The sequence below is a fragment of the Podarcis erhardii genome (genome assembly GCF_964252035.2).
Source record: "Podarcis erhardii genome assembly, chromosome: 2".
Lineage (NCBI taxonomy): Eukaryota > Metazoa > Chordata > Lepidosauria > Squamata > Lacertidae > Podarcis > Podarcis erhardii.
Window position 1 is genome coordinate 24,092,908 of NC_138498.1, and position 243,503 is coordinate 24,336,410.

The 243,503-nt window shown below is 42.2% G+C and overlaps 1 protein-coding gene across 3 annotated transcripts; it reads right to left on the minus strand.

The window, feature by feature from the left end:
* Positions 1 to 19,003: 19,003 nt before the first annotated feature.
* PRKCA (protein kinase C alpha) lies at positions 19,004 to 223,228 on the minus strand. 3 transcript variants are annotated; one of them, XM_081849658.1, is made up of 19 exons: positions 222,852 to 223,228; positions 214,194 to 214,225; positions 141,758 to 141,840; positions 100,201 to 100,312; positions 89,518 to 89,646; positions 69,755 to 69,911; positions 69,504 to 69,638; positions 68,935 to 69,031; positions 48,920 to 48,943; positions 45,039 to 45,182; positions 43,869 to 44,042; positions 41,883 to 41,974; positions 40,965 to 41,027; positions 40,227 to 40,365; positions 37,729 to 37,809; positions 35,260 to 35,367; positions 32,164 to 32,304; positions 24,601 to 28,196; positions 19,004 to 22,692 (listed from the first exon to the last, which is right to left on the minus strand). In XM_081849658.1, the coding sequence occupies exons 1-18, from the start codon at positions 223,022 to 223,024 to the stop codon at positions 28,032 to 28,034; spliced, it is 2,049 nt and encodes a 682-aa protein (XP_081705784.1). In that variant the 5' UTR covers positions 223,025 to 223,228; the 3' UTR covers positions 19,004 to 22,692; positions 24,601 to 28,031. The 3 variants fall into 3 exon arrangements, with proteins under 3 accessions (XP_081705784.1, XP_081705785.1, XP_081705786.1); XM_081849659.1 differs by lacking the exon at positions 48,920 to 48,943; XM_081849660.1 differs by lacking the exons at positions 19,004 to 22,692; positions 24,601 to 28,196; positions 32,164 to 32,304 and adding an exon at positions 32,750 to 33,165.
* Between the last annotated feature and the right edge of the window lie 20,275 nt (positions 223,229 to 243,503).

The window sequence follows — 243,503 nt, forward strand, 5'->3', positions numbered from 1 at the left end:
AGAACAGTTTCAGGTTAAGAGCGGACCTCCGGAACGAATTAAGTACTTAACCCGAGGTACCACTGTACTCAGGGGTGGCCCATCCCATTTCACCACCTGAGGCAAAATGGGAAACCTGAGCGCACACACATGCACTGAAACCTTGCTTGCTGAGGTGTAGCTTTCATGTTCTGTCAAGATCTCGTGACACCCCAGCAAGATCTTGTGGGGCTCTTATGAGTTTTTATAGGGCTCTTGCCAGATCTCATCAAAACCCAAAAGCTGCTGCCACAGCCACAGCAGGTGGGCAGGACATCCAGAGCAGCACCGGAGAAGCAAGAAGCAGCTGCTGCTTCCAGAAAGTTCTTAATGGAACCCACAACTGGCGCTTCTCTTCACTTATCCAGCAGTGGTGGGACAGCAGGCAGGGTGCCTTGGATTCTACCGCCTAAGGTAGCTGTCTCAGTCTGCCTCATGGGCTGGCCGGCCCTGTTAGTGCTTTGTATGGGGGAAGGTAAGGAATACACCTGCAGATACCACAGGGTGGGGCTAAACCTGCTCTCTTGCTACTAAGCAGCAAGCCTACTCCTCTTTGCATAGCCCCATTCAGGATTTTGATTCTTCGTCATAATAGCTTGACTGGTGTTTAGAGCTGTAGAGAACACTGGGAACTGGGCTGGCTTACAGAAATATTCCATTTCCCCCTGCCCTTAGGATCTAGATGGGCAAAAAACATACTGAGCTCACTAGTACAGTGGTACCTCGGGTTAAGAACTTAATTCCTTCCGGAGGTCCGTTCTTAACCTGAAGCACCACTTTAGCTAATGGGGCCTTCCAGTGCTGCCGCGCGATTTCTGTTCTCATCCTGAAGCATAGTTCTTAATCTGAGGTACTATTTCTGAGTTAGCGGAGTCTGTAACCTGAAGCGTATGTAACCTGAAGCGTCTGTAACCTGAGGTACACTAATGCACACTACTACATTACAGTTGTTCTGCCTTTAGGCACCAGGCAAAAACATTCCTTTTTAACCTTTGGTTGATCTTATTGACATCCAACACCCTTTTAGAATGTGGCTTTTTTGGGGGGTGGTTATTGGGTTACTGCTTTTGGTTTGAATTTATATGTTGTGGTCTTGTTGTGAACAGCCCTGAGATCTCCGGGTATAGGGTGGTGTATGTTGAATAAATAATAATAATAATATGTGCTCTATAAAGGGCAGGAAGACAGCTACCAGGATTGAGCACCGACCACACGATTCAGCACAGACTGCAATTCAGTGCTTCGGAAAAGAGCCTGATTCAGCTCAGACTGTTGCAGAGATTTGGCTTGGGTCTGAATTGGAATCCCAATTCCAGAGCACCGAATTTCATGTCTCCCCACCACCACCACCTGATTATAATGGGGAAATCAACAAATGGTGACATCTGTTTTGTTTTTGACAGAAGCGGATTCCATTTGCAGGCGTACCAAACCCAGTCTGAGTTGCAGAAAGCAACAGCTCCGAGGCTGATTTGAGAGGAGTGGTTGTATCAGAATTAACAAGGAGCACAGAGCACACAAGAACAAGGTGACAACATCACTTTAACATCCCTCCATATCAGCAGTGTGATTAGAGAGCCCTCAGATAATCATTCCCTCTGATTGAAAGCTAAGCTCAAAACTACAGACCCTTCTTTTCAAGCCTAGGGAAAGAGACACGTTTTAGGTTTTGCAGATACAGTGCCTGCAGGCAGGGGCGCCGACTTATAAAAAATATTGGGGGGGCGGGGCCCATACCGACTTATAAAAAATATTGGGGGGGCCCAAGACCTCCAAACCGCTGCTGCTGGGGGAACGAAAGGGGCGAGCCCCGGGCTGCCCCAACCTTAAGTGAACCTGTGAGGGCCCGCCCTTTGCGGCAGCCGATTGGCTGCCGCCGTGGGTGGTGAATATTAATGAACTAGGGGGAATCCCTGCTTCTCGCGGGGCTGACGCCAGCCCCGCGAGATTGTTGATGGGTCGAGAGCCCGCAACCCCACCCCCTCTCTAGATCAGGAGTGGCTTTGTTTTAACTCATTACTGAATGTATTTTAAAAGGTAACTATCGTCAAACAAGGAAAATAAAAAATACCAACATAATTTTGTGATTTTACAAAGCATAATATAACTAATAATTTTCTTAAATTATTGGGGGGGCGGAGCCCCCCCAAACGAATTTTTGAGGGGGCTCGGGCCCCCTCAGGCCCCATGGAGTCGGCGCCTATGCCTGCAGGTTTTTGTTTTGATCTCCAAATCGCTCCCAGGACTTTGAGAGGCCCCTGATTTTGATCAGCCACATGATTACGGAGGGAGCACAGTTCAACCCCAACAAGTCCAGAATATCTCCAAAACTGGCCAGAAACCACTTAAGGATTTGCCTTTCCTCCAAATCTGATGCACACTCCTGACAGCAAGCATTCCGCTGTGGATATCGTAGAGCACTTACCTTGTGGACGTGTGTCTACCTCAATGGTTGTTTGTGCGTATGTTGGGTGAGGAATCTAATAGAAGCAGGCCTTTTCATTGTCTAAAAACTGGGTTTGTTCTGAAAAGAGAAAGGGCATTTGCTGGAATCAGCTCTCTGCAATGAAACATGTCAAGTGGAAGAGGAGACTTCAAAGCACAGGAGATGTGGCTACACAAAGCATCAAAAAAGGGGAAAATGCTGCAGTCGCTGCTTGGGACCGAGTTGAAATCCAAACACAAAAGAGTACTAGGGAGCTGGGCTGCAAAGGGGCCCTTTGAACACCTTGGATACAAGATGAACTGTCCCACTTTCCCAATGTACTGAGCTTTGATGCAACCATGTTTTCTCTCCCCCTTGCACTGCAAAAAGCTTTAATGCTAATTCATCTTTCCCAGGGGGGCTCATGCAGGCTAACATAAATATTGATTTATGGTATTTAGCAACAGTAACTAATAAAGATCTCATCTGACTTCAGTGGGAGGTGGGAGGGCCGGGCTATTGTCACTCTCAAAGCACGCCGGCACATTTCTGCCTGCACACCCACAAAGTTGTGTTACGCAACTCCGAAGCTGTGACTTAAGTCAGCAGAAATGATTTTCTGATTCACCGTGGAGCAGGACCCAAACTTGGAGTTTCTCCCCCCACCCCACCCACGCGCAAAAAAGGACAATGAATAATTAACTTTTTAAAAAAGCAATACAGAAAACCAACCTCTCAACAGCTTGCCTGCATGCTGTATGGGCGTGGGGGGTTATTTAAGAGAATCAGAAGTTAAGAAAACAATACAGTGGTACCTCGGTACTTAATTTGTTCCGGAGGTCTGTACTTAACCTGAAACTGTTCTTAACCTGAAGCACCACTTTAGCTAATGGGGCCTCCTGCTGCTGCTGCACCGCCACTGCACGATTTCTGTTCTCAACTTGAAGTACTATTTCTGGGTTAGCGGAGTATGTAACCTGAAGCGTATGTAACCCGAAGCGTATGTAACCTGAGGTACCACTGTAACCTATAAAACAACTTCAATATTAGCAGTTTGTGACCTGCTGGCATGTCAAATGCGCAGCAAGTCAGTGGTCTGCCTGGCTGCTGAACCAGAAAACTACAGAAGGCAGCAGCAGCAGCACAAATGCTATGCAGAATTCCTATTGCATGGTCAGTACATAAGCTGTTATGTGGTGATCCCAGGGTATTGTACAGGCATGGGGGGTGTCACCAGGTTCAAAGAGGTTCAAGTTCCTCCGTGCAGCAGGGCTTTCGTGCATTCACTGATGAGAACCTCTCCTTTCCTTGCCCTCTCTGTCCCTGGGAACTCTCCCTCTCTTCCCAATAACTGTCTGGAACGGGCTTTCCCTCTCTCCGCAATCCCTGCCAATACATATTCAACTCTCTGTCCCCCACCCCCACATTTGCCTGAGGTGGCTTATGTTAAAGCGGCGCTCAGTTCCAAGGTGCGTGCATGCGTGGGGTTTTCTGAAGTCAGCGTGCCACGAGGCGCACGTCTGGGAATGTACCCATCCGAGCTAAGCTGGAGGTTCTCCACGCAGCTCAGGTCAGATAGGTTTGCAGCATAAGCATTTCAGAGCAGCTGTCAGCAGATGCCAGCTTTCCTAAGGGATGCTGCATTATTGCCAGCAAAAAGAACATTGCCATCCGACGTCTTTCAGTTCTGTCCCTTGCTGCATTGCCTTCAAAAAACGGGGGTGAGAGGAAAGCCAGGGAGGACATCGGTGGCATTGTGTCTTTGTACATTTATGCAGTAATAGCTCCACTTCAGACTCCTCTCCTGGGGGAGGCTGGTTGGGGGGTACATTAATCCCACCCGGCTGCATATAAAGAAAGGACACTTAAACAGTCTCAGAATCATTAATTGCAGAGATTTCTGCAGGCCCCGTGGTGGAAAACAGCTGGATTTTTCTCTGCTGAGAGCCCATTTAGCAGAGGATGTTTGGGAAAAGAAGGAACTGCATTGGCTATATTCTTCTCCTTCCCATACATAAAATCTGCCCAGCAGACAAAATTCAATAACCCACAAAGAATCTGTTAACTTGGAGTGCATGTGGAGAGGGGAGTCAGAACATGAGTGCAAATTGGAAACTGAAGTCAGGTCACTCAGGGCTTCTTCACATATTGGGTTTTAGAGTGTACATCTAGAAATGTTCTGAAGTGTGAATGCAATGAAGACAAATTTGCAAACCCTTGTATCATGCCAGGTACACTTATCAGGGAGCCGGGATTGGTGCCAAACCTAGCTTTGCCCTGTGGAAGGTGTAAAATGGATCTAAGATATATGCAGTATATATATATATATATACTTGAGGGTAGGAAAGGCTAACGGTGACTCAGATCCACTCTGTGTACTTTATACCAAAATACTCGAGTTGAAAACAAAAATGGTTGGGGGGAAAGCGTAAGAAATGCTTTCATTTGAGTTGAAGACTCTGATCTTGTACTTCCCTGAGACCATGGCAACAATACATTGTGTTAATGTAAACCTACCCAATTCACACTTTCTTGAAACAACCCGAGAACCAACTTGCAGCTATCCTTGGAAATTCACACTTCTTTAAATTTTGTGACACAGCTGTCTTACCAGAAAACACGCACACACTCTCAGAGAAAGGGTTCATAAAATGCAAATATTAGTAAAATCAACACATTTCATGCACTATCATATTGCATATGAACATGGGTGGATTGGGGGGGGGTGCCTTAAAATAATAATGAATTTTCATGAGGACAATGTATATTGGAAACTGGTGTACAAAAATGTGGAAAACTGAACCTCTGGAAAAATAAGGAACTGAGAGATTTGTCCAAAACTGATTGATTTGTCCATCGCTGTCTGCATAGAAACAAGTTTGTTTAAAGCAGGAAAGGTCTATGAAAATGAATCTCAGCCTCAAGCAGCTCACAGAGGATGTGGTTTTTCATCATGGTAGCCTTAAAACACACCTAAGTTAGTACCAGCCACCACATTCTGACCTGAAGGCTCTTTAGATTCTGGCACTAAAATGCAACAGCAGCTCTTCAAATGGTTGCAGCTGAGTGCCATTTGTATGACTGGATAACAGCTTGAGTGGGGAGAAAAATCAAAATGGCTGGTAAGAAGTGGACAAAAAGATGGCTAAACTACATGGGCCTAAACTGCACGTTTGAAGGAGTCCCAAGTCAACCATATGATTCTGAGTGGAATTAATGAGAGCGAATAACTGGCTGGGCCTGCTGCCAGTTACCAAAAATACCAAGGGCACTGGGAAGCAGGCGGCAGCAGACATAGCAAGGTCTAAGCAAAGTTGCCTGGACCAGCTGACAAACACAAATAACTACACTGGACTCAGGGAAAAGGGATGTGAGAACGCAAGAGAGTGAGATTGAGGAGCAAAGATGGAAGCCAACAGGAGTGAAAAGTACCTGTTGCTGAAGAGATCTTTCTTTGGTGACATATCAACAACATGGAGTGGATCTGCCTTGAGCCAAAAGCAGCACCGTTTACATTTAGCACCAAATGCGAACAAGGCCAGATGCAAGCTGCACTTCCAAACCAACGGTCAGGAATGTAGTTGTTCCTCCACAGCAGGTGCGGGGAATCGCTGGCTCTCCAGGTGTTGTTGATTTCCCATCATCCCTGGCCAATGGCCGTGATTGCAAGGGCTGATGGGAGTTGTAGTTCAGCCACATCTAGAGGGCCAAAGTCATGGCTTTACCAGTCTCACAGCTGAGCATAGGATAGCAGGCGAGTGAGAGGTAGGTTTGGCTGGGAAAATTGCTTCACAGGGCAAATTAGGGAATCTGGTGGGCCTTATTTTGTTCACAGGCTGCATATACCTCACCCATTCTTATTTAGGGGAAATGTTTAATCAAATAGGTGCCTTGCCTCAGAAATATCAGGCGGGTTCCATTAGCTCAAGGATTTCCATGCAATGGAACATCCTCTTGTCCATAGCTGTCAACTTTTCCTTTTTCTTGTGAGGAATCCTATTCGGAATAAGGGAATTTCCCTTAAAAAAGGGGGAAAGATGACAGCTATGCTCTTATCTTTTCTCTTTGTGGCTCTGAACCCTCCCCAAATCTGCTCCAGGAGGTTGTGGGAACCCTCAGGTCAGAGGAGAAGGAGGGGGAGTTCTGTTGTGCAGACAGCAGTCCTTCTGCTAATGGATTTTTTTTGTATTTTTTTGGATGCCACCCATTGTTGTTACTCAGATGCAAATTTAATGGGCAGGTTAATGGGTTACCCAACCAGAACTTATATAGCTAATAAATGAGCATTTATTTAATTGGCCAAGGAAAAAGCAAGGCTCATTCACATCAGATGAAAAGGTGGAAGGTCCTGTTTCAAGGACAAAAGGGACTTGGCCCTCAGAGGTTCTGAACCTTCTCTTTGCCCACACGGTAAAGGTAAAGGGACCCCTGACCATTAGGTCCAGTCGTGGCCGACTCTGGGGTTGCGGCGCTCATCTTGCTTTACTGGCCAAGGGAGCCAGCGTACAGCTTCCAGGTCATGTGGCCAGCATGACTAAGCCGCTTCTGGTGAACCAGAGCAGTGCACGGAAACGCTGTTTACCTTCCCGCCAGAGCAGTACCTCTTTATCTACTTGTACTTTGTGCTTTCGAACTGCTAGGTTGGCAGGAGCAGGGACCAAGCAACGGGAGCTCACCCCGTTGCGGGGATTCAAACCGCCAACCTTCTGATCGGCAAGTCCTAGGCTCTGTGGTTTAACCCACAACCCACACGGTACCTTCTCACAAAGGTGTCCTGGTTGTGAGGGAAGTGCTTGGATGGAGAGACTACAGGGAGGTGAATTGTGGGGTGGCCTTGTACTTCATAACCATGCACAGCCTTTTACACATATAAATTGAGCTCATGCCCTTTGCTTTATACGTAACGGGGACAAACCTGCATTTACAGAGATGGGCCTGCAGCCATCACATCTGGTTTGGGCCTGAGTCACAAAGATAACAAAGGCCAACGTGTGACAGGAAGTCATACTATGCCCTGTTAAAATAGAACACTTTTCACTCTCCTGTGCTTCACTCTCATAACAAAGGCACCAGAATGCTAAATTAAGGGTTGGTGCCTCAGCATTTCCGGAAATTGCCTAATTTTAGACAGCTGTGTGAGGAGGTGGCATCTATAAGTACCTGGCAGCTAGCATCTATTTGGAACCAAGTTGCAATTTTGCTTTGATAGAGGTGAAATACTGGAACTTACCAAGGCCACTCAGAGTTTCCTAGCACTACATATGTATCCTGTGCTGGTGCAAATCTGAAGCATCCATAATACCTTGACCCTCATCGTCTTGAGGGGTCCTTTCCATAATACCTCAAGCTTTATCTTCTATTGAGAAGGAAGCCACAAGATAGAGAGGGGGGAAAGCTTCTCCTTCTTTTAAGTTGGTGTGGTGAAGCTAGCTGGCAGCCCAGGAGCTTTGCTAGACCCTAAAACACTCAGGGCACAGGACCGTGACATAAATGTGCATATGCTAATACAGTGGTACCTCGGGTCAAGTGCTTAATTCGTACCGGAGGTCTGTTCTTAACCTGAAGCACCACTTTAGCTAACGGGGCCTCCCACTGCTGCCGCACCACCGCCACACGATTTCTGTTCTCATCCTGAAGCAAAGTTCTTAACCTGAAGCACTATTTCTGGGTTAGCAGAGTCTGTAACCTGAAGTGTATGTAACCTGAAGCGTATGTAACCAGAGGTACCACTGTATATGGGCGTAGGTCAAATTTAGGCCAACTTTTAAAGGGAAAGCCGCCCTATAAGTAAAGGAAAACAAGTTGTTCAAAAAAAGGAGGTCCAGGTGGTTTTTTAAGGTGGGGCTCAAGGCCCCTTGGGCTATGCTGTCCGAAGTTTCCTGCTACAGGTTGAGAAATATCCTGCCCACCATATCTGTTAATGGCATCCCTATAGACTTGGCACTTCCTTACTGGTCCTAATTCTGTGACTGACAGAAGCCTGCTTGACTCAGAGACATGTTGATAGCAAGTGCCCCTATCTGGACATGGATAGCCTAACTTTTGCCACCTATGCTTTGATAACTTCTAAGTTAGATTACTGCAATGTGTTATATGTGGGGCTGCCTCTGATGGTTTAGAAACTTCAGGTTGCTCACCAGGAAAATATGGTTTGAACATTCTGGCCCAACTGCATTGGCTGCCAATTAGTTTTGCGGTCCAGTTCAAAGTGCTGGTTTGACCTATAAAGCCTGAAACAGCTCAGGACCTCAACACCTCAAGGTCTGCCTCTCCCCATGTAAACTGAGCCAGCCCTTGCCATCATCACCTGAGGCCCTTCCTCAAGTGCTGTCTCTGCAAAAGGTCCGGCGAGTGGCAACATGAGAACAGGCCTTTTCTATGGTGGCTTCCCAATTCTGGAAAGCTCTCCTCAGGAAAGCTTGCCTGGCGCCTTCATTACATCTCTTTAAGCCCAAGACAAAAATATTCCTCTTCTCCCAGGCCTTTGGCTAATTAAACATTCAATATCCTTTTAAACTGGGGTAATTGGGGTTCTTTTTGTTTCTATGGTATGCATTTTTGTGTTTTTTATATTCTAAACCAGGGGTCAGCAAACCTTTTCAACAGGGGGCCGGTCCACTGTCCCTCAGACCTTGTGGGGGGCCGGACTATATGGGGGGGGGGAATGAATGAATTCCTATGCCCCACAAATAAAGCAGAGATGCATTTTAAATAAAAGCACACATTCTACTCATGTAAAAACACGCTGAATTCTGGACCGTCCACGGGCCAGATTGAGAAGGCGATTGGGCCGGATCCGGCCCCCGGGCCTTAGTTTGCCTACCCATGTTCTAAACAGCCCTGTGATCCTCGGATGAAGGCTGGTATAGAAATTAAACAAAGTCACTTCTGCATGTCAAAAAGTGCATGAGCATGCAGGCTTTCCCTTTGTGCCATTTCTCCATTCCAAATCTTCCAGCTGAAATTCCCCACAGCACGTGCTTATTTGAAATCCCAAGGGGTGTGGGCAAGAGAGTACATTGTGGAGCAGCATAAGACCTGAGTGTTGTCTCCTCTGCTTCCAACTGCCCCCATCAGAGGCGACTTCTCTTGCTCTGCAAGGAAACTATCACCCATGGTTGCATGCCACGTTTTATTTGAGCTTCAGGCTGATGTTTAAAGAAGCAGGGACAACAAGAAAGTGCGCGCGCACGCACGCACGCACGCACACACACACACACACACAACATGGATCCCTAGATATTTACAGTATTATTCCCACAGCAGTTAAGGTGGCACTGTTCAGTTGATGAACCACTATGGAGCTCATCGTCCTTTGAACATGGGCAGCGAGACAGCCTTCCTGAGATGCAGGCTGTTCCCAATTTAGACCTGAGCTACATCCCACGGTAAACGGAGAGTTCAATACACTTCTTGCCTCTTTTTCTTTAGGGGGAGATAAATAGCTGTGCTCCTGGCAAAGGCAACAGCTGAAACGAAGGGTTGCCATAGCAATCGGTGGCTGAAAAGCTCTCCGGGCTGGTGGCACCTGCACCAATTTAGTTAGGCAAACAAGGTGGGGTTTTGAAGTACTGTACTTTGCAGCCAATTATGGCAAGAAACTGGAGGACCGTTTTTTAAAAATAGTAATGATAATTCACCCCCTCCCTCACAAGGAAAAAGCAGGGTTGCTACATCAGTGATTAGAGGAAGAATGCTTCCAGACATGGCTCTATCAAAAAGGGAGAGAGAGGGAAAGAGGGAGATATTGGACATGGCCATTGTAGGACACACATTCATTCACACACACACACCAATTACTGATTGAAATTATTCCAATATCAAGATCCAAAAGATAAATGGAACATTATTCATAGCTGCTGGCAGAAACAGGAAAGGCCAGATTTCACAGATGCGGATGATGAAGGGTACAAACATTGCTCATTGTAGAATGTACCTAACAAAATTAGAAGTGTGATCAGAAGTACAAGAGATCTGCGTGAAATGGACAGGATAGTGGTCCTGTTGGTAATAATAATAATAATAATAATAATAATAATAATAATAATAATAATTATTATTATTATTATTATTATTATTATTATTATTTGTACCCTGCCTATCTGACCGGGTTGCCCCAGCCACTCTGGGTGGCTTCCAGCACATATAAAAACATAATGAAACATTATAAAGATTAAAAACTTCCCTATGCAGGGATGCCTTCAGATGTCTTCTAAAGGTTGTATAGTTACCCTGCTTATTTAACTTATATGCAGAATTCATCATGCGAAAGGCTGGGCTGGATGAATCCCAAGCCGGAATTAAGATCACCGGAAGAAAAATCAACAACCTCAGATATGCAGATGACACAACCTTGATGGCAGAAACTGAGGAGGAATTAAAGAACCTTTTAATGAGGGTGAAAGAGGAGAGCACAAAATATGGTCTGAAGCTCAACATCAAAAAAACGAAGATCATGGCCACTGGGCCCATCACCTCCTGGCAAATAGAAGGGGAAGAAATGGAGGCAGTGAGAGATTTTACTTTCTTGGGCTCCACGATCACTGCAGATGGTGACAGCAGTCACGAAATTAAAAGACGCCTGCTCCTTGGGAGAAAGGCGATGGCAAACTTAGACAGCATCTTAAAAAGCAGAAACATCACCCTGCCAACAAAGGTCCATATAGTTAAAGCCATGGTTTTCCCAGTAGTGAAATATGGAAGTGAGAGCTGGACCATAAAGAAGGCTGATCGCCGAAGAATTGATGCTTATGAATTATGGTGCTGGAGGAGACTCTTGAGAGACCCATGGACTGCAAGAAGATCAAACCTCTCCATTCTTCAGGAAATCAGCCCTGAGTGCTCACTGGAAGGACAGATCCTGAAGCTGAGGCTCCAATACTTTGGCCACCTCATGAGAAGAGAAGACTCCCTGGAAAAGACCCTGACGTTGGGAAAGATGGAGGGCACAAGGAGAAGGGAACGACAGAGGACCAGATGGTTGGACATGTTCTTGAAGCTACAAACATGAGTCTGACCAAACTGCGAGAAGCAGTGGAAGACAGGAGTGCCTGGCGTGCTCTGGTCCATGGGGTCACGAAGATTCGGACATGACTAAACGACTAAACAACAACAAAGTTACTAATCTCCTTGACATCTGAGGGGAGGGTCTTCCACAGGGTGGGTGCCACTACCGAGAAGGCCCTCTACCTGATTCCCTGTAACTTCATTTCTCTCAGCGAGGATTGGAAGGATACCCAACCCACCCACTCCCAATTAAAAGATCTGAAATTGCAAAAACATTCCAGGATATTGGGGTACAAGTGTTAGGAAAAATAGGAGAACTTACCTGTTTATGCTGAGGCTTTTGCTGGCTGTTGATTGCCAGCCATTTGTCATAACGTTTTTGCTAAACCAAGCAGCATTGTCAGTACACATTTTATTTTATTGCTGTTGTATTTTAAGAGATTTTACGTTTTTGCTTCATTTAAACCACCTTTATATTGTATTATAGGCAGTATATAAATAGTTTTAACAAATAAATATTATCAGACTCTGTGAAATGTTGCCCACAGGCTGGAATCAAAACATATTGGGGTTGGTTGGCTCGCTTCACGACATTCCCTCACAGTAGCAAGAAGTTCTTTTCTTCTTCATTTTTGCTGGCTGTGAGAAGCAAGAGAAGTGGGTTGAAAACACCTCTAAGCCGCCAGAGTTTTGCTTTCTTAAATCAGGTTGGGGTCACAGGTGTGTGGAAGCACAAAATCCTCTGGCACACACAGCTTTTCCTAGAATATTGCCGGCAATATGGTATTATTTCTAAGATTGCAAAAATGTGAGGAATGGTGAACAGCAGAGAAGCGTGTCTCAGGAAAGCTGCCTAATCCTAAAAATAAATTGCTCATAAATTAACTTCAGATTAAGAGTCATAGACTGTAAAGCCTGAACTCAGTTAGGTTGCTTATATTGCACTGACTTCAGTGGGATTTAAACAACCTAACTGTACTTTTTTTCTTTTTTATATTTATATTTTATATAAAAAAGTATAAAGATAGAAGTAATCTACATTACACAACAACTTAGTAAAAGTAAAAAATTTGAGGTCTTAGAACAAAGGAAGGAAGTCAATATGTGTATATGTATGTACAGTGGTACCTCGGGTTAAGTACTTAATTCATTCTGGAGGTCCGTTCTTAACCTGAAGCACCACTTTAGCTAATGGGGCCTCCTGCTGCTGCCGCGCAGCCGGAGCACAATTTCTGTTCTCATCCTGAAGCAAAGTTCTTAACCTGAAGCACTGTTTCTGGGTTAGCGAAGTCTGTAACCTGAAGTGTGTGTAACCCGAGGTACCACTGTAATGACTAGATTAGAATGATGAAATATGATAAAATATAGTTTTATTTGTAGATGTGTGCTTTTTCTTTTGTTTTTTCTTTTCTTTTTTGTGTTCTGTTTTTCTTTCTTTTTTTGTACAGTATTATTTTGGATTCAATGTTTGTAATTTTTGTTATAATTTTGCATTGGAAATAAAATATAAAAATATAAAATAAAAGCAACCTAAATGTACACTGTTGAGGTCCTATAAAAGTATTTGCTGAATTTTTTTTAGCTGGTCGAATAGAGGGATCATGAACTTCCTCTCAGTGACTGGAATGCTGGTTCGACACTGAGAATGCAATGGTGGCAGAGAAATAATATCCCTTCTTTACCACTGCCACATGGTAAATATCATTAGGTGCCTTTAGTTGCGTTTATTTATATTCCTTGTGAGATTTGTGTCACAAGTGTGTGGTCCTGCCATGGACATGGAATTGCTCCCAGGCTACTGTTCTGGGGGTTCTGAAGGATATATTTTGTATTGGCCATTTACAATTATTTTTTATAAATGCAGCTGACATTTGCTTGATGAGAGTGTCAGGTCAACATGACTATTAAGAGTTTTCATATATCTGTTTATGGATCTGACAGTTTGTCTTCTACATAAGCCAAGGTCCAAAATAACAACCCCTCTGCATGCATCTCAGTCTAAAAGCACTAACTGTTCCCTCGAGGAGGATTTAATCCACCAGGGTATTTCAGCAACCGATTTCTAATGAGCTCCACCTGACCTGAAATTCCAGCAGCGCTGTGACTCTCCCCTTCTGCTAGAGCAGGTGCCTGCTTTGCGAGTATGAGATATTTATGTTCTATCAGCTTATTTCCTTTTCTGCATTCTGCTGACATGGTTACAGAGAGGAACTGAGCAACATTTGAAAAGAATTGTCATGGTTAGAGGAACTCATAGTGTGGATTAGAGCAAAGTGATTTTGCCCGGGTGCCTTGCAGAAATTTTAGTTCTGTGAACTTCTGTTGTTGTTGTTTAGTCGTGTCCGACTCTTCGTGACCCCATGGACCAGAGCACGCCAGGCACTCCTGTCTTCCACTGCCTCCCACAGTTTGTCAAACTCATGCTGGTAGCTTCAAGAACACTGTCCAACCATCTCGTCCTCTGTCATCCCCTTCTCCTTGTGCCCTCCATCTTTCCCAACATCAGGGTCTTTTCCAGGGAGTCTTCTCTTCTCATGAGGAGGCCAAAGTATTGGAGCCTCAGCTTCAGGATCTGTCCTTCCAGTGAGCACTCAGGGCTGATTTCCTGAAGAATGGAGAGGTTTGATCTTCTTGCAGTCCATGGGACTCTCAAGAGTCTCCTCCAGCACCATAATTCAAAAGCATCAATTCTTCGGCGACCAGCCTTCTTTATGGTCCAGCTCTGTTACAAATAACTAGTTAGTTGTGCAACTAGTCAGAGGTGCAGAGGGCTTGATGTATTATTACACCTTTGGATGCTGAATCACAGCTAAAGCACAGGAGGAGATAAATTGCGTCCATAGTCATTTCCAATGTGAAACAAAAGCAAATTTTCAACCCAAGCAGGTGCCATGGAGGAAGTTGAGTGAAAATGTACCCTAGGTTTTCTCAGTGAGAACAGAAAAAAAAATTAAGCGGCAGTGGTTTGGAATGGAGTAGATGTGAAAATTGAATGTCAAAGTTATATGATACTTTTCACAAAGGCGCAAAGGGGGAGAGGGCTTTTAGACAAGGAAAGTAGATTTAAAAACAAACAAACAACCATGTTAAGATGAAGCTTTGCTTGTACATTCTCTTTGTTCTTATAGAATCTCCTATGTGACAGCCAGCACAGGACACCTGATTCAGATTGTCAGCTGTGAAGTTTACTGGATAGCTTTGACCCAATTCGCAGCACAATCCCGCAGCATAGAGTGAAAACAAGGCAACATATATGCACTGGCCACCTTGAGTTTTGCAAGAAACACAAACGTGATGTACTTTGGTTGCCTATTAAAGGGGAGGTGGGAACAGACAGCTGCTTCTTAGAATAGTTTATGTTATTGTTTATTGTGTGTATGTGTGTGTGTGCATGTGTATGTGTGTAGATAAATAGAAATGTGTGTGCAAGTTGTGTGCAAGAGAAGAAAAACTCTGGCCTTCGATAAAAGAGCACAGGAGGCAACTGTTGAATTAGAGACCTGGCAGGGTTCTTGTGTATGCAGTGGTTCCTGTGTATTCAGAAGGAAACCTACAGCCACTCCCACCAGGGTAAGGAGGTAGTTTTTCCAAGCATGGCTTCTTCTACATCTCCCTTTTATGTAACTGTCACAAGAGGTGCCCAGACCTGTACTAGAAGCTGTACATAAAAATGGACCACATTAGCAATGCAGGGTGTGTGTGTGTGTGTGTGTGTGTGTGTGTGTCTATCTATCTATATATCTCTAGAAATACTGCATATAGTGGGAAACATCTTTCATGTGTTGCGAGATTACAGCTTTGCCAGTCCAACGGTTCACAGAGTTCATTCCTGCCAAGCCTTGCCCACATTTAAAGCACAAAATCAATCTGCTCTCTGAAGCGCACATAACTCTTTGCGGGTTTTGTCAGGCAGAACAATTTAAATATGCAGAGATGGTGCTAAAAATGGCTTTCTTTTCTTTCTTAAAACTCAGTCATGTGCTTCTCAGGTTTTAGCAATAACTTAAGAGAAGCCCCCTTTTCGCTTTGGTGGCAATTTTGCAAATGACTGTTAACAATCACAGGTAAAGAATTCGTCTGCAATGGAAGTAATTAGGCAGCTGAAGAACTGGAGGGGGGGAGCAGCGGCGGACAAGAATGAAATGAAAACAAAAGAAAAACAGACATAAATTGCTCTCTGGTTTGTTTCAACAATGAGCTGGGCCTTAGAAGTATTTCAGAATGTCATTTCAATGCCTCCAGAACCCGGAAATGCTAAGTAATGTGTGAAGTGAAAAAACGCTAGTTGTTAGCCCTTACACACAGCCCAAATGCTGCTTTAGATAAGGGGTGGGGGACTGTTTTCAGCCCGAGGGTGGACTGCATACCAGTGGAAGGCAGGGCCAGAGGCATTAAGTGGGCCCCCCAGCAAGCATTTATCCAGTAGATACCATTCCAGCCATGCAAAAGCCAGAAATCTCTACATTCCCACCCACACCCCAGTCCATCACCCACTCAGGCAAGCAAGAGCAGTTCTCAAACTTCAAGGATGCATTATTGTGGGGGAACCTGTGGCCTTTGAGATGGTGTTGGACTACAACTCCCACCAGCCTCAGCTGACATAGCTATTAGTCTAGGATGATGTGAGCTGGACTCCAGCAACATCTGGAGAGCTACAGGTTCTTCACCCCTGGTTCTTAAGGTTAACGTCCTTCAAAGGCACAATCAAATACTACTACTACTACTACTAAACCAGGCACAATCAAATGATGATTGCTCTTTTGAAGTAATGGCAGCAAAAATGCAGCTACCATATTTTTCGCTCCATAGGGCGCACCGGACCATAGGGCGCACCTAGTTTTTAGGGGGGGGGGAATAAAGAAAAAAATATATTCCCCCCCCCAGCCCCAAAGAGCAAAGAAGCCAAGACAGCGAGTGGGATCCAACCCGCTGGCTGTCTTGGCTTCCTCTTTAGCCACACGCAACCTCTCCAGCCGGGAGAGGCTGCGCGCGGCTTTGGCAGAAGCCAAGACAGCGAGCAGGATGGATCCTGCTTGCTGTCTTGGCTTCATTTTTAGCCGCGGGGCTGGGGCGGGGGAAGCTCGAGCTTCCCCCGACCCCAGCCCCCAAAACAGGTCCAGGAGCGGCGGCAAGATTGCGCGCAACCTTGCCGCCGCTCCCGGAGCTTGCGGGGCTGGGGAAGCCCGAGCTTCCCCTGACCCCAGCCCCCAGAACAGGCTGCTATCCGCAAGCCTTCGGAGCCCGGCGGGAACTCCCGCCGGGCTCCGAAGGCTTGCGGATAGCTGCCTGAAGCTCGGGGAGTGCAGCGTGAGTTGGTGCTGCGCTCCCCGGGCTTCAGGCTTCAGGCTGCTATCCGCAAGCCTTCTGAGCATGGGGGGAACTCCTGCCGCGCTCCGAAGGCTTGCGGATAGCTGCCTGAAGAGCGAGAGGGGTCGGTGCGCACCAACCCCTCTCACTCTCCAGGCTTCAGCGAAAGCCTGCATTCACTCCATAGGACGCACACACATTTCCCTTTCATTTTTGGAGGGTAAAAAGTGTGTCCTATAGAGCGAAAAATACAGTAAGTCGCTCAAATCATATATATGATGGACACCCTTCCTTGGAAATTAAACCAACATCAAGACTTTAACATTCAAAAACTTTACCTACGGAAACTGATAGATGAATTAAAACATTATATTTACAGCCATGTGCTTCTCCAAGCAAGGGCCCGCAGTCTCTTCTGCTAACTTCCAAACAAATGTATTTTCCTCTAAGCAGTCAGTCTTCTGTATCTGAGTTAGGCCATCCCTTGCAGCTCCTATGAGAGATTTCCACTTTTACCTTCTCCTGCTGCTTTGCTCTTTTTCTTTCAAGCAGAGAAGAAGCACCCCACCAGTCTATTCAACTTAGCAGTGTTCACAGTGGATTCTAAAACAAGTCATCTCAAATCACATAAAATAGAGTCTCTCCTTCGCTAGATACCTCTCTTGTGACAAACGTTAGCCAATCCCATGAGTACTACTAGAGAACTCTCTAGAATTCAGTTACCAACCATGATAGATTGGGCAAGAGATGTGGGACATAACATAATGTTTGAAGATTGGGAAAGGTTGTGGAGGAAAGGGGTCAAGTTCACCGCATGTACAATGTTAAAGGAAAATATTATGAAAATGATGTATAGATGGTACTTAACTCCTGTAAACTTAGCAAGGATTTATCACAACAGTGATAATCTATGCTGGAAATGTAAAGAAAAGGAGGGTACCTTTTACCATATGTGGTGGACCTGTCCTTCTGGTAGAAGATTTATAATGAATTGAAAAAAATGTTGAAATATACATTTGTTAAGAAACCAGAGGCCTTTCTCCTTGGAATAACAGGTTTGGAATTGCCCCAAAAATATGTTAGATTGCTTTTATATGCCACAACTGCAGCTCGAACTTTACTGGCCAAGAATTGGAAAACACAAGAAGTACCAACAGTGGAGGAATGGCAGATGAAGATGATGGACTTTTCGGAGCTAGCCGACCTGACCGGAAGAGTCCGTGACCAGATGGAGGAGGAGCATCAGGAAGAATGGAAGAACTTCAAAGATTATTTACTTAAATATGCTAAGATAAATTAATTAGAAATACTTGCAAAAAAAATAAAATAGATAGGCTAAGGATTTAAATATGTGAAGTGATAGAATACTATGTTTAAAGCAAAGATGAAAGGAAACAAAGATGTTAAGAGGATTAAGTAAACTTTATGAGATTTTGTTTTGGAAAACCATTACAATGATATATATTGAAATTCAGTCAAAGGAATTTGAGGAAGTCACTTAACAATGTTATTAAGATTAGATTAAGTAGAGTTATGATGTGTGTTTGTTAATTTAAAATTTTGGAAAATTAATAAAAAAAATTGGGGGGGGGGGAGAATTCAGTTACCAACCAATAAAATTTAAACATGTGGTAATCCTTAGAAGCATTTACAATTTTGGTGAATTAAATTACCATACTTAACATGCTCACCATAAAAAAGGGTGTGTGGTAATGGCGATAGTGCTTAGTGAAATCCCTCCCAATGCCAGTCACCCAGTGAAGGGGAAAAGGAGACAATGGACATGTTCAGAGACCCTCTTTCTTCCCCCTGCTTGGGCCTTGCCCAGCACCTAATAAATAGCTTCCCCCAGAGGTCCCTCACAGCAAGCCTCTAATGAACGTTGAAGGCTATAAACTTGGAAGCAGCTGTTCCAATGCAACCTAAGGTAGTGGACAACTGGAAAAAAAGGAAAAAACCTAGAATGAAGTATGAAGAAAAGACAGCTAAGGACCCCCCTTTCCAACAACTTATTTTCAGCCCCACTACAGCTGATATGTGCATGGACTAGAACACTCTTGGATGGGGACAATTCAGAATCAAATGCAAAACTTCCTTGAGTTGAGCTTAAAGAAAGGAAGGGCAGTTCACACCACGGACTGTAAGAACTGTACTTCAACTGGAGTACCATCAGGGATAAAAAGCAATACATTCAAACTCTTAACAAGTCAAAAACTTGCAGTGTAAGGAAGACACTCCTCCACAAAATAATTATCAGTATCTTTATTCATATTCACTTGCTTTCAAACTACCATTAATATTTAACAAAAGAAAATGTCATGCAAACAAAGATTAAATATTAATATTAAGGGGTGTGGGGAAGAAATGCAACAATTTGTACATTAATCTTGCCTGCTATTTTTTTTAGATTTCCCCCTGCAAACGAATGGCTTCTCCCATTATCCCTACAGTACCTTATCGCCATTAAATAATTAGAAAAGGTTCCCTTCTGTCCATAATATAAATGTTGAGCCTTATAAGTGGTATCATACATACAAGGTAACTTTTATTGATTCTATCCTTTGTCAAAAGAAAAGATAAGGGTTAACATAGCAAATACCATGATGTTATAAGGTCCCGTGTTGACACATTCCAGGGCTGCAACCTGACCATAGTGTGTGACCTGCATATTTGTAGGCTTTACATTAAGCAAATAAAATAAAATAACAATAAAATCACATTTTATGTTAAGACTGGCTTGCATTCATATAAATAACAAAAAGAAAGGAACAGCTCTTAAGTTATTTCCGTGAAACAGTTTAGGCAGTGATCTTCCAGCTAAGTAATAGAGCAGACCCTCTGAAATAAATAGACTTTCCCACTGATTTATAGGGGTTCACTTTGGGTATTACTTACTTGGAGATCAGCTATAGTATCATACCAAAGAAAAGAACCATTTAAACCCTAGGCCTGAAACCCTGCATAGCACGCAGATAAGCACACACAATCAATGACTCTGATGAAATTAATTATGGGTTGGTTAAAAATCCATCCATCCTGGCCCAGCCATTTCTGCTTGGTACTGATGTACCTGTTAAGGTACTTGCATGGCACAGAGATAGGCTCCTCTCCTTCAAGGGCCAATTCACTTTAATAGGACAGAGAGCTATGGGGCTGCCTGGCAATGAATGGGAAAGCTCAGGGGCAAGATGTGCATTGCACTGAAAATCTAGGGAGCACTCAAGGACATTGGAGAGGTGAATTTTTAACCTTTGCTGGAAAATGGGTGGGGGTGGTGGACTCAAGTGCTTTGCCCAATCTTGCCCAATGCGCTTGTGTGAAAATCCCACACATAGGTTTCAATGGGGTTTGCATAGGAGAAATTCCCAGTGGAATTTGTGAGCTTTGAATGTCCGATGTGGTACAAAAGATGTATCCGATGGAATCAGACTGTGGCCTGCTACATGATCTGAAACCTTTTCTATTTCTTTCTGGCATCCATTTCTTCATGGCACCCACCAATAAAGATCAAATCTCTCTTCTACAAATAGTTGTAGCAGTCAAGGCCAGCAAGCCTCAGTCAAACCGAATTAACAACGGAAATAGATTTTTTTGCTGATGGGATTGGTTGCCTTCATAAGGATAACTTATTTTCTGGTGCTTTGGGGTACACTGAAAATATGGTGTCAAATTTCCTTAACATTTCATTCTACAGTAATCAGTCATGCTTTATTTATACAGGATTTGAATCTCTTCAATAGGAAAACTGTCTACATAGTTTTTTTGTTTTTTTGCAAAAGCAGCACTTGATAGTACTATATAGGACTTTGCCTGGCAAGAGTGAAGTTGTATTCCATACCCCGTAAGACATTGATTAGGATAAGTTCAGTACTCCCCCCCCCCCCCGTACTATTACAGTTGTATAAAAAGTATAAATAGCATTGTTTTTTTCAGCAAACCATGTAAATTGAACAAATGGATTCCTTATTAAAAAGTATAATACTTTTAATATATATATTTCATATTAGAAGTGTACCAGGAACAACAACTAAACAGCTCTCACAGCAGCCTGCGAGGGACGTAAGTAGTATTATTGTCCCCATTTTACAGATGGGGAAACTGAGGCAGAGAGGTTTAGTACCATGCCAAAGGCCACCAAGGGAGTCATCGGTAGAGCTGAGAAAGAAGCCCACTGTTCCTAGATCCCAGACCTGTGGTACAACTATGACAACATTATAGCAATACCCCTCCCCTCCCCAGATTTTCTTATGAACAGGGAGGACTTTGCCGCATGCTTACAGATTCACTATAAGGCTGTATAGATGCCAGCTCTCACTGGCACAGTTATCAGCTGATGATATGAAGTGATATGTAATTATCAGTGCTAAATCATTCCCAATTTACTTTAAATATTTCAGATACATTTTGTTGGCAAAGATGTGAGGTTTAACCATTTTGTTGTCTTGCAAGTAAACATTTTTTTTCCTTTGAACCAAACCTTGCTACAACCAAATTCTTAATATATGACACATTTTTACAGATGCAAACAGATTAAAAAATGAAATAAAAGTGACAACCATTACATTCTAATGGCCTAGACAACAAAGATAACAAATCACATGATTATTATTTTTTTAAAAAAACCTACCAAATTCCTTAATGGGCATAAACATTATAAACTGAACACTATAAATACATTTCCCACACTATGTTGAATTTGGCCACGAGGGAATCACTTGTATTTTGATAACCGTGAACCAATATGCACTGAGGGCCCAATTCAGTTTGTCCTGTGAGCACAGCTTTCAACTTACAGGATGCTGCTAATGTGATGGGAAGGATGCAAAAAAGGTGGGGTTGTGTCCTGAATATACAAAAATAAAAATAAAATAATGCAACTTTCAGCTTCATATTCCTAGAAGATCCCTTTTGTCCTCCATTTGTCTCCTATTGCAAAAATAATTCTAAAAGTCGGGAAAGAACTCTGTTCTGTGGATACTAGACTTGCTAAAATTTTCATATGCAACCTTAACCCCCCCCCCCGGGCCAATAAGAATTGCTTTTAATTCCACAGACGATTAAATAAGCTATGTCTCCGGTGTTCATTAAGTCTGCGTAAAATGAAATGTTGACTTTCAGAGGACCGTGGCTTCTTGAGCATGCATTTATTTCCACTATTAGAAATAGATGTCCAGCTATTATGGATGAACTGTTGTAGTAGCTGGTGTGTGCTTGTGCCATTGTGCCATTTTAATATTCTGTATCAGATGCACAAGTGTCTACAGCTGGTCCTGGTTAAGAATACCTGTTCTCGGAGATTCTAGGGGAAACCAGCTTGCTTTGTGCTAAAAAAAAACAGTCGCCAAATACTTCGCTGTTAAACCCTTGCGGCACCCTCTTAACGCCTGCCATTTTGCTATACAAAAAAAAAAGGGGGGGAGTCTCTGTGTTTCTGTAACTGGTGATTTTCCCAGTTATGTAAAAGGTAACTAATGGCTTAAAAGCATTGAGCATATACCGCATTAGACCAATGCTGGGATTTCAAAAGAGCAAGAACAGAGACTACTGTCTGCTATTGAACAGGCAAATTCCAGAGCAATTGAAACAGCTTATGAAAGTGCTGGTATGTTTGTCTGCTGGGAAAGGAAGGAAAAGCAAATTATTGTACTTTGTAGTGCAATGCTCCACCTGCGTTTTAAGCAGCTGTATGCACACTGAACAGCTGAGACACAGGGCCCGGAAACAAAACCTAGTCAGGGCCGGTTACTGCTCAGTATCACACTTTTCCATATATGTGCTATAAATACAAGTTCCTGTCATTACCATCTATTTGCCATTATTTCACTAGCTTTCGTTGGGTGATAATTTTAGAAGCATTCCTTTGCTCTGTCCAACTCCACATTATCTAGCACTCAGAGCCAAAGGAACATAGGGTAGCGTCATATACCGTATTTTTCCTTCTATAACACGCAGATTTTTTCTCCTGAAAAGGAAGGGGAAATGTCTGTGCGTGTTATAGAGCGAATGTGTGGTCCCTGGAGCCGAAAAACCAGGCAAAAATCAAATTGCGGCGCTTCACGGAAAAGGGAAAACTGAAAAGAGGAAGCGGCTGCTTTCCTGCATTCTGCCTCAGGGTCTTACTGCCCACCCACCTCTGTTTCCTTGCTGTGTTTGCTGAAACGGAACAAAGAGCAGGGAAAGCCCCTCCCCTCCAGGCAAGCTCCGGTGCTGCTGGGGGAGAGGGAGAGAGAGGGGGGAAGGGAGAGAGAGAGGGGGGGAAGGGGAGGGAGAGAGAGGGGGGGGAAGGGGAGGGAGAGAGAGGGGGGGGGGAAGGGGAGGGAGAGAGAGGGGGAGGGAGGGAGGGAGGGAGGGAGGGAGAGAGAGAGAGAGAGAGAGAGAGAGAGAGAGAGAGAGAGAGAGATGGCTGGCTTGGGTGGGGGGAAACTTTTGCCTTTCTTTCCTCCCTCCTGTTAAATCCCTCTCCTGCATTCTTAGCCAGCTGCTTCTCTGCACACCCCTCTCATGTCCCTTCTTTGTTTTTCCTTCGCTCCCCACTTAAAATGTGGTTACAAAGCATAGATCCACATGGATCATCAGGATCTTTGCATTGGGTCACCCCAAATTCACCATCAGATCACATAGCATGTCCATGGCTACAGCCTGCCCCCCCAAAATCACGCACCCACTGTTGCCTGGGGCTGCAATGGTGCAAAAACGTGGTTAAAAAGCATGGATCCACATGGATCCTCAGGATCTTTGCATTGGGTCACCCCAAATTCACCATCAGATCACATAGCATGTCCATGGCTACAGCCTGCACCAAAAAATCACGCACCCACTGTTGCCTGGGGCTGCAATGGTGCAAAAACGTGGTTACAAAGCATGGATCCACAGGGATTCTCAGGATCTTTGCATTGGGTCACCCCAAATTCACCATCAGATCACATAGCATGTCCATGGCTACAGCCTGCCCCCCCAAAATCACGCACCCACTGTTGCCTGGGGCTGCAATGGTGCAAAAACGTGGTTACAAAGCATGGATCCACAGGGATTCTCAGGATCTTTGCATTGGGTCACCCCAAATTCACCATCAAATCACATAGCATGTCCATGGCTATAGCCTGCACCAAAAAAATCACGCACCCACTGTTGCCTGGGGCTGCAATGGTGCAAAAACGTGGTTACAAAGCATGGATCCACAGGGATTCTCAGGATCTTTGCATTGGGTCACCCCAAATTCACCATCAGAGCACATAGCATGTCCATGGCTACAGCCTGCACCAAAAAAATCACACACCCACTGTTGCCTGGGGCTGCAATGGTGCAAAAACGTGGTTACAAAGCATGGATCCACAGGGATTCTCAGGACCTTTGCATTGGGTCACCCCAAATTCACCATCAGAGCACATAGCATGTCCATGGCTACAGCCTGCCCCCCAAAAATCACACACCCACTGTTGCCTGGGGCTGCAATGGTACAAAAAACGTGGTTACAAAGCATGGATCCACAGGGATTCTCAGGATCTTTGCATTGGGTCACCCCAAATTCACCATCAGATCACATAGCATGTCCATGGCTACAGCCTGCACCAAAAAAATCACGCACCCACTGTTGCCTGGGGCTGCAATGGTGCAAAAACGTGGTTACAAAGCATGGATCCACAGGAATTCTCAGGATTTTTGCATTGGGTCACCCCAAATTCACCATCAGATCACATGTCTGTGGCCACAGCATGAAGCCCAAAAATGATACATCCACTGTTTCATTCAGAATGTTTTTTCCCTTGTTTTCCTCCTCTAAAAACGATGTGCGTGTTATGGTCAGGTGCGTGTTATAGAGCGAAAAATACGGTACCTGGTTAGACTATTGGTCTATTTACCCCAGTGCTATCACCTATGAATGGCAGCAGTTCTTCATAGTCTAAGGGCAGGAAGAGGCCTTTCACAACACCCCTCCCTTATCTTTTTAAATGGGAGATGTCAGGAATTGAACTGGTATTTTGCACAAGAAAAACATGGGCTCTACCGTGGAGCTAGGCCTCCTTTCCCAATGGGGGCAAAGCAGTCTTGCATCTTGCTTTTTAGACTGTAAGCTCCTCAGGGCAGATACAAGTCTTCTTGTTTGTTGCTCTATAAATTGCACTACCACCTCCACGTTATTGCAATCCATGCACACTCAACGTATATATTGCAATCCCCTGTTTGTAGTCCATGGCTGCAGAAAGTGGGGATTTCATGGGAAAAGAACATGTCCTAAAATAACGTTCCCTTCTCAGCATGCTGATGGGCAGATTTTGAGCCTCAATATAGTCCCAAAAGTGTCATCACCAAATATATTGTGTTCCCTTGCCCCAGTTGCAAAAACATATCAAGTAAGTGGAACGCTAGCATTTGTTTCTTTATCAAATGAAAGTTTAATTTTGCTAGCTAGGCTGTGCCAATTATAGATAAACCACTAAGCGTTAAGTCTGGGAATTAAAAATTATCTACCCAATTATGATAAAATATGCTTAATTTTCTCTCAAACTGTGACAACTGTTTAGAAAAAGAGGCAAATGTGAAGGAGATATGGTGCCAGAATTCAGCTCAGAACACCTTTATTGTAAAGTAAAGGTACTGATAGCTTTGATACTTTTATGCGTAAAGATAGTCCACCCACACTGACCACATTTTTCATTGTTATACTGTTTTTATAGTATAAAGTTCACATGCCTCTTATTCACAGTATCGGTTATTTGCTGCAGATTCAAGTGGCATGCTTATGTGATGTTCCACATGCACACACGTGACCCTGGGGCCATTAGTGTGCTTCGTGAGTTGGCGTAGGTGCCTCTACACCAGTGAGCACACATGAAGGTAAAACACTCTGTGTTAAGGTACCTTCAGAGAATAGTGGGGCCGTTCAGCAAGTGCTTTCAGGAAGAGGAGAGATGAAATATTTTGGCACTGTTCGGAGCTATAGTGTACTATGCAACAGTTTCATAAAAGCGGAGACCTCTCTTTCCTTCACAGTAATCTTGTGGAACTCATCCCATTTCTAGGAAGCACATTCGTGCGGCCAAAACAGCAGGTGCATTGCCCTCCATGAAGGAAAAGGCATGACGAGATACTGGCACTGGAGTGCATATTCAGCATCTAGGTTTGCAAATATTAAAAGGGGGAATGTTAACAAATGGAGAGGAGTGTACCATACCGCATGCCGAAAGTGCAAATCAAATACAAACTGATTTTTAAAATCAACATATTCTAATAATAAAAAAATAAGGTTGGGGGAGCTTATGCAATTTAAAACATGGGGGCTAGAACTCTAGAGGAAGCATCTATCAGTTATAGCAATGGCCTATTATTATTTTCCTGTTTTGAAAATCTAATTGATATGTAATAGCCACTCAACTTCAACCATGTCTCAAAGAGGATATGAACATGTTCTGAGCATGCAGTCAGTTCTTTTCAATTTTTTCTGTTCCAGTCCTCTTTTCCCATACACATGAAAGCTGCTCTTAAAACTGCCAGCGATCAAAATGTCTTTTAGGGATTTGGTGCAAAGGGAAACCTTGGGTGAGGTGGGTAGAGAAATTATCTACATGCACCAACAGAATTTTTCTTCAGCAGCCTGGGGGCTCAGAGGGCAGTGGTTAAAAGTTTTTTGATGGCGGTCAGAGCCTTGCAGAAAAGCTGCAGGTGGCTGTTATAATTTAGCATTAGGCCTATGTAAGAACAAGGCATAGATTTCCCTAAACTATCCACGTTATGCAAAACTTAAAAAAAAAAAAAACCACCTCCAAAACTAGTAATAATAAAACATTAAGCTAAATCTAAATAAAGAGTCATTCAGAACAATAACCTTCACAAAGATAGCACAGCTGTGTCTTATAAAAAATGTATATATCTTCTTCATTCTTGATAACAATCATCCGTAATATAGATTCACTTAATGCTTATTATTAAACATGCAAAATTCATTGCATGATGCATATGCAAAAATGTATTCAACGTCTTCAGTCAGGACAACTGCAGCCAAAGACAACATCTTCAGCTGCTTTTCAATTCTCATTTTGTTTTTCTGTGGCTCCAGGGCTCTTAAACCATGTGAAATACTGAGGGAAGGGATTCATCTAATGAGCCCCATCTGCAAAAGTCCTGTGCAAGGACTTCTCCTTGTGCCTAGAGATCCCCCCAGAACAGCCCATGGGGAGAAGAGAGGGTGATCGTTCTGTCTGGCAAGCTGAAATGCTTTTACGGATGGAACTTTAATCCTAACACAATGTTGAATTCCACCCTAAGCTTTTAATTTTTAAAAACCTTACTTTTATTGGGAAAAGCAGGGACTGACTCTGAATTCTACATTTCTGTTAATTCGCTGTAGAAACACCTCCCTATCATGCAGTTTGCTAAATAAATAAGTATAAACTGGGGACTTGGGGCTTTGCAGGTTTGTCTCAGAGCCGAGCTAAGAAACAATTTTTAGATCACAGTATTAGAACTTGGCTTAATGATAAACGTTGAGTAGTGGCGAAAATTAAGCAGTACAAATGGCACCCTGGATCACAGTGTAATCTCATGGAGATTAAAGTTAATACACATTATCAGCATGATGCAGTTTTACCTTTGAGATAGTTCATCATAGTTTCAGTTAATAGTAATCTTACGTATCTTATCCTTTCCATTTCATATTTTCATATGTTTGCCGCTACTTTGATCAACTGATTTTACAAAGATCTCATGGATCTGATTTGTTCATTTGTTTGCTGTAATAGGTATACATGCTCAATTTTTAACATTGAAGCATTTCCCCCCACTCTGCTCTTGTTTTCTCTCTGTTTCAATTAGTTTACATTTCCGGGCCTATTACCCAGCCATTCATCCTGTCATGTGACACTAAGCAGACCAAAGAAAGACCTGGTCCCACAGGGTTCTACATGCAATAATTCAGATTTGCTTATTATGATTATTCCCCCCCCCAAGTCTACATGATACTCTTAATTAACCCCCTGAAAGGAAAGAATCCCAGAGGTGCAGGGTACAATGGGAAACAACAGAAGTTATTAAAAAAAAAAATGACAAAGGCTAGCTTCGTAAGAGTAACCTAAAAGCAGCAGTGATTCCTAGATGAATACAATGGGTACTATGTGGTGATCTCCTGAGACCACACGATCTTTGCTGTAAACCTTGGCATCTTCCCCCGCTTCTTACCCCTACAATTTTCAGACCCAAATGGAATCAACAAGGCAAAGGTCTAAAAACTCCAGGGCTAAGGACAATTTTCCACTGTGTGGCTTCTTCGCGTCTATCGTTTTCATACTGAGCTCTGCAACAGGGGATGTACAAACTGGGGGTTGACATAGGAGAACCCTTCGAAATCTGCTTGGTCTATGTTAGAAATGACCAGCTGATCAGGCGGTGTTAACACTGGCTGTCCTCTGGTAAAGAACTTGTCGAAGTTTTCGGCGCCCTTGCCGCACTGTAAGGTGGGAAGAAGAAAAAAATCAGTCAGAAAAAGAGAATCTTGCTGTAAGTTCTGAAGTAATTTAAAACATTGCACCAGGTATGGAGAAGCTGTGGCCCTCCAGATGTTGCTAGACTCCAAGTCCCGCCATGCCTAGGGCCACACTGGCTGGGGCTGGTGAGAGTTGAAGTTCAGCAACATCTGAAGGGCCAAAGGTTCCCCACAAAGGCACTACAGTGTTCTGAAAGTGTGCTAATTGCACTGGACCTCGCGAATTTGTACCATTTCTTTTCGACACAGGCGATGAATGAAGCGCAGTACACATATTGTTTCGTTCCATACAAACAGTTCCAACTATCTTAGGGCATGCATTCAAGTGAAGTAAGTAATAATAAAGCTATTCAACAGTATTAATTAAGTGATGCTTAGTCTGTTTTTGACTGTTAGTTTGTTAATGTTGTTAATACTGCCTTGTGGGTTATGAGTGCCGTAGTGCTTTGTAATTGGTGTGAACAAAAAGAAGCGTAGAAATATAATACATGAAATGAAACAAAGCAAGGATTCCAGTTGTTGTGGTGGCACTTTGCATGAGCAGCACTTTAGTGCTCATTCCAGTTGAATAATCTGTAATAATTCGGATCTTACATGAGCATTTGTTCATGAGAATCTAGGAGTGGTCAGGGCAGCTTATGAATTTTTTGTTTTTTGTACTGATTCCCCCTGAAAGCTAGTTTACAACCCAGTCTATTGTTGTTATAACTGAAAAGGAGAGCTGCACGAGTTTTAATGTTAAGTATTCTTTTCTTTCTTTCTTGAAGGATGTATGTACTCAGACTCTAGACAGCTGTAAAATAAAGATGAAAAACCAAGGGAAATGGGGGGGGTGGGTTCCAAATGCCACAAGCAGCTTTTGAAAGGGACGTGGCAGGCAATTTTGTCGCTGGCATATTCCATCAGACAACAGCCATAGGAAAACACTTCCAACAGTTGCACTAAAAAAAAAGATTGAGTTGCTGGATCAGGAGTAGCCAACAGGGTGCTCTTCAGATGTTTTGGACTACAACTCCTATCAGCCCCAGCTAGCATGGCTACTTGTCAAGAAGGATCGGAGCTGTAGTCCACAACATTAGAAGAGAACTGAATGGGCAAACTCAACTATGGTATTCTCGTTATTTAATATTGAATTAAATGTATTGTACTTCGGAAACATTTGATTTGGAATTTTCCTCTTAAAAATCATGAAATGCTATTGCAATTACCACAAATGTCCAATATATGTACTTCACACGAGCTCCTAACTGACTGCTCTCGAGTGAAAGGCAGAAGTTTTAATACATGCTACAATTTAATTAGGAACGCGGGTGGCGCTGTGGGTTAAACCACAGAGCCTAGGACTTGCCGATCAGAAGGTCAGCGGTTCGAATCCCCATGACGGGGTGAGCTCCCATTGCTCGGTCCCAGCTCCTGCCAACCTAGCAGTTCAAAAGCATGTCAAAGTGCAAGTAGATAAATAGGTACCGCTCCGGCGGGAAGGTAAATGGCGTTGCTGTGTGCTGCTCTGGTTCGCCAGAAGCGGCTTAGTCATGCTGGCCACATGACCCGGACGGCTCCCTCGGCCAATAACGCGAGATGAGCGCTGCAACCCGAGTCGGTCACAACTGGACCTAATGGTCAGGGGGTCCCTTTACCTTTACAATTTAATTAAGGACTAATATATTAGCTACCCAGATTCTTCCTTATTTCAGATTATCTAAGCTACATATAAAATAGTCCTACAACAGAATATCATGTATGATCATTTCTGCAATGAACTAACTAAGAAGGCTTGAGGAACATGCCTCAAATATATGGTACAGACGGCCAGAAAAAAATCTCACACATACAGACATAGATATCTGATGGTCATGGAGTGTTAAAAAAAATTATCACAATCATAACTCTTGAGCCAGAGAAACATAGTCTGGAATTGTGCACATGTAACTCCTTGGTCAGATAATTGACAATAGCATTTATCAAGGACTCAGGTAGAGGAATAAATTCATCTCCTCACACCACCTCATAACCAACTGTTGACTGGTGTACTATGACTCTAGTCCTGTGAGCCAGAAGTATACATAGAAATATACATGGAATCATAGAATTGGAAGTGACTCTGAGAATAATCTAGTCCAACCCCCTTGCAATGCAGAAATATGCAGCTGTCCCACACAGGGATCAAACCTGCAACCTTGGTCTTATCAAAACCCTGCTCTAACCAACTAAGCTATCCTCTTTCTTGCTTGACCTTCTGAACTGGAGAGCATGAGGTGACTCCTCCTCCAGTAAGGGCCTTTTGCTCACGTGATCCTGCCTAACCAGTGAGTGGGAAGATTTGGGGAGGAAATGTGTAGATAATATCTACAAGGCTCATAATTCAGTTAGCAGTATGTGTGCAGGAGCCTGCTTCTGTAGATGTATGCCTAACAGGACTGGGAGCAATAATTAGCCAAGGAACTCCCATTTCATCTGCAGCAGCTAAACTGTAGAATAGCACGAGTAATAATGTCCCGCTAGCTGCTCAGCCCCCTCCCATGTATTTAACCTCGGTTTTTGCTGCAGCATCCTGAAGCTCAAATGCTTACACTGCTATTAGAGAGGCACAAGTTCTATATTACATTCTTTAAAATCTCAACATTATGTGGCCATGGCTATGACTCATAATTGCCCTACAGTGGGATTTGTCATTAGTCTGTCACTATTCTGCCAACATGCACCACCTTAATGTCTGGTTTGCTATAAATGGGAAAGTGTTTCAAATGATACACTCTTACCCTTTTGCTGTGGGTTTTTTTTTTTGTTTTTAAACCAAGCAACGCTGTGACAATCACAAAGGCCTTTAGCTTGGTGGGTCTTTTGGTGGCATTCCAGCCCACAAACCAAAAATAGACGTTTTAGAGAATACTCTTTCCAGGTCCCCAGTTTATTCTGTACTAAGCAGCATGTGACTGCAATTAATTGTTCCATCAAATGTAATTTTCATAAACTATGAAGCATTTCAAAGCCTTCAGCTGCCCACACCAAAGCTGAAAAACAGCTTTCCATTATCTAAGTATGCATAGCAAGCATTACCAAACACATTAAAAAGTATTACTGTTATTTCAACTGACATTGAGAGCCAAAGTTTTGGGTGGTGGTTGGTTTTTGGTTTTTTTTGTGAAAAAGGAAATGAAATACAAAATTCAAGAAATATTAATGAAACTCTGATGAATTCCCATGAGGTGAAAAACCAGCACTACCCTACTTTGTGATATGCTGCTGCTTATTATGATTATTAATATCAAACTTCCAGGCACACATGGAATTAAAAAAACCACAGGTATTCCAGATTGGGATTCTTACTCAGAGAAGTGAAGAAGCGATAAGCCGGAAGGGCAAAAGTATAAGAGCATGGGAAAGGAAAAAAGAGAAAAATGCAGACTGTATAAGACTGTCACTCCACTGAAACTGACATGCTTCACACACTTTACAGTGACTGGATCCAATTGTATCTATCAACTTCAGCTGCTACTTTAGTTTTAAGTGCTAAAAACAGGTGGCTGATATAAAAACATATTACAGGGTACCTGCCTACTCCATTGAATGATGTGAGTATATTCTCACTCCATGCTCAAAAGTGTAAGGGCTAATGTGCTTGATGTTTAATCTTAGAATGATGTAGTGCCATTTCTGGCTTCTGTTTTATTGAATGCTGCAAAGGCTACTTGAGTTATTCTATTGTTCTCTTTGCTGTTTCAAACCTGAGCATATTTCAGCATACTTGTTATGATCATTGAGATAATTTGGATTGAAAATGTGTATTTAAGGAAGCTCAGTGTTGTTGTTTTTTGTAGTCTGTGTACTTAAATTATGAAAAACAAAACAAGTTTTAAATATTTCTTTTTAAAAAAACAACAACTCCAGAAACAGTTCATGGGGAAAGGAAGTGTGTGTTTGTGTCACTTACCACTTTAGGTTTGAAGGGAGGCTGGATCTCTCGGTTTTCCAGTCTCTCCCAGTCAATTCTCCTGAAGAAGGCATGCTCTCGGATGTCTCTCTCCCCCTCAGGCCCACAGCCAAGACGCTTTCCAGGATGTTTAGTCATTAGCTGGAAATCAAGCACAAAACCGATGAAGAGAGGTTTCCAGAATGGGAGCAACAAAGTAGAGCTGTGCCTGGGAATAGGATATTTGAAAACAACAAAGCTCTCAACAAAGTAGAGCTGTGCCTGGGAATAGGATATTTGAAAATGTCCTTTAATTGTTGCAAACCTGGTCGTGTTTTTATCTCTGGAAACAGCCTTTACTTTGTTGTCCTTTTTTTTTATTAAAAAAAAGCCAATTAAACTTGATAAATTCCATTATGCTGAAACTGTAAGAAATGCAATTTACCCTTTATCTTTTGGGCACACTCTAGCCATCCCATTGGCCTGGCTCACACATCATGCTAAGTCAAATACTGGTTCGTTGGGAGCAGATTGTGGCCTCTTTGCTCCTCCTTGGACATTTTGCTGCTGCACCAAACCAAGCTAGGTCACGCTGTGGCTTAAATCTTCATTATACCTTGTTGTTAGAGCCATGGTTCAACAACATGCTAAGCCAAACCATTGGCTTGGCAGGAAAATGACCAGGGTGACACAAAGCAGCCACAATCTCTTTCCTGGGAGTCCACAAGCTCGCATTAAGCCAGAGTTTGGCATAGCATGACATGCAAACCAGGCCACTAAGCGATTTAACCCAATGGCAACTAGTATGCCTCTTTTTCGTTTGTATATTTACTACTTATCTGATCAATACCATCTGCGTGGAGGAAGCATGATCTTGGAAAAGGAGAAAGCCTTTATATTTGTAACTTGAATGGCTCTCTTAAAAAGGAAGGCAAATGGATAGTTGCAGGGAGTATGGTTTCAATGAATTCTGTGGTCTGTCTACCGGCTTCAACACCTCAGCGATTTCTTTAATGTTCATCTCTAGTTATGTGTTCAACATGAATAAATGCGGAGTTAGAATAAGCAGAAATCAAAACAATTCAAACTTTGAAACAGACAGCAAAAAAAACCCCACATGGAGAAGTCACTTTCAAGGCTGCACCGTTTTTAACAGGATAGCAACTTATATACAGTATAGGAATGTGTGAATTAGGTCTAATTTTGTGTGGTTTTTAAATGTTTCCTTTGTATTCTTTGCTTATCTGTATGCCACCCTGGGTACTTAAGAGAGGAAGAGGGCAGGGTAGATTAATGTCTCCATTCACTTCTGCAGCATCTCCTTATTAAGACCCCTAAAGTCAATAAAGCAGACCTGTTTTTCTGTAACACTTATAGTGTCTTATAAGTGTCTTATAAGTGTCTTATAGGGGAATCCTAAGCCCACTGGGACACAGGTGGTGCTGTGGTGTAAACCACTGAGCCTAGGGCTTGCCAATCGGAAGGTCGGCGGTTCGAATCCCCATGACGGGGTGTGCCCCCGTTGTTTGATCCCAAGTCGTGCCAACCTTCTGGTTTCGCCAGAAGCAGCTTAGTCATGCTGGCCACATGACCCGGAAAAACTGTCTGCGGACAAACGCTGGCTCCCTTGGGCAGTAAAGTGAGATGAGCGCCGCAACCCCAGTCATTCGCGACTGGACCTAACAGTCAGGGGTACCTTTACCTTTAAGCCCACTTACCAAAGCTACATAGGACTTCTTAATATGCATGCTTAGGACTGCACTGTTAATTGCAGAGTTTCTGAATCTTTGGACAGAAGCCAAATGCAGATTATCACTTTGTCACAATTACAAAATGGAAAGAAGGACTGTGCAGGTTGAGCACCAGAGATCTAAGTAAATGTCAGGCTTGTTTCTGGATATAAAATAACCAGAGCACATCTAAAGCATTTGTTTGAGGAGCAGCTGGCTCCAGAAATGGTTTCTTATCATAAGTACTGTATATGTTCCCCCTACTCTACAGTGAAATAAACTCCTCTGTTAGGAACAGGTGCATAACTGCTCTCCTGCTGATGGATCAGGTTGAATTGCTAGGAAGAAGAAGGAAAATCCATCTGTGTTTCAGAAAAGATTTCTGCATCGGGGAGTAAATAAGCTGTTTCTCCCCCCCTTAATTTATGGACAGTATGCCCTCCTAAAAGCATGAGTTGAAGCAGATATTGCTGTGGGAGGTGTCTGCTCAATTTGCAAGACACGATGCATATGCCACCTAGCGGTGCAGGTGAGCAATAAATGAAGCTCCTTTGTTAGATTTCTTACGCACCCTTTACCATAAGGTCCTAGGGCAGTGACCTTTTGTGGCTGCACAACTGGAAATTAATTTCAAGGGTGGACAGAAGATAAACTTAAATACAAAGAAAGACATCATCATCCTGAAAACAGAGAGAAATACAACAAGCAACTCCCTCCTCCTAAAGCAACCTTCCCAAACCTGGTGCCCCACAAAGGACTTCCACATGTGTAGGTCAGAACATTTAGAGGGCAGGGTGCCCTAAAGTATAGCAGCCATTTGTACTCTGAAGGCACGAAACAAAACAAAAACAAAACTAATCAAAGAACAGGAAGAATGCAGACCCGAGGAGGACAAAATCAAATTTTAGAATCCTCCCTAGGATATTGAGCATCTCCTTTACATTCAAGCACCATAAGGATAGAAAAATTACTTTATATTGCCACCAGCTTCTATCTTTAGAACCAGTGCAAGATCTGGGAGCTCCCTCTTCAGTTTCTAATGCCTATGAAAGTGAATTTGTGCCTCCTAGGTTCTATGAAACTGTGTGGCTATGAAAGGGACCTCCAGGAATAACCAGGTTGTAGTTGAAACCGATGAGACGGGAAACATTAAAGCAGAAACTTATGGGGAAGGCAGAAGTTCCAAGATATGCATCAGTATGAACAGGCAAAACCACCTGAACCATGGAGTAGCTCCAAGTATAAAACCGTTACACGTGGCTGATGATGCATCTCAAACCACTATATTTAAATAAATCATAGAAAACAGTAAAATCAATAATCTCAACAGTAAAATACAGTAATTAACCTGAACAGCAAAACAGATAATTGCAGCAAACTTTCTTACCCCCTTGCAAATGGACACAGCTTCTTTGGACATTGCTTTGGGGTACGAAACATTATGTTCCATTATTGATTGAAAGAGCTCATCTTCATCTTCGCCATCAAATGGAGGCTGTTAAAATGTGGGGCAATTGTTAAATTAAATGTTAAATGGGTAATTCAGAGTTAATGTCAACACAGAATATTTACTCAAACGCAGATTAATCTATTGAGCATAGGTCAGCCTCCCCCAACTTGTTGCTCTCCATATGTTTTGGACTCCAATTGCCATCTTCCCCAGCCAGCACTGCCAATGGTCAGGGATGATGGGAGATGGAGTCTAAAACATCTGGGAGGCACCAGATTGAGGAAGGCAGTTTTAATTACCTTCAGATGAATATCTATGCTGTTAGGTGCCTTGATCATTTTATGGAAAGGTGAGATACATTTAATAACAAAAATGTGGCCAAGGTCAACCCTGAAGTATGAGATAATGCGTAATTCTGTGCACACTACTGTGTGGCAGCTATACATTGCTAAGGCTTTGCTTCTACTCCACCAAATGAAGGAGCAGCCAGCGCTGTTATCCTAGAGAGGCAAACAGGGCAGCAGACCAGCCTCAGTGCCATAGTTCAGCACATATGCCTTCCGATTCCTCTCCCTGAGTGTCACAAAACCCTGCCATTTATGCTGCTCCTGGCATCCATTTCATAGTATTATATTTGCATACACTTTCCAATTTAAAGTGTCAGGAATGGAACAAGAGCATGTAAAAGCTTGAGTTTCTTCCCCACCCCCAGCAGTTTTTTGGAAGAGAGGCAGAAGCAGCAAGACTTGTTCTCATCCCCAAATCAGATTTAAAGACACCTAACTGCCTGTGCCTAATCTACCTGAATTTAGAAGGCTTTGTCCCCTCAGATGTGTCTGCTATGCCTACAAATGTAATCCAATTCTGACAAACAAAACGTTACAGCGGTTTGTTGATTTCCCCATTATAATCAATGGAGAGACATTATAATCAAGGGAGAGAAACAAAGCAACAGTGTTTACAGAGCAAAGGTGTTGTCTGAAGCACTCCAAGGTCCGTAGGCCTTCTATATGAAGCACCCAATCAGGATCTGAAGATTTTTGTTTGTGTGCACACCTCAAGTTTAGATGTTCAAATCTTGGCTTAATAAATCAAGATAGGAGTGAGCTTACTGCACACACACTTATTTTGCTCCTTCCTCTGCACAAGCTGGGAAACAAATCAGGAGGACACAGTTAGATACAGCTTTCTTTTATATCCAGACTGAAAACCACAGTTAATGGCTTCCACACAAACCAGATTAGGAAGACAAGTTCCATGGGTTTATGTTGTGGATGGTTTGGATGGTATTAACCATAGTTTCCTGGTTTGGACATAACATGGTTAGCCATAGCTTCCTGGCTTGTTTCCATGCTCACATGAAGGGAGGAGCAAAAGGACTCTGTCCAGGTACATAAAACTCATTCACACTTCAGCTTACTAAACCAAGATTTGATCGTCCAAATGAGGCTTTAGTTTGTGCTGCATTACATAAGGGAAGGGACGCGGGTGGCGCTGTGGGTTAAACCACAGAGCCTAGGACTTGCCGATCAGAAGGTCGGCGGTTCAAATCCCTACGACGGGGTGAGCACCCGTTGCTCGGTCCCTGCTCCTGCCCACCTAGCAGTTCGAAAGCACGTCAAAGTGCAAGTAGATAAATAGGTACCGCTCCGGCGGGAAGGTAAATGGCGTTTCTGTGTGCTGCTCTGGTTCGCCAGAAGCAGCTTAGTCATGCTGGCCACATGATCCGGAAGCTGTACGCTGGCTCCCTCGGCCAATAAAGCGAGATGAGCGCCGCAACCCCAGAGTCGGTCACAGCTGGACCTAATGGTCAGTGGTCCCTTTTACCTTTACCTTTGCATAAGGGAAGGTGACAAACTATTTTCAATCTGAAAGTGGCCGATGATTCCCCAGAAATCCCTAAGTATTGGAGACAAAAGAAGCAGAACTATATAACTATAAACCGCACTTTATGTGCAGTTTTGCTCCTTCACTCCCAGCGATGGAAAACAGCACAGCTTTCAATGGGAAGGCTAGCTCTTAATGGGTTACTGGATCACCTCTTCCATGAGCCAGCAGAACAAAATTAAACCTAACTGATATGTTGCCTTCAACTGAACTCAGCCACTCTGTGTTTGCATTTCTCATTGCATGCTTAAACGCTATCAGTTTGTGTGCACACAGGAACAGGTTGGTTATTAAGGCTGATGAGCTGTTAGCTATGCAGACAATGTGCATATTATAATCTCGTGACTTGATTTAACTTTCATAGAGCGTGGGGGGGGGGAAATATGGATTGAACCAACTGAATCTAACAACCCTGCTGTTAATTTCTCTACTAATAAGGCATCTTTCACATTTAATCATTCACCTGGCATCAATGCTCACTCATTGAAGTATTAAATGCAGAAGCACAAACATCCTTACCTGACCAGCTAGCATCTCGTATAACAGTACGCCATAGGCCCACCAGTCGACTGACCTTCCATATGGCTGATAGGCAATAATCTGTGAATTGTAATGAAGAAACCTATGTTTTAAGGTTGATTTTATTATTTTTTAATCAAACGTCTAACTGAAATATTCTGTAGAAATAATTTTATAAACAAAATCAAGATAATGGAAAAATACTGAAGTCATGCTATGGAGGGACACAGTTGGAACAATTGGTTGATTCAGCTTCATGTATCTCCATGCGTTTCACAGGAACACCTACAGGCAGGCCCATGCAGAACAGGGAGTAGCCACAGGCCTCAGAGGGCTGAGCCAGCGGGGTGGGGGTGTGGAGACCCACCAGATTTATGTTGGCATGCCAAGAGCAAGACCTCAGAGAAGCTCTGCATGGGCCTGGCTACAGACATCTGTAACTGTGGCAAACTGAAAAGGGCAAGAAATGGCCACAGTGTGCAATCAGGGGTTTACAACCATGGTTTGCATGAAGTTTTAAAGCTGCAACAAGCAAACCATGGTTAAGACAATATTCTCAACTCTCCAGTCTCTATGTTTGTTAAGGGGAGAAACTGATGTTGACAGTATCTTCCTATGAATCAACTCCAGAGGGAAGGCAAGGTAAAACATTCTGATTTTAACAGGGGCTAAGGAAACAAATCATAGTGAGTGCTAACCAGAATTAAAGGTATGTTTGCACTTAATGCTAAACCATGGTTTAGCAGCACATGGATGATTCTCAGTAAGCCAACTTCAAATCAGGAGTTATGAAGCTAGGTTGTTTAGCCATTGCCTGTTTCAAACCAAGATTACATTTTTGTACACAAGCTAAGCAGAAGTCAGTATTCTGGCCACAGGGGAGAAAGAGGGAGTGTGCAAGTCTGACACTTGTACACATAACACCTGTTTAAGCATTATGTGTAAACCTACCCTAAGTGCTGTATCTGCACAAGGACTACTGAACATCAGTTATTTGTTTGGTGAAGTAGTTGAGTATGTTAAACAAGGTGTTTCAGTGGAAATTCACATTGCTGACCAGATCTATTACATGCTACTTCAAAAATAAATGTTAGTAAACACTGTGTATCTGAAGAAGTGTGCATGCACACGAAAGCTCATACCAAGAACTAACTTAGTTGGTCTTTAAGGTGCTACTGGAAGGAATTTTTTTATTTTGTTTTGACTGGTTTTAATGGAAGAGACCGAGATCCTTTTGCTCTGCTGTAGTAACAGAACTTCATAGGAAGTCAACACTAACATTGAACCAATTATTACTTTATTCTGGGGCTTTAAAGGCATTTTTTAAAATCTGCAAACCCTGGTTAAAGACATACTAGTTGAATCATCAATTGAATTCTATTCCATTTCAATTTCTACAGTATAAATAAAATGCAGGAAGGCAGCCTTACTGTGCTAATGCACACCACATAAAATGAGAGTGGAAACTGTGTTCACACTTAACAAACAGGTGCTGTCTGAGGCACTAATTGGGAGAATGTGTACTTCAAAGACATAAGTAATTGGGAAGCTGAATTATTCCCTTTCATGACATAAAAGGAAAGTGAGCAGAAAGGTGAGAGCCAAATAAAAAAAAACATTCGGCTCACTTGCTTCACTGACAGAGATGATGTACACAAAATATGAATATATATTAATTCAAGTAAGGATTTATTTGCCTGTAAATAACAAGCCAGTCCTAACTGACACTAATTCAAGATATAACTGTGTGGTAAATTCAGACTTTACTCTTATGGCTGTATAACCTATAAAACTCAAAGAAACTGGCTGTGTCAATGATTTCCTTTTGGATAAACGCAGTTGGGTAGCACTGGGCCTAAGAGACAAATTACTATATTTTTCGCCCTATAGGGTGCACCGGCCCATAGGGCGCACCTAGTTTTTTTTTGGGGGGGGGAATAAAGGGGAAAAAAATTATTTCCCTCCCAGGCGCAGGGCTGGGGCGGGGGAAACCCAAGCTTCTCCCGACCCTAGCCCCCAGAACAGGCTGCTATCCGTTTGCCTTGGGAGCCCGGCGGGAACTCCCACGGGCTCCCAAGGCTTGTGGATAGCTTCCTGAAGCCTGGAGAGCGAGAGGGGTCGGTGTACACCAACCCCTCTCGCTCTCCAGGCTTCAGCGAAAGCCTGCAGATGCCCCATAGGACACACACACACATTTCCCCTTCATTTTTGGAGGGGGAAAAGTGCATCCTATAGGGCGAAAAATACGGTAACTGCTTGGCAAAGTTTTCCTTCACTGTACTTAATTTGTAACTGCCCATCCAAATTGGGCTTGCAGTGCTTCAGGAAGGCCCAGGAGGAGGGTGTGGTTTCCACCAGTTTGTCACTATGCACCATTTTTATCATCATGTGATTATCAGTGAAAGGAATCTGGTACTGGACAGGATGCTTAAACATGCATTTCACAGTTGCCTTGGGGAAATGGTTGTATGGTGTTTCGCGTCTCAGATAGTAAGTACCTCAGGTGCAATGTAATCAGGAGTCCCACAGAAGGTCCTCGTTGACACTCCATCAGCCATATTCTCCTTGCACATCCCAAAATCTGCAATCTTAATGTGCCCTTCATGATCCAACATTACGTTATCTAATTTCAGATCCCTATGAGAAATCACACAGAAATTAAAAGTCTGAATCCAAAGAAGAGGCGACAATGCTCCTCTCCATGGACTCCAATGGAGATTTCAATTCCAGTGACACAGGTTCATAGTCTGGGGGTGCTCATGGGTTAGGTGTGAGAATCTCAGGTGGTCAGATACTGTGAAACTCCAAGAACTAACTACTGTAACATGTATTGTACTCTGCCTAAAGTATTCTGCCCTCAAAGGGAGTTCAGAAGTTTCCACTTATGCAGTATGTATACTCTCATTTTGGAAATTGGAATACATTTGTTTCTTCAGTCTGAATTGTGGCAACTGCTGTGGTTATTGTTCAATTTCCAGGTACTCAGTTTTATGCTCTAAGGTGGCCAGAATAGACCACATAATCAAGCAATTCAGGGTTCAAATTCCCACTTAGCCATGAAACTCACTAATTGGGCCTTAGGCCAGTTACCATTTATCAGCCTAACCTATTCCTTCCTGAGAATGCATGCAGCCAACTTCCTCCCGCCCTCATAACTATTTTTCCGCCGGTGGTGACAAACTTTGTTTTTCTGCAGAGCAAACAAAAGTGTTTCTAGGTGCGACTTGAATACTCACCGATAAATGATTCCTTTTTTATGCAGGAAGAATAGCCCCACTGAGATCTCTGAAGCATAGAACCTGAAAGAAAAGGACACCGCATTAGATACAGGAAAATGTTTTGGAGCTTCCATTGTGGCACTTGCCAAGGAACCGCTGCCTCTCCCTATTTTAAAAATTGTTCTGGCTTTGGGGGGGGGGGGTTGGCTGTTTGTGTGCATGTATGGGAGGCTGCTTGTTGTTGCTGCTGCTGTTGTTGTTGGGCTTTATTACAACCAGCAAAATAACTCAAGGAATGTGTCAAGAAAGGAATGTGGCCTGGAGAGTGTTCTATGGGCCAGATAGAGAGGTCTGCATTTGGGCCTGAGCTTAAGGTTCAAGACCTCTGTTTTATGTCCTTCCTTGCTCTTTTCGATCCCTCAGGGCTCTCTGGCTGGTTACCAGGGGCCTCATCCTGGAGGGGCCTATGTCCCTTTCTCTCCTGAAGGAGAGTTATCGGTATCAGCCCAGAATGTTACACAAAGCTTAAAAGAAATATAATACAACCTGACAAAAGCTGTGTGAACAGGAGATAGCATATGTCATATCAGACGATATCTAATTTTTGTGACCGCCACTGTTGCTTAGCTTGTTTAAGAGTCGCACAGGATACAGAGATCCAAGAAATACATTTCCTTGCCAAATGCTCAGTGACTTAATTACATGAAGATAACGGAAATGACTGGCGCCTAGAATGTAATTGTTCTGAGCAGTTCACAAATCTGCGTAATACTGACGAGCTTTTGGAAGCCAGAGTTACTGCGTAGGGTTGCCAACGACACACCCTAGTAAAGGGGGCAGGGTGGGGATGGGAAGGAGAGAGGACAAATATAGCCCTAGAACAAAATATTAAATGACAACTCTGATTTGAAAATGAACAGAGAAAGAGACACTCACACGGCTTGAGGCTCCTTGAATTTTCCTACTTGCTGGATATGATACATGAGGTCACCGCCATTCACGTACTCCATGACAAAATATAGGCGATCCTAGCATACAACGTGAAAGCAAAAATATATATCAGGCAGCAGAGACCTGTCACTATGAAATTGTTAAGAGAAATCTTAAGCAGATCTACACTGAACACAAATCTGTATTATTATAACACAGCTGCACAGACAAGTCATGTAACAATAATGTATAGCTATAATAACGTCTTCTGTTTGGTAGACAAACTCATATTGGCTTTTCATAATGATATTTGATTATTGAGCCTGTCACTGAGGGGGGGGGAGCCTTCCCCTCCCAATCATTATTTCTGAGACAAAATAAGGAACAAATAAATCGATATTGCAGTATTGACTTTAATTTCCCTAAATTTCTGTTTTTTACAGAAAAATAAATGGAACCAGTGCCAGATATAGGGCAGGGAGAGCGGTTCACCCACACAAGGTGCCCAGCTGGGGGAGGGAGAGAAGATCCAATTTAGTGCCACATAGAAATGGTTAAATTTACTTCCCAATTACAGAGCTACCCTTATGACTTCTTTTCCTTATGTCTATTAATTGCTTCATCAACAGTCAAACAGTTTGAAGTATATTTAGAACACACTGTACCAGAAACTCATTAATTTAGCATTCCTATTGTAGGATTTATACATTCATTTTTATTCCTTTGCCACAGCATCATTAATTTACTGTCCAGTAGCTTATTATTTTTCTTTTTTCTTTTTTTAGAAAAAGAAATTTCTTTTCATTGGTTTGAAGTGGATGCCCCCAGCAAATTTCATTATTTTAATTAATGTGGGCAAATCACAGCTTTCAAGATTTATTTTGGGGTTGTGTGATAGAGATATATTTCTTACAAAAGTCGCTATTAAATTAAAATTTTAGATAAGCATTACACTGCTTTACTGCATATGCTTACTCAATGACACGTTCAAATCTTTTGTGCAGAAATAGGGTTCCCCTCCCATTCTTAATTCTATAATGCTTATTTCCTTTATTACAGAACCAATTCCATCCGGGAGAATATGGAATGAAAAACAGAATGAAACCGTAATTCATTCAAGGTTGTAGCTCAGAACGGCATCTGAGAAATTGCTCAGAGAATAAAGTGACAGAGTTCACTGAAGTCTGGTGCATGGTCACTTGTAAGCTCAGCCTGTGAACTGTCTTCACTGAAAAGCATTATAAAAACTCTGCCTGTGCTATTAGTTCTGGAACAGCCATTTCACACATGCTGATCACCCATTGACACCCATCATGTAATGAGTGTGTGCATGGATGAACTGACTAGTTTTCTTGCGCATCATCAGTTCAAGTTAAACTGAACATGCATGAGAAAGCCAATGATGAGTTTTTAAAGTTTGAAATATCTACTGCAAAGGTTCTAGAGGCAGTCATTTCTAAGCAAAGTTGTTAGTTTTGCTGCTTAAGGCTGATGTCAGGAAAACACTTGACATATGGCAAGCCTAGTTCAATGACAAAATGAAGAGGATGGGATTCAACCAAATTGTTCCATGCATGGACCAGAGTCTTCTCACACAATGAGGCTTCCACCTCTCTAATCCCCTGTGCACCCCACACCCCTAATTCTGCTCTGGCTGGTTGGGGAACCCCAGAACAGGTCTAGGGTGTGTGCACGGGGGGTGGGGGGTGGAGGGGGGCGGGAAAGTCTTGTTGTGTGAGTAGCCCCTGTTCCATGCATGCATACAGCACCTTGTGGTATGCAGAATTCCACCTAGAGCCTGTATATTCAAAACTCTGTCCTTATTTTAACAATTTGTTAACTAAATTATCATTACCATCTAAATCTCAAAGAGCTCAGAAGTTTGTTGCAAATGTTACTGAAAGACAGTGCCAAGAGTGGTGACCTTGGCAGACAACTGAATAGCCGCAGGAGTCAGAAGAAATCAGGGTCACCCGTGAACATGTGACGTACCACAGTCTGGAAGCAAGAATGAAGCTGGGTTAGGAAGGGAGGCTTGTCCTGCAAGGCTAGAACTCTCTTTTCAACCATGGTACACTCTACATCATCATCCTGAATCACCACATCTTTTTTCAATATTTTGACTGCATACAGTTCTTCTGTCCCTTTTCGTTCTGCCAGCATCACCTGCACAAAGGAGAGGGTGAAAAATTTGATGGCCACAAGAGACAGGTTATTTCTTATAAAAATCTATAGACAAGCAGCCCTGGTGATTTGTCTCCTGCTCTAAGGAAGTGCAGTCAAATTCTTATTAAAATCTTACTGTTCTACAATGCAGCTATGCTACACAATCAGTTTTGTAAATATATATATATAAGGAACTGCATCAGATCTCAACAGCCAATTACATCTCCCAGGAATATGTACATATTTTTTGATGTAGAGATTACATCTTCTTTTATTAAACACCATTAAAGTAACAGAACAATAGCAGGTTGCTTAGTGGCTAATAGCTGAACTAGAAGACCTTCCTACGCTTGTAAATTCAAATTTTAATCATAAAGTCGCATGGCCATCTCTAGAATGCCTCTTATGACTTAAGGAATGGTCTGTAGCATTTTCAGCCATTAAGCAATTAAAGATGCATCTCATTCAGAAATGAAAAAAAAGGGGGTTGAGCTATTATCCTCCTTTCTCAAATGTTGGCGGTGTGGACTCCCATATGCATGATGTTGAGCTGTTCACTAATGTTACTTTTCTTAGGTGAGGTCTTGAATACAGATGTTATTTGGAATCAGGCACCAGGCAAGGAATTATGACATGTGAGGGCACTCGGTGCAGTTAAGAGCAGTTATTGAATTCTTCACCATCCAATACAATAATGGATTGAGAACTCGCATTCCCTATTTTATACTCACTCTGAGCACAACAGCACACCTACGAGGATATTAAGTCTGCTTTTCTGGAGACACATGCCCAGTAGTTACTAATTCTGTTTAGCACAGTTCTTCCCTTTATCAAGGATTGGGAACACTGACTCTCTTCCTTCATACATTCAGTATTCCTCCTTTTCCTTTAATAGTTGTTGCTCCCCCCCCCCGCCCCTGTGTATTATTCATTTGAGTAAAACACAAAACCCCATTAAAATAAGGCACATGAGAAGAAATCATCAAGGCTTCCTACCTTCCCAAAACTCCCCTTTCCAAGCACCATGAGAAAGTTGAAATCTGTCAGCTTAACCTGATCAAGGTTATTGGATGGTAAACTACAGCTCCGGTCTTCAATTGGAGATATGACTTTGTTAGCTGAAGGTCCAAGTCTGGCTTTCTAAATAAATAAAGAATATAGCTGTAAGGTTTGACCTTTGCTTTCAAAGCTATGATTCTGACCCTTGTGCAATGAGAGAGGGAGTAGGAATGAGAGCACTAGCTATATCCTCATCACACTCCATGAGTTGGAGGGCTAACTTCTGAAGTGGGAGCCTTTTCTACTCATAGGTAAAGGACCCCTGGATGGTTAAGTCCAGTCAAAGGTGACTATGGGGTTGCAGCACTCATCTCGCTTTCGGGTTGAGGGAGTTGAGGTTTGTTCACAGATAGCTTTCCAGGTCATGTGTCCAGCATGACTAAACTGCTTCTGGCACAATGGAACACTGTGATGGAAACCAGAGCGCACAGAAATGTTGTTTACCTTTCCGCTGCAATGGTACCTATTTATCTACTTGCACTGGCGTGCTTTTGAACTGCTAGGTTGGCAGGAGCTGGAACAGAGCAACTGGGACAGAGCCTGAACCAGGCAAATGCCTGCATGGGATTAATCTGAAGGTTTGTTCTCAGAGATGGAACTGCGCAAAATATTGCATAAGCACAAATTCAAAAGACCCATTCCAACAATATTGTGGGTATTGTTATAGGTGGCAATAATCTGTGCGACTAGATAGAAGCAACTTCTCTCACCTGGTTAAGAACACCCAAGAGAACATCAAAATAAATTATTACCTTCATGCCAAAATCCCTCAAATCAATTGATTTGAGAGCTTCCCTTTCAAAACATGAAGAGTGTCCTTAATAAAATTCATGCATTTAATATGTTGCAGGGTATACAAAACATTTTGAAATGTTTCAGTTGAAATATGCTCTTCATAGTGATGTTTTTCACAACATATGACATGCTTTTTTGGAAAGAAAGTCTTTACTCTCAACGGACAGCATATTATAGCAACCCACATTACGAGACTTACTTTCTGACCAATTACCACCAACAAATTTGATTTTCAATCAAAACATTGTTCTCAGTGGGAAAAATATTGTTGCACTCAAAGCATTTGTCATGAGATGTTTATGATTTGCAAATGCATCCTTTAGGGTAAATAAAATTTAAAAGCAGCAATGAACAGTTCTTTGTATAAGCTGCTTTCCAAACCACAGAATGTTAAGACAAGGAGAATTCAAAGACTTATCTCTTAAGGAAAATCTCTCCCTAAAATATAACTAGCTTGGGCTACAGTCAATGAATTCATTTTGTTAGCACCAAAATTTGCACCTGCACAATGGAACAGTCTCTTCTCGCAGTCTGTGCCCCCTGTACCCCACAAACCTGCTCCAAAGGGTTAGAGAAACCTCTACAAAACCCCTAGGAAATTTCCCCAGATCTTCATTGTCATTTTTGTGCCTAAAATTAACATCCAATCATTTTAATAAAGAAGCATGAATACTGGGGTTTTCTACCTGCTTCAAAAAGTCCCGTCTCGCCCCACCCTCCGCAAAAAAATTACAGCCAAAGGTGATGTGTAGAGTCAGAAATGCTTCAACAAATTTTCACTGTATCATTTCAGTAATAACTTCACTGGCAACATCAATTGGTTAAACGTAGTATACTCCTCATAAGTGGCATACAGAAAATCAACTGAGACAAGACTTTTACCAGAACAGAAAATTCTTAGAACTGTAAACTCAGATTTGAGTGTTTTATGCCCAAGTCAAATTAAGATGATAGATAGATTTATACAGGGGCTTAAAATAATAATAAAAACAACAACAGTAAGTAAAGAGTAGCCCCTATTACTTGAATAAAAGGTTGTGTTTAAAGCCACAACCAATACACTAAAAGTCAGTGAATCCTCACACCATGCCATAATGGCAATTATGGTGTTATCCATATACCATCATCCAAATCGCTGGATGACCCCTTACAGAGGCTTTGTACAGATGTTAAAAGGCATAAGGGACAATACTGAACCCTGCAAACCCCCACAGCATAATCATCACAAGGTTGAGCAGCTGTGTCCCAGTGCTATGCTCTGGCAATGATCCTGCAGGTAGGAGTGTAACAGAGCCATTCCAGGAGAATATCATAGTATCAAAAGCCATTCAGAGGTCAAGACGAATAAACAGTTATCATTCCCCTGATATAAGGAATCAACCAGGGTGATCAAGTCTGTTTCAGCGCTAAACCCTGGCCTGAAACCAGATCAAAATGGGTCCAAGATATCGGTAAGAACACAACGATAATAAAGAGTGTGATCCTGTCCCACTTATTTTTGCTACAGAGTTCAGAGGAACCAGGACTGGATACAAAATCTGGAGGAATTTGTAAAGGTAACTGACAAGACAACAGGTAATATTGGGGGACATGTCTTACATTGCTAGAAGATCTACAAAAGGAAGTAGGAAGCTTTAATTTCCATCTAGACAACCCACTCCCAATTATTGGGGACGACCAATCATCATTCTCCAAACACTAGGTTCTTGCCTGAAGCAAGTGCTAGCTATATTTTTTTTACACATTGGAGCCAAATTGCAGAATATGAAATATCACAATACCTAAAATTAATTACATGCCTCCATTTTTAGGACACAGAGTATGATAATTACTGCATTATAGCATATGCCTCATATTACTCCAGGCAGAAAATATTATTTATAGTGTGTATCCCAAGGCTGGCTCCTGAGCTTTGAACTGGGGTTGAAAGGAAGCAAGCATCCTATCAGTCTATCAAACCTGACACAGTACATCCATCAGATGGGGAATAATCCCAAGGGGTTTTAATTGAGTTCAACATAATTTATTAGGATAAGAGCCTTCACTTGAATATTTTTCATAGCCGTCCTCCTTTTTTAATAAGAAATCAATATATGAAACAGATTTTTAGCCCAGCACAAAAATCTATAAAGGTCAAAATATTTTAATGTATATCTTAATGATAAAATGAAGGGCCTTTTTCAGATTTATTTTATATATAACACCAACTTTTTGTGGTATTGGTTGTGAAGAACTCAGAGAGCTTTTAAGCCTCTGAATCACATTATTCTGTCACGCTGTATCACAAGCCAAATCTCACCATGCAATATGCAATGCATGCTGAATAGACTTCAGGCAGAATACCATGCAATGGACTTACTCTGCCTTAGCCAGAGAAGGTGCTATAGGTAGACATTTAAACAAGGAGAAAAAAGTTGTGTTCAGTATAAAACTCAGAACACTGCTTTTGCCCTTTGGATTTTCATGTTAATGTTTCAGAAACCAGTGCTTTCTGAAGAAGCAAAATACCACCGGAAAATATACACTTTACAGTCTGATACCATTTCTGCTAATGGTGGGGTACATTCATAGTCCTCCCCTGGTTCAGCAGCACTTATTAGGATCGCTGATTTCCTCATTCCTCTGCATAACACAACTGGGCTTTCAAATTTTAAGCCAAGAGCACAGAAGGAGCAAAGACCGTTCTGGTCTCCTTTCAGGCATGCAAGACCTGTGCAAATTGGCTGGGGAGCTTTTCATTGCACATATTATCCTACTTTAAGTGCAAGCCAAAGCAGGTTAAAACTATACATAAAGCTGCCCAGGAGATAACTATCGGAATCTCTTTTTTGATGATTTGTCATTATTAGAAACTCATCTTGCATATTGACACTACACATGTTAATATCTCTTAGTAAAACTAAACGAAAAACCCACAGACAAACTTCAAATGCAGATTTCAAATGGAAATTAGTTGCACCACGAAGAGGGTAGAAAAATCCCAAGACATGCACGTAGTCTTACTTTCTTTGGTTTGGACGCACCTTATCTTGGACCTTTCTTTTACCCTGTAACCACAGGCAAGTTATTACTTTGGGGCATTGAACGAAACCACTATAATTCTATAAGCAACAAACAAACAAACCCCAGTCCCGCCTGGTACAATTATAGGGGGTTCCATTCACTATCTACTCCACTATCTACTCCACTATCAACTCTCTTTGGGTTTTACCTGCAAGTACTTTATGGAGAGCATTCCTTCACAGAGAACTAGCAAGAACATACCCTCCCAACTCAACAGGAGGAGAAAAGTGATCATAGCCCAGTCCTCATGCTTTCTCTGCCAGCAATTTAATCCTTAGAAGGGCATGTACCAATAGCACTGCCACAAAACATGTTAGCTTGCCTTCGTGAAAAGAACAGGAATGGGTATCTTCAGAAGTATATCTTCAGAAACTGATTTATTTTTCCCTAATTTGTGGATTTCACAATTTCAAGAATTGTGTCTGCAGATTCATTACAGACTAGAGGGAGGCTGAGAAGGGTGCTTTCCTGAATTCAAAAGCCAATCTGTTATACTCAAGCAGAGAAGTAACCATGGTTGCATCCATACCATACATTTAAAGCACTTTTCAAAGTTATGGCTTCACCCAAAGAATCCTGGGAACTGTAGTTTGTTAAAGGGGTTGGGAATAATAGCTTGGAGACACACTGCAGAACCAAGGATTTTTTGGGGAGGAAGAGCCATGACTGTTAACAGTTGCAAATAGTTCAAAATTGAACTATTAACTTCAGTGCCAATCACACGTTATCCATTGTTCCAAAACGTCTCTCACACACCCTCGTTTATTTCTATACAAAATCTTCTGGGTTCAGTTTAAAGTAACTATAGTCTGGTATTGCGTCTTGTCTCCAAACCATGATTTGAACCTGCAGTTTGATGTGGGTTTGCAAACCATGGTTTAGAGGTTGGCTCGAACCACAAATTTGCCTCAGCAAATTTTACCTCAGCAAACAATGCTTAGCAAAAAACAGAAAGCAAACAAATAATAATAATAAACCCAGGAAGTGGAAGAAGGAACCCATGGACAAGAATGGGAAAGCACTTTGCTTTTGCGCTACGTTTTAATTAAACCTATGAGTCACACTACAACTAACTGCAAATAGTAGCAGGACTACTATCTGGTCCATTTGAGAAGGCACAGTATGCCTGTTGTCATAGCAACATGTTTAAGACAATCTCGAAGGAGCTCTCTTGCCTGCCTTCTCTTCAGTACACAGAAAACATGAAAAATGGTTTATGTGTGTGTTTTCATCTAATACACTGGAATATGAACCTATGTTTTCTGTAGTTTCTTTTTGGCGAACAATCACTTCAACGTCATCCTGCAGTTGATCCCTGCATTGCAGGGGGTTGGACTAGATGACCCTCGGGGTCCCTTCCAACTCTACAGTACAATGATTCTAGACTTATGTGACATACTTAATGTATCCAAATGGTTTCCAGAGAGTGGTAGGGGATGCTTTATCCCATGTTGATGGCCTTTCAGCCGATTCCTTGGTGGCCCACTGGAATGTGGAGTTAACCAGGGCTATTGACTGTTTGGCTCCGAAGCGCCCTCTCCGATTGCATGGAGCCCGGGCAGCCCCGTGGTTTTCCATGGATCTGAGGGCAATGAAACAATCGTTGAGACGGCTAGAGCGCCGGTGGCGGATAACTCACTCCGAGTCTGACCGGACACAGGTTAGAGCTCAACGTCGAGCCTACCAAGTGGCGATAGCGACAGCAAAGAAGACTTTCTTCACCACCTCTATTGCATCTGCAGAAAACAGCAGCAGGAGACTTTTTCAGGTGGTTCACAATTTAGCGGAACCACCTGCGACATCGGGGCCCAGTACGGGCCACATGATCTCCTGAAATGATTTCGCAAAGTTTTTTGCAGATAAAATCGCTCAGATTTGGGAAGAAGTAGACTCCACCGTGGGAGCAGGGCCAGGGCGGGAGAGTGCTAGAGTCCTGTCTAGTCAAGTTGTGTGGAATCAATTCCAATCTGTTACCTCCGAGGATGTGGACAGGCTGCTTGGACGAGTGAAGCCAACCACCTGTCTCCTGGATCCTTGCCCATCCTGGCTTATAAAAACTAGCCGGAAAGGACTGGGCAATGGGCTTCGTGGGGTGGTGAATGCTTCCCTCCGTGAGGGAGCCTTCCCAGACCCGCTGAAAGAGGCAGTTATTAAACCGCTTCTTAAAAAACCATCTTTAGATGCGGCCACGATGGCCAATTATTGCCCAGTCTCAAATCTTCCATTCTTGGGCAAGGTGATTGAGCGAGTGGTTGCTGAACAACTCCAGGCACGCATGGAAGAAGAGGACCATTTGGATCCCTTCCAGTCAGGATTCATGCCTCATCATGGGACTGAAACTGCCTTGGTCGCACTGGTTGATGATCTCCGGCAGGCTAGGGACAAAGGTGAGAGCTGTTTCCTAGTTCTGCTGGATCTCTCAGCGGCGTTTGATACCATTGACCATAACATCCTTCTGGACCGTCTTGAGGGGCTGGGAGCTGGGGGCTCTGTCATACAGTGGTTCTGCTCCTTCCTCCTGGGCCGTGTTCAGAAAGTGGTGGTGGGGGATGAATGTTCAGACCCCTGGGCTCTCACTTGTGGGGTGCCTCAGGGTTCTGTCCTCTCCCCCATGCTTTTCAACATTTACATGCAGCCACTGGGAGAGATCATCAGGAGGTTTGGGCTGGGTGTCCATCAGTATGCGGATGATACCCAGCTCTACCTCTCTTTTAAATCAGAACCAGTGAAGGTGGTGAAGGTCCTGTGTGAGTGTCTGGAGGCGGTTGGAGGATGGACGGCGGCTAACAGATTGAGGTTGAATCCTGACAAGACAGAAGTACTGTTTTTGGGGGACAGGAGGCGGGCAGGTGTGGAGGACTCCCTGGTCCTGAATGGGGTAACTGTGCCCCTGAAGGACCAGGTTCGCAACCTGGGAGTCATTTTGGACTCACAGCTGTCCATGGAGGCACAGGTCAATTCTGTGTCTAGGGCAGCTGTTTACCAGCTCCATCTGGTACGCAGACTGAGACCCTATCTGCCTGCAGACTGTCTCGCCAGAGTGGTGCATGCTCTGGTTATCTCCCACTTGGACTACTGCAATGCACTCTACGTGGGGCTACCTTTGAAGGTGACCCGGAAACTACAACTAATCCAGAACGCGGCAGCTAGACTGGTGACTGGGAGCAGCCGCCGAGACCATATAGCACCGGTATTGAAAGACCTACATTGGCTCCCAGTACGTTTCCGAGCACAATTCAAAGTGTTGGTGCTGACCTTTAAAGCCCTAAACGGCCTCGGTCCAGTATATCTGAAGGAGCGTCTCCTCCCCCATCGTTCTGCCTGGACGCTGAGGTCCAGTGCTGAGGGACTTCTGGCGGTTCCCTCACTGCGAGAAGCAAAGCTACAGGGAACCAGGCTGAGGGCCTTCTCGGTAGTGGTGCCTGCCCTGTGGAACGCCCTCCCATCAGATGTCAAAGCGATAAACAACTACCTGACATTCAGAAGACATCTGAAGGCAGCCCTGTTCAGGGAAGTTTTTAATATGTGACATTTTAGTGTATTTTTCATCTTTGTTGGAAGCCGCCCAGAGTGGCTGGGGAAACCCAGCCAGATGGGCGGGCTACAAACAATAAATTATTATTATTATAATTATTATTATAATGTATATGGAGGGAGATATAGAATATGTGTTAAACATTTCCCCATTGACATTAAAAGTGGAACTTTAAGAAAATCAATTCCTTTTGCCTGGATTGCATACTGTGCCTTTAAGCATTAGGAAGAGAAATGTTCCCGAATCAGATTAATGAGTCTCTCAGAATGCTTCACTCACTATATTGCTGCTTCTACCACAGAGTAAGAAGACAAATGATAGCTTAAAGCAGAACAGAGACTACCTGCAGCATTATATGCTACATATAAAAATAATGGCATGAAATCACAATTATGTGGTCTGCAGAAATAAACAAACAAACACATAAATAAATGTATGCAGTTCTAATTTCTTACATTAGGATCCCAACAACCTGATTTAATTCTTAAGAGATGTTTAAAAGGACTTGCTGCGCATTTGCTTTGTTATAGTAATGCACTACTGCCCTCCTGTGGTTTGCAAATTTAAAGGAAACTTATCATACTCAGTTTAAAATTACAGACGTGTGGACACACAAACAAACACACTTTTGTATATTGTATATCTGAAGGATCATAGCTGTAGAATCCATCATGCCAAGGAAACCTGTAGACAAAGTTGTTTCATATTACTTCCTGCAACAGTATTTGCAAAAGTCAGTCTTCAGAAGCAATTCACTGACTACTTAGGTAAAAAAAAGATAAAGGTAAAGGACCCCTGGACGGTTAAGTCCAGTCAAAGGCAACTATGAGGTGTGGCACTCATCTCACTTTTCAGGCCAAGAGAGCTTTCCGGGTCATGCAGACAGCATGACTAAACTGCTACTGGCGCAAAGGACACTGTGATGAGTGCCAGAGTGCATGGAAACATTGTTTACCTTCCTGCCACAGTGGTACCTATTTATCTACTTGCACTGGTGCGCTTTCGAACTGCTAGGTCGGCAGAAGCTGGGACAGAGCAACAGGCGCACCCCCTGTAGCATGGATTCAAACCTCCAACCTTCCGGTCGTCAAGCCCAAGAGGCTCAGTCTTTTAGACCACAGCACCACCCGCGTCTACTTACCTTGCTACTTACAATGTAATGGGTCACCCACATTCATGGATGACTGAAGGTTGATTGGAGGTGGGGGAGAACAAATAAAGAACCAGCAATCTGTGAAAGGCTGCAACTTCTTTTGAAAGGAGCATGGCCTACCATGTATCTCATAAAACCAGTGTGGATAGGATAGTTCAAACGTCTTTTGACCCCTCATCCAGGGAGATTGCCATGGAAAAGTCGCCTATTGATTGCCCAGCAATTGTATAAGATAACTGGTCTCCCTTGTGGGCAAAGGTGCCAACTCTATGGGGCCCTGGTTCCTTTGGCCCTCCCTCAATAAAATATGTAGGGATGCTGCCCCGCCAATATTTTCTGCAAGTTGACACCCCCTCCCCTCCTGCCTCCCACCCTCCCTTGGGCAGCCACCTCACTGCTAACTGGGCACCGCCCTCTTTTCCCAAGCCATGATTTAGCTTAGCTTAACATGTGGACTAGGTCTATGTTTTCACCAAACTAAAAGATTTAGTGCCACCTGCAAACCTGGCCACCCCACTGTTCAAAACCCTAACTCCAAATCATTTATGAACTAGTTAAAATGCATTGATATCAATACAGTTCTTTGTGGGACCCCACTGTTTACACCTCTCTTTTGCACAGAATCTTCACTTATTCCTACTCTCTGGTTTGCCTTCTTGGTAAGTATAACATTCCTATTCTCCCCCTAACACTTAGATTTTCCCAAACCTGCAGTGGTTCTTCTGCCAAAGTTACAGCTAAAGAGAAAAAAATTCAACCAATGTACATTGCCCATGAAAACACCACTTATAAAATAAAAAAAACCTCAAGGGAGATTAAACATGAACAGACAGAACAAAAGTCTTATCAAAACTATTGTGAACTATTTCTTTCTAGCTCCCATGAGGAGCATCTCCACTCCCATCATTCACAGCCCAGACACTGAGGTCCAGCTCTGAGGGCTTTCTGGCGGTTCCCTCACTGTGACAAGTGAGGTTACAGGGAACCAGGCAGAGGGCCTTCTCGGTAGTGATGCCCACTCTGTGAACACCCTCACATCATACGTCAAACAGATAAACAACTATATGATGTTTAGAAGACATCTGAAGGCAGCCCTGTACAGGGAAGTTTTTAATGTTTAAAGTTTTAATATTTTGCTGGAAGCTGCCCATAGTACCTGGGGCAAACCAGTCAGATGGAGCGGCATATAAATAATAAGAAAGTTGTTGTTGTTGTCGTCATCATCATCATTATCCACCCCCAAAAGGTAGGGTGTCTATGTTGGTTTCTATTTCCCTCACTGAGCAGCAACTGCAGTCACAATACATTGTTTTGCATTCCACAGTCAGAGTTACTGTTGGATTCCCACGGGAATGGGAGACTGGATGTGATGTTCACTGGTTTCCTGTTTTTCACTGTTCTCTCGGTGTTCTTTGTTTCCGAGAGGAGTTGCTTCTCTGCTCTCACAGAGGCAAGATGCATGTTTGTATTCTCTCAGCATAGAGTGTAAATAAAAATTAAGAATGTAGCACATACTGCTTATCCTTCTGCTGTGTGACGACGCTCTGCTTGGGCTCAAGATAAGATGAGCCTGTATCAGCTTCAGATGGGCTGAAGCTGGTCAAAATCTCACAGTCTAGTCTACCTTCCTTGACTAACAGGGCTTTTGATAAGTTCTATTTCCATCTCTTGTCTGAACTATTTCAAGACTCAGGGCCAAAGCCTGAGTCCCACAAGTGATATAGGTTCAAAGCTGCACTGTTTTTCTGTATTTATTTTTTACTCAGATCTGCATTATTTTGAGATTGATCTAAGCAAGATTCATATATATAATCTTTGTGTTTCATCAATTTATTCTGATAAGCAGGAATGCTGGTCAGCAGGATTGCATCAAAAGACCTTAGGATTTTTAATTAAACTGTGAAGGCAGAAGCCTTGAATGCGGAGTAAAGGGTTTTAATTTCCTCAAGTTAATTATCCGAAATCCCTCTGATGTATTTCAACCTTTTTCATAAACTTGTAACCAATTGAAGCTTCTAGTCTTTAGTCTTTATTTACTCTTTTAAAAGTGGAGGTTACTGAAAGCAAAAATGTAATGGTAGAAAATGTCATGGGAAGACGAATGCCAGGGACTTTTTGTTGCTGTTTTTAAAGCTTTCTACCACAGCTATCACTTTTAAAAGCAACACAAAATCCTTCCGATGAAGAATACTGTTCATTTGAACAATACAGAATGTTTGGCATGGTTTAGACACAGAAATTCTTTGTTATATTATGCAAAGAACAAAATGAGTATGAAATTACAAGCTAATATTCAGGATCTAAGGGAAGCAGCTAACATATTTTAAATTTAGCTGCCTGTTTGTAGGACTACAGTTTTAAAGCATAGGCAACCTTCTTTCAGAAATGCAGTTCTGCATGGAACAGATTTTTTCAGTATATTTTAAAGCATGCACACACACAATAGCTGTAATCTCACGGGAAATGACTTCCTATCTTCTAGCACCAGATTAAGCCCTTTTTATTTCCCCTGTTCTTTTAGTGTTTATATTTAGACTTATTTAGCCTGGATATTCATTTTATTCTGAGGCTAAGTTGCTTCAGGTTGTGCCCATTGATTTCCCTCCGCTGACATCAGCATAAACTGAAGGAAGGTGAATTTTGCAAACTTCTTCTCCCTGTGACCCTCAGACCATTTTAAGTAAAATAAAATAAATGAATAAATTATATTCCACATCAAGTGCAACATAGATGAGAAATATCTATAAATGCGGGGGGGGGGGGGATAAATAAATATGTTGTAACGGTCAGCTTGTTAGCTATTTCAAGTCACTTATGTATGATGCTTCATCATATATTTATAGATAGGCTTTGGGGTTTTAACATTGTAACTGAAGGGGGGGAAATGACCCTATTATATATAAAAAACGAAGTCCTCTTCTGAAGATACTTTTCTATAGCAAAGACCTGCTTTTTAATACACAGACACACACACACAGGGCCGGATTTAGGTTTGATGAGGCCCTAAGCTACTGAAGGTAATGGGGCCCTTTATATGTCCAGCTGTCCTTTGTCAACAACAAATGTCACTGTTTTTGTGTTGAATATATGCTATATGGTAATTTATGGACCCAGTAGGTATCTAAAGCCATTTTATTTGTTTTTTATCTTATATTTTGGAAATGCACATCCAGTTTTTTCCCCTTTAAATTTTTTGGGGGCCCCCAAGAGAGTGGGGCCCTAAGCTATCGCTTGCACACACAGACCGTTTAAAAAGTAAAATTGAATCCAATGTTGTGTGAGTGAAGTTCTACTCATGCAATAGGATCTCTCTCCCTCCCCCCACGCTCCCCCCCCCAGCTCCTACTGGCAAGAGCACATGTGAACAGATGAAATGGAATGTTTGGAAAGATGTGTGAGAACTTAACTAAGCATTCATTCATTCATTCATTCATTCATTTGGCTAGCTAGCTAGCTAGCAAGCAAGCAAGCAAGCAAACTGGCTCTATAGCTAGTTCTAGAGAATGCACTGCAAGTACTTCTGGGGCCGGGGGGGGGGGGGATGAATTAAACCAGTATCATTTAGTCAAAGATGTACTCCTTCAGTTTCAGAAATTGAAACAAATTAAAAGATAAGATTTTACTAGATGCATCTAGCTAGCTTTTGTAAGTGAACTTTGTGAATAATTTCTATTTTATGAAACGTTATTCTTCTAATAGGTTATATTTTTTGCCTACCCATATTAAACTAGTGGGTGGTGCTGTGGGTAAAACCTCAGTGCCTAGGGCTTGCCGATTGCATGGTCGGCAGTTCGAATCCCCGCGGCGGGGTGAGCTCCCATCTTCGGTCCCAGCTCTTGCCCACCTAGCAGTTCGAAAGCACCCTTAAGTGCAATTAGATAAATAGGTACCACTTTCTAGCGGGAAGGTAGCAGCGTTTACGTGTGCTGCGCTGGTGCTGGCTGGCCAGAGCGCTTCGTCACGCTGGCCACGTGACCTGGAAGTGTCTCCGGACAGCGCTGGCCCCCGGCCTCTAGAGTGAGATGGGCGCACAACTCTAGAGTCGGACACGACTGGCCCGTACGGGCAGGGGTACCTTTTATTAAACTAGCAGCTTCATTACCTAGTGTTGCTCAGGAATTCTATGAAACAAAAACAAAAAACAAAAATAAGGGCAGTTTCGAAATCAGTGGTTAAAATCAGTGCAGGTTTGAATGCTTTGGTCTGCCATCTTGATTCAAAATGGTATCCAACTGTATCTAAGCAGACAAAAACCTGCAACTTGATCTCAGGGACCACTGTGCAAAATTTGGTTATGATATCTTAAGAGGCGTTGAAATGCATAGTGAACAAGCAACTTTCTAAAGCTTTTAAGTCAGGCACAGGCAAACTCTGGTTCTCCAGATGTTTGGGACTACAATTCCCATCATCAGTAGCTAACAAGACCAGTGGTCAGGGATGGTGGGAATTGTAGTCCCAAACACCTGGAGGGCTGGAGTTTGCCTATGCCTGATTTAAGTGGATGAGCAGCGATAACTAATATTAGAAGATTCAATGCATCCTAAAGAGGTGGCACATATGAACTGGGATCTGAATTTTGGAAAGCGAAAAATAACCCTGGAAAGAAATGTTGTGGATGCAAATGAAACAATTCAAAAGGAGAAAACTACCTTGAAGAAGGCAATATGTACTTGGAGTACTGAAAACGACAGAAAAGGATGGAGGGAGCCTGTCTTGTTAAAAATGGGAGAGTGAACCAAAACAATAATAATGAGTTGCAACAGATTTATGGCAGCAGCAATGTAGGAAACACAACTTATTTTTGAAGGGATAGCTGAGAGCCCAGTAAAAATCAGTAACTTCACCTCCAACAGCAGACACAATGCATGGCATTGCCCTTAAGCAAAAAGGGGAAAGTACATCATTAATGAAGGAAGCAAAACATACCCCTATCTGCATAAATTGTCATTTACCTCAATACACAGCACCGTTTGACAGATGGAATCACTGACCAAGACAGCGTTCCCAGCCTACCATTTGCCTGTTAAAGGTATCCATTTGAGAACAGCAATAAGTTTAATGAGGCTTGCATGCAAGGATAACTTGCTGATCTCTGGGGGAGGAAGAAAATATGAATAAAATAATGATATAGTGCAATTATAGTAGTGCTGTAATTCTATGGAGGTGTGGCAATCAGAGAAGCCTTAAGAGGGAGCACCATGTTTCTCATGCAGTGAGGTAGAACTGTGTAAATCTCCACCTGCAAACATATATAAAGGTAAAGGTAAAGGTACCCCTGCCCGTATGGGCCAGTCGTGTGCGACTCTAGGGTTGCGTGCTCATCTCGCTTAAGAGGCCGGGAGCCAGCGCTGTCCGGAGACACTTCCAGGTCACGTGGCCAGCGTGACCAAGCTGTTCTGGCAAGCCAGCACCAGCGCAGCGCACGTAAACGCCTCTACCTTCCCGCTAGAAAGCGGTACCTATTTATCTACTTGCACTTAAGGGTGCTTTTGAACTGCTAGGTGGGCAGGAGCTGGGACTGAACAACGGGAGCTCACCCCGCTGCGGGGATTCGAACCGCTGACCATGCGATCGGCAAGTCCTAGGCACTGAGGTTTTACCCACAGCGCCACCCGCATCCCTGCAAACATATATATTCATCCCTATTAACATAGAGTGCTTCCAGTTTGAATCATGATGGGTTCTCCCCTCAAAAATTATCTCCCACTCATTCATGCCTTTTGGTACTTTTGCCTGAATGCCCCTCTCACACTGCCATGCAACATTTCATTTTTCTGAAATCTGTATATATATATTTTACTTAATTTAGGAAACAGCCATTGTTTGTGAATGACAAAGCACAGCAGGGCAGAGAGTAGATGGGCGAGGTCCCTTCTGAAACTTGAACTTTGTAAGTTCTGAGCAGGACAATGCCAGAACTGACTCAGCAACAGCCATGCCAATTTCATAAAAGGCCATGTTATACACTGACTCTTTATGCCTTTTTTAAGAAAAATATTTGTGCTTCTTGTTCACACACTCATTCCTGCTAGTTAGCACACACTATGTGATCCATCATCTTATATGTGGCACAGCCGTGTACTACACTGCTTGCTTGCTAAAGGGCAAGGGAATCATCATAAAGAGTTATTTATAGCAGCTCTGAGTCACCTACCTCTTGCGAGGTGAAAACTGAGGAGTCTTACTTATTTATAGCCAAGACTTGTACTGATACATTCTGCTGGCCTTTAACATGAAACTGTGGTAAAGATAGTTTAAAATTAGACAACACAGAAGCACATCACCCGTGATGAACAAGACAGTAACGGTTAATCCTTCCCCCCACAAACCACCACCTTTTCTGATGCTTCAGCCTGAAGCCAATCTTGTTCTGTTCCAAGGTTCCTGAATAACCCTAGGGCAGCATTGGCAAGGGAAAGAGTAGCACCAGATTCTGAAAGAACTTCAGTGCAGAACCTCGGTGACAGGGAGAGAGTGATGTATGCAAATGCTCCTCCACGGTCCTTGCTTTCCTTGCGGGCTGCAGTAAAATTACTTATATATCACTACCACCAATTGTATGAACATATCACCATAGTTCTTATTTAGAGGTTTTAATGCATTGCTTCAGTGCAACAAATGCAAACTGTTTGTTATTTTGCCCACTGTGAGCTGCTCCATCCATTTCATGACTCAGGAGGGCCATAATAATGTATGCAGCTAGATTCACATTACTGTGTGTACACTCACGCCCCGGTTTTTCCACATTCATGATTGTGTATCCGTCTCATTATGATGTTCATCACATGGCTGAGAACACTGTACTAAGCACTGGTTATTCACTAAATGGGCAAGATCCAGTGTTGCGCCAGTAGACACGATGGGACTCCCCTCTTTCCTCTCCTAGGCCTGCTCTTGAGGGTCCCCCAATCTTCTCAAATTATTTTTGAGGGTATGCTGGGGTCTCTGGGGGAGAGGACAAGGAGTCTCATTTGCACAAGTGGAAAGTTATTGTGCAAGCAAGATGACACAATTGTGTATTATGCAATAAAAGCCAATTATTTCTGAAGAGATGCACCACTGGAAGAGGTAAACCACCTGCTTCTCAAGGAGATCATCATGCCATGATGAATGAAACATCCTCTTTGCAGCCCATGAGCTAAGAGACCATCATTGTTGAGATATTTGACTTCTTGTATTTTCAGTTTAGTCCATTAGCACAAGATTCTAACACAGATTTTTCTAAAGAAGCACAGAGTAAGAATAAATGGACAGTTCTTCTTCTTCTTCTTACCATTTATTAAATTTGTATATTGCCCTTCATCTGAAGATCACAGGGTGGTTTACAACATAAAAATTCAAAATGAGAACACAAAATACAAACAAACAAACGCAAACAAATAGCCCCCCTCCCCACAAAAAAACATTTAAAAGGCCATAGAATGTTTAATCAGCCAAAGCATGGTTATAAACAAACATTTTTGTCTGATGGAGGGAGGTAAGGACTGGTCTTGGGACCTGTGCTTTTTAACTTGTTCATAAATGACTTAAAGAGTTGGGAATCTATGGTGCAACGAGACTCAGAATATGGTGTACAGTTCTGGTTGCCTTGGCTCAAAAAATATATTGTAGAGTTGGATTAATTGTTTCCTAGAAGTAATCAGGACCATCCCTCAAGCAGGATTTGAAGTAAAATATTTTCTAATGGAGCATTTAAGAAGCATCTTCTGCATTCTTTGCTTGGTATGTTTAAGGTAAATAGAAAACAAGTGATCAAGGTGAAGGCACTTGAAAAAACAATTCTTTGCTGGCACTTGCTGCCTAGGACAGATCATTACTATCATAAGAGAAAGAAATTCCCTGGATGCAATTTTGCCTCCTCTTGTCTAGCCATCTGAGCACCCCTAAGACAACAGCTTGAAGCCTGGAAAAGATTTTTCTATCAGTTCTGCTTAAGATTTGAGCAGTGATTTGGGTTCATTATTCTTTTCACTGCACAAGCCAGTTGGCATCTTCTGTGGTGGTTAGGCATTCTAGTGTGACTGTGTTCAGATACATGATTTGAACGATAAATTGAGAAAGCATTTAATCAGGGTTGTGTGTATGCTGTGATTGCACTGGGCAGGTTCTGAAATTAAGGTCATTTTCTGGAGAACTCTAGTTTTCATTAGGGAAAAAAGCCAGTCTCAAGCTCTTAAAGCTGGAGGGGAATATAGGCTTGGAACTGTAATTACAAACTCACAGAACCCACAAGAAAAGGATGAATGGTATCTGCAGCACTCAGAGTTGGTGGCACTGTTTTCCATGTTCTAGATAGCTCTTTGCCTCTTCTTATGACTATATTTGGATATATACAAATTTACACAGACCCTATAATTTTTACAGGCCAGAGAGTCCAGGTTTTTTTTTTTGTAGCAAACTGTAGGTTTGCAATAAAGTCAGAGAAACAAAGTCGTTCAGAATTGTCACAGCTAAAAATTGGCCGCTGTTTCTTTAATGCTAAAAGAACTAAGTCAGCATGAGTCAGCGGCCTACAATGACTCATGCAACCTTTCACCAAATGGTACCTGCATATATAGAGTGGTCAATGTTAGTGTTGGGTATGGGTTGGTTGGATGGTAGAAAGCTGGTTGCATTTGGTGTGTGTAAAAGCTGTCAGTCGTGGTTGGAGAAGAAGACTTTTTAAGAATAAAAGCAGCAATACAGTGGTACCTCGGGTTACATATGCTTCAGGTGACATACGCTTCAGGTTACATACGCTTCAGGTTACAGACTCTGCTAACCCAGAAATTTTACCTCGGGTTACGAACTTTGCTTTAGGTTTAGAACAGAAATCGTGCTCCGGCCGCACGGCAGCAGCAGGGGGCCCCATTAGCTAAAGTGGTGCTTCAAGTTAAGAACAGTTTCAGGTTAAGAACGGACATCCGGAAAGAATTAAGTACTTAACCTGAGGTACCACTGTACTCTGCAAGAATACTCTTTCTCAAAGACTCTTTTGTGCCAACTAAGGACTAGGCAAAGGAGTAAAAAGGAGGTCAGAACCTTTTCTTTTTCAAACACTGAATTTCACAGACACTACCAAAAATGCTTAATTCTCAGAAACAGCCTGGACAGCTCAGTCAGTTAGAGCATGGTGCTAAGAATGCAAAGGCTGCAGGTATGAGACAGCTGAATATTCCTGCATTGCAGGGGGTTGGTCTAGATGGTCCTCAGGGTCCCTTCCAACTCTACAATTCTATGATTCTATGAAATCCACTCTTTGCAGCAACATAGTTTCCGTGAAAGCTCTTAAGCTGCAAAACACCATACGAAGTGGGTGGGTTTATTTTCTTGTGTTTACCCGTCAAGAAATTACATAGAAGAAAAATAAGAGGATAATATTGTCAAGAACTGACTATTATTAAGTCACAGCTTTATTGGATTATCTGAAAATAGGTAAGGATAAACTCAGTTAATGCAAATGTGTGAATTTTTTTTGCTGTGCAAGGTGCTAATCTTCTATTAATTTGTGTACATTAAAAAATAAGTGACATGCTGCAGATCTCAGTTAGCATCTGTAGCAGGGTGGGAGAGAGAGTCTGTATGAATGCATGTGTGTATTATACATACATACTTAGATTCTCACACACACTCCTAAAAGCTAAATTCAAAAAAGATGCAGTGGAAGGGACTTAACAGAAGACGAGCCCTGCTGGATGTGACCAAAGGTCCAATTTAATCCAGCGTTCCGATTCCTTCAGGGACATCAGATATTCAAGGGTACTTTGCTTCTGAACATGGCACATTCAACTTATCTATCCTCTACAAACTTGTCTAATCCCTGTTAAAAGCTATCTAAGCCATGGTCCTTGACATCAGACCATCAGCAACTTAGAATCTTCTGATAGCAGTTCAACGCCTGAGTCAGAATTCCAGCATCTCTCTTCAGCTCCCTGACATCCCCCTCCAATCTGCTCCAGAGGGTTGAGACATGGGGTGGTATTCAAAGAGGTTTTACTCCCAAGTAGAACGACTGGAATTAAAGAACATGACCAAGGGCGTATCTACATTCATGGTTTTTAATCTTAAGGAAGGGTTAAGGAATGGTTTGATAACGTGGATGGACAACAGGACACCCTACTTTTTATGTTCATTATGTGTTATTACCTTATCCCTTTTATTGCTTAATTTTAAAAATTATTTTATGCTGCTATATCGGTAGAACACTGCTCATATGTCCCTAATGCAGTGTTTTACCTTTTTGACTGCATTCAAACCCTGATTCCCCTCCAGTGGTACTCAAGTGGCAGATAACAAAGGACACAGAAGGTGGGAGGAAGAATTAAAATGTGACACCACAGAGGCAGAGCAGAGCGACCAGCGACCAGCAGCAGGGGGGGAAACAGTGTTTTGGAAAATGGTGTGGCCTGATATTACTTATATTTGTCAAAGAGAAAGGTTTTTTAAAAAAGTTTTAATTAACAAGTATGCCCTTTGACATTTTAGAATGACATATCTAATAGCGTTCTAATTGGGGAAATAATGTTAAACAGGTCAGTGTAGATCTAGTCCAAGCTAGTTAAATTCATTTGGTCTACTCTGAGTAAAACGTGTTTGAATACCACTCATGGAAGGTTGCAGGATAAAGAGGGTTGTTTGCTAAGATCACCCTTCCTACTTTTCTTTCACAAAAGCCTTGGCTGGTGTAAAGAGCCTTCAATAAGTGGAGGGAGACAGTTAGATACTGCCCAGAACGTTCTTGCAAACCTGCAAATAACATTTGATTTTAAAAAACAACAACAACTAAGTGTGGAATCAGGAAGCCAGCTAGTCATTACATTTTTTTTTTTACCTGCCCAGCTTTCCCCTCCCCAGTACCAACAAACACTCAATAATCAATGCTATGGGATAAGTAAATAATAATAAAAAAGTGATCACTCAACACTACTTAAGTTCCCTTTCATGATGCCAGTTTCTTGGGAAATGGAAGCATCAATGCAAAAAAGTTGACGAACTGTATCCCATTCAGTGTATTGGAATCACTGAGCTGAGGCCACTTCCATCCATGCTGCCTGACCATTATTATAATTCATTCATTCATTCATTCATTCATTAAATTTGTATACTGCCTGTTATGTACTGAAGTTCTCACCCTGGGCCAGCAGGGGGATACTGTAGATAGTTTTCACTCAGGTCCACATATGCAAATAAGGGGTTGAAAGTGACGTTCAGTGATTGGATAGTTACAGAAAATGGTTACTGTTGCGTTCTAGTGGAGCTCTATATAAGCAGGCTGGCTGAACCCTTCAGTTCAGTTCTGTTCTGGCCAGTGAGTAAACAAGAGCTGTTTGAAGAATCACTGTGCCGTCTGATATGTTCACCCACAACTTAACACTGCCCTTCATTCATAGAACTCTGGGCAGTTCACAACACAAAATTACAATATAAAAGCCACAAGATACATAGTAAAAATAAGAAGATTAGCGAGTCAATTAAGCCCACCCTCACAACATAATTAAAAGGGTATCAGATGTCATCAGCCAAAGGCCTGGTTTGAGAGGAACGTTTCTGCCTGGCGCCTAAAGGTATATAATGAAGGCACCAGGCAAATCACCCTGGGGAGAGCATTCCACAGGTGGGGAGCCACTGCAGAAAGGCCTGTTCTCGTGTTGCCACCCTCCGGACCTCTCGTGGGGGAGGCACACGAAGAAGGGCCTCAGAGGATGGTCTCAGGGTCCAGGTAACCTGCTCTTCTGAGCTGTTTCTTGGTCCTGCAGGAGAGCAATGAGGCTTTCAGACTTATTTTTAAATCTCTCATGGATCCTAAACTGCTAATAGTTATGCACAGAACCTGCCAAAATAAACTAAATTGCGTGTGCATTGGAAATAGGCTAGGGGCCATAAAGGAATAATGATTTCAACATGTTCAATACCAGCTGCAGCTTACTCTTCTAATCAGCTGTGACTTCTCTGCTGGGTTCTGATCTCACCTGGAACATTTGTGCCTGCACCAGGTAATTTTGAAAAGGCCGTTTAGGCCAGGCCTCGAAGCCTGCAGCCAGTATGCAGAAATATATATTACTGGCTGATTTCCACCCACCCCAATATCCCCTGGAGGCCCATGTTTTAACTCTGGGGGTGCAATGTGGTTTTTTACATTATATTTTAATCTCTTATTTTATATTCAAATTGTTTTCTCATTTATTGTAAGCCTCACAGAGAACAGGGCAGCACCCACACACCGCACAGCAAACAAGAGGGTTGTTGTGGGGAGCAAGATTCCATATACAGGCTAGTGCATGGGTAGGCAAACTAAGGCCTGGGGGCCGGATCCTGCCCAATCGCCTTCTAAATCTGGCCTGCGGATGGTCCAGGAATCTGCATGTTTTTACATGAGTAGAATTTGTCCTTTTATTTAAAATGCATCTCTGGATTATTTGTGGGGCATAGGAATTTGTTCTTTTTTTTCTTCTTTTCAAAATATAGTCTGCCCCCCCCCCCAAGGTCTGAGGGACAGTGGACTGGCCCCCTGCTGAAAAAGTTTGCTAGTGCATGTGAGATCTAGCGACATGGCAAAAGGGTGTGCCCTTGCTGTTGCTGTTGTGGAGCCCTGCCTGAAACAGATCTGACGGTGCTGATTGCTAGCGATAAGGAATGAGCTTATTCAGGAAATTATGTCCAGGAAAATGGCATGAGCTTATTCAGGAAATTATGTCCAGGAAAATGGCTCCTCAGATCAGAAGCACTGAAAGGCTCTCAGGCATAAAATGGGAACACAAACAACAGAATAGTGACTTCAGGAGGACTACTAGCAGTAGTGTGGTTTTTATTACTCTGTGTAATTAACTGAAAAAAATATGACTAAGACTAATGTGAGCCAATAAAAAAGTGGAGAGACGTTGCGGTTTAATACCACTTGCATGATATGTACTCTGAGATGTCTGAAAACTAAAAAAAAGAAGAAAAAGGAACTTGGTTTACAGGGGTCAGCAAACTTTTTCAGCAGGGGGGCGGTCCACTGTTCTTCAGACCTTGTGGGGGGCCAGACTATATATATATATATTTGGGGGGGAGAATGAATTCCTATGTCCCACAAATAACCCAGAGATGCATTTTAAATAAAAGCACACATTCTACTCATGTAAAAACACCAGGCAGGCCCCACAAATAATCCAGAGATGCATTTTAAATAAAAGGGCACGTTCTACTCATGTAAAAACACGCTGATTCCCGGACCAGATTTAGAAGGCGATTTGGCCGGATCCGGCCCCTGGGCCTTAGTTTGCCTACCCATGGTTTAAGCTACTTAAATTTTCCACTGTGCACTCCATTAACTGTAGGAAGAGTTGCAATATTCAGCTCATTTGGTCTACAGATCATAAACAAGGAACAATATGCCAATGTCCAAAAACACATCTATTATTTCAATAGATACAACGGCTTTATATACAGTTGCAAAGTATTGCATCTGCAGAAAATGTAAAAAATATGCCTTAATATTACATTGGTAAAGGTAAAGGGACCCCTGACCTTTAGGTCCAGTCGCGGACGACTCTGGGGTTGCGGCGCTCATCTCGCTTTACTGGCCGATGGAGCCAGCGTACAGCTTCCGGGTCATGTGGCCAGCATGACTAAGCTGCTTCTGGCAAACGCCATTTACCTTCCTGCCAGAGCGGTACCTATTTATCTACTTGCACTTTGACGTGCTTTCAAACTGCTAGGTTGGCAGGAGCAGGGACGGAGCAACGGGAGCTCACCCCGTCATGGGGATTTGAACCGCTAACCTTCTGATCAGCAAGCCCAAGGCTCAGTGGTTTAGACCACAGTGCCACCTGCGTCCCTATTACATTGGTACTATTGGCATTTTTTAAAGTGTCCAGAACTTCAAAAGTATACTGACGCTTCCACTGCTGGAATTGTATATTGTTAACATTACTGAAGCGCAGTTCACTTTTTGTGCCTGCCAGAGGCAGTTCAGAATGTAACATGAAAATAAAGCGTTGTCTCCAATGATGTCATTCTGCTAGTACAACAGAATTCCCCTACACTCCTAACTACCACGGACAATCAAAATTTGTTCCAGAGATATGATCAATATGATCTATATGAACACACCATTGGATACAACCTAAAATATTTTCAGCATGTGCCATATTCACACCAAAGCAAAAGCAAAATAATTAAGGATTCTACAACATCTGCGTAATTAGTTGCATTACTTTATATACCCTGTACCCGAAAACCTATCAGATTAAGATGATCAAATGAGATATTTTATTTTACATCATGTTACTAAACTGTCCAAAAGACCCCCAAACATTTGATGAAGCAGGAAAAGAAGATTAGAGGCCAATTATGGTGTGAGAATAATTGTAAAAGGAAAGATGTGCTAGAAATGTATTAGAGCCAAGTCTGGAAGCTCTTGATTTTCTATGGAAGCAACTCCCTACAGTGGAATGAATGATTTTCACAATACTGTCAGCTTCATGGTGTTGTCAGCATCAAGATGATGTTAATATTCACTAGAAGCATTTCCTAAATTCAACCACTTTCATCCCTTCTCTGTACCTAACTTCCTTCTGTCCCCAGTTACCTTCCCCAGCCATTTTCACCATTCACTTCTAGTCCCTAATCTCCCCAAACCACTTTTCTCAGGCCTCCTGATTCCATTTTCTTACTCCACCCTCCTCCTCAAAATTCGCCTTTCTTCCTCTCTCTCACTCTGTCAAATACTTCTCTCAGTTTCTCTCTTTCAAGCAGAAACAGACAAAGAAACACTGTGTGACCCTTGGAGTCAGCACACGTAAAATCTAAACGAAGTAGATGAGGCTACTGGTCAAATGATGAAACTTAATCATACAGATAGAGCTACATTGGAGCAGAGGCAAAGGGAGACCCCAGCTGTCAATGGGACAATCAACAACTTGCCTGTGGAAAGTGGCAAGAAGATAGTAACTGGGTCCTCCTTCATTTTCATTTACTTAATGGTAACGCAGTCTACTGGAAAACTTTCATGTGAGGAAAGGATGGAGCCCTCAAAGTCACAGAAACTCACAGTCCGCTTGCTATGTTGGTTCGATAGCAACGAATTACAGTCCCAAATTCCATTGTGAAAGTAGATTCGTACCATTAACACTGGCCAAAAATTATGCAAACCAAGTTCAGAGTTAGTGATTATTGACGATCCGTAAACTGGCAAGAGAAAGAATTGTACAGTAAGCAAGAGACAGGAAGTCGCTCCTGTCTGTTATAGTAAGCACTGCAGCAGCAGAAGCACAGAATCAGGTTCAACATGGGATTTGCCATACAATGTATGCTAATATTCTCACCTCAAACTTCTGTCTCAGTTCTACATTCCCATCGTCATCTGCTTCTGGTATCGGAACATTGTAATACTCGCCTTCTTCCTGGTTAAGTAGTTTGTACCTGCATTCAGTGTATTAAAAGGAGAGACTGATTTTGCATCTTTTTCTTATTTCAGCTGGCCTTAAAAAAAGGTATTGGCCAACTACAGAGCTCAGGGTTTTTTTCTTATGGGCCAACATAACTACTGTCAGGTTAAAGAGACTCTCTCCTTAGCAAGTGTGCTTAAGTTTGCAGCAATAGCCTGAGATAAGAAACTTAACACAACATGCAGTGAGTGTCTGACTGTTTTTGCCCTTCCAGGGAAACAGTGAGAGATGTTACATGATTGCTTTGATATTTTTTTTTAAAAAAAGAATAGTTAGTTTCTGTGTGATTTTTGTCCTCAATATCTATTGACTGAGGTTTTCAACACTGTGCATTCTGTGAAGACACAGGTGATACGTTTAGGAAATATTTAAATATGTCAATAGGATTTATTACCCATAATTATAGCAATGCATTAGTAACATATTCATAACAAAGAGCTTTTTACCATCCACATGCAGGTGATTTCATGAGTTCCGACACTCCAAAAGAAAGAGAGCCCATGAAATCATTCCGAGTTGTCCGATCCCAATCCCAGACTTCCACGGATAATCTTCTGTCTTTGTCTGTAGGCTTTAACTTACTACGAAAAGAATGAAGAGGAGAAAAAAATAGGTGCCGTTCTGTTAATTTATTAAAACGCATGATGATGTATGCAATCGGAAATATCACTAGGAAAAGTATCAAATTTCAACTTACAATGTGAATGTCTCACCCCATTGTGGATTAAGTGTGGAACGGATGGTTTTTGTTTTTTGTTTACTTTCATTCTTAGGATCTGGAATAAGTTTCAGCTTCACGTATGGATCTGAAAGTCCATTTGGATCCATAGGAATCAGATTTCTTGCATCTCGTACTGAAAATATATAGACGAACAATAAGGATTAGACAAAGATTCAAAGGGAAAGAAAAGGTTTTCCTGCAACCCAAAAACCCTTATGTAAGTGATATTGCCAGCACTGATAAGCTTTCTATAGGTTTGTGTGGGGTAATGGAAACCCCTGCAGAAGCCTATGAAAACTGATGTTAAGGTGACGAAAGTAAAAAAACAACACACCTCTTTGCCACCTCTATTCATTGGAATAGCCCAGTTCTTTTTACCCCCAGTATGAACACCCAAGAAGTGGACCGCCCATTCCTATCCTTGGTGACAGCAGCTAAAGTTATCCGTAACAAGATCTTAAGTAGTATCCTATATGACTCAAGTTGGACAGCACTGGATAGTTCCATCCGATGTGTTGATAAATACAGATGAGGAGGATCCCTGATACAGTTCTTTGATGTCTCCCCAGTTTAGGAGCAAGGAGATTAGGGATCCCTTTGTACCAGAGGTAGGAAAAGAGCACCCATGACTTTTCCCGCAGCAGGAGGAAACAGGATTGGATTTCTAGCAATTATCAATGTGTTGGATAATGAAGTGTCAATACAGATACCCTTTTAAAATATAAGGTCAAATCAGACATAGTTTTCAGTCCCACTGGGCCAACAACAATTTAAATGCATGCGATTTGGAGCTAGATCTGGAGAAAAACAACAGTAGAAGGGCAAGCAAAAGAACCGACTGCTTGGAATGCTAAATTCTGCATTAGGTATGCGGGTGTGGGTTGACTGGGGGAGATTATTTGATTATTAGTAAGGACAACAACAGTAATGTTGTGTCCTCAAACCCTCATGCATTTTTTTTAGGAAGTCAATAACACCTGCACTCAGTTTCTCATTCAGCACATCCTAGCCCACAAATATTAGTGGGATGTGCTTATTTAAAAAAATCAATCCCCCACAGCAAAAAGAAAAGAAACTTAAGCTGATCTGATAAAGCAGGATCGTCGACAGTGTCTTATTGTGTAAATTGTCTAATGCACTTGTATTTTTCTCAACCACACAGAAACAGCTAGGGGAATGCCTGTTGCTCATCAATAGACCATCTGCTCTCAATGTAGAAGGCACTGGTTCAATCCCAGAATATCCAGGCAGCACTGAGAAAGTCTGAAACCCTAGAGAGCTGCTACCAGTCAGTGCAGGCAGTACTGAGCTGAATGGATCAATGGCCTGACTCAGTATAAGGGAGTATGCTCCCTACGGATTAAAATTCCTTTTGAACAATGGTAATCACACAAACCCGCAGAGCCCATGTCGAAAAACAATGTTATTGTAAGTTGGTTTTTTAAAAATTATATAACAATTAACTGGCATGCCTGCTCACATTTTAGTTTATCTGTCTATACTCTATTGTGAGATGAGCAAAACCATTTTAAAAACCATTCCTAGGCAATGTTGAGAGACTTTTCTGCGTTACAAGTTTTTAGCACGTTATATTGCCCATATGATACAATAGCCCCACTGTGCTGTCTGCATCCTTGTGTGTTTTCTTTATTCAGCCCTGAAATTCCCATTCAGTTATGAAGAGGAAGCCTCACACTACTCTATCCAACAATGAATTTTCTCTTAACTGACTTTGTGTTCCCTTGCAGAACAACAACAACAACAACAACAACAACAACAACAACAACAACTACTGAACCTGGTGCTGATCTAATAGAGCATGGGTGAGCAATCTGCAGCCCCACTATAGATGGAACAGTCTCTCTCAGGAAGTTGTGGACTCTCTATCCTTGGGAGGTTTTTAAGCAGAGTTTGGATGGCCATCTGTTATGGATGCTTTAGCTGAGATTCCTGCATCTCACGGGGCTGGACCTTGGGGTCCCTTCCAACTCTACAATTCTATGATTCTAACTACAACTCCCATCAGCCCCAGCTAGTGTGGCCACTGGCCAGGGATGATGAGAGTTGCAGTTCAGCAACATCTGGAGGGCCAAAGGTTGCCCACACCTCTTCCAGAATGACCACCTCACTTCACTCCTTTTCACTGGAATGGAGGACCATGATGCAAGCACTAGATTCAGGCTAGTGCAAATAACACCTAGAGAAGTAAGTGTGAAGCATTTCTGGATTCCATAACAACTCTGCTCAGAGCATGGCTGGGAGAATAATAGGAGGCATACTGTATTCTATTAAGGAACTCTTGTTCATACTTATTCTGCTCTACCTGTGGCATTTAGCAACTTATTGCTAATGACCTAATAAAAACCATGCCAGTATGTCTCATGCTAGGAATCACAGGTAAAATGAACAAAGTTAGACCGCACTTAGTTTGCTGCCACCCCCTCTGTGATTTTACTGCCCAAAGACAAGAGACAGAGATGTCAATAGATATATTTAGTGGCAATATACAATGATTTCTCCCATGCTGAACTGAAGACTGTAAGATGCCCATGTGGTCATTTGTGTGATGGGCAATAAAGGGAATATGTCACGGAAAGTTCTGCTTTGGAAATATTAACTATCAACGTATGGGTTTTGTATTGCTGACCTTAAACCCACCTGCTTTCAGCTTAGAACATTTGGTTCACATTCATTTGCAATAAACAAACAAACAGCAAATTTCACCAAAATTTCCAATGAAGTCAAACATTTGGTGAAGTTTTAGAAGCAGCCAGAGGCATCATTATGTATTAAGAATGACTGCATCTAATAATTCTGGGCTCAAAACATTACCTACCTTTCAGAACTGCTGGGGTGGCTTTAAGATGAAACTGTATCTACAAGTTGCCCAAAAGAATTACCGGTAAGTTATGGTTTAAGTACATGTCTCCATACATATGGAAAGTAATATTATAATAATCACCTTATTCTTGTGATAATCTCTCTCTCATACACACACACACACACACACACACACACACAACCTAGCAGATAAAACACTTTTGTTTTCCACAGTTTCTGCATAGAAAAGAAGAAGAGATGGTGGACAATTCACAGTGAAACTGAAAGCAGGTATCAATTCTGCACTGAGAAGTGTAGAAAGCAGAAAGCCATAGTTAAATTCCATACCATTATGTTTTGTACTTTCTAGTCCTACCAGTTCACTGTCTGGCTTCATACAGACACATAAATGCATCTGCAGAAAGCCAAATCCTTTATTTTTAAATTATATTTATTTAACAAAATTTATATACTGCTTGATTGCAAAAAAACCCCTCTAAAACGTCCACAAAAATATAAAATGAAACATTAAAATTCTCATTAAATAACAGTTAAAAACAGGTATTAAAAACTTTCAAAAGATGTTTAAAATTAACAGTTGCTAAAAAGAGACAAAAGCTATTAAAGAATGGGGGGGGGCTGCCCTTTCATTTGAGGAAGGGGACTGCAATCCAGTGTAGGCTCCCATGAGAGAAAGTAGACAGGTGATTTTTGCCCATTTTCACTCCCCGCTGCAGCCCCCTACTCTCTCACCCACACAGTCCTAGAGGGGCATCCAGTCCACCAGAAGAGATTTTCAATGAGTAAAAGGGCTACAGGAGGGAAAGAAATATCAGTGGAAGATGACTTCTCCACCACTTTTCCAGCAGGAACGTCCTGCAAGTGTAGGAACCCTGGATTCAAGCAACGCGATTTGTTTTTAAACTGTCTCCCAGCTTAATTTCTATTACCACAATAAAACAACAACTTGCAGACATTTGAGGCAGGTGATTTGGGTCACTGCTGCGGCTTTCACTTGATTTCTGAAGGTAGAAAGTATCTGAATAATTAACTTAGGTGTTGGATAAACCAGAGTCTAATATTCTGTAAACTTTAATTGTATGCAGAAACAGCTCCATGGAAAAATCACAACTTGGAACATCTCTCCCCAACCAGCTTTTGAGAAAATGACCCATTTTCCTTTCTGAAAATAAAAGCATGACTGTGGTGGGAGTTACAGCGGCACACTAGAGCTTTTGTCTAACAGAAACAATAAACAATGAAAAGCAAAGGGCCGAGAATCTCTAGCCATGTCACAAAAGCACACAGCAAAGGGTATATTTGTTCAATAAAAGGCCAGAAGAAACATTCCTTAAATTATTGTTCTACACTATGAAACCCAGAATTAAAAAATATAATGCCAAGTAAGGAAAGAAACATGTACAGGTTGCATCATTTTACTTGAAATGTTTTGTAAACTTCAAAACGAAATCAAATGAACTGCTTACTGCACCATTACATACTATATGCATTGCAGGGAGAGGAAAACACCTCAGTGTAGTAGTGTTGTTGTTGTTGTTGTTGTTGTTTAGTCGTTTAGTCGTGTCCGACTCTTCATGACCCCATGGACCAGAGCACGCCAGGCACTCCTGTCTTCCACTGCCTCCCGCAGTTTGGTCAAACTCATGCTGGTAGCTTCGAGAACACTGTCCAACCATCTCGTCCGCTGTCGTCCCCTTCTCCCTGTGCCCTCCATCTTTCCCAACATCAGGGTCTTTTCCAGGGAGTCTTTTCTTCTCACGAGGTGGCCAAAGTATTGGAGCCTCAGCTTCAGGATCTGTCCTACCAGTGAGCACTCAGGGCTGATTTCCTTCGGTTTGATCTTCTTGCAGTCCATGGGACTCTCAAGAGTCTCCTCCAGCACCATAATTCAAAAGCATCAATTCTTCGGCGATCAGCCTTCTTTATGGTCCAGCTCTCACTTCCATACATCACTACTGGGAAAACCATGGCTTTAACTATACGGACCTTTGTTGGCAAGGTGATGTCTCTGCTTTTTAAGATGCTGTCTAGGCTTGTCATTGCTTTTCTCCCAAGAAGCAGGCGTCTTTTAATTTCGTGGCTGCTGTCACCATCTGCAGTGATCATGGAGCCCAAGAAAGTAAAATCTCTCACTGCCTCCATTTCTTCCCCTTCTATTTGCTAGGAGGTGATGGGCCCAGTGGCCATGATCTTGGGTTTTTTGTTTGTTTGTTTTTATGTTGAGCTTCAGACCATATTTTGCGCTCTCCTCTTTCACCCTCATTAAAAGTGTAGTATTAGATATGGGTAAATCTATACTCCTTTTCAGAATACAAATAATCATTTAAATTTGCAGAAAAGCAGCACTTAGCTTAAACTGAATAAAAATCCTGGGAAACAAATCCCTAATTAGAAAGCTAGGGTGGCACAATTACCTGATTGCATGTAGTGTGCTACCATGGTTTACTCTAATTGGCTTGGATGTAGTGCAAACCATGGCTTAGTCTAAACAGGTGCAGGTCTCCAGAGTGATCACAGCTGTTGAGCTTCTGCCATGGTCCTGCCACTACATACTACCCAGGGGCTAAGCTACATAAGCCTCATGGGAGAGCATAACCCTCTCTAAACAACCCACAACGTGAAGCCAAGGTTTGTTACTGGCTTCCCAATAATGGTTTCTTTGGGAGAAACATGGTACAAGCACCGGTTCAGGTGTAATGCTAAGCCTGGCACTCCGGGGTTTGTTTCACTGCCAACTACAGAAGGTGTGAGGGTGAAACACACGTATATTGCGGCTAAAGCAAGCCATGCACCTTGGCATCGTATTATGTGCAAATATTGCATTAGCACGTTGTGCGAATGAGTCTACTGAATGGCACAAAACAAAGGGAAGAATGCTCAAAGGAGAATTGTTAGCAAAGTTCACATTAAACACAGGTTGCTAAAGAAAAAGGTCATTATTTTGCTCGCTTTTTTGTTTTCTGGCCTATTTGTATTTTTGTCTGCATAATTAGCACTCTGATTTTGCCTCCCCTCTCCGTTGAACGAGTGCTTCTTTTTCAAAAGAGCAGGATGATGATGGTATTCAGAGAGAAATACTGTCTCTGTAGTCCACCTCTTTGAGGGCAGCCTATTTTTAATGAGACAGGGTCAGGCATAGCTGAAAGGAGCAGCTCTTTACTCCCCAAATGAGAGGTTTGATGTTAACACAGACACACTAAATAAAAAAAAATAGCCTTGGGAAATTAGAAGCCCTCCCTTTCTCCAGAAAGCTCCCCCTCCCCCATGCTTAGTCCATGTAGAACTGTTTCTCTGCCTTTTATGAAGCTTTTATAATATTGAAGAATATAAAGGCTTTTAAAACCTTGAAGAAAAAGAGTCACAAGAGTTCAATTTGCAAGGTATTGCTAAGTTTCTAAATAGAAACCCTACTTAGAGACACCAATAGCTTCTAGGGAGAATAAGGCAACCAAAAGTTACAGTTTCTTGTGAGAGCCCCACAGGGAGAAAACATCATGTGGGTACCGGTATATTCCAACTGCTTCTATATATGACTCAGTTTGCTGAAGACCTCTATTACTCTAATTTGCATAGGAAAATATTTCCAATTTTAAAGTTCCCATAAAACCCACTCCGCATACCCTCCAATATTTATCTGATGAAAATAGGTACATCTTTTTCAATTATTATTACAGTGGTACCTCAGGCTACATATGCTTCAGTTTACATATGCTTTAGGTTACATACTCCGCTAACCCAGAAATAGTGCTTCAGGTTAAGAACTTTGCTTCAGGTTGAGAACAGAAATTGTGCTCCGGCGGCGCAGCAGCAGGAGGAGGAGGCCCCATTAGCTAAAGTGGTGCTTCAGGTGAAGAACAGTTTCAGGTTAAGTACGGACCTCCAGAACGAATTAAGTACTTAACCCGAGGTACCACTGTATTGTTATTGTTATTAATACGACACCCATCTAACTGGCTTCCAACATATTTAAAAACACAATAAAACATTAAACTTTTTTTTAAAACTTCCCTATAGAGGGCTGCATTCAGTTGTCTTCTGAAGGTTGCTAATCAAATTGGCTTGGGGGGTTGCAGAACTCCATACCCTCCAGTATTTCTCCAGTGAAAATAGGGATGGCCAATAAAGCGAGATGAGCGCCGCAACCCCAGAGTTGGTCATGACTGGACCTAATGGTCAGGGGTCCCTTTACCTTTACCTTTAAGGAAAAGCGAGGCATTCTGGGATCTAATCAGAACCGGGACAGCTTCTGTAAATCTGGGACTGTTCCTGGAAAATGGGGATATTTGGAGGGTCTGACATCACTGAGAGTAACAGAAAGAACCCAGCAGCTGTTTCAGGAGAATACTTTCCCCCTAAAAATCCAGTGTCTTTTGACACAAATCCCTTCCCCTTTCATATTACTTTAAATCCGGGAGGTGGGGATTGCCTTTTAAAATTTTTTAAATGTTATCAGTTTTATTCTGTGCTAACCTGCTTGTGAATTTAATGCTGCGTACCCCAATCTCTGGAATAAGGAGGGCAAGAGATTAAACCTCAGACAAAATACAAATAATAAATACACTGAACCTGAAGAGTCATTAGTTCTCAATTATGACCAAGAGCTTCAACGTTACACTGAAATAATGTGGTGGGGTTTTTTAGGATTTGTGTTTTGTTTTAAACAACAATGGAGGCAGGGACTTGCTGACAGTAAAATCTACAACAGGGTATGTTTAATGATTTATTGCATATATTTGGTACTGCAAATGCTTAGACCTCTCCCTTTCTCCTATTCTGTTGAGAATTTCACTCCCCTACGTGCCAAATGGAAATTAGTCTGTGCCTCAATCACATCTGCTTGATAGGTTGAGACTGAATCTAATCTCCAATGCAATAAATATTAGAGAGTGAATCTAATCTCCAATGCAATCAATATTACAGATATCAGAAGCCAACCTTTCCCAAATTATATTACTTTTGATGGCAATAATGTGCTCTTAGAGAGTACGAAACACATTGCCCACATGAAACACACACACACATCAAATATTATTCTACTGAGTTGTCAAATGACACAATAAATGAAACATTAGACTTTTGCATTTTTATTTTTGCAGTGGAGCTGTTGGTCTAAGCACCAAAATAAATTATGAGGACTTTGTTTTCCTTATGGCATCAAATTTCATTCCCGTTATCATCTTCATTATGCCCCTCTGCATTATGAGGCTCTGTAACACACTACTATTCTCAGTTCAGCAAAACTATTTTAATATGCCTCATGAGGGCAATGACTCTTCATTACATTCACAGGTCTAACTTCTGAAAGGTAAGTCTATAATAATCACAGAGCATTAAAAAGTCTCTATTTGAGTGTGGGGACTGGGGAGAAAATAATGTTAATATATAACATGAAAAATATTGTGATGCTTTATTATATCTGACGTTATCTGTCACCTGTCTTTGTAGATGTTACTGATTTAATAGTATAAGGTTATTTTAAAAAGTTTTATTTGATTATTAATACTTTATACTGCATTTGGTTTTTATACTGTATACCATTTTGAGATTTATTTATTTTTTGTCTTCAAGTTCTGTTTAGTATGTTGCTTGATTTCTTTTAATTGTATTTGACCTACGCGTTGTATCATTGTTTTGAGATTTCTTCACAGTGTACTTGATTGTTACATTGTTGTAAGATCTGAGTTTTTGTTTGATCTCTATTTTATTTTATCTCTATTTTATACATGGTTCTGTTACTCTTTTGTGCACCATTAGATATCTATTTAACGCTCTGAAACTCGGTTAAATTGTATTTGATTTCTATCTCCTGTTCATTGATTTGACAAGTCTTCTGAACGTAAAGTGACTTAGAAATCTTCTAAATTAATAAATATGTGTTAACAGTAGGGAGGGGGAAGTGCTTCAGTGAGGCTTTGGAATCGCAGTAACAAACTCAGGGTGGGTAGGTTGCTTCAGTCCAATCCTATCTAAAACTCTGGTGTTCATTATCACACAGAAGTCACGGCTGAAGTCATTCAGCAGGATGTTCAATCAGCAAAATATGAGTGCCTTTTTAAATATGAAAATTACCTTCTTTCACAAGCTGCCTAAATAAAGAATGTGCTGACTAGCCATTATTCTTGCTCCTGAGTTCAAATCCCATAAATTCTCAGTTTTACAGAGCGCCATTCTCATTGGAAGCCAAAAGGTCTTTCGCAGAACTCTCCTTAAACTAAGGAAGAAAACACTTCCATATATATTCCATAGTGGAGGAAAGCGTGTACGTGAAAATAGAACAGTGGCTTATACAATATGCCTTTGAAATGTTAGCACAGTGTAAACAGCTCAAGTCTAGTTTTTAAGAATCTCCTACACTCTAGTCACGGTGATCTCCAAGCACCATCTAACACTGGAGTATAAATAATAAAACTACGATGACAACTATAAGGATGCATGGATATACCTTCTTAGTCATTGCCCCACAATTGTGGAACTCTCATACCCTGAAAACTTAAACAAGGCCAAGGCCTCGAGCCTCTTCACCAAGTATTATGACATAAAACACATATGATGTAAATGAAGCTTGCATCCTGCAAACAAGTTCTTGACTCATACTGGAAATATTATCTTCCCAATCCAAGTCTGATTCCTGTATGCGAAGAGGCAACAGAACACTCACAGTCCAACATTCTACCTCATATGCAGATCGACTTGTTTTGCCTCCCCCCTCCTAACAATACAGTGGTACCTCGGGTTACATACGCTTCAGGTTACCGACTCCGCTAACCCAGAAATAGTACCTCGGGTTAAGAACTTTGGCTTTATACCTTGGCTTTATCTGTATCTGTAAACAAGCTCGCAAGGAGAAGCAGTGGCACACTGTGAAGCCTTATCTCTCCAGGCCCATCATTCCTACTTAGATGAGAGCCCTCCATGAGTCTGAAGGTCTTAATAAAGAATTTGACTTTTTTACAGCCACAATATGCTAGGTTGACATTTTCATTGAGTTCTCTATAATAAACCCAACATAACTCTTTTCCCTGGTCTGACACCTGCAGCTGACCATCAACCCGGAACAAGATGGAAGATAGCTGCCACTAAGAGGACCCTATTCTGTTTGCCTGCCGACCAAATTATCTTTGCAGTTGGGCATCTAAGCAGGTTGATACAGATGTAGGTGGCCCCTTACGTGACCAGTCCAAAACCATTCATGACTTTCAAGGTAATCACCTGTGCTTTCAACTGGCCTCAGAAACCTACTGGTAACCAGAACAATATTTGCAATATACTCAAGCGCTTGGGACGCGGGTGGCACTGTGGGTTAAACCACAGAGCCTAGGACTTGCTGATCAGAAGGTTGGCGGTTCGAATCCCCGCCACGGGGTGAGCTCCTGTTGCTCGGTCCCTGCTCCTGCCAACCTAGCAGTTCGAAAGCACGTCAAAGTGCAAGTAGATAAATAGGTACCGTTCTGGCGGGAAGGTAAACAGCATTTCCGTGCGCTGCTCTGGTTCGGCAGAAGCGGCTTAGTCATGCTGGCCACATGACCCGGAAGCTGTACGCCAGCTCCCTCGGCCAATAAAGCGAGATGAGCGCCGCAACCCCAGAGTCGGTCACGACTGGACCTAATGGTCAGGGGCCCCTTTACCTTTACCTTTTACAAGCGCTTGACTGTATGGTCTTAGCAGTTGAGTGGCTGCATTTTGTACCAGTTGAAGCTCCTGAGCTGCTTTTCAAAGTAGCCCATTTGGGTCCAGGCCTATGGTAGCTGTATATCCTACACTCCCTTTCTTTCAGCCTGAAATAACTATGGTTTTTTAACACACACACACACACACACACACACACACACACACCCACCCACCAAAGTGTACCTCCAAGGGGGAGGTGAAGTATGAGCAGCTGAGGCAAGCATAGCAGCCTCCTCAGTAACTAGAGATGGTGCAACAGTGTCAATTTTGTATTCAACTCATTTTAACCTAAAACATTAAAATTCCGAAATAACTAGCTCTTCTTGCTTCAGGGCATCAGGCAAGGTAAGACCTTTTGCACGGAGCATTTTAAGAGCAAATGGAACTCTGATTCAGCCTCCTACAGAATTTTTGCACTGCATAACACTAAATTAAAATCCAAGATCAGCAAAAAGGAAAATGAAAGGGTTGTGTGTTTGTGTGTGTGTGTGTGTGTGTGTGTGTGTGTGTGTAGAAAACAGCATTACTTTCACATTCATCAACTGAAGCTCTTGGCCTCAAGTGGAAGTCAATACAAATCTGGAAGTAATGGAAGTGGTGTTCTAAATTTTAAAGACCTAGCCCAAGATTAAACTGAATTTCAGATGCGAACCAATAGAAATAAAGGTAACTATTGGAGGAACTTGCTAAGGAGCAGTCAACCACCAGATCTTGCTTCATCTGCGCCATAAGGGGAAACATGTTTTAATAGACTTCACAGAGGTCAAAGCAGATGTATTATTAATGTCCAATTCTTTTTCGGAATAGAAAAAAAACTTCCCAATAGCCATGCTAGATGCAAATTAAGTCACAAAAAGGATATGGCTCCCATTTATTTACGGAAGGATCCTTCACCCTATGATGTAAACTTGCCATTCTGTCTGCACATTTGCATTGAAATATATGAACAATTTTTGCCATATGCATATAAAAGTGAAATTCACTCTTCTGTCCCCATTTTGTCTTACAAAAAGTGCTTTGCTTTGGGTAATCATTAAATTTCATTGCATTGTATAAAGTGCCTTGAGTAACAACTAGCGGTTTTGATGCATATATATATATTAAGGCAAGTGCATCACTTTACAAATCCTAATGACTACAGCGGTACCTCGGGTTACAGACGCTTCAGGTTACAAACTCCGCTAACCAGGAAGTGGTTGCTCAAGGTTAAGAACTTTGCCCCAGGATAAGAACGGAAATCGCACACCAGTGGTACAGTGGCAACAGAAAGCCCCATTAGCAAAAGGTTAAGAACCGTTTCAGGTTAAGAACAGACCTCTGGAACGAATTAAGTTCTTAACCCAAGGTACCACTGTGCAGTGAAGTAGTATTGTGTCAGAACTAGTCTACAGGCATGAGTGTTGAAACTGGTTCAAGGTCATCAGCAATTTTGCGGAAGGTCTCAGAGGCATCTGAGGTCATAAAACAGGAAGATCAGATTTCCAAATTTCATACCGTCCAATATGTGTGGTGGCCAAAGAACACTAGAACCAATTTCAATAGTTCATGGATGCAAAAAGTTTAACGAAGAAAATTAAAAAGATGCTTAATCCATTTTATGTAGCTTTCACACTAGAGTCCTTTAGCTCCCCTAGCATTGTTACCCATAAGCTGGAAACATAATTAAAATGGAGGTTCTAAACAGCACAATGTAATGCAATATTTACCAGTGTTACCCTGTCTCATGGTCATCAGCCTTCTGTAATGTTTACTCAGAAGCAAACCCCATTTCACAGAAGTGAATAGCCTACCTCTCACTTCATTATCCCCAACTACTTGCCATTTCTCTGAGATAAACCCATTTCAAGAGGCTTCATTAATAAAGGCTCCTTCAAATTTTAATTAAAACCTTCCTGCTTGCAGGTTCTGGGTTCTTTATTGCTTCTTCTCAAGCAGAGAAGTGAGAATGTTGCAAAATCTGCTAATTGACACTCAAAAGCCCTCTCTTAATTTCCTCTTAGTGGATACACTGCGGGGTAGGTTAAGAGAACTTTCCTTATTTTCATATGTCATAGGAATTCTAAGGTCTCATATATATATATATATATATATATATATATATATATATATATATATGTGTGTGTGTGTGTGTGTGTGTGTGTATATACACACACACACACACACACACATAATATGTTCATAAATTTACAAGGCAAACACACACATAAGTATATACCGTATTTTTCGCCCCATAGGACGCACTGGCCCATAGGACGCACCTAGTTTTTTTTGGGGGGGGGGAAGGAAAAAAAATTTATTTCCCCCCCAGGTGCGCTGCGCTAAGCCCGAAGCTTAGGTCTCCGCTAGCCATGGGAGAGCCGCACGGCTACGCTAATCCCAAAGCTCAGCGCGCCCCAAGCTTCTGGGTGCCGGCAGGGTCTCCGCTAGCCGTGGGAGAGCTGCGCGGCTCTCCCAGGGCTAGTGGAGCACTGTGGTAATCCCGAAGCTTGGGGCGTGCGGAGCTCAGCGCGCCCCAAGCTTCTGGGTGCCAGCAAGGTCTCCACTAGCCTTGGGAGAGCTGGGTCTCCCACGGCTAGTGGATAGCTTCCTGAAGCCTGGAGAGCAAGAGGGGTCGGTGCGCACCGACCCCCCTCGCTCTCCAGGCTTCAGGGAAAGCCTGCATTCGCCCCATAGGATGCACACACATTTCCCCTTCATTTTTGGAGGGGGAAAAGTGCGTCTTATAGGGCGAAAAATACGGTAAACCACGTGTCTGAAATAGTACAAAAGAGAAATCCTGAAACCATTTTGACCCTCCCAAACTGACCTCAAATATTTCTCTGCAAGGAGGAAGGAAATGGGAAAGCCTCTCCACTGTCTTTTGCTTACCTGTCTTAAGGGTGTGTTTGTATATGAATAGGGTGAGCCTGTGACCTGGATTCAGGAACTAAGTATTTAGCATCTCAAAAGGAATGGCCAGGCTGCCCAGGTAAAGCAATCAAGTGACCATTATCAGTATCCTGCCAGATAGGATTTCTGTTGTAGACCGCTATAGCCCATTATATTTCTGCTCTAGCCCGCCTCCTTCTGCGATGTATGTATGATGTTTTGGGGGGTGGTCTTGAGCTACAGGGTGGGAAATTTCAAAAGTCTATATAAGGGCTTGCACACCATTGTTCTGGGTCCATCCTGCCTTCTGCGTGTGGCAGTGAGCACCCTGTTGCAACAGTTAATAAAGATCAGCCTTACTAGCTGCCTTGCTTCTCAATATTCTCTGGTTGGCCTCTGTTATTTTCTCCTTCTGATAGGGAACCTACTTAAGGACTGTATATGGGCTCTTGGATCCCCCACAAGGGAAATGGAGCCTTCCCCCCCCCCCTTATAACACATATTTTCTATTTCATCTAGCAAAATATCACCATATAAAAAGAAAAAGTGAAACCTAAGCATTGAATCCTGCAATACGTTGGAAGAGGTAGTCACAGAAATTATGGGGTTTGGGGGCCCAGCAGAAAAGTAGGTGCAAAGGACACTGAGCAAAAACAGTGAGAAGATTTGGGGAAAGGGGGATACTGAGTTGCTTGACTGTTCAAAATCAGCCAAATCCAACCCCTCCCCCATTGTGGATTTTCCATTTTTCAGCTGCTTGAACCAGCATTGATCCCTATTTACATATGGGTAAATAAGTAGTCCTTCGCTGATTCCAGGTTTTAATTACAGTGGTGCCCCGCAAGACGAACGCCTCGCAAGACGGAAAACCCGCTAGACGAAAGGGTTTTCCGTTTTGGAGGTGCTTCGCTAAACGAATTTCTCTATGGGCTTGCTTTGCAAGACGAAAAAATCTTGCGAGTTCCCGCGGTTTCCCCCCGCTTTTTTCCGCCCTTTCCCTAAGCGCTAAGCCGCTTATCAGCTGTTCTGCTGATAAGCCGCTTCTCAGCTGATCGCTAAAAGCCGCTAGACCGCTAATAGCGCTAATCCGCTAAGCTGTCAATGGGCTTGCTTCGCAAGACGAAAAAACCGCTAGACGAAGAGAATCGCGGAACGGATTCTTTTCGTCTTGCGAGGCACCACTGTATCTTGAAATGGCTACAAGTTAAGACTGTGGAAAAACACGAGGACGACTGGGATCAATACAGTAATTTGTCAATGGCATTATTTGGCTTACCAATTAAAAGTGTGTGAACAAAGGGTGGCAATTCTAGACATTGGCGGAGGAAGAGGAGTGTGGGGGGAGCGCACCACCCCCGGCAGCGCGATCCCGGTGGGGTGCTATTGTGCCTGTTTCCCCACCTGCGCTGGGCGGCATTGATTCTAGAGAAACAGGCTAGTAAGGATTCTCTTTTCCCTATACAGTGGACACTCGGGTTGCGAACATGATCCGTGCGGCATGCACGTTCACAACCCGCAGCATTCGCAACCCACTTCTGCGCGTCTGTGCACACGCAGGTTGCACATGCGTGACAAGGTTTCAGCAGTCCATAACCTGAAAAAATGCAGTCTGAAGAGTCTGTAACCCGAGGTATGACTGTATACTTCCCTATCTAGAGCACAGGACAAATCAAATTTAGGGATCCAATGCAGTTTATCCAATAAGGGTGCAACTCCTTCTCAAAATAACTGCTGAAACATCATAATTATAATTGAACAAAAGCACGCCACAGATAACTCTGCCAGACTCAAGGGGTGTGCATGTGTATATATACAAACACACAATAAATCAGAAATAAATGCTTTATTTTATATACATACACACATCACACAAATTGTGTATATATATATGACACATTTTTATTATTTTACCATTGCCTTGGAAATAATAACCTTGGAACTGAAAGCAATAGATGGACCATAGAAAACAGCCTGCTAGCTCAGCGCAAATTCAACTTCTGACTGGTGCATTAACAGAAACAGACCCTAATAATGCTTTGCTCTCACTAAGCTGATAAATGATGCTATTTCACAGAGAATGCAGAAAACATGCTTTGCATTTTCATGGGCTATTGCTTCAGATATGCCAATACAGCCGAAGAGAAAGCATTTTTATTAGCCTGAGTACCACCCAGCAGTAATATTTAACAGCATGCATTTTTAGAACAAAAAGGGCAAAAAATTTTTTATCTGTTCACTTTTTAAAAAATAAACAAAAACATTTTCTGGTATTAAGAATAATTACAAAAGCAAAGAAACAGCTTCAAGAAAACAACCGAACGTAAAGGGGAGAGAAAGGGCGAGAAAAAGGAATTCACATATCTGGCCAGAGCTGGTCTTTAATTCTAGAGGTGTATATGTGAGGTGGAAATGAGAGAATCCAATACCCTAATTAAAGAGAGAGGTTAGTCAAAATAACAGGCTTTCCTATAGTGGTGTCCAAGGCTGTAGCTTTTTACAAAGCTGAGAGCTGGTGTGATGTATTAGATTTAATACCAGACTTAGATCAGAGAGTAGAATTATGTATTTTGTGGTAAAGATTTGGAAGGAAAGAACTTGCACACATTAAATGTGGTCACACATCTACTAAGGCCATTCCACAAACGGATGGATTGCTTCCAGTCATGGAAGATCCAGTAGATCCCTTCAGCCATAGCTGTCAACGTTTCCCTTTTTTAAAGGGAAATTCCCTGATTCCGAATAGGATTCCTCGCAAGAAAAGGGAAAAGTTGACAGCTGAAGGCAAGTGGGAGGAAGGAAATTTCTCCCAGTTCCTCCTTACCCCTGCAGCCCCTAACAGAACATCCCACATAATTCTAGATGGTCTCCAATAGTCCCAAGCAGATTTGCAGGGAACTATAAGGAGCACAAATAAACTGGAGAAACCACCTTTCCCCACTTCCTTCAGTGAGAGCATTCCATAAGTAGCATGGAACTCTGAACCCAAGTCACCAGCTCTGGCAGCTCCTTAGGTCTCCACAGAAAAAGCATTTAATCTCATTTGCTCCAAACTAGGGCTTGCCGATCGCATGGTCGGTGGTTCGAATCCCCGCGGCGGGGTGAGCTCCCATCGTTCGGTCCCAGCTCCTGCCCACCTAGCAGTTCAAAAGCACCCTTAAGTGCAAGTAGATAAATAGGTACCGCTTTATAGCGGGAAGGTGAACGGCGTTTCCGTGTGCTGCACTGGTGCCAGCTCGCCAGAGCAGCTTTGTCACGCTGGCCACGTGACCCGGAAGTGTCTCCGGACAGCGCTGGCCCCCGGCCTCTTAAGTGAGATGGGCGCACAACCCTAGAGTCTGACAAGACTGGCCTTCGGGCAGGGGTACCTTTACCTTACCCTCTGTTTCTATTTTTTTACTGGCATTTATTGTCTAAGAGCAAGATTCAACTAAGTTGTTGTGTGTGCAGAATGAGGTCCAGTTGCACAAGAAAACCTGTTTCCCTCTCCTCCCCACCTCTGTGCCCCCTAAATCTTCTATGGAGGGTTAGGGCAACACCTGGAATGGGTTTGGGGGGTAGAAAGGGGTGGAAAAGTCTCACGGCACAAGTGGACCTCAACCCCCAGGTTTATACCGACTTATGGCTACGCTGAGTGCCACCCTGTGCTTTTGAAAATCAGACTGCTGGCACATCCATAACGAAAACATGCCACGAAAGTAGACAAAGTTATATACGCTGTATAAGCACAACAAACATCCATTGCAAAGTACAGAGAGCAATTAATTTCAAGCTAGAAATTCTTCCCTGTAAACACATTAAATAACTGGGTGTACCAACTGCTGTCACAAGAATTGTGTTTATTTTATTTTTTTAAACTCTATTTGAAATACAGTCCAGTAAAGGTCAGTGTGGGTGAGATGACAAGTTGCCAAATTTGTAAGTATTAAGAATATTTTATAACCCTTCCACAGCATGTTTGTTTTGGAGAAGAGTGCCAAAATAAAAAGTTACTAAACCATAAATATTTTAAGTGTTTTTTTAATTGCAAGCCTTTGTTTTAGATCCAAGCCTTAATAACAAATAACTACTCTCAGTTCTTCTTGATGGTGAAGCTACAGTGCAGGCAAGAGAAGAGATATAAGCCCCAGCGAAAGCAAGCGGTTGCGCAAGTAAGAAGTTAAAAAAATATATATATATATATTATCTCAAGTTTAACGTTTGTGTAAGAATCCAATGATAGATGTAGTAAAACATTCAGAACGGCAAGACATAATTCCAGGATTTCCAAAAATAATTATCGTATTTTTTGCTCTATAAGACTCACTTTTTTCCCTCCTGAAAAGTAAGGGGAAATGTGTGTGCATCTTATGGAGCGAATGCAGGCTGTGCAGCTATCCCAGAAGCCAGAACAGCAAGAGGGATTGCTGCGCAGTGAAAGCAGCAATCCCTCTTGCTGTTCTGGCTTCTGAGCTTCAGAATATATTTTTTTTCTTGTTTTCCTCCTCCAAAAACTAGGTGCATCTTGTGGTCTGGTGCGTCTTATAGAGCGAAAAATACAGGGTGGAATTCTTATAGAGCAAAAAATTTGGGGTGGAATTCATTGCTGTTCTATGTCGAATTCCTATAAGTTTGTGAGATGGAATCTTCATCCCTTTCCTCCTCCCACTTGGAGTTCTCTCACACACCCCTCACCAATTTTGAGGGGTGCAGGAAGCCAACGGGGAAGGGGAGGGGGGAAAGCCACATTGCGCAAGTGGAAGCCGTCGAGTAGAGCTTCCACCGAAGGCTTGCCTGGTGACTCCCACCATTAGTTTACATTTATTGATTATTTGTGATTTTGAGATCTACAAGAAACATGGGGAGTTTTCAAAACTATTTACAGTCATACCTCATGATATGTCCGCTTCATGTTACGTTCTTTCAGGTTACGTCCCGCAGCGACCCGGAAATACTGGAAAGGGTTACTTCCAGGTTTTGCCGCTCGCGCATGCGCAGATGCACTAAATGATGTCATGTGCATTCGCAGAAGCGGCGAATCGCAACCTGCGCGTGCACAGATGCGCCGCTGCGGGTTGCGTTCTTTTCATGTTGCGAACGGGCCTCTGGAACAGATCCCGTTCACAACCAGAGGTACCACTGTATAACGCGTGTCCTGATTTCAAAGCAGTTCTCCAGAGGACTTGGGCGCAAAAGAAAGAAAAAAGAAAAGAAAAAAAAAGAGGACAATGTTCCACTTAAAAAAATAAAAAGGAGTACCAAACTAAAATTGTGGTCAAGGTTTCGATATATGGATGGCATATGAGGCATACAGAGAAACAAAGCAGAAAAAAGGGGAGGTCTCAAATTGGTTATTTAAAGAGAACATTTATTCTCATGTGTAACATGTCTAGTGCATGACCCCTAGGGTAGGCCATGATCAGGAATAAGCCAATGCTCGCTGCGATTGGTGCATGTGGCTCAAACTGTGCCTGCCCCACCTTTCCCTTTGACAAATTGAAAGGAAATGAGACACAGGCATTATGTGTGAACCAGCGCTTGCGTTTGTTTCTCCCAACTCACGAAGCTTTAGCAATACAACTGGGAAGATTAATTTTAAAAAGAAGAGCAAATGGAAATCTAAAGCGGGAACTATGAAAGTCAGGAGACACACTATTTTCCTCTGCTAAATCTGTTGCTTATTCTGAGGCCTGATATCGAAAAATGGCCTAGAAGTGACATATGTACACACACACACACACACACACACACACAGAGGTACCTCGGGTTAAGTACTTAATTCGTTCCGGAGGTCCGTTCTTAACCTGAAACTGTTCTTAACCTGAAGCACCACTTTAGCTCATGGGGCCTGCTGCTGCCGCCGCGCCGCCGCTGCACAATTTCTGTTCTCATCCTGAAGCAAAGTTCTTAACCTGAAGCACTATTTCTGGGTTAGCAGAGTCTCTAACCTGAAGTGTATGTAACCTGAAGCATATGTAACCCAAGGTACCACTATACTATGCCAATTGTACTTTATATGCTGCCTCGGTGAAATGTCTCAAGCCAAATCACCAGCAAACGGCACAGCGGCAAGAGGAAATGGCTGTCTTCAGGGGTGGTGGATGGTGCAGAATTCCAGTGGTTTCTTAATGTGTGTTCAGCATCTGAAATCATTTATCTATGTGATGAAAAACCTACTAGGCTGTAATGCTGATTGCGAGAATATACAATTTTAACTGTGTGCAGCCAACTGTGTGTAGCCACGCACAAGCTATTGGGCTTACTGACCAGACAAAAGCAATGCTAGAAAATGTTATTATTGTGCTGACGTAAGCTATTAAATGCAAATGAGCAGACATACTACCAAACCAATAGAAGTTCCATAATGAGGCTTGCAGCTTCCTTACCTGTGACCTCAAGCTTTTCACCATTCACTTCAGCCTTCAGATAGAGCCTTCCTCTTTTTTCTGTGTGATCCATTCCGCAAAGACTGGGTACATTTATTACGCACTGCTTGTGAACATTCATATCACAGGCTGCAGATCAGAAAGGAGACAATTTGACATCTTACATTACGTAACATTGGCGATGGGTAGAATCCTAAGGATTGCGACTGTACTGCTTTACAAAAGCCAATCACAGCAAACAGCAGATCTATCCAAACTACTTCTTTAGGTGAGTACTGGAAATCTGTGAGTTCATAGCCCCTATGGCAGGACCCATATGTTCCATATGAATTACGGCAAAAATTTGGTCAATGACCAGTAAAGAGGTTAAGAAGAAAAGAAAACACAATAAAATACATTAAGTATACTATTAAATGCAGAGTTAAAAACAATGTAAAATATGTAGAAACAACGAAAGATATAGAATAATTATATTAAAACGGTAAAAAAACAAGGTAAGGTGTTAATAATTTTAAAATTAAGACAAGATCCTGTGCTGACAAGATCCTTTATCCTTTCCGTATAGGCAAAATAAGCAGTTTGTGGAAAGGCAGTTTTAAGTGGAGGAACATCCAGAAGTGAAAGGATAGAGCAATTCCTTCCTCCCACTTTGCACATCCATTGAAACATGTAGCCTTAGAGATATGTTTCTCTCTCTCTCTCTGTGTGTGTGTGTGTGTGTGTGTGTGTGTCTGTGTGTTGGAACTACAAGGCAGTGTGTAAAATGCAGGTGGGCTCAGAACCAAAAACAACATTCCAATTCACCAAGCCGATTGGAAAAGACTTTAGTGTCAGAGGTGGCATCAAAAACTGGTATGGATTTGAACTGAAGACAACAAACTCTGCCTAAGATGTGGCAAAACTTAAGTTGATCAAACATCTGCCAGGAGATCTTAAAAAGGACAGAGAAGATTAGAAAGGGCAGGATATCAAGAGAAATGCAATTGAGAATGTCAAGAACAAGGAAAGGGATGAAGAAAGTGTCTGGCAGAAGAACTATGACTACATGATACATAGAAATATCATTAAGACAATTTATAAGAGTAACTTGCGTGTATGGAAAAAAAGTCCTGTATCAGATAGGAACTAGGATGGATAGGAAACAACAATGGCTTCCTAGCAAAGAACAAGACAGTAAGATTTCATTCTCATCCAACATGGCTCGTCTCTCTGACTTGGTGTTGGGGCAGGAAGAAGTTTCTGGCAGAATCCAAGGAGGGAAAAACACTCCCTGTTCCCATCACGGGGTACGTGTGGGGGGGGGAGCAGCCAAATATTCACAGAAACAATTTCCATACGAAACAATTTCCATACGATTTATTTTTCTTGATTTTTTTTTTGAGTTGCACTCCTCTTCAGTGGCTTTTAAAATAGTAAGCTCTCACATATGATTAATGATATCTTACAAGCTATTTGGGGATTCCTTAGAAGTCGGTGTGGGACGCGGGTGGCGCTGTGGGTTAAACCACAGAGCCTAGGACTTGCTGATCAGAAGGTTGGCAGTTTGAATCCCCGCGACGGGGTGAGCTCCCGTTGCTCAATTGAATTGAGTTTATTACGGTCATAGACCAGAGAAACATAAAACAACAAATAGTTTACAAAGGGAATAATGGTGTCAATTTAAAAAATTGTAAAATTATACATAAAAAGCAACACATATGCACACACACACACACACACATATATACACATTTATGCACTGCAATATATGTATAGGCTTAAAAGATAAGGGGGCTTGTCCAGGGGTCAAGTCTTTTACTTTTTTACAGCTAATGCCCTCCGCTTGATCGCAGCCGCAGAAAATTTGGCCACTTTCAGTGTTACTTCTGGGTTTTTATCTCCTAGTAGAATTTTCAGCCGCTGAAGTTCAGATCGACCTGGAAATTTCTGGACGATGGGGGAGATAAACTGTGACCTAATATCCCCGTAAAGGTCGCAGTGTAGCAACACATGTGAAGCCGTTTCCACCTCTTTCAGACCACATGGGCAAACTCGTTCAACATAGGGTTTGCCCTCGTATCTGCCCTGTAGTAAGGCAGATGGCAGTACATCAAATCTGGTAAGGGTAAACGCCCGCCTGTATTTTGCGATTTGTAGATCCAGCAAATATGGTGTTAGATTAAACCCTTTTCCATAATCTTGGATAGCTGGATATTTATCTATCTTGCTCATATGATCCTGAAGCTCTACATCTCCTATTCGCTGGCTCACCATCCTTTTAGCCTTTTCAAAACCTGAGGTTGTAAGTTCTTGTGAGGAAAGCCCCAGGCCCTTCAATTTTTCATAAAGCGACAATCTCCATTTAGACTGGAACGGGTCTAATAGAGTCAATGGAGCCACTCCCACTGGGAAAAATATGAGTTTTAGCCAGAGGTGAATCTTCAAGATCCATATCCTGGCATTAATAGAGAGTTGACCTACCTCCAGCCTAATGGCTGCGTTGGAAACGCAGGTAGGTAACCCTAGTAGGGAGCGGTAAAATTTAGTTTGTACAGATTCCAGGGACTTAAGTTTTTGACAATTAAATATCTGGGTGCCATACATCAGTTGTGGAAGTATTTTTGCGACAAAGACCTGGGAGGCAGCAGGAACATATTGACCTCCTTTTCTGTAGAAGAATCTTATGATAGCTCTAGAAGATCTTTGCGCATTTGCAATGGAATTCTTAATCTGATGGCACCAAGATCCCTTCTCGTCAAAGATTATTCCAAGGTATCTAAAAGATGTTACTTGCTCAATAGGTTGGTTATTAATTTTCCATTTATGTCGGAGTTTTCTCTTGGAGAACACCATAATTTTTGATTTAGTGTAATTTATTATTAGGTCTTCAGCTTCGCAATACTCTGTAAGAGCTCGTAAAAGTTTTCTTAGGCCCACACAAGAGAAGGAAATAAGTGCCGCATCATCTGCGTACAGAAGGACTGGAATTGGTATATTATTTAGGTTTGGGGGGTGAGTACTTGCTTCCTCCATCTTTCCGACTAAGGAGTTTATATAGAAATTAAATAGAATAGGGGCAAGAACACAGCCTTGCTTGACACCATGGAAACTTTGGATTTCCTTTGATAGGTTCCCATAACGGTCGCATCTAACACGGATCCGAGTATTTTCATGTAATCTACGGATAAGAAGCAAAAGACGTCTGTCGATGTTTGTGGCATTTAATTTTTCCCAAAGTCTGTGCCGGGGTATCAAATCGAAAGCTGATTTGAAGTCTATAAAGGCTACATAGAGGGAGCCTCCTTTCTTTGAGGTGTATTTCTCCACTAGATGTTGCAATACCAGTCCTTGGTCTAGAGTTGATCTATGTGCCCTGAAACCAGCCTGGGCTTCCTTAAGGATGTGCTCCCGTTCCAGCCAGTCCGCAAACTTTTCACGTAAGTGAGTTGCATAGAGTTTGCTGATGATGCTTAAGAGACTGATTGGTCTGTAATTGGCTGGATCAAGTTTACAGCCTTTCTTGAATATGGGAACGATGATTGCCAATCCCCAGTCCTCTGGTATTATTGCTGTTTGATCTATGCTGGTGAATAGGCTGGCAAGGACTGGGGCCCACCAGTCAATATTGGCTTTAAGAAGCTCAGGAGAGATATTATCTGCTCCCGGGGCTTTTCTGTGTTTGAGTGCCTGAATAAGCCTCCTGACCTCCGCAACCGACACCGGAGGCCACTCGTCACCTGCCTCACACTGTGTTAGTGGCTGTGTCAAAGGCAGAGCTGAATATGAAGATTGGAAAAATGCCTCCCAAGTCCCTGCAGGTATAGTATACTCCACTTCTGAGGAGGTAGATCGCACTCCATTTGCTACCATTCTCCAGAAGGTGGCCGAGTCTCTCTCTCTGGATGCATCTATTAGGCATTTCCATTCTCTTTTCTGTGCCTGGAGTTTTTTGTTTTTGATCAGGATTTTATAATTTCGTTTATCTTCAAACCAGACCGTGGGGAGTTGGGGTAAGTTAGCAGATCTATAATTCTTGTATTTTTTCAGTAAGTTTAGCTTCATGTCCTGACATTCTTGATCAAACCAGGGTTTGGAGTTTTTATATACTGAGGATTGCCTACTTGAGCTGTTCCTTTTTTCCTTCAGGGAATCTTGAAGGAGTGAAATTAACTCCTGAAATAAATTTATTTTTAATTCATGGCTTGAGGAAGTTATAAGGTTATCTCTCTTAATGAGGAATTCCTTTGAACACAGCCTACTTGAAATTTCCTTATGCAGTTCATCTGTCCATCTGATACGAGAATATCTGAGCTCCAAAGCTGTAGGGCTCGAATGTTCGATTTTCTCAGCGCAGGATAAATCCTTTCCCGCAACTACGAGTGCACTTAATGGCAGATGGTCACTGTCTAAGCGCTCCTCCACTTTGCATTCCAAAACTTTGTTTTGAAGATCATACGACACGATTATATAATCAATTGTGGAGGCGCCATTATTAGATATAAATGTAAATTCTCCGACCTTCTCCCCCTCAGTACGGCCATTCAGTATAACCAAGTCCAACTTGTTGACCAAGTGTAATAGGCATAAGCCGGCATAATTGCAGCCTTTATCCTTTGAGGTTCTGGCTGGTATTGAGTGGGCTTCCTCTATAATGGGGGCTGTTTCATGGAAATGGGCATACAAGGCCTCATCAGATTGTCCAGTTCTGGCATTTAGGTCGCCTGCCACCACTACAGAGGCATCAGGAAATTGATTTGATAGTTTGTCAAGATACTGTTCTAACTGAGCCCAGGTATTTCTTATCAATCTTTTCTCTCTTTGTGGGGGTAGGTATACGTTAATCAGCAGCAAGCTGTGGGTTCTCCACTGTACTTGCACAGCTGTGGCCAGATGGTCTAGTGGGTCTAGTTTTTTAAATATGGCCCTTAGCCTTGTTGAGATTAAAGTAACTAACCCACCTTTAACTCGCCCCCCTCTAGTACTTAAAAGACCTGGGAGGGAGAACGCAGAAAAGCCATTTAACTCCACTTCACTTGTGCTCCAGGTCTCCTGGAGAAACACAATGTCATGTCTCTGAATATATTTAGCAAAGGATTGGTCGGAAGTCCTCTTTTGCCAACCTGCAATATTCCAAGTTAGCAGGGCAAGGTTGCACGTTGTCTTGCCAAAAGTTGATCTTAGTCAATTTGCCTTTAAAAGGTTTTTAGGGCCTATCTTTTTATTTATTGGTTGAATTTCGTTCATTTTGGCAATGTCCATAGATGTATTATCGCCCAGATACTCAATGAAATCGATTGAAGGGTGCAACGTGCTAACATTAGTGATCAGTACTCCTTTTTTTGGCGAATCTACCTTAGGGTGTTCTATTTGTCTGACACCAAGTTCATCCTCATCCAGGTATCTCATGCTAGTCCAAGAGCGCGTTGTAGTTGTCATAGGGATGGTTTCCTTCTTAGATGGTAGTTTGTTGCTGTCCCTTACGCACTGTGTTAGATCTGTTGCTATCAGATTTATCTCTGCAGCTGCAGAGATATTGTAAGGGTAGTCTTTCATGGTTGCCATAGGGATGGTTTCCTTCTTAGATGGTAGTTTGTTGTTGTCCCTTGCGCTCTGTGTTAGATCTATTGTTAACAGGTTTATCTCTGCAGTTACAGAGGTATTATAGGAGTAATCTTTCATGGGGTCTGTCTTGGCTTTTTCAGGGAGGTTCTCTTTCTTTAATTGGTCCGTTGCCGGATCTTTCTCTCTTACTTTTTCCTGAACATTCATCTCTGTTAGCTTATTTCTAAGGGTCTCCAATCTTCCCAAGATCTCAGATTGGGCAAGGAAAGGCAACAATCCAAACTGATTTATTAATGCCTTTTCTTCTGGATAGAAGTTATCAGTCCCCTCATTAGGCAGTCTCATCTCCTGTCTTAGTTTCAAGGACCCTTGCTCAGTATGTTCCAGTTTGTCTTTTGAGTGTCCTCTCTCCTCCTTTGCTTTACAAGTAAATCTTGTCTCAGCTGTCGTAAGATCATCAGAAAACAAATTCAAACATGTGCTGTTTTCAAAATATCTTGTTACCGTTATCCTTTTCTTTAACAGCAAATGTCTTGATCTATATATATATTTAGCCAAGTTTTGATCTTTGAAGGAGGCAATCACTCGCAGAGAGTATCCATTGTAGAATATGAAATCTACTGAGATAATGTCATTTAATTTTATTTTCCCTAGCAGCATATCATCTAAAGTATTCACAAAATGCACCGAGCGTTCTTTCTGTGTGAGGAAGCCCTTTGGCTTCGGGTAGTTTAGAAAAGCCAACTTCCTATCTGCCAGTATCAGTTTCCATCCTTTATCCTGGGACAGATCTTGCCCTGCTACTGGCTCATCTTGAGATCTGCCATAATCAATGGTATGGGGTGAGTCTTCTTTAATATTTATGGGTCCTTGAGGTTTCAGCATAGAGCACCCGGGTAGTGATTCCGTTTCCTCACTTGTTTTGTTAGGCAGCAATGGTGTTTCTTTCAAGGACTTCAGCTGGATCTTTTTTCCTGGATCCACACTGTTGTTCTCTCTGCTGCCGTGTGTAGCAGGTTTGTTAGAGTTTGTTTTTGATTTTGTTGGAATCAGCTTATATAGTCTTTTCCAACATACTTTACATGCACGTCGGTTTATGACCGATTTCCTTGTAGTTTTTATGTTCTTACTTTTCTTTTTAGTTTCAGCTTTCTTCTTATGGGATCTCTTACTGATACCTCGCTTCTTTTGATTTACTTGGGTAGGAGATTCAGTTTTGGGGACAGAGACATACAACCCTATGTCCTTTCCTTGGTGTAAATGATTTTCCACTGATGATCCTTGTGTGCACTTGCTGGTTGCTGGTTGCTTTGTATATTCTGACTCTTGAGGGATGGTTGGTGGGTCAGCACCATGAGATTCTGAGCCTTTAGCTTGGAGGGAATAATTTTCCACTAGTGTCAGGAGCAGCCCATTTGTTATTGTTAAATATTTTTTCATAGCTGCCAGATCCAGATTTATAGAGAGCAGCCAGTCCTGAGGATAGCAGTCATTGTTTTCCGTCTGGGAGCCCATAGATGAAGTCTGGGTTTTCTGGGAGTTTCGGGTTTCTTCCTGTAACTCTGAGGATAATATCTCAGCCAGGACTATTTCATGGGCCAGGCTCATTGTATTTCTATTTTGGTTGTTATTCTCCGAGTCCTGTATTCCTCTAGAGAAGGTTGAGTGATCTTGAGCAGCAGAGGAAAAAAGAAGGGCCTCATCCTGCTTCAACTCAATCATCTCAGCCATCTTTTGCTCATTTCCATTTCCATTCTCGTTGTCCCTTGTATGTGAAAAGTATTGCGTGATTTTACTCTGTTTCTCATAACACTCCTGGAACAATGGACTTGTCGCTATCCCCAGGTCCTTACGTTTCTTTCTAGTAAGTACCATTTGTAAATCTTTGTTACCAGTCAGGGGTTATTCTTCCTGTTTCAGAAACTATGTCTCTTAGGAAGTCAAAAACTCCACCCAGCTGTAGACTAAAGTCCAAATTGAGGCAAGATTTGGGGTGGCTGTTTGTAATTTGATAGCTTATAGTTCAGAGCATAACACGGAGTTGGCAATAAATTAGCTGTCACCCGTTTTCCTTATTATCGGACAGACTTGAGGAGAGTGGCGGCGTGGGGAGTAAACCCTCCGGACATTAAGATAACAAGAAAGGCTTTGCTGGGGCTGGATAGGGAAGGAAGGGAGGAAAGCTTGAGAGTTCTTCCGTCGGCTCCCAGTGTCCTTTTACTGATAGAAGCTGATAGAAGCTGGGGGTTTTTTCAAGCTGCGCCTCTTATCAGCCTAATTTGCTGAAGACGCTCTTACTCATTCCGGCAGGACTCGAACGGGGACTTGTTTCAACCCCATTTTACGGTGTTTCCGATCACCCACCTTGAGTTTTTTCTTTCTCAGTGACGGGGTCCCTTCACGGCAGGGGAGTCAGGCCAGACCTCTTTTCCTTCCCCTCTCACTCGTTTCAAGAGATTACTCAGCTCCACAGCACCAAAGTCCCCGTTGCTCAGTCCCTGCTCCTGCCAACCTAGCAGCTCAAAAGCACGTCAAAGTGCAAGTAGATAAATAGGGACCGCTCCGACGGGAAGGTAAACAGCGTTTCTGTGCACTGCTCTGGTTCGCCAGAAGCGGCTTTGTCATGCTGGCCACATGATCCAGAAGCTGTACGCCAGCTCCCTCGGTCAATAAAGCGAGATGAGCACCGCAACCCCAGAGTCAGCCACGACTGGACCTAATGGTCAGGGATCCCTTTACCTTTTCCTTTAGAAGTCGGTTTTTACTGAGAACAGGGATAAGACCAGTGTCTGAAGAGGAGTAAGAGGCTCTCATCCAATATATTCCTGTCTGTGAAGACCCTCTCACCTTTTCTTCTGATATTTGACATTACTATTCATCCCATTTTCCACCTTAGAGGTATACACATCACAAAGATCCCTGCACCTCCAGAGATTCATCTCCACCGCTGACAACTCTTCAGACACCATTGCCATGCATGGTGTGGAAACAAGCCCAGGCATATCCGAAACTCTTTCATACAGGTACACACACAAGTGGGGACCAACAGGAATTTCTAATGCAGTGGTGCAGAATCTGTGGCCCTCCAGTTGTTGCTAGATTCCAGTACTCTTCAGTCCCTGCTCTGGTTTACTCCCATATGAAGAAGAGTGAGATGGACCTAAATAGCTTCTTTCAAAGCTGGCTAGTAAGTAAAGGAGAAAGAAAGAAAGAAAGAAAGAAAGAAAGAAAGAAAGATCTTGAGGACTTTAAATTACAGTTGATGTCCTGGTTTGCCATGATGTACACCAGACAACGATGGAGAAGAATACTTGGAGGTGCAGGGATCTTTGTGATGTTTATACATCTAAGGCGGAAAATGGAATGAATAGTAATGTCAAATATCAGAAGAAAAGGGGAGGCTCCCAGACAGGAATATATTGGATGAGAGCCTCTGACTCCTCTTCAGACGCTAATCTTATCACTGGTCTCAGTAAATACTGACTTTGAAGGAATCCCCAAATAGCTTGTAAGCCATCATTAGTCATATGTGAGAGCTTACTATTTTTAAAGCTACTGAAGAGGAGTGCAACTCAAAAACAAATGTTTGTGCATTTCCTGGCAACAGCTGCTTTTAGTTTAAAGAACTGTTATAACTAGTCTTGCATCTCCAAAAGGAACAGCAAATTAGCTTGTGCTACAACCTGACATGCTACAATAATATTTGAGATCCCCAACTATTAGCCATGCTGACTGGGACTAATGTTAGTTGTAGTCCAACAACATCTGGAGGGCACTGAGTTGGGGGAAAACTATTTTAGATAATGTACAAAGCATTCTAAGAGGTAGAACCAGACTACCATGGCTAATGCCATTCAGACCTTCAATGCCTGGTCCCAATAAGGTGAAATTCCTCTTGAGACCCCCCCCCCAAGACCAATTTGAGGTACAGTAGTGAAATTCCTATTCCTATAGTATTAGCCTGATTCTGAACAGTGGAGATGACTCTAGGAGAACTGGATTCCCTACTAGATTGCTACAGGTAAAAGAAACATGGGCCTTTAGACAAAATGATCAATACCTTGAGCCCTATTTCTGGGTATTAAAATGCTATGAGTAAATGGTGTGCCCATGAGTGTTATATGCAGTGTTGGGGCTGTAGAGAGCAGGTCAGCATTGCCCTCCACTTCAAGCTACCACAGTGGTGGAGACAACAAAGGCACATTGGAACTGCAGAATTTCTCTTAGTGGTTTCCCAATCACTGGTGCTTTGGAAGGTGATTCCTCTTACATTTATGTCTTTCTCCATGTCTTCATAATGACAGGTACATGCCTGCATCTGCTTCTTCTTCAGAGTAACTCTTCTTCTGCAATAGTCGTGTTGGGACACTGACTGAAAGCTTCTTTCAAAGGAATGACTTCCCAAGCGCTTGACAAGCCAGGTTCTTTGAAATGCTTGGGCACGACTCCAGTTTTCTTTTGAACCATGGTTGGTACTACCTCTGACCCTAGGATCATATACTCATCTTCTGCATCCAGCCAAAGCCTGGTGCTAGGAACCATTGAGTGAAATAGACTCAAGAATGGTGACTCCTCTGGCAAGAGTTTGCTCTCCCCAGAAGAAACTGAGGTTGAGGCCCAAGTGTTGGCAATGGGTACTGCTCCTCCATTAGAGGGTGTCGCAAACCGGTTCCCACCACCCATCCAAGAAGGGACATGCCACATGAAACACTGTCCTAGTCTCCACGATCGTGGTTTAAGGAAGACTGAAGTTAGAAGTAATGAAGACAGCAGAATGGCTGAGCAGACAGTACAGAAAAGAACTATGAAGCCACAAATTGCATTTAATTTTTTTTTAATGCTTGGGTTTTTGACCACAGTGTTCCAACTCAACCACTGATTGAAAGTAGTAGCTCTTTCTTCCAGTAAGTTTCCATTAAAATATTGCAATAGCAAAATCCACATTGGAGACAGCTCCTTTCATATACGGTATTTTGCTAGATGTGCTCAAATATTAATTTGAAATGGACAGTCATGCTTGCAATTAACAGTAACTGAAGCAATATTTTCCTGCCAAGAAGTTGGTCAGTGCCTAATGGTTTCATTCATTTTTTTTAAAAAAATCTTTCTTAATAGCATGAGGTGAATGGTGTTTTTGCTTACTGTCGCATTTCATCCCTTGGTGTAGAAGTCCATAAAGCAATGACCCGCAATGGTCGCAAAATGTTGGGCTTCCATACGTGTGGATTTTGAATTTGTGCTTGCTTCTGGGGTCCTAAGGAAGAAGGCAGAAATCAGACGTCAAATCATATTTCAGAAATAAAAGCATATAACTCTTCACATAGTGCTGAAAAGTTCATTTAAATCTCATCATACAACATAGCAATAACCGAAATCTGGCACCTTGGTGGCCACCTGAAATTGAACATTATGACATTGTGGCACTGTGGCATGTGACTCCTGCAACGTGGACCTTGGAACCCTCCTTTAACAACTTTTGGTATCATGGTGGAAATAGCCAGAACCACATGGGGAGCCAATCCCCACTTGTGAGCGTAACTATGCTGAACGGCTCCCATATAGTTCTGCTTCATTCAATCAGCCACCTGTATGTTTGCCTACATGTGTGAACTGTGCTTTACATTTTTTCCAAGATAAAAGCTAAGATCCTGCTTTAGAGTTTGTGTGTGCGCAAGAGGGAGAAAGAGAGGTATATAGTTATTGCCTCCTTTCTTTTGCTCAGCATTTGAACCAGTCACAGGAAGAGAAACACATTCCAGAACAAGCAGCACAGCTTGGCTCCATCAGCTCTCAACTGCCCTGTAGTTGGCAGCAGGAGAGGGAAAGCTAGTGTGGTCCCTCATGGGACAAGACCCCCCCCCAAACAGTCTAGGAATCTGACATATAGCTGACGGACACAGAATAAGAGACATCATGTTCCCTTCCATTAGCTGACCTACAGGGGTGCATTTATATACAGCAGAATCTGTAGCTCAGTGGTAACTTTGTGCATAGAAGGATCCAGATACAAATCTCTGGCATCTCCTGCAGTGTCACCTAGCAGGAGATGAAAAAGACTTTGCCCAAGTCCCCGGAGAGAGTCACAGACAAAAAGGACAACCCTGGATGAAATAGACAAATATTCTGACCTGGTATAAGGCAGCTTCTTAAAGATACTATAGTAGCAGTTTCATCTGCCTCATTTTCTTATTTTATTGTTATTATTGTTATTGTTGTTGTTGTTGTTGTTAGCAATATATAAGGATAGAAGAGAACAGAGAGGGAAAGGAAGAGAAATCTAGCAGCTCTCTCTCAGCCAAGGCCGGAAAGAAAAGTTTGAAATCTGGAATGTAGCTCCTTAGCAACAAGATGCATCTCAGTGGGACCATGAATTCATTTGCAAATATTTATATTGAGTTATATTTTAAGTACTATTACAGGATCATAAAGTAGCAGGTTTTGTGCAGCTCTATTTACAAAAGCAGAAGGTCATTTTGCAGGAACAAACAATAAAATGTCCCATGATGTTATAACGCAGGTCCAAATTAAGTATAACAATATAATATGGAGGCAAAAAGGAGAAGGAAAATACAACCTCACATGCATGCACTGGTAAGCAAGTCTTATGCATCAGATCTGGAGCATTATTAGGGACAGAGACCTCATTTCTCTACCGTGGGACAGAAACATTTCTGATGCAGACCCGTGAAGTTCCAGAAGAGCTCCCAAATTTATTTGCAGCAGCAAAAGAACAGAGAGGTCTCTAGAGGCTTGGACATTAATTTACTGTGCCGAAAGCTCTGGTGTGCAATAATCTACTTAATTTCTTCCATTGCTTGGAGGCACTCCTGGGTCCAACATTGTCGCGGGATCAATTTGTAAACCACTTTGAGGGTTTACAATCGAGCAATGCTTAAATTTCATGAAATAAATACATACATAAATAAGTGGCCTTGATGGCTAGGAGTGCCTATTTTCAGGTACAGCTGGTCTGCCATCTACAGCCCCTTTTGGATAGAGATAACCTCGTCAATGTACTCCAGGCTTTTGTAACTTCCAGACCAGGTTATTGCAATGTACTCTCTACGAGGTTGCCCCTGAAGACAACTTGAAACTGATGATTATTTAGAACTCACATAACTCTTGTTTTACAACACCTGCCCAATTCAAGGTGCTCACATCACTGCTTATTGCCCTAAATAACTACCTGAAATACCAAAAAGACCATCTCCTTCCCTACAGAATCTCTCAGGTGGCTCCACATCAGAGACTTGGGAGGTGGCAGCCCAGGAGAACGGATTCTCTGTGGCATTCCCTCCCTGCAAGAAGAGAGGCTTATGACACCGCCATCATACAGCTTTCATCATATGCTGAAGGCTGTATCTCTTTAACACTAGGATTTAACACCTGAGATGAATGCTTTTAGAATCCACCCTAAAACTGATTTTAATATTGTGTTTTTGAATTGTTGTAACAACATCAAAATAGATTGAAGCCGAATTCAATTGCCCAATAACAAATTGGGCAATTGACAACTATACTTCAGATTTCTGTGGACAAAAGACCACTTATTCCTTTAAGTCCCATACCACATACAGGCCACACCCCAAAGCTGCCCTATACACATGCAACAATAGTCCCTAGAGAGGGGATATGTTGTATATGTTTTTTCATGCCACTAAAGGTGCAGATCTTTCAGTGAATGGTTTCTTTTAATCTTCAAAACATTGAAGAATATCTAAACTGAGAAGTGTCTAAAATACCTACATGCCCCTCTAGAGGGAGGCAGAACAACATATAGGGAAGTCTAATCAAAACAATTATTTTTTGCATTGGTGTCTGTCCAACTTGTTCTCAACAGGTAGCATCTTCTATCATTTTTCAACATGTGACTTTCATGTAGTTCACCTTTACCCCCAGGGGATTCACAAGATGACTCACAACAATAAAACATGAGGTATGCATGTGGAACCTTTGGTCCACATGGACTCTAATTCCTATCAGTCCTAGTCAAAATTGCCAATGATCAGGGATGATGGGAGCTGTACTCCACCATCATCTGGAGGGCAGCAGGTTCTCCATCCCTAACCTAAACAAGTGAATAATAAGTGGGTACAAATGATATTTCTTTGAACAAAAATTGCCAAACAGATGTCTGAGGCATATGGCAACCAGCACGTCAGTGCTGAGATTTCTGCACTTATAATGAGGGCAAGCTACACTTCACTGTTTTCTCTGGTCCAGAACTTTCTGTAACTGTAATAATGTAAATGTTCATAAGCAACCCTCCAAAAAACTCCCAGAGGGAACAAGGATAGCACTGACAAATGTAAGGAATCCACTGTAGCTCATCCAGCAGTGGTCTCCTTGCTAAGTTCTCCCCTTCACTCTCCTCTGAACATCTGGCATCAGGGAAGGACAAGAAATTCACATCTGGAAAAGAGCCAACCAAGGAAGGCTCCTAAATTTCTAATGCAGAATCCTTTCATTAGACCTTCCTTAATAATCCCCGTTCAACCACTGAATATGGTCAATTGCTTAAAAGGTACAAGAAGGCGTCTCCAAAAAGCTATACAAAATGTCTTGTATTTCTACTCGCTTCTTAATAATTGGCAATGTTCTCCAGCAATGCCCTTGTGGATGCTAGCAATTCCACAGGGCCTAAAGCAATTCCCATGCCCTATCAGGTGAACGGTGAAGTCACCAAGGCCTCATACAATGGATTTGTTTGCTTTTTGTTTATGTGTCACAGCTACTTATTCATTCCTGAAACAGGAATTGGGTTTAGCCGCCTATGGCTCCTCCTTGATGCACTGGAAATCACCACCATGCAGGGGTGTGGGAAACTGTTGATATGCAAGTGAGAACAATCTTAGAACGGGTATCAACATGTCTTCAAGGGCTGCCTGGGGCCTAGGTGCTTATCAGACTTTCCTCTTGAAGCACAGATATTATGTACATGACCGCAGATTTGACGGTGCACTCAAAGGATGCTTGGCTATCATTTCAATTTGCACTCGTTTTAGAAATCCGGTATGATACAGTGTTAGACATTTAACAGATTTATATTGAATATTATTTTTTGATCTAAAGATGAAAAGCTTATAAAAAAGGGAGGGTGCCCTGCATTGGTAAAGGAAGTGATTGGCCCATATTCTCAATTTCAAAGAAGTCACAGTGCATACTTCCTTAATTAGGAGAAACTATTTAGCAATAATGATGTTGAAACTTCATGGAAACACACAAAAGGGTATGTGGTAACACATTTCTACCGGTTGTTTTATTTTTTAATTATTAATTTTTTTAAGAAGAGTGTCATTACCATATGAAGAGGTGAAAAAGACTGGGGCAGCAGAACGTTAACACAGCAAGTCTCTTCTGCAACACTGCTATTATTGAAAGGATTGCTTGCTGCATTTTGGTGCCAGGGTCAAAGCTTATAATAACTTCCTCTCCAGTTATTATTTCCTAAAGCACAGCTTACAAAAATAAAGTAAGAAACCTGTTTCATATTAACTCTACATAGCTGCTATTTAAAAGGTTAGTTTGAACTAAGACCTTAGGTGTATCCTCTCTCTTTTTCTATTGACTTAATCCCTCAGTGTTAATACTTTTCTGGCCAAGGAAAGAGCAGCAGATAAAATGCCAGGGCAGCCACCTATCAGGAAGCAGAGACACAGCAGATCTCCAGACATTTCCAGAATTGCCTGAAGGTTCTGTGGACGGTGCCAAGATGGCAGATGCTGCCACTGAAAAAAAGTAACTTCTAAAGCTTGACATATGGCTTCTATGACAGTTGCTCAAAAGCATAGATGGAAGAAAGGTAATGTAGACAATCATAGCTTTACCCTTATTAAGGATATAAAAACAGCACACAACTATTTACTGGAAAAGTATAGTAAGAAAAATGAATATCTATATATCTATATCTGTAACCATAACTATTTCTATATATCTATATCTATATAGTGGTACCTTGGGTTAAGAACTTAATTCGTTCTGGAGGTCCGTTCTTAACCTTAAAACTATTCTTAACCTGATGCACCACTTTAGCTAATGGGACCTCCTGCTGCTGCCGCGCCACCGGAGCACGATTTCTGTTCTCATCCTGAAGCAAAGTTCTTAAGCCGAGATAATATTTCTGGGTTAGCGTGGTCTGTAACCTGAAGCGTATGTAACCTGAAGCGTATGTAACCCGAGGTACCACTGTATATAGATATCTGTTTGTATTAGATGTAACGGTTTGTTGAAAGTGTCACTTTATACTTTAATGAACATGCAGATGTTGAAGAAAAAACAAAAACAGGAAGCATTTTAGGAACCCTAAAAAATGGGCTCCTTGAGGGCAAGATAATTTAAATGAAAAAGTAAAAAACAACAACATTTTTTTCCCAGTGAGAGAGAAAACAATGACCATATGAAATAAACTTAAAATACCAAGACTAAGCGGTTTTTTGTTTGTTTACCATTTAGTGAGAGGCAAGGGTTGCATTACTGAAAATTATACAGAGGACTAAGTGTATTAGCTTACCCACCTTTGAAACTTGCAAAATTGTATTTACTCTATTCCAGGGCAGCCCAACTTTTCATACCAAGTGTGCTGCAAGAGTACTTCAACACGGAACCCATGGGTCACACACTGCCTTGTCACACAGGGTGGGAGTCAAAATTTGACACACACACACACACACACACACACACACACACCAGCCCTTGCACTACCTTCCCAAAGCCAGGTAAGCAAGGCACTTGGATTTGGAAGGAGGAGCAAAGGCCCTCACACCTCCTCCCCAAAGTTTGGAGAACACTAACTAGGCTTTGGGAAGGAGGTGGGAGGAATATAGGACCCTGTCAGAGTCTTGCACCTCCTTGCCAAAGACCAGCTTTGGGGTAGCAGTGCAAGGGCAGGGAGGCATCAAATGTTGCTGTGGGACACAAATAAAGGCACTGAGGGCCACATGTTGCCCTTGGGCAACACACTGGACAACCTTCCTCTATTCCCACAGACTCTTCACACCAACAGCAGGGTTCGCCCAAGACATTTTGGCACCTGAGGTGAACCACAAAATGGTGGCTGTCCCACCACCACTAGGGAAGAAGGGGTGAGTGAAGATCTACACCCGGGACAAGGGTGTGAGAAAACCAGCAGTGAAATGGAAGTACAACCAGCAGAGAGAAGACAACCCAAGGAGGATAATGTTTTACACCCCTTGTAAAAGCTGTGCATACACTTCTCTTCCGCTCTGTTGGTAATCAAGTCCTAAGCAAGGGCCAGCTTCTGTGTGAAAAGACAATGAGCTCAGTTTCCATTTTGCTACCGGAAACCAAATTCTGGCAGTTTAATAAAACAACACAAAACCTAATTCTTACAACCCTGAAGTCTATCCATCTCTGATTTATACAGAGCTTGCCAGCAGTTGGTACAACAGAAACATGCCACTTTCTAATTATCATTAAAACAACAACAACAACAACCAACATAATGGCAATTTAATGCACAAATCCAAAATTAAGCAACTCAAAAGCTGGAGCTCTACAATGCAGCTACAACTAATATGAACACCTAACATACAATCTATTTCTGAGAAAAATAATACATTCAGTGTTTTCAAGGCTTTTAAAAGCATTGTTTAGGGCACAGCGATTGTTACATACAAACCTCAGCATCAGCATAATTTTATTCATATGCCACCTTTCTACAAAAACAATCAAGCTCAAAGCAGCTTTCAATTGAGAGAAAAGGAATATAAAATCAAAATCAGCCATGGCAGAAACAATTTCATAATTATGCAACAACAACGTACTACCAAATTTAACATATAAAAAACAGCATTTTAGTACTAGAAATTTAATGGGATCATACTAAGAACATTATAATTCCTGACAATAGCAATAATAATAATAATAATAATAATAATAATAATAATAATAATAACAGTAACAAAAATAACTCTTGTCCTAGAAACATCTTCCCCATGATGTTCCTGAAAATATAGCTTTGATTCCAAGGATACTTTCAAAAACTAAAATGACAGCACTGAAGTTTTGATCTTAGAAGATGATTTAAATACAGCTGATTAATTATCGTGTTTTATTTAACAGTGGGTTTTTTGTTTAGTCTGAGATCTAAAATTGTAGTCTCAATTTATCGTGTTCAGTATTTAGAACACTGTCAGAGATACAGCCTGTCACTTGAGTAATGTTCAGGTTTCAGCCTTCTGACTCTACGGCTGCACAATTCTATGGCACATGATGCTAAACCAAAGATTAGCACTATAAGGGCAACCCTGAGAGAAGCATATGAACTGGAGGAGGATTTTGGCTAAGTTTTGAAGAACCTGGTCATAGATTCTAATAAAGCAATAGATCCTAGTTTAAAAGGAACTATGATTAGTTTAATATTCCAGAGCTTACTTGTTATGAAACTAACCAAAGTTTGCTCTAAACTGAGGACCCTGTTCAAAGATAACACTAAAACCAGTATTTAGTTAAAATGGAACAAACTCTTATGAAGCCTTCCTCTCTGCCACACAGGTGTAGGAGAGGGGAGGCAGAATGTGCAAGCCCAACACTCAGGCTTGTTCCGGCTCATCAACATATCTCTAAGCCATGATTATCTATGGGCATGGCCTATAGGCTGTAAAAAGAACTTGCCTTACAGTCTGTCTGGATGAGTAGTCATGAGGTCCTCAAAACAGCCCATAACTTAAACAAATGATTCCAAAAAGCTAAAAACACACTCTCATGTCTACAAGACTGGGCAGTTGCCTGTTCTGCATGGGGTTCTATTTCCTATAAAAGAACAGGACTCTTGGGTCCATCTTTGGTATTAGAAACTCAGGTGGCCTTAGCAGTTTAGAAGTGCTTTTTACCACCTACAGCTCACATGTAAACTATGGCTGTACTTGAACGGAGATAGCTTGGCCATATTGATTCATGGACTAGTACCCTCAACTCTTGATTGCTGCAATGCACTCAGTGTGGGATTACCACCTGGTCTGGACACTCCAGCAAAATGTCCCAAGTCAATCACTGAGATCACATGGGACGGGCATTGGCCCCCACCAACCAGATGCACAATTTGTATCAATGAGGAATCATGCCTTCCATGCAGTGGGCTCAACCCTATGGAACTCCCTCTCAGCAGAAATCAGTCATTGCAAAGTTTCAGACAACTGGTTAAAATGGTTTCATTCCGGGAGGTTTTCATGCTGCTGCTAGAATGCTGGTGATGACTAACTTATGGTTACCAGACGTCCCCGTTTCCCAGGGACAGTCCCCAGATTTACAAATCTGTCCCCGGACAAAATCCGTCCCCGGAATGTCCCTGGATTTCATTTAATGTCCCCAAATTTATATTTTAAGTGTTCTAGATTTACTAGTAGGGAATGAATATTGCATGAATGGTTCAACGGCACAAGACACATCATATGGGGACTTCTGGCAAGGCAAAATGGTGGGCGTCACGGCAGCGAGCAGCTCCTGAAGCCAGCCAGAGCCAACAGCGCTACCAGGCTGGCTCCGGGCTGCTGAGACTGCTGCTGCTGCCGCCACTGCCGAGGGGGAACCGGGGACGCCTGCCACGTCAATTGGGGGAACCGCTGACACACACACCCCACAACCCAAATTGAGCCGGGAGCGAGAGCACCTGGCCGACTGCCAAGCGACGCTCCGGGGCCAGGAAAACCCTGGAGCTGATGCAGGGAGAAGGAGGAGAGGAGAAAGAAAAGGAAGAGAGAGAAAGAGGAAGGAGAAAAAAGAGGGGAGCCCCAACCTTGCCACGCAGCTGCCGCTGAGGAGGAGAGGTAGGAGAGCACAGGGAGGGCAAGGGCAAGGACATGTAGCTGAGCTTTTTTTAATATTTTTTTTTCTTTAAAAAAAAGGAGAGGTTTTCCCGGATTCTTTGAAAAAAATCTGGTAACCTTAGACTAACTTCCACAAGGACTTAAAAGCTTGCACTGGCTGCCCATATACTATCAAGCCAAGTTAAAGTTTCTTTTATATTAATTGACAAGGGCCTTAGTGGGTCTCAGCATACATTGAGGGCTGCCTGATACTTTATATCTCCGCTCAATCACTGAGATCTTTGGAAAGTGACTGTTTGTAGTTCCCCATGGCCAGTGCTTTTTTTCTGTAAAAAAGTTTAGGGGTACTCTCATTTTCCTACTCATATTGAAATACTGCCCCTCAATGAGGCCAAACTTAGATTCACAAAATATTTAGGGGTATGCATCCCCCCCGCGTACCCCCAGAAAAAAAGCACTGCCCACAGCTCAGACAAATGACTCATGTGCCTCAGAAGCAGTGGTGATCAGTATTACAGGTCCAAGCCTGTAGAACTCCTTTTCAGGCAAGATCACACAGATCAGGAGAAAAGCCAGTGCTTGGGGAAGGCTTTGATTTCATCAGCAATTTTAGGCAACTTTTTCTAGCTTTATTGTTAATTTTAATTGATTTTATGTATCCCTCTTGCATCCTTATAGAAACTACAGTATTAAGTGATATATAAATTATTGAAAGAGTTTTTAATTAATTGCTACTCTGCCTAACTCTGAACTTACTCATGACCTAAAATAAGGTCAGTTTTCATGTTATGAAATAAGTTGCTAGTTTTATCCCTTTGTATAAATACTATTAGCAAAAAAATAGAAACAACTTTAACCTATAAAGTACAGCTACAGTATAACCATTATGCTATGCAATTTCCTATACAGTATTAATAAACAGCTCTGTTGGTGCTAATTCCTGCTGTACGAAGCCCTTTAGAGGTTGTGACCAGTCTGAAAAGTCATATGGTACCTACAAGACACCCCCATTTGAAGAACATCATTACTGATTTTGTTATGTAAACTATTCAATTAAAAATTATACATGCAATTTAAAGTAATTGTTTTATACATGTTTTATTATATTGTGAAATCACTCCGAGATGCTTAACAGATTAATAAATGAAATAAATTAACAGTATTATCGAAGAAAAGCAGCTCACCTAGCATTTGGTAAATCATTTTTCACTGACAAAACACATTTTGAGATGCACATACTAGTCAGGAAAGAACATCTGTTTGACGCTGTAATTTTAAGTTCATATTTTACATTAATGAATGCTATTGCTTGTAACATAAAAAGCAAGATAATCTCTGAGCCTCCTGGGTTTGATTGCTGCCTGCTATTAATGTTCTTGTTGTTTATAATAGTACTGATTTAGCTGGCAAGCACAGAAAGAGCTATGTGCCGGCACCCACAGGGGTTTCTCATTTCCTAATTACAATATGGGCTGTTAAATTTGGAATGCACTCAGTATTTACTAAACTAACTATATTTTGTACACTGTTTTTAATGAAGGAACTGCAACTTAATTAGAGGCAACACATAAACAAGGAATCTTGTGAGGAGTCAATTTACTGTTCTGGGTAAATCTAGGCCAAGAGGGGAACATAAATGTTTTAAGATCAAATATCATAAGATTGAAATGTGGCAAGCATATTAATCCAGGTCTTCTCCCTTTCATAACTTTGTTTTACAAATAAAAATGCATTACAATGGTGCTTTTAAAATGATTTCTAAACACTCTTAAACCTATGAAGCTTTCCAGCTGTTACGCCATCCAAACTCGGAGTCTGGATTCATTAGTCATCTTGAGAGACAGAAAGAAAATCCTTATGGTCAAAAACACAAGCTTTATCTTGGCTTGAGAAACAGTGATAGGCCATATGAGTCAGCAGTTTCTTAGCACTTACTCATTTAAAACTGAAAATGCAGAGGCAACAGTGATGAATTCAGTAACAGCTACACACATTTTTCTTTCCTTGCAGGTGTAATTATTAACATTCATTTAATAACATTATATACCATATAGTAAATTGCTATCATATCAATTCTCCTCACTGCCTGCCCCTTTTCTCATCTATTATATAAGATTTTGAAGTATTCAAGAAGAATATTTACAGGACCCAACTGAATGTCCACATACCATATTTAACTCATTATTGTCTTCTTCTGCCTATTCTAACTTTTTCTTCTCCTCTTTCACCCCACCCACCTTCTCTCATGTACCGTCTTCTCTTTAAAATGTTTTTCCTTGCTTTGTCTCCTGGGGAAGATCAAATCTCAACCTCAAATAAAGGTAAAGGTAAAGGGGCCCCTGATCATTAGGTCCAGTCGTGACCGACTCTGGGGTTGCGGCGCTCATCTCACTTTACTGGCCGAGGGAGCCAGCGTACAGCTTCCGGGTCATGTGGCCAGCATGACTAAGCCACTTCTGGCAAACCAGAACAGCGCACGGAAACGCTGTTTACCTTCCCACCTATTTATCTACTTGCACTTTGATGTGCTTTTGAACTGCTAGGTTGGCAGGAGCAGGGACCGAGCAAAGGGAGCGCACCCCGTCACGAGGATTCGAACCGCCAACCTTCTATGGTTTACACCACAGCGCCACCCGTGTCCCTTCAACCTCAAATAGCACTCCCCTAAACCCATTTTCTTTCCCTACAAACCATTTTCCTTCCCTGTACCTCTTAAATCCCTGAATCACAGGCCACATTTGCCCCTCATAATAAATATTTGCAAACTATCTTTACATTCTGGTCTGCCACACATGATCATCAACTTTTTAATTCAAGTTATTCCTTGTCGTTCCCTTTGTTGTTTGGTTTGCTGCCTTATTTCCTATGTCCAGGTCCAGAGTTTCCCAAACTTAGGTCTCCAGCTGTTTTTGGACTACAACTCCCATCTCCCTAGCTATCAGGAGCAGCGGTCAGAGATGATCTGGGAATTGTAGCCCAGAAACAGCAGGAGACGCAAGTTTGGGAAACCCTGTCCAGCTCCTTTCTAATAGCTTGACATTTTTTATTCATTACTTTTCTAATGACCCCTCCTCACTTAATTTTTCCACTTCTGTTTCACATCAGTTTGTCAACTACCGACTTCTTTGTTTCCTTGCCATACTACTATTTGGACTGTTTACAACTGCCTTTAATGTATAGATAGGGCAGAAGAGCATTTAATAAGAAACCAGAATGCAAAAACAATTCTGCCCTCTCCACGAAGCATATTATCATCAAGGCCTCTGGGTAAGATTTACGTTGCATGCTCTAACAAGAAGAGCCTCTCTTTAGTTGTATATGCAATGTAATCCTGATTTCTCTGGAATCTGAATACTGGGATCAGTTTTGTTAGTATACATAGTTGTGGATTAGGGCTGCTCACACCACTTTACAAACAAACACTTTGCATTTATACACACACACACACACACACACACAAATCATGTGCCAATATACTATGGCCTTATACAATTGCTCACTTTGTATAACTTGTTCTGTTTCCAAGTGGGTTATTTTGGCCATGGTGGGATTGCTGTGACTGAACACACCACAACTTTCTCCAGCTTGAAAAACTGGACTATGGGGAGTCCCACCTTTTCTTGATAATTTATATATGAGGAGTTCACTTTCTATTTATACTCTCTTATTTCACCAGTGTGTGTGCAGGGGTTCCTGCTTTGATCTCACTCCCTGTACATATATTCAAAACTGTCTAACCACTACCACCATGTATTTACAATTAAACAGGCCTTTATCTATAACATGGTAGCTGTGCTAGTTTAGATGTGCTAGTTTAGCAAAACCAGCCAAGCACACTTTTATAATTAAAGTGCCATTCCAACCCTGTTTAACTTATAAGCCAATACCCTTAATCTCTATTTTCCAGTCAATCCTGCCACTAGGTACTGTGAATTTTAGTTGGTGAACTTTGAGCTAGGTTTGCAGGCAGTTCTCACTCTGGTCAGCTCCAGAAGCTCCTTGCGGAATTCTCCTCACTATGCAAATCACTTATATGACCTCACGGTCAATCTTTGGCTTAAGCCAGTGATTCAGCTATTTTGAGGCAGACTGATTCTAGTTTTCCGTAGCCTGGATAGTCTCTTCCCTGTCATCCACCTGCTTCTGCTTCAGCTCAATACTTCAGACTTCTCCCTCAGCTAGTCTCACTGTCTTTTTTGTTGTTGGCTCTTCTTTTTCAGCTCTGAGCATCTCTTTCCTCTGAACAGCAGTAGAATAGGCCTGTTTATGTTTCAGCCAGCCTATCCTTCAGCCAATCAGCTTTTAGGGGCACAAAACCCTCCCCCTCATCAGACCACTTTTCTCATCCAATAAGTGATCAAGAATTTTTACCCAAATAAGCCATTCGGAGGTGCAATTTTACAAACCAAACCCAGTTCTACTAAACACATTTTAAAAACTCCTTTCTCCACATGGACATATAAAAGTACTACCCAATTTTACATCTGCCAAGTTTCAATGTGAAAACTTGTGACCTTAAGGCACAGAGAGAATCAGTGCAACTTATGCTCTAACAGGCAATTTAAAGCTGTAACTAAGTTATCATGTACTCAAGGCAGAACTCATGAACTTAGAAAGAGAAGAAGAAAGACAACAAACAGCATTTTTATGTAGCAATTCGCATTCTCTGGAACTAGCTGTTTCTCAGTCATTTTGATCTCCACTGAGATAGATCACAGTGAATGGGGATTGTGAAAAAAGTTTTCAATTAGGATCCAAAGACTACACATTCTTACTGTAGACAATTTAGTCTTGTGGAGCTTTTCATTCCAATGCACGTGACACCCTCTGGAATAGTTCCCATTTATATTACCCACAGAGCATCATGGCAGCTGTTTCCTCATAGTGAACCCATATTCTTTTTTCCCTCACATGGAAACCACCCTCTAGAATACTTTTGGTTTATAATGGGCTGGTATTTCAATGAGCAATTGGGTATTTAATGGGCAATTGGATATTTTAATGGGCAACTGCAAAATTCATTATTGTTCTGAATACAAAACATTAGATTTTCATTTCCAGAAGCATCCCCAAATGGTACAAAAATCCAAAATCGTAATATGCAGGTCAAAAGATTACTTTGTCGCCTGGTGAACCTTACGTAAGGCTCTGTGAAAAGGAACAAATGCAACTAATCCATAAGCGTAAGTGGAATTTGCAGTACTTGACCAACTGTAAGAGTCTGTGGTATTTTAAAAATGCAGAATGACCTTTACTAAGAAACAAAATAATTCTTTGGCAAGCCAACATGGGGCAGCATTCAAGTTTTCAATATACTAAACACTCTTTAAGGGGAGGTGGAAGGGGGAGAGTGTTTGTAAGGAAACCATTCGTTTTCTGAACTGAAAACAACAAACATTCTTCTATGATTTAATAGGTTATACCATCATGGTATCTTTTGTAAGTCTGTGACATAGTTGCATCTAAAGAACATATATTCTGACCATAAGTTCTGTTTCAGGATGTAAAGAAAATAACGGACAAAAACCTTTCATCCAGGCCATACAACTGAGAGACACAGATCTTAAAACACAGAGTAAATATTTATGAAATTAGCAGCCAAAAACGACATACTTTCCAGTGCTCTCAGGAAAAATTAGCTTCCTCCTGGTTATTCTTTCTCACCACTAGAAGCAAATAAGAAAACAGTGGAGTTCCTTCACTTAACTGAACACTTAGTATCATAAAAATATTGCTCAGAGTACATGAAAAAAATCACAATGTAGCTTAAACCGAATAAGCCATTTACTGAGCCAGAACATCAGCTTTTCTGGTAACATTTATTTCACGTTACAATAAACAATATGTTTCTTGTATTGCTGCTTTCCATGTGAGTCAATCATTTTGCAGCTCAATTGCTGAACCCCAAAATGGCTTAAGTTCATCCAAAAGACTGTTCCCACAGGAATGTGCTGTCACACTCTTTAAGAGCAAATCGTCCCTTCTGCCACTTTATGGTAATGGATGGCAATCTACCCAGTTCTTATGGAAGTATTAATTTACCGCACTGTTGTTGTTTTTTAAACCAAACAGGGTAGGTCACAGTGAAGTTCACAACATAAAAATGCAAAATGAGAACACAAAACACACAATAAGATAAAACCAAACCAATAATCCCCCTCCTACAAACACATTTAAAAGGCGATAGAATGTTAATCAGCCAAAGGCCTGGTTATAGAGAAACATCTTCACCTGATGCCTAAAGATATGTAATGAGGGCGTCATGTGAGTCTCTCTGGGTGGTTTTGGTTTTTTAAACATTAACTTATTATTGAACCCAACTGCTGTACATTCTTGATCTTTCCCCCAGTTGACTCCACCTGTCTGGTCAAAACCCAGTCAAAATTTGAATTTGTTCCAAACGCTTTCTGCAAACTCAGTCGCTGCAAGTCTGCCCATATATATATTGTTATTCATTTTTTGCTGCTCTAAAGATTTTGATTGCTTGGAAGCACCCGAAATGAATATCAGGTGAATTCAGAAGTGTGGCGGAAGCAGGTGGAGAAATATATTTGCTGAGCTAAAAACAAAACACCTCAGCATGCAAGGTTACCTGATGGCAGAGGTGGCATGTCCCATTTCTCTGCTTGAAACAAAATGGGAAGTGCTGCCTTACCTTGCCATGCCAGCTATGCCCCTATCACAATGCCAGTTGCCACTGGCACTGCTTCTCCAACCGCCCTGCCACTTCTGCAAGTTTGGGTGATTTCAGCAGCACTTCTGTGCAGGCAGCAGGAAAGGCAGGGCTGCTGCTTAGGGCTTCAGCCGCCTCAGTTTGCTCAATGGCAGAGCCGGCTCATCCCGATGACCAATGGAAGCGACCTGATCACCCAGATGCAATTATATAGGCCCATGATTTGCAGCATAATTTGAAAGCATGAATCTAGAACTTTGCATTTTGAAAAATCCAGGGGACACCCTCAGTTAAGAGCTCTTGTCATTTATTGAGCCAACACTTAGAAACCCCATACCCTTAGTTCTTGAAATCATTCTATTATTTATCCCAAAGAAATAAAAAGCATGAAACAGTAAGGAATATCTACAGAGCATTCCCTTATATCACTGGACACTTTTTAGCTTCTGAAAAATAAGAAAAGACTTCAGCCTTACCATTAAAAACATCTCCTATTTTTGCAACTCTGCTGACACAACACAACAGCATTTCTGATTTGGTAGCTCATGCTGATACAAAGCTTCTCTTTTGAATTTCTAGTGCCAGCAAAAGGACATATTGGGAACCCTGAAGCTAAAAAAACAGCCAATGAAAGCCACCTACTAAGATAGCCCTATGTAGCTCATGTCTTGTGACAGCATATGGTTAAGGATAGAAATGTTCATTGAACGTTAAGTGAAAGAATACACTTTTTCCTGTAAACATAGTGTTGTTGTGTATTGATATGAGATAAGAGTTAATATAGAGTATTAACAAGTTTTGCTCTAAAGCCCTCTGGGCCCACAAGGCAACTTATCAGCTTCAGTAAAAGTAAACAAACAAAGGAGCACAAACTGGACACTCCAGTCCAGTCACTGCTCAAGACCGAAACTGTGTAGCCCTCGGACAGCATGACGCAATTTACCGTATTTTTCACTCTAGAACACACACCCGACCATAACACGCACGTAGTTTTTAGAGGAGGCAAATCCGTAGGCATGCCACCTGTAGGCATTCCCTCCATAACACACACAGACATTTCCCCTTACTTTCTAGGAGGAAAAAAGTGAGTGTTATGGTGCAAAAAATACGGTATATGTACTTAAGCTGCTGAAACTACAGTCTTTCGTCTGGGAAGTTGATGTAGTTGGTTTTCTATTCTTCCCAATGAAAGGTTATTCCTTTGCTTAATATTAGTTTTGACTAAGGAAGCTTTAGGAGTGAATTTCAAGGGATATATATTGCAGGAATGGAGAAGCCGTGGTCCTACTCATGGTCCAGTTCCCATCATCCCTGACTATTGTTCATACTGGCTGGGGATGATGAGATTTGGACTCCAGCAACATCTGGAGGGCCACAGGCTCCTCATCCCTCTTCTGTGGGTTCTATGGGGCAAGACTATGCGAGACAGATATTGAGTCATTCCCCATGCCCATTTGAGCAGCATACTCCATAGGACACCAGTGCTTTCCCAATGCAATACTGGAGGAAAACACCAACAGTTGTATGTAATTAAAAACAGACCACCAAGTAGGATTTTTAAATAACTTTTTATTTTTGAAATTTCAAGAAAAGGTTCCTCTTAAAAACAACCTGGTTTAAAACGAAACTGAAATCTAATACAACTCATTTCAAGTCTACACATCATCACTTAAAATGAGTCGTGACCATCAAACATATTGAGTTAATGGTTGCTTTTTGGTGTAAAATAAGAACTGTGGCACAGAGTAGAGAGGTTTCAGATTTCTGACAGGAAATGCCATTCAGTATTTCACCAGGATTTTCAACAGAGCATATATGGATGCTTTTGTTCTCCTCCTCTTTGCTCGTTGTGGCATGAACTCTGTAATATAAGTAGTTCTAAAGCTGTGAGTATTTATTATAACCCAGCTAGCTTTCTACCTTGTGACAAAACACTATTTTGCCCAAAACGTGCATACATTTATTTACTCCCACATTATTCATTTCTGCTGACTTCAAAATAAGATTGCTTAGGATAGCAAACTTGGGTTCCAAGTGTGTGAACTGATCTTGTTTAATATTCTTTCATGCACACAGAACCTCCCTCACCTTATTTGCCTCTTGTCGCAAAGGAGATAAAATTCTTCCATGCATATTAGCCACATGAGCAAAGGATTTGAATTAAGTTACTAGGTTGTATTTAGTTGCAAACCAGGATGTTTTGTTATAGCAACCAGGTAGTAGGCATGATTGTTCAGGAACATATTTGCATTTAAAAATGGGGAAACATGAACTAAGTTTGATGGTTTCTACTGATGACTGAATTTACATCAAGCTTCCTCTTCTGAAATTCCTATAGTTCTCAAACAAGCATTATATGGCAATTAAAATATATTTCTGAACAGAGAAAAGAAAAGAACATTGATGAGAACTTCTCTTTCCATAAACTCAGATTGGCTGTATGACTAAGTTGTCAAGAGCTGTTTGGCTGACTAATCTATCTCCAGACAGTTTACTGTAGACAGTAGTTGGATATGTAACAATGAAACTTGGTTCCCAGACCCATGAGAAAACATTGCCTATTAAAATGATTGATTTAAATACAAGTGGCAAGAGTAAATTTATGAATAGCTGACTAAGAAGGATTCTGTACAAGGAAAAAATCCAAATAAACTCTGCCATTGATTTCCTTAAGCATCTATAAATCATTTTTCTTCTAGCAATGATTAAATCTGAAACGAACCAAAAGGTGAATCAATTCCAAAGCCTTCCACCCACAGACTGCAAAATGTGATTAATTTTCATGGTGCTCTACATTTATATAGGTGTTTAAAAAAAAGTTTAAAGTCTCTCAAAACAACGTTCTTCAACAATCTACATGGTAGAACTTTGGAAATAAAAGATGTCAAGTACCACTTAGGAAGATACAGGAGGTTCAATAGACATACTGGAAGAGAGAATAAACAATTCTTCCAAAAGTGGGGGATATAAAAGGTTTAGTAAACAAAGATAAATAAGCACATGTTAAAGATGTCTAGCACAAAAACTGCTGGGCCTATTTGCTTAAACTTTTTTCTAAATCCATTCAAGGAGGGGCTACTATGCCTGCAAATTTCATCCACTTATGTCAATGGGGGGGATGTTATATTGATTTTTAAAATTTTCCTGTTGAAAATTGGGAGGAAATGATACCTCTGCAGACACTGCCTCAGAGCAAACTGGGCAGCACCAGAACTAAAAGCTGTGATCCATGCATACTCCTAGCATTTATTATCTCAAAGAATATTACATACTAGCAAATGAAATGCAAACTAGGACATAAAAAGTCAGACCACAAAACTTGCTACTGCACTGATTTTGCATTTCTTGTGCAGCTGGGTAAGTCAAAGCTTCAATAAAATGCAGAAAACAAGATAGCAGCTGCATAACAAGTGCTTGAACACACTCTTTACATGCGTTTTACTTCTTCATATCCAAGTTTTCTCTACCTGTTTCACATGACTGCCTTCAAATCACTAAACTTGTCTGCTGAAAATGGAACTGTCAGTTACAAATGTGTAACAAGCCTTCTTCACCACTGCAGGAAAACAGACCTTTGAGGCCACTGTTTGGAGAAAATTCATCTCAGAGCCAGGATGAGAATTAATTCACGAATTCTTGCCATATATAATGCTAAACTTGATTTCTAGAAAAATCTATGTCTCAAGAGTTGGAAAATAGGTGGCCCAGCTGCAGTAAACATATGGTTCTGTACATGTAATTTAAATGTGAACCACCCCCTTCCCCCTATGCATTATGTTTTGTCAAGATTTATTTAATGTGAAACACTTGTTAATAAATATTTTAGAAAGATGTGGAGATGAATTTTTGACAAAAGGTAACCAGATGTGCACATTTGGCTCTGCAAAGAAAATAAAAGAGAACTTGTTAAAATATATGTGTTTGATCCTTATTTAGTTTGTGCAATTACAAATTGTTTGTAGCTATCGTTTCCTAAAGGCCAAATATTAATTAAGACATCAATGAAATGTTCAGTGTATATGTTGATATACATGTTTATTTATTCATCTTCGTCATCTACTTTGTCCTGAGCACATCTGGTCTTACATGTTCCTTTTCAAATTAGTTGTTAACAATAACCATCCAGAGGGTGGCAACATGAGAAAGGGCCTTTTCTGTGGCGGCTCCCCATTTGTGGAATGTTCTCCCAAGGGAGGCTTGCTTGGCACCTTCATTACATATCATTAGGCACCAGGCGAAAATATTTCTCTTCTCCCAGGCCTTTGGTTATTTAAACAATCTATATAGCCTTTTATACTAGGGGAAGGGGTATCATTTTCTTTGTTGTTATGTTATGTATTTTTGTGTTTATATACTGCAAACAGCCCTGTGATCCTCGGATGAAGGGAAGTATATAAATTTAATAAAATTAAAATAAAATAAACTATTTATCCTTAGTTAGATGGTCAACATTCTCTGAAACCAATGCCTGACTTTCAGCATGTTGGTGTTTGCACATATAATAATAATAATAATAATAATAATAATAATAATAATAATAATAATATCTTTATTGTCATATCAATGCATTTAAAGCAGACATTTCATTGGCATTGTGTACTTCTTGGTGAAATTGTAGACAAGTAGACCAAGCATGGTCTCAAGTGCTGGCAGACACTACATCCAGGATATGAATGTAGGATTTGGTTTAGCACAAAGTTCCTTGTGGGATGCCCGTCCAGTTCTTTATTCATTTCCAGATTTAGGTTTGCACCCAACCCTAAGCAATGGATTGTTTAAAGGTCTACTATGTTTATGTTTAACGAACATGGGACGCGGGTGGCGCTGTAGGTTAAACCACAGAGCCTAGTACTTGCCGATCAAAAGGTTGGCGGTTCGAATCCCCGCGACGGGGTGAGCTCCCATTGTTCAGTCCCAGCTCCTGCCAACCTAGCAGTTCGAAAGCACGTCAAAGTGCAAGTAGATAAATAGGTACCACTCCAGCGAGAAGGTAAACGGCGTTTCCATGTGCTGCTCTGGTTTGCCAGAAGCGGCTTAGTCATGCTGGCCACATGACCTGGAAGCTGTACGCCGGCTCCCTCGGCCAATAAAACGACTGGACCTAATGGTCAGGGGTCCCTTTACCTTTTTATGTTTAACAAAACACAAGTTGTCTCACAGACAAATCTACCAACCATGGCTTCCTTTTTTCAAAGCTTGGTTTTGTTTTCCACCTGCTCTTGCACGATGCCTTTGTAGCTTGATAAGCATCTGGGGTAGGATGGCCAAACAAATCATTGCTAAGGAAGGGTGGCTGGTTCACACATAACCAAGTCATAGTTAAAAACAAATCAAAATTTGTAAGTCAACAAAACACGGCTTCAGATCGTGCTTTGTTGGCAGTAAACAAACCATAGATAAGCTGCAGGGAAGGGTTTGGATGATCAAACAAACAATGGTTTTGTGTTATATGTGAAGCAGGCTATTGAGAATTCATGGCATGGGGGCACCATGTCTGACAAGGAAGCACTGTACTGGAGATATGGGTGATCACGTAAACATTCAGGGACTTGCATAAACATCCTCCCTGATGCTGCCTTAAGCAGGTGGCTTTACCTTGCAACATGGAGGGGTTTCTCCTGGGTTAAAATTTTTGCACACAGTCACAATTTACATAATTCATGCAGGTCTGCCACTATCTTCCATCTCTTGTATTGTGAACTGCTTTGACCTTATTTTTAGAAAGAATATGTATATGAATGAATTAAATAATTAAGAAAATGAAGACTCTGTATGCAACATGGAAAGTGGTAACCTGAAGTACACTTCAGTAATCATATACCTTTAAAAAATCAGGTTTGCGAGTGCTATATTTCCCCACATGTTGCAGACAGGAGCTAATAGAATGCAACTGATTACTAGACAGATTCTCATCCTTAGCAACCTTAATTTACAGACAGCATTATACTATGAGTGGTGTCACGACCTGAAAAATATTTAAACCATCCGTCTATCAAATGCATTCCAGTGTAACTAGGCACAGATCTTAGTAAGAATACAAGACATTTTACTGTAAAGAATGTCCGTGAAGGTGAAAACTAGTGAGCAACACGTTTTAGAAAGTCAACAGCTTTTGTTTCAGGTCACAAAATCACTTATGAAATATGCCTTAATATCAACAGATGAAAACACTCTTGTAGAATAATGTCATCTCCTACCCTCAATGGTCCAAAAGATTGCTCAAACTCAGGGTTCCATGTGAGCAATACTGTATGTCACTCTTATAAGGGGACTTAAGGCCAATGATTAAAACTGCAAAATTTAGAATAAAGCACACACACATCCCTTCTTCAATCCCTTCTTCAATCTCCTCAGATCGAAATCAAAATGAAGAGGAATAAGTACAACAAACTGCAAATTACTTAACCTTTGTTTAGAGTTGTTCTATGTGGATTAAGAAGCTGCTGTTGTGAATGATGTGATTGCGCTATTATCTCCAGTAATAATTATTTTCAAACGAGCACCACCCCTAAAGGGAATTTTATCATGTGGCATTGTTTTAACCGTGGAAAGGCGGCAAACAAATAAAATGATGGTGATGATGAAGAAACAAAATGGGGTATACATGCAAGAAAAGGAGGATTGGAGCCTTGTGTTTCATGGGAAATGAGTATGATAAATGAGTATCATAAATACTGGTATCTTTTCTCCCTTCCATTTTCATATCCTATCAACTGGAGAAAAGTTAAATCTGGACACGCACAGCTGCTGCTCCAGGGAATCAGAAAGCAAAGGAAGGCAAAGCCTTGTGTGCCTACAGTTCTTCCATTCTCCTCATCCACCAGGTTTCATTCTTCTATTTCCGGCTCACTTCACTATTTGAATAAACAGCGTAAGTTTTACTATTTATTTATTAAATTTCTACACCTCCCTTCAACCGAGGATCACAGAGCAGCTTACAGTATAAAAACACAAAAGGCAATTTCCAACCAAAATTAGTTTGGCCAAGTACAGGAAGTGGTTTTTAATATGGAAAAAAAAAATTCAAGCAAATAGATGCTATCTTGACTCGTCTTTAATCTTAGAGATTATTGTTGGCAGTGGTTCAAGCTTCATTCTTAAGGAAATCCCTAAGTGACCTAGAACTGTTTTTACAGCTGCTTCCCCTTTCTTGCTCAACAGTCAAGGCAACTGTAAGAGTTCAGTTTATTGCAGATGCTTGATATGTAGTGATATGATAAAAGTTTCCTTATCCTTTCTAAAGGACCTCTCACATAAAGTTGAGGAGCATAACTAATCAAATTGTTCCTTTTATCTCCATTTCTTTCTCAATATATTCATGACCCAGACAGAAGAGTGTATAAACAGATCAACAAACTTTTCCTGGCACATGATTTATGATGCCAACTCCTTCTTTGAACAAGAAGGTTGAAGTGGTTTTACAAGGAGCAAAGTCCAGGCAACAATAAATAGTGTGCCAACAAGCCCTTTTCCCCTCTAACATCTTGAGCTGAAGTTGTAGACCAGCTTATTATTGGCAGCTTCAATCTTATTTTTTCCCTAACTTGTTTTGAATATTCTGTTGTCTTTAATTGTTTTCGGATGTTTTTAACAGTTTTAAAAAATTTTCATTTTCATTTATTTATTTCTAATTGCTTTATTTTTAATCACAGAAGTTTTTGCCACCCTGGCCCCTTTGGGTAGAAGGTCAGATACAAAGTAAGTTTAAAAAATAAATAAATTTTCGTTGACATTGATATTTCCCTCCTATACACACAAACCTTGGTTTCCAAATGTCTCAGCTGCTGAACGTTTCGTAAACTTAACGCAGAAAACCTGGAAATGAATGCTTCCATTTTTGAACACGCCTCGGAAGTCAAACGGCTTCCAAGGCATGTTTCTCCATTTCCACCATTGAACTTGCTGATAGCCTTTTGATCCTTGGTTTTCGAACGTTTTGGAAGTTGAATGGACTTCTGGAATGGATTATGTTCGAAAACCAAGGTTCCACTGTATCTGTTACAATATGGCTAATTCTTGCTTTTCTTTCTTTCCTTGGTATCGTTTTAATAAGTCAGGATGGCAACAGAGTCAAATATTGATTATGTTCAGTTATTTAGTATCCACACATTAAAAGAGACACTCCACATGGTATTTTTAGCCAATTCGTTATTGTAGAATGGTATCTGTACAGGGAAGGGGATGTATTGCAGTGGTAGAGAACACGCAGAAGAATACAAGGGCATCAAAGGATAATATGGAATGAACACAGTATAAATATGAATGAATCCAAATGACAAGGAATCACAAACTGAGTTCTAAGAATCACTTTCTCAAGAAGAGAAAACAACAAAAAATGCAGATGACTGGATAAATGCAAGATATTACAGGATCTTAGAATGTCAGGACAATTCAGAACCTCCTAAGAGAAAAAAGGCATGCAATAGCTGAAAATAAAGTGGGCTAAAAGTTCACATAAAAGAATTCATCAAGCCAGAGAAATCTAATTTTTTCTTTTTTTAATGGAGTTACAAGTTTGGTGGATCAGGGGAATGCTGTGGACATAGTTTATCTTGATTTCATTAAGGCTTTTGACAAAGCCCCCCATGATATTCTCATGACGAAGCTGGTACAATGTGGGTTGAAAGAGGTAACTGTTAGGTGGATTTGAGTACCAAAAGAGTAGTCATTAATGGTTCCTTGTCATCCTGGGGAAAAGTGACAAGTGAGGTGTTGCAGGGTTCTGTCCTGGGTCCGTTGTTGTTCAACGTCTTTATAAATGACTTGAATGAAGGAATTGAGGGGATGCTCATTAAATTAGCAGATGACACAGAATCGGTATTCAGAGTTACTTTAACAGATTGGACAATTGGGCCCAAGCTAACAAAATGAATTTCAACAGGGACTAGAGATGGGAAGACATGGAAAAAAACTGGAAAAATTGGGGGGAAACCCAGGGGTTTTTCCATTCCTCCCCCCAAAGCTGTTTTTTTTCCGGGAAAATTGGAAGAAGAAAAAAGTGTGTGGAATATTCAAACTATATCAAACTGTTTTTTTTCCAATTCCATACTACTCAGTCGGTAGTAGGAGAATGTAAGTCATACATATTAATGCTGTAGATACTAAATGCGTCAATGGACTATTACAACCTTATATGTCGACAAGGGTGCTAGATTGCCCTAACAAGAACCATTAGGCAAAAGTTTTAGAGGGCTTATCTGGAGGGTGTGGGGTCTCTATAGGAAGCTCTGCTAGCAGTATTAAGATCTGAAAGATTTCTCCATCTCAGGAAGTCTGTTATACTGCATAATAAAGCTTGTCACAGATCAGTTTCCTTGGCAACAACAGCATGACATAGGCAGAGATTCAGGAGAGATAAAACACTGTACGGTTAGCAGAAAGGAGTGTGCATGCTTTCCTATCTTGAACATTAAAGGGCTCTTTTTCACCTTAATTTTGATGTGCAATGATAATTTTAAATGTATTTAAATGCACATTTTTCTTAAATTATTGTAAGGGTTCAACATTTCTTAAGACAACAGTGTTGAAGAGGTATTCCATTTAAGTTATAATGCTGGTTGTTATTTTTTTTAAAAGTATACATAGTAAGACGGTCTGAAGGTCAACAGGTAGCTTATAGAGCGGAAATGACAAACTACAAACTATTAGCCCATACTTCAAGATGGAGAGCAAAACATTGGCTGCAAATATATTTTTCTGAATGCTCTACAAGCATCTACAGAACATGCTACCACTATCTACTCCCACCTGCCCTGGGTTTGCATCTCTGAAGGTAAACACCCCCCCTTAAACATGGCCATATTTCACTGGTTGCCAGGAGTGGTCAACTATTCTCCCTTCCATTCTAAACAGAGAAGAGCTGGAAATAACTACTCTCTCTATGAGTGAGTGGTAGGTAAGTAGATCCTTCTTCCCCCTCCCAAATGAAACGCTAGCACCATTTTGTGATCCTGTCTCTCTTTTTTGTTTTTTTGAGAAGTGTTAAGCCACAGCTCCAAAGCAGCCATTTAGTGTTCTGCAGCCATTTAGCAGTTGACTCTCACAACACTTTTTCTACTTTCTCTTACGGCTATAAAGCGAGATACACCATATTTTTCAGTGTATAAGATGCTATTTTTTCCTTAGAAATAATAGGCAAAAATTGTGGGTCATCTTATACACGGACAGCGGGGACAGGGGGGAGACAGGCGATTGGTGGCAGCATCCAGTAGGAAATTGGCAGTGGCGATTCGGCATATGATTGGTTGCTGTGGCAAGGACAACTGATGATTGGCTGCGGCAATTGGGCAGTCAATTAACAGCAGTGATGAGGCATACGTGCAATCTGGTGTGGTTGCGTCGAGTGCTTTTGTGGCGAGCGTTCTTGTGGCGAGCCTTTTGTGGCGAGTGTGCAGACAATTGGTGGCCACGGCGATGTGTGTTATTTGCAGTGGCGGGCAGGCTGTAGAGTGATTGGCTCAATAGGGGTTGACTTATTCATGGGTACATGTTATACACAGAAAAACACAGCATTTTTAAAAAACAGTAACCACAAATAAATTTCAAAATGTGCCCACTAACCTAAAAAGATTGGTGACTCCTGGATTAGGTAAAGATAGATCTGAACCAGAAGGACAGTTACTAGGGTCTTAAAATTAATTCAAACTGCAAAAACCAACTTTTCAACTATACTAGTAACTGAGTATACACCCAGTTGCTAGTATAAAGGTAAAGGGACCTCTGACCATTAGGTCCCGTTGTGACTGACTCTGGGGTTGTGGCGCTCATCTCGCTTTATTGGCCGAGGGAGCGGGCGTACAGCTTTCGGGTCATGTGGCCAGCATGACTAAGCCGCTTCTGGCAAACCAGAGGAGTGCACGGAAACGCCGTTTACCTTCCCGCCGGAGCGGTACCTATTTATCTACTTGCACTTTGACGTGCTTTCGAACTGCTAGGTTGGCAGGAGCAGGGACTGAGCAACGGGAGCTCACCCCATCGTGGGGATTCGAACTGCCAACCTTCTGATCGGCAAGTCCTAGGCTCTGTAGTTTAACCCACAGCACCACCCGCATCCCAGTTACTAGTATAGATGATATTTTATTTCTGTTTTTGTTATAAAGTCTGTTAACTTTAACTTCACACCAGACAGAAGACCGGCAGAACCCCTGCCAAAAAAGAGCTTACTTTTTAAAAATACCATCCTTAATTTACCAAAAGGGGCATTTCCCTTCCCACACAAACACAGATTTAAACTACTGAATACAGCTGCAGCATCTGTAGCATCTCAGAGCAACTGAAGGTCCCATACAATTGTATAGTCACATCTGGAGTTAATTATAGTTCTGGCACTTTTAGGGATCTTTCTTGAAAGGTGATGTTCACGTTCAGCCAAAATCTATTTTTGCATAGCTGCTGATGCCTTTGTTCCCTCTATTTTCTTAGAAAACACATCTTTGTTACAAGAATTCCAATCCAAATACTGTACAGGACACAATTTTCCCTAGTTCACTGAGATTAATAACCCCGGGTTTCCGTTGCCATACTCTGAATTTCTAAGGCAAAGAAGTAACTGAATATCGGATCATGATGTTTAGCTTATTATAATGAGCTATATTTCAGTGAGAAATGGCCTTGAAGCTAAATCAGAATTCTAAGGAACAGTCTGAACTCATAAGCATAAACAAATCACATCCTTTTGAAAATCATGCTGGACAGAATTTAGGATAGCCTGTATGTTAGACTGATAGATCTTTCTCCTTGGAGTTTTGCATTTTCTCTTTCAGAAATGTCTAGTTCAACCCTGCAGCTAGTTGCGTGATTCCTCCATGCATTTAATGCATGAAGGGGGCTTATATCACATCAACTGGATACTTGGAGCCCTGAGTTCTTGTGTGACTTTCCCATTAGCATTGAAGCACAACCACCTTCATTCAAGATCCCTGATATACCCCATGAGCATAACAGTCTTGCTGGGGCACGCTGACTCTTGCAACTTCAATCTTCATTCCCTGCATTCCTTCATTCAGATATCCTTACACAGTAGCGCCTTGCCTTGGCCCAGGAATGCTGACTCCTCCTGCCTTGTTTTTAAATTATTCAACCCTAAGGGCCTTTGCTCCCTCTGTCTTTGGTGTATTTTCAGACAGATCATAGAGGAACTTATCCTTTCCCTATTTACCGCTTGCCAGCATTCACTATCACCCCAGTGCTAAAGCATTACTGTGCACCTGCCTTGTGCTCATTGCCAACTCACTACTCACTCCTCTACCTCCTCTTTCTATACAAGATAATCTTCAAGAGTTAACCTATAAATTGTTCAGTTTTCTATCTCAACAAAACCCATTTTCTTGAAGAGTACTCACTTCCATCTGTTTCTCCTTCCTGAATACCTTACAAGGGCAATCTGCTACCTAGATTAAAGTTTCTTAAATTATGCACACCATGCTTCTGTGTATCTTAGTAAATCTGCTGGCGGGACAGCTTCAGTGTGCTGACAGCATTGTGTCCTCCAGCAGAACAGAGCCAGGGAACAGAGAGGGAAAAGGCTGCCCTAACTCCATAGTTAATTCCCTCTTAGTCATTTGCATTTGGGGAGGGCTTACTCCCTAAACATTGCATGCCAGACATTTTAGATAGGTGTCCTGAACAAACACAGTAGCATAGCTCTCTGCAGTGTATTAAAATTCATGACATATGAATGGGTTCATTAGGGTCTTTGGACAAGATGGTGGGTGAGATTGTTTAGTTTTAGGGTATTTATAGCAAAGTAGAAATAAATTAAACATAACTAATTCAAATTAATGCTTCAATAAGGATTAATGGGGGGGGATATGAACTGTTCATTGTACCCACACATAAAGCTTAGCATGGATCAGCATGTTATTCTGCTTTTATAATTCCTAGTTTAGTACAAAGATTATTCTCTAATCTGAATATCTAAATAAGTAAATGAATGACAAATATTTCCTCTGACTCACTCCCTTCAGAAATGTGTAACACAATTATTGACTTTAGAAGATGTAAAGCATGAGAAATTCAAGAGATCCTTGTGGAAGATTTAATTCTTGCATTGAAGCCTGAACTGTTATTACCTCTGTGGGTTTTTGGAGGATGCACTGATTTCATTCCCTTGCTGTCACTGCATCATGAAGGGTTTCCACAATCTCTGGAGCAGGATCTGAGGAGCCTTTTTTCAACCCCAAAAATATACGCCGTAATAGGCAGCCTTCCAGGAACTGCATGCTAGTGGTGATGGTGGCCAGAGGCAAATGAAGGCAAGAAGGGTAGCTGCAACTCTCAGCTTTGTACAGTAGAAGACTTCATTTCAGCCATGTGCATGTCATGTTTCTACATATACCTACATAGCTCCCCATCCAGGCAGACAATTGCAGGAGGTTTGGGGCGGGGGGGGCCCTTCCGTAAATAATCTTTACGAAGGTTTTTAACCAGCCTCTGGCCCAAGCCACTGTTCCACCCTGTCTGAAATCCGCTACCATTATACACCTGCCAAAAACATCATAGACAGTCTGAATGATTTTCGCCCTGTGGCGCTGACACCCATTATAATGAAATGTTTCGAAAAACTGGTGTGGAAGCGCATCTTATATTGTCTGCCAGTGGGACTTGACCCTTACCAGTTTGCGTACAAGGCAAAGAGATCCACAGAGGATGCTGTGGCAATGGCTTTACATGCTGTCCTGACTCATTTGGAGAAGCAAGGGAACTACGCGAGATTGTTATTTGTAGACTTTAGTTCTGCATTTAATACTATTCTTCTGCATAGATTGGTGCCCAAATTATTAGACCTGGGACTTCCACCATGTTTGTGCAGGTGGATATTAGACTTTCTATCAAACCGTTCCCAAAGGGTCAGGTTGGGTTCCCATGTCTCTGCGGATCTCATCACGAATACGGGGACAACGCAGGGGTGTGTGTTGAGCCCGCTTTTATACACGATCTATACAGCTGACTGTGCCCCCAAATACCCCAGTAATAAGATCATTAAGTTCGCAGATGATACAACGGTGGTTGGTTTAATTATGGCTGGAGAGGGGAGACGGCCTATAGGAAGGAAGTTGAGCAGTTGGGGGAGTGGTGCAAGAAAAACAACTTACTGCTTAACTTAAAGAAAACAAAAGAGATTATTGTGGATTTTAGGAAATGTAAATTGAATATTCAGCCACTTATTATTGAGGGGAAGTGCGTGGAACAGGTCTCAGTGTTTCGTTTTCTGGGAATGGAGTTGAGAGACGACCTAACCTGGGGAGAGAACAGCAAAGACCTGGTGAAGAGAGCACAGCAGAGATTATATTTTCTAAGAATCCTCCGGAAAAACAATCTCTCAAAGGACCTGTTGATGGCATTCTACCATTGCACTGTGAGAGCGTACTAACTTATGGTCTGTGTGTGTGGTTTGGGAGCTGCACGGCCAGGGAAAAAATAATGCTATCCAGGGTTGTAAAGACTGCAGAGAGAATTATTGGGTGCACTCTTCCCACCTTAGATCAAATCTATGCTGCCAGGTGCCATAAGAAAGCGGCAGAGATAGCACATGATAGTACGCACCCCGGAAATGATCTCTTTCAGCTTCTGCCTTCTGGAAGAAGGTATAGGGTTATAAAGGCCAGGACTAGCCGCCTGAAAAACAGTTTCTACGCTAATGCAATTCTGGTTCTAAACACAGCATAAGGGGTCTCTGTAGTATAGTGTATTTTAAAATGGGGTTTTAGAGTTTTTAGGGGTTTTTGAATGTTTTATGTAGTTTTATGTAGTTTTTATGTAGTTTTATGTAGTTTTTCAATTTCATTGTTCCGCAAGGGACAATGACAATAAAGATATCGTATCGTATCGTATAATTCTATGATTCTAAGAAGCATAATCACAGTTGAAAAACTCGATTCAGGCAGGCAAAAGTGTTTGAGTACGGGGTGAAGCCAGGAAAGTGAAGGGCACAGGCTAGGGAGGGTGACAAGGATTAGACAGAAACCCATGAGAAATCTGTGGTGGTGACCTTCTTAGTGGCTGTGCCCAATCTATGGAACTCCCTCACCCCAAGAGGCCCACTCAGCCCTCTCTCTGACATACAGTGGTACCTCGGGTTAAGAACTTTGCTTCAGGATGAGAACAGAAATCGTGCTCTAGCGGCGCAGTGGCAGCAGGAGGCCCCCATTAGCTAAAGTGGTGCTTTAGGTTAAGAACAGTTTCAGGTTAAGAACGGACCTCCGGAACAAATTTAGTACTTAACCCGAGGTACCACTGTATTTGTCATTTTGGAAAAATACTGGGCACTACCAAACTGAATTCAATTCTATGCATAACCTTGTTTAGAAATAGGTGGCCCATGGGCCAGCTGACAGATACAGCTGATGTCCTCTTCTCATGATCCAGTCAAATGCACAATGAGCATGTCAAAGAGAGCAGGACTGTTGTGCCTGCATTGACCTCCAACCTGCATGTGTTCATCGGTGCTACATTCATCATCCGTGAAGTCAGTGTAAAGTGAGAAAGGGTGGTAGGCACGCAAGACTTGAATGCACATTCAGGAACATTTGGGTTTGTGAACACATGTACAACAATAGGGATACAGAGCCCTTACACTGAGAATAAAGACTGGGGATGGGGAAGCATCAGGCCAAGCCAGCTTCATCCCATTACCCTCCCATAGGTTCAATTATCCTATGGCTAAATCATGAGTATATGGGACGCGGGTGGTGCTGTGGAGCCTAGGACTTGCCGATCAGAAGGTCGGCGGTTCGAAACCCCGCAACGGGGTGAGCTCCCGTTGCTCAGTCCCTGCTCCTGCCAACCTAGCAGTTCGATAGCACGTCAAAGTGCAAGTAGATAAATAGGAACCACTCCGGCGGGAAGGTAAAAGGCGTTTCTGTGTGCTGCTCTGGTTTGCCAGAAGTGGCTTAGTCATGCTGGCCACATGACCCGGAAGCGAGATGAGCAGATGAGCGCCGCAACCCCAGAGTCGGCCACGACTGGACCTAATGGTCAGGGCTCCCTTCACCTTTACGTTAAATCATGAGAATATGTTTCTTGCCGAAAAGATGTTTCCTGTCTTCATCACAACCATTGTTCACATGACTGCCAGTTATCACTAACTGAACCACGATTTTATTCCAATATTTTTTGTGTACAAATAAATCTATAGGGCATGGAGTGTTTGGGGCAGGGGGCAAGAGGTGCGTAGAAAATACATTCAGAAGTGCAAATACAAATAATGAATTTTAAAGACCAATAGAAAACGCCTACACTCCAATTTAACAGATCATACATTTCAATCACATTTAAATCTGGGATTATCCTAAATTACTATTGCTTCCTGGGAAAATAAAGAGAGGGTTGAAATTAAATTATAGATATTTGAGCCATGCAATCATGGCACGCAATAGGAAGAAGGCATAACTGTTGTTTTATAAATAGGTCTGTGGAATCCTCCAATATTTAAAGCTTTTTCTTTCTCCCCTTTTTTCATAGCCCATTTCAGTTGGTACAGGAATCAATGAGCCAAAATTGAGTTGGTACGCAGAATTTCATTCACTTCAACATATCATCACCGCCAAATCTTGATTTAGTGGGCTTGTTTTAATCTGGAAGATTTGTTCATGTGTCACAAGACGCCCACTACATTAAAATCTGACACGTTTAACGGCATCAGTATAAGAACAGGATTTATGTGAAAGGAATTTTATGTGTCTCTTTCCCTCTTCTATGATATATGTTTATTTCAAGTTTGTTTACATAAACTTAGCCCGGTTCTCAGTGGTTTGGGGAAGCCATATAATTTCACATAAACCCACAGACTGCAGACACGGGGGCTGTACTACATAGCAGAAAAATGATAAAAGGGGAAAATTTATTTATTTATTGAATATTTATCGAAAAACTGATTTTGTATTTCCACAAATGCCCAATGTATTTTGAACTCTTTGTGGGAAAGTATAAAATGGTTACACAATATCAAGTCATGGGGGGGACGGGGGGACTTGTCCTCTCCAAGTTCTGCTGGGAAGAAACTCAATAGTCTTCTTATATTTTCAACAATGAAAATAAGCTATAACTCAAACACTATAAAGTTCCAACTTGGCTGGACACTGAAAACATGGAAGGACTTTGATTCAATACAGTATAGGCATCTGCAGATGAAAGGAGATGTATGCATTTTATACTTGATTTCTGCAGTTTTAAATTTCTTATTGCTGGTTTTTAATGAGCTGTGTTTTATGCCTTAACACATTCTTGTTCTACTACATACCCAAATATTTAGACACCCAACTGAAGTAGAAGAAGTGCTGTTAAAACTCTCTTCACATTTCCTCAGCTTTGAGGAAGCCCTCTGCCCTTCCACCAAGGACCTCATGAGATTATCATGCTTTCCCCTCTCTGCCACTTTCATCCCCTCAACAGTTGGACTCGATGGCCCTTGTGGTCTCTTCCAACTCTATGATTCTATGATCATCTGTAGCAGTGTTTCCCAAACTTAGGTCTCCTTTTTGGACTACAACTCCCATCATCCCTAGCTAGCAAGATCAGTGTTCAGGGATGATGGGAACTATAGTCCAAAAACGGTTGGAGACCCAAGTTTGGGAAACCCTGATCTACAGTAAGCTTAAATGCTGACGAGTTGTGAGTCCCAATCGCCCCACCTTTAAACCAGTACCCTAATCACTATGTTGTTGTTGTTGTTTAGTCGTTTAGTTGTGTCCAACTCTTCGTGACACCATGGACCAGAGCATGTCAGGCACTTCTGTCTTCCACTGCCTCACGCAGTTTGGTCAAACTCATGCTGGTAGCTTCCAGAACACTCTCCAACCATCTCATCCTCTGTCGTTCCCCTTCTCCTTGTGCCCTCCATCTTTCCCAACATCAGGGTCTTTTCCAGGGAGTCTTCTCTTCTCATGAGGTAGCCAAAGTATTGGAGCCTCAGCTTCAGGATCTGTCCTTCCAGTGAGCACTCAGGGCTGATTTCCTTCGGTTTGATCTTCTTGCAGTCCATGGGACTCTCAAGAGTCTCCTCCAGCACCATAATTCAAAAGCATCAATTCTTTGGCGATCAGCCTTCTTTATGGTCCAGCTCTCACTTCCATACATCACTACTGGGAAAACCATGGCTTTTACTATATGGACCTTTGTTGGCAAGACTAACCACTATATCACCCTGCAAATCAAGTTGTATTCCCAACACTGCAGGTTTTTTTTACACATTGAAAACTATAAATGACAAATAATGTTAGCAGTTATAGTGAAGTGGCCAGAACTCTCCTGAAGAGAGTTTCTTTAAAGTATTTTGCACTGCTAATATATAAAAAACCTAGCTATATTTCCTCAAGGAGGATTACACTTACTCAGTTACACTATTAAGGGCTCCATATTCTGCATTGCCCTTACCTCCAACTGATTATAGGGCCAATCCACCTCATAATTAGGTGTACCGAAATCTTTCAGAAATTAGTGGGATTTAAGAATACTTAATTGTATGCTAGACTGTGTTCCAATGTCAGGATGAGTTTTCTTTTTCACAGCAGTGTACTATGAACAAATATCCCTCCTGACACTGGGATGTATTTCTAGCATACAATTAAGCATTCTTCATTTCAGTGAAGCTTAAGCATGCCTTTGCTAAGTCCTTTCTCTCAATACCTTTACTAAGACAAACATGTGTGTAACTTGATAGATGTTCTTGCTTCTGTGCTGCACTGAAAATATCTGCACTCAATGAAAGCAGGTCACATTTAGATAGGGGTAACTATCACAACGCCCGTCACATGTTGAATTACAGCTCCCATTATCTTGAACCACGGGCCAATCTGGTTGAAGATGATGAGAGCTGCAGTCCAATAGAAACAGGAGGGCAGGGCACCATGCTGACCACCCCTGATTTAGATTTTTGGATACAATAACAGGCAATAATGTTCATACAGGTCAAAATGCAAATGTATGGTATAGTATTGATTTGTTGTTTTGCCAAACGGTTCTCTGTAAGGGCTCAGAACAAAAAGCTGAACTGGCAACTTCCTGTGACAAAGATAAGAGGCAATACTGGAAACAAATAATGGTGCATATTCTTACATGGATTTATCATTCCCATGGAATTAAGAGACAAGACCCACAAAATTGTGGAACTAGTTATGTGCTAAAGGACTTTTACATTTGTTCCTTTCCAAAAGGAGACCCCAATGCCATAGAATTTCAGCATGTTTCTGAAGACAGGAAGGCAGGATTACTGCACGGATAATAGACTGTTCCATTAATATTAAGGACAGTTTAGCAAAGGTTTCTGACTTTAATATGGCATATTTTTCTGGTGCCTAGGATGAAACTAATATTTCTTTTGTAAAAATGCCCAGGCAAATGGGCAAGATGTGTATGAATTCTTATTGCCTGTTGATCCTTGTGACCTTTTACAGTTCAATTCCCACAGGCTTACTGTTACAGCTGAATTTCAACAGAGTTTGGAAAGCTTCCCACTAAAAATGACTTATTGGAGACAGCTTTCTTAATGGGCAGATCTCACTTGTCCAGCGTTATTTTAAGTGAGTTTCCATTCACCAGAAACTAGTATGTGCATTCTCTCACAGAAAAAAATGAAGGACGAGCATCTTACAAAATGTCCCTCATTCCTCTCCTTTTCTGGAAACTTCTCTCTCTCTCTCTCTCTCTCTCTCTCTCTCGTGTGTGTGTGTGTGTGTGTGTGTGTGTAGATATATATTTTATTGGTTCGGCGTGTATAGAATCCAGAAATCCATAGACAGTACTGAAATAACCAAGTAGACCCTCCCACACAGTTTAGGCTACTCCTTTCCCACTTCAAAGTATTTCATTGTTTTCACTTATTTATACAAGGAGCAACAAACATTCAACGATCCCCCCCCACCACAACATGAGCACCAAATGTCTGTTTAATTACATTAAACATTCAGTTTTTAAACAAATGCATCTTTCCACAAGTTGCCATGTGTCCTCAGAGTCCTAAAACCATGTTATATCAATGTTGCAATCAATATATATGCATATATATATATATATATATATTTAACCCCAAGTGTTGCTGGTAGCTAACAGTAATTTTGAATTTCACATTTGAGCCCATGTTCCTTAAAATATATACTCTCCAACCCCCAAAGGGATCCATTAGAAAGTATGAGCTAGTGTTGAGGCTAGTGCAGGGAAATAGGCACAGACATTCTATTCTCTTTAATGTTGATAGTACCCAGAAACAAATTCATGCATAAATTAGCATACATAAATAAGTACATTTTCCACAAAGTCACAAATTTTGCTGAAGTAAAAGCAGTCGTTCCCAGCTCTTTCCCCTTCATTTATTCTTATTGTACAGTAGAGAAATAAAGGGACATTAAAATATTTGGCGGTATAAATCATATAACTTGCGTTTGTACAAGTGCCTTGAAGGGGAAACTAACAGTTTCTGAACCTGTCAGGCTGCTTTTGGAAGCAATGCATTGTTTATCATGACAGAAAAAAGCCTAAGCAAGTCTAGGGTTAATTTGTACACACACACACACCCCGAAAAAGAGTGAGAAACAGCATTTGATTAATCACATTTGCTCTATTTGATGAACCAAGTAAACTCTGACTTATCTTAACAATGCTTTCTTTGGAAAAAGCCAACTTCAAACCACGGGTTAAGAAACAGGCTTGTTTCAACAAACTTTAACACTAATTGCATATGCAGTACTAAATTGTGGTTAACTGAAACCAAAAGTGGAAGCTTCCAGTCTCTTCCTCATGGCTGTGCCTGAGAAGGACAGGGAAAGGGTTATGCAACCCCCGGGCTCATTCCACAGTTACAAAATTTCCATTTGATCTTCAGCAGGATTCAAGAAAGCCAAAAACTGATATTCTAGGAATTCCATATAAATTGTATCTAGTCATAGTCCTTGTGTAAAGGTAAAGGTAAAGGGACCCCTGACTATTAGGTCCAGTTGTGGCTGACTCTGGGGTTGCAGCGCTCATCTCGCTTTATTGGCCGAGGGAGCCGGTGTACAGCTTCTGGTTCATGTGGTCAGCATGACTAAGCCGCTTCTGGCAAACCAGAGCAGCGCACGGAAACGCTGTTTACCTTCCCGCCGGAGCGGTACCTATTTATTCACTTGCACTTTGACATGCTTTCGAACTGCTAGGTTGGCAGGAGCAGGGACCGAGCAATGGGAGCTCACCCCGTCGCAGGGATTCGAACCGCCGACCTTCTGATTGGCAAGTCCTAGGCTCTGTGGTTTAACCCACAGCGCCACCCGCGTCCCGTAGTCCTTATGTATACAGTGCTAAATATATGAACAAATACTCATATGACATTAGTATACAAGATGATCTGTTGATGTGTGTCAGGGTACTGCCATCGAAATGGGGGAGGGAGGCAGAAGCGTACAGGGAGCCTCCGACTTTGCTGAGCAGTAACACCACATCGGGGACTGGTGAGAGCGAAGACTCCAGGCGAAACAGAGGGGGAAAGGAGGGGCGAAGGGAGGCAAAGGCTCACAGAGGATACTGTGAGCCCGAGCACCACTCCCAGGCAGGCTGATAGGGAAACAGATGTGCAGCTTCCGTCGCCTAGTTTTTGCCAGGGAGTCAAATGTAAGGAAAGGAGGAGGAGACTGGGGGTGTCAAAGGTATTATGCTGGGGGGGGGGGACAGGAAGAACCCACTCATGGAATCTGTGAGTGACTGACAGTCATGAACTTTGGAACTCTGAACTGTACATAGTTGCACTAAATAAAACCTGGAAAAGACAGGTCGGAGTCCTGGCTGTTTACTTGCAAGCAACCCCCCTACAGACCTGACAATATGTTTTGGCACAGGAAATAAAAAATTCTCTACAATCTAGGACCATAGCAGATTGCAGTGTGGCTCACATGAAGGATTCCCCCCACCTCTTTAAACAGCTATAAAGTTAATCAACTGCACGATGCCTTTTATAACTTTATGAAACAACAACAACTAATTCTTTAAATGCTACTTTAAAAGGAACTGAGGCAAATTTTAGAGACACTTTGCACACCCCCAACTTTAAAATTAGAAAGCGTTTGCATACAGAACTACTAATTTAAAATGTCAAAGAGGAAAGATGTGGCTATGATTTCAAAACAATGCTTATGAGACATGAACTGGTCCATGACAGAATTCCCATTGGGGCCAATTCTTGATGGAAAATATGAATATGCAAATATGCACTTGAAATGGAACTATGTGGAGGGAAGTCACTTGTGAAAGCTTTCCTTGTGGTTGTAGTCATCTTCAACATGCCATCACAACCCTCTAAGAAACAAGATTTGTGACGTAAGTGAATCTCTTGCAACTGTGATAGAAGCTACCTCAAGATGTGTGACATCACTGAATCTGCTGCAGCCGTGAGGGGAGCTAATGACTTGCCACACCACTTGTAACATAAGTGTTCTGGGAGGGAATTTCAAGAAACATTTTTGCTGCCCTATATGGAGATCTGGTTTTATATTATATTTAAAGAATGAAACTTTAAAAAAAATATACAGTGCTAATTTTACAAAATTTCAAAAGTGTTTGAAGTGAAGTACTTGATCAAGGAAGCTAAATCTAATAAAGCACACTTAGTGTAGTTTACTTGAGGATAAAATTATTATTGTTACATGTAATTAGGCATGACAAGCCAGTAGCACACAGTTCCCATGCATTCCTTATATTCTGAGAACCAAAATGAGAGCAGTGAAAACTGTAAACATATGTATATGTGATGTATATTTGATATGCCATGCATATAAAATATACACTTCCTTAGGATGGAAAAATGTTGGAATGAACGTACTAGTGTTGCATCCATTCCAACATTGCTTTTCACATGCCAACCGTTTAGCTACTGGCATGAAAGAACTGTCCCTGCTAGTTTTCAGCTGAAAAACTGGTAACAAAAGGTAAGGGTGTTCAATAACTGGAGAGAAAACCTGGCAAGCCAGCATTATCTCCAAGAGTATGAAGAGTTCTAGTTATACATAGCTATACTCCTCTGAAATGACTCTGAAATGAAGAGTCATTTCCATTTATTTTTTTTAAAGTTGAGAAATAGCTAGTCTCTCTAATTTCCAAAGGGCAAATGGTTCTTTCTAGTCTTTGTTCATCAGAAGTCTGTTGAAGGGGATTGAAATGATCAGTTTTAAATGTGTCTTTCAGTTATAAATACCATTTCTTAGGCCAGAATTATATAGAACATAGCATCCCTTACAATGGGAGGTAATCAGTTGATCCAATTCACAACTTGAAGACTACAGTAATGAATTGCTGAGGAGATTGGAGTCATTCTACTAACTGCAGCTGAGCTAAAATTATATATGTTGTATACATCCATCCACCCTCCTTTTCCATGGCATTTTAATTTCAACAAATGTATCTAAGATTATCTTTGTAACTTCTACAAAGAGTGTCCTGTAATGAAACTACTTGCCAAAAGGCACTTTTGAACAGAAAATATAGAATAATGTGCTTAATTTTAGGTCTATTTGTTACCATTTGAACTCATTCACACAAGGGAGCTTTAAAAAGTCATCCCAGAAAAATATATCAGAATACCAAAATCTCTTTAGCCATGATTCAGAGGGCCTCTTGAGATATGAGTGTCGATATAGCAGTCCTCACATTATTTTAAACTGCTTTTGAAACTCTAATGTTTCAAAAGCGTATTGCCGAGTGAGGAGATGCAGTTTGAAAACAACTTTAGAAGCCACACATCTATTCAATTATTAGAGATTATTTTCAGCAAGCCTTTCCAGTAAATTCTCAGGACACCTTAGAATGAAAGCAGAAAATAAAATAAAATAAAATAAAAGTCAGAAAGTAATGAAACTTAACACTACTAGGGGATTTTAAAAAGAAGATCTCAGCATTAGATAATCTTCAATGGATATCATTATGAGCAGCAAATTGTTGTCCCTTCCTTAGCCTGTCTTCATTTTGAAATCAAATATATGTCTGCACTTTGTTTACATAAAATAAAAACAAAAAGTAATTACAAAACACACAGAGGAACCTCAGTTCTTTAGGAGCATGTGATTATCAAAGACACTCTAACCATGCAATCCAATCCAGACAGGCAAAACAAAATGGTCCCCAGTTAAACTTGCCAAAAACATGACCCCAGTTAAACATGACCCCAGTTAAACTTGCCAAAATATACCATTCGTCTGATAATAAATGTTGGAAATGTACAGAAAATGAAGGAACATTCTTTCACCTCTGGTGGACATGCCCTAAGGTGAAGGTCTTCTGGGAAATGATATATAATGAGCTGAAAAAGGTATTTAAGTATACCTTCACTAAGAAACCAGAGGCCTTCCTTCTGGGTATTGTCGGCCAGAAGGTGTTAAAGAAGGACCGAACATTCTTTATGTATGCAACAACGGCAGCAAGGATTCTCATCGCAAAAAACTGGAAAACTCAAGATCTACCCACACTGGAAGAGTGGCAGATGCAGCTGATGGACTATATGCAACTGGCCGAGATGACTGGCAGAATCCGTGATCTGGGAGAAGAGAAGATGGAGGAAGACTGGGAGAAATTCAAGATGTATCTACAAAAACATTGTAATTTGGTTGAATGTTAAGAAGGATGCTAGATTATAAAAAATTGGCCACCACTAAATTAGATTTAAATTTGATGATAAGTGAGACTAAAGAAAATATAAATTTTTTTGGGAGAAGTGCTAGATTATATTTGAATGAGTGGACATGAGATTGTAAACAAGTTGATAATTTGTTTGGAAAAAAACTTTTAACGATGTAAATGGGAGCGGGAGACGCGAGGGAGTCCAAAGAAGTGATGAAATTGTTGTGATAGAAGTAAGATTGTTTATTATTTGTGCATTTATATTTAAAAACTTTAATAAATATTTATTAAAAAAAAAAAAAACAGATTGCCCTGCAGCAGGATAACCACTGCAGTGGAGAAATTTATGATCTGTAAAAAAAAAACAAAATGGTCCCTACCACAAAGGTTCCATAGTAAGGAAACACACTGCCAGTTTATATGTGCAAAGGAATCAAGCCATGAATTATTATTTTTTGAGACACCGGCACTTCTACCAGCAATTGGACAGGTGAGATTGTATATATGAATGCTATTGCACAAAAATGCGCCATACAAACGGGAAAAGTATAGCTGCTCTCTCTGACATGCTAATTGGTTGTTCTCCAGAAGCTCCTGTTAGGTGGGGGGGGGGGATATTTACATAGGCAACCCTCCATTCTGCAGCATGAATCAGGCAAAGTTGATTCCACTTTTTAAAGCAAACTGACCTAAGTTCCAAGACTTAGACAAAAAGATAAGATAGATAAGATACAGACATAGACACAAAATAGAACACAGTTCACAATCAGATTGCACGCGTTCCTAAATTTTGCAATGAGGGTTTTGTTCAAGAATGTGTCCAAAAATGTATGTTACACACAAAAATGTACAAAAATAGGGCAATGCATAGGAAGGCATAAGAATGCAGATCAGGGGAAATGCATACAAAATGCAAGTTTTTGAGAAAGTATGTACAGAAGTGTGTATAATACTTGGGTTTTTTTAATAATAATAATAATAATAATTGTGTATTGTTTAAATTTTTTGTAGAAAACAGTATGGAACAGATTTAGGATTGAGTGCATGCAGAACTGAAATCTGGATTGAAAAGCCCAAAAGCCTGAGGTCAAAGACATTTACTCTAACAGACAGGCTATCGAAATTGTTGTGTAAGCTCCAGAGTCAGATGTACAGAGGTTAATCAACCTTCTATTCCCCACTGAAAAACAAAATTGTGAAATCAATGAATGCTACAGTGTCTACCTGAAGTCAGTGACTGGCTAAATAATAATAATAAAAATAGTGGCTCAGAATGAATGAAGAATATAGTGTTACACATTATTGGAAATATGCAATAGTGCAGTAGTTGGAAGTCTGACATGGCTAAAAGCTGACTATAACTTGCTCGCAATATTAATAAAAGTGACTTTATAATATATGTTGTCTTTCATATAGTCTCTCCTTCCCTTTTATTTTTTTTGCTTCAAAACTCTGCTTTTCTCTTACTTGTCTCTCATTGGCTTCATCGTTGCAATTGCCTGTGATCATGGAGAAGACAGACTATGACAGAATAAACTTAATAAGCACAACCTATTAAAGAACATATTAACTGACCTCTAAGCTGCCAATATCTACCATCCGTGCATCAACAAAACGCATCAACAGAGCAATGAATCAACACAGATCAGAGAGCAAAGTACAATGTACTTACATCGGTGTCCGGCCCCTTGTCTGCCCCGGGACAAGAAAAGGTAACGAATTCATGGCACCTCTTATGAACCACAAAACAGCAAACTAGGAAAAGAAGAAAAAAACATTCAAGCAATTGCAGATTTGTTAACAAGTTTACTGCCAATCTACTGAAGTGAATTGAAATAAGCTGCCTTGTGAATAGTGTTGATAGACATTCAAATCATGGAAAATTTAATTCTCAAGTCTTCAAGAAACACAGCCTTCTTTCAGCACAGGCAATTGCTTCTAACACATGATGCCCACATATTGTAAAATGACAGTATATCTAATTTTGCTCGTTGTTTTTTTAACACAAGTTGTGGTCAAAACAAACAATCAAAGGACTCCAAAACATTTAACTCATCGCCCATTAAGATACAAGACAGAGTAATTCCCCATTGTTATTTTGCCTGAGATTTTACAGTTACCACTTTTCATGCAGGCAACAGTATCCCACATTCTTCAACAGAGGATGAAAAAGAAGCATTTATTTGATAGGGGTTTTTTGGAGAATTTTTATTTCTGATACAATTTTGCTATATCTATAAAAGTATACACTACTTAGTTACTTTAGCCGTGCTTTATTGTTTTAGCAGGACTTTATACATTGCTCTGTGCAAGTTGGAAGCCATCTTGTGTACCTTGGTAGAAAGGCAGGATAGACATAAATCAATTACTGGCAATTCTCCAATGCTCTTGGGCAATGATGTGTAACTGATAAAATTACATTTGCAAAATACAGACATCAGGATGCGTTCCGCAAAACCTTAAGTTAGGGTGGGCTCTATCCTTAAGAGTAATTGAATAACATGTTAACATACTATCGGTGCATATCTAACTACTGAAAAACATTGCTGTTATGATGATAGAAAGGCAACATGGCCAAATGTTAACCCTGGGTATTAGTTGCTTAAGCATGTAGAAAACCATCATCAAAAGGCTATCAATGGCTCCTAATCCTGATGGCTACATTCTCTATCACACTGTCAGGGGTAAAGGTAAAGGACCCCTGACCATTAGGTCCAGTCGTGGCCGACTCTGGGGTTTCGGCACTCATCTCGCTTTATTGGCCGAGGGAGCCGGCGTACAGCTTCTGGGTCATGTGGCCAGCATGACTAAGCCGCTTCTGGTGAACCAGAGCAGTGCACAGAAACACTGTTTACCTTCCCGCCGGAGCGGTACTTGCACTTTGACGTGCTTCCAAACTGCTAGGTTGGCAGGAGCAGGGACCGAGCAACGGGAGCTCACCCCGTCATGGGGATTCGAACCGCCAACCTTCTGATCAGCAAGTCCTACGCTCTGTGGTTTAACCCACAGCGCCACCCGCGTCCCTTCTGTCAGGGGTAGTAAGCTTCTAAATATCAGTTATCTGAAACCACAGGAGGGGAGAGTGTGCTGTTGCACTCCAGTCCTGCTTACAGGCTTCCCATAGACACCTGTCAGAACAAGATGGTGGATTGTAAAACAACTGTACGTATTCAGTTCATAAGTTTATTGCTCTAGCTAAAGGCTTAAGATCAGCCTTGGCCTATGGAGCCCTATTGCAATGACTGTTATATCTACATTAATTCTAAACCTGAACTGTGACATAAAATAAATGGCTAGTGGATCAAAACAAACAATTAAATAAGGTTCTTGGGAGACCAAAGGAAACATCTACATAGGAAAAGTTTTCTTCTGAGATTATGCTGATAGACTCTTTGCTCTGGTCTTATACTTCCTTTTCAATCCGATTCGATTGGAGGTGTGCTGCATCAGATTTTGGTTGCGCAATCACTCCCAATTCAAAAATGCAGCAAAATTACAGTTTCTAGGGCCACATGTTGCATTCTACATGAGTCATTTCTATGAGCTTTCAAATCAGGACTCAAGTCAGGCACGCAGAAAGAAAGATACACATCCCTTGTCTCAGCTTAACTGCACAGGATTGCAACTTAAGATTCCATACAAAGTTAGCACCTTCCTGGAAATGTAAAGAGTACTTTTCTATTTAAGAACTGGCCTAATGTCATTTTAACATTCAAGGTCACCTTGAAACTGAAATATATGGTGACTTATTGTACCAAGGGGGGGGAGAATGTACTACAAGGAACACCCTGCACAATGTGGATGGAGGTCAGAGCAAAAACAGCTCCTGGGTCACTGCTTATGAATCTCTCTCCTCTCATTTCTCTCCATATTTTTCTTTTTTAAAAAAAATGCTTTTGATGATAATGACTTCCTGAAAGATAAAGTGAGAATCTATGCAGCGGACCTTTTGCCAGCCAGATGTTGCTGTCTTCAAACTCCTATCAAACCTGACAGCTGATTATACCAGATGAGGTTGATGGGAGTTAGAGTCCTTCAACATATGGAGGGTGACAGGTAAGCCAGCTCTGGTCTATGAGGAAGGGTGTCCTTATTTGAGAGGAGGAAAACGAAGAGTCTGGGCATTGTTTTGTGAATTCTGATGTGGAAAGGATTTAGACCAGGCTTCCTCAACCTCAGCCCTCCAGATGTTTTGATACTACAATTCCCATCATCCCTCACCACTGGTCCTGCTAGCTAGGGATCATGGGAGTTGTAGGCCAAAAACATCTGGAGGGCCGAGGCTGAGGAAGCCTGATTTAGACTTTGCTAGAAATAGGGACAACCATCTTTAATCAGAAAACTGCAACACAATCACACACATTCCAGGTTGCTGAAATACACTCTTTTATAAACCTCTTTCTCAGTCAACACTAAAGAACGGTGCTCCAAACACATCTGTATAAAACAAGTGGAAGAACACATGAGACAACTAAGGTAAGATGCCAGCACTGAAAGACTGTTTCCTAAGGAAGTCAAAAGAAAAAATGCAAATGCACAGTCTCAAAAACCTTTGATTATCTCAATGTTTCATGTGGGAAAGTGTTGTGAATGGTGACGGGGGGGGGGGGGCTTTTAAAGCAGGCTGAAATCACTACTGATCACTACTGTACTTCTTTTCCCTGCCTTCCGAATCAGTATTGGAACCTATATAAATGTCAAATCAATGAATTAACGGCTTTGTTTCTTAAACTCACTTTTCAAATGCATAATTCAAAATGCCACTTCCTTTACGAAGTGAGATAGCTAATGAAAACGATGGCTCTCCTATGACCCTCTTATGATCAATTGAGTGCAGGATTTGAGATTAAGTCAACAGAGAGAGACCAATTAACTAGGGTGCATGGTCAATTTGGCAGCAGAGATATAACCTTACTGATGAAATCAGCTTTACTGATGTGAATATGCACATCCGTCTGTCTATATTATCTCATTTACATCCCACCACTCCTCCAAAAAACCAAGGGCTACGTACATGTACAGTGGTACCTCGGGTTACATACACATCAGGTTACATATGCTTCAGGTTACATACTCTGCTAACCCAGAAATAGTACCTCAGGTTAAGAACTTTGCTTCAGGATGAGAACAGAAATTGTGCGGCAGTGGCGTGGCAGCAGCGGGAGGCCCCATTAGCTAAAGTGGTGCTTCAGGTTAAGAACAGTTTCAGGTTTAGAACAGACCTCCGGAACGAGTTAAGTACGTAACCAGAGGTACCACTGTAGTTATACCATTTTCTGTTCACAATAAGCTTGTGATGTAGGCATTGCTGAAACTGACTAGTTAGTGCAAGCCTGCACAATTAAAAGCGTTATAGCTTAGTGAGGATTTGAATTTAGTGTCCCGCTTGGTTGACAGTTTTCAGCCAGCCTTTCAATATCCAGTGAACTCTAAAATATAATAGACCTGTACAGCGGCGTAGCGTGGGTTGTCAGCACCCGGGGAAGGCAAGTAATTTGCGCCCCCTAACCCGGGGCAAGGCAAGTAATTTGCGCCCCTAACCCCTAACCTGCCGCCGCTGCCAGCTTCTTCTTGCTGCTGCCTGGGCTGGTCGGGTGTGGTTCTCTCCTGCGCTCAGCGCTGCGCTGGGCGGCCGCAGCACTGTCCCTCCCCCAGATAGTCCCTCCCTCGCTCTCTCTCCACTACGCAACGCACGCCTGGCACCCTCCCCCTCCACAGTGGGCGGCGACCCGGCAGCTTGGATTGGATTCGCACAGCCAGCACTGCAGTGAGAGAGAGTGAGTGAGCCAGGTAGGGGCAGAGAGCTGCGAGTGCGAGCACCCCCCCCAAATGTTGCGCCCAGTGCGGCTGGCCCCCCCTGCACCCCCCACGCTATGCCACTGGACCTGTATCTTTGAAAGAAGCTAGAAGAATTCCAAAGCCACTCTTAAATTCTTGCTCTAGCAAAAAACAAAACAAAAAAAACCCTATTCAACAAGATGAAATTCATGTATCAGCAATTCATGTTTTGTTTCCATGGATCTCCAGCGGATTGTGTCACTCTTCAGAAGGCATCCGTCCTTGTCAAAAGCATATGTAAAGCCACCCCGAGGGAGGTCGAAATATTGTATTCTACAGAGAAAACAGCAGGGATGAAAAACACAAGCACAAGGCAAACACTGGTAGGGATATGGATAGGGATAACAAATGCTCTCACAGCCAACAAGAACGCCTGACCACACTGTGTGACTCCACAGTTATCCATACACCCCATGCAGTATCCAACCAGTAACCTGTAAAACGACATTCATCTTCTCCCAGGCCTTTAGTTAATTAAATAATCTATAGCTTTTTAAACTGTAGGGGGGTTCTGTTTTCATTGGTTACTATGGTGTGTGTTTTTGTGTTTCTTATGTTGTAAACAACCCTGAGATCCTCTGATGATGGGCTGTATAGAAATTTAATAAATAATAAGTAATAATAAAGGATACTGGAAGGAAAGTCTAGAAACTCATAGAACTGTGGAGTTGGAAGGGACCACGAGGGTCATCTAGTCCAACCCCCTGCAAGGAAGACATCATTTGCCCGACGTGGGACACAAACCCACAACCCTGAAATTAAGAGTCCCATGCTCTACCAGCTGAGCTATCCTAGGTCATGTGAACTCAAAAAAGGTTATATGAATTGCCCCAAAGCCAAACAGGGAGTCTGCTTACAGCATTAGTACATTATTTCGCCAATTAAAATGGCACATTGTCAAAGAGCGTCAAGTATCTTGAAAGCTTCTGCTACCTAATATATTCAGTTTCATTTATCTTGCTTTAAAGGGATCCATGCATTATAACTAAGGGTTGTATCCAAAGCTGCACAGGTGATGATCTGCTTGCACAATGGGTCTTATCCTTCCTCTATTTTTCCTGCTCCCACAAAATCTGCTATAGAGGTTCCATCAAACCTCTGCTGCAGATTTTTGAGGGTGCACAAGGGCCTGCAGGAGAGACCAGTAGCAGTAGTAATAGTAATAATGGTGTAATCCTTTATTAATCTTAATTGTAATTAATAGTATTATTACTATTTAAAAGTTCTATATAGTAAGCATCACATCTACCTCTTATGTAAGGTTAGGTTAGGTTTTGCACCAAGGAAGCCAGCATTTTTCTGGGATGAATAAATATTTGTGAAAGCACATTACACAAATTTTAATTTAATACCAAGGAATACCCAGCTGCAGATTCACCTGAAATAGATCAAACATACGATTTGTTCTCAAATCTTTGCCATCTCAAATGTTTGATGTGTTGATGTACAAAAAGTATTAACACCAGAAACCCGCAGATTAATTTAGCAGCCAATAGATTTCACCTTGCACAGAACAGTGGGAAGTTAAGAGGTTTCAGCCTGACATGAAAGCAAAAGTTCACCTAGGGTGGAAGAGGCAAGTTTGAATCTGACCTTTCTGATACCTTCAGTCCCTTTTCTATCCTCTGCTAGAAAGAGGACGACTGGCATATGGTCACGCATTCCTCTCGTTATGCTGGCACAACAGATCTAGCTACTACATTACATCTAAAGAACTGTACCGCTACAAGCCATTTATACCAGGAGTCTATACAGCACAAGACCAGCATTTGAAATTTGCCAGGCACCAGGTATACCTGGCTATCGGCCACTTGTGATCAAGTGAAGATTCCTGGGCACCAGAATGTCACCTGACATCTCCACCATCTGGAGGTGCATGCCTGGGGAATCCCTGGATCTTGACTGTTTTCACACAGTAGCAACATGCTCCTGTTTTACAATTTAAAATACTCATTTTAAGATATCAGTGACTTCCCTTATTTTTCCATGGTTCATTTTACATATCATAAATCCCTGCATATTTTACAAAAACTATACCATTCAGTATTCCATTACTGCATCCATCAAAACTTGTTTACACTGTTGAATTTATCTTAATGCTGCCAATGTTTTCAGCTGTTCACAATTATTTCCCATATATTCAATGAATGTTTCCCAATCTTCTTTAAATGTATGTTCTTCTTGTTCCCTTATTCTATATGTTAAGTCTGCAAGTTGTGCCTATTCTGTCAGCTTAAGTTACCATTCTTCTTTGGTTGGGAACATGTCCTGTAGAATTCTATCTGTTATATTTTATCACACACAGAGAACTTTATTGTGGTCCATAGGCCCAAAAGACACAGTACAAAAATTATATATCAACAGTTATTTAGTCGTAAGAGCAGCCTTGTTATATTTTATCAGCACAGACAGAATGATTTCAGGAACCAAAAAGTCATATTGAAAAATACCACTTTTGAGACATCGGACCCAAAAAATGGCAACTAGGCATTCCTTTTTGGCAACTGTAACCTTGGTTTAAGGATCCAATTGGTGCTTCTCTTATCTCTCTGGGTTTCTAATACTGAACAAGACTTAGAAAAATTGTCAAGTTAGCATGTTAGGGTTGGAGCAGCTAGACAATCTCAGTATCTCTTTCACACACGTACACAAACACACCCCTACGCCTGTCTAGACTGAAGGGAACACAAGTCACCATTAAAATGCTCAATGTGTGTGCCCCGCCTCACTTGACCACAGAAGGAAAAGGAAAGCTAGTGATTGGGGAACAATGGCAAAGAGTTACAGAGAAGAACATATTGCAGAAAGCTACAGACACGCGGAGCCCTATGATGAGGAAATAGCAGCTATAAACCACCAGTTATCCTTCTCCTCTTCCAATTAACACTTCCAGGGATGTTTTTAATGCATGACATATTAATGTATTTTTGGTATTTGTGGAAGCCACCCAGAGTGGCTGGGGAAACCCAGCCAGATGGGCGGGGTACAAATAAATTATTATTATTATTATTATTATTATTATTATTATTATTATTATTACTATTATTATTATTATTATTATTATTATTATTATTATTATTATTATTATTCCAGAATACAACTGGGGATAGGGGCCATGCAAACACAATGGCAGTTATGAGCAGTGCTATTTTTTTAGAAAAAGAGGTGCCGGAACTCATCCTGAACTTATAATGTCAATGGCATCAACCTGAGAGGTGCTGGAACTGAGTTCTGGTGAGTTCCAGCTGGGGGGTGAGCCCTGGTTATGAGAAGACGAGGAGGAGGAGGAGTTTGGATTTGATATCCTGCTTTATCACTACCCGAAGGCGTCTCAAAGCAGTTAACATTCTCCTTTCCCTTCCTCCCTCACAACAAATACTCTGTGAGGTGAGTGGGGCTGAGAAACTTCAAAGAAGTGTGACAAGCCCAAGGTCACCCAGCAGCTGAATGCGGAGGAGCGGAGATGCGAACCCAGTTCACCATATTACGAGTCCACCGCTCTTAACCACTACACCACACTGGCTCTCCCAGCAGGTAAGTGTTAGCATAAAAATAGACAACACATGTGAATATGCGCTAAGAGCAACATCAAAGTTCAAGCCCAGGTAACCTGTCATATCCCAGAACATTTGAGGCCAAGGCCTAAGAATCTGCATTCACAAGTGTGGCTCCTATACAAAAGGGAATCAGCACCAACCACGGCATTGGCACACATGCCAGGGGTGAGGGGTTCTCTTGTAGGAGAAGTTATGCTTGCAAGGGGAAGACTGCATGGAGCATCGCAAGTCACTGCTCAAACTGTTGCTGCTGAAATAGTTTGATTGCATCAGGCTAACCATCTTTTGAAAATGATAGTTCAGCAGTTGAGTCATGGAAAGGAGAATTGCCAGAAAGGAAAAGCACAAGGGAATTTCAAATGCCAAAAACATCTTCATTTTAACCCAAGATGAGAAAAGTTAACATTTTGCTAGGAGAAAATGAAAACAATTTAAGACTGTGATTGTATGCAGATTTAGCTGAGAGTTAAGTCCCACTGGACAAAGCGAAACACACTTTTGAGGAAACATAATGAGGACCAGGCTTCAGAAGTGCATAAAAAGAGCATTAAAAAGGGGACAAAAGGACAAGAGATTGTACAATTTATAATACAAAGCAAGGCATTTATCTTTCAGGCTCATCCTTTTCTTACCAGGAGTTATCAAACAGAAATTTTCATAGATGTCCTGGTTACCTTCGGCTACCCACGTAGTTAAAGCAATATACAAGTATCGGCTAGGCAGGGGATCCCAAACTGTGGTTTGAAAGCTTCATTCAGGCAGTCTGCAGAACATCTGTGGATTTGTGGTTGAAGATGGAAGATACCACACCCACTGCATGAAATATTTATATTGAATTTTAACTTTATGTTTATTGCTTCTTTTATTTATTATTTCTACAGTATTCAAATCAGAATGTGTAGAATACAATATACAAGAAAGCTAAAATTCGGAATGAGCTCAGGCTTGCAAGAGAGGTTGAAAATAATAAAAGGATGTTTGAATCAAGAGGAAGAACAAGGAAGTAATAAGTCCTCTGTGTGGAGAAGGTGAATAAATGCTATTGGGTGACAGAAAGAAAGAAGAACTGCTCAACACCTAGGTTGTCTCTGTCTTCTCCCGAAAGGAAAACAGCACCCAACCTGGTGATACTGGAATAAATGGAGCAGAGAGGGAGGTGCAACCCAAAATAGGAGAAGAGTTGGCAAGGGAACATCTAGCTACTTTAAATGAATTCAAATCTCCATGCCTGATGAACTGTTTCCAAGGGTACTAAAGGAACTTGCAGGTGTAACATCAGAGCCTCTGTCTATAATCTTTAATAATTCTTGGAAAACAGATGAAGTCCCTGCAGACTGGAGGTGAGCAAATGTTGTCCCCATCTTCAAAAGGGGGAGGGCAGATCCAGACAACTACCAACCTGTCAGTTTGGCATCAATACCTGGAAACGTCCTAGAGCAGATGATTAAAAAGTTGGTTTTTAAGCAAAGGTTGGGTGGATTTTTTAGCTATGTTTCCAGCCTTCCTAGGGGTTGAACTAGATGGGCACTGGGGATCCCTTCCTAACCCTACAATTCTGTGAATTAAAAATCATATAAGATTTAGGACGGTGCATTACAATTGTGGCAAGTAGAAAACTCATTAAGAGGTGTGCCAAGTCTCTCAGCAATTTTGGGAACCACTGAATGAGGAAACATAAGCATAGCTAAATTCTGATTAGAAATGTTATAGTCCCTCCCAATCATTTCTAGACCTAAAGTTTGAACGAAGTATTTCTCTGAAGAAAGAAACCTCTTTTTTTCTGGAAAAACCATAGTAACAAAACAAAAAGCGAAAAAGGAAGCCGAAGTTACATGATGAGGGATAATCAAGAGAGAGGTATTTTGCAATTACACAGTAATGATTTGCACTGCACTATTTATTTGTCATTCAGAACACGTATGTTCTAAGATCAGATCTCCCCAACAGAGATGTTCAAAACACAATCTGTTTGATATCAAAGCAATCTATTTAATCAACAGATTAAGTAAAACACAAAAGCATTTGCTGGACAAATTTCCAGATCTTGGTTGTGTTTATTCTCACTAAAATGAGCAATCCACCAACATCTGCCCAGTTCAGTCACTATTCCTGTTCATGGGGACATCATGATATAGGACCTATTTCATGGAGTCCCCATTAATATATATACAAATTCATGCTGCTATGCCTAACTGAGAGAAAAAAGGGGGGGTGAGAGAGAGAATCCCTCTAGCAGTGGATCTCCAAAAATCAGAGAGAAGAAACCTACTTTTGGCAGATGTGCTGCGAGAGGGGGGGCTACCTCAAGCACTGCTGATGCTTGTTTCCTTGGTTATGTTTGAGGCACACTCAAACAAACTGAGAAGCATTTAACTTCCGCTCAGCAGCTTCTGCACTGAGGTTATATTTTGCTGCTCTGGCTGCAGGTGCCTTTTCCTTGCTGGGAACAGCCACCAGCAGCCAATGCACAACCAAACACCGCCATCCCAACTGTTGGCTGATGTCACAAATGACATCAAGTAATGGGACAAGTGGTTTGGAGGAAACAGCCTGGTTCGCCAAGGGCAGAGGTTTCCCACCCCAAGATAAGCCCCTTATCAGATGACGGTATCAAACTTGTTACCTGGTCAATTCACAAAATCAATAATACATATGGTTATGATGCCAAAACCTTTACCAGCCGCTTATACTGCAATCCTACAGTCAGTCTGGTAAGCCAGGAGTAGCCATCGGGGTGCCCTCCAGATGTTGCCAGACTACAACTCCCATCATCCCTGTCCATTGGCTGGTGGGAGTTTTAGTTTAACAACATTGGATGCCTATGAGATAAGCCAAATGGTGTTACTATGTCAGCCAAATGGTGTTACTATGTCTTCAGGAAAGCTGGCTAGGTGTTGGGAGTCAAAAGGATGAGGAGACAAGGATGTGGGAAGAAAAACAAGAAGCAGCGTGGGACCAAAAGTTTTAAAAAAGAGAAGGCAGAGGGACTTTCTGGCTCCCTGCCTCTCCCCTTTTACATCTCTATTCTTTCAAAGATATAAAATGTTATACTCATAAGAAGATGACATAGGGTTTAACTTGCTCATTCAGAGCGTTAATAAAATGGAAAGGCTTCTTGACACCTGAAATGCATTTAACTTATTACCTCAATAAACTGCAACACTTTTGTGAAGGAAACCCCATCAAATAAAATAGAATGCACAGTGCATAATTTCACTTCGCATTTCCAGAGTCCAATTATTATTACCTTATTAATCTTTATGAAATGTATACTGACCAAGATGCATATGTTATTCTCAAGTAGTAGGGGAAAAGCATCATTTCCTATAGTTGCCTCTTCAGTCAGTCCCACTTCCTTCACGACAGAGTGAGACAACAGGCCAAGCCCTGTGCTAGCTTCACAAACAATGTGAAGCACAAAAATCAGCTGACAAATAAGGCCATTTTCAGACGTGAGACTTAAAATTGGTCATTCAATTTCCTCAATCTGCAAAGAGAATGAGATTGCTAAGCAACTTACAATCAGCATCTGATTTGTTAACAGCTATCTTCCATGTTCTGCATGACATTAACCAGATTGAAGCAGAGGTCTTTAGATACTTTACAGTAGCCTAATCTACTACTATCTTGGAATCACCACTTTTTAATTATATTGGAAAGGCATCACTCATTTTCTGAAAGCACACAGGCCTATAGTTGAAGAGTTAGCCCTTGATGAGCCCCGCAATTAAAGCCTGGTAGCCAATCATTAACACGAGCCAAAATATTGAAATAAAATAACAACGAAAAGAAGTCTGGCCATGTAGACAGAGAGAGATGTGCTTTCTCTCTCTCTCTCTCTCTCTCTCTCTCTCTCTCACACACACACACACACACACTGCAACATCTTCTCAAGTACTACATAGCAAAACACACACCCAGAATACCCAGGTTCTACACTTCAATGACCAAAAACAATGTTGCCCTTCCAGAAAGTGGTGACATGGGCAGGACCAGCCTAAGACACTTCAGCACCTGAGGCAATCCTCAAAATGCCCCTCTCTCCAGGGAAGGAGGAGTAGAGACCTACATCAGGAACAAGGCAGGAAATCAAATCAACATGACCCAATGGTTGAAGTGAAAATCAAAGGCTGTCATGGGGGGGGGGGGGAGAGATAGGGGCCCACTCTGAATCATGCATGAGACCCCAGAGAACAGCCCCACCATTCCCTCTCTAGGGAGATGGGAAGAGACCAGCAATGCCTCCCATTCACCGAGATGCTACAATAGTGGTGGCACTGGGGAGGCTGCCAAGGAAGAGGGAGATCCAGCCTCCATGGGGTATGCATGCCACAGCCATTACTGTAACAAGCAATATATTTCTTGCAGGCTGGATTTGCTGCCCTGGGGGTGCTGCTGCCTGAGGAGGTTGCCTCACTTTGCCTCGTGTATGGGCCAGCCCTATTCATGGGACAAAGTAGAATTTATTCTTACCTCCAGTTGTGTGAAGCTAGCATGCACTCCCAAATTTGCCCCTACTTGTAGAGATAACAAGAGGATCCAGCAAATTAACAGCTCAGCATGCTTCCGGTAACCTAAACGCAGGGGAAAGTGTTTTTTTCTTTTTGCTATTAATGACGTAATAGTGCTAAGCAGGTGGCGCTGTGGTGTAAACCACTGAGCCTCTTGGGCTTGCTGATCAGAAGGTCGGCGGTTCAAATCCCTGCGGCGGGGTGAGCTCCCGTTGTTCAGTCCCAGCTCCTGCCCACCTAGCAGTTCAAAAGCACGTCAAGTGCAAGTAGATAAATAGGTACCGCTCCGGCGGGAAGGTAATCGGCATTTCCATGTGCTGCTCTGGTTCACCAGAAGTGGTTTAGTCATGCTGGCCACATGACCCAGAAGCTGTCTGCAGACAAACGCCGGCTCCCTCGGCCTATAGAGTGAGATGAGCGCACAACCCCAGAGTCATCCGCGGCTGGACCTAATAGTTGGGGTACCTTTACCTTTACCTAGTGCTAAGCGCATTCAGTGCTGTTTATACACAATCTAGTACCTTAGAAATAACACTCAGGAATAGATATATTCCAGAGAGGGTAAAGAGTTTCTTTCTCTTTCATAATGGGCATATGTGCATATCAGCAAAAACTTGCATTTGAGAGAAGGAAGAAGGGTTACTAGAATTCATGACAGCTATGTGGAAATGTAATGTCAGAGGAACAGGAAGGTAAGAAACAGAAGTTGGGTCATGAACCAGAAAATACAAAGACACAGGGTTATGTGTACCAACCATGTACAACCACACTTCGAAACCAGGTGAGACATTTCATACCCGAAAAAACTGCACTACCACTACTATAGAATCTCCAAATAAGCTGTTGCTTTTTAAGCAAATCCCACAGCACTATACCTTCTGGTGTAATGCAATGGTTTGGGGGCAATGTCCTCAGGAATAATAGGAACAACGCAAAAAGCAAAAAGCTAATGCAGAAGAACTGCAGGGTCTTTATGATTTGTGACAGGCAAGGCACTCCTTTTGAAATCTATGTGGCTTACAAGGACTGCATGCATGAGTTCAGTCCCTGGCATCTCCAGGTAGGGAATAGAACAGAATCCTGTCTCAAATTCAGAAGAGCGGCTGCCAATCAATGTGGACCACACTTAGCTAGGTAGACCAATGGCCTGAGTTGGTTATAACACAGCTTTCTGTTTTCCTATGTTTTGTATCAGTTCGCTTTGAATTCCAGTTGGCATTCTTGGTAAAGTCATCATGCTTTTGCCTTACAGAATACTTAAGATGAGAAAAGAAAACCAGATAAATATAGTTTGTAACCCAGTGTAAACTTTTTGAGATGGACTTTAATTTTCACCCTGAGTTAAATACTTGCGTCCTCACATAGCAGATGAGATTCATACACAGCAAGGGGAACGTTTTGCCGTTGCCACCTGGTGTAGGGGTGATGAAAGAATGGCTTCCTGTGTAGGCAGCCTTTGGACACAGCTGAATCATTGTTCCAGTCAGTTTGGAAGCTGCACTTTCAAAATATTTTCCACATGAAAATGACAGACTTATTGCTAGGAAGAAGGAAGCATGGGAATAGGGAATACAATGCAGCGTTTTTCTTCAGGACAGGCCAAGCACGATGTAATTGCCTTCTTGGCCAGCCTAACTGTTATTAGTAGAGGTTTCACACTTTCAGAAACGCCGGAGCCATACGCAACCTCAACAGTTTGAACTAGATGTTAAACTCATAACAACCCTGAATGAAAATTTATAAATCTCCACCATCACCTTTGGCCCCTGGCTTTGCCAATGGGCCACTATAATAGGGGATAAGGTGCAAGAAGTCCATTGGCCTTTTCCCGCGATTACTCTCTTTGCTCCCCAGGTCTCCCTCTCCCTTCCATGCCTTATACAGTCATACCTCATGTTACGGACGCTTCAGGTTACATGTTTTTGGATTGCGGACCGCGGGAAACCTGGAAGTACCGGAACGGGTTACTTCCGGGTTTTGCCACTCGCGCATGCGCAGAAGCACTAAATCGCGCTTTGTGCATGTGCAGAAGCACCAGCTCCTCAGGATGCAAACTCTGCGGGTTGCGGACGTGCCTCCATCATGGATTATGTCCGCAACCCGAGGTTCCACTGTATCTTCTTCCCAAAATGGTTTTGAAAGACCTGAGCCCTGCAAACTCTTCGCTTCCTGATTCCTACTTCAAAGAGGGGAAGAGGAGTAGCTACTGTTGGACAGGGGAACCACAGGGTCAGATTTGACAGAAGGTCACACCAAGGCTACTAATTCTTTCATTTATCACTATTTCATTTTTATTGACCTCCTTTTTAATTTTCTGTGCCGTTGCAATGTAGGTGTTTTATTGCACTGAATGATCCTGCAGGCTTCGTGTCTTGAACTTTCTTCTGAGCTAAAAACAGTGGGCATTTCTTAGCACCCGTGAGGTACAACTTTTCAGACTTCAGGCTACTCCCAGTATTTTTGTAGCAGTGAATTGCTACTCTGCCCTTTCACGAGCAGTTCTACAGCCTTTCAGTAATAAAACATTTTGAGCATGAGAATTGTTTACGCTTCTGACCTTTCTTGACTGCAACTCGGCTATTCAGATCTGCCAGCTGCTGCTGCTGTGGCTGGTTAATCAAATCAGTAAGGAGAGAAGGCTTTGCTCCCAAAAAGAGATAATTAGCTTGCTGGATAACATATGCCATGGTTAAATCTTTGAGTGTTTGTCAAGCATTAATTTAGGGTTGTACAAGCCATACAAGAAGGTAGAGTTCCCCCAAACGCATAAAGGTAATGAGGGTCAAGATGTCTAGAGCATTCCTAACCAAAACAGTACATTCCAAAAGCTTATTCCTTAACCCCTTCCAACACTCCGTAAGCCTTCAAGTTTCAGCAGTAGCAGCAGCAGCTTGAAAACAGTATGCATGAATCACGGGAACTACACAGTTCTCAGAAGGAAAAACTTGTTCTTCAACAGTGTATGAACTATCTGCCACACAGAAATTGCCAGAAATGAAATTGCCATGCATCTACACCAAACAACAGCTGCAGAGGAAGAATGTGATGGTTGTGTTTGATTTCCTTCATAAGTAACTTCACAATTGTAAAACAGCATACACACACACACACACGTTTGCACGTATGTAGTAACAGCTGCCCAACTCAGATGTACAAATGCATACCCATGGGGGAACAGCAAAGTTGAAACACTGCAAGGGAACATTTATTTTAAAAAACAAAAAACACCACAAAGTAATTCACCAGGGTATACAGTAGTACCTCAGGTTACATACGCTTCAGGTTACATACGCTTCAGGTTACATACACTTCAGGTTACAGACTCTGCTAACCAATAAATAGTACCCCGGGTTAAGAACTTTGCTTCAGGATGAGAAGTGCTCCGGCGGTGCGGCGGCAGCAGGAGGCCCCATTAGCTAAAGTGGTGCTTCAGGTTAAGAACAGTTTCAGGTTAAGAACGGACCTCCGGAACGAATTAAGTACTTAACCCAAGGTACCACTGTATTTCCCAGACCTGTGTGTGATAGTGGATTGTATCCTGAGAAGTCAATATTGACCAGCTAGGATTGGTCCTCATGCCTTATCTCTACAACTGAGAAACCGTAACTACAGGGATCTAAAGTTTCCTTATTCTTCTTTCCCAAACACTCTAATCACAATGTTTGTTCTAGTTGTTTGTTCACAGAATAAGGAATATAGAGAGGCTTGGAAAGCAAAGGGCTTTCCGCCAACCTCACTAGGAATGATGTGAATTAAAAGTTCATTCAAATGTATAGTTTCTTTTATGTATATTTCAAAAAGTCTGGACACAAAAGTTGTTGAGCAAAGTTGTTGAGCTTTTTTTGTCAAAGTTGTTGAGCTTCTTTTGCAATATCTCAAAAAAATAAGATAAAAACTGAGCTCTCTCTTTTTTGGGCCATACACCTGAGTTTTCCAAGCAGATGAATCCCAGATATGTTGGAAGTTCTGAACATATGGCAGCCCTAAACAAAGGGATAGTTCCTGTGACCAGAGGTACACACAGCTTTCTGAAAAGAGAGCAGTCTCTCACCCAATTACAACCCCCAGCATAAACTGCCCTCTTTACTTCACATTCAGCTTCACAGGAGATGCCTTATCAAACTCCAAAGAAGCTTCTGCATATGTCACGGGGCTTCTCCAAATTCCATTTTTTCCCAATACATCTCCTTGAACTGCAGCCAAAAGTTTCAAGGGCAGTTTACAGAGCAGTAAGGAGGACTGCAACTACAGTGGGGCTTTGGGGAAAGAGCTTCTCAAGGTGATTCATTTCATCCCAGATGCAGGGTGTTCTAACGCCCCACTCTATTAGTTCCAGATCGTCATTAGATCTTGGGGGAAGGGGTTCCCTTCTTACTGTCCCTTCCCCCTGGAAATACACCAAGCACTGGCACCTTTGACATCTGTTTATTTGCCCAGGTATTTTTATTGGGTGGGATGGGTGATGAGTGGGTTAAAAACAATCTGAAATAAATAAATTGCTGTGTGAGAAAGGAGGTTTTGCTTCAAACCCTTGCCTGAATGCCATACTTTCCCCCTTTTTGTTTTGTGTAACAGCAAAGAGTGCTAGCAGACAGACTCCATCTCCATCACACTGGGAAAGTCTGAGAATGACATTTCAGAAATTGCTCCCCTGCCTGAAACCAGAAGGGCAAGAAGTAACAACTACCATGGTTAAATGAATAAATATCTTAAAGACTTCCTTATCAAATTTATAACTTTCTCCCCCAAAATGAAAGTTTTGTAACTCTTAGTAAGCAGTTCACTGTGAAAAGAACATAAACGGAGCAACAATCGACTCCCCATCATCATTACAAACACAGCAGTTTAAATGAAAGGGTTTGGGCTTGAATTATTTCAATCTCAAATTCTGGGTTTTTCCTCTCTCCAGGCATACCACCTCCAGATTTCTAATTGGGAACACTTTTACTCCTACAGCAGCATGCATGGAGACATTTCAGTACGAAAATCTATTCTAAACTACACAAATTAAATCACTAAGGCTATAACAGTAAAGCTAAAACTGGCAAGGGACAGCCACATTTAACGGTAACATGTGTCAGCCATAATCAACGTCGTTTTAAGTCATTTCTTTATTAAGTCAGCAGATTTGGGGGGAGGGAGATAAGAAAGGCCTGATTCTTCATTATCATTAATTGTATAAAATAGCTGTCACTGTTTTAAAGAGCTCTATGCCATGATTAGCATTTCCAAAGCTTTAACTGTAACTGATATTACTGGTGGATGTGGTAGCTTCCAAAAGTTTCTAACTAATTAGTAAGGATTCAAGGGCCCAAGGAAACAGCCTGGTCATCTTGACAACCATTAATGTTCTACACCAGAATCCTGAGCACAAGAAGTGTTGGTAATTGCAATTTTTCAGGACTACAGACCCAGAAACATTAGAAAACACTAAGTCTAGCAGTCCTGGATCCTGAATTACTGTTCCTGCTGCCTTCTAGGGCTTAAATCATTGCTGCTACAACAACATGTTGATACTTCCATGGCCATGTAGTGGGTGGCAGAAGAAGAGGGAGATCCTCAAAGTTCCCAGCAGGGAGGAGGAAGGTTGTGGCAGGATTTAACAGACCCACACAGGACTGGACTGAAAACAAACAAATCAAGGTCCTACATAAATGTGTTTAATTTAAAAGGGGGGACATAGCAAATTGAATGAGATAGTCGTCGTCATCATCATTTTTAATTTGTATACCGTCTTTCTATCTTACAATACTCAAGGCGGTTTACAAGATAAAATAATACAATACAAATTGAGAAGCAGAGATCACTAATGATGGAATTTGTAATAATACTTTTCACCGATGCCTAGTTGCATAAAGATGCCCACAGAGAAAGTTTTAAGGCCAAAGCTGTCAACCATCCCTTATTTGGCGGGAAACTCCCTTATCCCAGCGCCGTGTCCCACTGCTGTCCCTTATTGATGATGTTCCTTAAATTTCCCAGGTTTCAAAGGAAGCAGCTCCTCTCCCTCCCTCCCTGCCGGCCAGGGATGAGGGAGGCTCCAACTGTGTTGCTTGTGGACCCCCAGGAGCCCCTCCCCGCCAGGACTGAGGAGCCTTGAGAGGAGAGTGAGGGCAACCATAGAGAAAGCAGTTCAGAGAGCGGAGGAGGAGGAGGCAGAGGCGCGAACAGGTGTTCCAAGGGCTAACCATAGACGGGGAAAGCGGAGGAAGGACCGCAAGCGCTTCTCCCATAGATTTGTGGTGGTAGACTAGCATAGATGGTCTGATCTGTGGGTTTACTTCGGACGCTATTCCCCCCCCCTTCCTCCTGCCCCACCTGATGGAACTGAGAGCTGCAGATGGAGCACGAGAGAAAAGATACAGAACTGCAGCAGCATCTTCGTAGCTTGGACTTCGTTTTGCACGAAAAGTGGTTGCTGCTTGTAGTTGTTTAATTGCAGTGTTTCATCAGCTGATGTCTTGAGCAGCAACCTCTGGAAATGAAGGGCTAAAAACCGGCGCTGCTCTCCCAAATTATCTGGTTCCTTTTAACTTGGTATTTCAGCTGGTTGACTAAAATCCCTTATTTGGGCTGCTGACCCCTTATTTTCGAGGCTGCTGGTCCCTTATTTTCAAATCTGTAAGTTGACAGCTATGTTTAAGGCTGATCTATCAAATATTTTCGTATCAAAAGTTGTATTGTGCTTCTCAAAAAGTTGAATAAATTGTGACATCTAAAATTATTACAGACCCTGCTTACCTCCAGCCTAGCCACCAGTTCCTGCATCACCCTAGGACGGTGATGCTCTATCTCAAGACTTTCTCCACCTTTCAATACATATAAGTTGGCCTCCCCTTACTTCTCATCAACTCCAGTCTGGGGTGACTGTAAGGGAGTTCTACCTCAGCTTTTTCCTCCAGCAATCTTGGTAGGGTGACCTACGTATCAGGAAACACCCGAGTCCTGAATGGCTATAAGTCTGTAGGACAGAACCATCACACCAAACCATCACTACGATTTGGCATGTCTGAATTGATGATTCCAAGTTAGCAATCAGGAAGCAAATCAGATTTTTTAATCTAATGGTTTAAGAGGTTTTTACCTTTTTTTAAAAAACACACACAAAAACTATGTCTGGTGTGATATCTGAAGTACCTTAGTTGTGGCCATTGCACCACCTCAGCCATAGAGACAGGACTACGAAGCAGATAGAAAATGAAAGCATATACTCATGGTTTGCTTGTAACAGAGGTAGTCAATGCAATGTCCTCTAGAAGTTGTTGGACACCAACACTCATCATTATCCTTCTCGATGCATTTGGTTAATATTTTACATAACAGTATTGACTGTCAATAGAAATACAGAGGCTGGGAACAAAATGTTGAAATTGGAAGGCATGGAATGTTGTGCAAATGTTTTGTCCAGGGTAAATTATTAATTATGAGTGAATAAGCACAGTGGGAGTTCTAAACCTTTGGTTCACTCATTCGCAATATTACACAAAATGGGATTAAGTCCATTCTTAAACCAAATTATCTGCTTTGAGCTTTCTTTTTTTGGAGCTGAATATGAGAAAAAGGAGAAGGCATGTACTTCTCCTGATTTCAAAGTTGTTCCCCTGTTGTTTGGGGGAAGTGTTTGATGCTGAAACTATGGGAGGCTTACCAAAGAAATGCTTGAGAATCCTTAGAGTGTATAAAAGTGGAAGGTTTTAATACAGATTTCCATAAAAAAAAAATCCAATTTAATCAAGAAATGAGACAATAAAAATTGCTTCATAGTATACTCTTTATATTAAAAAGTAGTATATTAGGTTTTTTTAAAGCTTGACTTGCCTATTTCTCACATATTTACAAGCACTCCCCCAGCAAAAATTATTGGAAATATTAAAATTCAAAACAAATGGTTCTGAACTTGGAAAAGTAGGATTTCTGGTGTGATTTAATTAATCTAAAAGGGATAATTTTAGTGCTAACTCCATTAGCCAAAAAGGAGAGAGGGGGGGAAATAGAGAGTGCTGATTAGCCATGTGCAATCAATTTCATTATTTGTGATTTGCAGTAGCACAGAAAAGATTACAAAGTGATGTCAGTAAAGAAAAATGCCATCTTTTCTGACTCTGCCAGCAAAACCATTCAAGGACTGAATCAATGGCTTCTGTGTTTAATTAAGTACTGAAATTATGCTGTCCCTTGCAAGTCAACTGCACTGAGGACCAATGCAGATATAGCACTGTTCAGTTTTCCTAATTACAACAGAAAGGCTGTTCCTGCGGGCTGGCTGGTTTTCTGCCATTAGCCGTCCACTGAAAATCTTTCTACCTGGTCACCTGGAGCCAATTCTAAATTTCCCTATGCCGCCTATTTAAAAAGCCTGTTGCACAGCATCTTATTTGCAGCAAAAAAGCAACTTTAGCGTTCATTAAAAATGAAAGCACTGCATTAAAGACCAAGTTTCTAGGAGAAATAAAATGCATCTCTATATGGGGAGACTTTTGGCAAATAAACCTTTATTTATTTGTATGTCCCATTATGATAGATGAAAGGGATCTTACCTCATTTTATGAAAACATTTATTCATTTAAGCTGACATACACACACACTTTTACAGATCGCATCCTGCTATATTAGTGCATCCTCTCGCTCTCTCGCTCTTTTCTCACACACACTGGACACACTAGTAGCATAAAATGTAGGAGGTATATTCTCTACCATATTCACACTGCAGATTTCCATACACCTCCATGCGTGACTACAGCTCCAAAGCCAATACTCATGAATCATTACATTAATTAAAACACGTGTATACCACCCATAAGGTTTTTAAAAAGAGCTACAAGAAGACGACTAACAGTATTCATAAAGACACAATAAAAAAGTAAATAGCAATCGAAACCAGGATCCATAAGACACAATAAGGTGAACAGCAAACAGGAAGCAATTGATTAAACTCAAGATCTCAGAGGGACCAGCTGTAAACATCCCCAAAGAGGGAGATCCACATACCCGTCAACATTTCTCCAATGAAAATAGGGACGTCCCATTCCATAATGATATTTTACTATTTATACCCCACACATCTTACTGGATCACCCCAGCCACTCTGGGCAGCTTCCAACATATATAAAAACATAACAAAACATTAAACATTTTTAAAAAACCTTCCCTATACAAGATTGCCTTCAGATGGCTCGGGGGTCGGATAATTCCATACCCTCCAAAATTTATCCAATGAAAATAAGAACATCCTAAGGAAAAGCAGGACATTCCGGGATGAAATCAGAAACCGGGACAGCTTCTCTAAATCACAGATGTCCCTAGAAAATAGGGACACTTGGAGGGGCTGTTGTACCAGCACTGAAGTGCTGGCTTTGGTGCCGATGCCCTGAAAGAGCTTGCAAGATCTAACCCAAATCTCAGGAGAACTTTTGCTCTCCTTGACATCTTGCAAGACTTTGATGAGATCTCGAAAGATATCGCAGGAAATCAGCCCCTATACTGGCACCGCTTCTCTAGCAGATGTGGGGGCATGAAAGGAGGCACCCATGAAGGTGCTGCTGTAAGAAAAATACTGGGGCCTAATTTGAATAGTAAAAAAAATAAAAGTTTCTCAATCTACCAGCTTTGCACAAAACAGCAGCCATGTGCATGGGTGGGTGGGTGGTTGCTCCAAGCCATGAAACTAGAGATCCATGGGTATTTGTTCACATGTGCACATACACCTTTTGTGATCTACCATGTTTGCACAAAACAGCAGTTCAAAAATAAAAATAAGCGATGCCTCACTCCAAACTATGTAAGGATTTGAAGTTGTTCACATGAAAGGCTGCCTGTTGCTTCATTTCCTCCCCATCTCCTCTACCCATGGGCGTAGCCAAGTGGGGAGGGCAGGGAGGTCCATAAATCTTGTGGGAAAAGGCAGCCTTTCTTTTGGGCTGATGGAAACAAAATGGAAGTAGGGAGCATGGAGTAAAACAGCACCCAGCCAAATATCACCACAGGGATTGTTTTCAACAAGGGGGGTGTTTGTCTTCCCCCCGCAAAACCCCCCAAATTTCACAACATAGGAGTAGTGTGAGTGGGGGCTGGGTGTGCCACATTGGAGACCCCGGGCACAGTAGTTGGGGCAATCTCATCCTTCATTTCCACACTGTCGCTCCAACCAAATGTTCTCTCAGGAGAGCTATGGACTGGCCAGGACGACTTTCCTGTTATAGCTTCTGGGATTGACAAGGCATCTGAACCTCACCTGAGCCTACTCCAGCTGAGGAATCACATACATGCTCCCCAAGCTGGCGAGCCCCACCTGTGCTGTTGGTCCTTGCCTGTCTTCCCTCAGAACTAGCAGCTATAAATTCTGGAATCCTGAGGTCAAGGGTGCTTTTAATGAAAGGGCTAGTTCCGTACTGTTTTTATTGCAATTACAGTGGTACCTCGGGTTACAGATGCTTCAGGTTACAGACGCTTCAGGTTACAGACTCCACTAACCCAGAAATAGTACCTCAGGTTAAGAACTTTGCTTCAGGATGAGAACAGAAATCGTGCGGCGGCAGTGGGAGGCCCCATTAGCTAAAGTGGTCCTTCAGGTTAAGAACAGTTTCAGGTCAAGAACGGACCTCCAGAACAAATTAAGTTCTTAACCCAAGGTACCACTATATGTGTATGTTTTAAACAGATTTTATATCTGTTTTAATATAGTTTAATATGTATAATATTATATAGTTTAATATAGTTTACATAGTTTTAATTCTATTGTTTAGTTGTTTCTTAATGACTGAATTTTTCTATTTTTTTTTAGCAATTCTTGTTTTTATCTGTAAGCCACATTGAGTCTCATCAGGGGAAAAACCTGGAGAAAGTTTGGGGATTATAGTAATTTATTGCCCTAATATAAACTAGTTGTAGGGTATTAGGCATTAAGTTACTCCTAGAAGGAATGCATTTTAAAATAGTTTCCCTGAAAGCAAAATTAATTATGGCTGTCACCTCCCAGGGCACATGCCAAAGGCCTTATAAGATGAGATGAAATTTCCGAGCTAACAAGAGCAATAGTGGCTGAAATAGAATAGAATTGACTTGAGTATTGCTAGAATCAAATAAACTTTACAGATATTGGATAGCTCTAAACATTTAATGCAAAGCTACCCAAAGGATTAATGATGATTTAACTATGAAGCTTCAAACCAGCTGTCTTGCTTGTCTTGAATAGCTGAAAACTATGCAAGAAATGGAAATGATTAAGTGTATTCATTAGTTGTAAATTATATTTATTATTTATTCTGGAGTTTATATCTCACCAGCTCTGCTTCAAAAGCACTCCAGGTGCCCTATTATGTATTTTCAAGTATAGTTAATAAAGGCCAATCATGTCAAGTATTTACTATTCTTTGGAAACAACAAACCTGGAAATAGAATAACATATTTCTTTTTTCAATTTCATTTATAATTTTCCATTAAATATAGCCGTACATTCAAATATTGACTTCCCTCCCCCCTTCTATGGTTCCATTTATTTATCCATTAAGACTGAATATTCTAATTTCCCCCTTACCCCTATATCTTCAATACTTTAAACTGCTGAACTTGCATTAACCCTGCTAACATTTTAACCTGTGAACATAGTTTTCAGATATTCCGCAAACACTCTTCATTCTTCCTTAAATACTCTGTCTTCCTGATCTCTTATTCTACTAGTTAAATTTGCTAGTTCTACATATTCCATTAATTTCATCTGCTTATCCTCCTTTGCTGACATTGTTCTCTATTTCCATTTCTCAGCATATACCATATGGGCTGCCATAGCTGCGTAGAGAAATAAATTCTTTTGGTCTGTGGGGTCATCCATTCCAAATGTTCCCAACAAGAAGGTTTCTGGTATTTTTATTAAAAGTCTTTTTAAACTTTTTTTCCCATTCATTATATGAATGAAATCCTTCGCAAATTTACATGTCCACCACTTCCATTTCTTGACACTCCCGGAATAGCAGTCATATTTCCATAGTGGAAAATGATAAAGGGTTGCATCCAAGGCAGAACAAGCTGAGTTCTGGTCCGTTTCTGACATCCTCAAAATCAAGGTAAAATATAGATTCCCCACCCCCAAAAGTTTTAAGCAACATCACAAACTTTCAAAAAATTGCATTCCACACTCATGCACACACTGCAAAAAAGATACAGTGGTGCCTCGCAAGACGAAATTAATCCGTTCCACGAGTCTCTTCGTCTTGCGGTTTTTTCGTCTTGTGAAGCACGGCTATTAGCGGCTTAGCGGCTTTAAGAAAAAGGAAACAAACTCGCAAGAACTCGCAAGACGTTTCGTCTTGCGAAGCAAGCCCATAGGGAAATTTGTCTTGCAGAACGACTCAAAAAATGAAAAACTCTTTCGTCTAGCGAGTTTTTCGTCTTGCGAGGCATTCGTCTTGCGGGGCACCACTGTACACAAGTTGATTATTTCCAGTGCCTAACACCGTCACTATATAAATATGACTAGTCGTAGTAGTTCCGTGTGTATGTGTGTGTGTATCTTTGCATGAAAAACTGGCTTAGGCTAGGGAAATGAAATTCATGCTGTGCTTCAGTGTTTATGAAAGGTAAACAAGAGACATTTATGATTGCTGTGTTTTAATTATGCCATTAAGCTCAAAGGCACCGAGAGCCATTTGAGCCGAAGAGAGCAGGCAGTGAAAGCCAAGCAAAATATTGGAATAATTTAATTTTATAATGTAAATGTAGAGTCTGACACATGCAGGAACACACTAAAGCACAGCAGCTGGGATCCACAGAGCCAGCTGTGCAAGCAGAAGCATTGCTCCCTTCTTGACCATTCCCTACTACTAGACCTAGCTTGCGGGCCTGGAAGATCCCCTGATCATCATGAACAGCCTTTCAGTAGAACACAAAGGCATGAGGAAGGGGCAGAAATGGTTGTGGAGTTCTGTAATCCCCGCCACACTGTCATGAGACATCAACTGGGCTCCACAAGATGTTGTGTAAGGTGATAGTTCACTGGATCAACCATATAGATCCCAGCATATAGTGCAAGGGGAAGAAATTTGTCTGTCTCGAGTCAACACAACCACCCTCTGCCTCGGGGTCCAAGGCACAGATACAAAAGCAGGCATCAGAATTGCAATGTGTGGCACAAATGATTTACTGTATTTTTCGCCCCATAGGACGCACTGGCCCATAGGACGCACCAAGTTTTTTTGGGGGGGGAGAAATAAAGAAAAAAAATTTTATTTCCCCCCCAGGCGCTTGTGGGGCTGGCAGCGGAGAGAAGCGCTCTTCTCCCCACCAGGTCTGGGGACAGCGGGAAGACACGCTGCGCCTCCCAGCTGTCCCTGGAGCTTGCGGGGCAGGCAGCGGGGAGAAGCGCTCTTCTCCCCACCGCCCACCTGCAGACCAGGTCCGGGGACAGCAGAAAGACGCGCTGCGCCTCCCCGCTGTCCCCGGAGCTTGCGGGGCTGGCGGCGGGGAGAAGCACGTGTCTCCCCGCCGTCAGCCTCCAAACCACATCAGGAGACAGCGGGATGGCTGTCCCCCGACCTGGTGGGGCCGGCGCTGCGGCTCTCCTGAAGCCTGAAGAGTGAGAGGGGTCGGTGCGCACTGACCCCTCTCGCTCTCCAGGCTTCAGCGAAAGCCTGCATTTGCCCCATAGGACGCACACACATTTCCCCTTCATTTTTGGAGGGGAAAAAGTGCGTCCTATAGGGCAAAAAATACGGTAATTACAATATTTCTATCCTGTCTCTCCATTTAAAAATAACAACACAAGGCATTTGCAGCATACAAGATCTCCCTCCGGCCCTACTTAGTTGAGGGGACACATGCAGGAATGGGGCCAGCAACATGCTTTAAATGCCATCATGTGAGTAATTTGCTAATATTTGTGGTGTAATGGGCAGTGGAACCCTGCCCTGCTATACAGTGATCAGAAAACTGTGTCCATCCGTCCCCCGGTGGAAACTTTTTAGTGTTTTCTCAATGAGATATGTAGTGGTAGAAAAATGTCCCTGATAAATACCATCTCCCCCCCCCCCAAAAAAAATTACACACGGCTACAGGGGAGTGTTTGTCGTTCGTGGCAGCCATGGCAATGAGGAAATGGTAAAAGTCTGAAAACTGCTAGGCCAAGCCAAGACACACAAACCAAGATTAAGCACTTACCCAGTTAGGTTATCACGAGACTTTAAAACAAGTCAGAATATCTATGCTTTACCTGCAAATGGCCAGATTCAACTAAGTAGATGTGCTAGCAGGAACCAGCACAAGTCCAGCTAGCGAAATAGGTTGTTCCCCCAAATCAGCTCTGAGGGGTCTGGAGAACCCCAGAAAAGCACACAGGGATGTGATTCTATCAGGCAAGATGAAATGCTTGATATTGATCATGCTTGGAAGAGCACAGAGCTGAATGCCTCCCATTGCAGTGTTAGAAACTCAGATATATAAGCTAGGTGCCTTAAACCAGGGTTATAGTCAACAAAACGGAATGCCAAATTGCTATTTTGGGGACAGTCAGCTCAAAAGTCACATTTTTCAATACGACATTTTGGTTCTGTCAGGGAACTGCCATCGGAAAGGCAGGTGGTGGAGGGGCTCTCAGAAGCTAGGAGAGACTCAGCAGCGGAGGAAGGTACCAGCAGGGGGAGAGAGGGAGATCAGAGAGAAAGTGAGTCGAAGGGATGGCTCAGGGAGTCTTCCAGCGAAAACAGTGGAGAAGTCTCAGGACCTCCTATAGGTACACCCACTCCTCGCCGGAAACTGTCGCGCCGAGAATCCAGAAGACGCGTTTCCGTTAAGGAGCTTTTATGCTGGAGTAGATTCCGTAAACGCCCACTGTCGGATTCTGCCAGCGATTAAGGGAGTCATGTTTAAGGGCTCCGCTAAGGACAGAGTTTGAGAACCATGCCCAAACTCTGAGGGACTAAGCTTTTACGCACAAGCAGCTCATCATCCCATCACAGGTTCCTTCAATTCATTCTGATTGTGCAGATAAAATATAACAGGTAGAATTCTACAGGATGTGTTGCTAGTTTGTGAAAACAGTCAAGATCCAAAGATCCCCAAGCATGCACCTCCAGGTGGTGGAGACATCAGGCGTGATCCGGGCCAGTGGCGTAGGGTGGGTTGTCAGCACCCGGGGCAAGGCAAGTAATTTGCGCCCCCTAACCCGTGGATTTGCGCCCCCTAACCCAAACCCCCAGATGTTGCGCCCGGTGCGACCGGCCCCCCTGCACCCCCCACGCTACGCCACTGATCCTGGCACCCTCACCTGGTTGCAAGTGGCCGATGGTCAGATGCAAAATGCGCCTGGAGAATTTTGAATGCTGCCCTATTGTATTTTGCCTTTATTCCTTGCAGCAACAACTACAGTACAGTACTGTCAAGCTGTTGCATGACTTTCAGTTGTTATGCACAGGACTGCAGCCTAAAGACTGCAACTCTTTGAAAACGGGGCACTCCGCAAATGAGATTTTTTTTTTCCTTTCTGGATAGTTCAGAAAGAAACACAGACCATTTTGAAGAAGGGGGAGGAAGGTAAACAGAAGAATGAGTGATAAGAGTGATCAGAAGACTCGGGGGGTGTAGTTTTGAAAATTAATTATTTGCTGTATTTATTTTATGTCCACTTCCTTGCAAATTCCGCCACTTAACAGGTCCATTTGTCATATAACTATCATCTGAGGAATCACTGCAGTTAAATTCAAAACAAAGTGAATCACTTTGGCAGCATCCTTTGTAGCAGGGCCGATTTATTTTACTATGTGTTATACAGAAACCATCTCAAAACACTTTTGTTTATCAAATATTCCCTGCTCATTTTCCCACCGGAGTTAGTGACAATGCTGAATGAAAACAAATGAAAAGGAAGAATGTCTGTCAGATGAGCACTATATTAAAGCTTTGTGAATGGCAGTAAGTTTTTAATACTAATATTCGGAGGAAACGCTCATCTAGCCTCTTTAGAAGAATGATGTTTATATTCCAAAACAGTGGCTGGAACATTTCAACAGTACTTTTAAAACACACAACTAGGCCTATGTTTCAAGTTATGTCCCCCCCTTCCTGTACTATTATGAGACTATGATCTATTCCAGTAAAAAAAGAAAGAAAGAAATTATTTTAAACCTTCTTTATGCAGCCAGATATTAGTCAGTAGACCGAATACATAAAGTGAGCGTGTTTGGAACAAAATACTGCGCAAAAATTACACAGATTCAACCATATAGCATTTAATATTAGCTTGCAATTATGCACATGACACAAAGCTAAAGGGTGTGAAGAGCCATTTTGGAGAGTAAGGTTGCAATCCTTAATTACTCTTATACTGGGAGTCTGAATGAAAACAAAAGCCAAATGGGAAGGATTGTGCTGTGTTACTGCTAAGTGACACTTTAATAGCAAATGAAGTTGATACATGAAAAAACGGGGTTAGGAAACAGATTGCTTATCAACATGATAGGAAGGCGACATTAGTGCTGTGTTATGACTGGCCTGAAACATGAAAACACCATTGGTATTGCAATGCTGACACTATATAACAGTAGCACGCTACGTTACCTTCATCCTAAACTGCAGATGGCACCTGTCCATCTTGGAATCAATGCTAGCGAGGCACAGACATCAGGGTGGAATAAACCTTTTGAACAAGAAATCATTTGCCTCTGAATGAAATTGTGCCTTTAGAAAAACACAACGAAGCGGTAGTTCTATTATTAATTCAAGACAATGAGATTTAAAACTAAAGAAGGCCCTGATTACAAAACATGCAACGCATAGCCCACATTTGCACATGACAGTGAGCCAGAGCTGCAGAATTATTGTGCATGCTGCCTAATCACTCCTGCTTAATTTCTCGCCTAGCATGAGAAGGTGAAACAAACCAGGAAGCCAGAACTGAATTTGGCTTCCCATTACAACCCAACCCAAGGGCGCGGCTTGTTTCTTAAGAAGACAGGACTCATATGCCAACACAGGTAGGAAAAAGTTAGGCAGAAAAAAGTGACAACCGTGGGTCCACACATAACAGGAACCCAAGCCTAACTGTGGCTTCCTGGTTTGTTTCTCTGACTCACAGCAAAGGAGGAGTGCACATCAAACCAACAACCCTGGCTTATCATGACATATGAATGTGGCCTAAGAGATTCTTGGGGAGTTCTGATCCCACATGTTTAGAGCAGTAGCCACTATGGATTTACGTCTGAAACAGATGAAATTATTATGACTCACTAGTTGCTAATGCCTCCAAAAAATAACAAACAAAGCTGGGTTGTGATGTAGCTCCACACATTGGCTACAAGCTGATGAGGACACAAAAGAAAACAAAAGCAGCCTCACAGTTCTGTACACATTTAGTCATACAACACACAATCAACTTGTGGAAATCACTGCTGCAAGGTGTGGTGATGGAAGATTAAAGTTTGTCAACAGCCACTGGTCATAAAATCTAAGGGAGCCTCCATATTTTAGAGGTTATGTACCTTCAGATACCAGATGCTAGGGATAAAACATAAAACAGCTGTTAAATTCATGTTCATTCTACTAATTCTGTTTTGCACTTAAGACTAGATGTACTTGTTTGCACCACATACATAGCTGGCAGTGATTAGACAGAGTTTATGAGTCAGAATCTCAAGGGTTTTCCCCTACCTTTTTTTTGGCTGAAACTGGCAGAAGTGCCTCTGACTAATCTATGGTCAGAACCAGCTAAGTCAGCAGTAGTGCAAGATAAGTTTGATGGTTTTATTAGTTTTGTTGCAAATTTACAGCTTATTTGTTTTATCCCTTCTTCCCTTGTCCCTCCCTATCACGTAGACCAGGGGTAGGCAACCTAAAGCCCGGGGGCCGGATGCAGCAATCGCCTTCTCTATTTGACCCGTTGACGGTCCAGGAATCAGCATGTTTTTACATGAGTAGAATGTGTGCTTTTATTTAAAATGCATCTCACCTTGCCAACAAAGGTCCGTATAGTTAAAGCTATGGTTTTCCCAGTAGTAATGTATGGAAGGGAGAGCTGGACCACAAAGAAGGCTGATCGCCGAAGAATTGATGCTTTTGAATTATGGTCCTGGAGCAGCCTCTTGAGAGTCCCATGGACTGCAAGAAGATCAAACCTAGCCATTCTTAAGGAAATCAGCCCTGAGTGCTCACTGGAAGGACAGATCCTGAAGCTGAGACTCCAATACTCATGAGAAGAGAAGACTCCCTGGAAAAGACCCTGATGTTGGGAAAGATGGAGGGCACAAGGTGAAGGGGACGACAGAGGACGAGATGGTTGGATAGTGTTCTTGAAGCTACCAGCATGAGTTTGACCAAACTGTGGGAGGCAGTGGAAGACAGGAGTGCCAGGCATGCTCTGGTCCATGGGGTCACAAAGAGTCGGACACAACTAAACGACTAAACAACAACAACAGGTTATTTGTGGGAAATAGGAATTTGTTCATTCCCCCCCCCAAAAAAAAATATAGTCCGGCCCACCACATGGCCTGAGGGACGGTGGACCGGCCCACGGCTGAAAAAGGTTGCTGACCCCTGATGTAGACCAAGACTACCTATCTGATTAAAGCCAGCTATGACCTCATATACAAGGGACACTGTTTGTAGTCAAGAAATGGGATGGAATACCAACAAATATCCCTTTTCTGATATGAAGCAGCCACAGTTGTAGGGGCTAATTTGAGCATGCAGCATACGCACAACTGAAATAATGCTACAGTTCAGGTGATCTTTCAATCTCTCCCTTTCCTGACAAAGTAGGATCACAGGAATCTGAACTGACAGCACCATGCAGTCAACCAACACATGTAGCCTGTGTGCTGAAGGAACCACGCATAGCCCCAACATTAGTTTGTGCTAATGATACTTCTATATGGTAAACGTGTGAACTAACTCTGTGTTATCCTGGCTCCTTCTCAAGAGATAGATGCTGATCCAGCAGGCTGTTCCATAATGTCGCCTGATTCTATAGACTAGGGAACATGAGGCTCTTCAGGCATTGTTGGACTCCCATCAGCCCCAGCCAAGAAGAAGAAGAAGAGGAGGAGGAGGAGGAGTCTGGATTTGATATCCTGCTTTGTCACTACCCGAAGGAGTCTCAAAGCGGCTAACATTCTCCTTTCCCTTCCTCCCCCACAACAAACACTCTGTGAGGTGAGTGGGGCTGAGAGACTTCAAAGAAGTGTGACTAGCCCAAGGTTACCCAGCAGCTGCATGTGGAGGAGCGGAGATGCGAACCCAGTTCACCAGATTACGAGTCCACCGGTTTTAACCACTACACCACACTGGTTCTCACCAGTGCTAATGGTCATGAACGATGGGGACTGCAGTCCAACTACGTATAAAAGACAATAGGTTAACCACCCCTGCTGTAGGGTGCTCCCTGCTCTATGACTTTTCAACTCACACTTTCTACAACAGCCATTTAGGGTTCAGGCATTATGGCAGCAGAGCCTATGTGTGCAATAATGCAAGTTATGTCCTGCTGCTGTAGTTTCATTGTATAATTTTAAACATAACCTGTTATTGTTTTAGTTACGACATTTTTGCAACTCACCCTGGGACCATCTGGTGCAGAGCCAATTATAAGTACAAGCAACAAATAAAACTGGTGGGTGTGAAGGAGAGAAATGGCATAAAATTTGACATCAGCAGATGGGAGGGAGGTATCCAGACCCCCTCCCCACCCCCCACTCTCCATGCATTTCCATTATCCAGTTCCACTCCACTCCTTCCGCAGTGGGGCTTTGAGACCAGAGGTGATCCTTGCTCAGAGAAAAAAGGAGAAGGGGAGAAATAATTATGTGCACTAAACAGAGCTCTCGGGGGTAACAGCAGCAGTTAAACCAATACAGTACTATTTTCCCAGTCTATTTGCTCTCAAATAAACTCATTTTAAATAAATAAATAAATAAATAAATAAATAAATAAATGAAGTGACCACTCTGTGGGTTAGCACTCAATGCTCCTTAGAAGCATTCAGCCACAGCAACATGGCCTCTAACTCTTCACAGTGAAAAGTGTTATGTACTGAAGTTCTCACCCTGGGCCAGCAGGGGGATACTGTAGATAGTTTTCACTCAGGTCCACATATGCAAATAAGGGATTGAAAGTGACGTTCAGTGATTGGGTAGTTACAGAAAGTTGTTACAGTTGCGTTGTAGTGGAGCTCTATATAAGTAGGCTGGCTGAACCCTTCAGTTCAGTTCTGTTTTGGCCTGTGAATAAACAAGAGTTGTTTGAAGAATCGCTCTGTCGTCTGATATGTTCATGCACAACTTAACAAAAAGGGAGTCACTCTGTGTTCTCTTCTGTGGATATGTTGCAATTCCTGAAATAAGCAGCAGTATGTGCTCAGAAGAACAGAAGCAGCCAAACCACCACCAACTACATCTCTTTTTGAATCTGAAGTAAAAGGTGGTGGGGACCCAATTGGAACTGGGTTATAAAGAAACAATATAGTCAGGAAGTCATTTTTTAAAAAAAAAAAATAATCTCACGTTAAATACCATGACTATTTCAATTGAACTCCCACTCATTTTCATAGCTTCTCTGCTTAAAAACAGAATTTAGGACGGCAAGAGTGAACCAACAAAAATAGAACCCACATTAAAATATGCTCTTAATATATTCATAAATTGAAGACATGCAGACAACTCAAGAAATAAAACTATTGAATGTTCAAGTGATTAATTTTTTTAAAAAAAATCATTAGCCAGAAAGTCATCAGTGAAATGCATCCAAATTTAAATCTGCTAAATCTACTAAGACGTTTTGGCTTTTAATGTCCACCGATGAAGTAGTGTACATTTGATGCAGTGTCCAAAAGCTGCTTAGTCTCTTAATCCTAAAACCCATGAAAGGATGCATCTAACCAATCTCCGTGCTTTAGAAAGCAAAACAGTTTTCCAGCAACATGCTAAATGTGAGCACCTAGGGTTCAGCTAAAATCTTGACAGCCTTACTAATAAGGCCAGGGTCTAATTTGGGCTGGGCCTTACCACCCCCTCTGGCTTGCCTTCTATTTTCAGTTTTTTCCCACCTGTACTTTTGGTTGTTCTGACCACATGCAAGGATTCTTTGCCTTGCAAAAAATGTCAAAAACTCTGGCTCGCATCCACAGAGTTAACGGGGCATGCTTAGCTTACCCCTGGCCTTCACAGAAAGGTTTTCACTGGTGACCAAATGGAGCACTATCTAGTATCCAGCCTGTTCCTTGCAAGTTGTGCCAATGTAACTGAAGCAGTAAGTGTGCATTGCTGCACTGCCTCCCACATTCCTTCAGCACCACTTGCCTCGCTATGATGTCAGCTAAAGTCCGCACTTCTTAAGCACATTTGCAAATATAGAGCTTGCCAAGCCCAGTCGCCTTCCTGAGTCCTAACAAATAATGTCACCAGTTCTAACACAAAGCAAGAATCAAAAGGGTTTGGGGAGGGCTTCTGAGTTACTTGACAAGAAGTGATCCTGAACTAACTAACCAACCAAATACTTAAATAGGCAAAGAGGTTCAGGAACACACTGTTAAAAGCTTGCACAATGCCAAACCAGACAGTTTCCACAAACCAGCAGGTGTTAGGCAAGTGGTCCAAATTCTTTGTAAGAAATAAATAAATCCAATATTATAGCTACCAAACCAACAAGTATTTTTGCTCTTACACAAAATTAACACAGCATGGGTTGGCAGAGTGCACTGACTGTAGGACTTCCATCTGGTACAGGGTGGATTGTGTCCTGCACACCCAGCTTCTTTCCTGAAATATAAGGCCTAAAAATATGTAGACAAACCTTTTAATGACCTTTCTAATATGTGAATCAGAGAGAGAGAGAGAGGTGATTAACTGTGCATTTCTAAGAGTCTGGTGAAATTATCCATTATGCGGCTGCAGAATCAGCAAAGCAGGCCTCCTAGTACCAGCACAAAGGAGCACATATCACTCCTTTGATACGTGTTTTGGCAGCATACCCTATTTCTATCCATGGAAAACCCACAGCAACAAGAGTTTGTGGCCAGCAGTGATGCTGTGCAAGAGGACTTTCTGCAAGGGAACTTTAAGGTTAACACAATCCAGAGCCCCAAATCCAACTCTCAGTGTTCCCTGAGAATAGCAAAAGAACGAAGAGTTGGAGACTGGATTAACACAGCAGTGTGATCACAACTTGAACTTGAACGGCAACTAACTACAGCAGCATGGGCAGGAACAGGATGCCCAGAAAATACTACAATGATTTGGCTTCCAACAAATTTTCAGTGGGTTCAAAGAAGGAAGCGGCTGTTGAAAAACCGGCAGTAACAGCTTGATATTTAAAACCAGTGTTAGAAACCCAAATGTACGTATGCATAAGCTAGGAGCCAAATGGCTCCTTAAACCCAGGTTGTAATGGCCCAAATGGAATGTCTAGTTGCCATTTTGGGGTAAGTATAATTTTTCAAATGATGGACTGACTGCAATTGCTTCTCAGTTCAATATTTGGCTAGTTCAGATAACAACCTTGAACTACGTTAAGAGCTTTGAGAACTTAAAGAAGAAAAGTCACTTGAACCAGGGACAGTCTACATATAAATTGGCCTATTCCTACAGTACCTCTTTTACTTAATGGTGACTGCTCCTGCTCAGGCTGCACAGAAAAGAATTTTGGTTCCAGAAATTCATTCTGACTGTGCAGATAAAATGGAACTGACATAATTCCACAGGTGGGTTATTAGTGTGTGCAAACAGTTCAGATCCAATGTTCCCCCAGTGGTGTTGTCAGGTGACATCCTGGCACCCAGACATCGTCACTTGGTTGCAAGTGGTTGAAAGCCAGGTACAAAATGTGCCTGGCTAATTTCAAATACTGTTTAAAACTGCGGTCAAACAAATATCACACATATTCATGACAGTGGCCAAAACACACCTCAAATGAAGTTCAAGTAACCCCTTGCACCCCCAGGTAAAGACGGCCCTGCTTCCTTAAATACCATGACCCAGATCTATTTATAATCACCCCACTCCAAACAGGTATATGGCGTGCTACTAGTGTACAGGAATTTCTGGGCAATCACAAACTCTTTTTTGCAGTTAGAGGAATTTAAAGAGAAGTTTAAAGAGCAGTTCAAAAGATTCCATGCAAACCTATGGTCTGTAGTTAGAAACTCCTGCACAGTACTAATTTTGATGTTTCATGTTTCCTATTATAGCCGTGTTGGATACAATAGTTTAATTGCTTCATGCACAGACATCTCTTTGCAGCACAGAAGAACTAAGCTACAGCAATGAAGAATCCAGACAGCTTAATAGCTATTGAAGAATCTTCACTCGTTCCCCTGACTTATTTGTACAAAACATTTTCATCAAGGTAGAGATATTCAGATGATATTGCCAACAGAAAATGAGAGAGAGAGACCAGAACGATAAAGTTAATATTGTCTTAATCCTGATGAGATTATCGGGGTACAGATGCTTCATCAACAGAGCAGTTTGTGTAAAAATTAGCAAGTCAGCATTTCACTGACTACTACATCCAGTGGAAACATCACATGCACTTGAAGCAACCAATGCAGACATGGGGCACAGGACTTTGCACTGCAATGGTGGCAATCCACATGGTAAGTAGCTCTAGACTTTACAGCTGCCCAGAGCCTGCAAATCAACCTTTCTGAATCCTGCACAAGAATTCAGGATTGTCAGTACATGCCACTCTAGCCAGTTCCTGCCTTTCCCCCTTGGCAAATATTTGAGATTACGCTATATTTTGGTGGTGCCGGACTGGCACACAGGCTACATGCAGCCCCCTAATAAAAGCTAGATCTTGCTCAGTCACTTTGCACTGAAAGAAAATAAATAAATGAGTCCACCTGTCATGTTCTGTCATCTACACAGCATACACACACTTTCTGAATTCTACATTAAGGCCAGGATTTTGTATACATAAGATTAAAAGCATTAGCTTTGAGTTCATTACCTCAAAATAATTATTTTTAAAACATACACCCTAACTGTCAGGTTATCTGATCACATCCAGCTACAGAGGCCAATTGTAAATTCTGTGAGGCTGGTATAAAAGGTATAAAAGCTACTTTGGTATGGAAACATTTAAGTCTCCTAGAAAGCCTCTCTATCTCACTTTTCCTTTAGTGGATGTTGAACTTGCCATGGCTAAGCCATTCCGAGAAGAATACAGCTGGGTTCCAATGCCAAGAAGAAGAAGAAGAAGAAGAAGAAGAAGAAGAGGAGGAGGAGGAGGAGGAGGAGGAGGAGGGGGGGGGGGGAGGAGGAGGAATACAAGACTGAATTTTAAAATACAGTGTGATTTTGAAGAACTAATCAATTTAATGATTTCTGAAATCACAAATGCACCGTCTATAGATTCTTAATACTGCCTAGCATTATACTATTAGGAATAACTGAAAGGGAAAATCATCATTAGATACTGTACATATTCCACCCACACAAAGCTTCTGAAATTTAAACTGGCTCTTATAAGCTGTGTCAGTCTGTATGGCCTAGAAGCAACAGGAAAGCAACTGCAACAGAAATCAATACGCTGCTTAAAAGTAATGCAATTTTGATATATTTTTTAAAGAAAATATACCAGGACAGCACAAGATCAACTTATGATCCTCAAAATAGAACTATAAAACAAATTACATGACCTTAATTGAAATTAATATGCTACAACTATATTGCATCTTTATTTAGAGCTAAAATGTATGACCAGCAAAATAATCTTCTACGTTAAATAATCAGCCATTTGTTTCTTGAAATTTTGTTATCCAAAATCAATCCATTTATATGCACATTTTGGCGGCAGCAGGAAAGACTTGTCAATAAGGCAAAAGCAAGAAACGTATTAAATAATAAATCCTTCCTGTCTTTCACGTAATTAAATTCTGCTGAATGAATAACTGGGTGAACAAAATGCCCATAGAGTAAAATAGATAACGATTGCTATCGCTTTCAGTAACCTAGCACGAGTGATCAGGAGTTGCAAGAGCCGATGACACTCAGTAGTAAAGCACCATGACTACTCCTTAGCACTTCAAATTTCAAGCCAATACAGTTTGAATACAAAATACAACCTTTATTTACGTATTTATGTTTAATTTGTTAGTCGCTTCATCTTGCCCAGGGCAACTCAAAGCAACTTGCAGCCAAACAAACAGACAGACCGAAACAAAAAACCCCACATAGATACATTAAAACCAAGAGGAAAAAGAAATACATTTAAAAACATCCCACCCACTTCTAAAAGGGTGCAGATAGTTAAAAGCCAAAGGTCTGGTTACAGAGGAAAGTTTTTGCCTGGTGCCTCCTTAGAAGTCCCATTAATTTGTCCATCAGGAAGAGTTTCTGAATAAGCTTGACTGAAATAAATGACTGTCGAAGTTAAGAGCAAATGCAACCTGGTAAGAACAATGTGAGGTTGCCTGGATTCAAAGCATTATGACCAAACTGAAGGTCTAACCAGGAACCCTTGTTAATAATAATAATAATAATAATAATAATAATAATCATAGGTTGACAACTTGAAGGGCAGGAGAATGCTAAAGCACACATGTGACCTCATGTGGTTGGGTAATCCTCTACCGTTCAGCCGAAATTCTCCAGGCATCAGGGCTTGAATCATCATCCAAACACTTTAGCCCACATCCCCCGAACCCACCACAAACATCAGTATTGTAGCCTAATGTTTGTTTCTGCTTATTCTTGCTTCTTAAGTACAAAGCAGGGGCCCGAACAAAGTGGATTTAAGCAGAGTGCTTGCAGCTGAAGGAGTTGGAATTACGTTACAAGAACGATGTATATTTCTGTCAATATGCTGCTGTGTGTCCCCCCGCCCCCAAGTTGAGCATAAACTTTGCAATTATAATGAAATGAGTGGACTGACATTCAGTGAAGCAGATATGCCAATGGAAATATTTAAGTACTATACTTAATTGGTGATGCAGTTACAGGCCTGCTTGGAAGAAGCAGATGACCTGGATCCGGCTGCAAACCTGGATATGGCACTGAAACAGCCTTGGTAACCCTAGTTCAGTGGTGGCCAAACTTGGCCCTCCAGCTGTTTTGGGACTACAGTTCCCATCACCCCTTGCCACTGGTCCTGTTAGCTAGGGATGATGGGAGTTGTAGTCCAAAAACAGCTGGAGGGTTAAGTTTGGCCACCACTGCGCTTAGTTGATGACCTTTATCGGAAGAGGGATAGGGAAAGAGCCACCTTGATGGTTCGCCTTCTCCTCTCAGCAGCTTTCAACACCACTAACCACAGTATCTTCTTGAATCAGCATCAGCAGTTTTGAGTAATTGACCCTTGGACCATTTACTGAAAAGTGATCTTGAAGGACAAACAATAAATAAAATATACGTAAGAGAGGAGTTTCTTAACTTTAGAATCCAGTTTAGTTTACATGGCAAGTGGGTTATTTGCTTCCATGCCAAATCTCACTTAAGACTCACTCTTTTTCAGTTAACAGTATCTTAATCAGAAAGGCATTAGGAGGTCATCAAAGCCAAGGCAGTGGTTAATACCATTAAGCAGGAAATCCAATTATGCTATTTCCAAGTAGCCCTTGCCATTAAAGAGATCTAAGTAATGAGCTGGTGTCCAAATCTGAAAGCAAACAACATGAATGCTTCAGAAATCCTTGCAAGTACTAGGTCTTTAAATACATTCAGGTTTCAAGAAACCAAAGCTGGCAGTGGCATAGCGTGGGGGGTGCGGGGGGGCTGGCCGCACCGGGCTCAACATCTGGGGGTTTGGGTTAGGGGGCGCAAATTACTTGCCTTGCCCCGGGTGCTGACAACCCACGCTACGCCACTGAAAGCTGGAAAGCCTCATTTCCTGACTCCAAGCACATCTTTAAAATATTTTGTTTCTCCAGAACATACACAGAGCACAGAATTAAGCATGAAAATTTTACCTATTAGATTCACTCTAAATAGTCTTGTCCAAATTTTGCTTTTATAAGAAGTCAAATTCTCCCAAGTAGTTAATGCAATTCGCCCCAAGTTGTTTTGTTTTACAAAGAAACAACCAGACACTAAATTCTAATTAAGACTTCAGTAATAGAGTGGTACCTCGGGTTAAGTACTTAATTCGTTCCGGAGGTCCATTCTTAACCTGAAACTGTTCTTAACCTGAAGCACCACTTTAGTTAATGGGGCCTCCTGCTGCCGCTGCGCCGCCGGAGCATGATTTCTGTTCTCATCCTGAAGCAAAGTTCTTAACCCGAGGTACTATTTCTGGGTTAGTGGAGTCTGTAACCTGAAGCGTATGTGACCTGAAGCGTATGTAACCCGAGGTACCACTCTATTGCCTCCACAGAGGACTGCAAAACCAGCAACTTCTTACAATTTATCCTGGTTTTCCACAGCTACAGAAAACCCTCTGTAACACTTGCCACATTCCACAAAAAAGCAGGACTGTTGATTACACTGCTAGCTTCTTAACTACACAGTTAATTCAATACAAGAGAGCCTTTTAAAAGGTTTTAAATAGGAAACCTTACTCCTTATTTCCTTTTAAATACAAAGGTAGGCTACAATTTTATTTGGGTGAACTGTGGTTAATCCAATCAAGTACATTAATGCTGGGGGTTTTCCCTAGGCGTTCTTTTATAAATTCTCTATATGAATCTGCTTACCAAGTCACAGCACTCTGGGCAAGTAGCAGCCGGACTGCTTCAGTTTCAGTACCACTTGTGCAGAACTACATCATTCCCTGCCAAATCTTATTAAGTCCAATTAAGTTCTCCTTGAATTCAAACATGTTGTAAAGTAACACCAAGTTTTTAGGGAGCAGAGAGGAAGACAGGTTCCACATTTAATTTGGGCACAATGCTGTATTTGGAAAACTATTACTTGAAATAAGACTGGTTTTGTTGTTGTTGTTGTTGTTGTTGTTGTTGTTACGTAGACCAGGTCTGAATGACATTAAATTTTGCCCACAAACATCCACAGCAAGACATCACAGGGTGTAAGCTCAAAACACAGACCAATCAAAATGTTGTCATAATAATGGTTTGCAGAACAACGCAAACAGAAATGAGCACCAACGCTTTATCAACCAGGTGACGAGGGGCACATTCCATCTTCCAGGTTTCCCCCTGGGCTTCTACACTTGCAAGTGTGAAATGCCCATGTCACACTCTCCTGTAATTTAAGATCAACAGTGCTTGTGCTCCCCTCCAGAAAATAGCAGTACCATTAACTAGAGCTTGGCAATGGTCATAGATAATATTTAACTATAGTGCAGGTGGGACCTATAGGGACGCGGGTGGCGCTGTGGGTTAAACCACAGAGCCTAGGACTTGCCGATCAGAAGGTCGGCGGTTCGAACCTCCGCAACAGGGTGAGCTCCCATTGCTCAGCCCCTGCTCCTGCCAACCTAGCAGTTCGAAAGCACGTCAAAGTGCAAGTAGATAAATAGATAGCGCTCCGGCAGGAAGGTAAACGGCATTTCCATGCGCTGCTCTGGTTCACCAGAAGTGGCTTAGTCATGCTGGCCACATGACCCGGAAGCTGTATGCCGGCTCCCTCGGCCAATAAAGTGAGATGAGCGCCGCAACCCCAGTGTCGGCCACAACTGGACCTAATGATCAGGGGTCCCTTTACCTTTACGGTGCAGGTGAGAGTTTACACATAATCATATGGCCCACTCCAGTCCTTAAACTATTATCTGGCAGCCCCTAATCCTCATCACAGAAGCACTTGTGCTTACAGAAAGTGTGACGGTTTATCAGTTGGTTCCTGATATGCTACAAAAGCACTGAAGAAGATGGTTGCCACTTGCTAGCCCTGAAAGGCAACAAATGCCTTACCTCTGAAAATGCAGACACATTCTTAGCCTTCAGTGTTAGGAATAGAACACTGGAATAGGAATAACTAAACTGCAGCAGGACAGTATTTTTCTGAAATAAAGGGCAGTGGTACCTCGGGTTAAGTACTTAATTCATTCCGGAGGTCCGTTCTTAACCTGAAACTGTTCTTAACCTAAAGCACCACTTTAGCTAATGGGGTCTCCCACTGCTGCCACGCTGCTGGAGCACAATGTCTGTTCTCATCCTGAAGCAAAGTTCTTAATCCAAGGTACTATTTCTGGGTTAGCGGAGTCTGTAACCTGAAGCTTATTTAACCCGAGGTACCACTGTATAGTTCAGCCTGAATGAGCATAGAAAGAGAAAACATTTGTTTGTTCCAGCCCCACCAACAATGCACTCCTCCATAGGAAGACACATGTCACACTGCCCTAACTATTGCTTTAAACCAAATGGATGAAAGGAAGACAGAGGAAATGATATCAGCTTTAAAGGTTCCTTTACAGTCCTAACACCACTGACATGAGCCAGATCAGCTGAATGTGTTTATACAAGGAAGAGATGACACTTCAACAGCTCTCAGTAAGCAGACACATTACACCCATATTCTCTGACATTAAACCAAACACGACCTTGCCAATACAGTGGTACCTTGGTTCTTGAACTCAATCCGTTCTGGAAGTCCATTCAACTTCCAAAATATTCAAAAACCAAGGCGTGGCTTCTGACTGGCTGACTGGCCCTGGAAACAATGCCAAAGGCCGAAACAGACATTTGGCTTCCCAAAAAACGTTCACAAAACGGAACACTTACTTCCGGGTTTGCGGCATTCAGGAACTAATTTCTTCGTCAACTAAGCCATTCGGAAACCAAGGTACCACTGAATACAGATGGGCTGGTTGAGTTAACTAAAAGAGAACCTCCAAATTTCCCACTGAGCTAGTCAGTGTCTTTTCTAGGTGGAAACTAAACCTGAGACTTTTGTAGGCAAAGGATGTGAAAGTTATGGTCCTCTCCCTGTATTTATTTATTTATTTATGAATGAGCTTGGAGTGTCATACAGTGTTGGTTCCAGGTCTTGGTGGAAGTTTGGGTAATACGTACTGCTCACACTGAGTCCACCTCTTCCTCCCACTAAAAGTCATGTGAAGAGCCATGTGGATCAAGTGAGCTTTGAACCTAGATGCAAGCTCAGCTCTCTTCTGAAAAGCACTCCTATCCCATGAGGAAACAAAGAGCACTTAACTCTTCAGATTTTGGTCCCCACTCAGGGCACATACCCTTCCCTATTTTTATTCTTTTTAAAATGAGGTTTATTGGGTTTGGGGGTGGGGCTGCTTTTTTGTTTTGACTATGTTTTGACTGGTTTTGTTTGGATTATGACCATTACCAGTTTTTCTTTTGTGAAATGGGTATTTTGTGATGCCCGTGATATTGTTTTAATTTCAAAATGTGCCCCTGGGCTTGAAAAACTCGGGAGCCCGTTTTGTATTGTCATGTTGAGTGGCAGTTCAAACCAAGGTTAGGAAAATGCAGTTTGAAACAAAAGAACCATAGTACTAGATGAGCTTATGAGATTTAGGTCCTTTCCAACCAGAACCCTGGAACAAGTATAGGAAGCAAACATGTAGAAGGAAAAAATACTCAGTCTTTCATTTCAAATTACACTTTAAAAGCAAACACAGGAAGTAGAAGCTTACATCCTTCAATGTGAGAGAAAAATCAGCAGTATCATATTTGGACATCAGAAACATAGATAATCCTTAGAAGCGATTTGGAATACCAGAATCAACTTTATGCAGCTTTTCCAGGCAGCTACAGGATGGCAAACTATATTACGTTAAAATTCTATTTCTCAGAGGGGTGTTATAGTTAATAGCTCTTGAGGTTAAATACAGTATTACAAGAGAAAAGGACTGTGACAAGTCACAAAGGCAAATAATCTCTCCTGCAACCTTTGCTAAGTTCAAAGATAGAAGGCACCTTTGCAGTTTATGAGACCTGCTATTTATAACACAATGATAACCACATACAAGAAAGCTTTGGAAATATTGCTGTTTGTCTCATACTCTATGACTCTGTACGTGGGCTTCACGGGACTCTGGAGCGCCTTCCCACAATACTTCTGTGGTGCAACATTTGCATAAAGAAGTAACGATGGAATTGTAGAATGAATTGTAAAATGAGAACCTTCTGCTTGCTTTAAAACAAAAAGGCTTTTCACCAAAGCCAGACTAAACATCTTTCCTTCTGCAGTGTTGGATGGCAGGTTGAGAGGAGTTCCCTACCAGGACAGACTTTGCTCGTGTGCTCAAGACTTCGATTCCATAAAACATATTTTGTTGCACTGTGCAAAATATGAGCAAGCCAGGGCTGAACTGATATTACCCTTATTGGTACCTTTCCTGGGAAAATCAGAGGCTCACTATGTCAGGTTCCTATTGGAAGACCGGACAGATGCTAGAACATTAGTGGCCAAATTTTTATCGGTGGTTGCAAGAACCAATGATCCCTATATTCTAAACGAAATGCTTGTTTAACCTGGAGGTAGGCTGTATGAATTGTGTATTGCTTTGTAACAATTTGTTGGGTCTCTGGACCGTAATAAAGGTTGATTATGATGATGATGAAAATAAAAATACATCTCTAGCCCACATAATTCTAGAAAATACCTGTGTTACTTCTCAAAGCAATATATACTTCCGAATCTAGCCAGTGGGTCTTGTATGCAAGACAAAAAAAATATATCCAGATTATTAAAGCTTATTTCTGTCCTTTATTTAAATGCATTTATAATAATGGGAACTGGAATGGCATCAAAAATATGCCATCAGCTCAGGGGAAGAGAATAAAAAGCAAGCTGTATGGCAATGGGTGGAGTAACTGAAGTGGGATGGATTGCAGCCAGCAAGATAGCTAGAAGATGGATGAGAAAACAGCCTACATTTTCATAGGCCTAAAAGGTCTTGTTGTGTTGCTTATAATTATCTCACAGATTATACATTCCTCATAGCAAGGGCTGTTTTACTCATTCTGCAGCATGGGTGGGTGTCAAGAGGTCTACCTTGATTACAATTATTCACAGTGACAATGATGCCAATAAAACGTGAACTTAAGGCGGCTCAATTAGAATGCCAAACATATATACGAAGACACACCACCAAGTCATTCAAACTATGCTGACAGGAGACCTATTATTTTGTCGAATCAGGGGGCAGACTGAAGAGAATCCTTGGTTATGATATTTAACCAATTTCCTGCCTTCCTACTTCTTGTTGAGTGTGTGTCTCTATTATATTATATGAGGGGTTTTTTGGGAAGGGGTTAGACTGAATGTCTGGGGCTCCCTTCTAATTCTTGGATCCAGCATGGATTCAATTGCTGGAATAGCCAGGCCAGCCTGGATGATGAGTAATTAAGAAGAACAAAGGAAAAGTGATGGGCCATTAAGAGAGCAAAGGAGAGGGGGCTATGTGCCAGATGACAAATGGGTGGGGCTCCTCCTCTAGCTCTCAGATAAATTACTAGGACAAAGCTGGAGTTTGAGAGCAGAGTTTGCTGTGGAAGAATCTGCAGACTGGAAAGGCAGAGGAAAAAGCCATGGCTGATTTCTGACTGAACCCAAGGCTGCAGCTATTGGAGAAGTAAGTCCCTCCTAGGGTATTAATGGTGTGAACCCCTCCATCGTAGGCTCAGGCTGTGTATATATGTGTAAATAAGCAACATATCATAAAGACAACACAGTTTACGCGGTGCCTCATTTTCAAAAGGAACCACGAACCCTGGGCAAGCCCCTGGAACCCCAGAATCTCATGCCACTCAGAGATTAGTGGCATGCAACAATACACACACACACACACACTGCATGGGGTTGCTGATCAGCAACAACTTAGGATCAGTAACAACTGCAGGAATGTGAAAATGACGGGATGTCAGTGGTCCTCAGTCAGCCTTGCACACTTGCTGCTGCTTCTTCTTCTTCTTCTTCTTCTTATTATTATTATTAATACCCCGCCCATCTGGCTGGGCTTCCCCAGCCACTCTGGGTGGCTTCCAACAAAATATTAAAATACAGTAATGCATCAAACATTAAAAGCGTCCCTAAACAGGGATTATGATTGTGTGTGTGTCATTGAAACAGTGTGTGTTTGAAGAATTCTCCCCTTTCAGCTAATGCTAACATAATAATGTTTAGTTTGAGCAGGTAGAATGGGGCCGCTACTCCTGGAAACAAAAGTATTATTACATCATCCAATCAATCCTTTAACTCTCTGCAGTCAGTTTCTACTGCAGATCATCCCAAGATTTCGAGTCAACTCAAATGAATACTTTGTGTGCCGTGTTAACTCATGAGATTGGTCTATTCCTGTTAGCCACGCAAGATATACGAACCAGAAGCATAATGATGTCATTTGTACAAACTTCAGCAACCTGTTTGGGCCTTTCCAGTTCATCAGTGTTTAGCTTTTTTTTTTTTTTTTTAAGAAAAAAAAGCTGACTTGCCACCCATGTGTAACAGAAAACTCAGCATACCCTTAAGGGTATGTTTCTGCTCTAGGCTTCCTCATTTTCAAATACTCAGGAAATAAAATTGCACATTCATTATGTTGCAACTGCTATGCGATTTGCAGTTTCACGAGGGTCTCAGGCACCTTAACTGTGTGGCATGAATTGTTCAAAGGGAAACACGTGTGCGCACCCAACATCTATGCCGTTCTGTGACATTTTCAGCATTCTTAAGTATTTTCTTTAAAAACGAAAAGCTTCAGAAGAAGCAGTCCCTCACCCTTCCAAACGAAATGCCAACCAGTGTAACACATTTTTCTCTGCAACAATCCTCTGTGATTTTAACAATCTTATGTTTTTATTTAGTACTACTTTCCGTTCTCCTGCTGCAGTGCAAATTGCAGCTGGATTTAAATGGGGGGGGGGAGAGCCATACATCTCTTCCTTTCCCGCTTCAGTCATTAATGCAGATTGCAGCGCTGCCTCTGAATTAGAAGCCTGTGCAACTATTACATAAAGTTAAAACAAAGGGAGGGCACAGGAGGCATCTAACTGTAGGAATAGCTTCCAATCCAAGTACTAACCAGTAGCTCAAAGTAATTGCTAGGGAAAGCTGTGATTTACAATCTTCTGTAAGGGTTGCAAGGTATCCCTAGGAACACTTTTCAGATAAGCACCAAAAAGCTCTGGACTAGCACTGGTTTATGGGACGCGGGTGGCGCTGTGGGTTAAACCACAGAGCCTAGGGCTTGCTGATCAGAAGGTCAGCAGTTCGAATCCCCGCAACGGGGTGAGCTCCCATTGCTCGGTCCCTGCTCCTGCCAACCTAGTAGTTCGAAAGCATGTCTAAGTGCAAGTAGATAAATAGGTACCGCTCCAGTGGGAAGGTAAACGGCGTTTCCGTGTGCTGCTCTGGTTTGCCAGAAGCGGCTTAGTCATGCTGGCCACATGACCCGGAAGCTGTACACCGGCTCCCTCGGCCTATAGAGCAAGATGAGCGCCGCAACCCCAGAGTCGTCCACGACTGGACCTAAAAGCATTCTCGTTAACTGTGCTTGTTTCACCGCTCATGGAAGTTGCACTGGTTGAAACATTCCTCTGCTCATTAATAACCTCACCCTCGGAGCAGAGGGTGCAGCAACTACTGAGCATGTAAAGAAGGAAAACGTGGTTAGGGACAAACATAATTCCAAGCAAAACCTAATAATGAAATTCTGTGAGCACACTGGCACTACTTACTGAAGAAACGTGGCAGGATTTTCAGGTTCTTCACCTGAAAAGTCAGCAGAGGTTGACACATAGGAAGCTACTTCAGCTGTTGTCTTACTGTGTAACTAAACATGAACCACACCTTTTATCCCAACAATAACGAACTATCTAGCAATACATTTCTGCTTTCCCGCTTAACAGGTCGGCCTCGAGTCACCCTCTCACAGTCGCACCTGAAGTCTGTTGAAATCACAATGTGATTTCAAAAGCATTGCGTAACTTCAAAAACAACAACACATTGCTTTGGAAATATAACTCTTAACACAAGCCAGATTACTAGGATTAATTAAAACATTTAAACTATTTTTCTTTTTTTAAAAAATGCCCCGCTTCATACTATGGTCTGATGCACTGTGTCAAAGAATAATGTTAGCATTTATAAACCACTTAGAGGGTTTTCAAAGTGGTTCACATAGATCTCGGTTCATTCTTACAATCCACTTGCAATGTAGGCCAGTACAATTGCAAAAGGATGCTTAGGCCTGAAGCAGACACAATACTAGGAACCAACCAAGTGTGATAACAGATCAAGAGCATGCTGAGAGAATAGACATTTGCCCTTCCTTCGCTCTTCCCTTTTATCTGTATTCTTTGTTCTATTTCACTCTTTGTCACCATTAACCCAGAGCCATAGCGGAGGGAGGGGGTGCTAGCTGGATGAGGCCTCCAGAGGGTGCCATTGAGGCTCCCAGCCTCGTGTGTGTGTGTGTGTGTGTGTGTGAGAGAGAGAGAGAGAGAAAGAGAGAGAGAGAGAGCGCACACACAAATGAGCATGGGGGGATGCCAAACTGTGGGCTCAGCTAGATGGGTAAAGGAAAAGCGATTTTTATGTGTTACATATGCAATATAACATTGTGCCACCAGAAGGCACTGTGGAGTCCCGTTTTTCTCTACCTGTTTTCAGTGTTTAATTTTACAACACGTTTAACCACACAGTAGCACGATGCCAACACTAGAGTTATACTATACTATACTACCTTTCACCAGGGTTTGCAAACAAACTCCTAACTCTGGATTCAAATTCTAAGTTAAAAGACAACCATGATAAGCGTTAATGCAGAGAAAACACTATACCTGTTGGTGCTGATATGGGAAGAAGGGTGCAATTATAATGGTGACAGGAATCCCATATTCAGGCAGCTGCCAAATGGGTATTTGCACTTTCTACTCTTCTCCAACCGGAAGTATACAAGAGTACAAAAGTTAGTTGTTGTTTGTTTTTTTTTAAAAAAATAGGAACTAATATGTGTAAGACAGAACTATCTTACTCATGAAAATAGTTTTCCAAGTTATTTAAATTGGAAAGGGGACCTGAAATTTAATCCCCAAAATTGCACAGACCATATTTGTCTTTATGCATTATAATGTTTGTGGATGGCTGCACTAATACAAATTAAACACACAATTCAGTGAACATCTTCTGTAATGCTATTGCTAGACAGAACCACCGAACTCAAAAGAGCAATTGGAAGGTAGCAGAGTTATAATATATAAATAATAAACGTTAACAGTAAAGTTTCGACTGTCATAATAAGGGAGGAAATATTTGTTTTGAAGAGGTCATGAACAGAGGAGGCAAGTGCATCTCTGTTTTATTCCACATTAAATTCTTCCTACCCTGGATATGGGGGAGATATATTATCAAGATATGGTAGCGAGATATTAAGGTCAGAGTTTAAACACCAGCAATAGTGTGTTCCCCCTCCCCTTTTGTAATGGGTCCAAAGTCTGACATGGAAAAATGGTCAGTGGTTCTTTGGCTTGTTTCACTAATAATTACCAACTACAGTGGTACCTCTGCATTGGCTCCCAGTACGTTTCCGAGGACAATTCAAAGTGTTGGTGCTGACCTTTAAAGCCCTAAACGGCCTCGGCCCTGTATACCTGAAGGAGCGTCTCCACCCCCATTGTCCAGCCCGGACGCTGAGGTCCAACTCCGAGGGCCTTCTGGCAGTTCCCTCATTGTGAGAAGTGAGGTTACAGGGAATCAGACAGAGGACCTTCTCGGTAGTGGCGCCCGCCCTGTGGAACGCCCTCCCAACAGATGTCAAGGAAATAAGCAGCTATCCTATTTTTAAAAGACATCTGAAGGCAGCCCTGTTTAGGGAAGTTTTTAATATTTAATGCTGTATTGTTTTTAACTAGATGGGAGCCACCTAGAGTGGCTGGGGAAACTCAGCCAAATGGGTGGGGTATAAATAATAAATTATTATTATTATTATTATTATTATTATTATTATTATTATTACTACTACTACTATTATTATTATTATTATTATTATTATTATTATTATACCTCTGGTTATGAACTTAATTTGTTCCGGAGGTCCATTCTTAACCTGAAACCGTTCTTAACCTGAGGTACCACTTTAGCTAATGGGGCCTCCTGCTGCCTCCATGATTTCTGTTCTCATCCTGAGGTAAAGTTCTTAACCCGAGGTACTACTTCCGGGTCAGCAGAGTCTGTAACCTGAAGTGTTTGTAACCTGAGGTGTTTGTAACCCAAGGTACCACTGTACAGTAAAAGGGTCAACACACCCTCTCTGGTTAGGCTATGGCTGCTGTGGGAGAACATAGCACCTCAACACTGGAAGCAAGGTCTAAAGAAAGGCTTTCTAAAGGGGGGCGGGAATCGAACAAAAAGCAATTACATAAATGAGAAAGCGTTGTCAGAACACAAAGCTGTAAAATGATTAAAATCTTTCCAAATATGCAGACCCAGTGGAATTGTTGATAATGGCAAGGTTTTAGAAATGATAATCTGGGACATGCCCCTCTGTCAGAGGAGGGTTGATTAGGTTAATGCAATGATAGCTACACAGCTGCTGTAGCATATCCTTTGAAAGCATGTTACAAAATAAGTCTGACTTTACGGCCACAATAGCATGCCTTCGGTGATGCATGATATTCTCTTTCAAACTAAGCAGTTTATCGTAAGATTACAAGAGATTATTGAAATGCATCATGCAAACACAAAAATACCCGAACAGATTTCAATACAGTAGCTGTGTTAGAGAAGAAAAACTTGCAAAAATCAAACAAAGGAAACCTGTACTGTCCACCTGACCATCAAGTGCATTCAACTATCATTTAAGAGAATGGCAGCCTCATTTTTTATCATACTTATTCTAAAAAGTGTGCTTAGCTTTCAATATCAGAAAACATTTCGCAAAGCAATCCTTACCCATCATTGTAATTACGGTATAGCCATTACAAAGAATGCAGCATTTTCCTATCCCAGTGTTAACACTGTGTGTGTGTGTGTGTGTGTGTGTGTGTGTGTGTTACACTGTGACCTATGGACCAGTGTGCTTTCAGGATGGCTACAAGATGTATGGAAGTGAGAGCTGGACCATAAAGAAAGCTGATTGCCGAAGAATGGATGCTTTTGAATTATGGTGCTGGAGGAGACTCTTGAGAGTCCCATGGACTGCAAGAAGGTCAAACGTATCCATTCTGAAGGAAATCAGCCCTGAGTGCTCACTGGAAGGACAGTTCCTGAAGCTGAGGCGCCAATACTTTGGCCACCTCATGAGAAGAGAAGACTCCCTGGAAAAGACCCTGATGTTGGAAAAGATGGAGGGCACAAGGAGAAGGGGACAACAGAGGACGAGATGGTTGGACAGTGTTCTCAAAGCTATCAACATGAGTTTGACCAAGCTGTGGGAGACAGTGGAAGACAGGAGTGCCTGGCGTGCTCTGGTCCATGGGGTCATGAAGAGTCGGACACGACTAAACGACTAAACAACAACAAGAAGACAATAAAGAAAATCAAGAGAAATGCTGTAGGCCTCCCCCCCACCCCACCCCCCAGGAAGGGAGGAAAGACTTTTGACTTGTTCTGTGAACTGCATGCAGGTCAGCACAAGCAACGCAACACGACTGCTTAGGAAGTTCTTCTGGCTGCTAAGTGCCTTTGGAGAGCAGAACAAGACTAAAACTTCCTGACACCATTCGTCTGTCTGGCAGATTAGTAGTTTGCACAACTGCGTGTGTGTTTTTTAACGAATCACTGCAAAGGCACTAGGGAAAAGAAGGATTAGTACTGCTTCATTATAATTAGCTAACTTTTTTATGCTAAGAAGATTGTGACAATGTAGGTCAGAGAAAGTGAGGAAATGACACTGAGTGCAAACACCCTGAATTATCTGCCCTACGACGGGGTTAGGATGACCTGATGCAGTTAAGACAAGGCTGTAGATCTTTTGGCAGCTGAACTTAACTAGGGTTGGGTGCTGGGTGTGCTAAAGTGGTCAGGTTACCTGGGAGTCATACCGGATATCTCAAAGGATGCAAGCTAGAAGCGAAGTTTTCATTGCTTCCTTATTATAGCACAAGTACAAATATAGTTCCTTAATTTTGTTCAGTCACGGACACGGGTGGCGCTGTGGGTTAAACCACAGAGCCTAGGACTTGCCGATCAGAAGGTCAGCAGTTCAAATAAGCTCCCGTTGCTCGGTCCCAGTTCCTGCCAACCTAGCAGTTCGAAAGCACATTAAAGTGCAAGTAGATCAATAGGTACCACTCCGGCGGAAAGGTAAACGGCGTTTCCGTGTGCTGCTCTGGTTCACCAGAAGCGGCTTAGTCATGCTAGCCACATCACCCGGAAGCTGTACACCGGCTCCCTCGGACAATAAAGCGAGATGAGCGCCACAACCCCAGAGTCAGCCACGACTGGACCTAATGGTCAGGGGTCCCTTTACCTTTATCTTTTTACAAATATAGTTCCTTAATTTTGTTCAGTCAAGGTTCCTCATAAGTGAGGGAATTCTGCACCCAATTATGAATATGGGAACACTGCCACCAGAAATAGGAGCATTGACGTCTCTCAGTGATGTTTGATCAGACCTCCCTGTGCTATTTCCCCACATTTTGCCACCAGCAGCTGCCAATGACCAGGAGCAGAGAAGGGACGCAGGTCAAATCTAATGCCATAGGGAGTGGGTGGGGAACTCAATAAGCGACTACCTCCTGTCTGGGCACCATACCTCCCTGAGGTAGAAGGAACCTTAAAATGAATTTAGGAGCCTGCAACACTGTGTTTTCTAGTGAAATTAAATGTCTAAGCTGCCAATTACACAAGCAGAACTTAAACCTATTATTGAGACAGAGAATAGTTTGCCAAAGTAAATTCACAAGCCCTCCTCCATGTGCTACACAACTATAAATATTGCACATATCATCTTGCACTTAAAATAGACATAGACTAACAAGGTTCCCCTTAAACATGTGTGGCTTGTTCAACACAGAAAAGTTGAATGAAGAGCTACTTCACTATCTCCCCCTCAACAACCAAAAAGAACAAAAGTGAACAAGGGTCCTACTATCCTCTTATCGAACCACACAATGGTGAAAAGCCAGCAAACATTTCCAGAACAGATCTTTGCCGTCAAAGTATTGCAAATGGGCAGAACAGGAAAAAAATCAACATTAACTTCAGCCAATTGGATAGATGCAGTACATTTTAAAAGGTCACCATAAGGCCAAGATGTCTCCAGAAACACTCCCATGACCTTGTAGCAAATGTCCCTGTGCTTCATCCTAGCAACATCTGTTAGGAATAGGAGAGTGTTCTAAGAAAACTGCAACATGTGAAAAATACCTTTCAGAAACTTTAGGGGAATATTTAGCAGAACAGATTAAGAACTAGGAATTTATTAGACATGTATGGAGTGCTTGTAGCTTCTACTACTAACAGGTTACTAGGAATATAAAGAACAACAGTATTAGGCAGTCATAAGATTACAGCATACATGCAGAAATATGTAATTTTCAATTTAAAAAAAAAATTAACGGGAGGAACAAAAAAGAAGTATTACCAAATTTAGATTAAGACAAATCAGCTCTTTAATCAAGCCAAGGCATGCGTACATTGTTACACAGGTAATAAGCTACACTTCTAAATGAAGACGCAATTGCTCTGTGCCAGGATGAAACTGGTAGTATCAACAGTCTCCAGTTAATTGCTTGTGAATGGCAGTAATAATATGCATTTTCACAATCCCCTGCCACATATTTTATAGAATATAAAATATGAACCAAAGGAGAAATCACATTATTTATAAGCCTCCTTAAGAAATAATGGAAATGTCTTAGAAAAATAGGTAATTTGCATACCATCCAAAAAAAGAACACAGAATAACGGAGCTACTCCTCTGTGTATGATACATTTTAAGCAAATAATTTGTTGCTAACACAACTGAACAGAAACAACCTATAATCCTAAGAACCTCTTATCTGCCTGAGGTGAATTCGCTTTGACAGTGTATACACTATGCCATTTAAACTACATTCAACCAAGGCATGCAAACTCGGAGGAGACCTAATCTTAGCATCATAGGGCGATCCATCTGGAGAAGCACCATTATTAGTTGTGATCACTATTATTAGTTGTGGGTGGAAGCCCTACAAATATACACAGGCCACTGACCTCCACAATAACGTGAACAATGATTTGGCTAGTATACCATGGAAGTGGAAAGCCCTCCCATCAGATGTCAAAGAAATAAACAACTATCTGGCATTTAGAAGACATCTGAAGGCAGCCCTGTTTAGGGAAGTTTTTAATGACTGATGTGTTAATGTATTTTTAATCTTTTTTGGAAGCCGCCCAGAGTGGCTGGGGAAACCCAGCCAGATTGGGTGGGGTATAAATAATAAATTATTAAATTATATTATTATTCTATATGCCACAGGGACAGTGCAAACTGCTCAGGCCCAGATACTGACAAAGCGGGAGGCAGATAAGCCTTTGCCCCTTTGTGCTTTGGAACAAGAATGGGGAACCTCAGGCTTTGGAGTCAAATGCAGTCCTCTGGGCCTCTCTGTCTGGCCTTGGAATTCTCTGCAGGTCCAGAATGAACACATGAAAACACACACACACACACACACACACACACACAGGCCTTGCTCCAGAACTACCATGAATGTTTTTCTCTGACTGGAATATGTCCTTGAATTTGGATAATGACTCTTCCTTACCTGAATAGAAGATAAGTAAGGTGTGTGAGTGCAGAAATGAGCCTACTGTACAAATATAAAATTTACCACTGCTTCATCCACCATTTTCTCTGGTCTCACCCACCACTGGCATGACCTACCGTAATTACCCCAGGCTGGTCATGGAGCCAAAGTAGACATCAAGGTTAATAAAGTCACAGTGAAAATATCATACAACTAGTTGTTGTCTCTCCCCTTGGGTCATCAAGATAATAGATGCAAAGCCTGTACACCATTTGGTTAGCCTGCATTTACCAAGCTGTATGTTCTTCTTGTCAAGCTAGATTGTAAGAATTATGAGTTTCATATATGCTGGCACATTCTCTACCATATCTGAAAGTAGCAACTCTTTAAAGTTCTGTGAGTGAAGGAGAAAACGCCAAAATCCCTTTCAGATGACTAATCAATTCCCTGACTTCTGTGGTTTTGAGTCAGATGTGATATACTGTCACTGGTTCTACCTTAAAGGGTTCCTGTTATATTAAACAGATAAATGTTAATGCATATTGAAACAGCAGTGTGATTCACACTGTATGAAATATTTCCACTGTAAAAGTGACATGCTTCCACCCACTTTATAACGTGAGGAAAGGGAAAATAGGCACAATGGACCAGAGGAAGAAGAGGAGGAGAAATAAAACTAAGGTCCTGTTCCACAGCAAAGGATAGCTCTAGACAAACATGCAGCTTATCCTTCCATGTGTCACACCAGCAAAACAGCGATGAAAAATTTATGAGTGTTGCCTGTTGCATCTAAAATACATGAGATTACATTTCTCGCTCAATGGGAACCCCACAAACTTAATTACTGAAACAAATACTTGATTGAAAGCAGTACACATACTTAAGCATTGGCTGGAATCCTGCATTAACCAGACAATTAGCTTTCATTCATAATAAATGAGATATACTGTATCAGGATAAGAATGTGAGAGATGTTCTGGTTATATATGGGAAACAGATGGCCCAGTGAATAACCCTGAGACTTGGAACATACCGATTTCTCTCCCACTATATCACTGACAGCATCTGACGCTGGGGCAAGAGACATCACTTGCTGTAATAGCAAAACAACGGGCTGTATGTAGCTGCGTCACTCCACTGACGGAAGGTTTCTGGATCCAGCGGAGGTTTCCATCTGTTTAGCTGGTCCTCAGTTCCAACAGGCATGTTTACAGTAGTAGAGTCAAGAATTGGGCACGGTGCAATGGATCATCACAAGAAATAGAAAAGACTTCACTTAGCTTGGAATAAGTTAAGCAAGTGATCTCAAACTATTTTTTCTATTATTATCTATCATCTATTTATCTATCTATCTATATTCAGTCACAGATATCATACTAATATTGCACATTTTGGGACGCCCCCATGACTATGCTGAGTCAATGTGCATTGAAGGAGCACTGATTGAGTGATCAAGCTGGTTGCCTAGGAGGGCAACCAAGATAATAATTAATAATAATAATAATTTATTACTTATACGCCGCCAATCTGGCTGGGTTTCCCCAGCCACTCTGGGCAGCTTCCAACAGGAGATTAAAAACACATTAAAACATCAGTCATTAAAAACTTCCCTAAACAGGGCTGCATTCAGATGTTTTCTAAACGTCAAATAGTTGTTTATTTCTTTGACACCTGACTGGATGGCGTTCCACAGGGTGGGCGCCACTACTGAGAAGGCCCTCTGCCTGGTTCCCTGTAACTTTGCTTCTCGCAGTGCTGGACCTCAGTGTCCGGGCAGAACGATGGGGGTGGGAACACTCCTTCAGGAATACTGGGCCAAGGCCATTTAGGGCTTTAAAGGTCAGCACCAACACTTTGAATTGTGCTTGGAAATGTACTGGTAATGGAAACCAAGCCTTACGAGGAAAAGTTGAAGGAGCTGGGTGTTTTTAGTCTGGAAAAGAAGAGACTGATGATAGCTATCTTCAAATAACTCAAGGGTTGTCACACGGAAGAAGGAACAAGCTTGTTTTCTCCTGCTCTGGAGGGTAGGACTCGAATCAGTGGCTTCAAGTTACAAGAAAGGAGATTCTGACTAAACATCAGGAAAAAACCTTCTTGACAGAAAGAGCTTTTCTGACAGTGGAACGGCCTCCCTGGGGAGGTTGTGGACTCTCCTTCCTTGGAGGTTTTTAAGCAGAGGTTGGATAGCCACATGCCAAGGATACTTTAGCTGAGATTCCTGCATTGCAGGGAGTTGGACTAGATGACCCTTGTGGGTCCCTTCCAACTCTACAATTCTATGATTCTATGAGATGCTCTGTGCAAGGAGGTGGTCCCTAATTTTCTTCTATGAGGTGGAATGCCTTCCACACTATGCACATTCCTCCTACACTGAAGAGTGTGTGAAATCTCCAGCCCACATGTAGATCCATGTGGCTATTTGCATTGCCATAGAGATGTTGGTATTAGCCATTGTATTAACTTTGAAATAATTAAGCTGGAGTTAATAAACTAGACCTTTCCCACCCCGCAAATGATAACAGATCCAACAAGCAAAATCAAATAGATTGCATACAGGTTTTAATTTAAAAAAAAAAAAAGAATTATGGAAACACCTTCAGGGTAGAATTCTCCATAACTTTTAGTGGTCATGTACACATGAAACATTATTCCTTGAAGGCCAAAGAATGTGCCATATGTTTCCATTTACAGTAGTACTATAAATCATGCAGAAAAACATATCGTAAACATCTACTGCATCACAAATTGAACGGCAACAACATCAGATGTGATTTTTCCATGATGTAAATACAAAAAATGTCTCCAAAAGGAATAACTTTCTTGAAACTTTCAGAAAAGTTCTATCTACTCTGTTTTTAAAGTCCTGGTGATTTTAAAATCCAGGTAAAATGTAGAAGTGAAACAACATAATAGATGCCCTATTCCCTTTTTGCAGTACAGTGGAACCTCCGGTTGCGAACATGATCCGTGCGGGAAGCACATTTGCAACCTGCAGCGTTCACAACTCGCACGTGCAGGTCGCGATTCGGCGCTTCTGCGAATGCGCGAGCGCCGAAACCCGGAAGTAACCCATTCCGGCACTTCTGGGTTTGGCGCGGTGCACAACCCGAAATAGTGTAACCTGAAGCATCTGTAACCTGAGGTACCACTGTATTTAATTTAGTTCATGCTGCAAGCCAATATACACTTACTCAGAAGTAATATCCACTGAATTCAGCTGCACTTACTACCAAGCAAATATGTACAGCAATGTGCTGGAAATCTCAAAGATTACTTGCAATTCTTTCAAATTCTTCTGCTGTCTGCACAAATTATTTACCAGAACAGTTTTTCATGGTTGTCTTGAAAAGAAGAACAATCCAATCAAATTTTGGGGGCGGGGGGACACACCAGACAGTTTCCATATTGCCTCTTTGACCTAAAAATGCTGTCTTAAAAATACAGCTGTAGTGGTCATTTTAACATTCCAACCAAGTACTTACACGATTTTGTAACTGAGTTAAGCTATCCTATTTTCAGTATGCTTGCATGTTTAATAAAGGCAATTCCATTTCTGGTATCTGGAAGAATGAACTATGAATCCACAGATGTTCACTGCCTTAGCCTTTGCTCATAACCTTTCAGCTAAAAATAACTACTTAACACAAAGTTAGTGGATGCTATTTTTCTGCAAGTACAATATTTGTGTGAATCACAAATAAAATGTTTAGCAAGAATTCATATCCAAAATCTTTCTCGTTCAGAAATGAGATGTAAAGTTCTTTGTTCAACTGAGTACAAACTGGCTGTATTACATTGGTGACAATGTAGTACCTATGACTTAAAAAACAATAACCCCTCTTCACAGAAAGCTTATATCAAAGGAGTCTGGTGACTCCAAGCTTGAGCATATAATGTCCTGGGCAGAAGGCCCTAGTCATATGCAATTTAATTTTAAAACATCGTGGCAACAGGGCTTCTAGTACCCCAAAATGCCATCACTTTCTGAAACACCCTTATTGATCTTGCCTGAAACCGAGGTACTGAGAGAGCTGAAGAACTAAGGCAGTCAATCTGTGTTGCTTGCATGCCCATGGTGTAATCTAGGTGCCCAAAAGGGTCACAGAAGCTTTTCATACATTGTACAGAGAGGTGAAAGACTTCCGGATTCATGTTTAATTTCTACTTCTTCGCCTTACTTTGAGTTTTCTACCGAAAACAGGAACTCTTTTGCACAACTTTTCGACATTCTGTTGCCCTGTGGATGTAAATCTCCAAAGCTCCCAAATGAATAAACAAACAAACAATGCAGTTCTTCCCCAAGTGATGACATACTGAGGACCTTTCACTAGTAGGTGAGTTCTGGATTTCTACTGTCTATGTTTGAAAGCAGAACACACACAAGTGTGTGTACATGTACATACACTCAGAGTTAAAAGAACCAAAAAAGGTGCATAGAAAAATTAGAAGTAAATTAATTTTGCTCTTCAGAAAATCCTTCCCATTAGCTAGAAAACTGTAAACAGCTTCTTCGAACACACAAGAGCTTAGCCAGAACTATGAGTTTTCTGTACCAGCTTCTGAAATAATGTTGACTAATTTTGAAGGCCTTTTCAACAGAAAAAAATGCACCTGGATGCATATATTCAGAAATTAATTGACTGAGAGTTTTCCAGTTTGGCAAATGAATCAACTACTCTGCAGACTAAGAGCACCAAACTCAGCCCTCTAATACATTTTTAAAGTAGCATGGTTATTAATCTTCAAATACCTTCAAGAAGGTTGTAAGTGGCTACCAGAATCACGAAGTTACAAGATTGTCTCCAACTAAATAACTGTGAATGCAGTACAGTTTTCACAACAGGAATGAAAACTGCACTCTCTCTTCTATCCCTGCACAACCCTAAAATCTGCTTCAGAAGACTGGGGGCATAGCTGTCAATTTTCAGATTTGAAAATAAGGGATCAGCAGCCTCACCTATCCCAGGGACAGTCTACGGGATATCTAACAATCCGGGATAGCAGTGGGAAGCAGCGGGAAACGATGCTGGAATAAGGCAATTTCCCGCAAAAAAAGGGAAGGTTGACAGCTATGATTGGGGGCAGTTCCACTGAGTCCGCAGAAGTCATTCCATGCACAGAATGATTTAGCTGCACACAACCCAGAGTGTTTATTGAGTCACCCATAAAGTTGCAAAGGATATGTAAAAGGCAACTTTGTTAAATGCCCTCCCAGCAGGTGTCAAGGCAATAAACAACTATTTTACTTTTAAAAGACAACTGAAGGCGGCTCTGTTTAGGGAAGTTTTTAATGTCTGATGCTGTATTGTTTTTAATATTCGGTTGGAAGCTGCCCAGAGTGGCTGTGGAAACCAGGGTATAAAAAATAAATTATTATTATTATTATTATTAACAACATCTTGGATAACTTACAACATAGCTAATGCAGAGGTTTGAAGCATGGGCTGCAACCTGTTACTTATGAAGATGATCCAAAATATTTTACAAAGTTGCCTGTAACATGCACAGATGATTTAGAACTTGGGGGGAGGGGGGAGAGATTGTTCAAAGCCCTGTTAAATATGAAAGCTTTGCCCTGCTTAAAACGTTAGGTAAATCATATTCTTCACCAAATACTTCGGAGGGGGGGGGGATGTGGCATTTTACCGAGGTGTCTCAATATGGTGTTTGCTTTCTAAATGCAGCTATTTCCTTGTCTTAAATTCACCCACATGCTAGTACAAATAGCACAGTGTCGTTTAATTTTGGTTTCTGAATCAACACCCATAGTAATTGCCTTAACTTCTATACGTACAAAAGGGGCTCCTGTTTCTGCAGCTTCTGAAAATAGTGACTATTACCATGTGTCTATGGTAAACACATCTAAGTGAACTTCATTCTGATGGGTGAGCTGCACCTGAAGATTAGGATATAGCACCTCTCTTGCTGGTAGTGCTAAACCTCTCAACAACTTGTACCAAAATAATACCACTGATTATTATCAAGTTCTCCCTAGCTCTCTGACAGCTTTAATGTAGGTAGGAAGCTCTGCCTTATTGTGATTCCAGGTTTTCTTTTCAGAATACTTGTAGGGGTATCCACCGCCCTTTGAATGTTAGAAAAACAAACATAAATAAATCCAACTTCCTGGCTGACATAATCCAGCAAGTTTTCCCAAACAGAACTAGGGTTTGAAACTTCCCTCTACATAGTCCAGCTTCCCTAATTAAATAGAAGGAAAAAGGGAGAGGCTAATATTTATGGGTTATGCAGTTGGCAGCATTTGGAACTTCCTGTGAAAAGCTGTGTATTAGAAACACATTAGACTGACTTTGGTGCCTTGCTGAATTTCTTCAAGATGAGGCTACCTAATTTGTTCTATTTCTACATATGCCCCTTTATTTTAAAACCGGACATTTAAAATGGGAGTTACTAATGTTAAATAAGAAGAGTGACCATGAATGAGGTGTCTATTATAAAAAAAAGGGGGGGGGGGAAATCCAGGTCAGTGCTCCAAGTTAGGTCTAGCAATCTTGTTAAAGTCCCACAAAAATATACTGGATGTAACATCATGGAAGAGCATTGTGGGAAATTAAAATATCAAGTTATATAGCCCTAAGTGGTTCTATACACCACTTCCAAGTTATTATTGTTATTATTATTCAGTTTATACATTGCCCTTTATGAAAAGAAATCAGGGTGGCGAGCTACATTAGAAACACATTAGAAAACATAAGTTGAGAAACTTATACCATTTGGTGAAAGTGAGAGGTTGAAATGAATTTAAGCAGAGGTGGTGGAATAAAAGCCCTGCACACAGATCAGTTTGCACAGCAATCCACAGAACGAAGTATTGTTAATAGCAAATGATTTTCGTTCTGCTTGACACAAAGATGTATTTATGATAAAGTGTTTTTCATAACTGAGCAATGTGCCCATCATTCTCAAGCGAACCTTAAGGAAGCGAGCGGATTTAGGCCTTTTATTGGCAATGCAATTCCTGCTTGGCTGAGGAGGGCAAAGGAAAGGCAGATACAATCAAGGAATAAAACATTCAAAATTAATAAGTAACATCATTTCTCATTAAGCCTGAAGCAGAGAAGGGAACATTAAGTTATGGCTGCAGCAATATCTTTTGTGTACCCATTAAGTGAGTTAGGCAAGAATTCCCTAAACTATTAAAGTGCATAATATGCACTGTTATCTGACAAAAAAGGCACCAAAATATTCTTAACAATTGTGTTCCTTCATTGGACACAAAGAAACAAAGAGATCCCAAATCTCTTTAAATGGAGTTACCCTTTGGTAGACTGTAGCCTTGCTGACTAATCTGAAATAGGAAAAGCTCAGAAAACCAGTCCCTGGCTAGGTCTTGTTGGATATGCTGTCCTCTGAGCTACAAACTGCTTCTGTTAGCTCTAGTTCCTAAATCAAAGTTGCCACATGAAGGCCACTTCAAAACTGTTCTCTGCAGAAACTTTCTGCATGGCAATCAAATTGTGTGAAGACAAATTCAGCGACCTTCTCTACACAAATTCAACTAAGTAAAATAAAAATAAAATGTTTGTGGCACAGTAGAAACGGTCTTCTTGGTCCACTGAGGAGCTGCTGCACACAGTGGTGGAGGAAGAGGAATGCGGGGGGAGAGCACCGCAGTGCAATCCCGGTGGGGTGCCATCGCAGCTGCCCCACCCGCCCGCACTTGGCACCACGCCCCCGCAGGTGCCACACCACGCCCCCAGGATGTGCACCAGCACCGCCCCGCCTGCTCTCCACACACACACACACACACACACACACACACACACACCCGGTGCTGGAGCATGAAGTTCGGCCTCTGGTTGCACCTGACTGAAATGCTACATGGAGCAATTTGAAATGGTCTCTATAACGTTCTCAAAAGATCTCACGTTCCAAATATAGTAAAACAAAAATATATAGTGCTTGCTACTAGAACTGCAACAGGACTAGACAGAGAGACACTCAACTTTCAGGATGGGTGCCAGTCATGGAGAGCTCCTTCTCTGTATTGAACCCACAGCTACAGAAGTCCCTCCCACTGAGCCCATGACAAATCTTTATGCTGCAGACTTTTTGAAAGGCTCTGAATACTTATTTTTCAATGGGACTTCCAGCTATGAAGCTTGTTAGCTAGGAGATGGTCTTGCTCAATTACATTCTCTCTGTTTGTGTATTCTGTGTCTTGTACCTTAAATGTTGCTGTGCAGTATGCTCATGTTTTGCATTCTGTACTGTTTTTCGTCTTTTGTTTTCCTTGTTTAGGCAGGCAGTTGCCCATAAAAGTCACCTTAAAATAATTTAAATGACTTTTTAAAACAAAACAAAACAAAACAGATTGATTTTAAAAAAAAAAAAAAAAAAAAGCTTCAAGGGATGCGTAGTTTTCACATTCTGCTTACTGCTGTTCCCAGTCACTGCCACAGACGTGTGCTAGTGTTGTGCACATCTAGCTTCTCAACATTTGATGAAGAGTCATTGATGAATGTTTTGAGTGCATGCAGATCTTCCAGTCTAGGACAAAAATGACTACTTCGCTTTGAGACTGGTGTCTACTCAAATTCTGGCTTTTTTGGCCATGGCATTGAAGCAAAGATCAAGGCCTCCCCCAAAGCATGTGTGCACAACCATGCACGCAGACTTATAGTGTGTACACAGCAAGACAACAGGGCTGCTCCCACCATACAACTCTTCCCCCAGAAAGCTGGCAAATGGAAGATGAAGAACCAAAACCACATTTAAACAAACTTTAAGTAATGTAGTTGGAGACCCTACTTGGTTATCACCAATTCTAAGCACTGAAATGTTGAGGAAAGTTTGAACACACCATAAAGCACTGTTTATGTAATAATTAATGTGGGTGAAAAATGCTTGCTCTAATGGAACCAAGGCTCCTAACAGTTATTCCATTAACACCACTATTTAGGTTACAAGCAGAGAAGCGCGTGCTATGAATGCCTCCTGGCCTCTCAATTCTCCAACGAGCTCCACTCTCCTTCCCTGAAGTAATTATAAGCTGCTCCTCAAGAAAATAATTTCTTCAAAAGGAAGAGCCAGGAGAAAGAAGGGCCAATGCTTCATACAGAAATAGTTTGTACAGTTAATGAAAAGGAGCAAAGCACGGTGCTTATCTTCCCTTAATTTCCTTAACACAGGGAGCATTCATATTTGAGAATATATATATAGACAGACAGATTTGTCTAATTTCCAGTAATTTCCTTGTCATGCCTTCACATAATTTGTATTAGAATAAATGCCATTAATTTCATAGTCAGTGTGTTCTCCTGCTTGCTCTGCAAAATAAACTGCCAGAATGCGTGTTAATTTTAAACTTATGCTTTCAGTGCAAAAAAACAGGGTTGGAGTCTTTCTTTCTTTTTCCGTAACAAATGAGAAACTTCAGCTTTCCAAAGAAAAAAAAAGTTGCCCCTAATAACAAATAGTCTGGGTATACATAAATGATACTAGTTTACAACAGCTGAAAGACCACCAATACAGTTACATTAAACAGGGAAATACCTGCCACAAGCATTTGTGTCCACAGCACAATAGCCCAGATCCCATGCATGAGCAACAAGAACTTCATTACACATGAGAATGGGGGCTAAGTTATCCCCCAGTTTCATCCTGCTGCATCTCAGTACATACCATTTCAGAGGGGTTCACCTATCCTCAGAAATGCCTTCCTAGGCTTGCACAAAATCCACAGCCTTTGGATACCAGCCGATGAAAATATACCCTATCCAGCAAGGAAACTGTAATATAACAGTTCCTAACACTTGCATAAAGAAAGTGAGAATTTCAAAGGACTCTTAAATACACCCTGCTCTTAAACTGAGCATTTACTGCATGGTAGAAGCAAATGTCACAAATGGAGACTTATGACCAAATGAGGCCGACAGTTTCAAATGCCCAAAAGTGACAAATAAACCACAGAAAGAAAAAGAAAAAGAAGACACAAACTGCCAGACGCAAACTTGACATGCGTTTATAGGTCACTCTCAAGTACCTAAGTTATTGCAAGTTAAGAGCATTTTAGATCTTGAAAGTATGACCTTATAACCGAATTATAATATCCTGTTCACAGTTTCTTTTTTTAAAGAGCAGTATGAATGTGAGGTGCTCCTAGAGTCTGTGCAGTTTTAGCTGTAGCGGTTCAAGGATATTCATATTGTAGAAACTCCTTAATTAATTGGCAGATTGGCTAGTAATAATGCAGGCATAGGCAAACTCGGCCCTCCAGATGTTTTGGGACTACAATTCCCATCATCCCTGACCACTGGTCCTGTTAGCTAGGGATCATGGGAGTTGTAGTCCCAAAAACATCCGGAGGGCTGAGTTTGCCTATGCCTATAATAATGCAACAGAAAGTGTGCAGAGAAGGGGAAGGAGGATATTTCTGGCCATCTACAAAGGCTCGGAGCACGCAGCCTCAGGGCTCAACCTCAGTCCCTCAGGTATCGAAACATTCACCTAAGCAAGGTTAATTATTTTTAAGAAGATTGTTACTTTTCAAGGCAGACAAAATGTAGCTTCCCTCCCCTGCCCACCCCCCGCCGCCGCTTGCCTAATCAAAGAAGTCTGTTAGAAGCTTGCTTAACAATTTATGGCTTGCTCTAACATTATTCCACAAGAAACTGCACTTGTTGGAAGACAAACCTAAAGAATGTTGTAATGCCTATAATCCGCGAACCTAGAGAAGTGTTATGGGTTGACAATTGAAATCTGCCTAAAGGAAATTATGCTGTTAACAGACACAGCTAAAATAAAAAGTACCCTGATGATCGTACTCTGTGGGGTGCCATGTCTAACATGACCGGCCAGCCAGAAATAATCATAGCTATGTCCAAAGTAGAAGTGATTTGCTGGCAGCTCCTGAATGCCATCTTTGGCCCAACAAGGGTCTACAGCTCTGGAGGGGTAGTAAAACGGGGCTGCCAGTGTGAGGAAAAGCAGCAACAGGAAAGCTCACTGACCAGTTTTTCTCCCTGGTCCAATCCACCCTGCCTAGGACAGCAGTAGACTTGTTTAGAAGTTCCTGATGGACACAATATTAAGTTTTGCATAGCATGCCTACTATTTTGGCGGGTGTACAGATTCCGTCCCCTTATTTTTTTATTGTTAGGATTCAGTATGAATTATTAGCCGATTGTTTAATCTTAGTGTAACAGTGACTATTAATATGAGATGTTTGGGGCTTATTGGAAATGTTGTTTTTATGGCTATTTAAATTTGCTGGGCTCTCTTGTGAATTCTTAGTGAATTATCTTGAAATTGAAGTCTATCGTTACAAAGTGCTTTGCAGAGGGGAGCCTACCATAGAAAAACAGCAGACAAGTAAACCATTGAAGAAAGCCAAGTTCGTTGGAATGGGAACGGGGGAAGGAAAGGAGCAAAACAATTAATTTGTTCAGTCCAACCTGTACTGATTGTTGGCAGCATGTCGTGTACGGCTCATGTAGTTTTAGTGGGCAAGTGTGAGCTGCAAAGTTCCCTGTTCAAACAGCCATGAACTGCAGATGGCTTTAAGCATGGTTCCCTCAATTTCTCTTTCTGTCCCAGTTCCTCCATCCCCCTCCCCCTCCGCAATACGATGATAACAACGCTGACCTCTTTTACCAGATTACCGCAAGGATTACAGAGATAATGTACCCAAAAAATGCCTTCTAGAATACATAGTATGACAATACTTTCGTTAGAAAAACCAAACTGTCACAAAACAGGGAGCAAGTGTCTCTGAGTTCTCCAGAAATCTTCATCAGGCCTGTTTGTTATGCAAAACAGGAAGTGGGAGGGGTAGGGGGCAGAGTGTTGAAGCCATAAAATGTACTAGTATCTCTCTTAAGATAGGGAGTGGAAAGAGGGATCAGGCATAATAGATTAGGTTTCGAGTTACACCTAGGGGCACTGGGATGAAGAAGTGCCTGATTCCCCTTTTTAAAAATATAAAACCCAGTACAGTAGTTCACTAGCTCTGTCTCCACTCTTATACAAACTACAGAAGTTATTGGTGGTAGGAAACAAATATATATATATATATATATATATATATATATATATATATATATATATATGCATATATGCATATATGCATAAAGCAGAGATCAATCTTAGGTAGTGTACCAGGTTGGGGGGAAATATCAATGGAAACTGAATATGGCAGCTTTACCTACTGGCTGGAGAGAATGTGCACTCCAATAAAACGTGTGGCATTCAACTACGTATTAATCAGAATAGATCCATTGAAATTAATGACCATGACCAAGTTAGGCCCATATTAATTTTAAGCGGTCTCCTCAGAGTAAAACTTAGCTGAACACCACCCAAAGCTTTGAACTGTCTCAAGTTTTATTATGCATGACTTTGCAAGTCGGTTCTTATCTGCTACTAACACTATTTCGAATGTATCACCTCACAGTGACCTTACCAGAGCTGCAATCCAAAGTATATTTAACCAGGAAGCATTTTTAGAACTGGACAGTTAAGACACCCAAGGGGGGGGAATCACTGTTGGAAGGTGCTTGGATTTAGGATAGTATTGAAGTAGCTGTACAGCCACCTTTTCCTCTCTCCTTTTTTAAGAGTTTGAATAAGATGTTCATTAGTTATCTTCCACCTACTGTGTTTGAAGCGTTCTTTTTCACTCACTCACCACCACCAAGCTACATCTCTTTTTGTTTTTCTTTTACAGACTAATTAAGCATCATAGCAGTATCTTCCTCTTTATCAATTCACCTTCTGGATTGAGCTCAACGACTTGGACCTTCACCGGTGGGCCTCTGGTCCAGTAGAAGCTCCCTCTGGCAGAAGAAGGCAGACAATTCTTGCCAGTTCCCCCTTCCCTTGCAGCCTTCCTCCACGGCCACTATTCTAGAGGGTCTCCCAACACAACTTGTCAGGGAGAATGAGGGGGCTGCAGGGCAAAAAAAAACACTTCCCCCTTCAGCTAGCAGCATCCTATCAGCAGAATTCCACTCACTGAAATTTAACAAAATTTCTTATTAAAAAAAAATCTTTTATTGTTCTGAATATAAGCCAAGTACAATATTCTGATAAACAAAAACCTATTAAAATATTGTAACATGCCACTCCTATGTCTGAGCAGTGTGAGATTCCAGGGGTCCCAGAAACTCGCCAAGGGTCTGTGTTTCCTTTTGGAAATGAGACACAGTGGAAAGTGTGGTATCTTTATGATATATGGTTTATTTACACAGATATACAACCTGAGCCTATGATGGAGGGGCTCACAACATTAACACTCCAAGTGGGTCTTGCTGCTCCCATAGCTGCAGCCATGGATTCAAACAGAAATCAACCCTTGTACTCTGGCCTTCTCCCCAGCCACTTTTACCAGACTGAAACCTTTCCCCTCCATCCCAGTCAGCCTGAAACACTCGACCTCAAACTCTGCCTTTGCGTTCTAACTAACTCAGATCTGGAGGAGGGGCCCCACCCACTTGCAGTCTGGCACAGAGCCTTTGCTTTCTTAATGACTTTCTTAATGACTCATCACCTTCCATTTGTTCTCCTAACAGCCTACACCCCAGGCCAATTTCCTGGTCAGGAAACTGGCCTGGCTTATATTTTAACATTTACTGGATCCAAGAATTTAGGGGAGTCTAGTACCCACAACGCGGGTGGCGCTGTGGGTTAAACCACTGGACCTAGGGCTTGCTGATCAGAAGGTCGGCGGTTCGAATCCCCGAAACAGGGTGAGCTCCTGTTGCTCGGGCCCTGCTCCTGCCAACCTAGCAGTTCGAAAGCCCATCAAAGTGCAAGTAGATAAATAGATACCGCTCAGGCGGGAAGGTAAACAGCATTTCCATGTGCTGCTCTGGTTCGCCAGAAGCGGCTTAGTCATGCTGGCCACATGACCCGGAAGCTGTACGCCGGCTCCCTTGGTCAGTAAAGCGAGATGAGCGCCACAACCCCAGAGTCGGCCACGACTGGACCTGATGGTCAGGGGTCCCTTTACCTTTACCTATCATCAACAAATTGATGAGACCAGGTCTGTTTTTAACAACTGTGACACCTAAGATGTTGTCTGACATGGTCCAGAAGCAGCCATCTCTGTCCTTTTAACCAGCAGTGGACAGCTGTAGTTGGATGGATGAGGGCTAATAGACAAGACAGGAGAGATGCTAGTTATACATCTTGATTTGTCTAATCATTGATGACGCTTCATAGAATCATAGACTCAAAGAATTGTAGAGTTGGAAGGGACCCTGAGGGTCAACCCCTGCAGTGCATGAATCTCAACTAAGGCATGACAGATGGCCATTTGATTGTCATTTGTTACTCAAGGCCATCCCTAGACTTACTTATAGAGGCTGGCTTGTTCCTAGAGACACAGTAGACAGTGGGATCCTATGGGATATTTTGCTATCTCCACCTCACTCTCTGGCAGCTAAAGTAATGAGAGTTTGCAACTATTATCCATTGTTTGGTAAGCATTAGACTTGACTACTGTAGCTCATTTTGCACGGGACTGCCCTTGATGACTTTTCATAAATTTAAACAAAAGCAGCTGCAGTATACAATGTCCAGCCTTATTCTGGTTCGCCAGAAGCGGCTTAGTCATGCTGGCCACATGACCTGGAAGCTGTACGCCGGCTCCCTCGGCCAATAAAGCGAGATGAGTGCCGCAACCCCAGAGTCAGTCAGGACTGGACCTAATGGTCAGGGGTCCCTTTACCTTTACTAGTACCCACAAACTCATAACACTATTATACTATTTAGTTAGTAACACGAAGACACAGCCATCCATATCCCCTCAGTTCAAAATTCTATCCAGTCACTTGTACAACAAATACAGGTGACCCACACCTAGACAGCTTATAACTGAATATTCTAGCTGCCTAAAATAGCTACTTCATTGACCAGCGGCTGTCATCAAGTCTTCATGAATATTCCACGCTACTATCAATCATGGACAATGACAGAAATCGAGGCACGTGCATTGTAAACTACTGCATCCATAAATGGTCATTTGCACACTCCTAAATATGTCAATGTTAACAGCAAAGTCAACACATACAAAAGCAACCTATCTTTCTGAAATTAAACACCTGAAGAATGAACATAGCTGTCAACGTTTTCCTTTTTTTAAGGGAAATTCCCTTATTCCGAATAGGATTCCTCGCAAGAAAAGGGAAAAGTTGACAGCTATGAGAATGAACTTAATGGCTAGCAGTTTTATATTTCAGTTTTATGATACAACCACAACTCAGCAGATTGTCAGCACAAGCCAACCCTGTAATTAACGCAAGAGTTTTCCTCCATTACAGACTCAAATTCAAAATTTTAATTGAGGATGTTCAAGAAAAATAGATGGGTGTGTTGTTGTTTTTAAGACCAATACAGTAGTACCTCGGGTTACATACGCTTCAGGTTACACACTCCACTAACCCAGAAATAGTGCTTCAGGTTAAGAACTTTGCTTCAGGATAAGAACAGAAATCGGGCTCCGGCGGCACGGCGGCAGCAGAAAGCCCCATTAGCTTAAGTGGTGCTTCAGGTTAAGAACAGTTTCAGGTTAAGAACGGATCTCCAGAACGAATTAAGTACTTAACCCAAGGTACTACTGTACAAAGGTGGAATTCTTGGTCATTTCTGGGCAGGGCAGAACACCACAACTCAACCATAAAGCCATATAAAGGCTGGCCTTCTGTAACCCATTAATCTCCAGGTATTGTTGGGCTCCAGCCAGCATGGCCAATGGTCAGGGGTGACAAGGAGTTGCAGCCTGAAATACCTGGAGGGCACCAAGTTCTGGAAGGCCACCATAGCTCATTTTGAGAAGAGTCCATATAGCAGCATAAATCCCCTTCAGCGAAACCAGTATCAAGACAGGAGGAAACTATGTAATTTTTAAAACCATAGCTCCTGCTTGCTTTTCACTCTAGATTCTTGCATCCCTTGAGTTTCCTATAGGTGTGTCTGTTAAAGGGAAGGCAGCTTCAAGCACACAGACTCTGGTCTTGTGGTCGCCATGCTTTGACGGGAGGTTGGAGGCCATGTATTCAGGGGTGTAGGAAGAGGGGGCGGGGGGGCGGTCCGCCCTGGGTGCCATCATGGAGGGGGGTGACACATTATCAATGAACAATTACTGCCCTACTAGGGTGGTTCATAAAAAAAACTTTTTTTAAAAAAATGCCTGCTCCAAAGGTCTTATCTTACTACACTAGGGATTATATAGCTATATCTGAAATTTCATGCATATCAGTTAATATCTTGACCCTCCTCTATGAACATAACTGTTTATTTGGCCGTTTTCATATGTCGTGAAGGCTGAAATTTCAATTCAGTGGAGCCAAAACACAATCTATCCTGTAGATTTAAGTATCTGTCCACAGTCACCTACTTGTTATCAGGGGCCCAGAATCCACATTCCTTTGTAAGAAAATATGAAATAAGGTAAAACCATTTTTGCAGGCGAAAAATAAATAATTCAATGGGGGGGGGGTGACAAGAAATTTTCCACACTGGGTACCACCTGACCTTCCTACGCCTCTGCATGTATTCACATTTTAGTATCCCTGGAAAAACTAAAGAACACCAGATGAGAAGATGTGGCTTTCAGTATGCTCTCATTACAGGGCATTGTGAGGGGTAGAAGCTTAATCTTTGCAAATTTTGGGCTAGTACAGTAGTACCTCGGGTTAAGAACTTAATTCATTCTGGAGGTCCGTTCTTAACCTGAAACTGTTCTTAACCTGAAGCACCACTTTACCTAATGGGGCCTCCCTCTGCCGCCGCGCCGCCGGAACACGATTTCTGTTCTCATCCTGAAGCAAAGTTCTTAACCCGAGGTAATATTTCTGGGTTAGCAGAGTCTGTAACCTGAAGCGTATGTAACCTGAAGTGTATGTAACCTGAGGTACCACTGTATATAGAAAATACTACACAGCACTGATACAGTTGTTCAAGGAATTCCAAGTACTTCATATATATTATCTCTAAAGTATTCTTCGTCCCTCTCCTGGAAACAGGTACAGGGGAGGTGAATTTGCTGGGTTAGGTCACCCAGTGGATACATGGATGAAGTACAATGTGGACTAGAGTTGTCCTAGCGCATACTCTCAGCCACCACACCATGCCTGCTTTTGAAACTTTAACATAGGGAGACGTGCGCTTTTTGCCTTTTGTAGCCAATGTGCTAATTCCCCCTTTAGCATCTTCCTCAAATAAAAATTTCTGGCTCACTGTACAAAAATCTTAGTCACCACAACACACTTAACTCATGTGTATCTCCCAGCCATGCTAGCAAAACATACCTATACAGCATGGGTAGGCAAACTAAGGCCCGGGGGCCAGATCCAGCCCAATCGCCTTCTAAATCCGGCCTGCGGATGGTTCAGGAATCAGCATGTTTTTACATGGGTAGAATGTGTCCTTTTATTTAAAATGTATCTCTGGGTTATTTGTGGGGCATAGGAATTCATTCATATATATTTTTTCAAAATATAGTCACCCCCCCCCCAAGGTCTGAGGGACAGTGGACCAGCCCCCTGCTGAAAAAGTTTGCTGACCCCTGCTATACGGTGTATAAGCAGATCAAAAGACAACAGGTTTTTTGGGGGGGGTTAACCTGCAAGTGTCACATCAACTCCAAAATTCACCAGCTGCCACTGTCAGCTGCCCTAAAATCTATGAAATCATCAGACCAAATGCTATTCTCACTTAATCAAACCTGTCTCCATGGTAGGAAAACGTAACATATACAATTAGCAAACAAGAACGCTGATGAGTTATGACGAGGGAGGTTGCTGAACTGAGAAATATATTGATAACCTGAAATGGTGATCAACCTACAGACCTTAGAAAATCAGGCTATGGACCTAAGAATATGAGGAAAGGGCAAATTTCAGTTGTAGGTTTTTCCATGCAGACATTCCCAGTTTAATCCTGGACATAGCCAATCAAAAGAATATCTGGGAGCACTGCATCTCTTTTGAGTAACTGGAGAGCTGTTGTCTCAACATAGACTATGCTGGGCTAGTGAGACCAATAGTTTAATTTCACATAAGACAGCTTTGAGGGTTTCGTGTTCTGTACATATCCTACAGTTTTGTGAAAATAAGCACTGAACAAAAATACAGCCATATTATGGCCAATAAGTCAATTCATGTAAATAAAGTTACTTCCTGTCCCAAGATTTTAACACTGAACAATTGACATTGAATTGAAGTTCATTCACAATAAAAATGTTTACTGTATTTTACTCCATTCAGTTGAATAAACAGATTAAAATAAAGACCAAAGGTCCACCTAAATGTATTCATGAAACCCATGTAAATTACTAAGTGAGAGAAAAGATGGATTAGAGCATTAAAGGGAGCCCAATGGAGAGCGAATCCACTATTCAGAACACCCACACAGAGACAGCAGCTCCCGACAAGAAAAATGTTCTCTACAAAAATAAACCACAAAGATTCTTTTCATGAAAAATTAAAGAGTGCTCTATATGCAGATTACATGACATTTAATTTTAGGAAACTCTGCTGAAATGAAACTCTTCTGTGCATGATTCACAGTTCATGAGATAATAAATGATTAAATAATACACATCCTTTTAGATAATTTAATACTTTTCTTTCTTTCTAGCATAATTAATTCCTTCTTGAGGTATATTTCACCTAGATTTCATGATTAAAGCAGAAATGGAAGCCATTATTACTTACTTACCTTGACACTGAAATCCTTGTTTGCCAAACCCCCTAGGCAAGGAAAAAGAGAGAGAAACACAAAGTTACCTTTTTTTGTTGTCGTAATATGCAACAGCAATATTATTTCCTGTCAAAGGAATAAGTTTTCTTAACTTCTGCTTATGGAGTAAGTCCCACTGAGTTTAATAGCACTTACTTATGAGTAGACCTGTACAGGGTTCTGCTCTCAGCCTCTTTACACTCAATCAAAAAAAATTCCTGAACAATTAACTTGCAAAGATTACCTACTGATACAATTTATGCATTATATTCACAATGTAAGGGTTCATATCATTAATACTATTATGGCTCTTGATGGATGCAGCCCACAACTTTGTATGCAGCAACACTAATAAAGGAATAAATTGTCTTGGCTTGTTTTACTGTCCAAAATATACTTGCGATTCAGGAGAATATCAGGTGGGGTGTGTGTGATAAACTGGCAAGTGAGATACATTTGTTAGTAAGTGGGCCAAAACACCTAATCTCCCAGGATTTGTTGGATTCAGTGAGAATACTAGAGCTGCAAGATTCTAGTTATTCACCTTCTCAAAACTGTCTGGATGGCCTTGATAGTCCCCCTACCCCCTTTGTTGTGGTTCCTGCCTTTTCTTCTTTTAAGAGAATCTAAGTGAAAAACTAACACTCACAAAAAGATAGCTTGGCCTTATATATAAGGATGCAAGACAGACGGAATTTCTACCAGTTGACAAAACACAAACATGAACCTCTGTTATTTATTTTGCTAACATGCATTTCGGGGGGGGGGGGCTACATTAAGGAGCTCATATACAAATACTTTCCTCATAGGTGTTTATATACAGATACCCTAGTTTATACTACTCAAATCTACTTGCTAGGAGCAGCCTGCAACACTGTAGGATGGCACGGACACAAGTTTTTTCCACAGTGAAGTGGAGACTTCAAACACACACACATTTACTTTGTTTATATGCAGAAATCTGTGGGAATAAAATTAAACACACAGAGGAATTCAAACAAAGCTTAACAAAGTTGTTTGTGAAAACCGTCCTGATATTGACGGGTGTTTATTTTAAACACCATTTTTTTATATACATGCCACCTTTAAAAAACACTGCTGCAACTGTCTCAAGATAGCCGGATTGTTGAGGTCAAATGCAATATAAGCAATAATGCTAAATTATCAACTAAATTGATGCCACTGAAAGTTACTAATACGTAATCAGAGCATCCCTTTTTCGTGTTTTTAAAAGTTTCTATACTTGACAGAACTAACTTCTAAATAAAATGAGTAATCAAATGATGCCACATAACAGATTACTTTATCTCTGATTTATTGATTTTTAACACAGTTAAAGATAAGTGCAGTACACTTGCAACCTACATACATTTAGCTGGTGCTAATTCAGTTTTACGAACTTGGCAAATAAATAAAATGGAATGGAAAGCAGGCAGGTGTACAGAAAAAAAATACTTTGGCAATCCCACCCTCTATTGCACCCAATGTGTTTTGACTATACACAGTTTTGGCTTTAGGGGCTCTTCCTGGAATGTAACCCCTGTGTAAGTTGCGGGCTTACTGTATTGAAAACATAGAAGCAAAGCAGGAAAGGGTAAAGGCTGCAATTTCTCCCTCCCTCTCTCTCTATATATATTAGTAATAAATTGAAGTTGAGTGGTACAGACTTTTTTCTGATCCTTCATTGCAGGGGACCAAAAAGTGGTGGTTCCTCCACTAGGCGCTCTCTCTCTCTCTCTCTCTCTCTCTCTCTCTCACTGCAAACACTCTACAATTAAACATTTTTTTAAAGCTTAGATTCTGCTTACAAGCGTATGGGGGGGGAAATGCAACATTTTTTAAAAAAGAATTGATTGGGTGACAATGGTGTTAACAGTGCTGCCCCTTTAGAGAACAGCTACCCAAATTTTGTATTTACAATTCACAGGTTTTCTGAAGTTTCCCAGACTCTCATTAAAAAGGCGCCTATATTTTATCTCTGAAGCAGAAAAAGGTTACTGCATGCTGTCTCTGAAGAATATTAAAAATCCTTCCTAGCTGGAAAAGGCAGTAGAACACAACTTTTCTTGTCACCTGCCAGCCACAGGATATGTTTCCCCATTCAAATGCACCCTGTGATTAAGTGCCTTTTATCAATGCAGTTTTAAACTGTGTTCGCTATCGTTATAAACATGATTAAATGGGCCCTACAGCAATTTTATATCTATATAACTCTACTCTTCTTTTTGTTTCATTCCCCCCCCAAAAAAATTATTTTCCTCTTCTAATTACATTAAGTAAATTGAGCATTATTTTTAAAATGTAAACAGCTATATCACTTTTATCACCTCCTCATTTCTCTCTCCAAAGTTTTGCATGCCCATATGATGAATTTCTCAACAAGTACAGAGAAGTGGAATGATATGCAGTAGACCCATAGGACAATCCTATCCATTTTAATTGGGTTTGTCTTCCAAAATAGTATTGGGATGCTTTTAAATCACTGGAATTGAATGCTTCTTAACTTGACTGCTTCAACTGATATTTTAAGTGTGTGTTGCATTAATTATGTAATCACATCATTTAACTTATTTATTGTATATTATTGTTTTATTTCAATTATATTGTAAACCGCCTTGGGATAAATATCATGAAGGGCTGTAAATGCAAACATATATGTTTACTTGGAAATAAGCCCCACTGTATGAAGCAGAACTTACCACAAGTAAGTGGGCATAGGTTTAGAAAAAGGCTTTCCCCTGTGATAGGATGTCAAGGCCAAGAAAACTTTTGTTTTGGCACTTCTTAGACAACACTTAGTACTCAAAGTCTGATACTACAGCACAAAACAAACACAAAATATCTAAAGTATTAAGGGTTCATGCATTCACAATCCATACATTTTCCTTTAATGCACATGCAACAGAAAGTTCTCAGCTTTTGCTTGTGTGTATTTTAAAGGGAGACACTGGAAGCTACCCTTGTGCTCTTCCTAACCAAGGCAATACAAAAATATTTAGTAACAAACACTGGATCTGAAGTATCATCTGACAAGCAGAATGCTTTCTTCAGTAGGGCTTCCTCCAAAGTACAGGCAACCCCCCATTTTTTTGGGGGGGGGGTTACGTTCCGAGTTACCTTGCATATAATTTAAGCATCCTGCAAACACCCTCTGAACCTCTGGGAATCCTAGAAAAACCCTTTTACAAACAAGCAGCCCTACCAGACAGGGTAAGAATGGTGGCAATGGAGGAACTCAGTCTTCCTCATTGCTGAAGGATGATTTGCAAACAATGACAAGCAGGGTGGACCGGTACCCCCAAAGTGCTTGGCTGTGGGTGAGACTCACTTGGTGGAGCTGATGGTGTCTTGAGGAGGAACATGATGATGGGCAGCTGGCGCTTCTGTCTCTTCAGTTGGTCAGGACATTTTTGGACAGCCTCGTGGTCCATGGATGCAGTTTCAACACAGGTGCCAATGTTCTTCAAATCGAAGCATTGTTTGAAGTGGGTCAGCAAGCCAGAACTGGCTCAGAACTCCTTCTCAGGCTGCCTGAAGTGCACATACAGTATGAGAGTCTTCTTGCGCAAGGTGCTGCCATCAATGGGGATATGCTGGCGGTTCATGGCCTCTAGCCACAGATTCAGTGCCTCATGTGCCTTCAACAGGGCCTCATCCTGCACATGGCTGGGGACCTTGGCAGCTGTAGTTGTACATGCACTCGCTGCCTCCAATGCCTGGATTTTCTTCTCCCGTATCTTCACGGCACTTAAGCTGGATTCTTTCCTGCCAAACTTGCATGCCACAGCATACATGCTCATGCTGCCTGCTAAACAGTTCACAACTTCCAATTCCTCCTCCAGCATGGGCACCACTCGCTGTCTCTTGGGTTTGTTTGTCATCCCCCAAAGAACATGACGATGCTGTGCATTTAGGTGCCATCTCAAAGAACGGCTCAAAGAAAAAAACACACACCTGCAAAAACTCCAACACAACCCCTCTCTCCCAACCTCTTTCCTCAAATCCAAACTCTCCACAGGCCTCAATCCTTGGCGCAAGGGCTCTTGGAACTGCAATTGTGAAGGCCCATGGGATTGGTAGGTGCTGTTCCTGCGCCTTTTCTGGCTTCTTTGCGCCTCTTCTGGGGCCATTTTGGCCATTTTTAAATTCACTTCTGGCTCGGCATGATGCGCATACACACAGTCACACACATGTTGAATGTGTGTAAAAGGGAGGGTTGCCTGTGAGGATAGACCTGCAACCCAGAAGTCCTAAGGTTCTCTCATAGCTGATACTTTGGGAATGGTTGAGTATCCAGTCCATACCAAGGGCTCTCAGACAAATAAATTGCAGCATGCGAATAAAATGGATGTATTTGGATGCAAGCAATTCACAATAAGACACCATGAACACTCGTTTTTCTTCATTCAAGATGAGCCCAAGGTGCACAACCATTCACAGTCTAAACCACAGCCAGATATGTGCATGCAAACGACGTACAACACCACTTCAGCTAGCTGGCATTGTAACAGCCTGGCATTGTCTCGAGGAAAGAAAGCACTGCTTTATCCCCTTGTGGCTCCTGAGTGGTTTTTATTAGTTTCCTCCGTATCGGCTATGCACATAAATCTTATTTATGAGTATGCACATCTAAGAGGTGCAATCTGCAAAAGTATTTTCAAATCCCCTTGCCCACCAGAGGCAGCAACAGGAAACACAAAAAAGGGAAACACCAAACTCAGTGCAAGAGATCCACGCAATCTCGTCCTAAGCAACTGCAGAATCCTAAGAGTTTGTAAAGTGGCAGGGCTGTGTAAGAAGAAGGGCAGCATGCACACAAATGCTTATATGCATGAAGTGGTTACAGAATCAAGGTTAAGTGGAACAGCTGCATGCAAGCACGGTGTACATGACATAACCCAGGTGCTAAAGGGGAATATATATAGGAGAAAGAAAAACTAAATGAATTCAATGGGTAGGACAACTTATGCTGCAGTTAAAGAGAATGCACTCTGTTATGAGTTCACTGGCATCTTATGGCAGCTCCTGAACAAGTGTATGGGTGTAGGAAGATGCTAAGAGGGGGGCCAAAAACTGTACAGTGGTACCTCGGGTTACATACGCTTCAGGTTACAGACTCCACTAACCCATAAATAGCACCTTGGGTTAAGAACTTTGCTTTAGGATGAGAACAGAAATCACGCGGCAGCAGTGGGAGGCCCCATTAGCTAAAGTGGTGCTTCAGGTTAAGAACAGTTTGAGGTTAAGAACGGACCTCTGGAACGAATTAAGTACATAACCCGAGGTACCACTGTAATTCAGTCCTGGCATTGGGAGGTCCTGTGGAGAGATGGGTGGCTCTTGGTTCCAGAAACAGGTAATAGCACAGTTTAGGTGTAGTCTTTGATTTGTATTTATCCACAGAAACTCAGGTGGCAGTGGTAGCTATAAGTGAATGCCACCTACAATGTCTGTTTCCGGATCAGGATAGCCTGGCTGCTGTGAACATTCCTCTAGACTGGATAGTGTGAATCTGCTCCATCATCTGGGACTTTGCTTGAGGTTGGTCCCAAAGCCAGGGCTGCTGCAGAATGCTGCAACTGTGTAACAAGGTTCCTCAGTGGAGTATCCTACCACACACATATTACACCAGTACTAAAGGAGCTGCATGGGCTGCCCATAAACTACAGGGCTAAGTTCAAGGTTTCAATGTCTACCAACCAGGATACCTGCAGGAGCCACTCTCTCTCCCTGAATATTCTGCTCAGCTGCAGAGTTCGTCTGGGTTGGGCAACTAGCATGAAGGGCTTCTCAGTGGTAGCCCCCTTCTTACAGAATCACCTCCCCTCAAAGCTCTGACAACTGCAAATATATTTTAGCACTTCTTAAAAGCCTACTTGTGCATTCCAGCCTTTCCTAGAGCTTAATGTTAGGAAAACACAAGGCAACTGATAGCCCACAGCATCACTACAGGGAATTTCCATCAGTGAGTTTAAGAAATTTGAAGAAGGGTTCTCTTTATCTCAAGTGAAATGCAGTTGGAAGTCTCACTAGATAAAGCTGGTGCAGTACAGAGTACAATAATGTATAAGATTTTTTCAATCCCCAGGTAGGAATGGGAGAGAAATCTGTCTGAAGCCCTGGAGAGCTGCTAGCAGACAGGATGAACAAAACTTAGCTAGATGGACCATTGGTCTAACTCGGTACAAGGCAGCATCCTACAACGTCCTATGGTAAGATACAAAATCTTGTATCTATGGTCTGTGCAACAAAGAAACTTTGTGTATGGAAAGAGAAAACTCCAAAAAGCCGTTTTGCAAAGATGAGACATAGAAAAAGGACTGTTGAGGGTGATGGAGGAAGAGGGTGTCTTGCATCTCTTTTGTGTTGTTGTTGTTGTTGTTGTTTCATTTACCATATTTTTCCTTCTATAAGACACCCCCAGGTATAAAATGCCCCCTATTTTGGGGGACTCAGATTTAAGAAAGGGGGGGAGAGATATCCGTGCATAATTAGGGGGGAAACCTAGTCTTATACACAGAAAAATACGGTATATCCCATCTTTTTGTCCAAGCAGCTCAATGCAGAGTACACAATTCTCCCCCTCCTCAACTAATCCCCACTGAGAGGCAGCGACTGACCCAAAATCACCCAGTTAGCTTAACGGCCAAGTGGGGATTTGAACCCTGAACTCCCAGGTCTTAGTCTGACACTCTAACCACTACACCATGCAGCTGCTTACGGAAGTTGCCCCCTGTGGCGGAATGGTATTTAGAACGATCCCTTAAGCAGATGTTGTTGGTGTTGTTTGCATATAACACTTTCAGTGTGGGGACGACAAATATCACTCCAGATGTTTCTGCTGTGATGTTGGGAGAGTTATACAGTGTGCAATCCAATCTATGATGGTGTTGCTCCCCAGTTAACACCAGTCCCTTGACTTCCTGATCTGGGGTGGGAGGTGAAGGATAGAAGAGTATTTATTGTGGTGCAACAGTGGGAAAGAATCTCACACAAAATAATGAAATAGCAAAAGAGCAGCCTTACACAGTTAGACTTGTGATCCATCTAGCTCAATACTGTCCACACTAACTGGCAGCAGCCCTCTACGAGCTCAAGCAGGCAACATTCCAAGTGCTACCTGGAGGTGCCAGGAACAAAAACCAGGATCTCGTATGGAAACAACAATGAGATGCAGAGGACAAGGTTTCTGTGTCTCTAATAGTTGCAAAGAAGAGGGAACTTTGAGAGATGCAGAGTGAGAAAACTGGCAGCTTGTCATGCTAGAGTTGAGAAAATCTGCACTTCCCAAACAACTTGGAAAAGATGGGTCACTCCAAACAGCATGGCTAATGGCCAGAGATTATGGGAGTTTCTCTCTAACAAAAGCTGACAGCCAACCATTTCCTATCACCGCTGGTGTAGAGCCTGGTCTGCATCTGCATCAGTGCAAATGGATTTTAAGTGTCCAGAGGGGGACAGGGTGAGACTGTTTCAGAAGGAAGCCGGCTCAAGGAGCAAGAAGAGGATTGTAGATGGAAGAGAGTGTGTGTGTGTGTGTGCTGGTCTGCACAGGAGACCATATCATTGGTCATTCATATCAGTTGCATTCATATCAGTGGGAGTAACGAACGGAGTTCTGGATACAACCAGCTTCCTCTGGAAGATACAGCTGGTGTGGCTCTCTCTTCAGCGCAAGAGTGTTGTTCCAGGATCCCAGCAAAATGGGTTGCGTCGTAGGAGAAGTTTTTGGTTCTGAGAGCACGGTACTGCGTGGGGGTGGAAGTCTTTTACTGTATGAAATCAAATGGGCTTTTATGGGGTGTGCATGCATGTGTGGTACAGAAGGTCTATCTAAAGGCACTAATCCCCCCCAGATGTGGTCAGCGGAGCGGTGAAATGGACAGAAGGACTGGTGTTGGGGTTTTTTTCCAGATGTGCATAAATCGGTTGACGTATTTGTGGGGTGGGAGGGAGTAAGGTGCCGCACTACATCTCCCAAGAGCCTTAAAGTAGAAATATCCTTTCTGGCAAGTTGGAGTGCAGGAAAACTAAGTCCATTGGGTGGTCAGCCTGGCCCAGAAGTATTTGTGTGCCCCGATGAAAAATGCAGCGCCACATGAACCACCCCACACCGGAGTGGTGCCTCCCTCCCTCCCTCTCCTCTCCGTAGGAGGAAAGTAAGAAGGAGAGACGCCTCCCATACATGCGACTGCATGGGGCGGGGAAACGAGCTCCTGTCAGCGGGGAAGGAGTGCGCTGGGGTCTCATCGAACCGACGGAGCCCCCGGAGAGACGGCGAACCTCAAGCGCTTCCTCCTGCCGGTGGAGAGAGAGAGAGAGAGAGAGAGTGTCTCTCTTTCTGCCCCAAGTCCTTCACCTGTGAAGTCTGCCGAGCGGCTGAAGGGAAGGAGATGACTAACAGCGCTGAGGCGGCGCGGGGAGAGAGCCAGCCAGCCTGCCTGCCTGCCTGCCTGCCTGCCTGCCTCCCCGCCTCGCCTCGCCTGCCTCTCCGCGAGTGGAAGACTGCGAGGCTCCCGGCTGGAGGAAAGGCAAGGCGGCGAGGGAGTGCCGCTGGAGTTCCCCCTCTGCAGCCACCGCAGCGCAGCGCCCGGTTCTCGGGCGGGGTGGGGGGTTGAGGCCGCGCTCGCTCCTTACCAGATGAAGTCGGTGCAGTGGCTGCAGAAGGTGGGCTGCTTGAAGAAGCGCGCGATGAATTTGTGGTCGCGGACCTCGTGCACGTTCTTCTGCCGGAGGGCCCCTTTGCGGGCGAAGCCCCGCGCCGCGTCGGGACCCGCGCCGGGCTCCGGGTTGGGGAAGACGTCGGCCATGGCGCGCGCCCCCGCCCCACGCTCGCTCCTTCGCTCCTTGCTTGCCGCGCCGCGTCGACTTTTGACTTCGCCTCAGCCAGGAAGCGCCTCCTTCCCTCCCACTTCTCTCCCTCTGCCCCGTCCGGCAGCCGCCGACACTCTGGCAGCGGCGGAGATAGGCGCTGCCTCCTGCCCGCTCGGGCTCCTCCTGACGTCTGAGCCACGCGCAGCAGGCAGGCGGGGGGGGGGGAGGATCCCTTTCCCCGGGCCAGCCCCCGACGGCTCCGCCCGCCCGCGCGCTCCCTGGACCCCCTGCGGCGGGGGGGAGGGGCCACCAGAAGGGGGAGGGCCAGCGAGCGCCGGAGAGACAGAGCGAGAGCCGGGGAAGCCCGTCTCTAGGGCAACAAGGCGGCGTGTGGGCGACTCCCCCAACTCCGGGGGGGGGGGAGGGAGGAGGAGGGGTGGAGAGAGAGAGGGGGAGGGAGGAGGATGGCGCGCGCCGAAAAGGGCCCTCTTCATTGCTTCGCGCGGCGCCTCCCCTCAGCAGCGCCCTGCGAGCGAGCGCCCTGCTCAGCACCTGTTGCATTCGGCGCTCAAGCAGCCGCACCTCGGATCGCTTCAGTTTTTCAAAATAACGCGCTTGCGTGTGTGCGCGTCGTCGACGTGGCGCTTGAGAGACTTTTTTGCCACGCGTGGAGAGGAAAAAAGTCACGCGCCGGACCCTTATTCCCTCACGTTGAAAGGCACTCAACAGAAATGGGCCCGCCGCCCTGCCCATTTCTCGACTCCCCTCCCGGCTCCTCAGCGCGCTGATCGGGCCCCAAAGGTGCCACCACGGCTTCCCGGAGGAACGCATCGCTTCCAGCCGGTTTCGTTTGGGATTGTTTGCCAGCCAGGCTGGGGAGGGGAGAGAAATCCGCGGGGTGGATTCCGAACTGTCCTTGGTCAACTCGTGTTCACGTGCCACGAGGGATTGAGCTTTCACGTTGCGCGGACCACACCTCCGTGTATACCTATTGCCACACCGAGTCGGGCAAGGAAGCGTCGCCTCACGTGAGCGAGGCGCAAGCCTTGTTGGCGCGCGAGCTCCGCGCCTCGCTTCCGAGACTGCGGGGAGACCCCTCTGCGCCTCGCAATGCCCGGATATAATGCCAGCCGGGGCACAAGGAGCCGTTCCTCGGAGGTGGCACAGCCAAAGCTGCCTTCAGCTTTGCCGCTGAGCGCGGCGTCGAGAACAGCCCTCGGCCCCCGCCCGGCGCGCGGAAACCTGTTGCTTCACCCTTCCTTCCTCTCAGACCAGGGCACCCACAGACCGGTTCCTGACACGACCAGGCGGCGGCCCCTCCTCACGTGGGTGGGAGCGACTGGGCTGCGGGGGTTTGAGGAGGGACTCCCGCCTTCAGGGCTGAGGCGAACGGAAGGGGTCGGAGAAAAGGCAGCAGCCGGAGTACTGCGCCCTCTTCTCCCTCACACACACACACGGCGGGCCACAGTTTCTCTTTCCGAGTTTGAACGCGAAGAAGGCTCAAAACACCCCGCTGCTCCCGCGTCCCTCAAGTCTCTAGAAAGGTCTCTGGGCGGGAGGAGGAGCCGCGGCGGGACTGACAAGTCGCTCCTCAGCAAAAAGGCCGGGACTGCAAACAATCCGCTGGGTCGACAAGGGCAGCCGCGAGTCTCACTCAGGAGACTCCGCGCATGGAATCCCCATTCTTACATAGGGGAAAGCAGCGCCCAGAGCGCGCAGCTTGCTTAATTCTAAAGGGCCTTTTTTCCCTTTCTAAAATCCAGCAGGAGCCCAGAGATCCCAGCAAAGGAGCCAATTCCTACGCGCCGAGGTCCCTTCCTCGTCGTCCCCCAGAAAATATTTGAGGGGGCTGGAACTCACCACCACCACCACAGTTGATGGGCAATACCATGAATTCATCATGGGAAAGTCTGGGCTGGATGAATCCCAAACCAGAATTAAGATCGCCGGACGAAATATCAACAACTTCAGGTATGCAGATGACACAACCTTGATGGCAGAAAGAACCTTTTAATGTGGGTGAAAGAGGAGAGCGCAAAATATGGTCTGAAGCTCAACATCAAAAAAACGAAGATCATGGCCACTGGTCCCATCACCTCCTGGCAAATAGAAGGGGGAGAAATGGAGGCAGTGAGAGATTTTACTTTCTTGGGCTCCATGATCACTGCAGATGGTGACAGCAATCATGAATTTAAAAGACCCCTGCTTCTTGGGAGAAAAGCGATGGCAAACCTAGACAGCATCTTAAAAAGCAGAGACATCACTTTGCCAACAAAGGTCCGTATAGTTAAAGCTATGGTTTTCCCAGTAGTGATGTATGGAAGTGAGAGCTGGACCATAAAGAAGGCTGATCACCGAAGAATTGATGCTTTTGAATTCATGGTGCTGGAGGAGACTCTTGAGAGTCCCATGGACTGCAAGAAGATCAAACCTATCCATTCTTAAGGAAATCAGCCCTGAGTGCTCACTGGAAGGACAGATCCTGAAGTTGAGGCTCCAATATTTTGGCCACCTCATGAGAAGAGAAGACTCCCTGGAAAAGACCCCGATGTTGGGAAAGATGGAGGGCACAAGGAGAAGGGGACGACAGAGGACGAGATGGTTGGATAGTGTTCTTGAAGCTACCAGCATGAGTTTGACCAAACTGCGAGAGACAGTGGAAGACAGGAGTGCCTGGCGTGCTCTGGTCCATGGGGTCACGAAGAGTCAGAAACAACTAAATAACAACAACCATTCAAATAGTGTGGGTGTGCCCTGCCATGTGATCAATTATGCGGGGTGGGGCTAACCTGCCCCCCTCCCCAATATTTTATTCAAATTGGCACCCCTGTGGCTCCTCCACCGCTTGTGTTGGCTCAGAGAAATTCACACTCCTTCTTCTTGGGCGGGCCTGTCACAGGGGTGCCAACTTGAATGAGATATTGGGGTGGCCAGGAAAGCCCCACCCTGCACAATTCATCACAAGATATGGTGCACACACACTATTTGAACGGCAATGCTCTTCAACTTTGGGGGGGGGGGAGGGTCCTGCCCATCAAATATTTTAAGGAGGGCAAAGATACCTCGGCCCCCAGGAGTTGGCTCCTATGGTCTCTCAGGTTTGTTCTGTTGTATTCTGTTGGAAGCTGTCCAGAGTGGCTGGGGCAACCCAGTTAGATGAGCTGTGTGTACAATAAATAAATTATTATTATCATTATGTTATTGATGGCCGCTGCTTGTGTTAGACAGCAGAAGCCCACCTCCCCAACATTAACGAAGTTGGGCTGATGTGAGTTGTAGTCTAACAATATCCAGATAGATTGGGAAGCAGCAGCAGTTTGGGGAGTGAGTGCTTTTGCAACCGTCATAGCAGCGATCCATAAGGAATTGTTTATTTTTTAAGTGGATGCCTTTTTCCTATTCCAATGACTCGCTATTCCCCACTGTTGTAAAGTATTTTCCTTTTATTTAACACAGATCCTCAAGCTTTTCTGGCCAGTGGGCACACATTTGCAAACCAGCTAAACTGTTGTGATCACCGTACACAACCCCCTTCGGCCACACACACATTGCAGCCAATTCAAAAGGCTACAAAGGAATGATTATTTCAAGACTGTGGGTAGCAAGGAAGCCTCTGCAGGGACATACGTAGTAACCATGTAACCCTACTCTGGCAAACGTCATTTGTTACACTGCAATGCAACTGTTAGACTTAGTAGTCAAAGTGCGGGTTGGGGGAGTTGTTTTATTTGTAGCCTAATACAAAACATCTCTAGATGACTCATAGACAAATTTTAAAAGCAACCATCAAGTTTAACAATAAAACAGCACACTCCATACACACAAACAGCAATAAACATGATTATTATAATCCCTTCAAAGCCAGGGAGAAGAGGTGCAACTTAACCTGACATCCAAAGTGTACCACGTAGGCCTTGCTGAGGATGCAATCGAAAAGGCCCTCTCCTTGGTCACCCCCTCTCCAAATGTATTTCACAAGAGGTACTTGGAGAAGGGTGTCCGATGATGAACTCAGGGTCCAGGCATGTTCAAGCAAGGGCATGATGGATGAGGCTGACCTAAGAAATCCCATCAGTGGTAGCCCTGTGCAAGGGTGGATGGTGGCTAACAGACTGAGGTTGAATCCTGACAAGACAGAAGTACTGTTTTTGGGGGACAGGAGGCGGGCAGGTGTGGAGGATTCCCTGGTCCTGAATGGGGTAACTGTGCCCCTGAAGGACCAGCTGTGCAGCCTAGGAGTCATTCTGGACTCACAGCTGCCCATGGAGGCACAGGTCAAAACTGTGTCCAGGGCAACTGTTTACCAGCTCCATCTGGTACGCAGGCTGAGACCCTACCTGCCCACAGACTGTCTCACCAGAGTGGTGCATGCTCTGGTTATCTCCCGCTTGGACTACTGCAATGCGCAGTATTGGGGCTACCTTTGAAGGTGACCCAGAAACTACAACTAATCCAGAATGCGGCAGCTAGACTGGTGACTGGGAGCGGCTGCCGAGACCATATAACACTGGTTTTGAAAGACCTACACTGTTTCTGGGCACAATTCAAAGTGTTGGTGCTGACCTTTAAAGCCTTAAACGGCCTCGGTCCAGTATACCTGAAGGAGCGTCTCCACCTCCATCATTCTGCCCAGACACTGAGGTCCAGCACCGAGGGCCTTCTGGTGGTTCCCTCACTGCGAGAAGCCAAGTTACAGGGAACCAGGCAGAGGGCCTTCTCGGTAGTGGCACCCTCCTTGTGGAACGCCCTCCCACCAGATGTCAAAGAGAAAAATAACTACCAAACTTTTAGAAGACATCTGAAGGCAGCTCTGTTTAGGGAAGCTTTTAATGTTTAATAGGTTATTTTAGTTTAGTGTTTTGTTGGAAGCCACCTGGAGTGGCTAGGGAAAGCCAGCCAGATGGGCAGGGTATAAATATTATTATTATTATTATTATTATTATTATTATTATTATTATTATCACTTCTGTTTGAGCAATGGGGCTGCCCCCAACTCCCAGCACCCCTCAAAATTAGCTTGGGGGGGTCAGGAGAAGTCCAAGAACAGTGTGCCAGAGGAGGGGGATCTAGCAGGTTTAAATGCTTGCATTGAAAGTGACATTGGATTATTCCCAATAATACTAAGTCCCATACAATTACCGTGATATGAAAAGGATGAGTGCGCAGTGCCTGTCTGGAACCTCTCAATGGGTCCACCCAAAGTGGGTGTCATGCTGCTTGGAAAACGGTTGAGTCAGAAACTGTTTAGTAAAAGAAAAGAGGACAGGATGCTGTTGTACCTATTGCCTCACACAGCAGCCACAAAAGATTATGGAGTCAAATGCAATTTCCCACCCAGGGCCAGCAGAAGCCATTTTGCTGCCTGCAGGAAACAACAAGTTGGTCCTCCCCATTTCCACTTACAGTTCCAGTTCCAAATGGACTGGCAGTCAAATTTTATTTCAACATTTGTGTTATGACAGCATCCTTCACCTGAGGCCACATGGTGCACACACATGCAGCCCTGCCCTTCAAAACAAACAAACAAACAAATAATTTAGTATTTATACCCCACCCATCTGGCTGGGTTTCCCCAACCACTCTGGGCGGCTTCCAACAAAAGATTAAAAATGCATTAAAACATCAGTCATTAAAAACTTCCCTAAACAAGGCTGCCTTCAGATGTTTTTCTCTTTGACATCTGATGGGAGGGTGTTCCACAGGGCGGGCACCGCTACCAAGAAGGCCCTCTGCCTGTAGCTTCGCTTCTCACAGTGAGAGAACTGCCAAAAGGCCCTTGGAGCTGGACCTCCGTGTCCGGGTTGAACGATGGGGGTGGAGATGCTCCTTTACCTCCCTGCTACTTCTGCCCCTCCACCGCTCGCTGCCTGAGGCCACCACCTCACCCTGTCAGACACCTGCCCCTTTTCCCACTTGGACTTAAAGCCAGATTTTGCCCTTATTCTATTGTTTTCAAACGTTTCAAATTACTTTTAATTCCTTTTAATTTGTATTGCATGGCTGTTTTGTTGTTTAGTGCCTTGGACTCTTTTTTTTTTTTTTTTAAGAGCCTACAGGTAAAATCAGCTGACGGTGGCAGATAACTATGATGTTCACAGCAGGCATAGAGGGGTGAACTGAACTCTTTTCTTTCCTGCTGTGGTCCTGAGCAAATTCACTCTTTGGACTAAGCATATAATTCACATAGTGCTTATATTTCTTCACATGTTCACACATTCTTCACTCTCTATAATTTGGCTAAATCATACCTATTCATTATCACTTCAGGGCATATTAGAAAAACAATTAAAATTCAGATTAAAGGGGGAAATCAGCACTTTATTAAAATATGAACCACTAGCAGGGGTCAGGAATTGTAATTTTACCCTATTAAAGTAACCCAGTCAGTGGTTGTATTATGTGAAGTTAAGCCTTATCTCAGTTTGTGCTGTGCTTATATTATGTGGGTGTTCTATTATAGTCCCTGTGCAATTATAATGATGTAGCAAATTATATGTAACAAATTGTTTTAAAAAAATAATCTTTAAACATTTGCTTAAAGGATTTGACTCATGGGTTCTATAAATATATTCCATTGTTTTTGTTAAAATCTATGGACAAAGCATGACAATAAATGATATATGAATAGTCCATTGTTTTAATTTTTTTCTTTTTCAGTATGTCCTTTTGTGCTTTGCATAGATATGGAATCATTAAAATATATATTTTCCCTACTAAGTAAGAAAATTACAACTGGGTATTTAATGTACACACACAACCTAAAGTGGACACCAAATAAAATATTGTTTAAAAAGAAGAAAAGAGGGCTGTGCATTGCAAATAAGAATGGATCTGGTATAGAATATGGCTGATAATTTGAAAATTATCAGATATATATTACCATTCATTCCTCAGCCAGAAACCAGCTGAGGGGCTTCATGAAACTGTGTAAGTGCTGTTCCACTCATAAATATCTGGAGTCTTTAAATGTTCAATATATTATTTACCAGGAAAGTTAGTAGTTGTCTCATGACTGTGTACATCAGCCACTGTAAGATGACACAAAACAGGACCTTCTCTGTGGTGGCACCCCATGTATACTGCCTTTGCTCAGAGGTACAACTGGTACCTTCAATATTTGGTTTTTGGAGCCAGTTAAAAATGTAGCTTTGCACACAGGGCTTGGGAGGAGGTTGTTCAAAATGATGTCCACTTGCTGCAATTGATTTTAAATTGTTTATTGAACCTGCTGGATCAGGCCAATGGCCTATCTAGGCCAATATATTGTTCTCTAGGTAAAGGTAAAGGGACCCCTGACAGTTAAGTCCAGTCGCGAACGACTTTGGGCTCATCTCACTTTACAGGTCGAGGGAGCCTGCGTTTGTCCCTTCCGCAGATAGTTTTTCCGGGTCAAGTGGCCAGCATGACTAAGCCGCTTCTGGCGCAACGGAACACTGACACCAGATCAGCGCATGGAAACTCCATTTACCTTCCCGCTGGAGCGGTACCTATTTATCTACGTGCACTTTTGGTGTGCTTTCAAACTCCTAGGTTGGCAGGAGCTGGGACCGAGCAACAGGAGCTCAACCTGTCGCTGGAATTTGAACCGCCAACCTTTTGATCAGCAAGCCCAAGGCTCAGTGGTTTAGACCACAGCGCCACCCACATCCCTTGTCCTCTACCCACCTGCAATTCTCAGCAACTTAATTTTATTGTGTCGGTTTGAATGGTAAACCACCCTGGGATCATAAGCAACCAATGGCAATTAGAAATTGAGCTAATCAATAAATAAATCAGTGTGTACAAGGTCTTGCCCAGCACTGAACCACGGGCATGAGAATCTGGGAACAACATCAGACCTGATCAGTAATCTGGGTGAGAGACCCACAGGAAGGTCCATGCAACAGCAGGAGATGTAGTTGATTAATAAATATTTGTTAACATTAGTTATAGTCCATCTAAAGCTATGGACCACTAAGTATCAATGATTTCACATTCAAATCAATGGAAATTACCAATGCTTAACTTTAGTTGGCTCACATCCAGTAATGCTTAATCATTGCTTCCCTCGCTGCCATTGACTATTAAATCCCAATCTGTCCAAAAGGGCAACATAACACTTTCGTGCCATTTACAATCAGTGCCAAAGGGATTAATTAGATTTGTGGAGGCCATTTGCAGAATTAATGTCTCAGCAAGACTATTACAATCTTCCACGCAGAGATGGGATAGATGAAACCCAGTCCTATTCATCTTTGTTCAGGAGCAAGTCTCACTAAACTAAAGCATGTTGAGGACTACAGCCTATGGGAAAGAACCAGAAAAAACAAACAAACAAACAAACAAACAAACAAACAAACCAGAAATCCCACCACATTTAAGTTAGAACATTTTCCAGAAGAGTAGCTGTGTTAGTCTCTTGTAGCAAAAATAATGAGTTTCGTAGCAACTTACAAATTAGTATTGTTTTCTTTCAACAGTGTGACTCCCCTGTGTGCCTCTTCAGAGGATACGCTATGAAAGGGGCATGTTGCCAATTCACATTGCTTAGACTGCAAAAAATGTAACAGTCATGCATCACTAGCTTTTAAACTCTGTTATAAATGTAGTCTGCCATATATACAGTGGGTATTGATTCTAGACAGAGGGACTTTTCCCTGGTCACGCTGTAGGTATGTATACCAGCCAAGGAGAAGACAGTAGATTTATTGGGTAGTGTGTATGCAGACCCTCTAAGTGTCCTTATTTTCCAGGGACATCGCTGACTTAGAAGAAGAGTTTGGATTTGATATCCTGCTTTATCACTACCCGAAGGAGTCTCAAAGCAGCTAACATTCTCCTCCCCCACAACAAACACTCTGTGAGGTGAGTGGGGCTGAGAGACTTCAAAGAAGTGTGACTAGCCCAAGGTCACCCAGCAGCTGCATGTGGAAGAGCAGAGACGCGAACCCAGTTCCCCAGATTACGAATCTACTGCTCTTAACCACTACACCACTATCCCTATTTTCATTGGAGAGATGTTGGAGGAATGTTGGCATTATCTTAATCGCCAGCCTGAGGTAAATGGGCCTGCAGGTGCCAACTATCTCATTCGTCTCTTAGTAAAGGTGGCTATCCACACTTTTGCCCTTTGGCTGATTAGAGGTTTGTCATCTATAAGAAATGCACAGATGTCCATGCTTCGCATATGTGTCTGCCTCTTTCAGTTTGAGAAGAAGCAAGCTAAAATGTTGCATGCACGTGCAAAGATGCCAAAAGGCCAAGGGGAACAGTTGACCATTGTCTGCTTTCTCTGGCATTTGAAGGATTGCAAGGAGGGCCTTGTTTGGTTTGCAATTTCCTTGAAAATTGCACAATCCACCTATATACACAATCCACCTACATATCAAGATGTTAGCTAGTAATTTTCTTCTGCAGCTTGACTCCTCCCCTTTTGCGGAATTTCTCGGTGGGTACATTGATGCCATGTGTCATGCCAGGAGCTGCAACCTAGGGGGCAAGCTTTCTACATTTAGGGTTGCCATATGTCCTCTTTTTCCAGGGCATGTCCTCTTTTTTCATGGGTAGAGTCATCGTAGCGATCCATAGTTTAGAAGTTGGCAGATGTGTCCTCTTTTTTGCTCTTCAGAATATGGCAACCCTATCCTTGCAATGAGATGTAAGGACAGGCTGCCACCTTCAATAAATATTGCAGTGATTCAGGGCTCCCCCCCCCCCATTTTTTTTTAATGCTTTTCAACATTTATCACAAAAATAACATAACAAAATACACAACAAAGGAAGAAAAAACGAAAAAAAACACACACCACACTACAATAAACTAAACACACAAGAAAAAAAAGAGAGATTATCTCTTCAAATATCCAACTTTCATCACATTGATCACTGACTTCCTCAAATCCCCTCTAACTGAATTTCATTATATCACCTTTATAACAGTTCTCCAAGTTCATATTACTAATAGTACTAATAGTACTAACTCCTTTCATTTACTAACCTCTTCTCCTTTATTAATATTCTAATCCTTAATATCTACTACCAGTGATTCAGGGCTTTTGTGGAATACTCTGGATCTTTGTGTGAAAGAAAAGTCTTTGGGCAGACTTTCTAAGACTAAGAGAGCATGCTTTCATAAAGCCCACCTGGTCTGTGGGACATATTGGGTGATATTTGTTTACTACTATAGGAATATTCTGAAATGAGGCACGCTTCCTAAGAATCCTGCATTGTCGTGGAACAATAAGGAAACGTTGAAACATGTGGAGCTTATTGCGTGTGGATTTGGTGGAATGGGGGAATGTCGGCCTCAAATATTTCACAGACTTTTGAAAAAAGGTGTTCTGTATTTGTTGATAAAGTCAGTTGCTTGTGTGTAGATGGCAGTGCTTTTTTTTCTAGCGGTCCTCAATGGTACAAAATTCCACCACCTCTTTAAAAAAAGAAAAACAGAACTGGTTCTTGGCAGTCTTGCTCACTGCCTCTGTTCCCCAGGTATCAGAGTAATAAGCTGAAAGCATAACAAGATGGTTGTCTAATCCTGTACATTGAGTTCATTGAGGCTTACACCTCAGAAACCACATACAGGATTGCAGCCTAAATCATTGATATGATTGGCAGACATAAATAATGGTTCTTGGGGAATTTCCAGTTTTGATGCTTAATGTGGTTTTCCTGCCCCTCCTCCAATTGGCTTATAATGAAAATGTAAAACTTGCAGTGGTCAGAGTGCTCGTGGCATTACAAATGCCTCTCTTTGGCTGTCTCTTCTGCACGCACAATGATCATACATTGACATAAATAGCGCAAGAGAAGCTTAAATGCCTATTTTAGCCTCATGTATGCAAAAGCTTAGTCATTCATCCCAGTCTGTGACAACAATTGCCTCGCAGAAAGATTATTGGCTGCATGGTGAGGCTATAGCTTTGATAACTTCATATATTAAAACGTCCCGTTCCCAATACTCTACCCTGCTAATAGCGTACTCTCAAAATTATAATTGAAATTCTTCCCTCAGTCTTATTTTAAATGTCCCAGAGAACAGACATGAAACATCCATTAGTAATGGAGAAACTATTATATGAAGAAATGTTTAGCATTACAGGTCAAACAATGGAAAATACCAAGTAGAAGTTCTGTGAGCCATAACAAATGAAATGTCTCTTCTTGAATCCATTACAGAATTCCCCTTACTGCCATTTAGTCTTTGAGTAAATGGTAATCCTAGCAAACAATAGCTATGATTTACGGGAAAATAAATTAGATTGTACTAAGCTACAGAACATTTTCCCACATAAAATACGTTTTAATCTTAGTTTTTAAAAAATGAGTATTATTTAAAGGGTGTACATCTTTCCTCTGCTGCAAGAAGAAAAAGAACCAAATGGAGGACATTTTATACTCACAGAATGTTCTCAATATTCTTCCAATAGTCTTTGAAACCTGCCACAAATACTGCCACAACCTGCTTAACCCAGAGTAGCTTAAACAGACATAATTTATAGGTTACAGTACAATCCTACATGTGATCTACTCAGAAGTTAAACTGATTTCACTGGGGTTACTCCCATGGAACTAAGTTTGCTTGCTTGCTTATTTATTTATTTACTTACTTACTTACAATATTTGTAGCACACTCTTCACTAAATATTTCCAATCCCAGAGTGGGAACACAGTGATAAAAACGAACAGAGAAAAACTATATACAAAATATAGACTTTCTGTCATTGCATAAACTAGCAAACTACAGTCGTACCTTGGAAGTCGAATGGAATCCATTCCGGAGGTCCGTTCAACTTCTAAAACATTGAGAAACCAAACCACGGCTTCTGATTGGCTGCAGGAAGCTCCCGTCAGACGTTCGGGTTCCAAAAGAATGTTCGCAAACCAGAACAATCACTTCCGGGTTTGTATAAACATGTATACTCAAATCACACCCTTGGAACCATCTGTGACGTTAACATATGAGAGTGCTGGAGGTTAAACAGGTTACCCAATCAGAACCCAGGGGGGTGGAGTCAGAGGGACTATAAAACCAGCTCTGGGAGGGGCGAAGGGAGGAGTTCATTGGGAGTTGGGTGGTTGGTTGGAGTGGGAGTGAATTGGGATATTGTCTGTGGGTAGGTTGAGTTAGTGTAGCGAAATAAGCTGAGTCAGGAACAGTTAGGGGCTAGGAAGACAAGTAAATATCTGAGAGGTGGTTTAGTGAGTGAGAGCAGGTAGCGGAATTTATAGGTCTGGGTAGGCACCCCATGATTATAACTGACAGATACCGTTTATGAAACCACACGCTTGTTAAACTGCACTAAATAAACAGAAGTTTATGTTCCAATTTAACCCTGACTGGACTCAGTATTGTACCAGGTAGGGCCTGGGTGGTGGCAGCGAGAAATAAAGTGGTGGCACAGGGATCAATAGACAGTGAAACGTCTGGGGACCCTGTGTGATCGCCACACCATCCTTGCATGAGCATCCTTAAACTTCTAGAGCCAGTGTGCTGTGTGGGCTTTGCCCCCCAAGCAAGACACGTAGCTTTTAAGCTTTTGAAAACATGAAAGCCAACAGTTCTTTTTATTTGTCTCTAGAATTGATAGAATTAACTAGAAGCCAAAAGAGCTAGAAGGAATCATCATGCAGACAAATTCATTCATTAGGTGACTACTTTGCTGGCATCCCAAAAAAAGAACCGTCTTTGATGGCGATGAAGGCACTCACTAAACTGTAGAAAACGAAACCCTAGTTTATAAATATTGCACACCTACAAGCATATGGAAATGCAAGAAGCAAAATACAAGTCTGCTCTTTTCATCTACCTCTAACGTTTGGAACTTGTCAGCCTGGAAAGCTACATTTGCAAAAGCAGTGTAGATTCATATGTTCTTGTCAAGCGCTGGAATGATAGAAAGGATTTATTGCTCTGTAATATGTAAACAAGTGGTTAACCACGGACCACTCAAAGATTGCTGAGGCTCTTGGGGGAGCACTTAAATATTTTTCTACCGGTTGCAGCAATTGTATTGTGCTGTGCTAGATGCTGTAAGCTTTTAAATTGAAGTCTTATTTCTTAAACTTTATTTACTATATATTGTATTTTATTGTATTACACAGAATTCCAATGGTTGCAACACCACAGAATTCAAATAATAATACAATGAAATGCAATATATAATAAATAAAAACAGCAGTAGCATACAATTAAATCCCAATATGAATATTTAATACAATGGATGTGCCGTCTCACATATTTAACCACAAATCCACCTGAATTAAGCTTGCAGGCCACAGTTTAGGAACCCCTAGTGTGAACCATATTGTGTAAATAGGCTAAGTTTGGAAAATTACTTTGATTGCTTTTAATGTATTAATTTTAATTAGAGAAAGTTTGAGGCTGGATGGGAACAGTAGAATGGCATCTTGTATAAAAACAGAACTAGCCAGGTCTAAATTTGGAGTCTCCCGCAATCTGTCTTTTAATAAATTTAGATTTGATTCATATGTAAACTTTTGACATGGTACACATTCCTCACAAGAGACAGTAGCACTTCTGTTTCATGTTGGGAATTATCTGTGAATAAAGTGCCCAGCTACACGTTTAGTTACATGGACAGAATAATATTGTGTGTGAACCGTCCTTCAGGCTACCAGCTATCAGGAAGGGAAGACTTTCCATCCAACTTCTCAGCCCGGTTCCCATCCCTGAGATGATTTGGGTGGGAGCTGTTGCCTTGTGTGACACCAGGGAAGAACTAGGAAGAGGGTGGGGGAAAATGCTGCCTGAATTATCCTGGTTCCATATGGACACTGTGCCATTTTTGTTCCTGTGCGAGGTTTGAGTGTGATTTTATTTTGAGCATTTTTTGCAAGCCAGTCAGGCCTGCAAAGTGGAATGCAAGTATTGTTATCAATTATAAGGTGGGGGCAGTCAGGCTGTAGGATGTCCTGAGTTCCTTCCAATACTTGGGATCCTGTAACTGGGGGTGGGGGGTTGGATGTGTATGAGCAAGCTTGCCAAACCAGCAAAAGCTGTCTGATTTCAACTGGACATGAAAGGGGGGGGGGGAGAGCAGGAAGAGTTTTTCAATATGCTGGGGCTTTTCTTGAATTTGGGATCTTTTTGCTGTGGACAAAATTGCCTTGAAGACAAGAAACATATGAGGAAAGACTCAACCTGATCACTTCTTTGGTTTCTGCTCCTATATTTATAATAAACTGCTCAGATAAGAAGCAATTATCTTCCATATCTATTTACTGACAGCTCCGACTAAAACAAAATGTGACTAAGATCTTGAAGTGTTCTATGAATCCTGGTTTTGTCGGGGAAGTGGATTTCTTGCTCTCTGGTTGGTTTTGTTCCATATCTATTGTAATACTGTGCTTTCTGAAAATATGAAAGGGTGTGTGTGTGTGTGCACATGCACCCCCCCCCCCGGATAAATATGGAGTTGTCAAAGCATAGGAATAAAGTTACTCTGGCTAGAGAGGAGGACTGTCATCAAAGTCAATCAGAAGACATTATTCTCCCTTGGTGCATCTTAGCTTAGAGAGGTATCAGATCTTAAAAGGGTGCTTTGGAAGCTTAGTGAATAGTTGAGTGAATAGAGAGGTCAGATTTTCATGTCAATCACTTTGGAGCTTTGCCTAGAAGGAATCTGAGAGCTAATACCCAGAGGCTAATAGTGATCACAGATGCTAAGACCATGTAGATGGAAGCATTTGATCTCTCAGCTGATAACATTAGAGGACACTTTTGACTGTGCCAAACAGTTATAATGGTTTTTAAGCAGGGGTTCTGATATTTATTCAATAGCTGACACAGGAATTTCTGCCTGGTTTTCTTTATAAATAAATTCAATGAGACTTTATATATATATATTAAAATACATCAAAACAATAAATTCAGCCCAGGACATCGTTGAGGGTAGCCTAGTAGGTGCCAGGCATGGGTCTTCTGCAGATTTCCAGCCTCTTCCCTATTTTATGGGAAGTTTCTTTTTTAAAAAAGAAGAGCCTTTGCAAGCCATGGATTACGGTACTTCTTTTCTGAACTGGAGGTCAGGTGGTGTCAGGGTCCGTGCTGAGGAGGGCTTCACTGAGGAATAATAGTGGGAGCCGCCCCCTCCCCCTGATCCTGAATCTTCCCAGGAGCAGGAAGACAGTATAGATTTGGAACAGTGGTTTGCAGAGGGGCACAGTTCAGAAGGCAGAAGCTGGGAAATATTGGATGGGGAACAGCTAGAAAACAGTTAACAGCTAGAGGGGAACAGCTAGAGACAGTTAACAGATTTGCAGTCTTTGGATAGTTCTACTCCCCTTCTCCAAGGACAAGGAGAGCTCAGAAAGTGTCAGAACAGAAAACACAGAGGCTCCAAACTCAGATGACAAGACGTAAGAGTGAAGTAGATTAACAGGGATGGAGGGGATGGAGAGAGACTTAATTGGGAGCACCGCCATTTCTAGGGAGACATGTTCTTTCTCTCTCTCACTGTGATTATTAAAGAATCTAACTGGTAAGACGTTCCTTTCGTTTGATCTTCTTATTTACTGTCACGGGGGAGGAAGCCAATTCCCCAAAGCCTGACAAGTGGCCACTTAGTCCCAGAGAGTACAGATACCTTGCAGGGTCTGTCAACTACTAGACACACAAAACTGACTATCTGAGGAATGAGGATCCTGCAGGGGTAAAAGGATAAGCACGAGTAAACCACTCCTCAAAGGAAAATTGCTGGGGTCCTGGTAGCCTGCAGAGTTAGATGGCGTTCTGAAACCTCAAGCTTCAAAGCCTTCTATTTTAGCCTCAGACTGCTGGAATACTGTCTGTGTATCAACTCTCAGATGCATGTAAACCCCAAACTACCTAGTCTTTCACAAAACCCTGCCTCTCTGTTTGGACTCTGCACTGTCTAGTGCCTGTAACAGGCCATCGTCCAATTCTCAGTGAAGAGCATCAACTAAGCAGTTTCCACTCCAAAGCCAGGCCAGATGGGAAAAAATCCAACAAAGCCTGGAGCTGAGTCACCACCACTTTCTCAACTATCTTGCTTCAAAATGGCAAATTGGAGACCGTCTGATAATTAACTAGGAGGTCAGGCTTTGTAAAAAGTTCACTACATTTCTGCGTCACCTCTTGGCAAATAGCTCAAGGTGTTTTACGGTTTAAAATAATGCTACAAAAGAATATATGTGTGTGTGTGTGTGTGTGAAGGGAAGGAAAAATAGATTCAGGTAACAAATGTTTCAGATGGTTATATAATCAGGTGGAACGGTCACTAGACAGAAGTGTTCTGGGATGTCAGTGGTCTCAGCAAAGCTAATGCATGGGCCCTTTTCCCCACTTATATTGATTTGTTACTAAAATTCCACGTACTTAAAAAAGTTAGCTTTCAGGAGCTGGAGTCAGGAGTAGGTCAGCAATAAAAAACACAGGTGTCAGTGAAGTTAACTCTTTGTTCAAAGAAACTAAAACAGTGCTGTGATCACAGCAAGTCTTGCCCCAATGAGGTATGAATGAATGAATCTTTATTGCTAAAAGCTATGAGCCATCACAATTGGTCACAAATACAGTGGTACCTCAGGTTACATACGCTTCAGGTTACAGACTCCGCTAACCCAGAAATATTACCTTGGCTTAAGAACTTTGCTTCAGGATGAGAACAGAAATTGTGCTCCGGTGGTGCAGCGGCAGCAGGAGGTGCTTCAGGTTAAGAACAGTTTCAGGTTAAGAACGGACCTCTGTAATGAATTAAGTACTTAACCCAAGGTACCACTGTAGTTGATTTAAAACTGAACAGCAGCAGCAGCAAAGCGAACATACAAAAATGCAAAAATCACTCTTGCATAAGTTAAGCCAGGCATGACCAAACTTGGCCCTCCAGCTGTTTTAGGCCTACAACTCCTATCATCCCTAGCTAACAGGACCAGTGGTCAGGGATGATGGGAATTGTAGTCCCCAAACAGCTGGAGGGCCACGTTTGGTCATGCCTGAGTTAAGCGCTCCCCGTCTCACACTCCTCCTTATGATACTTGTCTTGGTGCCTAGCTCTCAACTTACTTGCCGCCAAGGCACATTTTACAGCCTGTGCAGTAATAAATATATTATTGCCATCCAGCACAATAGAGATTTGCTCAAGGGGGGCTTGGTTGGAAAGAGAGCAAAGGATGTCATTGAGGAACCCCAATGAGGTAGTTGTGACGGCTGAAGGTCCCTGCCTTCCCACTGCTCCCATGGATGGTTCTTTCCTGTAATGGATGTATGGGGTTGCTCGTGCGTAAGTTTGCCACCACTCCTGGCTAGGTAGCCTGGTTAAACCTTTCCTGACTGGACAGCCCTTCACTTCGTGGCTGTTCAGTCGCTAGCAGAATCCGTCAGTGGGCGTTTCTTAAACTTCTTCCAGCACAGAAGCTCTTTGACGCCAAGTCTACGCATACTTTACCTGTGTGGAAGTCTTCTGCGCAGGGTGGGTGTGGGCAGAGGAGGACCTGTGTTCTCCCCGCTGGTCTCCAGCGAAGAGTCCTGGAGACCCCTCTCCGATTCCCCCAACCGCTCCCCTTTATCCCTGGTGTTACGCTGATTTCCTTCCCCAGCCGATGAGTTCCCTCTCTCCCTGCTTGGCCCTTCTCCGGCATCGCTTGGGAGCCCTGCCTCCACTTCTGGCTCCAATGTCAGTTCCCTGACATTTCCCTAGCAGCCTAAGGCTTCGTTTTCTTGCCTCCCATTGTACTGCCCTCTTCATTTCTCTTCGTGTTCTGGGAGACCAGGAGGAAGGGTAGCTGGTTGCCACAGGAGGGAAAGACTCCCTAGATTCTTCAGCAGTCTGCCTCCACTGTGCCTCCTCTGCTTCTGCCTCTGCTTCTGGACTCTCTTCTGCCACAGCCTCTTCCTTCTCACTAAATCCTGTTGCCCTTCATCTTCCAACACCGCCTCCTCCTCCTAGTCAGCTCCCTCTTCTCCCTCTGACCGCTCATCATCATCCCACCACCAATGCCCTGGCTCTGGGCCTTCTCCCTTGGAGGTTCCCCAGCTGGTGCCTCCCACCACTCCTCTGCATAGACTGGATAAGGGAGATTAGGAGTGGCTATTGGTAAGCATGAAGTGGAATCTGTGAAATGTGGATGGACTTGGGAGAATGTGAGTGGGCAGAAGAGGCCTGAGACATGAATGTCAATCCAGAGTGGATCAATTTCCAGCGCAATCCTAACCACGTCTACTCAAAAGAAAGCATTATTGAATTCAGTGGGGGTTACTCCCAGGTAAGTGGAGTTTGGATTTCAGCCTTGGTCTATCTTAGGACACCTCTGCCTCAGGGCCCTGTGAAAGCTTTTCTTTCCCTGAACCTGGATCATATAACTTTGTAGCTGTCTCCTTTGCAACACTAGCATATTCTGCAGTTGCTAGTCCTTACAGTGGGGAAATCCTTTTCTTTTTAATGCCCCCATCACTCAGCTCGAACAGTGAGGTCCTCTTCTGAGGGACTTCTGCTGGTTCCCTCACTGTGAGAAGCAAAGTTATAGGGAACCAGGCCCAGGGCCTTTTCAGCAGTGGCGCCATCCCTGTGGAACACGCTCCCTTCAGATGTCAAGGAAATAAGCAACTGTCTGACTTTTAGAAGACATCTGAAAGCAGCCCTGTTTAGGAAAGTTTTTAAGGACTGGTGTTTTTATTATGTTTTTAGATATGTTGTAAGCTGCCCAGAGTGGCTGGGGGAACCCAGTCAGATGGGTGGGGTAATAATAATAATAATAATAATAATAATAATAATAATAATTTAACTGGAGTAAGACGTAGGTCTTCTAAGTTTGAGGGTTTCTATGGACTTCATAACTTTAGTTCACAGCACATTCAGTCCCTACAAACAACACAAAAACTTATGAACTTTATGTATACCTGAAGGAGCGTCTCCACCCCCATCGTTCAGCCCGGACACTGAGATCCAGCGCCGAGGGCCTTCTGGCGGTTCCCTCATTGCGAGAAGTGAGGCTACAGGGAACCAGACAAAGGGCCTTCTCGGTAGTGGCGCCCGCCCTGTGGAACGCCCTCCCATCAGATGTCAAAGAGATAAACAATTACCTGACATTCAGAAGACATCTTAAGGCAGCCCTGTTCAGGGAAGTTTTTAATATGTAACGCTGTACTGTTTTTAACACTTGATTGGGAGCCGCCCAGAGTGGCTGGGGAAACTCAGCCTGATGGGTGGGTTATAAATAAATTATGATGATGATGATGATGATGATGATGAACGTGGTCTATACTGATGTCTCACCCAACATCCTAAAAGTATTCAAAGATAATTGAAGGGTTGTGGAAGTCTCACACCCAGCACTGGAGAAGAGCTCTGTGGCAGGGTCAGAAGTTAAATCCCAGTGGGACTTAATTGTGCACAGGATTGCAGGCTCAGTGTGCAATGCCTCAACACCATGGTATATTTACTGGATTCAGTGTTGTTTTCTGCTCTTCAAGTTTTGCCCTGGAGTGCTTGGAACAACTCAGAGGCTTTGAAATACATTGCTTTCATTTGGGAAATTAAGAACCGATATTGACGCGTCTGTGGGAAGATCTTGCTCAGCCAAGGTGGACAGCCACTCAAACTGGAATTGTCTCATGCCAGACTATGGTCCCCCTGAGTTTCTCTAGTGCCATTATGCTGTGGGTAGAAGCTGGTTGCCCAGGTGATACTGAGTCATCCTCTTAAAAAAAGTGAGCCAGAGAGACGGTGCTGGGGCCGCAAAGTGGTAAAACATAGATGGCATTTTGTATCAGTAAAGTGCATTTCTGTACCGCCACACATCCTGGGAGAACTCGTGCCCAAGTACTGATCAGGCTAATTCGGGCTTTTGGAGCTTTTAACAACATCACATTGGCAGAACCAGACAAACTATTAGATGGAGTTAATGGGCTGGCTTGGAACAGCACTGGAGGGACCAGAAGTGAATAAACTCTCACAGCCCAGGGGCCAAGTGAGAAGGAAAGGGAAACAAACTGACCACCATGGAATGAAGGGAGAAGATAACCCCATTGGCACTTGGCAGTGAGAGTGGCACAGAACAAGTGTGCATGAGAGAGAATGTGCAACATATTGTCCAATTAAGTCCCCAAGTCTCCTTTGCTGCATTTGAATGCCAATTCCTTCTACAGAACCCTGCATTCAGTATGCCATTGAGTAGCAAAACTGATCTAATTGACTGGCACTGCCATGCCCTTCCCTCTCATGGCCCCAACAGCTAGATTCAAAAAGAGTAATAAAGCTATGGTTTTCCCAGTAGTGATGTATGGAAGTGAGAGCTGGACCATAAACAAGGCTGATCACTGAAGAATTGATGCTTTTGAATTATGGTGCTGGATGAGACTCTTGAGAGTCCCATGGACTGCAAGAAGATCAAACCTATCCATTCTGAAGGAAATCAGTCCTGAGTGCTCACTGGAAGGACAGATCCTGAAGCTGAGGCTCCAATACTTTGGCCACCTTATGAGAAGAGAAGACTCCCTGGAAAAGACCCTGATGTTGG

Excerpts from the sequence above, each read along its gene's own strand:
- PRKCA (XM_081849658.1), bottom strand. The coding sequence starts at position 223,024 with ATGGCCGACGTCTTCCCCAACCCGGAGCCCGGCGCGGGTCCCGACGCG. Across the intron at positions 69,032-69,503 it reads AAATCACCTGCATGTGGATG|GTACAAACTACTTAACCAGG; the intron begins GTAAAAAGCTCT and ends CACTGAATGCAG. Across the intron at positions 45,183-48,919 it reads AAAGAAAGGTCCAAGATAAG|AAAGCCAGACTTGGACCTTC; the intron begins GTGCGTCCAAAC and ends TTATTTATTTAG.